The 288,358-nt window shown below is 35.1% G+C and overlaps 4 protein-coding genes across 5 annotated transcripts; 1 reads left to right on the top strand and 3 right to left on the bottom strand.

Moving 5' to 3' along the window:
- Positions 1 to 34,499: 34,499 nt before the first annotated feature.
- On the bottom strand, positions 34,500 to 36,416 carry LOC145689589 (glutamate receptor ionotropic, NMDA 3A-like). The gene has a single exon (XM_081763781.1). It carries the CDS (start codon positions 36,414 to 36,416, stop codon positions 34,500 to 34,502), a length of 1,917 nt encoding a protein of 638 aa, XP_081619907.1.
- Positions 36,417 to 74,011: 37,595 nt separating this feature from the next.
- LOC145666285 (WAP four-disulfide core domain protein 18-like) lies at positions 74,012 to 225,457 on the bottom strand. 2 transcript variants are annotated; one of them, XM_081733363.1, is made up of 4 exons: positions 225,329 to 225,457; positions 152,984 to 153,057; positions 145,493 to 145,633; positions 74,012 to 74,199 (listed from the first exon to the last, which is right to left on the bottom strand). In XM_081733363.1, the coding sequence occupies exons 2-3, from the start codon at positions 153,048 to 153,050 to the stop codon at positions 145,500 to 145,502; spliced, it is 201 nt and encodes a 66-aa protein (XP_081589489.1). In that variant the 5' UTR covers positions 153,051 to 153,057; positions 225,329 to 225,457; the 3' UTR covers positions 74,012 to 74,199; positions 145,493 to 145,499. The 2 variants fall into 2 exon arrangements, with proteins under 2 accessions (XP_081589489.1, XP_081589478.1); XM_081733352.1 differs by lacking the exon at positions 74,012 to 74,199 and adding an exon at positions 142,187 to 142,370.
- Positions 85,131 to 86,696, top strand: LOC145689540 (glutamate receptor ionotropic, kainate 4-like). The gene has a single exon (XM_081763738.1). The coding sequence runs from the start codon at positions 85,131 to 85,133 to the stop codon at positions 86,694 to 86,696; it is 1,566 nt and encodes a 521-aa protein (XP_081619864.1).
- Positions 194,839 to 195,462, bottom strand: LOC145689497 (uncharacterized). Its single transcript, XM_081763689.1, has one exon. The coding sequence runs from the start codon at positions 195,460 to 195,462 to the stop codon at positions 194,839 to 194,841; it is 624 nt and encodes a 207-aa protein (XP_081619815.1).
- Positions 225,458 to 288,358: the final 62,901 nt, after the last annotated feature.

The raw sequence follows: 288,358 nt of genomic DNA, 5'->3' as shown, positions 1-288,358 counted from the left end.
TTAGATCTTTTACAATATTCCATTTGAATACAACGTGTAATGAAAATAAATTCCGGGTTGTATTATAATGAATATCGACAAATTCCTAGTACTGTACAATATTTTAAATAATTATTAAGATAATTCTATTACAACGAAATGTTGTAATTAAATTCTTCGGTAAATATTAATATATTCATTATAACTATTGTAAATATGGTTCATTGAATTATTATTTATGAGATAATGCATCAAATTTACTCATTAGATATTATAAAGGTAATCAAGAAAGTTCTGTTGCTCTTCGTGGAGGTCTGTGTCCATTGGCCCTCAAACCGCGAGTTGAATGCGAATTGAGATAAACGAAGTTCAGTTGTTGATGTGGGTATATCAAACATACTACCTGGTTGTGGCAGTTCAGTTACACCATGAAATTGCGTAAGAGCAGAGTGAACATGGAACCTCCACAGAGCGTCGTAAGGACGTGTATGCTGTACGAGTTGAAACTGGGATCAAACGTTGCTGCAGCGGGCCGGAAGATTTGCCAGACCTTCGGTGAGGGTGTAGTACGCGGACAGTGCAGCGGTAGCTGAACAAGATTAAGGACGATGATGAAACACTAGAAGACGCATCACGTGCCGGAAGACCAACACATGTACAAAATGAAGATCTTCAGGCAGTAATTGAGGTGAACAGTGCCAGACATGCGAGGAACTGGGACTACTATTCAGTGCGAGTGGATAAACCATTCGACAGTACCTTCATCAACTTGGGAAGCACTACAATTTGGGTCGATGAATTCCACATGGTTTGACTCTAGGCCAGAAGGCAACACGAGCAAATACCTGTGTTTCTTTGCTATCTCGTCTAAGGAAGGAACCATTTCTGGACAGGGTGTTGTGATGAGAAGTAGGTCCTGTATGAAACTCCACGGGGCCATTACTGGTAACTATCCCATGAACCTGTTTCAAAAACAGCCGAAACCAGCACTGTACCAGAAGAAGGTTCTCCTGTGTGTCTGGTGGACTGCTCGCTGCATCGTGCATCGAGAACTGCTACTAGCTGGTTAAAGCATCAATGCAACTGTGTACTATCAGCAGTTGAGCCGTATTCAAGAAAACTTCAAAACTCTGGAGCTAGTACTTCTGAATCACAAAGGAGTCCTCCTGTTACAAGACAATGCTAAGCCCCACGTGGCTAATATGACCCGGGTCATCATTCTACGTCTTGGACGGGAAACATCCACTATACTCCCTGGATACTGTACCGTCCGATTATCACCTGTTCTATTCATTGGACAATCATTTTAGAGGATGCCAGTTCAAATCGATAGTAGAGGTGCAAAATGCACTTGATACCTTTTTCGCTTCAATACTCATCAAGTTTTACCGCAGTGGAATCCATGCCCTTCCAGAACGTTGACAGAAGGTCATCGATGCTGATGAGGACTACTTTTGATCTTCCAGATACGTCTTAGGTGGCGTATCGATGTTCGAAGGTGGTGGGTAAAAAAGCGACAGAACTTTCTTGGTTACCTTTGTACGTATAATCAACATGGCATTGTCTTGAACAAAAATATTCTCATAATTTGTTACCGCATATGGTAATTTCCTCACAGAAATAAGTGCTCTAGATTCGGAACTGATAATACGTATATACTGGCTGGTTCTCTCACACTTGTCATATAAGTATTTGCAAATAAGACATTGCCTTGTCTCTCATACTAGAACTTTTTTTGTACTTCAGTAAGTAGGGCATTACAAGAGCCAAGTAATCTAAACGTTTTTATTGTGTTTATAGTTAAGTACAAATACGTAATAACGTAAAATGTTCCAAACGAAGAGAGAATAAACACTTCTGTGCAAAGAATAAGATATAGCCAATAGCTTACTCGCAAATTGTGCTCTTGAGAATAATTATTCTTTTGGTTATTATTGCTAACGTTCGATAATGCACGGTTATTCCTTCTCTCGAATCTTTATGTTCATCATAAGTGTTGTGCCATAAATCAGGCAGGTAAATTATTATATCAGGTTACAACATCCCCTTTGATGTCTCATGGGAACCTTACCACAGGAACACAATGCAGATATGAACTGAGAATGCGCGTCTAACAATAAAAATTCTTCTTAAAAGGTCAAGTAAACAAACTGGAATCCTCAGACAGCAAGGACACAAGGCGTTGTTGAACAGGGTCGTATGAAATTTGAAGCAAGAAGAACATAATTGTAAGTAATTTTTCTTTATTTATTCAAACTTGAACACTCAGCACAGCAAACGAAAAAAAAACTTAAACAGTGTATTTGGGCCGGGAATGGCGAATTAACTCGCCCATTCGACATTATTTCATCAAAATTAGTTCCACTGGCACAGAATTCTTAACCAAGTGCATTGAAACTCGACCAACATCATGTTAAAATGAGCTCCTCATGACGACACAGAAAAAGACAATCGGAAAAGTTTTTGTCTCATTACAGACAAGTTGGGCACATACTATACGAGTACCCATGTTGTTCGGCGACTTTGAGCAATCTTTAAGATAAAAAAACTTTGATTCAAGGGTGTCACTGAGTTGACATCGTCCAGCAAGCATGGTGGTGTGGTAAGAAATTCTTACTGTAAGAAGCATCCGCGAATGTGTGTTGAAACAGATTGTCATTTCAAATGTTTAGTAGATATGTCATGACAATCGTACCCAGTCAGGAAAGTGGTTAGATATTAATCAAGGTCTAACATAAAAACTTCCAAAATCACTACAAAATATAGCTGGTGTAGTGATCTATGGTGGGGTTTATCTATCTTATCTTTCTCTGTCGACCACCATTGAAGGAACTTTACAGTGCTGATCTTCATAAAAAGTCTGCAACTTTATCTGCTGGCATCAAGAAATGAAATGAAAGTGAAATCTTGAAGTTTTACGACCCACAATTATGTTCGCTAGCCTAAAGGAGACGATGATGATAAGAAGTGAATGAAATGGTGGAATAAAGAAAGTGGTAGGAAACGGGAGAACCCCGAGAACATCCACGCACTCGGTGTTTGTCCACCACAAAGTTCACTTGGGGCGAGCTGGGATCAAACCAATGACCCCTGCACCAGAGGTGAACGCTCTAGCACTGAGCCACCATGGCCCCTTATCTATAAATATTCGAAGACATCGTATAATGATTTTTCACGACAGTACATACCTAAATATCACTCAAAGGAACTTGGAGACTATCCATGAGCTGCAATATGGTTGCTCATCCACCATATTCTCCCGAAATCTCTTATACCGACTATCATCTCTTCTGGCATTTTGATCAGTCGATGAAACATTTGATTGTGGAGAGAGAGAGCCGTTTTAATAACCTGTAAGAATTATTCTGATTAGTGCTTCATCGGAGGAAATCACTGGTCATTGTTTAAAAAATTCCGTTATAAGAGCTATTGATTCAACAGCTGTAGCAGTTAAGAAAATGTTGTTTACTACTATAAAAAATGGTTCCTGCAATCTATTCAATTAAAAACAATATGAACACTATAACACACATATTTCAACATTGTCGAAAAGAATAATAATAAGTCGTTCAAAGTTTGACGTTTTTTGAATGCACAGATTTTAAAACTCATATACGTAAGTCTTGACAGTTATTATAAATTCATTTACATGTAGATATGCAATTTACATAATATTTTTGCTAATCACTGTTAACTTTACAAGGAGTAATTAAAGATTCCTGCAAAGGAGGTCTTCTATAGTTGCGTTGGGTGAAAGTTAACACCTCTAAATTCATAACCAAATTTTTTGTCAATAAAGATAAAATATGGTAAACTTAATTCTACTTAGGTATTGGCCGTAATATGGCAAAGCATCCGCTATAACAAAGGGGCTGATATGAATAACTAAATAAAATGCAACTAAATGGTGGTTACTTATATGTCCACTTAAAAGTACGATTCGCAATGTTGTTTTATTATATATATTATGAGTTTCAACAAAGCAAACGGCGACATTCAGTCCTCTTTTCATAGTGAGCGCGAATAACTAAAGGCAAACAAAATATTCAGAGCTTAATTTTGTTATTTCCAAATTTCAAAATATTTAACATCGATGAAGGTTTCAATCTTTTTTCCATATTACGATGCAAGCTCTTGCAGTTGAAGTCACTATAAAATGTTTGGTGAATATAAAATAAACAGAAGAATGAATGATAGAAGATTACGAAAGCGAAGAAATCCATTTCATAAATTCATTCACAAGGCTCATACAGAAAACAAATCTTCAAACACTGATTAAAGAAAAGTGAAAAAACATTATACTCAACAATAAATTTTCAACAATTGTCTATCTTGGCACTACAAAGTGAATTTGATATTGGAACATTCTCATCGCATGAAATATTTGATTTCCCTACTTATTTCTTCAACCACCAAGGTGTCTACAGAAAATGTATATAATCATCATTATTAATTGAAATTCAAATCTGTATTATTGCCGAAACAGGACTTTTACAAATAATGATATCGAAAAAACAAAAATAAAATGTTATTTATGATGGAATATCATTCGTGCATAAAAGTAAGCTTAAGACATTTATTACTTTTGGAAATTGTGCTACATCATTTTTCAAGAAGAATCCAAAATATTTCGTGTCACAAGTTAGTGAAGAGAGTGTCATCTTAGATAGTCTCGTGGTATCATAATACACTGCAAATTGTTCAAATTCTTTGTTTGCCACTTCTTTATCCTGGCGGGAATTCATGTCTTTCGAATCCCACGTTAAGCAGTAGTTACACGTCTCATAAAGAAGAACGGTGTCTCCTTGAAATCGTATTTATCCGTAAGTCCGGTAAAGATGGTCTACTTTCTTCTCCTCCAATAACTCGAAATAATTGCGAATGTAGAGCATGTTCTTTTTTTTTTTTTTTTTTTTTTGTACGTAATCTAACATAGGACTTTCTATACCCACAACTAAAGGTTTTAAGGATCAAAAGAGATAAATTTCTACCCTAAATTTAAGCTTGAAAAAATAGCTAACTGGTCCATCTATCCCATAGTACTATGGTTAGATGGACCGTACACTATGGGAGTGATGGACCATTTGCAGAATGTGAACAATAAATAAATAGGAATAAATTGGAACAGTTTTGCCTTTCAATACTTTATATTAATAAAGTAGATATAATACAGTTACCAACTTTTTACTGAAATCCAATATTGATCTTATATAATTTAATATTGATTAAACTCAGATAGAAATATAGAAAATCTAAATTGAACTTTCTTTTTAATATGGAACCTAGAAAAAAATTTGCAAATGGCAAGAATACATAAGTTTGTCACACATACCAACATTTATGTTTTGTATATTTCAAAAAGTTTGTCACACAAATTACAAACATTCTGACATTTCGAACAGTCATCATGTAACCAAAGCTCTACATAATATACTGTATCCAGTGGTATTCTCTTCTTGTTTCATTTTCGCCGCATTCAACACACTCGTTTACGTGATACTCCTCCATATCACTACTGGCAGCATATATTTATCGATTGATCACTTTCACTAAATGAAGATGAAGATGTGATCGAAATTCTCTTCGTCTTTTTTCTTGTCTCTTTTTTTTTTGGTTGATTTGGTGCACTTACATTTCCTTTTTCTGTTTCTCTGTAAGCTTATGTAATCCAGTCCATCTCTCTCACAACGGCAGTGCTTCATCTTTTACTTTTTTTATTTTTTAAATATAGATTTGTATTATTTTCTACTTTCCACACACCTTTTTCATTATATTCAATGTTTAACGCGTTATATTATTTTCTGTATTTTAGCACCATTTCATTTTCTTGCACTTTTAGTGACCTTTTATACTACATGACATTATATACTCAAAATTGTAACTCACTTCTTTGATCTTCCCTTGGTTCTTTTTCCTCATAGAGTTCCTTTTCTTAATTTAACTTAATTTTGTTAAATCTACAATTTATTTAATTTATTTTGCTCTAATAGATAATTTTGTTTGAAGTTATATGGCTATACATATTTAGGTGTGAAGAAAACGAGAACACTTATGTTGATTGGAACTACCAGCGATTATTTGACTATTTTTAAAGTTAGTGCACTTTGCATCAAGTTTACAACTAGACAATCACAAGTATGATTACATTGCACTGATCTCCGCATATAGACTGTTTATGTAGTATCATGAACAGAATATACTCTATATTTTAAAACACCGAAAAATAAATATACAGTCGAAAGGTTGAATATCTGCTGATTTTATAGCAATGACATTCCTATTTTTATAATGTTCATTTATCACACTAGACTGGCCTCCGAAGATATTCCTACCTCTAATTAACATTCAAATACATATGACTTAGCATACTGTAGAGTACTCTAGTGAGAACAATTGGAAGTTTGCATTATTTTGACTTCCCAGAAAATTCAGCATCCAAGAGATAAATCGGATTATTCTTACCTTTCTAACTTCGCAGTTATATTTTATCCCGGCAAAAGTTAAAGAAGCATAAAGCATAAAGTTTTAACTCTGTTCCGACTGTTTGATTGCTTCTATTATATTACTATAATAAAGATAATTTTTATTTAACGTGTCCATATGGTCACGCAAGGCCTTTACCAGTACATTCGTTCATATAGAAGGCATCGTTGCACGTATGTTCCTAAAGTTTCACACTTTGTCAGAGGTATCACAGTACGCAAATGAACACTTTGGAAAACCAGTAGAACATTTGTTAGGTTTCACTGACAATCTTCCAGTATCAGTAAAGTAATTACCTTTTATAATTTGTTTTGATAATTTGTTTACGAACATAAATTTACTATTCATTTGAAATATATTAGGATGGTGCAGCTGGTACTTTACAAAAAAAAAAAAAAAAAAAAAAATGCATCTCAAAGGGCTGTCCTGTAAGTAAAGCCAATAAATGAAAAAGGAAAAGCCTTCGAGATACGTTACATTATCATTTTATTCTTAATAATTGTTCCCACTAGAGAAAGGTATCCTTTCCTATATAGGTTTCACTATGGACGTACATTCTCCCTTAAAAAGAAACAACATAAGAGGATTAAAACACTCAACAAAATTATTTTCTATACTTACACTTTGTACTCATAAAGGACTAGCGTGACCATATCGTAACAGAATCGGTGCAAATTTGTCTTCAACATTAGAGAGGACGGGTAAGACAGTTCCATAATGCTTTTTTTTTTTTTTTAAAAAAAAAAAGTGATATTCAAAATATTTATGGAGTTAAAAAACAATGCTGTGAATGATCAGGTGAGCAAAGCTGTCTTCAACATTGGGAGGCGAGCATATTTGAGGCTTACTCTGTTGGGTGAGGAGGAGATGAAACTCATATTACGATAGATGAATCTGACTTTTGAGGTGAACTTCTTGAATATTATACAGCAACGGACATAAAGTTCATCTCAATTTCCTTTCTGCCAATCGCAAGCAAATGATCACATTTCTCCCCCCAGAAAACACAATTCAATTCGGATTTTTGGGAGGCGGGCGCGGTGGCTCAGTGTTAGAGCGTTCACCTCCGGCGCTTGGGGTCCCTGGTTCGATCCCAGCTCGCGCCGTGTGGACTTTGTGGTGGACAAACACCGTGCTCGTGGGTTTTCTCGGGGTTCTCCCGTTTCCTCCCACTTTCTTCATTCCACCATTTCACTCATCAATCATCATCACCGTCTCCTTTAGCCTAACCGGCATAACGTGGGACGTAAAACTTAAAGATTTCATTTCATTTCGGATTTTTGGGGGTTAGCCCACCTAGTTCCAAGATTGGGAGGGACATATCCCACTCATCCCCCGGGATTTACGCCAGTGGGTCACTCCCTGTTACGCGATTAACTAAATGATTTACGCAACAAATTTCAGTAGTTCAGTTTCACTTCATTCGTAGGAGTCTCAATAATGACAATTGTCTTTTCTGAAGCCGAAAAAAATCACTCCTTAACAGGTTAATTAAACACCAAATGTCTGAGCCCTTGCTTCACAAACACTAAACATAATACAGACAGCGAGATGATACTTTTATTAATAGAAAATAAAAATATATTTATTAAATAATATAAGAATAGATAAGAACAGCTAAAGAATGAATAAAACATATATAATATATGCCATGTAAAAGCCTCCTAAAGAAATCAATGTTAAACGTTTGTTTATTTTACGATTTCTCAACATTGCTTTACTATATTATTTTCTACTGTTTCTTTGCAGGTTGCATTAAGGCAATGACATTACTAATGAAAGCAACATCGCTGTTGTTTTTACTAGGAGCAAATTATATTTACAATTTGCCCTTAAATGAATCTGTCAACCATTCTCCTGATGGGGCGAAGCCAATATTTACAATATTTTCATCATATGTTTGTTCAACATTAGCGCCAACGACAAAGTATTTACTTCTGTTGTGTGCTATAAACTGTAACAGAGCTATTGTACTTATACGCAATATACACACAGATTGTAGGAAACAAGTTATTTTATTAGAGTACTTAAATTTATCATCTTCACAGAAATGTTTTCAAAGAACAAAATTTTGGGAGAAATCTTCGCAATTTATAGTATTAGTGGAGAATGAAATCTACATTGAGGAAATGCTTGATGCAGTGCAAAATTATGATTTTTGGAATCCAAGAGCAAAATTTCTAGTCCTTCTTGGAACTAAAAATAATAGTAACGATAGAATTAAGAATATACTTAAGACTTTCTGGAAGTATTTTGTATTAAATGTGGTAACGCTAGCCATACATGAAAGTAATCATTGTCTTATTATGAAGATAAGCTCCTTCAATCCTTTCAAAGGCGATACAGTCAGTACCGCAATACTTGCAGATGTGTTACAGGTAGACGACAAACTAAATTTCACATCACTTTATCCAGATAAATTACAAGATCTTTCAAAATATCCTTTAGTGTTATCAGGTGTTTCTTCTGTTCCTTACTTTATTGCAGACAATTCTAAAGTATTTCAAGGATTAGATTGGGAATTTCATAAAACACTGTCCCGATATATGAACCATACTATAGGTCAAGTTGTTGTCCATGATAGTGTTGGGAAAAAGCTAAACAATGGAACTAGAACTGCAATGATAGGAGATATGTATTACCATAAGGCAGATATATCACTTACAAGATTAAGGATGGCTCCAGATCGAATCGAAGTTGCTGATTTTACAAGTCCACCTTTCGTATCAAGCATGAATTTTGTAGTCCCAAAAGCTAAACTCATTCCTCAATGGATGGCTTTTATTTTGCCGTTCCGAACTGAAGTTTGGCTGTACTGCATGTCTATTTCTGTATTAATAGGATTCATTTGGTATTTCTTTCGAAAATTTCCATTGTGTATGTTGAGAACTTACGCCTCTTCAAATACTGTATTGTATGTGTTATCACTGTATCTCGAAATTGCTATTGATTTCCAGCCTACATCACTTAGATTAAGAGTAGTTTTCATCATGTATGTATGGTTTTCTCTAATAATGAATTCCCTTTACCGGGGAAGACTTGTTGAATTACTTACACAACCTCCTTATAATTACCGAATCGGTAATATGAAACAACTCCGAGATTCCAACTTAAATATTGAATGTTATTTTACACATTCTTCAATAATACTAAGCTCTTCAAATGAACGGTTTGGGTACAAAACCTCGCGGCCAGAACCTCGCGGCGACAACCTCGCGGACCAAAACCTCGCCTGGCCAAAACCTCGCCTCCCAAAACCTCGCGGCCCAAAATCTCGCCAGGCCGAAACCTCGCCTGGCCAAAACCTCGCCGCCCAAAACCTCGCGGGACAAAATCTCGCCGGGCCAAAACCCCGCCTGGCCAAAACCTCGCCGCCCAAAACGTCGCGGGCCAAAATCTCGCAGGGCCAAAACCTCGCGGGGCCAAAACCTCGCGCCCCAAAATATCGCCATAGCAAAAATCTCGCCTGACCAAAATGTAAATGTTCCAACAGATGATAAGGATGACGGTATAAAAGACATTGTTTCAGAAGAAGTATCACGGGTATTTGACCAAGTCCCGCGATACCATATGAAAATTCTATTTCTGTATTAGAGGATTTCAATGTGAAGGTAGGGCGACAGGATGTTTTTAAACTGGTTATAGGGAAAGAAAGTCTGCATAAGGAAAGTAATGACAACTAACGAGGTTAGTTTCGTGAACTTTGGAACATCAAAAAACGTAAAATTTTAACAAAAATCTAATAATATTTATGAAAGTATGAAATAATATATGAGTTTTTACGACGTCCCTTGATTATGTCCTATAGGTTAAAGGAGACGTAGATGACCAGGATGAAGGAAATGATCGAATAAAGAAAGTGGGAGGAAACGGGAATAACCCGAGAAAGACCACGCACACGATGTTTTGTATCTTCTTCTTCTTCTTCTTCTTCTTATTATTATTATTATTATTATTATTATTATTATTATTATTATTATTATTAATTATTATTATTATTATTATTATTTGTAATGTGGAATTGTATATTAGGAAACACATTGGGTAAATTTTAAAGATAAGTTTCATTCGCGGCGAGGTTTTGGCCCGGCGAGATTTTGGGCGGCGAGGTTTTGGCCCGGCGAGATTTTGTCCCGCGAGGTTTTGGGCGGCGACGTTTTGGCCACGCGAGGTTTTGGGCGGCGAGGTTTTGGCCACGCGAGGTTTTGGCCCGGCGAGATTTTGTCCCGCGAGGTTTTGGGCGGCGAGGTTTTGGCCACGCGAGGTTTTGGCCCGGCGAGATTTTGTCCCGCGAGGTTTTGGCCGGCGAGATTTTGGGCGGCGATGTTTCGGCCGCGAGATTTTGTCCGTATACCCAAATGAACATTTGCGAGCTATGGCACCTCGTCTACAAGTTCAATATAATTTAGATACATCCGAATCTATGGTTAGAGTTGCTTATCTAGGAACATCAGCTCTACTTAATCATTACGTAAAATTGAAATATCTATTAGATTCACGATATATCAATGAAGAAGGAAAACCATTAGCACATATTTTGGATGAACCTGCGATATCATACATAGGAGGATATGCGGCACCAAAAATGTCTCCATACCTGCCAAGATTTAATACCCTTTCCGAAAGGATCTTTCAGTCAGGGTTACATGGAAAGTGGGAAAGTGATTTGGAATTTCAGATAAAATTGCAACAAATGAAGAGACAGAAGAAAACATTAAAATCAAAAATTGCAATATCCCTGAAACACATTAAACATCTCTTCGTTAGTTGGTGTGTAGGGATGTGTATAGGGTTCCTAACGTTTATTGGTGAAGTAATTTACGTATAGGATTTTTCAAATGCATATAAACATTGAAAGTTACACGTCAAATTCCTTTTATTAGTAGTGTCGCCTATTTGACGATACTAGCAAGGAAGTAGAAAGATCTACCACGTTGATAGAGAAGATATGGCAGTCATAATTTAGTTTACGTACATTACGAAATGTGAAACGTGTTTTGTTGGTATGACGATTCACGAATGAGAAGATAAATACTTTGTTGAAGGCTCTTTCCGGGATCCCGGAATTCTCATTTTTTCTTCTCGCTCCCATAGGTATTGTCTCAATACATTTCAACGGTTGGTAGCTGTGTTCTACCCAATTCCTTGGATGTCCCAATAATTCTATTCCTAAGGTCAGACCATAACAAACTTGTCGATGCCATAACGTCAGGGTAACTGTCACTCTCTTTCTAATAAAAAGCACTTAACACAACTGAAACACTGTTCTCACTTCTACATGCTGCACTTCACACGATAACAAATCATTTAGTTAAAATTTCCTACAGCACTAATAAATAACTCAAGCAGCGACAATCACGTTCGACACAGCTGGTTGACTACTGGCGACTGATAAGACCAATCCTTTCAGCTGGGCAAGTACAAGAGAAGAGGAGTTCGGGGAGAGGTGGGCGGCAGGTGATCTAGTGTGATAAGCAGATGCATACGGCATTGGGAGCAAATTATTTATACTATTACTGCTCTTAGAATTTAGCACTAAAGTGTTTTCTTCGTTATTCAAGAGACTTCAATAATTTTATATTAAAATTTAATTTACGATACGTCAGAAAATCAGTGCATTTTTACAAATAATTAACTAGTTTTTTATGCTTGTGGTGTACAGAAATAACCGTAATAAATTTGTTTTATGTATTTTTTCTCCTTTTCAATGCTATTTCAATAATTTAAAAGACCGAAATATATAGGAAATATTTTAAAAAATATTTTTTGGAAAATCAGTTGAAAAGTGAATCTTTTGTTGATTTTTCTTATATTTGGGCTCTACTCGGCAGCAGAAGGAGTTGTCGGATGGAGTTGAGATTTTTTATACGTTTTATTGATGCCATTTGGCCAAAAATCCGCACTAGCCGTAGCCGGATTTCGAAAAAAAGCTTTTTTCGATACACCCTATCAGCCATAGATTGCAAACCTGTCAGTATACTTAGTATCTGTGGCGTGGCTATACAGAAATTCTAACCTGTATACTTCGTGTTGCTCCAAAGTTTATTTATAGTAAGTCCCTTTCTGTATCACTTGATTTTAAATTTTCTCCACGTCCTAAAAATAATACTATAGAGTGGTTAAATATTCACATACCATATATGATGAACTTGTAACACAAGCAATATACATTTTTAGATTACATTCCTCTTTTGAAACAGTGCATTCAGATCTACGCTTCCGTCAACTTGCCCACTACCCGACAGCTGTATACTAACGTTTCTCGTTACTTGATGTGATTGATTTTCAAATGTACTGTAGTGTTATCTCTTGTTTTTTTGCAAGTATTCTTCACTTCTTTATTGTTGCCTGTGCTTCTAAGTGTCCTACTTACATTTTTCCGCATATATGTTTACCTATATACATGCATTTTATGTATATATGTGTGTATGTGATGTAATTTTTTTGAAAGAATAAAGGCTTGAAAAAGCAGGTTTAGTAATGTTGTTGAAATACTAGAGTAAAAGGGCAACATTTCGAACCTAATTGCGGGAGGTTCTTTTCTCAATATAGGGACACTTTTTTTAAAATATAAAGCTTATTTTGAAATGCTGGAGAAAACAAAATCATATTAACTGTCACATTTCAAAGTTCAGTCACATATATTCGCCATGTTCATCATTTATATACGAAGAAGCTAAAATGGGGAAGGTTAGCACTGTTATAATGAGGACAGATTTTTGAGTTGAATACCAACCCGAAACAACACTTTCAAATTGAAAATTATTCATATTTCTTATACGTATTCCTACACAGGTATATACAGGGTGTTTCAAAACAACACCAACAACGTTTACGAGGTGATTCCTGTCACCAAGATAAGACGAAGAGTATAGACCAACCTGGGTACACAAATGCTTCCTTTCGGAGTTATAGGCTGCCGAAAACTTTAAAAAATGAAATTTAAAGGTCTACAGTTCCAATACTATGGGACCTACCGTATTCGGGTCAAGACTTCACGTAGGAACTAATATGTGCCCTATCCGAAAATCCATGTTTCAGAATGCTAAGGTACTCACGCAACATTTTTTAGACAGTGAGTTTGGATACGGGTATATAATTTGAACTACTCACCAACTACCTCTATAAAAATCGTGCGGAAGGATTCTGAAACATGGACATCTGAATAGCGCACATACTAGTTCCTATGTAAAGTCTTGGCCAACTACGGCAGTTCCCATAGTTTCGGAGCTATGGACCATTAAAGTTCAGTTTTTCAAGTTTTTGGTAGCCTATAACTCCGAAAGGAAGCATTTGTGCACCCAAGTTGGTCTATACTTTTTGTCTTATCTTGGTGTCAGGAATCACCTCCCAAATGTTGTCGGTGCTGTTTTGAAACAACCTGTATATCTTAATACCCTCGCATTTAGAGATATTCTATACAGGTATATATATTGTAATATCCTGCAGACATATTCATCTACAGACAGGATATTTTCGAATGTTCGTTCATAAAATACGTATACATTAAGGTGCATCTTTTCATCAGAGTTCACCCATATTCTTGTGGCGGTGGGGCACAAATGCATCTCCAAATTAAGCAACTATTAGAGGTAACATCATTAAAGAAACCAGATATAGTTCATTTTTATCTCCACGTTTTTATCTCCGAAAGCCAAACACGTCAGAGTTTCGCCTTGTTCTGAATTTACAAGTCTCTAATAAGTTCAAAAAATACCTCAGTATCCCGTTTCAAGCGACAGAAGATATCTTGCATACGCTATGGGACAAACCTTGCATATCAACCATTGACATAAAGCAAAGTTATTTTCAAAGAAAGAGAAACAAGTAGGCTACATTACCTTTGAAGTCAATCATTCCAAATGTCGTATCAATTTCAATTATGTGTGATGGACCGCGCCACTTTATATCAAGGACTAACAATAACATACACATGCTTCTTGAAGGTTTACCATCTCGTATCACTGTGTTTGTTGACTATCTCATTATAGGAAGTAAATTTTGGAAGCAGCAATTATCAGACTTGCGACTACTTTTCCAGCGACTACGTAAACGTGATTATAGAGCTAGACAGAAAAATACCCACTTAATGCATTCGGAATTGGATGCGTTGGGTTTTAAAGTAAAAGGTAAAGAAATAAAAAAAATTACCTAAAATTGCCAACAAGATAAAGAAGTTTAAAAAACAAACTTCTAAGAGGGCCTTAAAAAGTTTTCTCGTGCTCTATTCTTATATAAGAGATCACATTAATAGATTTACTGAGAAAATGAAACCGTTTCAATTCAAATGGACCCAGACTTATATATTGGCTGGAGGGATTTTGTCTTGCTATGATTCTAAAACTAGACAGGAACGTGTCTTCTCTTGTTGTAGCCGCCGTTTTACTAACACTGTACGAAAGGCTTCAATCTGGCAGAAAGTGTTATATGTCTTAATATACTGTATGTTCTTAGAAAATTTTGATATTTTTACTAAATAGAAAATTCAAGAATTTTATTGATATTAAGTAGCAGACTTTACTGAACATTTAGCCCGATAGAGTGGGAAAATTCACACGTTTTATTTTTAGCTGTTTACAATTTTGAAATATCTACACTATATTAAAAGTTTACAGCATCATACAACGCCATGAAGTGCATGAAAGTGACAATTTTTCTGACACTGAGGCCCTTAAAGTTTCGAATCTCACTCATTATAGCAGACCCTTCAGATCGATCAACTCATGGCACAACCTAATCTGGCTAAAGAACAAAGAAAGGGTACTTCATTTTTGGTACCATCGCTGTTTTAGAAAAAAGGAACCAGATAAAATGTTAACAGGTCTTGCAGCAAAATACTTCTGTCTTAGAAATGGACAAACATAGGGCGAACATAATATGTAGGACGAACAATCATCCTCCATTTGCTTTGCATACCAAAATCATCAATAAACAACTGGGTTTGAAGCAATTCACAATAACCCGTTGACCCCCACTTTGGTTTTATTAAAACATACCAATCGGTATTGAGGAAAGTATATGTAGCGCATAAAATAAGAAGGTTCAGTCTCTGCCAGAAATTTAAAAAGCTAAGAACTAATTCATATGGTCAATTACTACATCATCCTACTCCAGTTATTAGTACTTTTTGACAATTCGATTCATTAGGAAAGTTGACTATCGGGCAGAGTGAGTTTAAACATATATTTGTCGTTTTCGAAATGTGAACATACTTCAGCGGTACAAAGGTTTTCGATAGAATTATAGCCGAAGAAATCGAACAATTGCTCATACACTAAATCATCATTCCATATATAGCTTTTTCATATCTATATTTAGATAAACACCCTGTACAATGGGGAACATAAATTCTTGAGGTACAAAATCCGAGATTTAGGCAACCCAACAAATGCCCGCCTCACGATGACGCCTTGTATAGTAGCTAGAACACAGCATGAAGTTGCTCCACCTGTTAAAAGAACAAATCGTAAAGAGTGTTTTTTGCAATGAAATCTTTCAGTTTAACGTCCCACGAATATCCCGGTTAAGCTAAAGGAGATGGTGATGATAAGAAATGAATGAAATGGTGGAATGAATAAAGTGGGAGGAAACGGGAGAAAGCCCATGCGCACGGTGTTTGTCCACCGGCGAAACGCTGACTGACGAAATAACAAAAAGGAGTTTTTAAATACTTGTACTCACAGTAGACCACATTACCAGATAAAAATTACAGACGCGAGAGGCGCTGATGAGAAGATAACAGTCTGGCGACTTAAATAATCGTATTATTAACTCAAATGAGGCATTATATAAACAAGTTAACATACTTCAAATGACTATGCATATATGTGTATCAAATAATATACGAATAGATTATACTGTATATGTAGTTGGTTATTTTATTCAGTAAACACAAAGCTTTGGGCTGAGTTCTGTAACTAGTAACCATAGTCCTATCTGGAAATCAATTAAAGTATGGATGGAACATTCGGGTGAAAAACCCAGCCCCCAATGAAAATTTTTAGGGTCTAACAGGGCTGGGTTAATAGGTTCCGGCGTCACTGATTGATACGTAATACTAATTCGAAAGATCTTGTTTGATTTCATTATTCGTTAAAGGACTTGAAAATGTTAAATATTGCTATCCTTTTTGGGGGGCAATTTAGTGAAACGGTAGTGGGTAGAGAGTTACCTAATCCCAAATTGTACTTTGGGAACGCCAGTAAGAGTCAACGTAATCAGAGATGTCACAGAATTAATACTCTGACATGTGCCAGCGACGGATACGGGGCTACAGCCCTCCTTTTAAAGATCACATTATAAATCACCATAATTATCCTTAGCAGGGACTACCAGAAAAAGGTATTTTTTGGAACAAATATTGTTCAATTCGCTTTTATTATAGTAGAAGCGTAAATGTATTTTAAAATAGGATGATATTTTGGTAACGGCATTATGTAACTAAACATTATACCTGATCTTCCAAAAATCAGGATCTTAAATGTATATACAGGATATCCAGGAATTCAAGTTTATCATTATTAACATTATTTTCATTTAAAAATTGGATTCTTTTATTTAAATATGTGTGTTTAATGCAAATATTTTAGAAACGTAAAAACCTTATACAGGATGACCAAGAAATCACGTGGTTTGCATCACGAACTTTCCAGTATGGATCATCTTTATATTCCAATGATAATCACATTTTTAATATTCGCAATTCTCTTTATTTTATGCATACTATTTCTCCATTTTCGCTCTACATCAAAAACACCTAGATATATCACCGCCAATCGCAATGGACAAATTCAATAAAAATCTTACTTCTAATTGACAATCTGGTTCACAGTCTTCAACACCCTTTACTATTAGTGAGCTATTATATATATATATATATATATATATATATATATATATATATATATATATATATATATATATATATATATATATATATATATATATATACAAAAGAACGCCAAAGCTTAAAACAGCCCTTCCTCGAGGAAAATAAAATGACACTCTTAATTTAACGTGCACCGATTCTGCCTGTGTTAAAAGAATAATAGTTTAAGGCTTTCTTCCACTACGTTACTAGTGCTTCAATAGTGATTATTTTTTAATTGTGTATAATGCTTTTAGTTCTTTCAGTGCTTTTAGTGATATTTTGTGTGGGGTCCCTTAGTGTGCCTCCCTCGCAACAAGAAGTAAAAAAAACCCTTCGGCTTACTTTTTAAAGAAGCCAGGGGTTGTAATATATCCCGCACTATTGTATACAAACAATACTCTACGCTTGTGTTTACAAACACCACCACATGGTTTTACTTCAGGGCACTACGCACCATCTGGAATTTCCATAACTAGCAGACGACGGACCACTGACTCCTTCTAGGAAGCACATTATGACATTAGAGCATCCGTTTCACCGACGCCAGGACGCCTATATAGTGGGACGCAGCCGACAGTTCTTTTCCAGTTCTCTTGTGTAACTCCTACTGTTTGCCTTGGAACGTTAGAAGCAACCTAACCCCAAGCCCCTCGTCTGTCACGGGACTCTTGGCTATTCCTTTCCTCTTGGCGTAGCTCCTAACCCCTCCCCGGGGCTCTGTTGGGAATCCTACTACAGTTGTTTAGCCTGCCACGGGGCTCAGTGATTACTAACTCTCTCACTGCTTGCCACGGAGCGTTGCGAATTCCTTCGCCACACTTCTTAGCCTGCTACGGGACTCTGTAGACAGGACCGGATTTCCCAATAGACCCGATAGGCCCGGGCCTATGGGCGCAACCTCCCAGGGGGCGCACGGCCGAGAGAAAAAAATAAAAAATATCTAGAAATAAAAATAAATAGCCATAACTTAACATATTTTTTGAATTGATTTAAAAAATTAGGCTAATAAAGCATTCTTTATTAGAGTTTTTTTTTACTTATTTGCCCAAATGGCTAAATTGAACCAAATGGCTAAACCAAAGTTATTCGCCAATCTTTTGTTAACGGTATTTTGTTAAGCCCAGAACCAAGTAAATTCCTCAAAAAACTTGCAATGATAAAATTGCATCGTGGAGTGGTGTTTAAGCAATTAACATATAGGCCTGATATAATAAAGGTTTTTAGGAAAATAACTTTAACCAAACTAGGGGGCGGAAAAAATATTGGGCCTAGGGGCGCCAAAATGCTAAATCCGGCCTGTCTGTAGAGATACTGTCCACGACCTCACGGTCAAGGACTAACTAATTTCTAACGCAATAATTTATAAAGAGATTAATATTTTAGGATTTTATGTAAACACTGTTATATGGTTAATTTTTATAATAAAACTGGTAGTGGCAGTCGATTCCAGACAGTCATTTAATTTACCTTGTATTACCTACAACCTATATGGGACAGAGTTTTACAATATATATATTAGCCAAGTGATTAGCAAGTTGACTTCGGAATTCAATTTACCAATTTTGATTCTCGACTTCCTCGTTGAAATTATTAACTTTTGAGAAATTTAGTATTTTATTAAACACATGTAATAAAAATCAACGTATAAATATATTTTTGTTTAATTTAACTTAATTTATTTTTCTCTACATGTCAGGCATTGCTCGATAAAATCAGTTTGGGGTACGAATATTCAATTTCGTTTCATGGTAATTGTCTTCTACGATGTAGAATGAAGTAATAATATTGACTTGAACTGCTTTAGTACCAACTTGACGTTTCTATGATGCAATTATATATAATTTGGTTTAAATATTGATGATAATTATAATATAAAAGCTCATTATCTTCATTGGAATATTGGATCCTCTTCGGAAATGACTATCAAATATGTATATTTAATGAGAAAAATCTCATTGCTCGTAGTAGTTAAAAAAAAACTGGTTGTAATTTTATTTAAAATGAATTATCCTGAAATCTTACTCATTGTTCTTAGAAAGATAGCAGGTTTGTGGTTTCAACATATTTTGAGAGACTGAGGAACCTGTATCTCATCGAATAGAATATCTCAAAGTAAATGGAGTCGCATATGGGACGAAACTTGAAAGCGGTTAGGGTGTGTAAATGAAGAAACGAAAGAAAGCAGTTTTAAACAGTGGAGATAGTGGGAGGCAGAGAATAAATATAGTGAACAAAAACACCCAGTATAGTTGACTACGACGAATGGATGAAATTTCTATGGTAATTTTCGATACAGTGTTCACGTAAGTCATAAAGACATGACTGGTGAAACATCTGGTAGGTCCTATTTCGTAACGGATTTTGAATTATAACCGCCACCAGGTTATAGAAGTATTTTTGTGGACGCTCTGTATAATTCATAAAGACAGTGATCATTTTTCAATTTATACTATATTCTGCGACACAAATAAGTTCTTTCTTTGGTGGGAATTGCTTGCTTCCCACGCAACTGGACAAAGAAGTCTCTCATTGTTTTTTCATATATATATTTAAAACATTGCTTTTTGGTGAGAATATTTCAGTGAGCTACGAACCTTTTCAATGTTTCTCCCTGACTTATTATTATGCACAGTATATATTCTGCAGTTATTTGGAACTGAATTAAGTGCTTTCTTTAATCATTTATGGAGATACTAGCTGGCCAGATTTTCAAGTGACCAGAGTGACATCAGTCACATTGCTTTTGCAGTTCCTTCTCTGTATTTTCTCACGCCCGAGTTATCACAATGTCTCGTGCATCGTGACCAGTGGACTAAAATTAACATATATTATTTTCCGTATTCTGTTCGTATGTACATAAGGAGAGTTAACTGAGTGATTTTTAGAATGAACTGCCAACACTCTTCAATCAACCACTGCAGCTTGTAACCCTACTTATATTACACTAATTTCGGTATCTTAGTATTTTCAATTGAATTATATATAACCTCAGATTCGAAAATTAGCGTATACGTATGGGTGGGAGAGGAGAACACATCGATCGGTTCCCCCGATATTAATTTTAGTGGTTTCGTAATTCCACACTGAAATATAGAAAGGATACGTAATCTATTATCGCTACTAACAAGCAATGCTATGAAACTAAATCTCTGAATAGTAGTAGTAGGATTTGAGTTCATAAAATAATACTCTTACAACCGATCTCCTTTAGAAATTCAAGCAGTATATTTAAACTTTCAAGAACCAAATAGTCAACATATATTTAACAATTCAACAATCAATATTGCATTATGCAAGAACCAGTGACATAAAATCCATAAAATCTATGGATTATATGTTACAAGCTCATATCTGAAACTTTGGGTTCGGGGAGTTTAACTCCGGAATTGTGTGCAGCCACTACGCACGTTGCGTCGGGAATTAAGTATGATTTTGTGTTAAGGGGCACAAGCTATTAGCCGGCGAAGGACGTTTTCTTACGGCTAGCCCCAACTAGTGAAGTCCCAGGTTCATAAACCTTGTGTGCCAAAAAAGTTATAAACGCACCCTCCAACATTGGCATTCTACTTTGAAGACTCTTTTTGAATTTACTGAAGACTTATCTTTACGCTTCAGGATTGTTTGGCGCAGCAACTGGATTTCTACGTGGGATTATCCCGGCAACTTTTTCCCCAGTGCTAATCCCCCAAGTGCGTCAATAGTGTGAGAGAAGCATTTGCAGTGAAATCTGAATTATAATCTTGTATATATAAAGGGCTGCAGTGCATTAAAAAGGCAAAGTGTGATTTTAGTGATGAAAATTATTATACATATTCTGTGTTAAGTGTTGTTTATTTCTCTTGTTATTTTTTATATAATAGTATTCTAATAAAGAAGTGTTATTTAATAGTGTTATTTAATCCATTGCGTTTTCGTTGTTTGTGTGAATGATGTTTGTGTGCGTTATGGTCTGGATGACCGTTTGACCGTCCGTGAGGTTTTCGGGACGAGACATCCGAACCTCTCGGTGCCTAATGCTCATCTCATTATTGAGATCGACGAGCGATTCGGCAACAATTTGTAATCCTTTCTCGGAGAGGTCCTTTATCGTCCTATCCAGGTAAGCTCAGGTCTTAGCAGAATACTTATTGGTAGGACAACGAACCACGAACAGCGACCCGATCCACGGACGGTTACAAATAAATGGCAGCCCGAACAGCGACTTGACACCCGGGTGGTTATAGAATCAGGGAGATCAGTTTATACATATCAGAAAACCATATATAGATAAAATGGGAAGGAAAACAATATTGTAAGCGTATCAGTGACACAGACTCTTTAACTTTATAGTTCATAATAAAGACCTGCATTATGACTAATCATGGACTAATCCAGTCCTTCAGACAACATGAGTCATCACGATTGCTGTTGGCTAATCTCATAATCTGTGTACCCTACTGTAAATAGAACTTAATGTACTATATATATATATATATATATATATATATATATATATATATATATATATATATGTGTGTGTGTGTGTGTGTGTGTGTGTGTGTGTGTGTGTTCCAGCATAACTCTGGAACGCCTGGAGAAATATCAACCAACATATAACTTACAATCTGGAAATATATAGAGTGGGGGTTAGACATCTCTAGGGTGGAAATGGTAGGGGTACAATATAAAAATAATCGAAAAGCAACAGATCCATGATTTTCCGTGTCGCTGAGATGAATAGTCCTAGTACACTGAAACCTAAGTTCAGTTGAATAAAGCGAATAGGGCTCCAGAACCTACTGGAGCCCTGCAATATTATATATCGTAGTAGCAGTAGTAATCTTTGTAGTTGTAGTATTAAATGTAGTTATATTAGTTGTTGTAGTAGTAGTTGTTGCATCAGTAGGATATTGATTATAGTAGTTGTAGCAGTAGTAGACATCTAATATTGTGATAGTTTAAGAGAAAACTCTATTTCAAGTGACGAACCTGTATTCATGCGCGCCGTGAAAACGCCTTTCACATTAATCGTAGTAAGTGTGTTAAATCTGACTTCTTATCAGTGCCAAATCCATTGATGAAAATGCCATAATTTTATAGTAAATTGCATGTTACTGGAAGTGATATAATTAAAACGATGAGATTTTATCGAATCCCTTTAAAAGAAGATAATAAGCCCAAACGGAGCTGATTTTCCAGAATTAGAATTTTTACTCTGCCTCTTTAGGATGTTGTTCAATACAAAATATTCTGACGAAAAGTTGGTGAAACATTTTCTCAGCAGTAGATTGATTGATAATGTTTACAAATGTGAATATTATTCCGACATTTTAAAACAAGTAGCATTATAAAAGAGTTAAAGAATTGTAATTGAACTGCTGTTCTTCGCTTTTCCGATTTCTTTATATATTCCTACTTTCTATATTGCATATTATAATTTCCTCTTACGTTATATCAAATTGACTGTCATTTGATTCTTTTTGTTTTACCTATTATATATGTGTATATTGTATTTTCTTTGTGTTTTATCTTCTTATCAGGGTTTTAAAGTTCATAACTCGCTCTCATGTGACACTGTATGGAAACAAATTCCTTTACTTATAAGATCGGAAATATTTCTCAGAAAGCATAATTTATTATGGATGTCCCTCAAAACACAACCTCAAATATCACTCTTGCTCTCACGATATACTCTCTGCTTTAGTCTAGCCAAAAACCATCATCACCTTGAAGCGGATAAAAGACATTCAAGTATGTCGCGACAACACAGCGAGAAAATATGCTATACTTATCTACGCACGGGGTAAGAAAGAGCATTGAGTAGACATGACACGATCCATACAGCAGGCAAGTTAACCGCTAGGTGTGTGTGAGATCCTCCAAGCTGTTTGCTCAGTCACACAGAGGGGAAAGTAGTTTTAATAGTCGCTTGGAAAACATTTGGGGCCTCGGGGTTTCGTAATGGTTTACGTCAACGCAACAACGTAAAATCTATTGCTTCCGTCAATACAAAATTATTTGTACTTAGTATTTTTATCATATTCAGTAGTTAAATTTTCCAGTATCTGTTTTCAGAGATGTAAAGAAAAAAATATAATACTTAAATCGCAATGTTTTACGTTTACCATATGTTCTTTTGATACTACTTCGGGCTATATTTGAATACTCTCTAAAATAGATCAGATGAAGTATAGTGAAGAGAAACGAAACCAATGATTGATTTCTATATACGTCGTACATCAGCAACGAAGTTATATGAGACGAGACCCGCATTTAAAGTGGGATCTAACAACGGTGATACGTTCGATTCGGGACCTCGTGAACCAACAGTGCCCGCTTTGGAGAATAGATTAAGAAACAAACTAACAAAAGAAGAAAATACAGCTAAATTAGTGACTGTAACTTTGTGTTAATTATGTATTCAACTTTTATATCTCCTTTTTTATTACTATGTCAAATATCAATTCTGAATTCAAGTTTTTCTGCGTGCCAGTTCAAAATGTAACGTCAATTCTGTTACGATATTCAGAAGATGGGAGAAAACAGGGTTTAAAATATGTAAAACTATCTAATCTAGGGAGGATGTTGAATGAGGAACCTTACAGAACATATCTCAAATTTACACTGCGTAAGACTACATTTTAAGACAATTTCAACTTTTTCATTTTTTTAAAATAAATGAATAAGATACGTCCCTTCGAAATTTATTTTCTGAGTTCTGCCATCATAACTTCTGGAAAAGGATTTAATTTACAACTTATAACGGATACATGATTCTTCTGAATTCAGTGTTTATGCATACTTGATAAAATATCAAAACATAATAAGTAAACTATCAAGGAATGCCGTTGCAATGTAAATATTCTATCCTATATAAGCTGCAGTTAACACGCTCACAGTTTCAAAATATGTCATTGCTAATACCTGCAGAATGATTGTCAATTTCCCTTAATTTTTCACTGAATTTCCGTTAGGTAATAGTTTGCACTATTAAAGTTTAATATCGATTAAAATTTTTTGCTTGTAACTTTTTTATTTTTTATTTTTGCACAAAAACTGTAAAGAAGTTTTAGTTACTGAACTGTTTTGCTAAGGAAAGCAAAGAGAAACAATAATACATTAACGAAACAGAGCTACGAAGGAAAAATATAAGAGCTTTGCGGATGGCTGTAAATGCTATGGTTATTTCCAGATAATGATGCCATCTCCCAGGGAGCTGCTATAACGTATTTTAAAGAACACCGAATAAAGTTGAACATCTCCCCTGGTAGACTTACATCGGTAACTTTGTATACGTGAACCCTGTAGTTTGTTTCGAAGACACGAATCCAGCACAGAGCTTCGCCTTTATACTCTCTCTCTCATAATTCTGAGTCGCGCATTGCACTGGAAACTGTTTAATATTCATTTTGCTACTATTCACGACCTCTCTGGCTCCGGAGAGTTACATCGGAGCTATCCTGAAGGCGAGAGTTGGTTCAACTAAATACTAATCTGATATGTTGCATTTTCTTAATGTGTTTCTGTTAAATCAATACGTATATGTACATTAATATATATGTAAAGAAATTAAAACCATTGGTTTGGATTTCTATTTCAGTAACTTATATTCTAACTTTTAAAAATAATACAACCGATTAAAGACGTACATATTTCACACTGATTTTAGACGCGGACCTGAGAGACCCATGTTATGAATTATCTAACTAATTGAATGGGCTATGTAACCCGAATTTCCAATACCGCGTTCACAAAAGATCTCCACTGACTTCTATCCTTAGCCAACTGGATGCAGTTTCTACTTTCTATACCTATTTCTGAGACTTCCACCTATACTTTGTATACCTATATCTGCGCCTAAGTCTTCCTAATGGTCGTTTTCCGATTGATCTTCCAGTTTATTCTTTGATAGCGTTCCTACTTTCTTCCATCCTGACTACATGACCTGTCCACCTAAGCCTCCTAGACTTGATGACCCCAATAATGTTTGATAAACCTTATAAATTATGTAGCTCCTCGTTATAAAGTTTCCACCATTCCTTATTTCCGTTCCTCTTGGGTTCGATTATACGTCTCAGGATCTTGTTCTCAAATACTTTTATTCTACTTTTTTCCCTCCGGGTAAGCGACCATGCTTCGCGACCATACAGAACAACAGGCATGATTGTCATTTTATAAATTTTAAACTTCAAATACCTGGACAGAATTCGCGACAACTAGAGGTTTCGAACTGAATAATAACAAGAATTCCTTGATTTTAGTCGACATTTAATTTCTTTGTAAATATGGATTACGTCTGTTTATATTGAGTCTAGACATTTTAATGTACACACTTTATGAAAGTATTATTTGATAATTTAGCTAATCTATAATTTGCTGTATTACGATCCGGACGAACTTTCATCTATTTAGTTTTCTCTGCATTTCGGTAAAAAATGGTCATGTTATGCATTTGTATAAAAAATGGCCATGCATCACATTTTAAAGCATATTTCATCTCTCCAAGGATCCATTTACCATACCCTATGGTACATTTCTTATTTATGTAATATTTCTCCATTCTTTATTATTTTTAATTAAACAGAGAAAACTCACTTATTACCCTAGTGCACAATATCTCACCGGTCGAATTTTGGAATTTTATTAACATTGTTCTGGAGCTATCTATGTGCTGTTACTTTGGAGAAAAATATTTTCTCTGTCTAATGTTCTAAGTATACAGGATATTAATAACATTACGTTTACGTCTACAGCATACACATATGATCATGAAAAATGTAAATTCAGATAAAATATAGAACTCATCTTACCTGTATAACTTAGTAGTACTGCCAAATATAGCAAGAGTCACTCTTCTTTCTATCAAACACGCTCATGGCTCGTTAGACTTTACCATAAACTGTGAAACTAATGGATGGTATTTCGAATGACCTTAAGTTAAAGAGATTGACTGTAAATGACTTTTAATAGATTTGTTAGAATGTTAGTGATGCGATTTAAGGAACTTTCTGCTAAGCCTTATTTTGCCAAGTAGAAGGACAATTGTTTTCAGTTCAGCATTGTATTTCACGGGTACATTAGAATTTTACTTCGAGTGTTATATTAACCTGCTAATCTCAACAACACTGCAGATAGTCAATCATTAAAGTATGATGTTCGTAATTATTTCCGTTATAATAATGGGAAACTGATTTTTGGTTTTCTATATCTTGTGATTAACTGGAAGAATCATATCAATGGACAAACCGATTCTTAAGTTTCTACATCCTGACCAAAACTGATGGTGCTGCATCAAGTAATTATTGAGATATTGTGTTTCAAATGGACATACAGAATGTACAATGGGGATTTAGCTAAACTAAATTCCTAAAAATGTAATCTTGTTAGTGACTGAGTCACGGAAAAAGCGTTTGAAACAAATTTGTAAATATGATTATCACCTACCTTAGATCGAGTTACTTTGATTAAATTACATAAGGGGAAATGGTGATGGAGTCATTAATTTATATGAAAAAAATTAGTATCTCGGACCTCCTCAAGTTAGAAATATGTTACTTGGTATATAAATTCCTCATTTGCAATGAGGAATTACGTTTTTTTTCGTTTTGAAATTCCTCCTTTCAAGAAGGAGAAGATGGGAGGGCAATTTGTAGTATTGTTTTCTCCACATTGGAATCCACCTCGTATGCTTATGAACCTTCAGGTAATGTTTGAAGCTAATGTGTCCAAACTAAGGATGCAATTGACGATGTATTTCGCATCCCATCAAAATTGTCAGGGGCGATGAATAAGATGCTGATAGCAAAGTCATTGATGTCCACTTGATATTTGCCTTCCTTTAATCTAGATGGACTTCTATAGGTCCAAATTGATTGTTTGGCCTGGGGGCAAACTCTTGTTCCGAAATGCTCAGCTTGACATTCCAGCTCATATTCAACATTGATTGGTCAGGTCGATTGTATTTGTATGAGGGAAGCTATGATGTTTCGTTCATTTACATTTTTAGAGGCACGTGCTTACGGAAATCAATGTGTAGTCAAAGGAATGAAGCATGATGGAATAAAGGAATTTAATCTCTGGTTTTGTTTCTTTCTGTACAGAATGATGAAGTGAAATTATTGATTTAATAAATCCTTCTCTACCTTAGTACAACAGGGATATTGTTTTTTAGAATTTAATTAGTGAAAGGAATGAAATTTAATACAAGCTTTTAAAATGATATAAATTCTATACTTATTTAGACAGCTAATCGTGATAGTGTCTCTGATAGTTCCAACTTCTTTTCAATCACGTTCCCTCTTCTGCCTTCCACTTCACCTAGATTGTACTCCATTACTTTGTAATTATTGTATTTTACTTATGTGATTTAAAATACAACCCTCATAGCTTAAGTTGCATGCAAGATTGTCAGTTTTCGTTCCTAAATACGTACATTCTTTAACTCTGTATAATTTTGTAGAATTTTTGAGCCATTTTGAGTATTTTGAGTTATTTATGCTAGCATCACCAACCTTGACATTATTTTCAGCTTGAATTTTATTTTAATCATATACAAACTATTAGATAAGTATGGCGCCAAATGGCGTAAGTAGTTTGTAAAATATGTAAAAACAATAATGCCACTTACAGTAGCTTGTTATTTCTAACCGTTTTAGTGATATCGTAAACATTGGTCGAGATTGCAATGCTACTTAAAATGACGTGTTTAGGGGAACATTTTGTAACCAATGTTCTTCCTTTTCGTTCTATAACGTTATAGCGACAGTACTTCCTAGTTGTAACTACAAGTTCTCAGAATTATTTCAAATTAGCATTCTTGCAAACATTATCAATTTTTATAGTATTTCCGGAACGGTTTCTGCGGTAAACAACACTATGAGCTGTCCGTCCATTGAAAACGTTCTACTTAATTGGATATATTTATCTAATTACTTTCTCGAAATAAAAATTTATGAAAGAAATTCAAATTGTCAACACTTTCTAACTTCTGTCTAGTTCCTACTTATCATATATCATAATATCGTGATCACAATACTTGAAACTAATGTACTTTATCACGTTTGTCTCACTTGTTTTGGGACTGTTAAAGAGGCCTCCAAAAATTGTATATTATGCGGATAATATCCTCACTGTATCCTCCTTAGTTGTAAGACTGTATAATAAATACCATAAGGCTACCACATATACATAATAAATAGATAAGAATAGATAAAATTATGTGTTTAATAGGTTGTAGTGTTGCAAGCTTCAAGAATAATTTGAAGTTTCATATTATATCAGTTATGTTCCATACATTTCAAAATACATCATGAGCATTGATGATTTCTAACTAATATACGATTTTAAGGATAATATCATTACCTCAACTACGAAAGTATTTACTGACTAAACACTGTCATCAGAACAAAATTATCTTTCAGTAAGTGTTTAGAGAATATTTCGAACGGGATAGCTTTCAAACTAACACAACACATTTCCCATATCAATTTTATGTTTTAGCAATACAAAGCAAAATAATAATCAATGAATCACATCAGAAAGAGAGTGTGACGTGACTAATAGCAGTTACGTTTATCAGCAGACGGCATTAACAAGCCGGTATGGTGTAACCAAGCGGTCTGAAGTATTTGTCTTATGATCGTAGTGTGATACCCAAGGTTGGTTCGATTCCCACTTGTAAGGTATAGAACATACTTCACTTAATTTTTTATCTGTTATGATTATTCAATCTGTTTTTGGTATATACTAATCAATTAATTGTAAGAAGGTCATATTTGTGTGTTAAAAGTGTCCGCGACTCACGGTTTGAGATCTCTGCAGTCTAGAGCTTCTTACGTAATATTGACTATTACTGGCATCTAACAGGCTTTTTTTGGTAGCAATTTCTAACTTTAAAGTTTTTCATTGTATCCGGAAATGTACTGGGGGAAAGTTTCCCTACGATGGCATTGTGTCGTTATATATATAAGTGTGTTCTTTGCCTATAATTGGTCTGTGTGAGCTAGAGGTCTGCACGGGCCGGAATTTTTAGTCCAGCTCGTGAATTTATAATGTGAGACCCGACCCGAGTTTTATATATGTTTTAGCATTTAGGGTCGAGCCTGGCTCGAGCTCGTGAGATAAATTAAATGAGCCTTAAATAAGCGCAAATTACAGAAACTTAATATATAACACAAAATTGTATTTTTATTTAAGGCAATTAGAGGTTTAATTTTGCAGTTGTGCTTAAAAAGTCCTCCAGAAAGAGCGGTCCAATAAACATCATTGTACAATATATTTACAACGTTAGACCCGAAAAGACCCGAGAAATACGGGTATATATTTAAAAATTTACCCAGAAGTGAAATATGTTTTGTAGGCCCGGGTCCGTGCAGACCTCTAGTGTGAGCCGCATTTCGCCTTTACATTAACCAGTGCAGTTTTGGGGCGGAACAGCTAATAATGCAGCATTGAAGTAAGTATAGAATTATCCTTAAATCTTTTTAATAGTCGTGATTCTATTACACATCTTTCTGAATACGTTCTAGAGAAGTAATTGTTAACAGCCATTTATGCCTTGAGTATTTTGCTAATTTTAAATGCAATTTAAATATGCTGCAGTATGACCTAACCAGAACTAAAGAGCCCCGGTTAGTGGATGGGTCAAAAGCGGACGTTGCAAGATAGAAGTTTTGACTGTATTTGATAGTATATAATCTAGTAAATTTGGTCAATTTGTTATTTTTCTAAAAACAAAAATGTCATTCAACTGTTGATACTCTGTATAGGTGTCCGTAATCGTGTTCTATAAATAATTATTCATATTAATTACCAACCAATGTTTATGTTGGTTTGGTTTTCTGTTACTTCCAAATTGTTAACTTTTCTATTGTTTTGTTGAATAGAATATATTTATATTTGGATATTGAAATTCATATCTTACAGTTATTTAATTGTAAATAATAATATTGCGAGTGCCTATTAGGCAGATACTGTTCTCTACTGTCGTAGCGCTTTTCTTCAAAGGCTTAACATTATTAAACATAGAAAACATCCGCTAATCTGCTATCATCGCGAATATATGTCAGGGAAACTTCTTTATAGAGTTTTCCACTCCCAATGTATTTTATGGCCCGGATTCGATCCCAGAACCCCTAAAGTTACACTACATACTGAACAAAATGGGCATTTTAATTGGCCTTTATATGTGTGTGGTAAAGGTAAAAAATCAAGATGAGGAAATTCAGGTGCAAACAAAACTGATGTACACAAGAATTCTGTCTGAGCGGTACTGAGTTAACGTGCGCAGTAGTATAAGGGAGAAGAAACTAAAGAAAGACAATTTGATATAGATATTGCATACTGCAAAGAAAGGTGTAAGTGTGAGGCATTATATGAGTTTTGTTTTAAAGGTATAGACATACGGAATCGAAGCAGTGAAATGAAAAGAGTTTGAAAGGGAAAAAAAAAATGATTTTTCATATGTTGTACTTTTGTAAACCTTCTTGATAGTGGCTTCTGCTCATGTTTAAAAAGCCAAAAATAACACTTTGAAGAGCGCTTACGGCCTTTTTCTTACTCAATTATTGCTCTTTGGATGCGTATATGCATTATGATTTTCAATGGGTAACAAGGAGAGATATGCAACGATCATAAACATTTTTCAAAATAAGGTACATTGGCTTCTAAAAACGTTAACGTATCAGCAAGATACAAACCACGGGTATGTATAAAACTGCTTTATCTTTCAAATTTCTATTACTGCATTGGGCTCTAAAGTTTATATCTTTCAACCAAAACTAATATGTTGCCGCACATTTCACATTTATGCAATATCTACATCAAATTTTGCCTTTAAGTTTCAATTTTAAGGATTATAGCGGTAATTGGACGCACCATCTGCAGTAGCTCTCATATCTCGACTCAACTGTGCTTTAGGCAGGACTATCTTTGATAAACTACGGCTAAGCTTTCATGCCAGAAGAAAAGGTTCATACTAGTTGCTTACAAAAATCTGGGATAAATGAAAACTTTTGAGAGTGTATGCATTTTAATACATATATGGGAAATAACTTGAAATGTGTTATCTTTAAAGGCATTCTAAGTAAATCAACGTAATACAATGTTGCTTTAGTTATGTTCAATCAATTACTTTTCAGATATGTGCTCATATGAATTTCCATTTCACACTGAAGAATTCAATAAATATTTTACAAATAAATGCAACTTAATTAACGTTTCTGGATATTGTTTACCTTATGGTTTTGACTTGGTTTGTACTGCCCTCATTATAAGAAGTTATTTTGTTTTGTAAATTTGTTTTAAACTTACGTCTACATTATACTTTCTTATCCTAAAAAATAACAAGACATTTATTTTAATTTGGCATTTTTTTTATGTTAACATTACTTAACTGTGTTTCACATTGTATATCGTTTTACACTATTTTCTAAAAAAAAAAAAAAAAAAGTTCTCTAACTAATAATAGAAAAAATAATTTAATTTACATTTATTCCAATACAAAATAATACTATCATTCTGATACCAAATTTTTACTTACGCTACTTACTAATGCTAATCTAAGCCAGCTAGCTTTTAATATTCAAATTCATTATAACGAACGCTAATACTAATCAACCAAAGAAACTTGTTACAATCCCCATCCCTTCCCAAACGACATCTCTCTTTAGAATATATTCACTTCACTATAATCAGTATTATATATTAACTTCTTTTATTAATGAATTTATTTAGGTATTCATTGAATTTACTTTATGTAAAATTACGCTAAGACAGACTATAATAAATAACATCCACTCTATTCGCTGATCATAGTGAATACCCTTTAACTCCATTGTTAAGAGATAACTTAAAATTCATTCCAAAATCGCAACTCCATTTTTGAAGTAACATGCTCTGTTTCTATTCAAATCTTTTTAGTCAAAGACATTCTCTTTTCACAAACCATGTTTACCCCTTACCAAGAACTTTACCACGAATCCCATTCCGGCGTAACATACATGTCGTCACAACAGATTATTGTTTGATGTTGTGAGCATAAATTTTTCCCTCGCCTTAAATAAACTCAAGCAGTGTGATGGTACAATTGGCTCTTAATGCGTAACAAAATACGTAAACAGCATTGGCATTTATTATCAAAATTTGAAGCACTTGAGATCCTTCACCCATCACTATTTACTCCTTGTATTTATAGCTATCAGGAACTTGACAAATTTCTTCTTTTTTTAAACCTTTCTCCCCACAGGAAAATACTCTTCTGAGACTATATAGAAAATATTCAGCTATAATAAAACTAAAAATACAAATACAAATTTCAAACTAACAATAACAATAATGAAAACTAAAAAAAAATATAATAGTAACAACAATTTTAACACATAAAGGTAAATAACAATAATCTTCACACGTTATGACTTATTGAAAAACTTACAACGAACTGTTAACGGAAACTCAACATAGTGAAAACTGTTGGCTTGTAATATCGCACAAACATCAAACATTGACCTATATAGTAACATATATGACGATGAACTTACATCACTAATTGACGAGCGTTTGTTCAGAATTTGCTTTCTGGAAAAGAAATTCAGAAGCAAAAAAAAAAAAAAAAAAAAAAACTGTTTCCTGAAACTGAATTAAAAGATCAATTCTAGGCCTCAGCATTGAATAAAAGTGTGTAAATCAGCTTCCGTTAACAATGTTCACATCTTGATGTAAGCATCATTCATATATGTAAAGAACTTAATATAATATTGTTTTTCTTACCAGAAAGCAAAGTTTTGTAAAAACGTTCTTAAATCACATACAACACTAATATGAATAATTGATACGTGATAGTAAGACATTGCACTAACAGATACGTGATAGTAACACATTGCAGTATAACATCTATACATTGAAATAGGTATCACCAATAAAAAATTACCTCTGAAAACCCAAAACTAATCCAACATACTTTATTTTGCTGTGAATAGTTTAAAATATAGTGTGTCAAAAGTTATTGGTACAACTATGTTCCTTAGTTATTTTGATGGTAAGACATGGACACCTATATGACCAAAGTCAATATATTTCAATTTCCGTTTTCAAAGAATATCCCTAAATGGAAATAACGAAGTAAACGTAGCTATTACATTTATACTGTTTGAAGTTTGAACACGCTAAATAGATTGAAGATTTTTTGTATTTGTGTAACCAACTCTTGTCTAGAAAAAATACATACAGTATAGTAGTGGGATTTCTTCCTGCACTGACCTATTTTGTTTCTATTTACCTCTTATAACATATAATTACAAAGGTAAATTTTGTATATAGAGATCGCTTATTAACGATATCGTTTTCTTCCTAAATAATATATTGAATTTTCGAAGAGCAGCATTTTCAATTGGAGAATTTTTCTTTAAATCTTGAACAGTGAAAAGGAAGGAATTCAATGCGCAATTTTGAAGTAGCTTCAAATTATAATTTTACTGAATACAAGGGGGACATATAATTACTGAAATTATTTCTTTGAGCAAGTATTTGAAAGTGGTGATCACTTAATCCAATTTAGGAACTACTTTTATACATATAACTATATTTTAAATGTGAAATTTTTTTTCAGTCATTTCAATTTGGTAATGAGGAATAACTTGATCATATGTCATTATAAAGTTACTTAACCATTCTGTGTTTCTTAAAGCTTTTGAATCATATCAAGTTGTATCTAAATTAGTTAATTATTCTAATTTCTTCAGTTAAATTTACAAGTATATGTATACCTACAAGTATAACTTTTAGAATGGAGCTACAACCTTAACTTTTGTTATCAACATTAAGGTCTTTCAAAATGCATTAGTATGAACGGTCTGCTGGATTGTACAATAGATTATTACCACCTTCACAAAGATTAAAGCTGCCCATTACTGTCACAATAAGGTACAACGAAGATTAACTGGTTCTACACACGAATAATGATCTTGACATTTAAAGAAAAAGTTGGATGCGTTAATGTGAAACAAAATAACATATTTGACAGTAGGATTCAACTTACAAGACATTATTTACGTACTTTACTGCTTCGTGAATCGTCTTACCAATGAAACACATGTTTCACGTTTCGTGGTGTATCTAAACTAAATTAACGTGCTAGATATTCACACTTCCTTGCTAGTATCTTTAAATATATGACACTTGTTTAAAAGTAATTTTACTTGTAATTTTCAATATTTATAATAGTTCGCAAACAAAGTGATGCGTAAATTATTTCACCAATAAACGTTAGGAAACCTATACACATTCCTATACACCAAATAACAAAGAGATGTTTAATGTGTTTCACAGATATTGCAATTTTGGATTCCAATGTCTTTTTCTGTCGCTTCATTTGTTGCAATTTTATCTGAAATTTCAAATCACTTTCCCACTTTCCATGTAACCCTGACTGGAAAGTTCTTTCGGAAAGAGTATTAAATCTTGGCAGGTATGGAGACTTTTTTGGTGATGCATATCCTCCTATGTATGATATCGCAGGTTCTTCCAAAATATGTGCTAATGGTTTTCCTTCTTCATTGATATATCGTGAATCTAATAGATACTTCAACTCTACATAATGTGAAAGCAGAGCTGATGTTCCTAGATAAGCAACTCTAACCATAGACTCAGATGTATCTAAATCATACTGAACTTGTAGACGAGGTGCCATAGCTCGCAAATGTTCATTTGAAGAGCCGAGAATTATTGAAGAATGTGTAAAATAACATTCAATATTTAAGTTGGAATCTCGGAGTTGTTTCATATTACTGATTTGGTAATTATAAGGAGGTTGTGTAAGTAAGCCTACAAGTCTTCCTCGGTAAAGGGAATTCATTATTAGAGAAAACCATACATACAACGTAAAAACTATTCTTAATCTAAATGATGTAGGTTGGAAATCAACAGAAATTTCGAGATAGAGTGATAACACATACAATACAGTATTTGGAGAGGCATAACTTCTCAACATACGGAATGGAAACATTTGGAAGAAGTACCAAATTAGTCCTATTAATACAGAAGTAGATATGCAGTATAACCAAACTTCAGTTCGGAACGGCAAAATGAAAGCCATCCATTGAGGAATAAGTTTAGCTTTTGGGACTACAAAATTCATGCTTGATACAAAAGGTGGACTTGTAAACTCAGCAACTTCGATTCGATCTGGAGCCATCCTTAATCTTGTAAGTGATATATCTGCCTTATGGTAATACATATCTCCTACCATTGCAGTTCTAGTTCCATTGTTTAGCTTTTTCCCAACACTATCATGAACAATAACTTGACCTATAGTATGGTTCATATATCGGGACAGTGTTTTATGAAATTCCCAATCTAATCCTTGAAATACTTTTGAGTTGTCAGAAATAAAATAGGGAACAGCACTAACACCTGATAACACTAAAGGATATTTTGAAAGATCTTGTAATTTATCTGGAAAAAGTGATGTGAAATTTAGTTTGTCGTCTACCTGTAATACATCTGCAAGTATTGCGGTATTGACTGTATCGCATTTGAAAGGATTGAATGAGCTTATCTTCATAATATAAGAGTGATTACTTTCGTGTATGGTCAATACTACAGCATTTAATACAAAATACTTCCAGAAGGTCTTAAGTATATTCTTAATTCTATCGTTACTATTAGTTTTTATTCCAAGGAGGACTAGAAATTTTGCTCTCGGATTCCAAAAATCATATTTTTGTACTGCATCAAGCATTTCCTCAATGTAGATTTCATTCTCCACTAATACTAGAAATTGTGATGATTTCTCCCAAAATTTTGTTCCTTGAAAATATTTCTGTGAAGATGATAAATTTAGGTACTCTAATAAAATAACTTGTTTCCTACAATCTGTGTGTATATTGCGTATAAGTACATTCGCTCTGTTACAGTTTATACCACACAACAGAAGTAAATACTTTGACGTTGGTGCTAATGTTGAACAAACGTATGATGAAAATATTGTAAACATTTGCTTCGCTCCATCAGGAGAATGGTTGACAGATTCAATTAAAGGCAAATTGTAAATATAATTTGCTCCTAGTAAAAACAACAGCGATGTTGCTTTCATTACCGATGTTACTGCCATAATGCAACCTCCAGCAACCTTAAAAGAAACAAGAGAGAAGAAGATAGTAAATCAATGCTGTGAAATAAGTATAACAAAAGTATAACGATGGTGGAAACAATTCACAAGGTATATACATACATATATATATATATGTGTGTGTGTATAATCATTCTTTATCTATTATTGTACTACTTAATAAATATTTTTATTTCTGTTTTAACAAAAATATCACCGCAATGTCTGTGTTCTGTCTATTTGATGTTACAAAGGTTAGAACTTAGGGTGTTTAATAAACTATATCCAATTTCTTCATGACGTTAATGTGTCGTATTAATCTTCTGTTCAATTACTGGTAACGGTTAATTTATACGCAACAGTTATTAGATCACCAAGACAATATGCCAAATTTGGAATGAAAATTTTATTGCCCTGTCATTTAAAATATTAAAAAAAAAAGTATTTCGAGTCGTTTAAAATCTTTCTTCCGATTGAACCCAATAGCTTTAACAAAGCAGATGTCTATTACATCAGAAATTAAAAAAAAGGTTTACATAAAATTTTAAATTGAAAAATCTTTGAGCTTTACGTCCCACGATTATGCCGGTTAGGCTAAAGGAGACGGTGATGATGAGTGATGAATGAAATGGTGGAATAAAGAAAGTGGGAGGAAACGGGAGAACCCCGAGGAAACCCACGCTCACGGTGTTTTTCCACCACAAAATCCACTTGGCGGGGGCTGGGATCGAACCCGGAACTTCAAGCACCAGAAGTGAACGCTCTACCACTGAGCTACCGCGGCCCTAAATTTTAAATTGAGAATGAGAATAAGAGTATTAATTATACTTAGGATTAAACAGAATCTTTAATTGAAGGCTTGCTGTAGAAAACAATGTAAGTGCCCAAAACAAAACTTGCTGCAACAATAGAGACAAAAGATAGTAAATTGTGCCCAAGCGTCACAAAATAGAAATTATTATTGCTTCGAAATATAACCTAGCATATAACGAAGTATGAAAACCTAACTAAGGCATAAACATATTTAAAAAATAAAATAAGTGAAACAATTGCAAGGCCTCACTTACATTGTTTACTACAGCGAGTCTTTAATTGTAGTTATTTATGGACACACTATAGCCGTTTAATCTCTAAACAATTAAATTCTTATACTTGACAATAGATACAGATAAAAAGGAGAGAAGCATACCAGTCAGCATAAATGTGCATAGTTTTTATATGATACGTTTAAGAAGTTAGCTCCCCCAAAAAATGTACCAGGGTTAAAATCTACGCATTTTTAATTCGTATCGTATTTCTGACTTAACCCTCGCACTACCTAGGTATTTTTGTAACGCGGACTATCAAGGGGGCAAGTCATTTTGTACCTACCAGTTCAGATTAAACTTATCTCTCAAAAGAAACAAATTACAAACTTTCACAGAAATCTACAGTAATTGAACAGTACATGGGATAAAACTAACAACAAAATTCAGAAAAGTCGGATACACCTATTTATTATATTGTCATCTTGGAATGACACTTCAAAATTCAGTCACATCTCTTGCCAACGAGAAGGGAGGCACTTTGTGCTCACCAACTTAAAATAGCAATTTTATGAGACACACTAACATTCAATTTGCACCACCGTAACGTGTACGTTTTAACTAAACATGGTGAACAATATCATATTTCTTTTTACAATTTTAAAGAAAAGAGTAGAAGAGTTATTACAAAATTCAAACTGTGGTTGGCACAAAGTACGACCCCACGTTGGTAGTGTGAGAGTTAAATAACGCTACTGAAAATTATGCTAGCCGTTAATTTGTTTTAGTACATTTTCGTGGTCATTAGCTCCCGGCGTAAGCATACAGAAGATTATTGTTTCACTCCAGGTATATGATTGTAGGTGGTACGTTATCCCTTTGGGGATCCCATGGTACAATTTGTAACATACGGGGTGTTTCATGGTACATTGCGTTACAACTCTCCTATTTGAGCTTTTTCGTCCGTTTTTTTTTTTTTTTTTTTTGTTTTTCAAGTCCAGAGGCATTGCAGAAGACATTACGGATGGTTTCACACCTTCCTGTGTCGAGACATAGGAGGTAATGACGTCATAAGTCTAAAATTTATATTTTCGTGTAATACTTTTTTTTGGGGGGGGGTATGTAAAGTATTTTTGGCGGGCTTATTTTTGCACGTAGAAGATTGAAATTTTGCACAAACATGCAGTCCACCGAGTAGTATTTACCAGTTTTTTTTCAGATTTCTGCGTTAAAACAGGGGAGATCCAGAGGATCAAAAAGTTGAAAAAAGGGATATTTTTACCCAAAAATCCCGTTTTTCCTCATTTTCCCGCCTTAGATACATGATGGAGACAAGTGAGTCATACCGCCTGAAAGGCAGTTCTATTCTGAAGAGAATGATGGGCGAAACATGATCTTAGAGTAATTAGGGATGTCTCAGGGAATGTTTAAACATTTTCCTCTGTATACGGGAATATGGGACATTGTCGGTATATATATATATATATTTTGGGTGGGCTTACTTTTGCACCTGGAAAATTGGAATTGTGCATAAACATTCAGCCCACCGAGTAGTATTTACCAGATTTTTTCAGATCTCTGCGTTAAAACAGGGGGGTCCAGGGGGGCTAAAAGTTGAAAAAAGAATATTTAGACCCAAAAAATCCAGTTTTTCCTCATGTTCCCGCTTTAGATACATGATGGAGACACGTGAGTCATACCGCCTGAAAGGCAGTTCTATTTTGAAGGGGATGATGGGCGAAACATGACCCTAGGGTAATTAGTGATGTCTCAGGAATTTTTTTACCTGAGATCATGGTGTTTTATGGTAATTTGGGGCATGGTGGGAATTCCTGATAAAATTTCTCCCGCCCTTGGTATTCAAGATAGAAACTTGAAATTTGGCACACACATTCAGTATTCCAAGTACTATTTATCAGACATTTCTTAGATGGCTACGTTCACACAGGATCGCTCCAGAGGGGGCCAAAATGCGAGAAAAAATTTTCCCTCTGAAATTTTCCCTTTGACATAATTTTTCCCGCTCCTGTTATATGGTATGTGCATGGAAGTGGTATCATTTGAAAGCCAGCTCCATTCTGAAGAGAATGAGGTATGAACCACGATCCTAGGATAAATAGTGACGATGCAGTAGCTGCTTGACTGAAAGTCTAAAAAATAGCCCCAAAACCCCGGATCTCTTAAGGGTTATTCCTAGGTATTTACTGGCCGAATTTGAAACAAAAAAATGGAACGCAAGGAACTCATCGTCTATGGAGTAAAGATCGCTGTATTTGTTGTCCGAGAGAGACCGACTCGCACGTCAAGAAAGGCTGTGTTCTTCTTGTTTAGAGATGAGTGTGTCTTTCAAATCAAACTTCAAGCACAGTTTACCTCTGTACTTGACTTCAAATCTTGTAAAACAATGAAACTTTCCACTGTTCTAGTACACTATGTTACCATGTTTATTCCGTAGCTTTTGTAATACCATCTATAGTGGAACGATGGTTGCATTACACAAAAGACACGAAAACGATCGGAACTTAAAACTAAACAGACTTCACTAACATGTTAGTAACATTGATACTAAAGTAGAGTACATTTTGATGTCGTTTAGAAACTAGCGATAGATTGCCAAATAGTAGACCCCACTTATTACATAGTAAACAGGAAAGAAATGGAATTTGAAGAGAAATAAGCGATGAAGATATTGCCTTTTAAGATATTAAAGATAAAACACACGCAAATGCAGAAAGCTGAGCAAACTCGCTACTCAAACCATCAGCAGCCTAGCGTGATAAATGAACATGATAGAAACTAGAAAAGTATATATTCGCTATTTAAATAGTATATATTCGATGTGGCGAATGTATATTTACTTTTCCGTGTATTTTAATATACATCATATTCTCTTCATGTCACTCCATAGACCATTTTCATGGAAAGAGAAGCGCAGTCATACATGTAGTAGTGTAGTTCTAAGGTCCATAGAGAATGTGCACTAATTGCACTAATTGAATGTGCAGTTGGTAGTGAATGTGTATCACACGTGCATTAATTTGAAAATAACTCACGGTAAAAATTTAGAAATAGGTAATTGCTAGCAATTCTAATTTAATTGTTCTCGTTTTCTTGGAGTGTAAGGCACATACACTACAGTTAACAAAAGCCTACTTCTAACAGTTCGGTAGAGCACTGGAGTATTATAGGTGATGCCAAAAACTCTGCAACAAACCAGGAGCTCTGACGACAAATTAGGATGTTTAACAAATAATAATTTTATAATAGTAAAAATATAACAGGAACGTATGATTTCCAAATAACGACAACAATAGTACTTGGAATATTGCTTTCCACCTACCAAAAAGTATTTTCATTAAATGTGCGACAACAGAGCGGCCGTTGCTTAGAAACAGCGTGAAAGAATATTGTGGTGATTGGGTTACAATCCTCTCTTTCGTTTTGTTTACAACACGCAGAGCTATGTCAGAGGCCAGCTTTAGTTGCATGAACCTAAAAATATGCATAGGTTTACACCCAGAAATAAAATTCGTTATTAGAGGAATGCAAGTGAAATAAATTGAACATGATTATTGTGTTAATTTAAAAGTCATAAATTAAATTAAATATATTTTATGGGGAAAGAGGCCAACGGAAGATCATTGAACCATGTTGCAATTTTGATTAGAATGGCACATATAGTGCTCTCAAACGGGTCGGGTTACGGGTGGGGTCGGATTGTCATGTCGGGTCAATCGGGTCAGCTCGGGTCGGGTCAGTCGGGTCAGCTCGGGTCGGGCTGTCGGGTCGGGGTCAGTCGGGTCAGTTCACTTTTGTCAACTGAGTTTAGGTTGAACTTAAACTCGGCTGGAGTCGAAACCTGCTGTTTTTCACTAGTTGCCTAATTAAAAATAGCAATTTTCAATTGATTTTATATAAACCATACATCTATTTTGAACACTTGCAGCTAGTGTTTTTATGGTAAATGCTTATTTTTGTACTTGTGTGTACTTTAATTTTTAAATGTGGAAGATTGATTTTACCAATCGACTGTAATATAAATATCTACGCCAATATGGAGTCTGGATTTAGAACAAAACTAGAAGTTGTTTAATCAAGGCCAAAAGAAAGACTGGATATGGACGACCAAGCAGGGCCGCGGTGGCTCAGTGGTAGAGAATTCATCTCTGCTGCATGGTGTCCATGGTTCGATCCCACCTTGTGCTAAGTGGGCTTTGTGGTGAGAAACGCCATATAGTGGATTTTCTCAGGGTTCTCCTGTTTCCCCCACTTTCTTCATTCCACCATTGTATTCATTTCTCATGGTCACCATATCCCCTAGCATTGGTGCAGAATCGAGGGATCTTAAACTGAATATTTGATTTTATTTCACCAAGCCAAAGAACATCGATACAAGAACAAGATAAAGATCGGATATGCAATACGAAGTACATAGTAATCTTGATCTTGTTCTTGTTTTGGTGATCACGAAGTAGCGATGAGCATATTTTCTTGTTTTCCGTATAGTATGAAAGACCATAATCAAAATCACACTTTGTCTTCATTTGTACCGATGAGACGAGCATTCTTGGCTCTTGTATAGCATGAAAGACCACCAAGACTACGAAATGCAGGACCAAGACTTGACTGTGCAAGACAAAGAATAAGACGCAGTATGGATGACCAAGACCCAGGATGCGAATTGTTTGAATTTCATTTATTGGGCTGAAAGTGATGAAATAAATTTAGTACTCTATAATTAATTATCATACTGTATTTTTAAATTTTAAATTACAAAATTCATATTATGTATCTTCTTACTTGCAACTATATATACTGTAAAATACGTTTTAATTACCGACAAAGAAGAATCAAAGTGGCGCGGGTCCCGGAATCATAAGAACCTATTTTGAAATGAAAGATGAAGGGTTGAAAAAATCACAGGTATTCTCCCGTTTCCTCACCCTTATCATTGTAGTTAAACGATTTCCTTTTGTCTCCGCCTACAGACTCTTGCTACTGCCTTCCGAGAAGACCCCCTGCCGTCCGAGCAGGCGAGAACACTGACCTTGAAGAAAAATTTCGTTACATAGAACTAAAGCAAGAAAAAAATTCTCCCATTGGTATCAGTTATAAAAAGAAATAACCAAACCTCAAAAGTGCCAAATATTTATTAAGATGCATATACAAATCTCCAACTGGCAGCAAAAAAGAGAACATATGAACAATGGTCTTTCGCAGGTCAAAATATAGTTCCGGAGGTAAAATATCCCCCCATTCGGATCTGCGGGAGGGGGATGGCTTGGGAAGGACTATTGGACGAGAAAGTAATAATGTATGGAAGACAAACAGAGAAAGAAAGACAAGGAAGAGCAAAAGGTTTAGGATAGGGACATGGAACGTACGTACTATGTTACAGGAAAGAAAATTAGAAAATCTTAAAGAGGAAATGAAACAAAATAATTTAGATTTGGTAGGCGTTTGTGAAGTTAGATGGGAAGGTAATGGGGTATTGAATAGCGAAGGATATAGAATGTTTTACTCAGGTAATGAAAAAGGGCGGTCATAATGGCGTAGGAATAATTCTTGGAAAGCGCTTAAAGAAGAAGGTAGTGAAAGTAGAATTTATTGATGATAGAGTTATGATGTTAGGACTTAAAGGGAAAACGAAGGATCTAGTGGTTGATACAGACATATGCACCGACGACTTCGCATGCAAATGAAGAAGTAGAGGAAAATTATGAGAAAATAGAAGAAATTATAGATAGGGAGAAGAAGGGTGCATGTATAATTCTAATGGGAGATTTCAATGCAGTTGTGGGAGAAAAACTGGAAGGTAGTATCGTAGGCAAATATGGTTTAGGCGAAAGAAATGAAAGGGAGTCCTCGCCAACACTATTTAATGTCTATCTAGAAGAGATAGTGAAAAAGAGCCTACATGATGATGATGGCATTTCGGTAGGAGGTAGAATGATTAGATGCATAAGATTTGCAGACGATATGGCGCTTGTTGAAGAATCTGAAAAGAAAATCAATAAAATGTTAGAAAAAATGAGAAAGGGCTTTGAAGAATATGGGATAAAAATAAATGTTAGAAAGACAAAAGCCATGGTGATTGGAACGAAGGGATCTGTGTCAAATATAAAAGTAGGAGGGGAGAAAATAGAACAAGTGAATAGTTTTCGATACCTGGGTAGTATTCTTAGTAATGACATGAAATGCGAAAGTGAAATAAAAGCAAGGATAGGAATGGCGAAAGAAGCCTTTAGGAGGAAGAAAAGTCTGTTTTGTGGGACCTTGAACAAAGAGTTGAGAAAAAGACTCATAAAATGCTTCGTGTGGAGTGTTGTACTGTATGGGACGGAAACGTGGACATTACGTAAAGGTGATGAAAATCGACTTGAAGCCTTCGAAATGTGGGTGTGGAGAAGAATGGAAAGAATTAGTTGGGTCGAGCGGAAAACGAATGAGAGAGTGTTAGAAATGGTGGGTGAGAAAAGAACACTTTTAGATATTATTAGGAAGAGGAAGAGAAACTGGTTGGGACATTGCCTAAGAAAAGATTGTATCATGAGGGACGTCCTAGAGGGTATGGTGGCGGGAAAGAGAGGGAGGGGGCGAAGGAGACTACAATTAATGGATGATATTAAAACAGAAAGATCATACGCGAAGACGAAAAGGTTAGCGGAGGACCGTGGAGCATGGAAGCTTCTCAGCTGCGGCAAGTGACCTGCCAATAAAGGCAGAATACCTATGATGATGATGATGATGAAGCTCGATCTAGCTAGTGGTTAACGTGTAAGACTTAGGTACACGTGGTCCGGGTTTAATTCCCAATGGGAGTGCATTTTGGCGTTCAACCAGTCTCGTGACTATAGTGCTCTCAAACGGATAGGGTCGGGTCAGTCGGGTTAGCTCTGGTCGGGTTATCGGGTCGGGTCACGAGTCGAGTCGGGTCTGTCTTCAACCCGACCCGTTGAGAGCACTAGGCACGTACTATAACTTATTTTAATATGTCTAAAAGTACAAAATAATAAGATGACACTAATATGCTGAAACAAACAAAACGCGCTAAATATTGAAAATAATGAAAAGGAAGTAGAAAAGAGCAAGGACGCTAAAAAATAGAAAATAATAAAAGATACCAAACTAGAAAATAATAAACTTTAAAAGTAAAAAGTTAAAGAGGTGCTAAAATATAAAATAATATAAAGGCTGGAAGAGACAAATAATAACTATAAATGCTTCATAACATATGGTCTAATTAGTAGAAAATAATATAAAGGCTATGAAGAGTAGAATATAATATGAAAGAGAAAACTATAAATAGACCGTAAAAAGTAGAAAAGTAATAAATTCTAAAAGTTAATAGTGTCGCAGTGGTTTGATGGTAAAGAACTCAATATTAGTGCGTGGAGTTCCTGGTTATACCCCAGGTCATGCCAACTTGTGAGGAAACACCATGTGCATAGGTTATCTCGTGGTTCTCCCGTTCCCTCAAATTTCCCTCATTCCACCATTTCGTCAATTATGATCATCACCATATCACTTTGCCTTTGATATTAATCGTGAGATGTTAATTAAAAGAAAAAAAGCGTACTGTCATCAATAAGAGGTTGCCAAGCCTGCGCAAAACCAAACAAATTATTTCCCAAAGGAAAATTACAATTTGAAGGGTCATCTTATTAACTATTAGTATATTTTTTCAAAGTTGGATAATAAATCTTAAACATTTCTTTCAATTCACCGCTTCATTTCTTACCCCAATATTTCGGTATGAGTGTAAATTAAACGTATGGCACAAATATCCTATAAAATTGATCTATATATAAAGTATGACAATATATATTTTTATACTGACAACTATTCTATGCATAGGTGTTCCAAACCGTATAGAATGACTATATCCAGTCGCACGTCTGTCGGTATGTCTGTCTCGGAAATACATCTCTTACTGTAAGCAAAAACAGTAAGATATATCATGAAGCGGCATTTTGCAAACAGATTTTGCGTCGTAAGAATAGATTCCATCCCATCCATTAGCCTCTTATTTGAAGTGAAAGTGTTTGAAATTAGGCACTTTCGATTTTAACTTTTATCGCTGTAGAAGAGCAACGATAATAGCTGGCGGAAAGTTGTCCTTTGTAAACACTTCAACGTCTGAAACAACATATTATCACTATTCACAATAATCTACGGAAACGTAAAGTGTTAGAAATTTAAATTTACTAGTACTTCCAGTTTTATTATCGATTTCCATAAACGGTACGAAATATCTAGAATAGTTTTCTTGCAATCAGTTCTTCGTCCCATGAATAGATTCCATCTTCTCCGTTAATCCTCTATTCAAACCGGAAGTGCTACATATCAATCATTTTCTGCTTCAACGTTTATAGCTATAGAAGTCAAACAGTAGTAGATAGATACAAGCCGTTTTTCGGAATCAATTTAGTATCTGAACAGAACGTACCATCAAAATCCGCAATACTTTCCCAAATCTTGGTTGAATTTAATAATACTTACGGTTCCAATACTTATTTCCACGGAGTGCAAGAAGATTGGGATATACAGGGTGTTTCAAAACAACAAGGACAACGTTTGGGAGGAGATTCCTAACCTACCCAAGACAAGACAAAAAGTATAGACCAACCTGGGTGCGCAAATGCTTCGTTTCTAAGTTATAGGCTGCCGAAAACATGAAACAATGAACTTTTAAGTCCAAAGCTCCAACACTATGGGACCTACCGTAGTCGGGTCAACACTTGACTTAGGAACTAATATGTGCACAATCCAAAAATTCGTTTCATAATCTTAAGGCACTCACGAATGAATTATATGGATGCAGTTTGGCTACGGGCATATAATTTAAAGTACCCTCCAACTACCTTTATAAAAATTGTTGCGGAAGTACCGCAGGATTCTGAAACTTCGTCATTTGGATAGGGCACATACCGAATACCGACTTCGCCACAGAGGCGATGAAGGTAATATGGCTTGTAGAGGGATAAATTGTTGAGGTCTTTTGAATGTGGCTAATCAGAGTGCTTCTTTAACCGCGTATATTCGACGATAACCATTTGGGATCAGATAAAATCTACTCGCCATGTAATTTTATAACAAAATGACGAGTGTCTATTTACTTTATTTCATGGTTCTTCCATATTCACTTTCAAATGATCAGCGACAGTTGCCATCTAATAAAATTGATGTGTTTGTTGCTTCTAGTACATGATCGCTTGGAAAAAGAAGCAACAAATGCATCAAATGTAGGAGATGAATTTAGAGCACCTAAATGTAGCATGCGTAACACATCTTGTTCTGTTAGAGTATCTGAAACAGTATGTACCTAAAGGATTTACCTAGAACATGACAGATATATGTTCCAAGAGACGACATAAAAACAAATGACTGTTAGAGTGCAAAACTGAGCCAGTTATATAAATGATATATTTGTGGTACATAGTTGCAAATATCAAATAGGTGTAACAAGTACCTAAAACTGTAGGTAGCTGAAGTTCATACTTAGCACATGAATATCATAGGTGCCAAGTGTCGGGTACCTAAAAGTAGCTGGGACACCTAAATGGCACATGACTAGCACATCCTGTGCTGTTAGGGTAATCCAAAGGTTGGTGGTTCGCCCCCAACCTGGGTTACATTTTTTACTTGTTTTAAGTGTTTGTAAGACACCTTAATGTAAACACATTACGCATATAGGCGATTTAACATATTTTGGAGGAGTATTTTTGTAGTTCATTGACGTTTACGGCATGGGGAACATGCCTAGAACATACTAGGCACGTTCCCAGGGACATGTCAGGTATTGTCTAGGAGCGAAAATAGACTGTGACTATCACATGCCATCCATATGATTTCTCTCTCAGAGGTACATAAGGCACATACTGGACACATTCCCATGTACCTGAGTGAACATGATAGGCATATGCTTGCAATGTAATTGTGCTATTAGGGCTGTATCAGATAAAACGTCTAGTGGAGTCTATCAATAATATGAGACAAGTTGGAGATAAATGAAAAGAACGAAAAGTGAAACAGGAAAATGTCATGGAGCACGCCGAATGATGTTTTTCATTGTCCCCCCCCCTCTAAGGCTGCCTTTCATGAGGGCCTAGAGCCGAACTTCAAAAGTTTAAATAGAAACATGGGTCGAGTGATATCTCGTTCGATAGATCTTGAAAGTCTAAAGAGAATTGTGGCAAAAGATTTCTCATACCAGTAACCGTTTTCAAAATGGCCGCCAAGACATGTGTCTGTGTCAGAGAAAATAGCCAGTATCACTAGTATGAAAATTAATAATTAATATAAACAACTTTATAATTGACATAATATATTATTAAAACCTTTGGTTTGCATTTCAGTTGCTTCTGTTTTGACATCAAATCACACTTTACAATAAAAATGGCAGTTAACCTTCAAACCGAATTTCACCTCATTTCTATTAATTACAGTACCACTCACTTGTACACAACAATGTTTCACTCAAACCATGCCTATTGCAAGTAAAATGGGGTTCTAATTTGATATTTTACCATTCATTCACCCTTCACCTACTTACGGAGGAAGATCGGAAAGATAACTTTTCAAAAATTAGATTTCCTCCTTTGCATTAAGTCCCTTTAACTTTAATCATGTTTTTCTCTGTTGCATAATTCTCGAGCCGTGAAATCATAAATACCCTCTGTGGTTTCCTATACGTATTTTATTCCGTTCATTTATCTCCAACCGTTTCATATTAGTAGTACTGGATTTTTTATCTGATACGTGCACAATGTCTGGGTGTCCATTTTGAAAACGGTGACTCATATGAAAAATCTTTTGTCACAACGCTGTTCAGTGTTTGAAGATTTATTAAACAAGATATCATTCGACCTGTTTCCATTAAAAATTTCGAAGTTGTGCACTTAGCCCCCATGAAAGGTGGCCCTGGGGTTACCGAGTCAACATTATTCGACGTGCTCCATGTCATTTTTCTGTTTCACTCTTTGTTGTGTTCATTTATCTCCAACCGTTTTCATATTAGTGTTACTGGACGTTTTACTTGATACAGTCACCATGCTTTGGCAGTCATTTTGAAAAATGTGACCGATATTAAAAACCTTTTGTCACAGTGCTCTTTAGGTTTTGAAGATATCAAACATGATATCACTCGACCTGTGCTCCCATTTAGACGTTTGGAGTTGGGCCCCATGATGTGTGGCCCTGAGGGGCACAGCGATAATACCATTCGACGTGCCCCGTGGCACTTCCTATTTGAGCTATTGTTCGGTCCATTTATGTTCAACCATTTTCGAGATATCTCCGTGGAAAGATTAAAATGGGCCACCCTATATATATATATATATATATATATATATATATATATATATATATATATATATATATATATATATATATATATATATATATATATAATGAATATTCACTATATACATAATGAATTGTACTATGTATTATATATATATGGTATAATTGAATTAAGAGTCTTCTCGCTTTCGAGTAATCGGTTACTGGTAAGAAGAGCATAGGTCAGCCCACGGTAAGAGAAATGATTTACACTGTAAGTGCTGTTGGTACTGGTGTCTTATGTATGCATGCATGTGTAGTATGAATATGTATATGCATGTTCCTTTGTATGTAGCTACCGTACCAATATATATATATTTACGTTGAAAAATATGTAATGCAATACTGGTGAAACAAGAAATTATTCATACAGCTTCAGCAGAAGCTATGAAAAAAATACAAGGGATAATTAAAAAAAGGAAAAGAAAATTATTAGGGCAGTATCTAAGACGAACACTTACTGTGGTTTTGATTCTGTGTATATATTAGAATATAAAAATAGTCATGTATAATTGATGTTTTGTTACAGCGTACTACTTAAAGAAGTACAATGACAACTCTCACACAATACTGGCTGATCTTGGAAATCTTACCTCTCCACGAGAAACAAATTCTATTTGTTTGTTTTGTTAAGTTCATGCTTTAAGAGAGATTTCTTTACGACCAAAATCTTATGTAAATATTTATCTCAAAGAATCCACCATTAGATTCAACCAGTAAGAGTTTACTTTCTATATTGTATTTTAATATTATATTATGTTATACTACAATACATCATCTGAACAAATTTTCTCAAGGCAATGCGACTGTTAATGATACCTTAAGAGTAGATTTAGTTATTTGTCACATACAAATAGCAAGTTGTCTCCCACAAAGCATACACTAAGATAGTTAAGGCAAATGGAATAAGGTTTACAGAAGTATTGAATTTCAATTTGAATGCATTTCTTTGTTTGCTAAAACAGACAGCCGCAGAACAAAACTCCTAATATTAAGCATTCTTCTGTGCTATTGTAAATTCGTTGAATTTTGTTTGAAAGTGAAATTGTATATCTTTGTATGCTATATCCAGATGTAACTTTAGCTTCTTTTGTATCTGATCATACATATTGCTTTAAAATGATGTATTATTTTAACTTTTTATGAGAAATTGTTTATTTGGACAAAGCAGACGTCATATACTACATAAGCTGAGAAATTCCGTTTTAATCAATAAAAAATGAAAATTTAATGTGTTGTTTTCATCTTAGCGTGTTTCGGTGTTGATTTGATCAAGTATAACATCTGAAACTAAACTATTCTCTACTTTATTGAGGTAAATTGTATCTGAGTTGAACAAAACATCATCAGTAGTTATCGAAATCACAAATAAGTCAAGAAAAGAAAATAATATTTGTTTTCCTTCGTAAAGATTTAAAAAAAAAACTGTATGCATATATGAAATTATGTATACTTAGTATGCATATTACTAAACTTTGGATTCTTTACTAAAAAAAAACTGTAATATTGTACAATCAATATTATTCTCAGCTATTCAATATTATTTTTTTTCTAGGAAAGTTTATTTGCCACTTCTTGTTTACTCCGATTGTTTAAATTCTTACCTAAACTAAAGATAGGATGTAAACTTACGGATATGTATATGAAATATGCGTGAACTAGTTGTTTTTCATATTGAACCTCAAATTAGAGAATTCTACGTTAACAACCATTCAATTACGGTATTAACATTGTCCTACATTCAGGAGATTCATGTTATAAATTCGAATAATATCACATCATTGTAATGAAATTTAGATGGATAGAAAGAGTAATCTTAGAACATTTTTGCAAAGGCAATATTGATTTATTGATTTTTGAGTTTTACTTCCCGTTCAGCAGCGAGGCTATATGAGACGTGCACCTACTTATTAACATAGAATCCAAACCACATGAGCTCCCGCCAGGAATCGAACCAAAGGCGCGAATGCTAACCGCTTAGCCACAAATGAGCTCTTTTGCAAAGGCAATATAAATCATTAAAAATAGGTACGTATATCTATGTTCAAGTTAAACGACCAGTCACCGAAATCGATTAAATATGGCACTTGTGCTATCAGTCGTTGAGAAGTTTCATAGGCTAACTTCAAAAGCTATTATTAGATCCTAGTAAAATTTAAATCTTAGGATCACTGCAAAGGTATATTCTTTCAAACTAGAAAACTATTTTCGAAATCAATGCTCTTAGTTGAAGTTCTGCGTGATCAGATACACACAGTAATTAAACATTGAAACTTTCAGCGTTTTGAGAAGTTTTATAGTCTAGTTACGCAGACTTTTATAAAATCTGAATGAAACTTATATCGTACACATCTCTGAAAGTGGAATATCTGCTCCCAAAATTGACAGCAGAAGAATATACAATTCAAGACATTAGAACTGTAGGCCCTTAATGATACTGAAGATGTTCCCAGATGATAAGGTACACAAATATCAATTTTACTACCAAGATACACCTAAAAGTCAATAGCAATAACTAAAAACCAAAAACAACAAAATTACAAAACACCAGTATCACATTTCTTCTGAATGTACGTTTACAACTGTTAAACATAATATCAATTACATACTCACATAAATTAATACGCTTGTTTTCAACGAAGGCGACTAGCAATGCAAAGAATCTTAAGAATGGATATAGCAAACTAATTTATTTTTTAAAAAATACCTCTCGTGCAAAATCATATTTTCTGTATCAAATATTTTGAACAACTGTTGTATATACACATAAAGTTTATGAACAATCATAAGATTCCGTTACCTCTTACAACTTATAATTCGTCGATACTAACATATTTCAAAATATATCAAGTAAATTCCATCAATTATTTATTTACACACACATTATTATTATTATTATTATTATTATTATTATTATTATTATTATTATTATTATTATTATTATTATTATTATTATTATTACCAATATTAAAGTACATAGCTAATTCATGTAATTGGATACCAGCAGCTATTCTATTATCAGAATTGCTCAATACTATACGAGGACAGAGAAAGTACCAATTATTTATCTGTAAGATGATGTTATATAACTTCTCACGTTGTCCAATTATCCTCAATCAACATTGACATATAAGAAAGAAATATAATAAACTTACCATAGATAAGAACCATACAAACTTTGAATGACAGTGGAATTTTTGTAACATTTGCTACTACAGCTAAGATACCAATTGGATTCTCATAAGAAGCAAATTTAGAAGCTAATAGCTTTAATGACTTCACTTCTTCAACCTCAAACACTTGTGGAATCAATTTTCAAAACTATTCAATTAGTGAAGAACGTTTCCAATAACTATTAGAAACGTTTAGTTTTTATATTCACTTATCTTCACTTATAACTTCAATTCAATTTTCTTGGAATCAATTTTCAAAAGAAAAGGTAATAACTAATGGCGATATTGGCTCATTTAGGAGCTAATATGAGTATATATAAAGTTTCCAACAAATAATGCGAGTCATGGCATGAATTTAAACTGACTAATATAAACACTCGACAAAAGAAATTACCTACGACTAATATGGAATAGGATAACTTTTGGCATATAGAACTGTTGTAAGCTTCTTGGGATAGATAAATAGTTAGGTCCTGTACAGATTTCAGGGTAATTTTGTAACTTCCTTCTTTCCTCTGAACCTCTTAAGTTGCTTTAGTGATGATGGTGGTGGATACTGTGTTCGGGCATTTCTCTCCAACATTGAACACAATGTTCAATAACATTGATATCAGGAGATTGGGGAGTCTATGGTAGCGTTCAACTTCCTGTTGGTGATCGGAAAAGTAGTCCAGCAAGATGTGAGCTGTGTGATCAGGGGTTTTGTAATGTTGAAAAACAACACCATCTAGGAACAGGCATTGGTATGGACCTACTCGCTCAAAATTATGTAATCGTTGGAAGTAACGCGACTTTGCAGGGTAACAATGGATCTAACAGACCACCACGGTATGGCTAATCATATCATGACGGAATCCCCACCATGTTTCACTCGCTATGGATCTTTAGCTTGGAGTGGCAGTCAGAAATAGCGTAAATAGTGATTAATCTAAGTAAATGGTATTTTGTCAGTGCTGCAAGATTAACGTTTTTAATTTTGACACTATTTTCTTCTCTTTACTACATTTCTCTTCATGATGAGTGATTTGAGAATAGCGGCTCGTCGATAAATACCTCGTTTGCTGAGTTACGATAGGGGTGGTATGGTGGTCATAGACTGAAAGTATTTGAGAACAAGATCCTGAGATGAATATTCGGACCCAAGAGGAACAGGAATGGGGAATGGGGAATGGCGGAAACTTCATAACGAGGAACTACATAATTTATATGGTTCACCCAACATTGTTAGGGTCGTCAAGTCTAGGAGGCATAGATGGGCGGGTCATGTAGCTAGAATGGAAGAAAGTAGAAACGCTTTCAAAGTCTTGACTGGAAGACCAATCGGAAAACGGCCATTAGGAAGACCTAGGCGCAGATGGGAGGACAATATTAAGATGGATCTCGCAGAGATTGGAATACAAAGTAGAAACTGGATGCAGTTAGCTAAGGATAGAAGTCAGTGAAGAGCTTTTGTGAACGCGGCATTGAACCTCCGGGTTCCATAGGCCATACAGTTAGTTAGTTTTAGTTAGTGGTTTGGTGGTCATAGGTTTTGTGAGTACAATATTCATTTCCGCTGTCACTTTCCTTACTATCCACTTCTTTTTTTAAAAAAATTGCCACTTTGCGCAATGTTAGTCGGTCTCTATCACTTAAACACTTTCTAGTGCACTCTTATGTATATCCAACACAGTTTTCCGGTCTTATTTATACCGATATACTTTGTATACTGTGATTCGTGTTACACCAAACACTTTTGCTACCATACCTACCGAGGCAGCCATCATCCAACCTGCAACAATTTGACCTCATTGAACTTCCGTCAGGTCTGACATGATTCCCGGAAAATACATAGAACACTGCCTTGAGTAGAAATGAACCTTATCACGTGTTAAGGAGATTATACAGGTGATATGGAAATGCTTAGTCTAACAAATATTTCAAAGTAACAAGAAACAATACTTAAATTTCATCAAACTATCAACAACTTGGGCACAGATTTAGAAATATAAAGCCCTTACCAAAATAAATGTAAATTAAATAACACTAATTATGACTTGAAAATTACAATAGAACAGCAATAAACATAGTATTACAATCATAAAACCACGCCGAAAACAAAACCATATAAATAAATTAAATGTAGATAGATTGTAGTCAATTAGATATCTCATTACTACGTGACAATCATCATCATTTAGATATATTTAAAAAGCAAGTATATAAACTAGTAATTTTAGTTTCAAAATTTATATCAGGAAGTAATATAGAATCTAACACACATTATATATATGAGAAAGCTAGCAGCAATTAGAAAACGATCAACATACAGTATATCAGTTATTGCTAACATATGCACCAATTATAGAAAATATATCTCAATTCGATAGTATTTTATTATAGTTTACTAAGAACTTCATCAAACCGCCTCAATATTATTTAGTATAGCATTCTCTCCAATAATTAACATCCACAAAGTTTACTCAGTATTCTACTCCCATTTACCTATAACGACTTACGATCTCAATTAGACTGGCCCACCTACAATATATGTATGTACAAAATATTTATATAGCAGTTGTAGTCCAACATCCAACATTCACCTCTTCCTCAGAAAGAAACTAAGGCGGTCTCCTCCTTCTTATTCTTAAGTTACAGTAAGAATCGAGACAACTATTTAGTCTTAAAACCTTAGTAAATGTAGTGTTTTTTTTACGGGGAAAGAAAATAATGTTAATAAAACAACAAGAAAGAACTATTGGTATTTTTCAGAGAGGTGAAGTGAATGTTGAAAGGTGGAAGACAAATTGGCGGGTAATAAATGTTTAATTGGTACATACCAGTGATGGGCAAGTCACCTTCTTCGTATGTGTTGTTTCTGTTCTATATTGTAGTGTGTGTGTTGTTCCCTCCGTACTGTTGTCCTTAATCTGTATCTCTTTAGATAGAAATTTGTTGTCCCTTATATGTATTTATTTTGCTATCGATAGTGTTTGGTTATTTGTTCTTTTACTCTTTTTAGTTGCATTATTTTTCTTTTGAGAGCAAAAACCCGATTATTTTGTAGTGTGTCATATTAAGGAATCTTGTCGTAACTTAGATTTTAGAAAGAGACATAATGAGTGTAGTTGGGGTTCGAGTTCGATTCCTAGAACTCATGGTTTGTAAGTGGTTTTTATGATTCTGATACTTCAAATCTTGAGATTTTAATTATTTCGTTTGATCTCTTTGAATGAGTTTTCCATTTTTATAATTCATTGGTAATATTTGGTCATACTCCTTAAATAATTGGATAACATTCCTTTTATGATTGTATATATAGTCTCAAATTTCAAAATTATGTTTGGAATTACACCTTTCTTTTTCTCTCATCTTAGGCTTACCCCATTTTTTTTTCTCTGGGCTTCAACCTTCGCAATATTACGGTAGATAAAATTCAATATAGACATGTAAGTAGGAAGATTGATACGTATAGTGCCAGTTTAGATAAAAATATTTACATGCATTATGTATTATGTATTCATTTCATCAGGAATTCCATTCTTACTACCTCTTAAAGTGCTCCTTAAGGGAAGAGTTAAATTACTGGATACAGATTCGATTTAAGAGGGTTCCCCTATTATGGTTATACTAAATACAGCACGATGTATTATGCCATAAAAACTACAGTAACATAAAAGCACTAGTCAACGTTTGTTGAGTGTTCATTAGAAAGCGAGAATTCTATCTAACCGAGACAGCTCAGGAACGCAGCAGGGGTTCCGAGCCCATAGTGCAGGGGTATGTCCGTAAAGAGTAAGTACGTTAGAGATTGTGGCTATATGATACACTAGCAGCGTTCACCCCGCTTCGCTGGGGTCACCCCGGAACGCAATAAACTTTGTTACTTAGATAATTTTTACTTTTTCGCTTTCAAGTGATATGATAAAAACCATAGAAGATTGCAGTAAATGTTAACATTATATCGCCTGTCATTTATGTTAACCCGCCGAGTGACACGGTCATGTGGGTTGCATATAAATACGGTTAGATTTAGCTATGATGAGCTAACAAAGGATTTCTACGTTATGGACACTTGAATGGTCAATTATCTCAAGACACTGTTAATTGAAAATTAAAGTGATATGATAAAAACCATCTAGGGTCCAAATCTTAATAACCCCCCAAAAATGAAAGAAATTGGTTCAGCCGTATTAGCGTGATGAGCTAACAAAGGATTTGTACGTTCTCTTTTATATATATAGATGAGGATAGTGGAGAAACACTTCATGTGGAAATATACGTTCATGGTGTGTCGTACAGTTTCGCAACACTTCTGTGATCACTTTGTAAGCTGCCTTCACACAACACCTCAATTCATGATGAGTTCCTTATAGAGTAGGGTGTGGTAGAGAACACACACTTTGCATTACGTGTTTTTCACTTATTATATATTTGAGATGTGAGATCCAAATATATTTCCAGTATTCATGCATTAGTTTTCTAAAATAATATAAGACATTTTTGTGTAAATTTTACAAGTGCATGTTTACCTAAAGTGAGGTAACACCGACTTGTAAATCCATTGCTCTACAAGAAATTTAATTAAATATGTACTGTATTTATTAAATTAAGGTGGGAGAATTAATATGATTTTTATAGACTTTTTTTTATTATGTTCTGCTTTTCATCGCTTTCTGAAGTAGGCAATTGTTTTTTTTATATAACTACTTCTAAATATTTTCTTATTATTCTACCTTTTGGGCTCCCAGTAGCTTACAAACGGAACTAACAAAAGATGGAGCACCTATAAATTATATATCGGATAAAGAAATAATCGAAAATTAGAATTCTGTTTTTTTTAAATCGATATATGTGTTACGAAATCCTATATGGATATTTGCACATTTACAGCATTAACATTATCAATACATAGGTAGTTTAAGCCTTTCATAGCTTAGCTCCAAAGACTTTCATCCGATCTGAATAAAATTTATACGAGTCCACCATGTGAACATTGTCTTTCATACAAAAAAAATCATCAAAATCGATATACGCATGTTCATGTCATGCGTGAACATGCACACAATGAAGTGAAGTCGATTAGTTAGTGTATTAAAACTGTCAAAATTGAGGACTGTTATAGTCAAGCTCAGAAGACTTTAATCAAATTCTGGCCAAATTTACGACGAATTTACCGCCGAAGTTTACTCTTTAAAACAAAATAGAATCATTCAAATCAGTCAATTTATGTCAAGTATTGAGTGAACATACACACTACAACTACGAAATTACGAGTATGATATGGAACCACCAGGAAGCATATGGTTTAATAGGAAAAAAATGATCATCAGAAGCGTAAGAAAGTTATGAGAGAAATCACACAAAATATTTATGTCTAGTGTTCGAATTAATCTTCCGGATGAGAGGGGGATGCTTGTATAATGTCCGTATATATACAAAAAGGAAATATTTATCCCAGTCAAGGATGTTACGTTATTTCTGTGGTACGAACTGGGGATGATCTTTTACGAGAGGGGCATTTCCCCGGCATTCTCCCACCGCTAATTCGAACACTGCTTTTACCGTACAATTAAATTGAGAACTACATCGTTTCTCTTATCTTAGAAGTCGGTCAAAGGCAGATTTATCAATCCATAGAAAGTGAAATAACTTGCACTGTAAACGTCGTTGGTTTTGGTGTTCGTTATGTAATGTAGCTATCGTACTAATATATACGTTCAAAAGTAATACAAAGCTGATGAAACAGAAAACTAGTGACGTGAAGTTGGTGAAAGGAAATAAAAACACTACAATGGGCAAGTAAAGACAGCAAATGAAAATTATTAGGGCATTATTTGAGGCGAATACTTTTGTAGATGTAATCAACTGTATATTAGAAAAAAATATAGGTCTTTACTTTGACCATTTCTTTCATTTCTTCGATTATTCGATTCAGTGATTTGATCTTTCAGTCCCGGTATTGAGAAGTTAGTCCATATATATGGGTTGGTAGCTAGGTTGGTTCCTTTCTGTACCGAAGTTTAATATTTAATTCACATAGTATTGCCGAGCGAGCGTTAGCGATTGAAGGCGAGTTAAAGACCCACTGGAGACCTTGTTTTTTTGTCTTCATTACGAATCGGTTATTGAACGATTCATTGAGTGAAGTGGCCAAAGTAAAGACTTGCCGAAAAAAATAGTAATAACATTTAAATTACAATTATTTCACATTTCGGTACTTACGAAAGTACAGTGACGACTCTTACATAATAGTCGCTTATCTGCAAATGGTTTCTAACTACAAAGAACAAATAGTATTTGTTGATTAGATGTTAAGTTGTTCCTTCGAAGCACAATTCTTCGTGTCCGAAGTTGCCGGTAAAAATACTTAAACCAGAGAATCAATCAGAGAATATATTACCTGGTTTCAATCTCTATACTATGTGTATATTATGTGAGGCTGTAATATATCATGCTATTTTCCTAGAAAAACAATATAACTGTCAATAATGCATTAAGAATAACTTTAGTTCTTAATCATATACAAATAGTAAGTTGTTTGCCGCAAACTATACCATATAGGACACTTACGGTGAATCCAGTAACGTTTACTGAAGTATTGCATTTCAACTTCATTATGTTCCTTTGTTTGCCATAACAAATAGCTGCAGAAAATTAGTAATATCAAAAGTGTTTGTGTTCTCTTGGAAATTCATATATTTCTTTGAATGTGAATTGCTTATCTTTATGTGCGTTACATTCAGATAAAATTATTGCTTTTTACTGATAACAAATTAGTGTAATATTATGTGTTATTCTCACTCTATGAGAAATTGACCATACTTACAAAGGGAACTCTATGAAACGCATACGTTAAGGAATTTAATTTTAAGTAGGAATAATGGTGATTTAATAACTTTCAACTAAAGTATTATTTTGTTGCTTAGAGGAAGTACAACTTTCGAAAATAAACTACGAGTCTTTGCTCGATTTAGGTAAACTCTATTTCAATTGACCAGAATATTATCAATGGACCACAAGATAGGGAAGGGAACAAATTATCATTTCCTTCGTAAAGATCTAAAAAAAATATTAAAATTATGTATGAATGTTATTATTGTTTTATAAAGTCTATATAAATTACTTCACTTTTTAACTTAGAATGTGATATTATGAACTTTAAATTCTTTCCTAATAAAACTGTGATACACAAACTCACCAACAAATTTAACTGAATGCATTACTTTACAAACTAAACAAATTTTTACTCATCGTTAAATAGATATTCCTTTGAAAATATGAGGGATTGAGATTACGTTTATTTAAAAAAAATCACAAAGTGTAAATGACATTGGTTATAATAAACTAGTTTGGCATAAATATATTAATTTTCAATTTTTTTCTCCATCATGTAAAAGTAGAGAACCAAATTGACAACAGCATTGGATGAACACAGTTGATTATTGTTTCGAAAAGATACGATAACAAAAAAAAATTCTCATGTTAAAAGTTGTGATCATGTTTGATGTTATATTCATTCTAGAACTAATTGCAATTATTTATTAATACAAAAATATTAATTGATTTTAAACATCAATTTGAATTGATCAAATTCAATTTCTGGTCCGTTTCTGCATAAAAATGATCGCCCCATTGTAAAAAATGAAATGAAATTATTGAGTTTTACGTCCCACGTATATGTCAGCTAGGCTAAAGGAGACGGTGTGATGAGAGATGAATGTAATGGTGGAACGAAGAAAGTGGGAGGAAGCGGGAGAACTATGAGAAAACTCACGCACAAGGTGTTTGCCCACCACAAAGTTCACTTGGTTGGGGCTGCGATCGAACCCGAGATCCCTAGCACCAGAGGTGAACGCTCTTTCAATTTACCATCAACTTAACTTCCATATGTTTGTACGAATCCAACTTTGGCACTAAAGAATGAGATATTGCAATAGTATAGTTTTCCTACAAGTAAGTACATTGCTTTTCCTTGCATAAGAGGTCTGCAAATAAAGCAGCGAGACATTCTTCAAACTAGCCCTTATCTATAATATATTCACACTTGAACTCTGTTACCTTCAAAATTGTTCTCTTGGGGAGCCATGGAGATATTATTTCCACTCTTCATATAGAATGCTGGAACAGAAAATAAGATGGCTTTCTGCTGATTGTTTATAGTCACTTTCGTGTTTTGTGCAGTTCCATAGTGATGATTTTTGAGGTGTATTTCCATAATTGTATAAAGAAAGAAGTTACACGTTTTTAAGATAGGTAAATGCTGAGACTGAGAAAAGACAGGGATGTTCTACCCTACCAAAAAATCAACAACCGGAAATGCTATGTAACAAGGAGTATTGTCGTGATGTAGTATCCAGTTGCTTGATATATCTAAAAACATGTAAATGACCCATTTTTGAAGCTCTCAAGAAGTTCACACTACAAATGTCGACTGTTGTGAACTTACAGTGTTCCGCTCGACTCTGCGCTTTGTCGTCTGGTTTCCAGACGTGCTCAAAGATTCAAGTCTCGTCATGTGTAATGGCATTTTTTCAAAAATTTTGAATCATTTTAAATCTACTCTAAAATACCACTGCTTATGTTTCTTCTTTTGTTTTAATTCAGATGCGATAGTTTTCGTTACCAGTTTCGCACATTTGCTTATCCCCAGTCGTTCAACTAAATCTGATGGACGATAGTTTGGCTCAAATTCAATCTCTCTTCTGTTCCTCTTACCTTAACCGATGGTCAGTCTGCAGCACGTCTCTGATTCGTTTCTGGATGTTACTGGCCTACCAAACCTGGACTAATCTCCCACTGTTTACCAGTCTTCCGAAAATGTCTTCAAATCTTTAACATCTAGCATTGCAACAAATCACCATTGCCGTGGGATTATTTATTTATTTATTTAGTCTTATTTTACATGGCGAAGTTAAGGCTCCTGCCTTGTCGCCCACTTGACCATGCAATAAAATAGTATCATAATTAGTAATACAATAATAATAATAAAATATGTATAGAATATATAAAACACTCCCAATCATACGTACACACACACACACACACACACACATCCACATGGTGCATTTGTATAAGTCATTTAGAGGTGACACAAATGCACTTCGATTTAAGTGGATTTGTGGTTAATCCATTTTCATTTGATCACAAGTAAATGCGGTGCAAATTGTCACTCATTTGTTGAATTGAATTGTCTAAGTTTTCAGGTTGACCTAAGAATTCATAAGGTACTGCAGGAAACTAAAACTCCAAAACTTCGAAACGTTACTTTTAAGTGTATAAATTTTTGGGGTTGGAAGAAGGGAAGTTTAAAGTTTTTTTCTGGCCACAATGCTTGATGCTGGCCACAATGCTCGATGACGTTTGCGCTGGTAATCACGTGACTTAAGATGGCGTCCATTAAAGAAAAGGCACAATGTGTTTTGTGGTTTGCGGAATTAAAATCTTGCCTTTCAGTACGGAGAAAGTTCCAAACAACGTATGGGAAAACACTCCCAGCAGAAACAAGTATTAAGAGGTGGTACGAGAAGTTCAAAGAAACGAGAAGTGTGTCAGATTTACCATACAGTGGAAGGCCAGGAACGAGTTACAATGTGATTCACACGTTGCAGGACAGCGTATCCAGGAGTCCAATAAAGTCGCTTAAACGTAGGTCATTGGAACTGGGAATACCGAAGTCAACGTTACACAAGATCGTAGGCAAGAATTTGAAGATCCGACCCTATAAGTTAAAATTTGTGCACGAGCTGATAGAAGAAGACTATGACATGAGAATGGAATTCTGCGGGTCAATGCTTACCCGCTTACAAGAAGATGATGACCTTCTGTCTCGATTTCTGTTTTCAGATGAAGCCAAATTTCATGTATCGGGAAAAGTGAACAGGCACAACTGCCGAATTTGGGGGGTGGAAAATTCACGTGAATTCGAGAAGCACAAGCGGGGTAGTCCAAAGTCAATGTGTGGCGTCCTGTTAAAATGACCACATTATTGTCCATTCTTCTTCGAGGAAGTGACGGTAAATGGTAACAATTATCTGAACATGCTACAGATATTCCTTTTACCAGAACTTACTAGGTTAAGCACCCTTAATGAGGTAAAAGTTAAAGTTAATCTTTAGAGACCTCAGATAACAACGCCAATAGCGGGACTATAGCGACCTAGATTCTCTGTTTAAGAATGTTGTCTTAAGGCAACAGCACTTAGCTGTTGAGTTGAGTTGATTTTGGGTTTAACGTCCCGTTCAGCAGCGAGGCTATATGAGACGTGGACCTACTGATTAACGTGGAATCCGAACCACATGAGCTCCCGCCGGGAATCGAACCCGGGCCTCCCACGCCACACTTAGCTGTTGAATACGAAAGTGGAAACAAGAGAAATGTTGAGTAGTGAATATGGTTCGAAAGGCCAATTCCATAAGTAGATTGATAATTCGATATATTGTAATTTAAAGTGAAATTCTTGAGAATGAAGTTATGGTATTTTGAAAATATTATATTTAAGTCAAACTAGTAAATGCTCGTAATAGTAATGGAAAGTTTTTCAGCTATTTTACAACGTTTGAATTTTTGAATGGCTATGTATCTAATCGAGTATGTTGGTACATTATTTGTTGGAGGTATTCCTGAGCTATGAAGTAGCAAGAAATATTTATTTGTTAAAATTGGTTAGTTATTTGTCATCCTAATTAAGTACACTATAATGGTTGATATTTATATATTAGAATTATTCATATTTTTGATTTTTCTATTTGCTATTTAACTATTAGGCAGAAGCCATTGAATATTGACTGAAGTTATATGTTAAATGAAACTTTCCATTTGAGAGTAATTATTTCCTATTTGTAGTTAAATGTATCACTCCACAGTTTGCTTGTTATAAAGTTAATAGTTGAAATCTTGATTATCATTTTCCCTCAAACTCAATTTTTAGATAGACCCTATATTAACACAAGGTTGCGACTTTCATTCTGAATATTTAGCTGAGCGTTCTTGACACTTCAAGATTAGCATATATTTATTTGACTATGTACGTAATTTACTCATGAATTCTGAACATGATAAATATTACATGGTGTAGATATGCCCGAAGGATGCATTCTTCCCACATAACGATGGTTTCACTCTGGCACCTGAGGTATGTAAAACGAGACCGCGTGACAATCCTCAGTCAAAGCTCTGTTACTCGCTGCATGGAAGGAAGGAAGGGAATATCGTATGCAGTTACTATTTTTATCCAAGTTGGAAACAATGCTTTGGATGCTTTATTTTTTGACTAAAAGCAGTGATGGAAATCAAACTTTTAAATATGTGTTTATGCTGTACGTAGTTCTTATAATACTAGCAATGAAAATGTAAGAAACATGCATATACTGCTAATGCATGTTGAATTGTTTCGCCAATATATATATATATATATATATATATATATATATATATATATATATATATATATATATATATATATATATATATAAATGCAAGCTATTTCGGTGGATATTATGTTCCTTAAGTGTCATTATTGTGTGATATTAGAGTCTAATGGAATTCTAGATCAATATAGTGCTATATTTGAATTGACCAACTCTCTCCGCTTATTGCTATCCATTTAAAAGACAGTTAGGAACTCGTTTTTCACATAACCAGATCTCTATGTAATATGTAAGTATACATTACTTTATATGCTTGAAATTTAATTGGGTACTGCACACCTCAATGAGCATCGGTAAATACTAATATTGCTTAAATTGTTTAGACATTAATCTACAATTTGTAAAACAAGTGAGCACTGAAGATCTCCATTATAGAAACGTTATAGAAAAACGCTTAATTAATTTCCACACCCGGATTTAATGTCATTGTAGAAGTTAGAGTATAACTTAATTAACATGAAAGGTTCAGTGCTAAAGTATTCACCTCTGGTGTCTCTGGTTTGATGCCAGCTGGCGCGAAGTGGACTTTCTGGTGGACAAATATAGTGTGTGGGTTTTCTCCGGATTCTTCCATTTCTTACCACTTTCTTCATTTCACCATTTCATTCATGTCTCATCGTCATCCTTACGCTTACACGCTATAGCCGTGGGACGTAAAATCGAAAGATTTCCTTTTTAACCAACGTCATTAGGGGTGACACCGAGATTAACAGAAGAAGTCCTATGAGCATATAGCATATTGGGCATTTGGCAGAGTTGGCGAGGTTCCAAAGAGTGAGACGAGTAAGTTTGAAGTGTTAGATATCGACATGCAGATACACACAAATGTACTTTCGTCAGGCACATCACAGAAGATGTTCAAAGTGCCATGGACAGCAATACATGCATGAAAATGCCGAATCATGTATTGCCAGACCCGTTCGTAGATACCTGGGCCATGGCGACAAGTTGACAGCCGTAATGAACTCACTGTTCCATGTCACTGATATCGTTGACAGAAGTAGCATACAGCACAATTTAATGTGTTCGCACAGATAAAAATCCAGTAGATTCAGGTCCGGAGACTAGGCAAGCCAATGCATCTGGACATCTTTCGTCAGGTTCAACGTCTTGCAAAGTTGTTGTTCAACCACCGGAACATTGATACTGATGTACACGTGGGCTCCATCATGCATGTACCACATGTTGCGGCGTATCGCTAGGGGAACATATTCCAGTAATTCAGCAGTGTATCTTGTAGGAAGGCCAAATACTGTGCGCCATTCATTTTTCGAGGTAGTATGTTTGGGCCGATCAGTTGATCATGGACAATGTCACACCAAACATTGAGTCCAAATTGATGTTGATGATCAGTGACAACCGTATCATGAGGATGTGAACCTGTCCAAGTGTGTGTTATGCATGTTGATGATACTAATCCTTCCAAACGTGGTGTCGTCAAACAGTACTGATGCTTGAAACAGCGTGGTAGTTCTCTTCAATGAATCATTGGCAAAATGCTTCATGTGGTTGAAAATCCTCTCTGTCAGTCCTAGCATCTTTTCCTGGTGGTATGGGTACAAGGCATTTTCGTGTAATGCACGCCACACACTCACGTTACTAACATGCATTTCACAACTAAGTTTCCTGGTACTCGTTCCTGGCTCATTGTCAACAGCTTCTAATACACATTCATCCACAACATGTGTTCATACACGAGGGGTCGACCAGGATCCACATGAGCAGATGGTACGGTCCCTGTTTCAGACATGCAACGATATATTGATACAAACATCCTGTTATGATTTTTTTGCGTTTGTTAGGAAAATGCTCCGTGTCGTGTTGCTTCACGCCCATTTCCATCTGCACGACCGTATGTCGCCTTGTTCGCGGTTTGAATAAAGCACCATCTTTCATTCGAGCACTGCCACTTGTCCTACTCAAAACTTGCAGCACAATGATCACACTTCTGTACTATAGTACCTTAAACACAACCGCCATCTCTGTGACCGAACCGAGCAATTACGAATTGAACAACACCACCACCACTTGACTTTTATAGACTGCCATCTCCAAGCTTTTATTGGTTTTCGATATCTGTCGCTACGAACTTACTGTTTTCTGGCTTTCAGGCTACCTACTGTAACGCTGCCAATATGTCCAATATGCTTTGTATTCATAGGATCTTTTTCTCTTTTCTCGGTGTCATGAATCACCTTCCAACGTTGGTCACATTAATTAAGTTTCACCTCGTATATTTAATAGGGGTAATGTTTCTAAACAAAAAATGTAAGTTCTTATTTATAAAATCATATTTCCTGCTGTTAAACATGTATATTCAATGTTAGCTCCTAACGTGAATATGTGTAAACTCAATTCAATATAGTAAGGCAAATTATTATGTATGATCCGACTTAACTTTGGAAACTTGTTAATTCTAGCAGGGCAGTTCTATAATCTAATCACAAAGGCTTTTCCAATTAATACGAAAGAAATAAATACACTGTATACAAATGAGGAACGACACAACATAAATTTTAGTTAATTTAATATGGATTCTGCCAGCATGAATCAGATCCATGAAGAGTTTGATAACAGTGCAGCGCCACGATGCTTCGTGTTACACTCTATTCTCGTGCTCTGGCTTAGCTTTTTTATACCCTTTGCTTGTCTCATAAGACAGTAATTTAAAAACTTGTATTTACGTATAACGTAATCGCACTTTTCCCGTGATTGAAACTTTCTGTTTTTCTACCTGCTTGGCGGAGGTGGCAGGAAAGTGGTGGAACCTCTAAGCTCTGTATTGATGCTGGCTCCACACGATAGAGGTGGGCAAAATTAGTTTGCTCTGCTTCTCACAGATAAAAGAAAGCACTGACACAAGGACGAAAGCAGTGGCGTAACTAAGGGCTTGGGGGCCACCGCAGACAACGTGGAATGGGGCCCCTTCTCTACGTCCTACATCACGATTTGGGGTCCCGTGATGGCTTCGGGCCCCCCGCAATGCGGGGTCTGCGGGGCCCTTATTTACCCCTGGACGAAAGGGATTCCGCAGTAGACTTTCGAATCAATTTCGAAGCTCATATACTAATTATTATTAAGAAAGAAATAAAATACTTTCTTCATTCACTTTACAATTTCGGAATTTAGCAGCACAAGATCTTTATGCTGACGTAACCTTTTGCTTTACAAGCACTAAGAAACGAATGAGTATTCCTGAAGAACATTTTAAAATAATTTACATCTGAAATATAACTGTAAAAGCAAGCATGCAAAGCTATTGACAATTATATGGTTCTAATTCAAATAAGTAACTTAATTATAAAATATACCAATAAGTAAATTGTTTAGTCATATATGGTACGTTTAAGGCGGAGAACACTCACGATGGTTCCATAAATATGGCTTAGACTTGTCTTAAGGAGTTTTCTCTTTAGGTATATGGTTAGCAAACACGACTACGACTAGGAATAGAAGCGTCCAGCTCTCGGTAGGAGCATATATGATTCATTTTATACTTTAAACAGTCCGTCTGTCTTGTGCTAAAAAGGAATAGTGGAATTAGTTACTCATTTGTTTTAGAAATAATCATAGTCGAATGAATACTTGAACATCACTAGAAACACAAGAAAATATTAATCTGTTCCTAATTTACAAGTTAATAAATATTACAAATACACGAAAAATGAAGATAGTAAAATTGTTCTTCATTACTTCGATTTTTATCTGTTTCAAATTACACTGTTATGGGACAACGTGACTCTAGACCGCTTATACTGCTCCCTGCTACGTGGAGTCTCTGCTTCGATCTCCGGTAAAGTAAGTTTGTGGTGGATAATATCGTGTTCGTGACTTTTCTTGGAGTACTCCCGTTTTCACCCGCATTCTCATTCTACCAAGTGGTGGAATCATTCAATTACTTTAATCAACCGTCTCTCGTAGCCTAAATATCGTAATTGAAGGACGTAAAACTGAAAAATTTTCAAATTAAATTCTTTGGGAAGTATATATGTTGATCGATATGTAAATCAATCGATTGAGGAATTCAAATGAACAAAAAAAGAAAAAAGTAGACTGAGCGATGTTTGCAACATCAAATGTTTTCCACTTCCTGAATATCTAAAATTATTTGTGTTGGATTAAGTTCAATAGTTCTGTATGTATGACATTCATGAAATATATTATTATGCAGGGGCAAATTCGTTGTTATTTTTCCTGTGTTTGTGCGTCCTATCAGAATGTAACAAATACTTTCAAAGTGAAAAACAGGGTTGTTTTGTTCAAAACAAATGATTAAAACTTGTTTCAAATAATTGATTTTGTTGAAAGCAAATTTTGTGTGAGTTTTAAACATTTTGTTTTGAACAGTCTATTTTATAAGACTAGTTTTAAACATATGTTTATTTTTATTTTACGTTATTTTTGTAAAAAAAAAATTAAAAAAAAATCTGCGAGAGGAAGGAAATTGTCAAAAGTGCTCCCCATTCAGAAGACTATTTTCTTCCCGTGCGAATGTTGATTTCTCGTAGTTTCAACAAGTCAATGTGGTGATCTACAACTTATTTTCTCTCTTTTCCCCCCTTTTTTAGCGTTTGTTATTGTTTAAATGTTTATCAGTTAACTTACGAGAAAGCGTCTTAGTCGAAGGTTGGACTACTTGTAGAACTGATTTTTTTTTTTTTTAATAGAATTATCATGGAAACAAGTTTCTGTGTTGTATTCAGAAAACAAACAAAGGGTTCTTTGCTAAATTACGATTCTGAAATTAAAATATCACAGGCATTCCTTGATACAGTACGTGTTGGTTCTTAGTCTTCGTACAACTTGGAATTGTTTAACATGAGTTTTACTGGAAGAAGAAAACGAATACATTTGGAGCAAATTTATTACTCAAACTCCACCAGATAAGAACACGATCATACCAAGTCGTTGCAAAACGTGTCAGAAAAAAAAATATTTTGCTTAGTTAAAACAGTGAAGATCATTCTGAAAAATTCAATGGTGTGAGAAAACTGGAATGCCAAACAAATGGTAGAAGTATTCATCCGAAAATTAATTCTGATGTTTCTAATTTCAGTGATATGGTTAAGATACAACCAGGAACTTCAGGTAAGAATTAATTTTGTATCACTTCATTCATTTTTTTTTCTTTTTCATTATCATGAAAATTTTATTTCGTCCCTCTCCCCCACTCGCTTTCTAAACTTTACACCCTGGCATAGCTTATATGAAGGGACCTGGCGCAAGGTATCGCAGTCACTCACGTACCTATTCATTAAAGTGTGATACTTATTGTCACATCATATCCGAACGTCAGTGAGGCTCTTTGGACGACTTGATATACAATTGTTCGTCTGTCTGCATGTATGCACCACGCTACAGCGAGTAATTTTCAGTTTTTAGCATTAAATTTTGAGAGTAGTGGCACGAGGCGTCCAGAATTTGCTGTATAGATTTTGACTGCGATGCAGGGGTAAAAGTGTAGAGGAACGAGGGAGGACGCCATCCCCCACCTCGAAAAAATATGTACGGCGTCCTCCAGTTCCTAAAACAAAATTACAATGGGCAAAGATAAGCAGGGGGACGGCGTGGAGTCATGCCGCTACCTACCGTTTCCCTACCTTTTCAGATACACTTTTACCCCTGTTGCGATCCGACGTAAAATTTCAAAATTAGTGGTTCAGATCAAACATTAACACTGCAGTGGTCGCGCGTTCTACTATTGTAGAACAGTTGTTTTATTTTTAGAATCCTGAACAATTGGCAACACGCTCGAACTTAAGCGGTTATGTACCTTTCTCCGAAAGCCTTCTGTACATTCGAGTCAATTTTCAGCGCTTGTACTTGCACCTACTCAGATTTGTTCCATGATTTCATAAGTGTTCTACTATTGTAGATCGCGCGACTATTCGCGTACAAGTTTGTTTCGTATTGATGATTTAATTGGTTTTACATTTTCACGTTATTTTTGTGGAATACGTGTTTGTAATATATGAAATGTCAGTGTATGACAGAGAACAAGTGCGTCTTTAGTTAGTAGGGGCAGAAAGTGACTGTGAAAGTGCATTTGAGATTGAAGGCATGTAAGAGCTCGAGGAAGATTTTGATGGAGAAAAAGTTGAGTGAAGTGATACCGAAGATGTACGAGCAATATACAGGATGAAAAAGAATAAGAAAACATACCAGTACAAGCCAGTATTGAAGTCATGGACCTTGCTGCAGCACCTACTCTCGATACTCGTGCGTTTTATATCGGTAGAGAGACCATAGAACCTTCTCCCTGCTATGTAGATCACATAATGCCAAGAAACCCACGAACCCGCAATTTCAATATAATACCAGCTTTTCATAGGCTTGGCCCACAAGGAATCTTTTTATGCCTAATTGATGGTGAATTGAGGAAAAACGAAGCTGGTGTTAATGCTCTTAATACATTTAGAGCAAATAAGAATAATGAAAGTGTCAGACGAAAGAATTTCCCCCATGATCTAGGTTTTGATCTAGATTTATAAAAGCAGCAATAAGCCAACGTTTGGCCGTGGAATCCCCGCCAAACGAGCTTCGACGTAGAGGAAGACTTCTGATTGGCTTCAATGAAGGTGTTCTATTACCACAAGACGGAGATTCTGGGTTTGGAAAATGCGTCCTTTGTTACCATTCTCGCAACAAGTCAACAAGTAAAAATTTTTGGAAAATGCCAGAGATTTGTGTGCCCAGACCAGCAGAAAATCGCGTGTGACGATTGCTTGGAGTCAAAAAGAGTACATCATATCATTCTACCTGTACGATGTATAATAAAAAATATTTATGCTGTTATATGAACACTTATACCGAAACACTTGCTCGATTTTCAGTTCAACATTGTCATATATTAAATACGATGTACCAAATGTTTATTTCTGTCAATGTTCTTGTATTAATCAAGCAAAATAATTTTAAATTATTTTAAAACGTGTATAATACTATAACTAACATACCCAAGATCGAATATCGCTGAAAATCATATCGCTATAGAAAAATACTGATGTTCTACAATAGTAGAACGCGCGACCACTCACGTAAAGGTGGAGGGCGCGACCAACGCAGTGTTAAACAATAAGCCTGTCTCATATAGCCTGGCTAATGATACAAAACTGTAATCAATCTAACTAAGTGAACAAATTTTATGCGATTCGAACAAACTTGGATTACAGGGTAAATTTAGTTTCAACTTAGATTTTATTTTAAATATTTTTAAGATATGGATCGTTCAAAGCACAAGGGATCCAAGTCCATTTTCAGAAAGGTTCACTTTTGCTCTGCAAACGTATTATCTTCGTAGCCAAGAGTCCGAAATAAGTAAAACAAAAACCACTTGAAAGGGTGTGGACTAGAGCTTCATAGGACAACCGTCAGACAAGAGCATTGATGGAACGGGGGAACAGGATTGCTAATTTCCCGCTCCTTGATTATAAATTTAAAATATTAACACTATATTGTGTATGCTGCAGCGTGGGAATGATTAAAAAGTCAAGATCCAAATGCCACAGTCAATGATGCATAATTAGATAAATAAATACAGAGTGTGTCAAAAAAATCACCGACGGAAAACGACATACTTTCGCAACCACCAATCCGAAATGAAAGAAAGAAAAACTATATGACAAGGATTAATCTGGAGATTTATATGACTACCACTAGAGAGGCGTCCGTTTAGAGGTCAAAAAATTGAAATACGCCAAGATAGCCCTCCAAATGTCATCCCCTCTTTCTCCAAAAATATCAGGGTACAAACTTTTTCAGTACAAACGGTACAAACGATTTGCTTTCGAATGGTGTATTTCAATTTTTGTGCTGTGATACGGGGCAAGGGCTATCTTGGCGCCAAGATAGTTACTCCGGTTAACCTCTTACGTAACCCTATAAGGAAAATGGTACAAACGGTACAAACGTAGTACAAACGAATGACCTAGTCATTGTTGCAATTTTCTAAAGTCAGGGGGCTATCTTGGCGTACATAGGGAAAGTATGTTTCGTTACTTTTGGTTATGTGAATTTTCTCTCATAAAACTCTAGTCGCAACCGCATTCATGTTGATAATAATACAACAGTTTTTATACAAGCTATATGTGAAAAACTGAAATATCAAGCTGTGCTTCGCAGCCGTTTTTGTCCAAAACACTTTGAGTATAAAATGAAACAGTATTATAGCGTAACCTATTTATAATAAAGAAAATCACACGCGCTTGAGTTTCAGTTTAAACAAATTAACAGTTTTATTATTATTATTTTAGAAACTCTTTGTGATGGAAGTGATTCCTTGAAACGATTTAGTGAAAATGAGTCTGGTTTTAAATTACGAGTGATTCTGTCATGGTTATGTATTTTTTAAAATTTAAAACATATAGAAACTACTAACTTAAATGGGAGCCACTGTGGCATCAAACGGAATGATCCTTCATTTATTTCTCTCCCAAACCTCCTCCGGGGTTAATATGACCTCTGTAAAATGAATGTCATAGGGAAACATCTGAAGTATAGGTTACTGAAGAGTTGTACAGATTATATTATCCATGTTCTTTACAACTCAAGAAATCTTTATCTCTACATCAAATGTGGATACATCGACCAAGCCGGTATTTACACATGGGTCTCAAGACTCAGGGCGACAATTTTCAAGGGGCGCGCATGAAAAAGTTGAAATTGAAGTATGATAGGCATATAACACGAAACAAGAAAGCTGTTCATGAAAGAGAAACTTATGGGAGATCTATATTGAAAACAATGTTTCGTACCACAGTGTAACCGATTTTCTCGTTGCGATGCTTTCGAAACATGAAGGAGTTTAGGTTATTGCTTATTAGTTGATTTGGGTTTTGTGTCTTTTCAGCAGCAATTCTATGTGAGACATGTACTTTCATCCTAATATGGGAACTAAACCACATTATCTCCCACTGGGAGCTATTACTTATCTGTTGCCAGTGTAAAACTATAATATTTTATCTCCTGCCAAGTTACTTGTTTTCTCTTACACCCAACACATAAAAAATACTGAGGGAATTTCCTTGTGTCCAGAGATGGAGTAACTTGTTTAATGATTAAAAGCGGCAAAAATATTAAATACGATCCAGCTTTCGACTTATCCCAAATAAAGGATACTTTTCTTTTTACCTTTAGAAGTGCAAATGACTAATTTACTTTTTAACAACTAGCAGAAAAGATTAAGTATTCTTTTATGTATACATGATTATATTGCAACATGTAATGAGAATCGAAATACAAGTTCCATTAAATTTAAGAATTTGCCATCCTATGATTGGTTTCTACAATTATCAAACTTTACTTCTTTCGTTAAATTGCTTTCTCTTTATTCCAAATTCCCATCAGCAAACCGTTCGTATTTAATTTAAGCGCATAGTGTAAATACTAAATTGCTTTCAAATACACAGATAAAGTATATTGTTGTAGGAATCTGAATTAGAACATGATAATAAAAAAATACAAGAAATATCGTATGTAAATATGTATTTTTATCCAAGACCCAAATATTGCTTTCAAGATTTTCTACTAGACTAAAAGCAGTAATGGCAAATACATTTGAAAAATGCATTTATTGGTGGTTACTATAATACAATCAACGAACTGTGAAAGAAATAAAATTAACTTGATTGTAACATACAATTACTGCTAATGCATGTTGTATTATTTCACCAAGATACATATATATGAAAGCTAGTTCGATGGATATTATGTTCCTTAAGTGGTAATGTTGTGTGGCATTATGATCTAATGGAAATCTAGATCAATACACTGTTATACAGTATTTGAATTGACCAACTCTTTCCGTTTATTGCTATCCAAATAGTAAGTAGGTCGTATGTCACAAAATGGGATCTCTATGTAATGTGTAAATGTAACTTACTTTATCTGCTTGAAATTTGAATGACTACTTCAAACTTGAATAAGCAATGGGTAAATAAATACTACTCTTCCAAAACTTATTTAGAAAATAGTCTACAATTTGTAAAATAAGTGAGTACTGAAGATCTCAGTTATGGGTAAACGTTCAATTTGTCCGCCTCTTCATATTGATGAGAAATTTGAGAACATAGAGTAAAATCACGACATTTGATGTTACACTCTGCTCATGTGTTCTGATTTTGCTTTTGCTAGTCTTGGCTTTTCCCACAAAACAGTCATTTAAATTTTTGCACTTATGGACGATGTTATCACACTTTTACCGTGCTGCATGCCAGAGGCTGGAGAGAAATAAATAGGGTGGAGCCTCTAAGCTCAGTGCTCACACGGGCTTATCACGATGGAGGTCGGCGAGGTTCTGCTTCTCACAGATAAAAGAAAACTCTGACGCAAAGACGAGTGGAATTTCGCAGTAGATTTTCGAAACATTTTCGATGTTCATAAATTAATTACAATGAAGGAAGAAATAAAATACTTTCTTCACTGGCTTTACAATTTCATAATTTATTAGCACTAGATCAGCATGCTTATGTAACTTTTGAGAAACGAATGAATAATCTTGAACTACATTTTAAAGTGATTGACTTGTGAAATGTTACTATGAAAGTAAGCAAGCAAATCCATAGACAAATGTGTGTGTTCTAGTTCAAATAAATAATTATAAAATCCCAATAAGTATAGAATAGTAAGTTGTTAAGTCATATAGTGCAGATTTAAGGCAGGAAACGCTCAAAGTTTAGTTCAGTAAATCTGGTTCAGGCTACACTTGCGGAAGTTCACACATATACTGGACATCCCTCTTGGATGTATGGTTAGCAAGCGCGATTTCGGCATGGGTTACAAATGATCGGTTCCCGTTAGAAGCGCATGTGATGCAGAAACAGTCAGTCTAAGCCTTAACCTGGAAAAGAATAATCGAATTAGTTACTCGTTAGTTTTAGAAACAATCCAAGTCAAACGCATACTTGAATATCACTGGAAATACATGGAAATATTAACCTGTCCTTGTTTTACAAGTTAATAAGTATTATAAATATCTGAAAAATGAAGCTAATCAACTTTATCTCATTACTTAGTTGTTTTTTTTTATCTGTTACAAATTACAATGTTGTTAAGTATGAATATTGACACTGTTATTAAGTATGAATGTTGATGTATACGTAACCTAATAATATTTATAGAATAGATTGAGAAATTCAAACAAACAAACAAACAAACAAAAAAAGATAGAATGATCGATGTTGGCAGCGTAAAGTGTTTTCACTTTCTAAATATTTAGAATTATTTGTACTGAGTGAAGTATTTAAATTAAGTTCAGCAATTTTGTATGTACGACATGTACTAAACATTTTGTGCAATGACAAATACGTTGTTATTTTCCTGTAATGTTTGTGCCTCACATCACAATCTAACGAATGCTGTCAAACTTACAAACCACCTGACGGCCTACAGACCGTGAGTGTTGGCGTGGTATTGTAATGGGAAAGTGCAGCCAGTTTCGCCACCACTGCCGATGTGATTTTCTTCTTGTGTATCTCTGGATATGCCACTGAATTATAATAAGAAAGTAATAAATCTTTCTAATAGATGGTCCAGAGTTCAGCCCCCAATGAGAGAGCTTTACAACGAAATTTTAATTCATTTTAAAACGAACCTTTATGGATAGTGCGAAATGAATCTAACAGTAATGGCTGTCTCCCTGTTGCTCAACACACCACCAGTACCACAGAAAACATTCGTTACATTCCCATCTGCGCATAATGAATTATTGAACTTAATTTAAATATTTTACTCGGCACAAAAATGTAAGGTATTAAAGAATTGGAAAACATTTTAGTGCAGCAATTTTAGGTCAAAATTAGGGGTTTATATAAAAAATCATTCAAGCAACGAACTTTGCACAGTTGTAATGCTTGACCTCCTTATTAATATACTAAAAGTCCCTTAAGCTTCGGCCGCCATATTGGAAAATGGTCACCGATTTTCCGTTTTTCGTCGATAACTCCACAATGAGAAGATATAGCGTAAACTATAAACAGTGATGATATATAGAGAATAAATCGACACACATTTTGGTGTATAAGACATCTCTATATCTTTATTCGTGCAGGAGATATGAAGATTTAAGTTAAGGGAACTTTATTATTTTGTGCAGATACTACGATTTCTCGAATTGCAGAATTCGAACACTACACATTGCTTACTTGCTCAAATTGTGAATTAAAATAAAGAGGATAAAAATACAGATTTTGGTATATAATATGTTTATGTATCTCTATCAGTGGCTTGTAAATCACACAGTAATAACATTTGTAAATCAAGTGGAGATCTGTAAAGTTAACAATAAATGTTATTACTTAGTAGTAGGCATAAACGTCTATTGAGTATAGTTTATTTTTCTTAACAAATCTCTAACTTTGATTTAATATTGCTGGGGTGATTACATTGTTTTCAAAAGTGCCACTACATTTTTATATGTAAGGATGCTACAATACATTAGAACACAAAACTTTATATTGAAAATTATTATTTAAAAATGTTCTAAAGTTTGTTCTTTTGAATATGTAAGTTAAATATTAAATGCATATAATTCATCCTCATTTTATTGTGAAGTAGGAACATCTAGGTAGTTATCATACGAAACATCCTGGCAATAACGGCACATGGGCGAACAAGGTAGCGAAGCGTTGAGATAAACACAATTATTCTTACAATTACCTTTACACTCACAAGATATTATGTTCAATAACTCAGAGGTAGCAGGTTCCAGAACTGAGCGAACTGGCATCAATGTGTTGTTAGATTGTGTCCATCCCCAATTTGTAGGCTGTAATGAATTTCCCTTCCACTCTTGCACTTGATATATATACGGGGAAAATGTTGCTTTGCGGCTGCACTTGTTGGGAGATAAAATGTGGAACTTAGTGTTTGTTTAATGATGAGAAAATTGCACTCATAATAACGATGCTCATCAATGCTGTAGATTCTCTTGACACCATAGAGTTAAAGCAGAAATCCTTCTCATCAGTCTCGGCCATTGTTTCTTTGGTAGGCAATGGATCATTGAACACTAAAACTGATATCCTCAAATCTTTATCTTTCTGGATAATAAGCATGACTTGAAGTTTACTCTTTCAATACGAAAATGAAAATGAAATGAAATCTTTAAGCTTTTCGCCCAGCGATTATCCCGGTTACGCTAAAGGACACGAACCCCGAGAAAACTCACGTACTCGATGTTTGATCCACCACAAAGCTCACTTGGCGCGAGCGGGAATCCCATGCACCTCATTCATCAGACGTGAACGGTGTACAATTGAGCCACCGTGGACTTCCTTTCAATATATAGCCGAGATTGTATCACGACCTGTTGATGCATGCAAAAACTACATTACATGACATACACCCCCCAAGTAGTAACTGTTACTGATAAATATTAAATATAGTTGTGTGTTTCTCCAGGAGGCAGGCCTTAGAAACAACAAATCACACTTTTCCTTTGTTAATGCTGTTAACAGAATCAAAATATCAGCGTCCTGACCGATACCAACAACTGGCACTTGACATTTTGAATTTTCAGTGCTACACTAACTATTGAAATATCAGCATTAACTTCTGCTTGGCAAACCTTAACATTGGACTTCAAACAACTACCAAGCTACACAAAGCTACCAAGGCATTAATTAACGCAACTTTATTGTTGCTATTACCTAAAAAGTCAGATTGAATTTTCCTGAAAATGAATTGTTGCGTTGTGTGTAGTGTTCTCTGTTCCTCGAATAAATTAGTAGTAGGCTGTTCAGGATATCCATCAAAAACAACGATGCAATTTTCACCGTAATGGGATACTATGTACGACATATAGTAGTCAAGAATATTTTGCTGGTCTTGAAAATACAATTGAATGCAGAATGTGTCCTCCATCTAAAACATGAACAGCATTCGTTGATACTTTGAAGTTGTTTTAAAAGCTCATTCACATTTAAAACCTGAAACTAAAGATTACTTGATGCCTTTTCTCATTGAGATATAATTAAATAATGGTGGTGGTTTCGAAAAAAAAGTCATATCGGAAGTAATCTTTCAATTGACAGGTGTTTTACGACATACTACATTAAATCAATAACTACAGTATTGTCTTGGATTTTTATTCTTGCATTCATTGAAGCCAGAGGGGTAATTTTGTTGTTTCGTTTAAATTTGAGTACTGCAATCATTTCAGTGCACATTAAAGTAAGTATGAAATCTGTAGTGATCGAGTTCTGCCAGAGAAATCGTACTATCTACACTAAATAACAAAGTTGCCATAACTTAAAATTTCATATCTTCTGAAAGTATAAAAGTAGGGAAATGTTTTACACACCAAAATGTGTATATTTTTATTCTCTACATATCATCACTGCTTATAGTTTACTCTATATCTGCTCATTGTGGAGTTATCAGTGAAAAAACAGAAAATCAACGGTCATTTTCCAATATGGCGGACGAAGCTCAAGATCAATCTTAGGGGACTGTTAGTATGTTGACAAGGAGGTCAAGTACTACAATTCTTCAAAGTTCCTTTCTTGTATTATTATTATTATTATTATTATTATTATTATTATTATTATTATTATTATTATTATTATTATTATTATTATTATTATTATTATTTTGCAAAATTCCTGCACTATTTGATTTTGCCAACATTGCTCAGCGTAGCCTACGTTTTTCTTTCGTTTCAATTTTTTAATCGATTTTCTAAAAATTGTTCGTTTACATATTCATTAATATACATACCTATTAACAATGTAATGTAAAACGGATGAAAACTAAGTAATGAAGAAAATCAAACTACCTTGTACTAACGAGTTTGTATAATATGTATTAAATTGTTAGATATTTATACGATAATGCTTCCATGTATTCTTTCAAATTCAATTTATTAACTTCTTTCAGTACGTTTTCATTTTCCTTTTAACATCAAAGTTCCGTAGTCTTAAGCACACATTCACAGTGAACTGATGGGACGTTTAACTCAAAGGAAGTAGAGTTTACCTTATTTGATATGGTAGTATTTTATTTGACATTTGTATTTAATTGAGTTTCAGCACAGTGGCGAATACAATCTAATATGGATCTTTGGCTCCCCTCTGAGTTTCCGTGTCTCCTTAAAATAAAAATGAATAAAAACAGCGCATCCTTCTAAGGGTTTTTTTCTTACACATAATGATACTTAGACATCTTGAATTTTTAAAACAATCTTCCTCAATTTACAAATCTCTCTCTCTCTCTCCTCAATTAACATTCTCCCAGGAATCTAGTTTAAATCAGAATATGAATTAGTTTAGTTTATAAAATACTAGCAGAAAACCCCGTTCGTGACGTTGAGGATTGGGATAACGTTTAATATTTATTACATTTATATCCTCACGTGAGTGGTTGTTCGGCATACTTCGTACACGATCAGAAACTTTAGACAGGATGAGCGTTTGAAGATGACCACTCAGCGTGGACTCGACTTGCGCTTCGCTTGCGTAAACTCGACTACAAAGAGGTACGGTGCTTTAGTGGTAGAGCGCATATTTATGGTTCATGGGGTTCCTGATTCGATCCCCAGCAAAGTTAGTTTGTGGTAGACAACATTGTGTTCGTTGGTTTTCTCGAGGTACTCCCGTTTCTCCCCCATTCTCATTCCACCATTTCTTTCATCATCTTTCACTTACCTTAACCATCCGTCTTCCTTAGCCTGGATGGCATAATTGTAGGACGTTTAGTCATTTTTCCATGATTTAATTACGGCTAAGATCAGTTTATTTTTTATTTATTTGAAGATCGAACTTTAATCTCTTAAGTTACTTTATGTTTTCGTAACGTTTTCTTCGCCACTATTATCTACTTGTTATATAATACTAAAATAATATATAGTTGTAACAAACAACGATAACATATCATCAGCTGCAATATAGGTTAAAGTGTCACCCAGACACAGCATGGAAAGACAAATGATTTCATATTTAAGGAAATATCGACAAATTCCCAGTAGAATACACAATTCTTAATGATTACTGATATTCTTCTATAGCTGGTTGTTATGGCAAAAAAAGAAAAAAGAAATATGATAAAATCGAAATCCAATATATCAGTCATGGTATTCAATTTACTAAAACTGCCCTGGAGTATGTTTTGTGCCAGAGTAAGTTTAGTTTTGCATGTGATAAATTTACTCTTAAAGTATTATCAACACCGACATTGTCTTGTGTTCACACGATGTGTAGTCCCATAATTAAACTGCTATTTAACAATGACAATATGTACTGCCTTATACTTTAAGACAAAGTATTAGTAGGCAAAAACTTGATCACAAAGAAAGTCATTTGAAGAAAGCATTTAATAACCAGTTTATACGTTATATCTATCCTTTGTAGTGAGGTATCATTTGTGAGATTAATAAGTTTTACATTAGGTTCTCGTTATACTTTGATAAATAAACCCTCTCAGCTTAGTAGAAAGTTTAACTATTGTCATTATCCTTTAACTCTTCAAATACCGTATGTTTTTACAAATACCGGTCTCTTCAAAACCGTGAGGTAAGCAGCGTTTACTTAGTTGGATTTCATATAATGTGAAGCAAATATTTTGTTATAAGTATTTATATCGAAAATTGCAAGATGAAAAATTGTCTATTCCAATATAATCCTGATGTGGTTAAAGACCAGTTTTTTGAGTGGTCATCATATTTAATAGTATATTTTTATTCTTTCGTTAGTATTATCAATCAAATCACAACGTAGGGAATGCATTCATTCATCATTTTAGCAGATAATAAAAGAGAACATCGGTCGGATGTTAGCGACTGTTTGTAAGTTCCAAAAACGTTTGTAATAGCTAATATTTACAATTAATTTCAAAGGAAAAAAAGAAACAATACAGTTCTGTGGTCTCAAGCAACCACTATCCAATCTCACAGTACAAAATGTCTGCACTCTGTAAATGTGCAACGTAGTAAGAAATACACATAAATGAAGTAACGGTCCTCCAATTAGCAATCAGCTCCCGAAATAGCTGTTAGTGTCCAATGTTGCTGCAAACTCCGTCCACAGAGAGCAGGGACTCTTAAACTGAATCGTCTGCTCCAGATTGTATTCATTGCTTCCAATGCTCCTTAACCAGATATTAGTAAAACCGAGGGATTATCTCATTGCTGGTGGTGTTGCCAACGAGACTAGAAGAGGAATAAAGTTTTTTCCTCTTGCCTCGTATACATTGTAAGAGTCCCGTGTCGTCTAGTTCTCAAATAATTCTTCCTCGTCTCATCTCAAACTTAGAAATAGACTTCTGGTCTTATAGGTAATACTAGCCACTGTTAGTTCACTTGCGTGCATTCAAAAACTCTCAAGCATCACGCCCTTTTGTTATTCTTCACTTTACCATGCAAATTATCCTCTTTATCTTCATTTGTAAATGTCTTCCCCTCATCAGTATTATCTTTCACCATACATCAGGCCTGCCCATGAATTGGCTCCCGGAGCCGAAGCGTGAGCGACAACGAGCGAAGATAAGAACAGGTGAGCACAGGTGTTGGTAGCTCCGCCCCTTCCACTGCATCCGATAAGTGTTGCCAACCACACATGATGGTAAAAAACCTACGGCCAAGCCTGGTCACAAATTTGCACGATGTTGAAGCATTGAGCAGACGCAAGCGTGAAATGTGCAGGTGTGCTCTCCCCCTCCCCATTTCGAAAGCAGTGACGCGAAAACACTGCAGGAAATAAAATTGGTACGTTTTTTGATCTAGGAAGACGCATGATAGAGGTTACAGTTAGCGTTGAAGTAACTAACAAATGAAAAAGAAAGAAAGAAAGAAAGAAACGAATATTAAACATGTCAGCTTACAGACGTAAAAACGACTGCAAAAATCGGAAACGAATTGTTTCAGGCCTTTTTTTTAGCTTGCTTATACAATTCGTGACATTGCATTACATTATCACTCGGTCTGTAACTTGTCACTCGCTTCACGTTTGCTAAGTTGTGAACGCCTTTCGTTGCTAGATTGATAGCAGAACGACGGGAGGTTGAAAATAATAATAATAATAATAATAATAATAATAATAATAATAATAATAATAATAATAATAATAATAATAATAATAATAATAATAATAATAATAATAATGCGTATTATTATTATTATTATTATTATTATTATTATTATTATTATTATTATTATTATTATTATTATTATTATTATTATTATTAATAATAGTAGTAGTAGTAGTATTCGGACCAAAGACGGATGAAAATGGGGATTTGAGGAAATTCATAACGAGGAATTGCATAGTTTATACCGCTCACTTAACATTGTTAGGGTCATTAAGTGTAGAAGGCTCAGGTGGCCATTCCGTGTAGCCAGAATGGAAGAAATTAGAAATGCTTTCATAATTTTAACTGAAAACCCAATTGGAAGAAGACCACTAGGAAGACCTAGACGTAGATGGGAAGACAATATTAAGATGGATCTTTCAGAAATAAGAGTACAGAGTAGAAACTGGATCCAGTTGGCTAAGGACAGAAGTTAGTGGAAATATGTTGTAACCGCCGCATTGAACCTTCGGGTTTCATAGGCCATAGAGTTAGTTAGATATTATTATCTAAAAGAAATGTTCAAATGTTGTTAAGAGACAATTACACAGAAGAACTGAGTTCCGACCAAACACTAATTTGCCGGAAGGAAATCCCAGTGCAGTTCAGCCCACTTTAAGCGTTATCCGTGCAATCCACGTTTCATGTTCAAGACATTGGGAATAATTGTTCGTATCATTCAGTTGGAACGTTCCCTTCCAAGTTTACGCTTTTACAGTAGGCCTACAACATCGTGACTTTCAAAACCAGTCAGTAACTATCGAAGAAAGACAAGCATGTAGCTTCAGTCGTTGATATGATTTAACATTCTTTTTCACTTTTAACAAGCCACCGGCAAGCAACCAGCCAGGGACAATATATTTTTCCTTATTAAAAAGACACTCCTTGTTAAAAAAAAAAAACTAATGGTACCCACTAATGGTCACTCTTAAAAATGGAAAATCTCTTTGGCTCTCTTAATATTTTGTTTGATTCTTTGCGATCAAAGTAACATTAAAAGTGGAAAAAATGAAATGAAATCTTTGGGTTTTACGTCCCACGGTTATACCGGTTAGGCTAAAGGAGACGGTGATGATGAGTAATGAATGAAATGATAGAATGAAGAAAGTGGGAGGAAATGGGAAAACCCCGAGAAAACCCACGCATACGGTGTTTGTCCACCGCAAAGTTCACTTGGCGGGGGCTGGGATCGAACCCGGGACCCCAAGCACCAGATGTGAACGTTCTACCACTGAGCCACCGCGGCCCCACTTTAAAAGTGGAGTAAGAAATACTATTCTTCCTATTGATAGTGTAATAGTGGCTTCTAATCTCCACAACCAACCCCTTGCTAAGCCTATTCGTACACACATACATGCATAAGCTAATTTTCTGGAGATAATACTTAGATAATTACAAACAAGTGCTACAGTATTTTTTTTTCGTATCAACAGATTATCTCTTTTCCTAAAAAGCGAAACAACATACCCACACTCGGATTAAGAACTTGATAATATATATATATTGAAAACTGGTTTTCCATTGGGCAAACTGGCAAATTTTTATAAATGTAAGCGATGGTTTGGTTCCACCACATCCTTCTTTAACAAAAGGAAAGAAAAAAGAAGAAAAGGAACGTACATAGTTTATCATTTGATTGCTGTTACCAGTTTGTGTTGTCTATAGTTAACGGTTACCACATTGTAAAAAACACTATACACTAAATGGCAATCAGTTACCATACATACTTTTTTTTTTATTTGGTAAGCTAGTGATTACCGCCAAGGTTGACAACACTTCCGCTCCTCTAAGGACAAAACCCGAAGATTCACGAAGCACGAACAATGGTATTTGCTCGTAGAATGCTCGTGAGCGTTCACGAGGAGATTTTCCACTATCTGCTCACCGTGGCCAGGGCTGCCATACATACTATTAAATAAACATTAAGACATTTTATTCTCAAATGCTGTTCACTCCATTGTCTCTTATTAAATATTGTCCTCATTTTTAAATATTTTCCGTAAAACTGGCTTATTAGTTTTCCATAAGAGACACTATTTTCTTCCTCTATTCTGTATATTCATATTTCAAATACCTTCAGTCGTTTCTTATACATTCTTCGAAATATCCAAGTTTCTGCTATGGATCCCTGGTTCATCCCCTGACCAGGAGACTTTATAGTGTACAACACCATGTCCGTGAGTTTTCTCGAGTAGAGCCTATTTTCCATTTCCTTTCACATTCTGATTTCACGAACTCTCTTACGTTTATTCATTTTCATATTGTGTATTCTAAAGACCATACCACTGAGACGTAATATTATTAAAAAATCAATATCATTCATGCCTACAGAACATATGTGTAGGGTTAAACTAAATATCTCATTTCATTATTCTATACTTACGTCGTATATTTACAATGATAATAAACCTATCCTATCTTTCGTTTCGTGAATGTGTTACCGAGTGGCATCTTTCTCAGTTAGGAAAGTGAAACATTTATGGTTAAATTTTAAAAATATTAAAATAAAATACCTATTTACTGAATTACTTGGGATTTTTATTTTTTCTATTCTTAAATGAAGTTCTTACTAAATAGAGGTTTCATGTTAAAGAAATGCACATAATAAAAAAAAACAACTTTCACTAATCATGTAGAAGTTAATATTTACAATATGTATAATATGAAAATTAATATTTAACGTATTATATGTGTTTGAAGCAGCAAATATTAAATATGAATGATACTAATCTTTTTCTTCTTCGCAAATATAAAATATACAAAATTCATAATTGAACAAAACAAAATGCTAACTTAATTATTTGTCACCGTAATCTTTTCGTGCCTAATTCTGTGTTTGCTGCGTAAAAGGTGCTAAGTCCAAAAATCATAAACCGTAGTCATTTGGCAAGAATTGCGATTGGAAATTTTTTGTTTGTATAAAGTCTTTTAAAAAGTTTATTAAGCTCTTTACTTACACTGCTGGCGAAGTGTTGAGTGTTTTAAATCTCTGCATAAATTGTTACCCACAAACTATTATAAAAAGGTTTTTAAGTTCAAACGTTTAGAACATTTTGGACTTGACACATTTTACACAGCAAACACAGAATTATTTGTCACCTTAATCTTTTAAATAGAAATTGAAGAAATATATAATTAGAATGTTCTATAGATACTGCGTGTTATATATTTTTCATCTTTTATAATACAATCTACGTATCCAAGTTTGTTGTAACGTGACAAACTTGGATACCCAAATTGTATTGTAGAAAATGAAAAACATATAAAACGCAGTATTTATTAGACATTCATTATGCGAAATCGATTATATAATTGGAATTGTTTTATGATTTGTAATGTATATGCATATACTCTGTATTGTAAGAAAATTATGTATTCTTATTATTTTATAGGTTAGTAATGTTTCAAGGTGAAATGCACATTTGTCTAGAAGTATTACTTACATCAACCTTCCATCTGAACCTGGTTTTCTGTAAACTGCAAGAGCGGAAAGAGGAATTATGGAAGTCTTCTGTGTTTGACATCATTACACCAATGAGCTGTGCGGAATTTCAAACTGACAAAAACATATACCTAGTTTCATCACATATGAAAAACGAAACATACGCGGTAAACTTATTAAAAGAGTTTGCAAGATGCAATCTACCACATATTATAATAAGCGAAGCGATAGAACATTCACTCAAAAATGATTCTACTCAAGCATTACTAATGGAGAGAAAGCCTTCATATGTTTTCGTAATAACAGATGAAGACGGTAGTGTTGATATTCTTCGTCATAATCTTAACATTCATCTTGTGAGGAGTTATGAAACTAAATTTATAGTGTTTATGCTAAATCATAGTGTTAATTACAATGATATTCTTTATGAGCTTGGCAAAGCAAGAATATTGAATTTCATTTTAATAACAACGCAATATGAGGGAAACCAGGTACCGGTAAAATCATATAATCCACTAACAGATAAAACAAGCGTCCAGTATATACCAGTGGAAGAAATATGGAAAGAAATTTCGAATGGTTCAAATTTGTTTCCTGATAAATTGAAGAACCTTCAGCGCTATCCTCTTGCAGTGTCTACTTATTTAGAGGCACCATATCTATATGAAAGAATAGATGGAGAACGTTTTGACGGAATGGACTGGCAGTTTCACAAGGCACTGTCGCAGTGGATGAACTATACCATGGATAACGTTATTCTACGCGATACTCCAGGAAAAGAGTTCCCTAATGGTACGTGGTCTGATATGATTGGTGATTTAGTTGAACGTCGAGCTGATCTGGCTCTTATGAGAGTCAGATATTCGCCTGCACGAGCACGTGCAGTTGATATCACAAATCCAGCAATAGTTTCAACAATGAACTTTGCAGTTATGGCTTCGAAGCGGAAGCCTCAGTGGATGGCTCTAGTCTCACCATTTGAGTATGTTGTATGGATTTTCGTTCCGCTTACATCACTTCTAACTATCACGTTCTTTTTTGTATATAACAAACTTTCCTTCCGATCAAACAAGCAGAAATGCACGACAGAGAATATATTATATGTTTATGCGATTACTTTAAACGTGGCAGTTCCTCATCAGCCAGTGACGGGAATATTACGAATTATATTTGGAATTTATGTATGGTTTGCCTTAATTATTAATTCGTTATATCAAGGATCTGTTATAAAATTCTTAACTGTTCCTTTGTATCATTCCGAGTTCGACACGTTAGAGCACGTAGCATATTCACATTTAGTGAAAGACTGTTATTACTCTCATTGTTCAATGATTGGGAACTCATCCAGTAATGTCTTAAAACGAATGAAACCCTTTTTAGTTCAAAGGAACTCCACACCCGAAACAATGGAGATTGTTGCCAAAAGCGGTACAAGAGCTGCTTTAGATCATTATTTAATTTTGTATTATTACACTTACTCTAAATATTTCACTAGTGAAGGCCGGTCGTTATTGCACATAGTTGAGGAACCTGTGCTCACTTATATAGGTGGATATGCTGTTCCCAAGGGTTCAATATTTCTTCATAAATTTAATGTGTTCACCTCTAGAATATTTGAAGCTGGATTTGATAAGAAATGGGTGGATGATTATGTGTTCAAGTCAAAGCTTAAGAACATGTTTAATGTAGTTAAATCTCAGCATATAACAGAAGTACTTTCTTTGCAACATGTGTCTCCAGTGTTTTATGTCTGGATGTTAGGATTGATCATAAGCTTACTTGGGTTTGTATTTGAACTTACAGTTTTGAAAATAATATTTCGCTATTACCAATAACGTTATTATAAGATATGTTGACTCAGCGGTACAGCGTTCAACCTCAGTGCAAAAAAGTCCCAGTTCTTTCCTAGGTTAAGGGAGCTTGTGATGAATAACGTTGTTTCCTTCGACTTTTGATCTCTTCTGTTTCCTCCCACACTCTCACTCTACTAGTTATTTCATAATCTTCACTTACATTAATGCTGTTGTTCCCATTAAAATTCGATCAATCAATCAATAAATAAATCAATCAATCAAGTTACATTAATTATTCCTTAGGCCAAATGTCATCTCATAACTTAGAATATTAAATACTGTGTTTCACTTAATTTTCTCTGTAAGATTATTTTCAGTGACGGAAAGTGTTATAAAACCCTTAGGTTGGACCTACGATATCGACTTTGTTATACTTTGATACTAGCAAACGCCCCCACGTGTAACTGTGGTCAATATTTTATATTCTTTCTGCTGAACCTTTCCTATATCATTCACATGAACACTCACAAAATTCGAAACTCTAGTATGAACATCTTATGGAAGCACCCATTGTCGTCGATCTCTGGTATGCCGAGGAGACCCGAGCCTCCCAAAGTTTTCTTGAGCATATCATAGTCTGGATATATTTGCTTGGATATTTAAAAATGAAAGACATACTTGAGTGCCCCCCAAAAAAGTTATACACAAATCGACCCCACTGGCATTACCTCCGTCTGTTTTCCTTCCATTCTAAATCAACCACTTAAAAAGGACGAAACCTACTTTTAATTATTTTAGATTAAAAGTCCGAATATCAAATTTCATATCTTAACTTTAACGATTTAAGACATCCCGAAATAGATAGTAATTGGAACTCCACTTCGCTTTCTTCTCTCATTGAATAAATATCAAACAAACACTGAAACCCATGTTCAGTTACACTCGTAAATTATATAAAATATCCTAATTCTTATTGGTTTTGTGGTACCGTAAACGAAAGCCGAAAATAAGGTCCAGTATATGTTTTACACCCGTGCCTTATAATAATGTTATAATGTTGAACACATCCCCCACGTCTGAGGGAAAATGTCACACTGATGTAACAAGACTGGAAGAGTTATAGCAGCTATCAGCTTATTTCTGTTCCTTATTTTAGTTGTGTTCTGCTAAGGTGTGAAACAACAATTGAACGACAACTGACAGCATTCTGTATGTGTGATTTTTGTGATGTGCTTCTCATGATTCAACAGACACATATGCCGGGATATTGTGTAAACTTTACAAACTACTTCTGCTATGTGTGTGGGGAAGTAGTTCTACCATGTTGAGTGACTATTGTTGGACTGTTGATAGGGATGGTGAAAATGTAACATTTTGAAATCAATCGAAGTTAAACCGATTAAAATAAACTCAAAAGGAATATATAATGTATATACAAAAGATTTCAACTTTTGCCTACACTGAAATGTAAGGGTAGTTACTGATCTGAACTTCTAATTTTGTTGTACATGCTGTTCCATAAAGAATGACCGCAATCTTTTATTGCTGTTTTGACTCAAAAACTTTCCAACTCCCGGTATCTTCGGAAAAAAGTAAACCAGGTTTGAACCTCCAAGCCAACCTTTGCAACCGGGAAAAATGTGCAGATGTGTTTTTCTTCTTTTAAAATAATAAAATTGTTACCAAGTGTAGAAAAAAAGCAACATTGATTAAAATACTTAATGATGCAATATTTCGAAACCTTGTATTAATGTCAGCACATGCTTGTTTGCCATTTAATTTTCCATGCGTAAAAGAACATTTAGATATATAAAGAAACGTATCCATATGTAAAAGAATGATGACAGTTAAGACACAGAACATAATTCTCGCCTGCGTAGAAAAATAAAACTTAAAGGAGAACAAAAGCAGTGTTTGCAATCGATATGAATGTCATTGTCTTGGAAGCCCGTTATACATTGCTACAAGCATTGTTACAAAGAGTGCTTATTTTAGCTCAATGGCAAGATTGTGAGTTCGATTCCCATCTGGTTCAATTCTTTTTTATAAATTCTATTTTCTGCAATGCGTGACAATTATATAAAATAATTACATAAAGATACTCAGTTATATAATAATTGCAAAATATAAGTAATTATTATATTTAAAATGTAACATGTGAGATAGGCAGAGAACATCCAAAATCAGATCGTGGTTCCAGACAAATGACTCAATGACACCGAAACGCACACAGGAAATTCCCGAACACCAAATGTCACGTGAAGAGACTGAAATTGTTGTTAAAAAGGAAAGCCTTAACATAGAATTACAGTTCAACACTCTGATATGCGTTTGTAACATGGAAGTCACAAACTCTTTCTCGCTATCTTTCATATATATATATAAATATATAATAAAGTGCATGTATGTGTGAGTGTGTGTGTTCCAACATAATTCCATTATGCCTAGAGCAAAATGATCGATATTAGTATCGGATACATAGTTTCGGTGTAACTTTAGAAAATAGTGTCACCTTCAATTCCGCTTAACCCCAATTAAGCTATCATTAGCACCCAAGATGGTTACATAGGGACATACATCGAAATCGACCGATATTAGTATCGAATCGTAATTTTTCAACGTCGGTATGTTAGTTCGTAGCAGTTGTAATGGCATTTAAGAACAAATACCCCAGCGGTGGCAGTACCCCCTTAGCCATTCTAGGAGATATGGGAGGGGCTGACATCAAAATGGTAACAAAATTGATATGAATGTCGAATCCATAATTTTGCGGCTTAGATAAAAAGAGACACTCTTGATGCAATGTAACTTAAGCTCCCATTAGTACTCTGATGGAGTGTGTAAAATTGTGAAACGCAAAAGTAATTGAAAATGACCAATGTTAGTGTCGAATCCATACATTTCTCGTCCCCACGTTAATTGGAAGCAGTTCTGATGACTTTTAAGTTTAACTTTCAGTAGGGGTCAGGTCTCCTACCACATCTACTAAGGTGAGTGGGAGTAACATATACAATGATTCAAAACGACTGACATTAGTGTATAGTCCATACTTTCGGGACCACCGAGATAAATAGCAACACTTCTGGTGCCATATTTGTTCAAATTCAACCCATTAGTCCTCCTATGTTAGTTGGAGTAATGACATGAAAAAAAAATCAAAACCGACTGACAGTATCAAATTCATTGTTTTCGGAGTACCTAATTTGACTGTCTACACTCCCAATACCAATTAAGTCTGTGCGTTTATCTCCCATTAGTACCCAAGTGTTTATGGGAAGGGTTTGACATGTAAAATGAATCAAAAACTATGTTATTAGTGTTGAGTGAAAGGGGATGAAAAATAAAATGTCTCAAATGACTGAGATTAGTGTGGAATTTATAATTTGGGTTCGTCAACCTATTAGATTACAATCTCAAAAACATTTAATATCACATTTAGGCATCAACGAGCATGCCAGAATGACTTTGAATTTTCACGGCAGCATCGAAGACGTTGCTGGCATATCTTTAAATATTTTAATCTATGTGTATAAATGTATATTCCAACGTAACTCCGGAATGTATCTAGTAACTTCTATCAAATGTGGAGAACATATTACTTTCAAACTCAGAAAAAACATATTGTGGTTGTTAGATATCCCAAGGGACAGAAGTTGGGAGGGGTGACATGTAAAAATACTATGAAATGACTACCGCAGTGTGTTATTCATTGTTTTCTGGGTACTTGAGACGAATAGTGATACTCTAAATTACATGTACGTCCAAATTCATCCCCATATTTAGAGGATGAGAGGTTGAGAGATCTGAAAAATAAAATATAAAAAATTACGGAAATATTTATCGAATTCATAGCTTTCGTAATCGGGAAAGCGTTTCTAATAACTTTTGAAAGTAGTTTGTACCCACTTCAAGATGGGCTTTGTAATCGTATCAATTTCTCACCGTAACAAGAAATGATCAACTCAACTAGTATATGTATCAAACCAGCATTCGTGTCGGTGATTTTGCTCAAATTTTGCGCATAGATAGTACCCCACCAGAAAGCAATAAATCTGAAACGTTTCACGGCACCACTTCATAGAACTCAAGGTAGAAGAATTTGTCTGAGTGACTAAACTAAGACCTCAATAATTTATCCCTCTACAAGGGAGATTTTCTTCATCGTTTCCGTGGCGAAGTACGCGGCTAGTAAATATAAGGTTGAAGGATGCCCAATTCGGGTTACTTGCTCTTTTTTAATGTTTTGTAAACGAATGATGCATATAGGCGATTTAACAAACTTTGAGGGAGTAATTTTGTAGTTCGTTGGTGTTTCGTCGTGTGTCTGCCACTGATGGTAAAATTTTCAAAAAGAAAGTAGGGTCACCGTAGATCGTCGCTACGAGGCCACCAATTTTTGTAGAGAGGTCAACAGTTGAACATCCGACGCTTACCGCTTGGGATAGTGAACGATGTCTTTGCCTTCTAGACTTCATGACTACCGAGGTTGGCAATCAACTTGCTTTTAGTATTCTGATACAAACCGTTTGTCTTTTATTTTTACACATGGTGTTATAATAATAATAATAATAATAATAATAATAATAATAATAATAACAATAATAATAATAATAATAATAAAGTAAATTGTAGTAGTAATAGTGTCATTGATGATAGAATAATTATATTGTCTATGTGGGGTATTTGAAACTACCCACAGGATTTGGCTCGTTTTGGTTCGATTCGACCCAAATCCAAGTTGAGTTGGAGGATTTTTTTACGCCGAGTTCTAGAATACACCTCAAGGATGTCTGTCGAGTTTCAAAGAAGTCGTTCATGCTCATCCTACTAACGGGAGTTTAATCAGAGTGAAGTGAAATTGAAAGTGAGACTATTTCCCTAAGCGACCCCGAAAACAATGGATTCAACTCATATACCAATCATTTTTTAGCAATCTTTTATATGTATCCCCTTCTCATTTACTATAGCTAACCCGACAATACTTTTTTTCAGTCTGTAAGAAATATGGTTGAAATTACTCTAGACGTACATGGTTATGTTGTAATATATACACACACATATATATACATGAATTCATATATATATATATATATATATATATATAAGAGATTGAGAAAGACACACACAGAGAGAGAAAGAGATTAATTCATTCCATATACAAAAGCACATCAATGTATTGTATGGAACCCTATGTAAAAAAGTTCCGTTTGTGGCTTGCTCTCAATCTCTTCACGTGATCTTTGCGTTCATAAATTTCTTACTTGACAGTTAGAGACTAGCTAGCTTTTCTTGTCTTGAACTACGATCCGATTTTGGATATGCTCTACGTCTCTGAACACATTTCATGAACGTAAATCACATGCTGTAATGCGAATATTGAGAAATAACCTTCGTTTTAAAAAAGCTGCAAATAAATACACTACATAACTTATTTTTTGTTATTATGCGATTTTCTTAATTTGTATTTAATATTCACACATAACATACATACGTTATGTCAATATCTCAAATATATTTTAAACGTAATAATGACTTATGTGCTGGAATGATTTTAATATAGTTTACATAATTTTCATGCATTAAGGAAAATAAAATTATGTAAAAAATGTGACCCAAACGGGTATCGAACTCACGACCTCATTATTTGAACGCCCGGGGTTTACCACTGAGCTAACATGACCACTCTTGAGAAACTGCTTCTAATGAAATATAACGTGAGTTGATACGTAAATGTTATTTTCCTTATATAAATCGCAATGTCGAAAGGAGAGTGTGAATACATAGTTTCGAAATATTGTATCATTAAATATTTCAATCAAAGTTACTTATTTCTATACTTAATACCATTTCAACAAGTCTTATTATATTTAACATAAGAGAAAACATATCTGTACATTTTCTCCCGACTGCTAAGGTTGGCTTGGAGGTCTGAACCAGCAGCTTTAGTTTACTGTTTTCCGAAGATACCCGAAGCTAGACTTGGTAAGTGTTAGCATCAAAACAGCCATCATCATATTGCTCAATCTGTTTGGAATATGGTATACATTTTCATACGTGTAAAGTCAGTATAAAAATTCATTCCTTAAACAGTTTTTCGCATGTAATAACGTTTATTTATGTAAATTGTTTTTAATATTATTATTATATTTCTCGCATCATTTTAAGATTTCTTTCGCTTGTCGTTGACCAACTTGTTCCCCACGCGTGTCGTATAAGTAACCAATCACATGTCAGTTACTAGCTTTTACCTATTGCTTCCTTCCCACAGCTCAGAGCATTGGTTATTATAGATAGACGTACAGCAGTAATTACTTTACGGAAATTAGAAGGCTATTCTGCAACTGCAGTTAGCAGGCGAGTAGGTATCCCGGCCTCTAAGGAAGGCGATGGGTTCGGCAATATGGTGCTACAGGTCAGACTGAAAATTTACGATCTCCTGGTCGTCCTTGTATGTCTACCGAGGCGGAAGATGCGATTTAGTGAGCAAAGCCCGTTTATATCCACTACGGACGTCTAGACAGCTAAGAGAAGCTTCTCGCTTTCCTGGTAGTAAACAGACAGCTGTGGGAAGGCTTCGTCATGCTGGTTACGTGGATGTGTTGCTGCTGTAAATTAAAAACTCTTAGACGAAAACAAAATTTATCGTCTTAAGTTTGCACATGCGAATGTGGGTCGCAACTGGAAAAATGTAGTTTTCCCAGATGAATCCATATTCACAACATCGAATGAGGGACGCCGTTTTGTGTGTCGTCTGAGGGGCAGCCGATATACCCTGGATATGTGGCTGTTGGCAATCGCAGAGTTCATCTATCTATGTCATGTTATGGTTGGATTTCCAGTCGCGGAGCAGGACTGTTTCACACAATTCAAGGACATCCGGACAGTTCTCGGTACTTAGACATTATGACGTCATCCGTACTTCAGCCTGATGGTGTAATTCAGTTCCAAAAAAAGCAGTCGCCAATACATACTTCCCGTGTGGTCCACCAATGGTCCACAGGCATCCTGAGATTGATTTAATTGACTGGCAGCTTCGTTGTGCAGACATCAATGCTTCGGAAAATATGTGGCCAGAGGTGAAGTGTACTCTTAGGGACAGTTGGCCTGAGACAGATCCACCAAGAACTCGGGATAACTTGTGAGACCTAGTTTCGGAGACATGGCTGGAGGTAGATGAAGGAAATAGATCTATCACCCATTTAATAGATTCCATGCCCAGAAGAGTGGAGCGTGTAATAAATTCAGAAGGGTCTTGGACACAATAGTAATGTCCGCACCTTAACTCCCGAAAGCAGCCCTTTTCAGAACTACCTAAACGTTTCTGAAAATATTTCTAGGAGCAAACCACTACTTGTATCCGATTTTTGTGCAATTCTGCAGGCTTTGAACTCAAGACCTCATGACTGGTAATCCCGTATTCTACAAATGAGTTAACATGTACACACAAAACCAATGTTAAGAAACAGGACTATGAATTTCCGGTGTTAGATGACAAAGATCCACATATACTTTCCTATTGTTGCATTACACTTGGGATATTCCGCAACGTATTCACTCTCTCTCTCATACACACACAACGCGACAAAGAGAGGATGCATACACAAAAGCATATCAGAGTATTAAACAGAAACTCTATGTAAAGACTTTCCGTTCTAAAGACAATTTCAGTCCCTTCACGTCACCTTAGAAAGATCGTGAAAAGTTGTCTGGAACTACGATCCAACTTTGGATATTCTCTGTCTACACATTTTCTTTATCCCTAGGAATATGTTTCAAGAACTTATATTATATGCTTTAATGAGAATATTGAGAAGTAACCTCTATATAACAAATAGCAGCAATTAAATATAAGTCGTTGGTATATAACTTATTTATTGCTGTTTTACGATTTGCTTAATTTAACGTTCCCATATATAATACCGACGCACTGTCAACACGTATCTCAGTTCTTGCATTTTAAACATAATCTTTACTTATGTTCTGCAATGATTATATATTATATATATATCTACAATTGATGTATTTTAATAGTTTCGAAATATTATATACACAATAATTTTGTATAATTTTTCGTGCGTTGCGGAAACTAGAATTTCATAAAAGAAACTAACCCAGATGGGAATCGTACTCACGACCTTATGGTTTGAAATACAGTGACTTACCACTGAGCTAACACACTCTTAGCAACCTGCTTTTAGAGATGTATAACGGGCTTCCAAGACAATGACATTCATATCCACTGCAAACGCTGTTTTTATTCTACTTTATTTTACTACGCAGGCGATAATTATGTTCTATGTCTTACCTTTCAGCATTCTTTTACATATGAATAGGTTCCTTTACATATTTAAGTGTTCTTTAACGTATGAAAAGCTAAATGATAAACAAGCATGTGCTGGCCTTAATACAAGGTTTCGAAATATTCTATCATTAAGTATTTTAATCAATGTTGCTTTTTTCTACACTTGGTAACACGTCTTATTATATGTAAAAGAAGAAAAACACATCTGAACAATTTTTTACGATTGCAAAGATTGACTTGGAGGTTCGAAATGGTTTAAAGTTTTTTCCGAAGATACCTGAATTTAGACTTAGAAAGTTTTTTCAATCCTTTCCATATTATGCAGTTTGATGTACTTATCACTCCAGTGGTTCAGCGATCAGCCGCAATGCTGTTGGTCGCGTTAAGGACTATAATCCTTTCCTTTGAATTGCATATATTTGACTATTTTGTTAATTTTTAACACCTAATTTGTAGAATTGCATGGGATAAACTATTTACAAATATCTCAAAATGGAAAACAATATATTTGAATGTGAATATTTAATATTGTTAACAGATAGGTAAATTTCACATTCTTTAATGTTTGAAATAGAAACCGAGTTATTATACAATCACACATTTAATTTTTATGAACGCAATATTTCCTTTTTCTTTGTGTGTACCACGTTCAGTTACATACGCCATTCAATGTCAGCCTTCATTCGATCAAACAAGATGGTTTTCAAAAAGTCAATGCGATTCACCTTGTTGTATATTTAATTGTCTCTTTAAGTATATTATGTGTTGACTCCTTGGCATTGAGTATGTGCAGGAAATAAGCCAGTGACATCTGCGAAAATTTCTAGCCGTCCCATAGTGCGTGCATATTTTGTTCAGAATATCCACCTCCTGCTTTGTATTATTGAAAGTGGTGGTATTTCGTCATCATCTGTGTCAGGGTCTGTGGATGTGCTAATATATATCATTGATATACACATCACTGTCTTATTTTTATTTGGTACATTTCAGACAAGTTTATCAATGTTCTATCTGGTTACATACATGCTTATCCGTTATAATTCATTTCGAGTGTATCCAGTATTAAAATTTAATCACAATTAGAACATAAATGAAAAGAAACGTGAACTTGATTTGGGGTAAAACAGCAACGTAACTAGTTGCGTGGAGGACCATTGCCCTGTAACGTATGTCATTTGCAAAGCAATATTCATGAAAAAATAGTAACAGTTTGCTAGTGCTGCCGACGATATACTGATGGGTTCCAAAAGTAGCGGAGAGGGTAGATTTCTGGTTAAACTCACCAGTGAAGTCAAGTTCCGGTAGCAAAAGCAAATTACCTCCATACAACTACTGGAGCGATAAAGAAACAACTGCACAAGCAATTTTAAACTTATATGAATATTTAAAAATAGTTAGGAAATAGAATCAATTTTTGCAACGAACAAACTGCATAGGAATAGAACTTGCTAGAAAATTAATATTTATTTTACTGTACCTAGGGTGGCCAGAAGGAAATGATTGAAGGCAATGATTGACACATTGACTTAGAAAGTGGGAATTTATGAATTTGTAAACTTTCTCCCGACATATGACAATTCAATTCATTAATTGCATTTAGGCATCTTTGGCCGGTAAAGCTACATTTACAAATAGCTACATTTACATGTTAAAATTCCTACCACATTGATATTCATCTGCTCCTCGACCGGCTTTCAATAGACGCTTCATCTGCAAAATATATCACTGCAAATTTAAGGTCTGGAATTAATCTTGGAGATATTAAGACGATTGCGTTATATTGTCCAAGTAGCATTCATTAACGAAAAGACCAGTTCGCTGTAAGGATTATTACTTTGTATGGAAAAATATATGAACTGACTTTCTTCAAATTCTCAAAACCTTTTTCGCTTGGTGTATTCACACGTTAGAAAAGTTTTAAATACATTACTTCAACAGTTGTAGAGTTCTTGAACATATCTGAGGCTGCTACTTCTTGCAACACTTTGAATGCTTCGTAAAGTCCATCCATGCCAACGTACTGCCTGTATGGTAATGTAAATTTTACAGTGCTTGCTATATCATGCACAACTGTTCATCTATTCTGAAGGAAAGTTATCTAGATTCTGTACTCTTGAACCCTTTCTAAGGAACATTTCCATTTTTGTTAGTAATAACAAATAACTGATCTCTTTTAGAAAATTTCCCATAGTATAATTCACCAAGGAAAGTCACTAAACTTATGCATATTCCCAATAACCAAGGAATGAAAAGATGCTTTATGTGTTTAAGTGATATTGCAATTTCCGATTTCTTACTAGGTGCAGTTTCTTGATATATTTTCTCTAGCTTTGTTTCATATTTCATATCGTCATTCCATTTAATATCTAATCCAGCATGAAAAATTCTGGTCACAAGCGTATTAAATCTCGGAAGGTATGGGGAGTCTTTAGGTACTGCAAACCCTGCCAAGCTCGTTATTGCAGGTTCCTTCAAGACATGAACTAGTGATTTACTGTGTACGCTACTGAAACGTTTTTCAATTGAGTATTCTAATAACATATGATGGGAAAGATAGGCTGCTTTACCTAAATATACATTATCTAGTGACTTCCCCCCGTTATTGGAAATTTTCAAGCGAAGTGTCATTCGTTGTAAATATTTGCTTGAAGAATTTGCCAATATTGATGCATGTGAAATGTAACATTCTATTCCTAAATTAGAATTTGCTAGTTGTTCCAAAGTGTCAATTTGATTTAGACAAGGCGGATTTGTTAGCAACCCAACGATTTTTCCCTGGTACATAGAGTTTATTATTAAAGCAAAGGAAACGTAGGCAATAAACACTAATCTCAAACTAAGTGTCGTTGGTTGGTGAGGAACAGACATTTGAAAAAAGAGAGACAACACATATAAAATACTACTTAGAGAAATCCTTCTGTCCTTGAATGTAGATGAATGCAGACAAAACCAGAATATACCTACGACTGTTGTAGTCAGAAGTAATGTTGTCAACCATACATTAACCTCGAAAGCTAAAATGAAGGCCATCCATTGTGGAACATGTTCACCTTTTGGTACTAAAAAGTTCATAGTCGACACAAATGGTGGGTTAATGAACTCTGCAATACTCATTCTATCTAAAGACATTCTTGTCCTCACAGTAGAAATATCTATTTTATGGTGAAGTATATCTCCCATCATGTCAGTCCAATTTCCATTTTTCAGTTTTCTTCCATTAATTTTATGGATGGCTTTTATGTTTATCGTATAGTTCATGTGATGCGACAAAGTTTTATGAAACTCCCAATCAACTCCTCGAAATATTTTCGTTTTTGATACACTAAAATATGGTAGTACTTGAGGCCCTGAAATTGCTATAGAATACTTTGATAATTTAGTCAATTTGTCTGGGAATAAGTAAGTGTGATTTAACATGTCATTGCTTAGGTCTTCGTTAGGGAATAATATTTTGAAGTATGTCTCATTCCTAAAAGGGTTGTAAGAGGTTATTTGGATAACTGATTTGTAATTATATCTCGTGGTGGTAACTACAACGACATCCAATATATAGTAATTCCAAAACGTGTGAAGCAAGTTATTGATCTGCTTATTACTGTTGTTACCTTCAAGAAATACAATAAACTTTGCTCTCGTATTCCATAAATTATTAGTTTGTGCTGCGAGGTTAAAAATTTTGTCACAACCGTCTTCAGTTTGCAGAATAATAAGAAACTGTGATGGTTTTTCCCTGAGTCTTGTTTCATGAAGGAATTCTTTTGTTGACAGGAACTTTAACGGTTCTAGGATAATAATCTGTTTATAGCATTCTGACTGAATGGTATTTGTAACTGAAGTTACTTGGGTACAGTTTAGGTGACACATAATTACTACATATTTTGACTCTGGTGACATCATTGGACAAACGAACGAAGATAACAGGTCCATGATGCTTGTACTCGTACCATCCGAATAAGTTTTTTGGAAAATTCCAGTTAAGCACGTTCCGTACATATTGTATGTTTTCAATAAAACGAGCGGTATTAGGATTATTTGCATCATTGTATTGAAGGTTTATGTAACCTGAAATAATAGAATAATCGTAGTTAGAATTTAACGTGAAAACTAAAAATAAACAAATATAGAATGTAGGGATCAACTAAGAACCTATTATCACTTGTCTACCAAATTGTCTTTTCAATTCTGATATAAAATTAAAGACGGAAACCGAACGTTTTTACTAAAAGTATACTTAATACTATATTTGACACAAAAATACAGTGGAAAAAGAAGTAACACCATGAGGTCTCAGGATTATGAAAAAAGGAGTGGACCACACATCAGTGAGGTTTAATAAACTACTAAAAAAGGCCAAAAAAACCAGTGTAGAGTGCAATTAGAAGAAAGAAAGAAGAGGAACGAAGGAGTAGAGAGACTATAGAGAGAATAAGAAGTGAAATAGAAGACGGACTGACAGTGTTTGTCAGAGAAGTGGTTATGAAGAATTTGTAGGAGTGGGAGAGAAGTTTTAAAGAAAAAGTTGTAAAATAGGGGAGGAAGTGGTAAAAGTAAGAAAAGAGATCAGTATATGTTCGAGGCTAATCTCAGTACTGGCAGAAATAATTTTTAACAAATGGGACAAGAAGGTGAAAGAAGAAGAGGGAAGAACTTGATCATGTTTTGTAGATATGTGGATGACTGTCTAGACTTGTGGACAGGAACTAAGAAACAATTAGAGAACTTCAAGGATAGTGTGGAAGATAAAGAAAAAGGCATAAGCTTGGACATGGAGTTGGGAGAAAATGGAAGAATAAACGTTTTAGATTTGACCTTAATAAAACAAGGAGAAGGGCTGGTTAAGAGGTGGTACCAGAAAGAGTGCTCAGAGACGGTGTACTGACATGAGAGGAGCGATGTGGATAGGAGTACGAAGAGAAATTTCATAACAAGTATGATAAGGAGAATAGAAATGCTCGAGGACTAAGAGGAAGGAAGGAAGGAGAGCATAGAGAAATTTTACAGACAGTTAAAGGAAAAAAAGAACGGTTACAGCAAGAAAAAGCTAGAGAAGGAAGAAGAACACTGGATAAGGAAGAGAGAGAGGAAGAAGAATGAAGAGGATGAGAGTGGAAATTATCATGGTGTAGAAAGTATGGGAGTAGAAATGGAGAAACTGAAAAATTTATTGGAGAAAGGAGGGGTCACAACTTGTAGAAAGAGTGCAGAAAGTTTATTAAGATCAGTAAAGAAGGAGAATAGAAAAGGTAACAAAAAGATTAATGAAGAGGAAAGAGTCATCTACATGGTGTGGTGTGAGGACTGCGATATGTCATATATAGAAGAGGGAAGAAAGAGAATGAAAGAAAGGATAAAACAACATAAAGATGATGTGAGGAGGAAGAAAGATACCAATCTAACATGTTAAGGAGACTAATCACGGAATTAATTGGGATAAGACGGAAGTATTGGAGATGGAGAAAATAACGATAAAAAGGAAGTGTAAAGAAGCAGATTGGATAAAGAAGGTAGGAAGAAATAAACCGATGAACTGGACAGGAAGCTTACTTATTAATGAATTACGGAGAGGAATTTTGGATGGAATAGATAAGAAGAAGATAAAAAAGGCCCTTATAAGAACCAAAGGTAGTAGAACGTGACAAGTTGGAAAGTGAACACGGAGACTTACAAGATTTGCTGAAGGCCTTTGCAAATAGAATATTTTTTTGTAACAATAACTATATATATGTCTGTTAAAAGAATTTAAACTTTTCCATAACAGTGACTATATATATGCCTGTTAAAAGAATTTAAACTTTTCCATAACAATGACTATATATATGCCTGTTAAAAGAATTTAAACTTTTCCATAACAATGACTATATACAGCATATGTCTGTTAAAAGAATTTAAACTTTTCCATAACAATGACTATATACAGCATATGTCTGTTAAAAAACTTAAACTTTTCCATAACAATGACTATATATATATGTCTGTTAAAAAAATTTAAACTTTTCCATAACAATGACTATATATATGTCTGTTGAAAGAATTTAAACGTTTCCATAACAATGACTATATATATGTCTGTTGAAAGGATTTAAACGTTTCCATAACAATGACTATATATATATGTCTGTTGAAAGAATTTAAACGTTTCCATAAGAATGACTATATATATGTCTGTTGAAAGGATTTAAACGTTTCCATAACAATGACTATATATATGTCTGTTGAAAGAATTTAAACGTTTCCATAAGAATGACTATATATATGTCTGTTGAAAGAATTTAAACGTTTCCATAAGAATGACTATATATATGTCTGTTGAAAGAATTTAAACGTTTCCATAAGAATGACTATATATATGTCTGTTGAAAGAATTTAAACGTTTCCATAACAATGACTATATACAGTATATGTCTGTTAAAGGAATTTAAACTTTTCCATAACAATGACTATATACAGTATATGTCAGTTAAAGGAATTTAAACTTTTCCATAACAATGACTATATATATGTCTGTTAAAAGAAATTAAATTTTTCAATAATAATGACTATATATATGTCTGTTGAAAGAATTTAAATGTTTCCATAACAATGACTATATATATGTCTGTTGAAAGGATTTAAACGTCTCCATAACAATGACTATATATATGTCTGTTGAAAGAATTTAAACGTTTCCATAATAATGACTATATATATGTCTGTTAAAAGAATTTAAACTTTTCCATAACAATGACTATATATATGTTTGTTGAAAGAATTTAAACGTTTCCATAACAATGACTATATATATGTCTGTTAAAAGAATTTAAACTTTGTCGTAACAATGGCTCATAGATATGTCTGTATTTTCATTTATGTTCAACAGTGTCTGAAGAAGGATATGTTAGATATCCGAAACCGTTACATATCATAATTTAAAATATAGTGGGTTTTAAGCTTTGGTCAGTGTTTCTTTTGTTAAAAAAAATACAGTATAATGACAATCTGTTCTGAATATTTTCCCTTGAAGAAATAACCCTAAGTTTTACAATTTATATTGACGGTGGTAAACTTCAATGCGGCATTCAAACCGATTATTTTGTATCAAAATACGAGTACCACCTGGGTATATGACATTATCTTATATATGTATTTCGATTTTCTGTATTTCAAAATAAAAAATTCATTATGAGAAGAGGCGGTGACGTAGATGTTGAGAGACACCATGAAAGGGTAATGTTACAGTTGTCGGGAGGCCGCTATAAAATGGCTGGTAGTACAGATATTGGGAGAGAGTCATAGTAAGTGGTCAGAGAAATGGGATATTATGCTATTTATTCATTTTTCAGTCATTGTGTTGCTTTATTCATTTTTTGTTGTCTATAATAACTTGTGATTTTTTATGTAAAATGTCGTAATTTTTAAACAAAGTTACTTCAAACATAAATTCTGTTTTCGTTTCACGTTTGATTACAGAAGAGAACCGCGATTTCTTGCCAATATTAGCTGTAACTCCAAGGGAGCTAACCTTACACGCGCCTTTGAAACTTATTACCAACGAAAATTCACAAAAAACGCTGAATTGAGTTGAGTGGTGTTGATTTTGAGTTTAACGTCCCGTTCAGCAGCGAGACTATATGAGACGTGTACATACTGATTAACGTGAAATCCGAAGAGCATGAAAAATAAGCTAAATTTTTTCGTACATTAATTCAGAAAAATAATATAAATATTTCAGGATGCACCGGACATTTGTCCAATTACCCGGAAAGCCAATCTACCCCTAAATGAAAAGGATGGAGAAGAATGTTGTTCCGAATCTCCCTCGTGTAGAAAAGCTATCTCAAATTATAGGTGAGAACATTTATCATTTTCTTTTCTATTTTCTTATAAATATTCTACTTGTAGTAGTAATATATACCGTTTGCATGAATAGGTTAAGGAAACGAAATTCCCGAAACACATACAAAAATGTTGCCACTTGTTAATAATAGCACAAAGAAAGCTGAGTAATTGAAATTAATTGCCCTTCTGTGGCTGGTTATATATTATTAAATTGCTGCCTTTCCTGAATTTGGTGCGCTTAGCCTTGAACTGATTGATGGAGAAGAAAACATATTGTTCCGGAATTTATACATTCAGCACTGTATGGTAATTGAAGGGATATCTGAACCAATATGTAGAACATTCGAGTCATTGGGAACTGGTTTGTGACACTGGGAACTAATGACCTGATCATTCATTACCCTGTTTAAGTTGATTAATTTGAGTAGACATTATTTTTCGTAGACTGTAAAATCAGACAACGTTTTTAGATTTGTTTATCTATTCTTCAGGTAAAGTTAAAAACTTGGATTGAAACTATGTGTAAAATGTCTTTACACGTGAAAAAGAAATGGAAATAATTGAGAATTATTCAAAATACTGTGGAAATCCTTGTCACTTATCATTGACAAGAAAAGTGCATAAGATTTGTCTATTGTTATATAATTATTTCTAACTACTTACTAATTAATTTTCAATGGAAAATTAGGAATTTGATATTAAATATAATTTTTAGAAAGAATCAACCGGAAAGCTACATACGGTATTTGAAAATTAAGGTTATCTCAAGAAAAACGAGTGATTTGAAAAGACCTTTATTTTTATTTATTGTTGTTGGAAACATTGTTTTTCTCAGATTTTGTTATCAATAATTATCGAGGTTATGTTTTGATATTGTGCTCTTGTTTTTTCCAGGTCAGTGTTTGTGGAGTATTTTCATGGAAAGATACAATATGGAACAGCGAGTGTTCACTGTTAAAACTCACTAAAAGAATATTGAAAGTTTCCCGGAAACTGTTCGGAAATTCCGTACTTGTCCTGCACCCAACAATGCACCAAATTAACTCACTGTTTATAGGTTGATCAAGAAATTTGAACAAATCGGTTCAACACTAGACATCAAAAGCCCTGGACACCCTTGAAGTGGCGGGAGTGAGGCAAATGCTATAGTTATGCGTGATTCGTTTACTGTAAGTCAGGGAAAATCATGTCGCCGTCATGCTCAAGAAATGCGTATGTATCCAGCAACAGTTTACAGAATCTTAAGAAAAGATTTTCACTTACACCCTACAGAGTTCAGTTAACACAGAAACTTAAACCAGCGGATCATGGAAAACGACGCCAATTTATGCAGTGGATTCTGGAAAATGAACGAGAAAGCTGTGGTTTCAAAAAGCGCATGATTTCCTCAGATGAAGTTCACTTCCATTTAAACGGCTTTGTGAACAAGCATAAATGCCGAATGTGGGGATCAGAGAACTCAAAAGGAATTCACGAGAAGGACATGCGTCCTCAGCGAGTTACGTTTGATGTGGGATTTGGAGTGGGGGTTTAAGCGTTCCATACTTTTTTGAAGATGAACAAGGAAGAGCTGTCATGGTGAATGGAGTTTGTTATAGTGCTATGTTCACTGCTTTTCTTTGGTCTCTTTGGATCAAATGGACATGAACAATTTATGGTTCCAACAAGACAACGAAATTTGCCACACTTCAGGAGACACCGCTCTACTGCGTAAAATGTTCCCGGGCAGACTGAGGAGGCCAAACCTACACTCCTCCATCCTGTGACACCTTTTGACTTTTTCCTATGGGGGTACGCTAAGTCACGAATCTACCAGAATAAACCCCGTAATCTAGGAGCTTAAACAAGAAATTCGACGTGTGATGGCGAAATGTGTCAACGGGTGATGGTTAATTTCATGGTCTGAGCGATCGCGTGTATTGCTAGTAGAAGGGGGAGGGTCATATGCCCGTTATTGTGTTTCGCTTTTAAACCTTAACATCTGCTGAAGAGAATATTGTGTTTTGTTTGCTTCTTTCAAATAAATAAATACGGTTTATTGTAAGTTCAAATCCATCGTTCTTTTTGAGACACCCTTTAGTAGACAAATAATACTGTGAAACCGACTATATACGAGAGCAAATAAACATGAAGAATTAGAACCCAGGGATATTTGGATTACCTTTAGAGAACTCTAAACTGTATTCCTTTATTTGCTAAATTTAAATCTCTTGCTGAGAGCAACAATTCTACCAGCATACACTAAAGATGTAACGTCATTATATATTACTACTTTCTAACCAAACAAAAAATATAAATAAAAAAAATTGACATACATTGTGAAGAATATATTATAAAACTATATGTCTTATTACGATTTAAGAATATGCGGATAATTCGATTTTATGTATCATATTGTGTTGTATTCTTGACTTCTAATATTATGCAGAGAAAAACGCATAGACCACTTTTATTTATCGCAAATTTACCTTAAATTTATTAAGTGCTGAAGATTTCACATAGTTTATAGTCTTAAGAAAGGTTTCTCTCAAGGTTTGTGAGTGGTAGGGATCCGAGTAATGACGTCTTCACTATGGCTGCCGCGCCAACGTGTGATAGTTTACGTAGAGAAATATAATTCTACAATAAAGTGTCGTAGGTAATTGTTCTTTTCTTTCGAAATGCTCGTAATAAAGTAGCCTTTGTTTTGGGTAATACCAATATATTTCGTAGCTCCAATAGTCTTCCTGATATTTAGCCTGAAAGTTACAATTTACGATCTCTTAGTCACACAATGGATGTTCTAAGCCCAAGTTTTGAACTGTTAAGGGAATAAAATTTATGAATACACTTAAAAATTCTAATATTGTGGAGTCTTTAATATTGTCGTGAAGCATAGGATTAAGAGATATTTATGGAAGTTATAAATAATTATCAGTTTCAGGCCCGTGTCTTCAAATGCTGATGAGCGATAATATAGCACGAAGTTGGATGTTTGTGTGTCTTTTAATTTGAACTTTTTCTTGTAATTTCATGCCTTTGTTTCTAATAAAATATTATTTTTATTAAGGTCCTAAAGTATATGCTTAAGAGATAATTGTGGAAATTAAAAATGGTTTTCTGTTTTAGGCCCGTGTCTTTAAATGCTGATGAGCGATGATATAGCACGAAGTTGTGTGTTTGTGTCTTTTAATTTGAACTTTTTCTCGTAATTTCCACGTCTGTGTTTCTAATGAGATTATTTTCTTTCAGATTTGCTTTTTGAAAATAATGGAAGAGAAACAGTAAGAAATGTCAGACGCAAGAAAACAGTGCATAATACATTCAGAAGGTGTATCTGAAAAAAATTGTGAAATAAAATACTGTTCTTGGCAAAAAATAAAAGAAGCAGCAGATACAAGACTAAAGACACAAGTAGATTCAAAGTATTCAGACGTGTGTCGAAATCTACCTGAACATTACGATTCAACAAAAGATTGTTATGTTTCGAAACGAAAAGCATGTGCTTTAATAATTTTACGGCTATTCCGAAACTTCAAAGTGATATGAAATCACTAACATACTCTGAACATACTCTGAGGTCTTCCATTCCTTCAGAACAGAACATCCAAGCAATATCATCCAGTGGAGTATTGGATAGAAAATGTATATTTTGTGGAAAATTTAGGAGAAAAGTTAAAGGGAAGGAAGAATAACTGACTACAATGTGAGACAAGAGACTGAAAACAATATCAAGAATGCCGCCTATATTTTGGAAGATGAGAAGTTATTAATAAGTACACGCTATTTAGACTTTATTGCCAAGGACGTCTGTTACCGTAACTTAAGCCGAAGGGAATACCTTAATTTAGCTCATGCAAAAAGGATTGAATAGAACTAGGTGCAATTTCGAAATAAAAAAGAATGTGACAATTACAAGCAAAAGCACGATAGTGCATTTAAACGAACAGTAGAATATGTAACAGCATACATCATTAAACCACAAAAAGCACAGTATCTCACTGTTGTTCGAGATAGGCACTTAACCTATCTCGCCGAAGAAGGAATACATGACTAATTATTCGATTCAAAAACTGCATGATAAACTATCCTTTTCTCTCTCGGAAAATTGTGTTCGACTAAAGTTAGTAATATAGAAGGGATTGTTGCATACAGTAATGACCTATTATCTACTGTAGCTGCTTCGTTAGCAAGACAGTACTCATTTACCATAGAATCCAAAGTAGAATATGCAGCTTTGTTTTTGAGTAGGTTGATTCTGAACGAGGCTCAAGGAAATAAATTACCACGCCCATTGAGTGTAGAGGGTATCATAAAGGAAAATGCCTGAATTGCTTTAAAAAAAAAATACACGGTTTGGTGGCTCGGTGAAACATTAGAACGAGAGATTAGAAAGAAGAGTGAGCTCTTGTGCACAGAATGCAATTTTCATTACTACAAATTGTAAAGTCAAACCTAAGAAGCATTTAGCTTTAGGGCTTGGAATCAAAAGTTTAACTTGAAGTAGAAAACTCATGGATATTATCAATCACTGGGGACATTGTATTTGTTATCTACAGCTGAAAAGTTAGAGACTGATCTTGCCGTTTCACTTGACAAAAAAGCGGGTGAAGCATCTGAGAATATAAAAAGACTGCAAGGCCTCTTTACTGGATTGGCCTAGGATAACTTCGACTTTAATATTGAAACCATTTCAGGTAAAGGTACTTTACACGATAAGTTTGGAATCTGTTTTCAGAATAAGTTGTCTGAAAATCTAGTAGTGGGACTTGACACTAGCAACACTGAAGACCCAGTAACTTCAAGCATATGTATGACGAGGTCTAGATCCTGTCAATTTGACTTGATACCTCTGGAGCCATATCCAAAAAAAGAAAAAAAAGCCTAAACTGACCAATACTCTTTGCTCCACAACGTTGAAGCTTCCTGTCACAAATGTATGGGGAATGCTCATATTAGAAAATTTCTCTGGATGACTTCCGTAGAGTGGTCCAAAAACACTCCGATGTGGGCTGGGTGGCACTCAAGAACGACTGAAGATTGGTCCATTATGGAGAAAATATGATATCTGGAAAAATGTAAGTTTGCCTCCAACCAGAAATGATGTGATTCTGGAAACACTAAAGATGTCTCAGAAAGTAGCAAATGAGTGTGGAGATCCATGTGTCGTTGTTCATTACGACCTCGCTGTAGCAAAACCAGCTATTTTAATTCAAAACCAGTAAAAGCCACGTTTTGTCAATCTTTTTATGTGTTGTGGATCCTCCCATATTGAACTAGCTTTGTTTGGAGCCTTTGGATATTTGATAGAAAGATCAGGTATCGAACAAGTTCTTGCTGAAAGTGACATTTAAGCTAGTGGCTCATTTACAGGTTTCTTGAAGGAAAAACTGTTACTTGCTGTAGAAAAGCTTTACTTTCAAACATTTCTAAAGCAATACGGAAACGAAGGTCTCACTGTAAAGGTAAGAAAACTAGAGATAGATATGAATAACAATTTGTCGCCAAGTTCGCTTCAGACATTTTTGGAGAGTCCAGAAATTGTGAAATTTTACATTGATTACAATGAGTTCGCTGAAAAAAAAACAGGTGGTCTACATGGGCAAACTGCTCAATTTTACATGCAATATATAGACTTTGTGAAGATTTATGAGTATTTTAGTAGAGGTTACAGAACTATTTGAACATGCACATAGATGCTATACAAAAAATAACTACAATTACCTGCAGTAGACCTAGCTATGCTCGCTGGATGACTGTTAACCTGCTATTTTTGCTAAATATTGATTCAGTGTGCCCTGGTGCAAGACAGGCCCTTTCTCAATGTGGCCTCTCTATAAAACGCTCTGAAACATCTTTTTCTCGAGTTCCGGTTAACCTGGCTCTCGAGTAAACAGTGAACGCTGACGCAGAATCAAGACTTAGTGGTATTACTGCGTTTGCGAACTCTGAATCAACTAGGGCTAGGTGGATGGAAACTAGGTCAATGAGATGCAGAATAGTAACAACTTTGTTGGACATCAGTGGAATATTCCGGAAACCTGACTCTAAACAAGACCTTCAACAGAGTCGGATCGAGAAAGACAACAAAGATGTTGAAAGTGTAACATCTTCACTCATGAGCTTTTCAGTTCCTTTCGAAGAAATGGACAGAGAAACCCTTTTTAGAAACATATCCAGTGGGAAAGTTGTGGGCGGTAAAGTAAGTCAAAATCTTCAAAGTGCGCATTTCAAAGGCATAGAGGCCTTTGAAGAATTTAAGACATTATATGTTAGTGATCTAAGGAATATTGAACTTCCAAGACTAAGAAAACTTGTTACGAACTGTGCTTCTGTATGTGCTTCTAAAACTATCCAAAAAACATATAAGAAACTGCAGATCGTAATATGCACCAGTGATCTTTCTGTAAGACCCCCTCTGAATATTGCCTCTGAACAGAGGTGTTACATGAGGGATGTTTTGACATATCCTCTTACGCCAGTTCCTCTACCTCTTGGACAAATAGATGGCTCCATGAATAAAACATGTAAAACAAAACTGATGCATAAGTTTGAAGAGCTTCAGAAGGAAGTTATAGTATCTGCTCCAGCTAATGTGTATACAATAATCTTTGATGCCATGTTCATCCTGCATACAATTCAATTCCCAGATAACTATGGAGTTCTGGGCTCCTCCGTGGCTAAGCGGTTAGCGTACGCGCCTTTGGCGTCGGAGACCCGGGTTCGACCCGGCGGGAGCTCATGTGGTTCGGATTCCACGTTAATCAGTAGGTCCACGTCTCATATAGCCTCGCTGCTGAAAGGGACGCTAAACTAAAATCAACTCAACTCAACTATGGAGTTCTCGCTTTCAACATTGTGAAATTAGTCTGTAGAGGAAAAGCTAGAGAAACTCACTTAATGTTTGACGTCTATGGTCGTCCAACTATCAAGGATACTGAACATAGCGTACGCAATGTTGAAAAGATAGTGAGTGAAATAAACGTGTCTGGACCTGAACAAAAAAAGCCGTTAATGGCTCTACGAAGCGAGTCATTCAAACAATCTCTAAAAAAGATTTTATGCGAAGAATGGAAATCTTCTAAATACATAATAAAACGTTACATGTATAGGAGTATTCATGTATAGGAGAGAACATGGATGTAATTGAGGTGAAAGAACTTGCATGCCAACACAATAAAGCAGATACGAGGATCATTTGTCATATTTTTACACGGCTTGTTATAGCGAAGAAAGAAATGCTTTGGTGCGGGCAAATGATTCCGATATTTTAATATTAATGATCTATCACCAAAAAAAAAAAAAAAACCCTAAGGAATGCACAATTATGGCGTGAATGTGGTTTATCTTGAAACAACTCCAGAAAATATATGAACGTCACAAGTATAGCCGAAAGAATTAGAAGTGAAATAGCTGACAGTCTGCCAGGCTTTCATGCCTTTACCGGTTCAGATTACACTGCTGCTTTTAGCAGACAAGGAAAAATCAAACCATTTAATATTCTTACAAAAAGAATGGCTCACCAAAGAATTTTGGCTAAATTGGGAGAATCCGTCTTGGTGGATGAACCGTTGGAACTTGGTGTAGAGACATTTGTGTATTGTATGTATGGCAATCTTTCTTATACCTCCGTGTCAGAAGTGAGGTAGAATATTCTTTTAAAAAAGAAAACGTTTCCTGTATTAAGAAGTAAACCATTGTAAAACCTTAGACCTGTTGATCCTACTCTTCTTCCTCCGTCGAAAGCTGCTTTGGAACAAAAAATGAAGCGGAGCAATGGCGTATCCTGGACGTTTAAACGTGCAAACTTCCAGGACCAGATTTCCCAATAGGCCCGGTAGGCCCGGGCCTATGGGCGCAAGCTCTCAGGGGGCGCACGGCCGAGAGAAAAAAAATAAAAAAATATCTAGATATAAAAATAAATAACCATAACTTAACATATGTTTTAAACTGATTAAAAAAATCAGGCTAATAAAGCATTCTGATTTTGAAGTTCATTGGAACAAATAATTGTTGGTAAAGTTAAACTACTTTTTAAAATTATCCATCAACTTCGTTACAACATTGATCTCAAACACGGGAGAACTGGCTGTAATTTTTTAATAAAGGTTTTTAGGAAAGTAACTTTAACCAGACTAGGGGGCGGAAAAAATTATTGGGCCTAGGGGCGCCAAAATGCTAAATCCGGCCCTGCAAACTTCTGTAACCCACACGAACACATTGACCCAACCTGTCATGGATAAAACTTAGAAAACGGAAAATACCAATTTAAATGGTATAAAGGGCAGATGTCATCTGGCATTCTTCCACCGTAAATTAACGATACTTCTGAAAGTAAGGATGAAGTTGCTTCAACAAGCTGTGATAGTGACCGTGACTCCGATTATGAGTAGTAAGATAAGTATAAAATGTTTAAAGAGGAATGTGAGATCGAATTTGACATTATTTCTGATATCTACTGTAATATACAGCATTAGTTTTAAGTTTACGTAACCAATAGAATAATATTACGTTACAATACCTTTAAAAGTGTATTCAGATCCTTAGGTACAAATGTGCTTATACACAACGAACAAACTTCACATAAAAATGTTTCATTTCTTTGTTACTTAATTTTTGTTTATATTACATTCCAAATCCGTATTAGCAAATTAAAGAGGTCAATCTTCACTCATACACCAACAGAACGAACACATTTTATTTATCCCAAGTTTCCCATAAACTTTGTTATGTGCTTTAGATTATCCATAACATACATCTTAACTCATCCCTACAACAGTGGGTTTTATTGATCCAGAAGCACTTGGCTTCGAACAAAAGACTATAACTGCAATTACTATCAGATTGTCAATCTAAAAGCCAGATTTCGTTCTTCACAACATTAGGAAACTTTTTGTGCTTTCATAAATTTTATGTCCCTAATGATTTAAAAGTTGTTGGGTTTAAAACATTCACTATGTTACAAAAAGATCGTAAAATGCAACTTTCAAGCTAAATATAAGGAAGACTATTGGAGCTACGAAATATATTGGTATTACACAAAACAAGGGCTAGTTTATTACGAGCATTTCGAAAGAAAAGAACAATTACCTACGAAGCTTTGTTGTAGAATTATATTTGTTTAAGTAAAGTATTACATCTTGACGCGGCAGCCATAGTGATGACGTCAATACTCGGATCCCCACCAATCACAAACCTTGAGAGAATCATTTTTCAAAACTACAGACTATGTGAAATCTCAAGCACTTAACAAAGTTTATGGTAAACTTGGGATAAATAAAAGTGGTCTAAGCGTTTTTCTTTGCATAATATTAGAGGTCAAGAATATACCATATGGTATATTAAATCGAATTACTGACTCAATTTTTAAGATAAAATAATGATATGGATATCATTGGAATGCTCAAATTCTGCTCTATTCCGTTTATTTCATATCATTTTTTCATATCTATAATGGTTTCATAGTTATTTGCCAATACAATAACGCGAATGAAACTAAAGTTTGAGCAAATCATACGCCATACTTAAAGATGGCGCCAGCGTAAAAAATCGGCAATGACATCAAATTTTAGACACGTTTGTTACCTTCAATTTGATACAAGAAGTTTCTATCTTCATTGAGTGAAAAGTTATCATCAGTTAAAAATTGTGCTATGAATTCCCCGGCAGCCATATTGATGACGTCCTGAACTTTGATTACTCTGACCCCCACCAATCACCAACGTTAAGAAAAGCCTTTCTGAAGACTCTGGTTATGGGTAATCTTAAGCACATATCAAAGCTTATGGTAAACTTGGGGTAAATAAAAGTATGCTATCTCTTGGTCTACTTGCCCTGCTTCCGCCAAACAGGGAAAGAAAAAATCTAATATTTTATTTTTCAGGGCAAAATGGAGAGTAATTTCTGTATATTTTTCTTTCTGATTAGTTTTATAGATTATGCCTCCTGTTCCACTGTACGTCTAAATAGACAAGTCTATTATTATTATTATTATTATTATTATTATTATTATTATTATTATTATTATTATTATTATTATTATTATTATTATTATTATTATTATTATTTAGTCCAAAGTTTCTCAAACTTTTTATTCATGGAACCCTTTCACGTCCAAAATAAAATGGCGGAGCCCACGAGAATAGTACTAAATCATTCGACAATTTACAATTGTAATGCCATTTATTATGCACTAGAGAGGGCGATGACGGCATATTAGGTAGAGTGGGCGATGGCGATATATCAGACATAATAAAATGAAAGCTTTACGCACTGCAACGTAGTAAAATGAATAAAAGTAGTTTCATTCCCTTAATATTACCTTCGTCAGTTGTATTAAAAAAGGATATACAGGTCTGGAGTGAGATGTGGTTACGAAATGACAGGAGTAAAATCAGGAAGAGAGATTTTCAACATTTCAGATCACTACAGCACCTAACTTCATACTGTGGTAGCCTCAAGTATTGAAAAATACTCTTCCAGATTGTATTCCTTTTATTTCTTAATCACATCTCATTCCGGATCGTGCATGCTTTTTTTAAAAAACTAAGACTGATGGTGATGTGAAGTCAATGAAACTACTACTATTCATTTTAATACATTGTGGTATATATTTATCCTTACATTTATTTTGTCTTACAGTCGTTGTTTTTCCACAGATGTTGTTTGTATGCACGCTTGCGAAGCTACCGATGCTCAAATTGTAGAGCCGATCCAGCGCTGCCTAGTAAAGGCGAAACAAAGAGCAATGAAGGAAAAGGAGTACGTATAAAATTCCACTATTAAATTGAACATATGCACCTAACACTTCTTATCCCAGAATAAAATTTTGATGACTGAAAACAGTTATCTTAATGTGTAGGAGCAGGGAAGATAAAATAACTTAAATCTCAAGAAAGCAAAAAAAGTGTGTAATATATATCCTCATGTGTATAAGTGCCGTGAGTTCAATGTATCAACATGGCCGTTGACAACAAGATAGGAGTTACTTGTTATTATTTGTGCCTAAGTTAGAAGGTTGTCCTATCATGGTTTCTTAAGAGTAATTCCTGTTTAACCATGTTGTTTCTTAAACATTTACATAAATTGTTACATTTACACTTACTTTATTTCAAGAGCCCGAAGACGTAGACTTACTAAATCAATAGAACGGTCACCTTAAGGTGTGACAATTTTTTTTTTTTTTTTTTTTTTTTTTTTTTAATCCTTGGTCAAGATATAATCTATGTCTCCGTTAGCTGTATTCAGTCCCGAAATGCTGCATGCTTTATTTGTGGTAGACAGCGTGGGACTGTGTTGCATGTAATGTAGAGAGTTACAGAGACATGTTCACAGATCTTTATTTGCCAGCATTAGACGTAGGCAAGATTTGAGCCCAACAGGATGTCTCTACGTGCCACCCAAGCCGTCTCAGAATCACTCTTTTGCAGAGTAATTTCAATAATCGTATCAGCAGTTTTCGTGATTTCCCCTCTGTGAAACTACGATTTGATACGTTTTTTTGGGTTTGCGGGTTGACATTACAGATCCGTGTTTCCTGAAAATCGAGAAAGTATTCAGATACTTAAGCATAATATTATTGAGCGAGCTGTTTGTGAAATCACGCCACAAACCATCTAACAAACGTATACTGCAAAATAAGGTTGACAGGATCCGCTACTGCCAAGCAATCTTAGGCAGGTATTTGAATGAAATTATCGTCCATACCTAATCGGAACGATACAATTTACAATAAAGCTACAAACGTTCAATCATGCTGAACAGTGTTTCTTTGCGACTTTTAAATAGAAACCAGCCGATGGTTCATCCTTTCTGTTGAAATAATTAAGATTTGAGAAATGATGTTTTTTTTTTAGATCTTAAACAATTAGAATAAAAATATAAATATTGCTTAGTGTAGCTTCTTGCACACGGGTTAGGTTTCAGTATTCCTTTCATACTTCACTGGGAATAAAATCTGAAACTACTTTTACAGAACCTTGTAATTATTTATTCACGTAATAAGATCGTTGTAATATTACAACTTCACAAAAAAAAAAAAAAAAAAAAAAAAGCCGTGATGTGAAATTTTTAAAAAGCACTAGCTATTGCTTATTCTTGCAAGGATTTTGTCTTCTTTCAATAAACTTCCTTTATTATGTACTTATTTTGGAGCTCACTTTAGAGGAATTTGAACTATGAAAAGCTCAATATTACAGGAAATGTTTTCACTAGATACTTAATATCCTGTTGCAAGTTCAATTCAATTCAAATTTTTTCATCCTTTTGATAGCACAGACAATTTAAGAATACTATGAGAGGAGAAGGATATATCTTTTTTCCATTTTGAATAGTAAACGAAATTTATGTTTAGATAGTGTGAACTTACAAGCTAATCATTATTATTTGATGTATTACTTTTTTTCTTTTCTTAAAGAGGCATCAATCACAAGAGACAATGTGAAGAGGAAAGCGCGGAGATGCTACTATAAATCCGTAGGCCAACCTGAAGATTAGTGGGGCAAAAGACGAATTGTCTAAGCAACAGTGTACGGTTATGTTGATTCCAGTGAATTATAGAGAAGAGGTTTTGGAGAATCATCTAAAGTAGCGAGTGATCATCATTGCACCCGAGTAATATATTATTGTGCAAAATGATTACGTTTGTGCTAGAGCAGTGCTGTCCAATTATAATGAGCCTGAGGGCCATAACCGTGTTTACTGATAAGGTGGAGGGCCGCAGCTAATATTATTATTATTATTATTATTATTATTATTATTATTATTATTATTATTATTATTATTATTATTATTATTATTACACTACAGAAGAAAATATATAAAAAAATATATTTGAAATATTACATACCTGTTGTTCAATGTGACTAATGTAAAGGGTAACTAGCAGCGTTTACAAGGGCTCTTGTTGTAAAAGATGTAACCCGCGGAAGATGTAAAAAGATAAGAATCTCCAAGGCAGATTCTTTACAATTTTCACGGTGGAAAATGCACTTTCACACAGATAAGTACTACCAAACATTGACACTATTTTCCGGCACAACTCACAAAAGTTAGGAAAACGTTTGTTAGAAAGTACCTGAAAAATCTACTCCTTTCTTTGTTATTGTCTGAAAGAATGGTTCAGCCTGAAGGTCACGAAGTTCGAGTTGTAAGTTTGGAGGATGTTCTTCGATGTCTATTGTCACTGGATTAATAAATAATGCAATGTCGTTTTTTTATTTTTTATTTTTAGTTTGTCAAAATCAGAATCTCGCATTAAATCCATTCGTTATACTCTCGATGTCTCTACAGAACTCAGAAAAATTAAATGCTTCCTTTTCAAAATCTAATGTCAGACGATTGCAACTTGGAAAGTATGCTAAATTGTGTTTATCACAAGAAGTGGTGTATTTATAGCACGCTATGGCTTCTAGGCAAAGTTCGAGGAAGAGAGGGTCTAACTTTAAAAGCTAGATCAAATATATATTCGTTCATTGAAGTAATCGTAGTAGCTTTCAGCAACGATTACATTACCGACTCCAGTGTTGCCGTGGAGGCCCGAGCCTTTTTGTTGTATAGAAGCGCTAAATGGATGCCTTATTCCGAAAGAGGAGTGGAAACATGAAACGAATGAATGAATATAAATTAAAATATTATCAGTTATAACAATCGTAAGTCATGAAAGCTTTGTGGGCCGCAGAAAATGGTTTGGCGGGCCGCATGCGGCCCGCGGGCCGCCATTTGGACAGCCCTGTGCTAGAGTGTTCATGTTTGAAAGAAAATGTTGAAACAAAATGGTTATCAATAGTTGAGGTGCACATACTTTATTATTTGAAAAAGTGAAAATCTGCATTAATTCCTTTACTAGTTTCTTACAGAAGATTCTTGCTATCATTAGATTATTTGTAAGTTGTAAAATGAGTATGTGACAACTAATATTGTTTGTTAACTTTTAAACTTGTAAAACATCTCAAGGAAATAAGAAAAAAAATCTCTTCGTTAGCTATTTTCAATAACTAATATCTAGTAAGTAAATATTGCAAGTACATAATTACATAGGCCGAGAGAAAATGTTAATAAACGTAAGTACTTACATTCTAATAAGTAGTTTTTCAATTTTATTTTATTTTTGTACGTATCAAAAATTAAGCAAAAAAAGCACATGTTACTCATATTCTATTCAATACAGTATGTAATCTATACAGTTTTCTTAATATTATTTTCCAGGATAGTTGTGATCATTCATGTTTAGCACAATTTATAAATGCATAAATAAAAAAAAATCAAGAATTTCGGTCTAGTAACTTTCTCAAAGCCTAGGTTCCTTTCCTACATGTTATTTTCAGAAATTTAATTTTATGGACATGTCTTTACTTCGAGCAGAACAGTGACAAGATTCAGAAATGAATATGTAACCAAATCTTTGAACACAATAGAAGGGTGCATGTTATTTCTTGAAAAATTCACGTACAACGTATTTTTTTTTTCTACATTAAAAAGGAAAAATGCTACAGAAGCACTAACTAACCTTAGTTTCGCGAGTATTGCTTTACGAAAGAGTTATGTTCTTGCTCTCATAATGAGGACCAGTGTTCTAGAAGTATCTCTTAAGGAGAACTTTAGAAAAGGGTTTACCCTCGCTCTGCTTCTGCTTGAAGTAAAGAATTACCCATTTGTGAGAACAGATTTTTTTTTTTTTTTTTTAAAGTTGCCTATCGATATTGAAATTAAGAAAATGAAGTATTTTAATCGTAGATCAATATGAAGGTAAACTATACATAAAATATGTGAAGTTAACCGTAAAATTATACTAAATTTACATAAATGTCGAAATTTCGGCAGGTCCGGATCCTCCAAAATCCCCTTTCGTAGCCACGGGGGCGCGGTGGCTCAGTGGTAGACCGTTCACCTCCGGTGCTTGAGGTCCCTAGTTCGATCCCAGCTTGCGCCGTGTGGACTTTGTGGTGGACAAGCACTGTGCTCTGGGTTTTCTCGGGTTTCTTCCGTTCCCTCCCACTTTCTTCATTCCACCATTTCATTCATTTCTCATCATCATCGTCTACTTTAGCCTAACCGGCATAAGCGTGTGACGGAAAACTGAAAGATTTTATTTTCTTTCGTACACCGCTTCTTGTGGTATATATTATACTTGACACATACGACACACACACACATTAACCTAAGGCAGTGCTGTTCAACCTTTTTTTCTCATGTACCCCTAGTCACAATTCACCATCGAATTGTGTACCTCTGTTTAAAAGAAATTAAATCGAAATGAGCTTATTAAACCTAATACACATGTTCTGTTGATTAAAAATGGGGACAAATAGAGAACCAACAAATGGACAATCAGTGTACCAATTAAAATACTATTTACCGGGGGATAATGTGCACATCCCCAAAAAATTAACATGGGAAATTTCAAAATATGCTTATTTTAGGATTACGTATCCCCAAAGGTACGCCTACCCCCGGTTGAATAGCACTGCCCTAAGGAACATTACTCACATGCCTAGTACACTCCTGGTACATGCCAGCAAATGTGTCAAGTACATACCCGGTACGTGATATGCACATAGTAGATACATTCCTCAATATGTGTCATACACATACTGTAGGGCAGAAGTAACCTTATTTCCTACATGTGAATTTCACATGATTTCTCTATTCACGTACCTATCATGTACATTCCAATGTACCTCGAGGAACATGCTTTGCACATGAGTAGTATGTACTTGTGTTGGGTGGGAAAATCCAGAAAAAGAAGAAAAGAAAAAGAAAAAATGAAAGAAGAAAATCAATTCGCTATGCAAACACAAGTGGTTGGCAGGCAAATAGTTCTTTACTCCGTCACTAGATGCCACTATTAACTCACCTGCTTTAGCCCTCTACCGACCAGAAAACGAATCTATTAGATTTGCTTCTGAGGAAGTTTCTCGTGTCGAGTGGGATAATTATTCATTCCATTTAAAATACCTAATATTGAATGTGACGATTATAGCATCCTTTAACTATTTTACAACTTCATTATAAGTATTTTTGCTTAACACTGAACAGATTTACATTCAAAAACTTTGTTCCATGTATTTTTCACCATGTCTTGTTCTAAATTGATTTTTTTTCCTGTTTGTTTAGGAAAATATTTGACTTAAAAATAAAAACTTTGGAATTGTTTATTACTTGGAAAGGAGAATTGTGCAGAGGAAAAATATTTCATATGGTGCTAAATAAGACATAGGTTTACCTTCTTGAAGTTTGATCAAGATGAAGTAAGTTACGAGACCCAATAGATGCAGTGGTAGAGCGCTTGCATCTTGCGGTCGGGGTCCCTGGTTCGATTCTATCTAGCAGCAAGTGGGCTTTGTATTTGAAAATATAGTGTGCATATTTTTTCGGTACTTTTCTGTCCTTTTCATTACATAATTTTATTCATTATCACAATCATCGACTGCTGTAGCATCGCTAAATAATCATTCGCACGTTAAAAAAAAAAAAAAAAAAAGAGATGAATGGATTGCGTAAAATGTAAATTGTCCTTGCATTTGATGGCTGTCCTTGTAGAAAAATCAATTCAGAAACTGTATAGGATTTATGCATAAAATATTATTAAGTTATATATGTCATAGTATCCAATAATCATTACAAAGTACTGTCTGACTAATTACGACACTATCTTTCCTTGGTGGTCGTGTCCATGGCAAACTGATTAGGTATAGGAAAGCAATTAACTTTTACCTGGAAGACTATGAGGGCAAAAGTTCCGGTTGGAACGATTTAGGAAAATAAATAAAAAGTGGCTATTGCATGTAGTTTTGTTACACATTGTCCCGAATTCGATTCTCGGTGGGAGATTGTTAAGATTTCTACGCATTATAGTGATTCAGATTTTACCTTAAACTGTAGGTCAACGTCTCATATATCCTGGATGTTGGGAAAAGATGCTAAATTTTAATTAAGAAATAAAGAAAATAACATTGATTCAATATTCTGAAGAAAACGTGGCGAATTCTTGAATGAATTATATTCATATTCGAGTATAATCGCCTATTTTTTTTAAAAAAAAAATCTTTAGTTCTAGCGCACTTCAGAGTAAAATTGGGCTTCTTTAGAATTCGTTTTGTGAGCTTATCTTAAAATGGGAAAATTATTAACTATATTTTTGCTACGGATAAGTTTATTAATTAAAAATTAGTAATACGTTACAGATAATTGCAACAGAGAAAACACTAGAACATACAGTTGAACAATTAAATTCAAGAATTTTTCGTAGAATTGAGAAACATTATAGCCTATTATCGGATCATTATACATTTTCAAGTTATTTTTTTTCTTTTTTTTTTTTTTAGAAATAAATTGTGATTTCAAAAACTTTCACCATCTTGTAGGAAAGGTACATGTATGAATACTATTAACACGTGCTAAATTATGGCACAGATGTTGAATACGTCTTCAATAAGTTTAATACAATATTGTACTTTGTACATTATTTATTTCTCTTATGTATCAATGAAATCAGTGGGTTTCTATTTTCCAATGCCAAACTACGGTACATTTAGAAACTATACGAAATCAATACTCAAACTTGAAGGGTTACATCTGTATCTACTGGCTGGAATAAAGTAATAAGATCAAATTTAGTACCTGTTCTTCGGACTTTGAATCTATATCCAAAAGTCATTTACTCGCTATTCCTTATTGGTATTGTTCTATGGTGACAAAGATTGATGCCAAATATTTTAATTTAAACCCTTTTCAATATAAATAGAGGGTTAAAGGAGAAGATGAAAACCTATATATTATATTATATTATTATAAACCTATATATTATTATTATTATTATTATTATTATTATTATTATTAGCCACGCTGAAGCCAGTGGCGGATCCATGGGGCGATGGTTCGATTTCCCCCTCCAGAAGAGGAAACTTTCTTATTTTATATATATATATATATATATATATATATATATATATATATATATATATATATATATATATATATATATATATATATAACCCGCCCCTGGTTGAAGCGTGAAATGATTTGAAGAGAGCTAGTAGATGAGAATTTCTTCCTGGGAAGCTTAATAGATTGCAAAATACTGCATCTCGATATATCTTACTGTTCTCGCTGTTCTATGAAAATCGGTATTGATACCAAAATTAATAGTAAATTTCATCCATTTCGGGTTTTAGTAGGCTGTTGTGGATTGTTATGGTATAATGTCTCGAGACGCTGAATCGTTTGCAAAAATCCGCTTCTTGATATCTTTTACCATTTATGGAAATCAGTATTTAAACCGGAAGTAATAGTAAAAAATCTTTAAGTTTTATGTCCCACGATTATGCCGGTTAGGCTAAAGGAGACGGTGATAATGAGAGATGGGTGAAATGGTGAAATGAAGAAAGTGGGAGGAAACGGGAGAACCCCGAGAAAACCCACGAGAACGGTGTTTGTCCACCACAAAGTCCACATGGCGCGAGCTGGGATCGAACCAGGGACCCCAAGCACCGGAGGTGAACGCTCTACCACTGAGCCACCGCGCCCCCCGGAAGTAATAGTAAAGTTGTGCCACTTCCGCTCTCGGTAGAGTAGCGTGTACAGCCATGTTATGTTGTCTTGAAACCTGAATCCTTTGCAGGGAACCACTTCATTCTACGGTGAAGGAATACCGATCTGTTGCCGTCCTCGTTCTATGCCGATAAACTTTGAAACCGGAGATGACTAATTTCAACTATTTCCGGTTCAAAAGAAAATTGTCGTAGGAAATGGAACCTATTCTTGGGACTCTGAATAGATAACAAGAACTGATTCTCAATATCTCTTACTGGTTTTCCTCTGACACTTGTCGACAGACAGACGGACAAAGCCGTTCTATAAGACTTCCGATATTTATACGTAGCGTAATTTTGAAAGAAGAAGAAGAAGAAATGAGATCTTTAAGTTTTACATCCGACGGTTATGCTTGCTAGGCTAAAGGAGATGGTGGTGATGAGAAATGAATGAAATGGTAGAATGAGGAAAGCAGGGGGAACGGAAGAACCCTGAGAAAACCCATCCACACGGTGTTTATCCACCACAAAGCTCACTTGACACGAGTTGGAATAGAACCAGGGACCCCATGCACCACACATGAACGCTCTACCACTGAGCCAGCGCGCCCCGTAGCATAATTTTGAAATCTAAAAGTGAAATTACATATTAGTTTCTTGTCGTTCTTCTGTTGCACATTACTTGAGATCAGAGGTCCAAAAAGCAGGAGTTGCTAGGCAGAGTTTTTTAATATATAAAAAGCTTCCTAAAAAGACAGAAATTTTGGCATTTTTAACTTTTTATGGTTGTCCTATTCAACTATCACTCTTGTTTTCGTGTAGTTGACTCTACAATTTAATATTCCCATTTGCTTTACAACATTCACTATTAGTAACTCCCAGGCCGAAGGTGGACATCTTTATTGGTTTTCAAACTAGTATTTCATTAGTGGCGAACGCATGTACATTATTCAACCCAAACATTAAAGGATCATGTTGATACCCAAGCCACCTTATTAACAGCAAATGAAATGTATACATTTTGTCATGTGTGCTGTATAGCTTGCCTGAATTCAAATTTGGTAAGCAAGAAAAAGTAACATAATCCTAGAAACATACAGAAACACCTATATTTCTGTTTTGATATAGAATTTCGTTTGTATCTGATTCACCGTTCGGAAAATACTTTAGTATAAGCTTCAGGTATTCAATTAGAACCTAATACGACAAATTAAAACTAGAAAAGCTTATTTTGGGAATGATGTTGGAATATATATATACAGGATATTTCAAAACAACGCCGACAACGTTTGGGAGGTAATTCCTGACACCAAGATAAGGCGAAAACTATAGACCAACCTGGGTTCAAAATGCTTTCTTTTGGAGTTATAGGCTACCAAAAACATGAAAAACTGAACTTTAAAGGTCCATAGCTCCAATACTATGGGACCTACTGTAGTCTGCTCAAGACTTCACTTAGGAACTAGTATGTGCCCTATTCAAACATCCAAGTTTCAGAATCCTGCGGTACTTCCGCTACAATTTTTATAGAGGTAGTTGGCGAGTACTTCAAATTATACGCCCGTAGCCAAATTCCCTCTATAAAAAAATGTTGAGTGAGTACCTTAGGATTCTGAAACATGGATTTTTGCATAGGGCACATATTAGTTCCTAAGCGAAGTCTTGACCATTTTAAACATTTCACCATTTCATTCATTTCTCATCATCACCGTCTCCTTTACCTTAGTCGGCATACCAGTGGAACGTAAAATTTAAAGATTCCATTTTCATGTCTTCAGAAATTTTAAACATTAATATTATAATAGCCTAATACACCAATTATTTGTGATGTCAGTCATACTCTATAGCAAATTCAGTTTAGCGTAACTAACCGAAAATATCATGAAATGTGTACAATACGAATGTATATATTTGTAACTTCACTAAAGTACAATAACAATGCTAAAAGCAATGTTCATACTAGTGGACTGTAAGGCTTGATTCGTACACCACATGAATGCAACCAAATATAAATTCACTGTATTTAATGATTACAACTTCAATTTGCACACAAAACATATACACGAGAATAAACATGTTCACAAGGTCTTTAGTTGTAAATGATTGTGATTGCGATGGCTTATTGTTTATGTTATGTTATAGGATTTTCGACCATGATATATGGTCCACCAAAACTTCATGTTCTTGCTGCCTCCACACTCACACACACCCTTCACCAAACAATAGAAAAGCGTTAAGCAACTTGAACACTGTTGCCAGCTAAAGGCACACACACTGTTAAATACACAAATAATCCCAAACAAAATGAAAATATCTTTTTTTTAGTTTAACATCCAACGCCTATAGCTTTCAGGCGAATGGGCACGGGTGATTAATGAATGTGAATGATTCTGCAGTAGTATGTTTTGTGTTTTTCAACCGGGAATCGAATCCGGGACGATATCGAGAAGGGTTGAATTTCCACATATGTTCCCTCACCGGGAATCGAATCCAGAACGACATGTACTAAGGCATACACTCAAGTGTTTTACTAAAAAATGTTGACTGAATAATTGAACGTTTCTCAGTATATTGATTTGCCAAGTAACTCAACACGAGAGGGACGAGAACACAAGAATATCGAGAAGGTTGAATTTCCACATGTGTTCCCTCACCGGAAATCGAACTCGGAACCGCATGCGCCAAAGTCATACTACACACTAAAATAACGGGACGGTTTCGATAGTTTCAAGCATATATATACATATAGAAGGTATCTAAAACAACACCGAGAAAGTTTGGGACGTGGCGTGTACAAGGAGTAGGTTTCGTGATTCATCCCCTTTCAGCAACACATTATAGAAAAATAAACGTTTACTATATTTACGTATAAAGCGTGTTCTGAAAGCATGAGATTAAGTGCATCAATGCCCTCCGCCCCCTCGACGAATGTACAAGAAAATTAGAGGATAGATTAATAAAATTAATTTTACTTTGAGTTTACATAAAATTCGGCCCTTGCGTTGTCTTACGTGATATGAAACAAGAGACAGTTCGATATGAAACCCTCACACCTACCTGCATGTAACAAAATCAATCTTTATCTTTTAACAGTTTGACAGGTTTCGTGCTTATGTGTCGAATCAGTCTAGCATTTGCTATTGGAGTTAACATTTACTATTGGAGTTAACATTTGCTATTGGTGTTGACATTTGCTAATGGAGTTAATATTTGCTATTGGAGTTAGCACTTACTATTGGAGTTAGCATTTGTTATTTGAGTTAACATTTGCTATTTGAGTTAACAAAATGGATGATTATTTTCATGATGAGCCAAATGTGACCATAGTCAAATCATTAGTATCAAATCAAGAAGTGATGCTAAGTACAGTCCTCGAGGAGATGATGGTGTTGTTACGTAAAAAGGTCCCACGCAACATGATGTATCTAACTCAAACGGAATGGACCAAATTCATCAATGTATTCCAGTGTGTAAAACATTCAGTGGAAGTGTGCAATGAAACAAGTATATTCCTGAAAAAGCACTATTTTCAAAAATGTGTTATGCATATTGTACTACTATGAGCAAAATAAATGACGCGTCTCTTTATTTTGAAGTTTTTTGAAAATATCTCCGTTTTCTTTATATGTTCGAAATTTCGGAAGGTTTCCCCAGCAGGACAGGTTAATAACAAACCCGTTTTTAATATTTGTGTTAGATATTAGCTTAAAATAAAGAAATTAGAAGCAAAAAACATTAAATCGACAGAAATCTCGAGAATTACCAACTCTGCTAAAGTGGGTAATTTTCAAGAACGCGAGGGAATTCTGCAGTTCAAAACGAAGCAGCGACATCTATGTCATTGAGAGAAGCGTGGATTAGATCTACAAACGAAAATTTTAACGAAATATTTCTAGTATGTCTTATTATATGCATTATCAGCGAACTCCAAATATATGAATCTATGCTAAGTATTAACGTATAGATAGTGCAAATAGTGGAAATTACCTATGGAAAAAGACGAATTGTTAGCCCAATCGTAATGAAAAATCGTCTTTACTGTAGAACAGGTTCAGCTTACGTAAGAAAGCAAATAGCTCAGTTAGATAAAGCAACGAGTTTGTATACCGAAGGTAGACGGTTCGAATCCCGTGGAAGTACTGTTGTCATCTTTATCACTAAGGTTATTTTATTTATTTTTTATTTGGGAAAGAATCAAAATGTAACATATGTGTAAAACTCATGACGATACCAAAAAAAAAAAAGTTTGGATATTTTTATAAGAGATTTCCCTATTAAATGTTTAATTTTCTCTATAAATATTTGTCTTAAATTGAAATTGTTTTGAATTTACTACATAAGCAAAGTTGCCCGAAGGAGGAGAGCTCAAGTAATAGATATTCTACGTAAAAGCAACCTATTGTAGAATGATGATGCTTCTTACCTTCAGCACATAATCTTAACGTTAGAGAGTCAGAGAGAGAAAAATCCTGTTTTTCCTCCCCTATGACCACTCATCTTAAAGCTCTATCTATAATGATTCGTGTCACATAATTTCGGCTCTCCAAAGACATTCATATTTATTATTATTATTATTATTATTATTATTATTATTATTATTATTATTATTATTATTATTCCTGAATATGAGCCAGAGCCCACTCTGAAAAATTGCATCTGGCGTTCTGAGTGAAAGTTCTATGGGACTATAAGAAAAATATATTCCCGTTTCCACGCTGATGGTAGAATTTCTTAAACAGTTATTGAATTACGTTCGAAAGGTAGGCGTAAATAGGCCCCCGCAACAATGTGGCGTGGGGACCGCACAAGCTGCAAGGCCAAAAAATATACAGAAAGTACGCCGGGGCGGAGCAGGCCAAATTTTCACACGGGCAAAGTGACTTTTTGGCGCCCTTCCCCTAGTAGTAGCCTATATTTTACATTTTATCATAGTGTTTTTAATAGTTTAAACCAGGAGCGTCATTTCAGATTTTGCTTTGGGGGGGGGGGGCAAGACCTCTTGATATAAGTAAAATTTCGCGTTTTTCACTGATTTACTACTATTCTAATGATAAAATCTATATACATCTCAAACTCAGGGGGGCAAATGCCCCTCCCTGCCCTCCCTAAATGACGCCCCTGTTTTAAACCCATTTTCAAAAAGAAATCCATTACCTAGGAAAACTTCACAAAGAATATGGCCCGCTATAAACAATACCAACTCCACCCCCTCTGGTCTAGTGGCTAGCACGCCTGCCCTCTGTGGTACCGGGTCCAATTCCCGGTGGATTACTGTTGAACGATAAAAGTGGTTCGGATTCCACTATAATTAGTATCCACATCTCCCTTGCCCATTAAGGCATAAACGTGAAACGCTAAACTCAAGCAAACAAACAAACAATACTTAATTCCCGGCACTCTTTATTCTACATGCCATCTCTCAATTTTTCGATACAGCCCCCTTAGTACTATGAAACTCTCTTCTTCCATAGTGAAATGTAAAAAGATCATATAATTGACACTACTTTACAAGAATATAAACCAAAAACGTCAGTAGAAAGCACATTGTAAAATTTACTTTTTGAGGCTCGTTTTGGTGCCGCTCTTTCTCTGGCACCCCGGGCAGTCGCCCGGCCCTTAGTCCGCCTTTGAAAGTACGGACGCATAACTAAGGACTGCGGAGGAGAGGTTAACCTTCATGTTATGCCACTGGTTTGACGTGTTTGAAATGTTCAGTAAGTGATCGGTTAGTGAAATAATTTCGACGGTTACTGATGTTTAAAGTTTAGGTAAGACAAAGCTACCTAATCAAATACATTTGATATCGTGATGTCACAATTTGATTTTTCCTCACATAAAAAAGATAAAAACAATAGTAATAAAAACCTTTACTCGTACTGGGCTCCTAACTAACTAACAACCTAATTCTTACAGACTAGTTGCTCTGACCAACTGAGTTTCGATTTCTTACGCGAAAGAAGTCTGTTATATTAAGAGGCATGCTTTTCATTATCAAAACTGTTCGAAGTAATACGAACATGGCTTAAGAACAGAGACGGAACTGAATTACCACTCGATTGACCTTGAGGGCAAATCACCAAAGCGTAGCTATAAACGTAAGTTCCAGCATGCATTTCTCTGGAGTTGTGTTCAGTATTCCTATCTGCCAGTCATGCTTGTTCGTAGGAGTAATATGTTACAAACCTAACCTTTCGATAGAGCACAATGACAGAGAATCAGAGGAAAGAAACTCTTGCCATTGTGAACGTGGGATACCACACTGTGCAATAAAACTGACGCGTCTCCTTGAAGTGATATTTCATCGAAAATAACTCGTTTTCCTTTATATAGTCTATCCGAAGTTTTTGAGGGTTTCAAAATGAGGAACTGTTACTGACAAACAAGAACGCATTTAGGGGTGGGTCTAGGGGGTCCGGACCCCCTCTGAAACCCCAACTTTTCTGTAAATTTAGCCTAATTTTGGGGATTATCTTTTAAAATTTTATTATAATTTATCCTAATATTGAAGTCGGACCCCTCCCGAAATAAATTACTGCATACGTGTCTCTGACAATTTTCAATATATTCGTTAAATAATAAAGTAAAATAACTAAATTAGGAGCAAAAAGCTTTAACACGGGCTAACTTTTGTCTACTGCCAATATTGCTAGAAGGGATATTAATAGCAAAAACTGCTAGTCAATGCTAAACCTTGGAACGTCATCCCGAACAACAAGTCTATTATTGAGAACTACATATAAAACATGTTATTAAAACTTATCCAGCTTTTATCTTTCATGAAATTATTATATACACCAAAATTCACTCTCCTAAAATGTGTATCTAAACAATGTACGAAGCAATGAAAATTTTTTATCGAAATATTTGGGCAGGAAACTCTAACAGCCAGCCATTTTATTTAAATCGTAATAAACCCTGTAACCGTACGTTAACGTGAGGACAAAGCTTGGTCCATTGGTAAATTGTTTGAAGAATAAAAACTCAATGTTCGTAGGTTCGAATCTATCCAGTCACCACAACATTTTATTCTTATGTGTAACGATGAAATAAGAAAAAAATGTATAACCGTTAAGACAAAACTTCAACCAAGTCTGAAGAGAACAATACTAAAATAGTAACACAATGACGTCAACCAAAAATTATTTCATGTAGCGTTTGGACGAAATTACAGCTGTTAACAATTGCAGAAATAAAAAGAGGCTGATAGCTGTAATGCAATCTAGACTTCTGAATGCATTTACTTCCTGAAAACTTCCGTCTCGTCATTGGTATGCCGTTAATCATTGTAAAACCTTTCAATTGGAAGTGAAATGACACAAACTAAAACAGTTTTAAATCAATAAATAATGTCTATGTGTAAAAGTAGGTGTCTTTTATCTGTAGTTCTGAGTTCCTTTTACTTTGAAGTGACAAATGAGAGAAGAAAGTATGGTGTTCGAAAAAAAAATCAAATTTGAGATTTCAACGAATTTACACGTATTATAGCCCCTAACACCGAAAAAGTTATTTTTCGATACATGTCTATCTGTTCGTCCGTCCGTTCGCTACACTTTTCTGTGCACTCGTCTAGAGGCCATACCGTTCAATTTATCTGCACCAAATTTTAGTTTAAGATTTTCATAGTATTTCCTATAGTTTTTTTATTTCCCTCCTACTCCCAAAACAAGGGTAGTTTCCTGTACGATGAAAATAGAAAAAAGATATTTTCTCATAACTGGCTCTAACGATCTTGTTTTCTTTCTTTTTTTATAAATCAATATTTAATTAGCAACCCTATTTTGTGGTATAAGGCATTTATCTGAGAAAAATCTACAAGGGGTAGTTTATACTAAGGGGGTGAGTTTTTTCTCAGTGATTTTCTCAAAATGGACTCAAATGTTTTCGTTCATATTTCATAAATAAAGATTTCATTAATAACTTATCAATATGGCATAACTCGTTTGTCCTAAAAAAATGCGAGGGGTAGTTTATTCTTGGTGGAGTGTTGTCTGGGCGATTTTCTCAAAAATGACTCAAAAGAGTTTATTCATATTTCAAAAATAAATATTTCGTTAATAACCGAACAATATGGCAAAACTCGTTTGTCCTGAAAATATATGCGAGGGGTAGTTTACTCTTGGGGGTGTTTTTTCTCCACGGTTTTCTCAAAAATGAGTCAAGCAATTTTGTTCGTACTCAGAAATAAATATTTCATTAAAAACCTAGTAATATGGAATAACTCGCTTACTCTGAAAGAATCCTCAAGAGATAGTTTATTCGGGGAGTTATTTTTCCCTCACGATTTTCTCAAAAATTACTCGGACAATTTTATTGATAATTCATAAATAGGTATTTCATTAATAACCCTATATTTTAGTATGTCATTTCTATGAAAAACAATTACAACGGATAGTTTATTTTTGGGGTCAAGGTTATTTCCCCGACAATTTTCTCGAACGACAGGCGATTTTGTTCAAATTTCGCAAATAAATATTTCATTAATAACCAAAAGTATATCTTAACTCATTGTTCGAAACAATTCACAAGAGGTAGGTTACTCTTGACGTGTTCTTTTTGAACGACTTTCCCAAAGTGATTCATTTGATTTTTTTCATATTTTATAAACAATGATTGCATTAATTGGTCTATTATATGTCCAATGAAAATGTGCTCAAAGTGTGAGTTAGTTTTGTAGTGTGGATTTTCTTCAATCGAAGTTTTTTATTCGATAATCTGACATTCGATGTATTTGAATAATACGATAATTTTATTCGTATTATCCAAATACACACTTCAGTAACAACTGCGGCCTAACACAGTTAAGAAATTGAATTGAAAAAGTTTAGTGCGGTGGCCCTGTAATTGAATATTTTTTGAGAAACTCCCTAGCTTTTTGTGGTAAACTTAGGCTTTTCTTTTTCGAGCGACAAAAGAGAGAAGAAAATATAGTGATTGTGAAAATAATATCAAATTCAGATTTCAACGGATTTACATGTTTCATGGCGTCTACATACCGAAAATGTGACTTTTCGACACCCGTCCTTCTGGTCCGTCCGTTCGGCACACTTTTATATGCACTCGCCTACAGGCCATACCGTTCAACTTATCTACACCAAATTTTAAACTTAGGGTTTACTTAGTATTCTTACAGGAGCTTTTCCATTTTTTCCTACCACCTAAAATAAGTGTGGTTTACAAACAGCCGAAAATCGAAAAACGCTATTTTCTCAAAAATGGTTTTAACAATTTTGTTTATTTTTCATTAATCAATATTTAATTAACAACCCTATATTGCAGTATCAGATATTTCTCTTAGAAAAATTTACAAGGGTAGTTTATTCTTGGAGGTGACTTTTTCTCGACGATTTTCTCAGAAAAGACCCTGGCGAATTTTGTACACACTTCATAAATAAATATTTGACCTTACAACATGGTATAAGTCAATTGACCTGAAAAATATATGAGTAGTAGTTTATTCTTGGACTTGAATTTATTCTCAGTGAGTTTCTCAAACACGACCAGTTGGCAACCCTGTATCTCGACAACGAAGCTGAATTCGAAAACTGCAAGAGAACCATTTGTCTCCTTTTGATGTCACGAATCACCTCCCGAAGTTTGTGGACATCTTTCAGGTTCACCCTTAATGAAGCTTCTTTTCGAAAAGTTAACTATTAACTTTAGGCATTGTTTATCTTTTTTTAAATCACAAATGCCGTTATTAATTTTAAGGCAGAGAACTACTTCTGAGAGAATAGATCTTGAAAGATAATATTAAAACTTAGACTTTTGTTTTCCAGACATTCCAGACAAGACGACACATTTTACAAGCTATCTCGTGTCCAAAACATTTGCCTCGTATTATCTTGGATGTCACAAAGCGCGTCTTGTCTCTTTCTCGAGACATGTCTTATCTCGTGCGCATTCGTTAACACTTGGAAAGGATTATCTTTCTACTCAAAGCATTGTTTTTATAATGGTTGCATATTTATGATAATTGCTGTCCACATAAATTACAGTCCTTTCAGTTGAATTAATTTTTATTATTATTATTATTATTATTGAAATTGCAATATCTAGTTTAACGTTGGTCGATTGTGCACCTACGCTAAGGGAGAATGATGATGAATGAAATGGTGAAATGAAGAAAGTGGGAGGAAAATGGAAAATCTCAAGAAAACACATACCCATGCACACGGTATTTGTCCACCTCAAATTTCACTTGGCGCTGAAGTGGAATCGAGCCACGGACCCCATGCACCAAAGGTGAATGCTCTATTATTATTATTATTATTATTATTATTATTATTATTATTATTATTATTATTATTAATAATAATAATAATAATAATAATAATAATAATAATAATAATAATAATAATAATAATAATAATTGTAGCGAGCTCAACGGGTTTCAACCGTTCGACTTAACCAACGTTTGGGTGCCTATTCGTTCGTCGACTCCATGAGAACTTCTCATAAAAGACATTTCATTTTAATGAAACTAGTAAGTGCCTTCTTTTAGCTCTGCGAAGTAACTATTGCTTGGAATATGAATCTGCAAAACATAAGAGGTAAAATTAACCAAATGGTGCAAGTTTCCACTTATATATACAAAACAATTTTGCAATATCAACTACGTGAATCTTGTCCCATAAAGAAGCCGAAACCCCTACACCGAAGAGCCCTCCGAGATTTGATCATTGTCTACACGGACTGAAATTGTCATTTGAAGCCAAGGCTTTAATATGAAGCCAATAATTTCTTTAAAATAGACGGAAAATTCGGAAGTTATAAGCATTTTCATATTTTTGCCTTTTCTTATAAGGGAGCCGTAGCCCCCTATACTGAAGAGCCCCCCCCCCCGGAGATTTGATCATTGTCCACTCGGACTGAATTTGTCATTTGGAACCAACACTTTAATACGAAGTAAAATATTTCTTTAAAATAGACGAAAAATTCGAAAGTTATAAACATGTTAATAATTTTGCCTTTTCTCATAAGGGGGCCGTATTAGCCTACACTGAAGAGCCCCACGAGATTTGATGATTGACCACTTGGACTGAAATTCTCATTTGAAACCACAACTTTTAATATGAAGCCAAAAATTAAACTTTTACATCAATTTAAACTGACTGGGTTCCGGTTCCCCCCACTATTGTTTAGTTTAGTTAAGTGGTAATTTGTGACAGCTTCACATCATCAAAAGGATGTTTCACTTCAACTCCCCTCCCCCAGGAGTTCGTGCTGGATCCACCACTGGAATCAATAGACACTCTTCCTATTCTTTTTGTCACCCTTGATTGTGTAGGGGCTCCCTCGTACAAATAAAGAAGCGGTAATATTACAATCAAGGGGCGCTATATATTAGGTATTTTTTTTAGTTACCTACCCCTAACCGCACAGGGCCATCTTTCGTAGAATAAAAAATATTACGTGATATTCCAATCATGAAAGGGGAGAGGATGCTGTAAATATATTTCTTATTCATTTTGTCTGTCCTGCTTATCAAAAATTACTTTCTGTTGGAAGGGTACTGAAATGAGAGGGGCAAAATAAAAAGTCGTACCCCCTCCTACATGGTTGCTCAAATAAGTACTAAAGAAAGCATTTTAAACTAAGATATTTAAGATTTAAACTAGGAAACTAAGATATCCTTACATTATGTAAGGATGGCATATTCAGGATTATTATTATTATTATTACTATTATTATTATCATTATTATTATTATTATTATTATTATTATTATTATTATTATTATTATTATTATTATTATTATTATTATTATTTGAATGTTTTTGGAGCACCGAAATTTTGTGAGACGATCAATGATATGTAGAGGTTTAAGATGGGTGGTCATAGAGGAGGAAAAACCAGGATATTTCTCTGTCTGACTCTCTAACGTAAAGATTATGTGCTGAAAGTAAGAAGCATCATCATTCTACAATAGGTTGCTTTTATGTAGAATATCAATTACTTGAGTTCTCCTCCTTCGGTCTACTTACCTTATGTAGTAAATTCAAAACAATTTCAATTCAATACAAATACATTGTAAAACTTTTCCATAATTAAACATCTAGGGAAAATTAAACATTTAATAGGGACATCTGTTATCAAAATATCCAAACACTTAGATAGAAGAGTATCTAGTGAGAAATATTGTGAAACTTTATAAAATTCTCCAAATTAGAATTAACATTTACTGGGAAACATTCGTTATGCGCCAGCGAGCATATGGTGAGCAGTGAGCACAGGGGAAATAATTACGAAACTGTTTGCAAACAAAATTAGGGACGCTAATGCAAGTGCGACAACGGCATTTTTTCTTTTTTTGGTATCGTCATGAGTTTTACACATACGTTACAATTTAATTCTTTCCCACATAAAAAAATAAATAAAATAACCGTAGTGTAGAGATAAAAATGACAACGGCACTTCCATGGGATCGAACCCGCTACCTTCAGCATACAGACTCATTGCTTTAACTAACTGAGCTATTTGTTTTTTTTACGTGAACTGAGCCTGTTCCGGTAAAGACGATATTTCATTACGATCGTCCTACCAATTCGTCCTTTTACATAGATAATTTCCACTATTTGCTCTATCTTTATGTTAATACTTAGCATATATTCATATATTTGGAGTTTGCAGATAATGCATATAATAAGACATACTAGAAATATTCGTTAAAAGTTTAGTTTGTAGATTTAATCCACATTTCTCTCAATGACATAGATGTCGCTGCTTCGTGTTGAAATGCAGAATTCCCTCGTGTTCTTGAAAATTTCTCACTTTAGCAGAGTTGGTAATTCTCGAGATTTCTGTCGATTTAATGTTTTTTGCTTCTAATTTCTTTATTTTAAGCTAATATCTAACACAAATATTAAAAACGGGTTTGTTATTAACCTGTCCTGCTGGGGAAACCTTCCGAAATTTCGAACATATAAAGAAAACGGAGATATTTTCAAAAAACTTCAAAATAAAGAGACGCGTCATTTATTTTGCTCATGGTAGTACAACATGTCTATAAATACTGTGATGGTCGCCAACATCGTTCGTGGGTACCTGTATTTATAAACAGTTTATTTTGTGATCATATGGGTATTGAGTTTCTACCTACTGAAATTGCAATAGACCCTAGAAGACCTCAATTGGAATTAAAATTATATGTTAAAGACAAACTAGCGCAAGAAATTAAAAATACGTTGTATCCACAATATCCAGATCCGTTATCTCGTATGGATGTATGTGATGAACCAGTGCAGTGTAACAAAATGATCAATTTCAATCATTTATGTTTTTCAAGTACAACCCAATGTTCTGACATTTACTATTGCGTCATGATAAACAGTGTTGCCAGATTTTTTCTCCTAAACAGTTTCAATTCTTTATTAATGAGTGCAAAAACTTAAAAAAAAAATTGAAACAAAAATTTTCAAACAAATATTTCAAACGAAAAATTTTCAAACAAAAACTTTTTTAAAACTTACAAAAGAAAAAATTTCAAACAAGATTTTGGAACAAAAAATTTGAAACAAAAATTTTTAAAAAAATGCAATCGAAAAATTTCAAACAAAATTTTGAAACAAAATAATTCAAACAAAAAATTTTCACACAAACAATTGAAAAAAAATACAAACAATTTTTTTAAAAAAATTCAAACTTCAAAACTTTACGTTTCACGGTTAGCCATCAAACTCTATCCGGTTTTTAACTATTCGATTAACAAATAAACGGTTTTGATCATATTTATCAGTAAGTGCAAAATGTTGAACGAAAATGTTCAAACCAAGATTTTTAAACCGTAATCGATAAATGTTAAACAAAACAAACTGAATGCAGCAAAGATTTGAAAATCACCAACCAATCAGATTGCATAAAAATAGTGATCAGCCAATCAGAAAGATTGGAAACTTATCAACCAACCAAATAGCATTAAAGATAGTGATCAACCAATCAAATTGCATCAACAATAACTTTGCCAGTGATTAGCCAATCAGATTACATCACCTTAGACAGTGAGTTTTGACTAAATTTCAAAGTGTTGTAGCATATCAAATATCATATTGCCTTTAGACTATGATTAATAACTACATCTCTAAAATTCAATAAGTTTACCTATCAGATTTCAAAAGTTCAAGGTAAAAAATAATCAACCACCACCAATGGTCTTGGACTATGAACTATGACTAAAGTTCAAAGTATTGTTTCATATTAATCAAGTATTGAACATTCAAACCTCGCGCCTCATACTAAAATTTTGTTTATTACAATTCCCAAATTTAAAGAATGGTACTACCTACTTCTCTCGATATACCTAAGTCTTAGAATGAACCATATAATTATATGTTGTAGTTAGCCCTCAATTAGGTCAATAACCTCCGTCAATTGTTTACCTTAGAAAGAAATTAGCAGAACCAACTGTTGTCTAGAAGTGTATTATTTGATATTTTGAAAAGGAAGTGAATCTCTGTACACCTCACATATTCATACATCAAGGTCAATTACGTGGTACAAGGTATTGCTTACGTTTATATTTTGGTCCATAGGTGGAATAATCAAGACCAATGACGTAATTTTTTTTTAGAATTCTGAAATTTAAGCAAAGTGATTCTCCCAAAGTTTAAGAGGAACGTATCAATGTACCAGTGTCATGGACTCCCATAAGATAATAAAAGCACATCATAGGACAATTACTGACCATGTGACCATACTAATATTTGACAATGATTTACCCGAAGAATGAGATAAACTGAATCACCCAATTTTTATATTCATATTCTACGAACAATTACCAATTATTGATTTGACAATAAGAAATGTACCCCTCCCGAAACTTAGGATTGCAAAAATATACCTATGTGTTACGAAAAGTAATAAAAATGTACTCATTCAATAATCAAGCCATATCAAAGAAGATAAAATAGGTCATTAATCTTCGAAATTTAAATATTTGGCAATAAGAGGGAACAAGATAGACACCAAAATCTACAGTGGGTCGTAGAGAAAATTTACCGAATTTTATTTGGTAATTCTCAAATTAAAGAAATGGTCCTATGAACCACAACAAAATTTAAACAGGGAACATGTACTATAAAGGAAATGACCCCTGTGCACACTCATATAACGTTAAATCCTTATGATAGGGGGTTAATCACTTCCAAAATTTACATTTTTGACAATGTTTTACCCATGAAACGGAGCGAGTTTTATAATGTTATTTATTGGGGTCCTATATTATTGTACCAAATTGGATAATTTCCAAAATTTTAAGGGGTGAGCCAACGTATCCCTCTTAAATTTTCAATGTACACTCATGTCCAAAATGATTATCTTCTTGTAAGAATATAATTTGATATTGATTTTGCAGGGTACTTTCAATGCTGATATTATGTGTATAATCGGGAAATGTATATTTGTGGTAAATTTCATAGGAAAAGAATTATAAATATGAAAATTAGAGTGAATAAAACAAAACGTTGCTAAAGGACAAGAAAGTACTATTTTCGTTTTATTGTTCGTATTTACAGCTCTTTTGACCTGCAATTTTCCACATGGATGTTTCTGCCGATTATGTACACACTAACATTACAAGAAATACCGGGCGAATTCGTTATGAAATTACATTCCTACAACAACATATTTATAGACATGCGACAATAATTTTGGACTTGAATGTACCTATATCTTAAGAAAGAACATAGACCTCTGCTCTGTACACGTCCATATAATCATATAAGGTAATAAACTTTATAAAAAGTAATAAATTAGATCAACAAACGAACACATGGTCGTACTGAGTTTTGGCATTTTTTTTAACTGTAAAAGCGAAAGGGAAAGAAATGGATCACCGAAGTTAATAGCCAGTGATACATATTAGAGTCCTATATTATTATATGAAATTTTTAAATTGGACAATTTGTAAAATTTAAGGGTGGGGCATTGTACCTCTGCCAAATTTTAAGATGGAAGCGTCGATGTATCTATATCTTAAGAAATAGAATAAACCCCTGTACATGCCCACATAATCACATAAGGTAATAAGACCTCATCCAAAAGGAATAAAATGGGTCAATAACCTCCGAAATTTGACTTTTGGCAATTTTTTACCCATGAAAGGAAACGAAATGAACCACTCAATTTTATGATGATACATATTAGGGTCCTATAGTACTATATTAAATGCTTAAATTGGACGATATCCAAAATATAAGGTAATAAAACCTCATCAAAGGGGATCAATAACCTCAGAAATTTGTGTTTTATTAATTTTTTACCCATAAAAGGGAACGAGGTGGACCACCCAAATTTATTGTAATATATATTGATTTCCTGTACTATGATAGCAAATGCTTAAATTGAACAATTTCTAAAACTGAAGGGGTGGGCCAAGATACCTCCAAAATTTTTTAAGCGATGCACCACTATACATATATATATATATATATATATATATATATATATATATATATATATATATATATATATATATATCCACTCCCACAAGTTGTGGGGCTGAATTAGGATTTAAACAGTATCGGAAGTGTCACTATTCTTCTGTGACCCAAAAACCATAGATTTGACACCAATATCGGCCATCTTCGATAATTTTTAAATGTTTTTCTCTTTTACTTCCATAAGTTGCACCGTCAAAGTGATATAATAAACTCCATCCCAGGTCCGAATGTCATCAATGTTGAAAGTTTGATCGAAATAGTTCAGGTAGTTTAAGACTTATTAAGTTTTATTGATTTATATATATATATATATATATATATATATATATATATATATATATATATATATATATATATATATATATATATATATAACCCTTCTCCAAGTTCTACCTCAAGGCCCAAACCTGATTCATGTTGAAAATCTGATTGAGATCCATCAGGTAGTTCAAGAGCAAAAGAGTCACATATATAAGGACTTTCAATTTTATAATACAGACTTCAGAGGGCATTTACAGTCGTTGTGAATACCAGGCTATTTAAAAGAAATGTTGTTTCAAAAAGGAACTAAATCGATTTTAAAGCACAGACTCTGTTACGATAGTAATGTTATAATAATAAGTATAACACCTATCTGAAGAAAAAATAAAGTTCTTACATTCTACCCTGAAAAGAGAACAAAGTAGAAAGGAAAGTGAAGATATTTTACCTCTTGCAATAAGGTACATCCCAAGAATTGTGCGGCTACAAGTAATGAAAATAATCTTTCCTCCAAAGACGAGATTTCAGAAGCAAACACATGGATACTTCGACCAAAATAAATCCTGAGTTTAGTCTTGAAATAGTTTAAAATCAGTTATTGTAACTATAAAAGTAAACGTTCCAAATTAAAAATTTATCTTCGTGTAAGTGGTATATAGAGTTCTTTTAAGCTGCAGTGTAAGCAATATTGCCTTACGGTGAAGTTTTGTAACAATTCAGTATTCTGCACATCTTTGATTTTGGAAGTATATTCGACGTATATAGTGCGGCATTTTGCGTGGTATGGTATTTTGTCATTCAGCGGAAAGAAACTATGATAAAATCAGCATTAACCTTGTATCGTTTCGACATTCACCTTTCATTTAAAGCTTTCAGACCTTTTATTTCTTTGTCTGCTTTTCCATTACATTAAAGTGTTATGCAATTGATTCGTGACGACAAAACAAATTAGTTTCATAGCATTCTGAAACTACAATAGACTTCTAAACTATGGGAACTAAATACTAAAACTAAGACTATCTACAGGTAGTAGATCTATAACATCCAGGTTGTATCACATACAGAACTCTTCGTGGGACGTTGAAACCATATAAAAGCGCCAGTTCTTACTTTAACTGGCCATTTTGGTTATATCAAAATTTATATTCAAAGCTCGAAGTGGTAGTAGACTTGTACAGTAAGCGACAAAACTTCTTTCCGTTAAATGAAATTATTTTCGTGAATAACTTCCAAACGGAAGGACAATTTGAGTACAGTTTTCAGTAAATATAAAATAATGTAATTTTCTGTACTTTCCATCGAGCCTTGAAACTCGGTGAAACAGTGTACGTTCCACCCTTATTCCCAAAATATATTTTATCAAACGGAAATAACTTTTGTCGCTGACTGTACAACTTCCGGTTGCACTAGAAGAATACAGTCGGAGATGGAATATATTCTTCGGACACTAAATCGATTGCAGAAACTGTTTTTTTCTTACTGTTCGTGCTCTATGAAAATCCATAGTGAAACCGGAAGTAGTAGTAAAATTTTACCATTTCCGGTTTCAGCAGAGATATATACGGTATATTAAAATTGTATAGTTTCTTGGGATGGTGGATCAATTTTCATCTCCAAAAATGATTGTCGCTATCTATTACTGTTTTCGTTCTATAGCAATCAACATAAAAGCCGAAAATGGTTATTTATATCACTTTGGTCTTGAATAAATAGTGTCTGATGAGATGCTCTATATATAACCTGTTCTTGAGGTGCTCTATAGAGTCCAAAATCCACCTGTTGTTTTCTCTTATAGTTTTTGCGCAATGGAAATCAATATTGAAATTAAAAATAATACCGTAATAAATATCCAACATGTACGGTTTTAGTGAAAATATTTTTTCTTTCTTTTGGCGCTGAATGGTTTCCAAGAAACTGCTTGTCTCTATATTTTACCGTACTTTTTCTATGGGGATCTATGTTAAAATCGCAAAGTGTTAGTCTCTACTCTTCTGTTTGGAATAAAGTGTTAACGGAGGAAAGGAAACTATTCTTTGGTCACTGAATAGATTCCAGGGCGCAACTCATTACCTCTTCCTACTCCGTTTTGCTATATAATAAGCAATATCGAAGACGAAAATAGTAATACATTTCTACAACTTCCATTTGAATGAACAACTAATACATTTCAATGTTCTAATAGAGAAATGTAAATGAAGATACCTTGAGAAGCTGAGTCGATTCCAAAATATCGCTTGTAGCTATCTGTTACCATTTTTCTGTAACGATCAATATTTGAACTGGTAATAGTTAATTTCTAATACTTCCGGCTCGAATGGAGGGTTAACCCTTAAGTGTACCTATAAAAATTACACTTAAGACAAACTTAGGTTCTGGGGACCCGCCACCATTTGTTATTAATAAATAGTACGTAAATTAGGAGAACACTATAAAAACAGATCTGTTAGTAATATTGGACTTCTATTCTTCATATAAACTCACAAAAATTACAAAATATTTACTCAGGTTTTATGGGTAATAGCAAATTCAAAATGGCTGCCTATGATAATTGCAATTGTTATTACCTATGATGCATTTCAATAAAACTTATAGTATCACTTTGAAATTGCTACATTGTCTTAATAATCAACATTACATTAAATTTGTCTTGTAAAATGTTCTGAAATATCTCTAAGAAAAAAAAATCTCCACGTTTCACACTTTTTTTACTATATACTTATATTTGAGACTCAAAACTTTTCTAAAGCACTAATAAATTAAAAATGTACGCGCTTCATCGTCATAACGGCTCTAAGTATGGGTCTTCCAGTACCATCAGTTGCATATAAGCCAGAAATGTCTTCAATGTGTGACTTAAAAACACCTCACAAATTACAAAGTCCTATCAGCGCTCGGATCTCAATGGTATCTGTTTCTCCGCACTATGAAAACTTTTTTGCAGATGCTGGTAGTGATCGTATTTTGTCATTTGTCCTAAGAACAATTTCGCTAATCATTTTATCCGTAAAGAGAAGTCCCCAATCTGTCACAGGTACTAGTAACAAGGTAGTATTTGTATATACATTCATTTTGGTATATACTTGAGCTTACCTCTGGTTCGTAGAGTCCCTAGTTCGATCTCGGTCAAGTAAATTTGCAGTGAACAACATTTTTCCCGGGGTGATTTCTTTTCCTGGCACTTTCTCATTTCACTAATTGTTCCATCATTATTCACTTGCTTTAGTCATCGTCTTCCTTAGCATAAAGGCAATAATCATGGCAGATTTAAACTGATAGATTTCATTTCATTTTCCTGATCCATATTTTTTGTCTTATTTAGGTGGTGGAAATTATTTTCCAAACTTTTTCGGTGTAGTTTTCATAGATCCTATATATTTAAATATCGTAATTTGTAAAGTGATTGATTTATTCATTATTATGTTATTCTACATTTTTACAGATCCTTCCTAATTTGCCCAATCAGACATTCAGTGAGTAAAATAATCATGGTACATTTTTATACAACGAGATACTTTGTATCGTTTAATAATTACCTGTACCTTGGGCAGAAAGTGCTCATACGCAAGCAATATACTTGATATAATGTTAATTTAAAATAACAAAAGAAGAATGTTTTTAATATATGTAAAGAAATATGCATTATTGTATAGTTCGTTGCTATGTAGTTGTTTATGGATACTTAATCAACATGTATGTTTGCAAGACAGTTTGAGTGAAAATACGTTAAAAGAGTATCAACTAATAAACCATTTAATACCGATCATCGACTTGTAATTTCGATAGAAAAGGTGAGAATAATAGTATATAATTATTGAAGATATTTTTATGTGTAAACAATTACTACCACTCAAGATTTACTTATATCATTAGCCGAACCAGGTTGACGACTACCTTTGGTGAGTCGTTATAGTGTTACGCCTTACGCTCCTACCGCCGAAAGAAACGAACAAATGTCACTCCGCTTGGCTATAGTGACCGCGCAGCTCGTTTTCTCGATCGTAAGGGTTTGTTGATAATAGTGATTGTTTGATCTTTCTATCAGAAATTTCATCAACATTACTATCAAAATTTCGTTTTCGCTACATCAAAAGCCCTTTCGAGATCAACAAACAATATTATGTCAACACTTTGAACATAATATGTAGGGTTTGTTGACACTTGATAAGATTTAACAATAATATGTTATTGATTGTTTAGCAAAAAATATCTCTGAAATTAATATTCGCATATTTTTATTTGTTTACAATGATGGTACGCATTAGAGGCATTCGGTTGAAGAGGTTAAACTAAAATAAGTAAAACAACATTATCTATAAGTTGTATTATTTCCGTATCTTATGTCATTGAATTGGCTTCTCAATTTCCAGTTACCATCATCTTGGATTTCAGTTTACCTGCAAAATATTTTTCATAAATTCAGTTACAATCACAGAAATATTGTGTACTTTCGTATGTATGCACATTCTAAACTTATACATTTATGTTCCAACAACTGAAATAAACCTTATTCACAAAAACAATAGTTCAGTATTTATCTAATATAATATTTGAATAGGATATATAGGCCTATATATATATATATATCGGGTGTTCTAATAATGGCGCTAACGGACAACAGGGCACTATTCTTCAAACCAAAGCAAAGCGAAAATGTTATATAATGTTATACCCTCCGGATCGTCCTTCAGCCGCTATGGGGAATCAAACTTTCATACGAGGCAACGTCGTAGATTAATTTGGAATTATTAGGATTGTTCTACGAATCTATCAACCAGTTACATCGATTGTTACACTAATAAGTGGTGCCAGTGTCAACGTCTATCAACTTTAACAGCCATCTGAAAAGAATCGATGTGACTAGGCTATATGATGTTTTGGTAGATCTTCTCTATAGATCATTATCTGCGACGCTCTCACATAGTGCAATTCACGTCTCTAGAGGAGGTCCCAATAGGTATACGATTATATAGACCTATATATATTTGCTTTATTTTGACATTTAGAATTGTACTTTGTAGTCCGTGGGCGTCATTATTAGAACACCCGGACCCGATATATGTGTGTGTGTGTGTGTGTTATTCTAAAATTCGTGCAAGCACTCAGTGTTAGGTAGAACAAAAACATAATAATGATATTTAACCTGCGGGCCCTTGTTTCTTCGGTAGGGTCCGGTAAAAGTATGGTAATGTGACAACACCGCATGACTCATTGAATTAGAACAATGATATTCTTGTATTGTATAGGTACAGTATAATCCTTACCGACTAGCTAACATTGGTCACAATACTACTAAAATTTATCATATCTTGCTCCTACAAAATATGCGTGATATTCTTCGTCTATTTATAGTTGTTTTCCCTGTTAATCCTGTTTACCTAAAATTAGCTGCTACTGATTGTTATCAATTTGAACATGTTAGTTTCTTTCCATAGACTCCATGTTTCAGAGTAATTTTCTTCACTTAACTTATAGAATTTATACAGGGTATTTCAAAACAACACGGACAACGTTTGGGAGGTGATTTCTGACACCAAGATAAACAAAAAGTATAGACCATCCTGGGTGCACAAATGCTTCCTTTCGGAGTTATAGGCTGCCGAAAACATGAAAAAAATGAACTTTAAAGGCCCATAACTCCAAATGTATGGGACCTACCGTAGTCGGGTCAAGACTTCACTTAGGAACTCTTATGTACTCCAAATATCCATCTTTCAGAATCCTGAGATACTTCTGCAACAATTTTTATAGAGGCAGTTAGAGAGTACTTCAAATTATATGACCGTAGCCATACTCTCTCTATAAAAATTGCTTTGTGAGTACCTTAGGATTCTGAAACATGTATTTTATCACATATATAGTTAACTTCTTTGCAATATTTTAATGTTTCATTATTTATTCAAAACATTTTGAATTACAGGCACTGTTTCCTTGAATGATGAACCGTTGTGTTTTTTAACACTTTCTCAAAAGATTAAAGAAGGAAAACAATCATTCAACCATTGATCTGCAATACATTGTTTTTATTGACAATGAGAAGTACTTGTTGAGATATCGATAAGGCACGAAAGGTTTCTTTTTCATCTTACGGCAGTTGATGTTAGTCAAGTTAAGTAAGTTCCCTCGTATCGGTTTAAAATTTTCCTCATTCTTTACAATAATCCCACGCTCCGAAAATCGATTTTTAGAAAGAGTCTTTAGCCCTACACGAAGGTTCACTGTACGTTCGTAAAAGTAAATCACTTCGTCATTCATCAAAGCATTTGGAGTTGTAATGAATTTTTTTCAATTTGTTGAATTTTGTTCAATACTTTTTAAAAAGAAAAACGTATAATTAACTTATGGCTAGCGTTAAATGAAATAAGAACATGCGTATTTCCGACACAGCAAACTATCAAATAATATTATATTTGTGTCCTACTTTTCACTTGTTAGAATCTGGTCACTTTAGTTTAACTTTTACAATATTGCATAGTCAATGATTGCATATGTGCTAAATTACATCGCAATTGACACTACTTATCCTTCCTGATAGCTTGCTGCTCGCACGTGTTGCTCAATGCTGTATTGCCAGCTTTGCGTCGGGTATTGAAACACGAGAGTATTCACTGTAAGTAAATCTCAGCTTTAAAAAATCAAATAACACAAAAGAGAACTAAAAGGAATGCTCTCTATAACCAGCAGGTTCACTACTCAAGTTGAAATTCGACTAAAACAATGTTCATTTGTTTATATTCAAATTGGCAACGTGCGGAAAGGGTGGAACGTTTACTATTGGAGAGCGAGAGAAATGAGCCACTATAATTGGCTGAACGTGCTGTTGCCATAGAAACAGTTCCTCTTGCCTGATTGTTGTTGTGGCAGGAAGGAAACAACAGAGGAAAGCAACTGTCAGAAAGGACAAGTTTCATCAAATGGACTTCAATGATTATTATGAATGATGTATATAATGATCTTCAACAAGCAAGTATATATGCGACGGTAAGTTTATCTCTTTTGGTCATAAGAGATACTCATTCGTCTTCTTTTACAGCTTCGTAGGATGCATATTATGAATATATAAGCCAATGACTTGTCAGAAAAGGATGGGAGTTACCTGAGGTAACGGAATTGCATAAAAGAAATTGAGAAGTGCATTAAGAATGCCAGGAAAATTATAAATCTTCTATTGACACTGAAAGAAAAACAAAGTACGAGGAAAACAAATGCTTCTGTCGAATTAATGCATAAGTAGATCACTCAAGAAATTAGGGAAAAGTTTCTACAATGTGGTAAAATTTTAAAATATATATGTATTATTAGTGACTAGTGACCTAATTTCAAAAGCTGTAAAGCCCTTCGATCTTCAGCTACTGGTTCGTTTGCTGTAAATGTAATCTGATTACTGAAAATCTATTGCCAGTTGCAATTTTTGTAATAGCCGCGGTCAGAACCAACCGAAAAAATAAATCTTCACTACTTATATTGGATAACAATCCAGTGAGTAAAATGAAAGTTTGTTTCTGTATACTTATCTAACCTTTAGATCATTCAGGGTTCATGCAGTCATGACCACACCCATTACTACAGCACTTCTGAGAACCAGGGCAACTGTTATCTGAGGAACAAAATTCTGCACATGCTCCGCCTCCTCCAGGAGATGGGCAAGAACCAGGCTTTTCTGAAAAACAAAATAGGATGAATCATTGTAAGAACAATAACTCCAGTTCAAACTTTTAACGTAAACTATGTAAGATATTTGATCAATATAATTTTGAAAGTATATTTTACCAGTATTTCATACATTTAGAAGCTGTTATCTTATGGTAATTTTATCACTGGAAGTCTTACCCTTCTTTAAAGATTTATTTCCCTTATATGTTTTCGTTATTTCAAAGCCAAAGATAAGTATTAGGGTAAAAACGTTATTTGATCTAAATGAAGACATCTACATTGATCCTTCTTTTCTAGCCCAAGATCTGATGGCGTGATAAATTTATAGGAAATAATATCCTTGTTGTAGCTTATCTGGTTATGTTAAAAATAACGTCAACCGTTAGTAGATAAAAGAATTTCATTTTGTCTTTAATTGCATCCTCTCACCTCGTCTCTATGGAAGAACATTTACTGAGTTTATATCCAAACAAAAAATCTTACTAGAAATTAATGATTTCAAAGAAAAGCTGGCCAACGTTTCACCATCCTAATCCTATCGTTAATGGATACTGATTTCTTACAATTATTATTGTTTGGTGTTTAACGAATATATTTTCACCCCACAGTTTCCACATAAATTTTAAAGTATAAAGCAAGAAAAATAATTTCTATGGATGAAAAAATTGAATTGGTAATATTGCTACCATGTCGTGGGTTTAACATGTGCCAAAAATCTCATATCCCTTTTAGCATCAAGTTTTTCAGACCTAAATCGAAACGTCCCTTAGACTCTTAATTATTGATACATGCACAAAATGCTCACTTGTTATGTAATATTATAGGGACTTTCATATCGAGGACCATACGATGGATACTAATTTTTTGTCCCAAACCTTTATTCAGAGATAAGTCTCGTTTCTTACTTTTTCAAAAATAAGAACCTCCTTAGCAAAAGATAGTATGATAAACCTGATTATATAAGTAATATTACTGCCCACTCGAATAAATTACCGAAAATTGGCTTGCCCCAACGAATTTGAGTATAAAATGTTTAACTCTTTATCTAGTTAATAACTGGCCACCACGATAGTTGTGTCTAATATTTCATTGGGTGGGACGCTCTTTCTATAATGCGTTTAGTTGATGAAGCGATTTCGCACTATGAAGCTACACAACTACTGTAAAGTGTCAGTCATAAGGCAGTGTTGAGTTGAACAGAGTCGTGTGAAAATACATGGAAAATCCACAACTGCGACTAATTTTCCTTTACAATATCAAACTCGAACTTTCTGCACACATAACCGCGAAAAACATTAACAGTTTATTTGGACCAGGAGTTGTGAATGAACCACACGCCATTCGTTTGTGCGATTTCGTGCCGGTGAAACAACACTGAAAATTGATTCCCCCGCTAACTAACAACATAATGTTCTGATGACCTCCTAAGAAATACTATGCAAGTGAAGGAAAGTTTTATTGCATACTATGACGAATTAGGCACACGCCAAACCACTGTCATTTGGCGATCCCATACAATTTTAAGATCAAAATGATGCACTCATAATTGCCACATAATTTAATAATGCCCAAAAGGATCAGGATATGGAGATGTGCGGTTATATAAAGCACGTGGATCAGGATGTAAAGGTGGATACATGGATACGTGGATACATAATAATCGGGAAGGTTTTCTTTATCACATGTTCACTTCTCATGGGAATTAAATCTGCTACAACAATCAAAAACGACCAAGACAATAGTTGAGTACTGACCAAAACGCAGAATGATTTATTAGTGATGGTCTATTGTGGGAATGATTTATATTGTACTTCTTCGTCTATCGTGATCGCCAATTATGGATCGTTACAGTGATGAATTCCACAAAAGGCGATGTGCACTTGTTTGCAAGCATTTAAGACTAAGAAACTTACGCTACGTAATTGTTGCAGAGTCTTTGTTCTTGAAGAAATACTCCACTGCGAAAGCGCGATGGTCTGGCTACTGACGGACAGTGTTGCCAGACACGGTATGCGAAATTAGACACACCTTCCGTCCAAATTGCACAATTTTACACACAAACTGGAAGAAGCTGCACACAAAATTGCATAATACATAACTACGTATGTATATGTATATTATGTCTGATGATGTACATACCTATACGTACATCTACCAGCCATTGTTCAAAGATTCAGCGTTTGATTTACTATTATACATGGTGGTCCAAAATTAGGTATACAGTCCCGTACTGATCAACTCATTGCTTTTTATATCATTTCTTATTGCTATCCATCAGGTAGACTTAGTTTCTTTATTACTTGTTCTTACTGTACCCTACCTGCTTTTGGTCCACCCAGTATTATATTATTATTATTATTATTATTATTATTATTATTATTATTATTATTATTATTATTATTATTATTATTATAGCAAAACCGTCACATTCTTCCCGCCCATTGTCAGAGAAAGAGTGTTGAATTTTTGATTTAACTTCCCTTTTTCCAATTTTTGTTCTTCGTTCAATCAAAGATTTCCCATCCCGCTCATTCACGTCGTTCATCTGTTTGGAAAATGGCATTTGCCTGATTAGTGGTGAGAAGACAAAAATGACTTCTTATCCCCCGCACTTCATGTTTTGGTCAACATCGAGGGTCAATATTCATCCATATTGCTTGCCTTGAACAAAGCAGCTTTGCTTGGGGATGTGGGCTAACGATCGTGACACCCGCTTCTGAAAAACGAGAAGTGAGGTACCAAGGAAGCAACATAAGTTTTATTGCTCCGCCCTGGAATCAGGTGTTGGCACTCGTAGTTTCGGAAAAACAATTTTCAGAAAAAAAATTGGAAATAATGAATATTTGAATGAAAGGAACTTCGCAAAAGTCATCAATGATAGAAATTTTGAATTGACCAAAGTGCACACAAAATGCACACAGATTGGCATTACACACAAAATGTACACACAGGGTAAAATTGCACACATTTTGTGTAATTACACATACGTTGGCAACGCTGCTGACGGAAGGCTTACGTAATTCTTCCAATACTGCACATGCGCACCGAACAGTCGTACAAACCTACATGCATACACAATGCTCTGAACCTTTACAAAACAAAACAACAATGAGCACGTTATCTATCGTTTTACGTTTTCTATGTTCATTTTACATAGTCTAATAACTATTTATGCCGCACCCTTTATATAAATATAAAGCCTTGTTTCCATTTTGTACTAATACACGATAACACACTGAGCAAGGCTATGTGATGATATGTAAAAAAAAAAAAAAACACTATAACGTAACAGTTTCAACTCAATAACTGTGTCTTCATCAGAATTCCACTCCCTCTCTTACTGGAGAAGGAGTGGAAGTCTGATGAAGACACAGTTATTGTGTTGAAACTGTTACGGGATAGTGTTTTTTTTTTTTACATATCATCACATATCCTTGCTCAGTGTGTTATCGTGTATTAGTACATATATATATTGCATTACAATGGTTGTTTTGCATATTATTCTCCCATTTATTATTGGTTTAAAGAAACGAAAGCTGTAAAAAGGAAAGATTCTCCGTAGCATAATACTTAAAACAATGGAATGTGTATGCGGTAATTAATATTCAGGTGCAGGAAATCAGGGATTGCTTTTCCCTGCAGATTCATTCAAGTACTGTAACTTGCTGCCACTAGGGTTTAAAGACCATACGTTACTTGTCACGCTTCACTCTTAAGCTTCAATCATATACATTTATTCTTGTACCTTATGTATTCAGAAGCAAAATTGTGAATTTCAGAGCAAGAATTATCGTCCTAGCACTACTGACTACATCTGTGTGTATATCTAGACCTCGATATATATATATATATCTGTCATTACCTTCCAAGAATTTTGACTGGTTTTCTGGTTATTTTTGAGTTCAATGTCCTTTTCAAGTAGCGAGAGCATGTAAAACGCGGACTCACAGTATTAGATGAGCTCAAATTGGGAGTCGAACCCGAGTCCCCCTGTCAAAAGCACATACAGTCAATAGGGAATTCAATGTTGACTACAATGATGTGCGATACATCTCATCTATTTGGGTCTCGAAGCGAATCGAGCGGCATTTGGGGTCTCGAAGGGCTCAATTTCATCAAAGAAGTAGGCCAACGTATAACACACCTTACTGGTGACAAGCGGGCTACTACTTTTCTGATACAACGTATCAGCATAGCAGTTCAGCGAGGAAATGTGGCTTCCATTTTAGGTACATTACCTCCTGGAAAATTATTAGAAGAAGTTTTTCTTTTATAACTAACTGTTCAAAATTTGCTGTTTATCAGTCTGTAAAAAAATGTCAAATATGTTCCAATTTATAGTTAAAAAAATATTCTATTTAAATATATTATGTTAAATTTGACATAATATTTAAACTGTAACTCAGCAAGGTGCAAATAGATAAAACTAATTTTAAATTTCTCATCTATTCAATATAATTTTGTTCTACTTTTATTAAATTTCTTTTACATACAAAAAGTTAGTGTACAAATCTTCATAATAAAACTCCAACTTTCTGTCTTTTGCTTTTCATACATTATTTTATGCTTTGAGATAAAGTTATCTAATGCGAAAAATAAATGTATGTCTTGCCTTTGTGAAACACTGTACATTTCTTTCATTTATGTTGGCAAAGTATTTAAATCATATAGTGTTTAGAAAAAAAAACTAAATTTCCACAGCTAATACTAAATGACCACATAGTTGATACTATTTTACTCATTGAGACGTATACGAAGAAACAAATGTGGGACATAATAACAAATTTAAAATTATGAATCTATATTATTAAATTTTGTATTATTTGTATTAACAAACGAATTTATAAATGAAAGTAACTAATATTTTGGTAATATTTTTACAATATTGGATCAAACACAGGAGATACTTGAGGACCATGTAAGACAGTACTCCTAAGAAAAATAAGTTAGGATAAGGTTATTAACACAGTTAATATATATGTTTCGATATACTGATTAAAAGAGCTCCTTCGTGGCTAAGCGGTTAGCGTACGCGCCTTTGGCGTGAGAGACCCAGGTTCGATTCCCGGCGGGAGCCCATGTGATTCGGATTCCACGTTAATCAGTAGGTTCACGTCTCATATAGCCTCGCTGCTGAAAGGGACGCTAAACTAAAATCAACTCAACATATCTGATTAAAAGTTCCATTGGACACATAACACAGAATATGCTATTATATCAGAATTAACAAAGATAAATAGTGGCTATGGATATAAATTCGTCAATTATAAAAAAAAAAAAAAAAAAAAAAAATTAACAAAGTGCACGATTTTTAATCTTTCAAGACATCCATATGCAAAAGTGAGATTCTAATTAATTATATAGTAAGTTCCTTAGGTTGCTTTAAATAAACTATGACCCCAAACGTTCCTGCACTTACTTTTAGAAACGGCACTGAATAGTTTATAACGTGTTTCATAATCCTTTCTGTTAATATACTATTACCGAACACAATTTCGTTTAGTCCTTCTGTTGCTCTAGTGGTTGTTGCGTGCGTCTTTCGTGCACGGGTTATGGGATAAATTCCCAATTGAATAATATTAAATGCAATACCATGCTTCGGATTCCACCTAAAGATAGCCCCGATGCTGAAAACGGTTACAATACTTTAACTAATACGTAGTAACTAGAAATTCAACAAAGAGTCAGAAATTCTTTAATGAAATTTGACTGTAAACTTTAGAATTCGGGTACAATGTCGTGCAGCGTTAGGAAGAGTAGTCTCCAAGCTCTAGATTACCAGTGTGAGAGAACAATCTTGAGAAATTTATATTAACAAGGTGCCATGACCTCGGATTGTGAGCACTGAAAGTCACATTGCGTTTGCATTTTGACTGACAATTTCTGAGGTTTGTATCGATTAGCATTTGTGACAAGGCATATGAAATTAAAAGATATGTAATTATTATTATTATTAATAATAATAATAGTTGTAATTATCATAATAATAGTAATAATAATGTTACACTTTAAGAATTCTTACCTTGTAAATTAGCCCGACTACTGTCTTATCAATAGCTGTTATTTACTGGTTGAGTTCAAAGAATACTGCACATTCATAAAAAAAATTATAAATATTTTTCTAATGAATGCTTTATTTTATGGTCTTAAATGACGTGCCACAAATGAGGACGACCTTTACATTACCTTATACTAACATTCTCCACAACTTATCTTCCCCACAGTAAAACTCCATTGTTTTGACCAATGGTTGCCGATGCTTTTAAGGGGGCAGACTACTGAAAATGATACAAAAGCTAACAATTTTTCTTTCGCCTGCTTTTATGTAAGTGGAAAAAAATATGAAATATAACTTACTGCAATAGTAGATAATGTTACTCTACACAGAAAAACACGAATCAAAAGAATTTTCAGTGTTATCATCCATGGAAATTACAGTGTGGTCAGAATAGGTTGAGGCAGCAACTAGAAAAATGAACTCAACAGTAATTGATGACTCATCATTTGTTCCTTGTGAACTACTTTTTAAATAATATTTGTATTTATTTTGCAATAAACAGTACAAAATAAATAGTTTTTTTTATAAACAATACAAGTAAATACAAATATTTATTAAAGTAGCTAACAAGGAACCAACACAACATGATAAGTCGTCAATTACCGTTTAGTTCATTTTTCTAATCGCTGCCTTAACCTAAATTTTTGGGAAATTCATATTCTGGCCACGCTGTAATTTCTAGGATGGCAACACTGAAAATTATTTTGATTCATATTTTCGAGTGCAGAATAAAATTATCTATTATTGTGGTAAGTTACATTTCATTGTCTCTTCTCACTTACGAAAAACAGGCAAAAGAAAAATGCTTAGTTTTTGTATCATTTTTAGTACTTTTCTCCCTTTAGAGACAAGATAATAGTCACTTGATTTACTAATCAGATACTAAAGATTTAACGTAATTTTGCAGATAATAATCATTACATCGAAGGGCGCCGATCCTGGGGGCCGGGGGGAGGGGGCGCCACCCCCAAAGATCATGTGGGCTCCCTACTGTATTTGTGAATATACAATATTTGGAATCGGCGCCCTTGATTACATCTATCAGATATTAATAATAATTACACTTTCTCTACCCTTTCTCGTGATTATAATCTAACGATCAATAATTGCTTCAAAAATAGAATCAGGACTTGTAATCTAGAATTAGGAATAGAATTAGGACATCTGTAAGAATAACCACCTTCAGCTGACACATTAAACGGTTCATATAGTTACTCTTTCTTTTGGTTACAGCGTATTACATGGCTAAGTACCAGCTAATCATGTTACAAACTATAAAAATATCTATTTAATACATACGTGACATTGTGTTTGCCACACACATAAATGTTATGGCCAAGAAAATTACCCACGTCGTTGCAGCCATCTTCGGTCTAAAAGTAAAAGAAAACGTAAGTAAGTACTTGAAGCAAAACCATAACTAGCAACGACTACTTTTTTGCTATTACCTATATTTTGGGTTGTCATCTTTAATAGTAATTGAAACGCAAGTTTAATAAAAGTATGTGGTAGGATGAATATAACAACAGTGATTTGAAATGACATATTTTTGAAATTTTGAAAACTTCTTGCTATTTTTTTAACATCGTATAATTTTAAATTGTGTTGTCAAATAAAATATAAAACAAATACTTTTTCAGTAACAAATGGAATGAAATGTCTAGTTTTACGTCTTCGATTATGCCCTGGAAACGAAAAAAGCCAGATAATAAATGAATGGGAATAATTGTGAAAATGTGGAAGATACAGTAACATAAGAACCCCGAGAAAGCTCACAACCACGATGTTGTCCACCACAAAGTTGCGTGGTCGATAGTTAAACCGGGGACTTCTGGCATCAAAGATGAGCGAAAGATGAGGAAATTACTCCTGACCCATCATCCCTCCTTTTCCAATAATAATCACATTATTCTGTGGTAAGTAATTTTTAAACGGAGAGGCCACGAGTTTTATCAATGTGTTATGGTTTACCACTCCATTTCAATACTGAGATTAACTAACATGATGCCCAGTTTTCAAAGTGAGGTTTGAACTATCACCCAGTTTTTCTCCGAAAATTTACGCTTCTATCAGGAATCACGCGCAGATCTACGCCCACAGAGAATACCAGTGATGTGTACTTATCAGTAAAGGAGCATAGGGTAGGGTTTATTTGTGTCTCTACAGTATAAGTAATCTAAATTTTGTAACCAGCATCAGAATTCATTCGTTCTTCTCAGAGAAAATAATAGACATTCAATGGTGGTAATAACTGGCCCGCAAGCCTTGCAGTATGAGGAGGCTTCAAGTTGTAAAATTCGATTAGCATAAATCTTGGTTTTCGTTCTGCTTGGGAACGCTAAATCGGCACTATGAACATATGTAATCTATTCGAAGTTGTACCGTATTGACGTTACGAATTATTTTTTTTTTCTTTCCTCATTTCTATTGAGACGGTTATGCAATCAAATATGCGATTTTAAAGCGCCATATCTGGCAATATTGGGAACTATTTGTTCTGGCTCTATCCCTCTGGGCAGTGGCGGCGTAAGGGCGGGGCGAGCGGTGCCCTCGCCCCGGGCCCCACTTTGTGGGGGCCCCCGACGGTAGGTAAAAAATAATTACTAAGGAACCTTGTTAGCATGAGCCGTACAAGGGCTGTCAAGGTTTATAATCCACACCTTCCCTAAATGTAAACGCAATTAATTGTCAATCAATATTTCACCAAATAACGGATGAAACAACAGAAATATCTGTCTAATAAAGCTAATCAGTGCTGGATTTCCGTATAAGCTAAACAAACTACAAGCTTCGGGCCTCACTCTCTTGGGGACCCGAAAGAAATTTAAAGAAAAAAACTGAATGTAGATAAAAAAAATATAAAAGTTTCATTATCCTGGAAGCTCCAAAGAAATTTATAGGAAAAAGCTCTGAAGATAGGTGAAAAATGAAGTAAATGTTTCATACTCGTGTGACCCCCCAAAGAATTTTAAAGGAAAAGGCTGAATACAGGAGAAAAAATAAAACAGACGTTTCACTTTCTTGGGGCCCCCAAGAATTTTTTTTAAAAAAAAGTTGAATGTAGGTGAAAAATAAAAAAAATAAAAGTTTTACTCTCTTGGGGCCCCAAAGAAATTTAAAGGAAAAAATGTATGTGGATTACAGCCCACTGAAATTTACATTTCAGCCCACAAATTTAGAGTGAAGAAAATGTTCAATAAGAAAACAAGTGTTCAAATAACCAAAATACTTCAGCATTATATTTAATTCAACTCCTGATTGTTCTCATATGGAACACTTGTCACAAATCATTCGATTTGTTGACATACAACGTGATTCTGTTCAAGTTCGGGAAGCATTTATTGATTTCATCTCTGTCGAAGGAAAGACTGCTGAGAGTATTTCTGCTGAAATACTGAAGAAACTTCAATGTGATAGGCTTGGTGTTAAGATTCCAGAGGCCAGTCTTGTGATAATCAGGCTACAATGGCCGGGCAATATTCTGGAGTTCAAACTTTGATACGGAATGTAAGTCCATTGGCCATTTTCGTTCCTTGTAACAATAATTCATTGAACCTTGTGGCTTACATGCTGCACACGTTAACGTTCTGGCGGTGACTTTGTTGGGAGCAATGGAACGTTTGTTGGTATTCTTCTCTAGCTCTTCTCACCGATGGAATGTGCTGCAAAATCACGTAAAGATTGGTCTGAAACATGAAAATGACACTAGATGGAGTTCAAAAGCAGAAGCTTTAAAGGCTCATTCAAGTTAATTGGATGAAGTAATTGATCTGTTGGAAGATCTGCGTGACACTTCGATTGAAACGCTTGATACTAGAAGAGATGCTGGTCTTCTTCTTGTAAGCATCCAGTCATTTAACTTCATCGCTTTACTATATATATCTGGTCAGCAAATCTGTCATATATTGATCGGATCCAAAAATGCCTTCAATCTCAGGATATGAATTTCAATCAAACTCTTATTCAGTTACAGAGCCTGGTTAACACCATTAATATCTGGAGACGCGCTGGGCAAGGAAATCATATCCACACCTGAAAGAAGTTGCACGGCATGGAACATAACTGTGGGCACACACAGTAGAAGGAGATGCATGGCTGGAGAAGCAAAGAATGAAATCTGACTGCACAGGTCAAAGTGTGAAAGCGAGGAAAGGCTAAAAGCATGTTGCTCTGATTTGGCTTTGTTCTACCCGAATGACCTGGGTGGCTTATTATTATTTCAGGATTATAAGGATTTAATCCGTTCACTAAGATGTGCTCAGAAAGCTAAAGAACAACTTGATTTTTCACCACAAGGTATCCTGAAATATGTATCTTCAATGGGGCTTGAAATTTACTAAAGTTTGGCAACCACTCTTCAGATTGTGACAACACTGCCCGTACCGGTATCTGTCGCATCATGTGAAAGGTTTTTCACCAAAATGAAATTGATAAAATTATACTTGCGTTCCACAATGAGTCAGGAAAGATTCACAAATCTAGCCATTATGTCGAAAATAAAATAGCATTCATTACATTCTGATAATATAGTTGCGACTTTCGCTACTACCAAAGCAAGGAAGGTATCATTCTGAATGTTGGTGGAACATAGACTAATATGGTAGTGGAACTACTGTCGAAAGTAGTTTCATGTTTCAAGTAAAGGCAATAAAAATACAGAAGTACCAAAAGAAAATGAAATCTTTGTTTTACGTCCCACAGTAATGCCGGTTAGGCTAAAGGGGACGGTGATGATGAGAAATGAATGAAATGGTGGAATGAAGAAAGTGGGAGAACCGCGAGAAAACCCATGAGCACGATGTTTGTCCATCACAAAGTCCGGGACCCCAAGCTCCGGAGGTGAACGCTCTACCACTGAGCCACCACGCCCCCAAAAGAACCAAAAGAGTAATAAAAAACTGTCAAGATTTGTCAATTGACTGGTGATAGGTGGTAATGAATAGTAGGATGGTATAACCTGTAGTAGAATTCTGTGCTCACATATTTAATCTATAATATCCCCAATTATTCAATATATTCAGGATTTTTTTGTTATAATATATTCTAATACTAAGTAAATAGAATATATTACTACTATGAACTAAGTAATAGTTCATACTAGTAAATGGTAATGGAAATAGTCATAAGTGACAGAATATAAATATGACTGAATTATTAAATACAAAATAATATAATCATAAAACAAGTGAGAAATCTGGAAACAATAGTAAAAAGGACAAACAGGAGAGAAATATTCTAGTGCTTAACTATTCATTGATATTTCGGCAAAAGCAGCGGAACTAAATAGATCGTACATTATCACTAGAGAGAAACCGAATGTTAAAGTGAATGGGGATAATTGTAGGAAGAAAAATTTAATCAAATAAAACCCATCTAACGTAAATTCAGACAAATGAGAAACCATGAATAAACTTAACTATATGAGAAATTGCGCAGGAGAAACACCAAAGGCGAGAACCGAACAAAAGTATTCTAGAAACCATAGAGCTTACATTTAAAAATTCGCATTAGTTATATTATTATTTGCAATTTTTGCAATATCAGCTCATTGTTACGTTTTGTACATAAATTTGTCTCTCAACATTAGGAACATTATTTCCACTATTCCATCTAATTACAGTACACCTTGATACTACGATAGTATAGGTGTAGGATAAATTGTGGATTCTTGATTGTTACGTTTTGTTTTTTCTTAAGATTGTTATTTCTGTGTGGGTTGTAGTTTCCGTTACACTTGTATCCCTAATCCTTTTTCTATCGTGTCCTTTGTTTAAAAATGAATAAAAAAGAAAGAAATATGCAATGATAATCGTGGTCTAGTTTTATTTGTAGATACCAGCCTGAAGGCGGTTCTAAGCATTTAAAAAATAGACAGGGATGCTAATGTCAGCCCTATTGTTTAATGTATCCCAGATTATAATGATCTAAACACACACAAACCAACAGGAATGGGGGAGGAGCAAACAGAAAAAATGATTATGTAAATGAATGTCAAAAATAGAAGTGTATAAATCACGATTGTTTGAAATGGGGCCCCAACATACTTCACTGGCCCCGGGCCCCAGTTTGCCTTACGCCGCCACTGCCTCTGGGTGACGTTAAGGTCATTCAGACTGAAAGAAACAAGGTGGAGTGTTTGATTCAAGAAGTTGGGAAAGTGTTTAAATCGTTTGCCAAAGTTAGATGGGCAAATCTAAAAAGGAAGATAGTATTGCATTTGGAATATGTAGAAAAGAAGTTATTCTTGGGTTTGAAGTGAATTGCAGTTCGTTACTCATTAAAAGTATTATATTTCACAGTGATATTACCGCGCGAAGTTATATTGTTCAATATTAACAAGTAGTCTTCTATCAAAGCGTATATGAGTGCACATATTACAATCTCCTTGGTGTAACATGATCAAGGTGAGTTTGTTTTTTGAATTACACGTATGTTTTGAAGAAATCAGTTTTACTGACTGACTAAAAGGGTTAATATTAAAAATAATAATTGAATTATTTTCGGACTATTGTAGCTTTTAAGACGTTAATGTTTGATTATGAACTATGCCAAGTGCTTGTTTAAATGGAACAGTATACCGTTCTTGTTAAATGTGTGTAATAAGAGGCTTTTCGTATCTTCTTTTTGGAATATATTTTGAGGAAGTTTATAAAGTTATTAGTAAAGAGGACTTAAATATCTTATTATTTCAAAAATATAGTTTCGCCTAAATTTATGCTTGGCCTGTGTTTCTTGAACAACTTTCTATACTCTGGAGTAGGAATGGCCACAAAGTTCCGGTTCCGGCGGAACCGTTTCCACGAGGAACCGATTCTCGGAGATCCGGTTTTCAGAACCGGTTCCGGACCTGGATCCGAATACCCGATTTCAGAGCCGGATCTTATGAACCGGTTCCAGACCTAGATCCGAAAACCCGGCACCAGAACCGGCTCTTAGGAACCGGTTCTAGACTTGGATCAGAAAACCCGGTTCCAGAACCGGATCTTAGGAACCGCTTCCAGATCTGGATTTGAAAACCCGGTTCCAGAACCGGTTCTTAGGAACCGGTTCCAGACCTGGATTTGAAAGCCCCCAAAAACTCGTAAACGAGGCACATAGTTCACCTTCAAAACACTACAAAAAGGACCATGCGCTTGTGTCCTCCCAGTCCAGACCCGCTTGTGCCCCCAGAAAAGAAATTTGGTCCACCAGCGAGTGTTTAGCCAAATGAGTTGGCCAGTTACCCAGTTTATTTATCCAAATTAGACAAGCGACCGCCACTTGGGCGCCTGCCGTCGCTTCCACCATTTCATCTAGCACACTGTTCACAGCCTGCCAGCAGCTCGGTTTTAGCGTAGGGATGGTCACAAAGTTTCGGTTCCAGCGGAACCGGTTCCGCTAGTAACCGGTTCTTGGAGATCTGGTTTTTAGAACATGTTCCAGACCTGGATCCGAAGAACCGGTTCCAGACCTGGATCCGAAAAAACGGTTCCGGAACCGGATCTTCTAGAACCGAATCCGTTCAGACCCGAAAACCGGTTCCTGATGGAACCGGTTCTGGCCATCCATACTCTGGAGTCGTCTTGCCATTGGTGATTATTACAAAAGGTACGTACGTATATAGACAAATTTAATTTTTTCGTGAAACGTGTCCTAGACTATATTCAAATAGCTAGAGCCTCCACGAACGAGCTTCGCTTTTATAACGAGAGCACGTTACAAAGTCAAGGTATATTGTTTGCCATTTCTTTCTTTCTTTATCGCGTCTTCCTTTTACTTTTCTTTATTTAATATCTACTTACAATATCTATATGATTCAAGGTATTGTTTGCAATACCCGTGTTACACTGTCAAAACAGAAGTTTGATACAAATTTCTTTAATTTGTTCCAACATTTTAAGCTATATTTGAATGCTTAATATAGCCTACCTATAATTTAAGATGGACCCACCGTAAAACACTCGACGCTCTCGTAGCAGCAATCACACTCGGAGTAAAATGCACCGGAGGTAAGTGTGAGCTGGCCACTAGACCAGTGGAGAAGAATGTCGGTATAATATCAGAGCAAAAAGAAACCAAACGAGGACATTTTTAGGACAAATGTGCGAACAGACGGTTTGAGTCCTGATCTTATCTCTGTATACTTATTTGGAAAACCAATTCTCACTAGTAGATTCTATGTATAGTTACTTCCTAAGTTAGATATTAATGAACCTACTTACAAGTTAATCTAATAAAATTTTCAAGTAGATTCGTCTGCAATACTCACAACACAACTATTATAATTTTAATTTCAGTGACTACTTATATACGTATATGAAGTCAATCGTTAAAAAGAGAAGTAAAACCTTGCAAAATAGGTTGCACTATGACCAGTATAGCCTTCAGAGATAGCAAGAAACATTATTTACTTGTTACTAGGGGAAATACCTGTCAAATTGCAACCACAATCGAATGAGGAAAACTGTGCTAAAACATAGAGCAATGAAATATATTCAAAATTCATATTATGCATACGTTTTTACAATTAACATTTTGTCCATAAGGAAAATATAGTATGTTTTGATTAAGCTCAAACTCATTCCGGGGATTTTTTGTTGTTTTGTTTTTACACATTGTCATAAATATTTAATCGCTATTTGATATTCCTCTTTATCATTATTATGATATTTTCTTCCGTTTTACGCATTGATTATTATTCCACACGTGACGACCTTCAACTAACTACCTCTTCGTGATGACCTCTTTCTTCTACCTACGTCACGCCTTTTGTGTGCTTCTTTATATCCGAACAATAATCAGATATAATTTCATGTACCGGTAATAACGTAGTTGACTTATTTATTTGTTGGTTTCAGTGATGGCATTTATGTATTTTTTTTTTTTTTTTTTTTTAATCAAGTGATCATGGGTATTGAAACAATGATGACAACGGAGTTGAGTTGATTTTAGTTTACCTTCCCGTTCAGCAGCGAGGCTATATGAAATGTGGACCTACTGATTAACGTGGAATCCAAACCAGATGAGCTCCCGCCGGGAATCGAACCCGGGTCTCCCACTCCAAAGGCGCGAGGAGCTCATGGTAGCCACGAAGGAGTTCATGGTGACAACGGAGTGTGAAAGGAGCGAAAAATTTGATTTAAATATACGATAGAACATGTATAATTCACAGCACCTTTTCCGTAGAAGAAAAATGTTAATAGATTATTGATTCAACTGCGTAATGGCGAACGTAACGACAAGTACTCAGTAAATCGAGGAGTGTTGCCAACTTAGGGGAAAAGCTGCTAAATCTAGAGGATTCGACTTCCAGAATAGCGACAAATATATATATATATATATATATATATTCCGATTAGCGACCTTTTTGGTGACTTTTAAATGACGATTCGGCGGCTTATTTACAAATCTGAGGACTTTTTATTACTGTGAACAAGTCAAGTACTACTAGTCGGAAGTAGTTCTTATATGTTTGTTCTCCTTTTACTTATTTAAATGAGACCACGTCAATCAGTTCGGCATCTATACAGCCTATATAGCATATGAAATCTCCAAAATCCTGCTTTATTTTCGGATAGTCTACGTCTTGCCCTCTAACGGAGAATAATTTTAACTTTCAATATCATTAGCTGGCTGAGCCTACTTTGAGAGGCACAAATAATACAGCAATGCCGATTATCTCAAAGCTCGAGTAAAGGGTGAACTATTTTTTTTTTTTTTAACATCTAACAAGGTTCTTTTTTCTTTGTAAAAGTGTTGTTTCTAAACATTTTTGGTTTCATGAAAGTGAAACAGATCGTAAAGTAAAATACATATGTTGTACAAGAAAGAAATTATTATCAAGGTACTGTAATGTGTATATATCAGGCCCGTGTTGGCCCACCGGGACATGTCCCCGTGCGCCCTCCGAAACATCACATTATAAATAAAGGTACGAGTTTTCTTTTATAATAAATTCTTATAGATATAATTGCTAAAGAACCTGTGGTCCAGAGTTGGCGTGGGTCAATGAAAACTTGACCCACGACCCACTGACCCACCATGACCCAAGACCCACTGACCCACCACCCACCGTGACCCACTGTGACCCACGCCCCACTGACCCACCACCCACCGTGACGCACGACCCACCATAACCCACCACCCACCGTGACCCATTGTGACCCATCATGACCCACCAGCCACGGTGACCCAGTCTGACCCACCACCCATCATGAACCACTCTCATCCACTTTGACTTACTCTGACTCACCAAAATCCATTGTCATCAACTCGGAACACGATCCACGGCCTCTTCTAAACTGACTAAAGAGTTTACACTTGTAATAAAACAAGACTGTGAAATTGTCACTAATTGGAGTTTGAATTTCTAGTCAATCGCTCAAGCACCACTCTGTTACAATAACAGTGGATCTGACCTAAGGTATAAAATGGTAAAGTGTTTGTCAGTGAGGAAATTGAAACAGTTCGAGGTGAGGGGAAATTAGTGTGTGCCTAAAATATACTTGTACTAAGAGAGTATTCTTTCAAGTGTTAATTTCTGAACGCATTCCACAAGAAACTTCTATTCGCAGGAAAATACCCCTGTACAATATGGAAAAGGTTATGCTTTTTCAGTTCACAGTATTTTTCTCACAAAAGACTTGAAAAATCAGTTGTTCATACGGTATAAAGGTGCCTCTGTTACCCTCTGTGAGAGCATCTCCATAAAGTATGCTCATAATTGTAATTTGTGTAATCACTAAAACACCACGTTAAATTTAAGTTACAAATATGCATAATTGCAATTATTATGAATATTTATTCAAAGTAGTTTACCTAAAGCAAAGAAGAGACTTACTAAAAATTAGGTACAAAGTTGAATAACACAAGTAAGCCATTAGTAATGCAAGTATACATTTTCCGTAACACGTAATTTTCCACCTTAAAACAAATCTGAAATCGGATTTATTTCCTGTTGGTAACTTTTTTGGCGGTAAATCATCCGCAGTGGAATGATGTCCATCCTTCAGCCAAGAAATAACTAGCTCGTCTACTTTGAGCTTGTCTAGCGGTGGGCCATTAACATTGATGAGCAACAAGCTAGACAATGTTTGAGCACTTAGTGTATTTCTAATATTAGTCATCTGTAAATTCATAAGGGGAAATTCCCGTTCGAACTCTGTCGTGGAAATTGATAATATTTCTACCCGATTTCTGCAACTTCTCATCGACAATGTACTTGTTAGACTTAAGTAAGTCTGATAACGATTTTTCTTGGTTAGGTTTGAAATACTCAGCAAGAAGTATCGTCTCTCTATCACCATACATCTTCTTTTCCGTATCGACCATGTCAGTTGGTAATGTCGACCCATGTAGAACAGAAACTTCATCTACCACGCCTTTGATAGGGAATCTTGTGAATAAATTATCAATTAAAGCTGATAAACTTATGATTTCTTATTTGTTTATAAATTTAATTTTTGTAATTACACATGAAGGTTTGATACCATTACCAAGTTCCCTCCCCCGTCTAAAAAGCGCAAGGGAACGAGGTTCCTATAAAGTGTTCACAGTTGAATGATAATTTCCCCCTTCTTCAACTTCAATTACCACACTGCTGTTTGCCATGTGCCAAATTACGATGAATTTCAATTAAATTATCATAGTATAATTATTTCCTTGTTGAATTATCAATACTTTTTAGTGGAAAAAAAGACGAAATTTCAAAGTTCCAAATCAAAGTAAGTAGACCAACGTAAAGGGAGAAAAGTGTAAAATTTTCCATACAATTATGCGTACAATCCAAACTTCAAATTTCCGTGTAATTAAGCTTACAGTACAAATTTCATGTCTATTTTTCTCACAACTTTATGGGTTGATTGCCCTGTGCTGTAAGCGCTCCAAATAATAAACATAAGCTTCAGCAATTATTATAGCAGAAAGCAATGGATAGAATATATGAAGCCAAGCACTGTATTTTTTGTTTCTAATTTTTTTTCTTAAATAACATCGATCGTTTCCGATCACTTTTACAAACCAACTCACTACCAATTTTCCATATATAGAAATTCCCCCCCCACACACACACACATAAAGGAGAATTTAAAAAAATGCTAGGACACACACTGTTTATTTTCAATAAAGAGTTAATACACTGAATTTCATCTCCGTAAGTTTAACGGCTTGCGAGATACTCATTTTTTTCCGCAAAAATTCGGATCCTCACTAGCTCCTTAGGATAATATGCATTATAATAAAAGCAATATAACATCCCAATTTGGATTAAGGCCTAACTATATACCAAAAATAATTTCATTTGACTTTGCAATTTGACCGTGATGATCAGGCACACATAGTTACATTCAGTTTTTTTATATAATAATTTATATATTACAGTGATTCAAAAATGTATTTTTTCCAGTAGTTAGCTCTAAAAACTAACAGGTCTCGAAAGCCAAGTAGTAGTGTAAGTCCTATTGCTATTATTACTATTAAAAATATCAATATCCAAAAGTGCCTGAAGTTCTTTTTTCACTTGGTTAGATATACTCACCTCAGGTAAGTAGACAGAAACAAGTGGAAAAGAAAGGGAAATTAAGGTCTTGAAAGTAAAACGGAGACAAATTTATCAGTCTTCAGAAGATACTGTCTACAATGCAGTGAGCAGAGACGGTCGGTAGATCATACTGAGTCGGTGGGTCGCAGTGGGTCACGGTGGATGGTGGGTCGCAGTGGGTTATGGTGGGTGGTGGGTCACAGTGGGTCACGGTGGGTGGTGGGTCACAGTGGGTTGTGGGTCGCAGTGGGTCATGGTGGGTGGTGGGTCACAGTGGGTCATGGTGGGTGGTGGGTCACAGTGGGTCACGGTGGGTGGTGGGTCACATGCTGTTGACCCACGACCCACTGACCCACCCAGAAAACTTGACCCACTTGACCCACTGACCCACTCCATCTTTGGTAAGTACACTGCACCCTTACATAAGGCGCCCTTGAGAAACCACATCAAAGAAAAACGGATTTATTTATTCTTCTGTATGGCACAGTTCTGTACAATGAATACATACTTTTGCTGTTAATAAGGACCCATTTGAAAGGTAGAAATACAGTGCGCCCTGCGTACAGAGCGTTCAGCGAAACATCACATTATATATTAGTGGCTTTAGTTGTTGTTCTGTAGTTCTGCATACCATTTCAGTATAGTAAATTCATATAGTGGCTGTTGGTAAAGAGCCTGCGAATGGTATAGTGCGCCGTTATAAAAGACGGCCTACGAAATATCATATTACAAATATTTTTTTAAAAAAATTTTGTATACCAGTTTTGTATTATGGATTCATACAGTTGCTATTGACAGAGAATAGGTAAAGAGTACAATCACTTTTCAAATTATGTATAAAGCCAGTAAAGCAATTAACATGCAGGTGTATTTGATAACATAATGTAGTAGTTTTTCGTGCTGCTACTAATTTATTGGCAAAAAAAAAGTTTCAAAAGTTAAGCGTAATCGATATAGCGCAGTTTAAACAGTTCGGGCGGTATTCAAAGAGAATTCGTTAACCGAGTGCTAGTCACAGACTAGTTAGTAGCATACTAAATCTTTACTAACAAGGAAGGGTCACACAGTGGCTCCGTTGAGATCCAAACGAGACAATTGTGTTTGCATTTGATATGTTATAACTAGACGAATCCTAAAGTTATACGTGCCTCCGGGCAGAATGTCGTGAGTTACAACATATTTTGTAATATAAAAGCTACAAGGCTGGCAGAATAGTTTGAACCGAGTCATCTGTTCGGAAACGGTTGGGTAAATGGAAAACTCGGACAATACGTATCCCACCATTTTCAAGGACACACTTTTTCGGATTAAAAAGTCCGCCCCAGGGTCCTCGCAGGGTCCCAGACGGGGTCCAACTCAAAATTTCTAAAATGGAAAAGGGGTTAAGTAGCACATCGTTTGAAATCTGTGGTAAAATGAAAGAAAATGCAGCAAGTCTCGACTCTCTACGACAACCCTGTGCAAAATGGCGGAGGGTCAAAATGTAAACAAAAACTTACTTGAAAAGTTCATGGTCACCCCTATAAATCGGAAACGGTGACACAAATATGAAAATAGGAAAGGGAGTGTGTCATTTTTTTTTCAAAGTACAACAATTTAAGTTAAAGCATCTTGTTCCAGAGTGCCCACAGGGTCCCAGGTGGGGTCCAACTAAAAAGTTTTAAATGGCAAGAGAGGTTAAGAAGCTCATCGTTTGCAAGATTTTGTTAAATGAAAGTAGATGGAGCAAGTCTTGATTTTCTACAACAACCGTGTCCAAATTGCGGCGGGTCAAAATGTAAACAAAAGCTTAATTGAAAAAACTATGGAAACCTTGAATCCAAGATGGCCGCTTAAAACCTATGTCATTCATAACAGTACAAATCTAAATCTCTTTTTTTCTCTATTATGTATCTAGAAATAATAGAAGACTAAAGAACAATTGAATTTCGATTAACTTCAACTATTATTTCATTCGGTAACAAAACATATATATGTTTTGTTCTTAATGCACGTTCATCATGGTTCTCTCGACATTATTTACTTGAATATAATGAATATGCGATGAGCACACAAGTCTGACTTCCTACTCATACTGCTAAACAAAAGTTGAATACCTTCGGGAATTTTTGTAATTTTGCCATATGTAGTTCATACAGAAAGAACTTGCTGCACCAGTAGGTTGCGGGCTACATTGTAACGTATTCGTGATGCTTACATTCGTATGTCATTCGTTGGTTTGATCGCAATACTTCAAGCAATACCAAATATACAAAAAAAAAAAAAAAAAAATCATTTGCAATATTGGCGAGTAGTACCAAACATTTGTAAGTTATTTTAGTATATCGAGCTGCGCCAAACTTTGTTGGTTTGGTCACATTATCTCAAGAAATAATATATTTATATACAAACTCTTTTCACGCTGGCAGCCATATTGGATTACAGATTATACCTTTTGATATTTTGTGGATATCTACTATTAACCATAAACGTTCGCTTCTCCAACACCAGTGGTGTGAGCTGGATATGCGTTCGATACATAGTGCGGTATTTTGAACTCAAGATGTCGCGTTTTTGAACATTTTGCATATTTTAGTCACTTACTAATCAACATTAATGCCAAATTTGTTTTCCTAGCTTCAGCAGTTTGGTATGCTTATCCTTTCGATATAGGTTTTAAGCGGCCATCTTGGATTCAAGGTGGCCATAGATTTTCAAATAAGCTTTTGTTTACATTTTGACCCACCGCAATTTTGGACAGGGTTGTCGTAGAAAGTCGAGACGTGCTCCATCTTCTTTCACTTAGCAAGAGCTTTCAAACGATGTCCCTACCTCTCTTACCATTTGAAACTTTTTAGTTGGACCCCACCTGAGACCATATGGGGCCCCTGGGACAAGACATTTTCACTTAAATCGTTGTACATTGAAAATAATGCCACACTCCCTTTCCTGTTTTCACATTTGTCTCACCGTTTCCGATTTATAGGGGTGACCATGGACTTTTCAATTAAATTTTTGTTTACAATTTGACCCTCCGCCATTTTGCACAGGTTTGTTGTAGAGAGTCGAGACTTGCTGCATTTTTTTTTTCATTTTGCAACAGCTTTCAAATGATGTGCTACTTAATCCCCTTGCCATTTGAAAATTTTAAGTTGGACCCCGCTGGGACCCTGCGGGGGACGCTGGGACAAATTTTTTTACCCCAAAAAGTTTGTCGTTGAAAATGATGGGATATGTGTTGGCAGAGTTTTAAACTTACCCAACCGTTTCCGAACAAATGACTCGGTTCAAACTATTCTGCCAGGTCATTTTTTGTAGTTTTTACATTACAAAATATGTTGTAACTCACGATATTCCGCCCGGTGGCACGTATAACTTTTGGATTCATCTAGTTATGACATATCAAATGTAAACATAATTGTCTCGTTCGAATCTCAGCGGAGCCACTGCGTGACCCTTCCTTGTAAGGAAGGTACACTTTTTGGTATTCAGAGTCTACTTTGAGTACAACTAAAAACATCATTTGGGTGTGATTAATTTACATAACCCCAATCCATTGGGTGAGAAAAATAAATGTGGCAACTAAGGAAAAGTAGATCAGCGCATGCGTAGTCTGTATAAATGAAAACACATGAAATACGAAATACGAAATGTTGTGTCGCACGCCAAACCGTGGGTAAATGATTATCCTCCGCTCTAGATTAATTAGTCGCATGTGATTAACTTCGTCAAATACTACGTCCTAATCTGAGACTCTGAATACAATTTTGATAACCATCTGTTAGTCAACCCCGTAGTATGGAGTTAATCAGACGTCAAATTGACTCTGCATAAGGCCCTTCAAGTTTATTTTAAGCTCTTTATTTATAAATTTGATTATTCCTGTGTGTTTTAGAGCTGTGTTTGAACAATCATTCCATTGTATTTATAAAATATGTATAGCTTATATCACTATATTGATATTGGTATATACTAAGCTTCATTTTGTTGGTCAAATTTATTAGAAGAAATAAAAATGTTTCTCTAATAAAGACGTTTTCACGGTTTAGCTATTTACGTTGCTAAACAAATTGGGTGAATTTAATACATAAAATGGCGCCTTATATTCACAAGGTTTTACTTAATTAATATAATAAACGTCCTGAGGTGATTCCTGACACCGAGGTAAAATGAAACGTATGAACCAAGCTGGGTGTAAAAATGCCTCCTTTTGGCACCTTGATCACTCAAAAATCTGTCGAAAAATGTAAAAACAGCCATAACTCAAGAACAAAACGTCGGATCAAAGTCAGGTAAAAGAGAATGTCCACTAATTTTAGATTCAGTTAGTGTACAATCGGATATAGTGCAATGGCGGCGCAAGGGTGACTCCCGAAGAAAGTGGAGTATTCCTTTGAGTATTTTATCGAACTTTGCGTGAGGGAAATGAACAAAAAGTCAAATTCAAGATTTCAAAATAAAAAATAATAGTATATCGTTCAAGTTAGAAGAACACTTATAATTCGAAAGAAAGAGAGATACACATGTGTAATTGATCTATTTTGTCTCAGTACAGAATAAACTCTCGGATGAAAAGCTTAAATGAAACGACATCTTTAACGCATGACAGCTATGTCTTCTAGGCTAATGGTGACGGGTGATAAATGAACAGCTTCCTGTCCAAGTTATGAGTGTGTGAAAATGAAAAAAAATAACTTTGATTAAGATTAGGTTTAAAACGACAGTGCGTAGGACATTCAAGTGGCATGTAAATAAACATAACATGTAGTATCCAAAAATGCAAAGATCATAAGCGATGAACGAATGTACAATGGATTCTTCGCATAACAAGGATTCCCAAATATTTCCTGAATATATATTTGTCAAAAGTAAGCTGGATTAAAGGGTTTCCTTCTCATAATACGTAATTCCGTGCTATATATCATTTCTGTGCACAGAAGCAACATAAATATATGAAACACGAGATGTTCTACACGTTACATATCGATGCGAAGAAATGCACTGGGTGAGTATACTTGATTTATCCGTTAGGTGAATATTCTTCCAGGGATACTTTCAAGGGGCTTTTCCCCTCCCTTGGAGTTGGCAAACCGCCCCTTACCCATGAGCTACAAAAAACTACATTGCTATTGTGAATATACCAAAATCGCTCCTAGTGTAGCTCACTTACATTTTGATTTTGTCACTGCTGTAGAAAATTTCTAGAAGAAAGCTCGTTGGAATTATATAAAAAAATTGGGGAAAATCTTTTTTTGACGTTCTAATGTACCTTGTAGTTGAATGAATACCTACATGGAGGAAAGAGAATGTGGTAATTTTCCGTACATGTAGCAGTACATACGTAGCTTATAGTACTTTCCCTAGGGGTATGATGCTTTGGTCGCACACTACGGGATTATCGTCCCTTGTGTGTCAATTGCGAGTGGCTCGCAGAAAATTGTGTTGCAGTTTTAACGTGGAATAGCGTCAGTTAGCGTAGCTGTGCTATAGTAGGCGTCTACACAACTTGAGTGATATACATAGTCCGATGGAATTGCTTTATAACAGAATAGGAAATGGTGCGTTCAACGTTAGAGGGTTGTCTAGGTATTCACGATCGTGTAAAAGTGTTGACGTTTTTAAGTAAAATTGATTGCGTTAACCTGTATGTGCTTGCGCAATGGCAGATTAACCTATCCATGAACTGGCAGATATACACCTCATTTATGGAGATGCAAAGAGAAATAGCCCAGAGGCGATTCGTTTATATTGTGACCGTCGCCCTCAAAGGAGACTAATTTTCCCTGTATTCTTTCCACGCGTCCATATTCGCATTCGAGAGGTAGGTTCTCTTCAATTTCCCCTACGTGAAATCGGAATCGCACCATCTGGGCAGTTGAATTTGAAGACAGCGAGCTTGGAATGATCATAGACCTTCCTGAAACTAGCAGTAGCCAAGTGAAGGGCGTAAAAATCGACATTCAACTCTAGTGAACGATCAACAGCAGAGATTTAATGTGAGCGTGGTCTGCAATATGGTGGATAATTTTGTGGTAGGACCGTATTTATTGCCGACTCGCCTGTGTGAGAGGACATAATTTTTATTTTTAACTAATGTTCTCCCGAAATTGTTAAAACATATGCCCTTGAACATAAGACAGTAGATGTGATCCCAGCATGGCAGAGCACCAACACATTTTAACAAAAATATTCAGACCTACCTAAATGAAACATTCCAGATCTTTGGATTGGGGAGAAGGACATGTGTTATGACGACCTCGTTCACCCTACCTCACGCCTCTTTGATTCCCTTTTTTAAGGGGGTGATTGAAACGACTTTTGTATGCAACACCAGCGATGACTGCCGAATAACTTGTTGCTCGAATTAATGTAGCTGCGGCAGTCATCTGCGAAATTTCAGGTGTGTTTCACGGCATGCGGAAAATTTTGCTTCACCGATAGCTTTGCAATACAGTCAACGATCTACAATATCAGACTGTGAACTGTTATTTACAGCTGTCTCGTGTAACACATACTGCATTGCATAAATACTGTATAAGGTACCTCTGGGTATTTCATAGTTTTCCTACTTTGTACGAAACAGAATAAATCTTTAGTTTGAAACTGTTTCCTTGTATCATGGTGTAACACTCGCAAGAGCTTGTGTTTCGTCGGGTTTCGTTACTTCTATGCTTCGAATTATTATCTTTCACACAATTACGTATTACAAGGAGGAACTCTTTTAATACAGCTTACTTTCGCTCAAATTGTGTTGACATCATTTGTGGCAATCGTTGTTGTCATGTGAAGAATCCCTTGTACTCTCGTTCATCATATATGATCTTTGCCACCTGACTGTCTGATGCACAGTCGTTATAAACCTAATCTGGATCAAGGTTATATTTTCTATTTTCATACACTCTTAATTTGTACAGGAAGTCGTTAATTACCGTTACCATTAGCCTAGAAGGTATAACTGTGATGCGTTAAAGACTTCTTTTCATTTAAATTCTTCTTCCGAGAGTATATTTAGTGCTGAGACAAAATAGATCGAATTCTAAGTGTTCTAATTTGAACGCTGTACTATTACTTTTGATTGTTGAAATCTTGTACTTGATTGCTGTACATTTTCCTCAATCAAAGTTTGCTAAAATATTCGAAAGAATACTCCAGTTTCTTTGGGAGTCACCCTTGCACCGCCATTGCACTACATCCGATTGTATACTACAATTAATGGAATCTACAATTAAATATAATGGACATTCTCTTTTGCCCAATTTCGATCCGACATTTTGTTCTCGAGTATGGCTGTTTTTGCATTTCTCCGAAAATATTTTCGGGTGGTCATAGCTCCGATGCATCTCTACATCCAGGTTTGTCTCTATACTTTCCATTTTATCTCTGGGACAGGAAACACCTCCCGACGTTTACCACTTTAATTATGTTATACAACACACACACACACACACACACACAGAGAGAGAGAGAGAGAGAGAGAGAGAGAGAAAGATCTCTATCTATCTATCTATCTATATATATATGTTCACGTTTGTATGGGCGCCCTTTTTGTAGACTTGTCCACCGCCCCCGTTAGTATCCCAGCACGGCCCTGGTATATATATATATATATATATATATATATATATATATATATATATTCTACAGAGAAAGAGAGAAACAGAGAGAGAGAAAGACTATCATGGATAGTTTTTAGCGACTTTACATCTCAAATTGCAGTCTTTTTACATCCAACTTAACGACTTTTTGTGTCAACTTTTTGGCAACACTGAAATCGAGCTGAAATTTAGTACACGGATGGAGACTAGAAAGCGGCAGGTCTGAAAGGACGCTACTCAATATACGTTACTCAAGTGGTTAAAGAATCAAAAAGGAAAGTAACTCATAAAAAAATATATAGGTGGCGTTACTTATATCTGGTATATTAGAATGTTGCACTTTTCGACTGAATTAAACAATATATACATAAATTAGTTTGATTCATGCCTACGTTGATGTCGTGTATAACGGAGGAAACATGTACACCTTGTCTCAAAAAGGTTGAGCGCATTCTTTATTGGTGTTTTGAGGCAAAAATTTTCTAAGTCCAGCTTCGGGTATCTTCGGGAAAAAGTAAGCCAGGTTCGAACCTCCAAGCCAGCCTTTGCAATCGGGAAAAAGTTTGCAGATGTGTTTTTCTTCTTTTAAATATAATAAGACTTGTTACCAAGTCTTTAAAAAAGCAACATTGATTGAAATACTTAATGATACAATATTTCGAAACCTTTTACTAATGTGAGCACATACTTGTTTGTCATTTAGCTTTCTATACGTAATGGAACATTTAAATACGTTAAAGAATCTTTCCATATGTAAAAGAATGCTCAAAGTTAAGAAATAGAACATAATTATTGCCTGAGTACTAAAATAAAAGTCAAAGTAGAACAGAAACAGCGTTTGTAATGGATATGAATGTCATAATTATCTTGAGATCCGTTATACATCGCTAGAAGCTTAGTTTTAGAAGTCCTTGTGTTAGCTCATTGGTAAACTGTCGGATTTCAAATCATGAGGTTGTGAGTTCGAATCCCATCTGGGTCAATAGTTTTTTTAAAATTATATTTTCCGCAATGCATGAAAAATTATATAAAATAATTACATTAAAATACATAAGTTGTTTATATATAACATAATAATTGCAGAACATAGTAATTATTATGTTTAAAATATAACATCTGAGATAATTTTCACAGTAGGTCGGTATTATATATGAGGATGTAAATACAAGTTAAGAAACTCGTTCAATAGCAATAAATAAATCATGTAGTGTATTTATTTGCAGCTATTTGTCATATAGAGAGTAATTCTCAACATTCATAATATAGAATGTCATTTATGTTCTTGAAAAGTTATTCGATGCATAAACAGAGGGTATAAACAGAGAATCCAAAGTCGGAACGCTCGCAAAAAAATTCATGAACCCCAAAGGTCACGTGAGCAGACTGGAATTGTCCTTATGAAGCATGCCACAGCAGAAAGTCTTTACATAGATTTTCAATTCAATTCCTGATATATGCTTTTGCAATGTGGAAGTGGTGATGCCTTGAGTCGCCCTCTCTCGCTCGCTCGCTCGCTCACTCTCTCTCTATTTATACAGAATATAAAAGTGGATTTATCTGTGTGTTTCAACATAATTCTGATATATCTAGAGCAATTTTAACTATATTTCTTACAGTCTGGAAAAAGAGTACTGTCGGGATACATATCAAAAATGCTAGAAACGGGTCGATATTATTATTGAATCCATAGTTTCGTGTTCGCTTAGGTGAATAGCTCTACTTTCAATTCAAGTCCAATTAAGCTCCCATTAACACCCAGGGTGGTTACGTAGCGACATAAAGATATCGAAATCAACCGATATTAGAATCGAATCGTAAGTTTTCAGCGCCGCTAACAGTGCAGCATTTCCCATTAGTCCACATTAGTCCCATTGCCTAGAGGGCAACATATTTGCAGAGTGCAAATTTTAAAACTTGAATAATATTTTAATTTTTTTCCGTATGAAAAAGTTAAAAATCATGAGCAAATATACTATTTCACGAACAATCCTCTTTTACTATTCTAATATGTTTAATAATAGCGTAAGAAATGTAATAGTAATTCAGAACATGTTTCACAGTTGTTATTTTTTCTTACATAGTTGTAGCTGTAGCATGTAGTGAGTGGAATTTAACTGTAATAAATTCACTAATTAACCATATTCGAATTAAGTTTTATTTTTAAGTTCGGAATGAAGGGGCGGAGAAATATGGAGTTATTGGGGGCACCGAGCTTTTCTACATTTTACTTTCAAGATCTCCATTTTTCTTTTGTCATTTGTTCCTAATAAAAAAAGTTCAGTCACTTTTGGATTGTCATAGGATAGTAGGAGTTGGATTTTGGGATGCAGCCTGTGAGATTCTAGAGGAGCTAACTGCTTGAAAAAATATTTTTGAATCATCTGTAACATATGAAATAAGGATATGTATCATAAAAAATTGAAAGTAACTATGTCTGCGTAATCATCACGGTCAAATTGCAAAGTCAAATGAATTGACGTTTGGTATATAATCAGGCTCCAATCCCAACTGGGAAGTTATCATACGCGTGTCACTTTCATTATAATACATATCCTTAGGGGGAGTAGAAGTCCGAATTTTTGCGAAAAATTTAGTATCTCACAAGCCGTTCAACTGAGAGCTGAAATTCAGCGTATAACTCTTTATTAAAAATAAAGAGAATATGCCTTGCATTTTTTAAAATTGTCTTTTATGAGCGGGGGGACGGGGGTGCATTTTCTATATATTGGAAATTGGTAGTGGGTTGATTTGTAAAAATAATCGAAAACGATTGATATTAGTTGAGAAAAAAATTGAGTAATGCAAACTAAAGTTCTTTTTGAATTTTATACCCACTGCTTTCTATTTATAATTGCTCAAGCTGGTGTTTAATATATGGAGCGTTCCGAGCATAAGGCAATCAAGCCATAAAGTAAGAGAAAAATGGCCATAAAATTTGTATTCTAAACTTAATTACATGGGCATTTTCAATTAGTACGGCATGCTTAATTATATAGAAAATTAGTTTCTCTCTCTCTCTCTCTCTTTTTTTTTTTTTTTATACGTTGGTCTACTTTTCCTTGATTCGAAACTTTTAAATTTCACCCTATTTTCTACTGAAATGCGTCTGTAAGGCAACAAAGAAATAATTACATATGATAAATTTAAATTCATTTTAATTCGGAAGATGAGAAACACTTTGCCATTATATATCGTAAAGGTCAGACCCACCAGTATTGTAACAAAGAGGTGCTTGAGCCAATGACGGTAGAAATTCAAACTCCGATAAGTGATAATTTCACAGTCTTGTTTTAGTGTAATCTCTTTAGTCAATGGAGAGGAGGACGTGGGTCATCGGTCAGAGTTGATGTCGATGGGTTTTGGTGGGTCGGAGTTGGTCGCAATGGTTCAGAGTGGTTCATAGTTGGTGGTGGGTCAGAGTGGATCACGATGGTTGATGGGTCAGAGTGGGCCAATGGGTCATTTGGGTGGTGGGTCATAGTGGGTCATGGTGGGTCGTGGATCAAATTTTCATTGACCCACACCATCTCTGGTTAAAATTGTACTAAAGATAAGAGGCACCGAAGATGCATGTCGGCTATTATGCTCAAATTTTGCGCATGGATAGTACTCCACCAGAAAGCAATAAATCTGAAACGGTTCACGGTATGACCTCCTAGAACTCGAGACGTAGGGGTTTGTTTGATTGGCTAAATTAAGACGTCAATGATTTATCCTTCAACAACCAAACTTTTTATGATCGTTTCCGTGGGGAAGTCAGAACACGTGCCTAGTAATCGTAATATTGATAGTTCGCGTCCACCCCGGGGTATTTTTTTTTTTTTTTTTTGTTTTACCTAAATATAAACAAATCACACATATAGGCATTTTAACATATTTTGGGAGAGTAATTTTGTGGTTCGTTGGCGTTTCATCGCGTCTCCGCCGCTGGTAGTAAAGTTTTCAAAATGGAACTTGGGCCATCACGGATCGTCGCTGCGGGGCCACCAATTTCTGGCGAGAGGTTAATAGTTGACCATCTGTAGTCCACCGACGCTTACAGCTTAGGGTAATGAACGATGTCCTTGCCTTGTAGACTTCATGACTACCGACGTCGGCAGTCAACTAGCTTTTAGTATTCCTTTACTAACCATCTATCGTTCATGTTTGTACACGGTGTTGTCATAATAATAATAATAATAATAATAATAATAATAATAATAATAATAATTATTATTATTATTATTATTATTATTAATATTATTATTATTATTATTATTATTATTATTATTATTATTATTATTATTATTATTTCTAGTAACAGTAGTATAATTGATGATAGAATAATTATTGTCTATGTATTGTCTAGGTAGGACTACACACAGGATTTGGCTCGTTTTGGTTCGACTTGACTCTAATCCGAGTCGAGTTGGAAGATATTTTTCGCGCCGAGTCCAAGAGTAGACCTCAAAGATGTCTGTTTCGAGTCGAGTCGAGTTTCAAAGAAAAGTCGTTCGTGCCCATCCCTACTAATGAGAGCTTAATCGGAGTTAAGCGAAATTGAAAGTCTCACTATTTATCTAAGCGACCCCGAAAACTATGAATCTAATATCGATCATTTTCTAGCAATCTTTTATATGTATCCCCCTCCCATTCACCATAGGTAACCCGACAGCACTCTTTTTGAAACTATAAGGAATGTGGTTAAAATTACTCTAGGCCAGTGGTTCTCAATCTAATTCCTATCACGATCCCCTTTTATCACACGATCTTGCCAGCGACCCTTTTATAATTTGTTTTATAATAAGCTTGTGTGGGATTTTTAACATACCTATTTCTATAATAGTAGAATCCATTTTTTTTTTGTTTATAGTGAACAGTGCCATGGAAAATCATTGCCCGGGGCGAGAGTATAGTACGATGTCACCGTATATATGAGTGACGTCGACAGACTAGCTACGAAGCGCCACCATGGTTGGCACGAAGCTCAATAACATTTTCAAAATAAACCCTACCTTTCCTTAATTTTGAGCACATTTTATTACGTTTTTCCTTTTTTTTTACACATGTGCACATGCACTTTCCTAACTTGAGTAACACACTCCCTCCGAAATGTGTGGTCCCTCTTTTCGGCGCCCGGCACTGACAGTGGATACAGTAACTGTAATATCTATATTCCCAACGACGAAGGTGCTGGTTCAAGATGGATGTTAAACTCCTTCATTGAAGAGGCCATTAACGTATCCGATCTAAGCCCACAACTTCTTGACCAAATAATATAATGATCATGCGACAAGTCTTTGCAACTGGTTTTCTGTAACGAAGACTTGGACAAGTTCTGCCTGATGAGGAGAGAAGAATATCCTGGTCTGGTGAATGCTGCTTTAAAAGTAATAATTCCATTTGCTATATCGTACTTGTGCGAAAGTTTTTTTTTTGTTTGTTTTTTATGGTAAACATTAAAACAAAGATAAGAAATCGCTTATCAGTTGAAAATGGCTTGATAATATTCGTCATGAAGATTGAACCGGGCATTGCTGCACTAGTGAAATTACACCATACTTAGGTATCTCATTAGGTTTTAATTTTAATTGTATTTCAATGTGCAGGTTTTGTTTCATGTGTATTTTTCTAGTATTTCTATATACAGTTCTCATTAGTTTTATATCATACCTCTTTGATTTAAATTCATTTTTAAACAACTCTACTAACTAACTAACTCTATGGCCTATGGAACCCGGAGGTTCAATGCCGCGTTCACAGAAGCTCTACACTGACTTCTATCCTTAGCCAATTGGATCCAGTTTCTACTTTGTATTCGTATCTCAGCGAGGTCCATCTTAATATTGTCCTCCCATCTGCCCCTAGGTCTTCCTAATGGTCGTTTTCCGTTTGGTCTTCCAGTCAAGACTTTCAAAGCGTTTCTACTTTCTTCCATTCTAGCTACCTGACCTGCCCACCTAAGCCTCCTAGACTTGACGACCCTAACAATGTTGGGTAACCGTATAAATTATGTAGTTCCTCGTTATGAAGTTTCCGCCATTCCCCAATCCCGTTCCTCTTGGGTCCGAATATTCGTCTAAGGATCTTGTTCTCAAATACTTTCAGTCTATGTTCTTCCCTCAGAGTAAGCGACCATGTTTCGCAACCATACAGAACAACAGGCATGATTATCGTTTTGTATATTTTAAGCTTCAAATTTCTCGACAGAATTCGCGACGACAAGAGACTTTGAACGGAATAGTAACACGAATTCTACACCCTTTGAAAATGTTCAGTAGACTTATTTTTTATTGTTCTTTACAGTGTGTATAAAAAATAAAAGTATGCCTATCAGAACAAAATTAAAAATAATATTTAAAAATAATTTCTGGTATTAGATTCTAACTATATTTATCTCTTCCGCCTATCTTCGCGATCCCCTAGGGGCCGCGACTCCCAGGTTGAGAAACCCTGCTCTAGGCATACATGAGTTATGATGGAACATACATACATACACTTTTATATGTATAAATGCAGATAAGAGAGAGTTGGGAGAGAGCGATTAAGGAATTACCGCTCTCAATCTCTTCACTTTACTTTTGCGATTCGTGAATTTCTTACGTGACAGTTTGGGGCTAGCTAGTTTTTTGTCTTGAACCACGATCCGATTTTCGATATGCTCTACCTAAATGCTGTAATGCGAATATTGAGAAGTTATCTGCGATGAAAGTAGCTGCAAATAAATATATTACATAACTTATTTATTGCTATTACACGATTTTTTAAATTTGTATTCAATATTCACACATAACACACCGACGTTCTGTGAATACCTCAGATGTTATATTTTAAAGATAAGAATTACTTATGTCGTGAAATGATATGAATATATATATATATTCAACTGATATATACAACTGATGATATGAATATATATATTCAACTCATATATACAACTGATGATATGAAAATATATATACAACTGATGAATTGTAATGTAACTATTTTACATAATTTTCATGCATTGAGGAAAGTAGAATATCATAAAGGAATCTCACCTGAACGGGTATCGAACTCACGATTTAAACGCTCGGTGGTGTACCACTGAGCTAACATGACCGCTTTTCGGAAGCTGCTTCTGAAATATAACTGAGCTCATACGTAAATGCTCTTTTCCGTATGGAAATCACAATGACGAAACGAGAGTGTGAATACATAGTCTCGAAATATTGTATCATTAAGTATTTCAATCAATGTTACTTTTTTCTACACTTAATACCATTTCAACATGTCTTATTATATTTAACAGAAGGAAAAACATATCTGTACATCTTTTCCCGATTACTAAGGTTGGCTTTGGAGGTTCGAACCAGCAGCTTTAGTTTACTGTTTTCCGAAGACACCCGAAGTTGGACTTCGAAAGTGTTCGTCTCAAAACAGCTATAATCATATCGCTCAATGTGTTTGGTATATGGTATATGTTTTTATACGTGTAAAGTCAGTATAACAATTCATTCTTTAAACAGCTTTTCGTATGTATTAATATTCCTTTATAAAAACTGTTTTTATTATTATTATTACGGCGCACCATTTTCAGATTTCTTTCGCGAGTCGTTGACCAAGTCGTTCGCCACCAGCGTTGCCAGACTTACAGCTCGGAATTATTCCAAAACCTGATCGAACTTATGCTAGATTCGGTCAAATTATGCTAGATCCTCATAATTACTAATTCAGGAGTTTAAAAAAAAAAAAACAAAGTTGAGATACGATAACGTAACTTAAAATACACAGAGAGCAAGAATGCATGGATAGAACTCAATACTTCACGCACCAAAATTTTAACTCAACTAAATTACTGCAGTCGTTGCCAAACTCAATGGCGTATATATCGTATAAATGAATGCAAAGTTTTTGTTTACATATTTTGAAAGAAAATTACTTCGCAGCATAAGCGGAGTTGGGAATCGTCTGCTGCGGGAGGAGGCAGATTTTTGGTCGGTCTCGGAGCTGTCATTTCAGGAATAAATATGATCATGAAGTCAGAAGTAAAGATGGTGAAGTTGTCAAATGTTGGGGGGAGAATTGCCCCCATAGCTCCGCCCATGCCTCGGAGTTAAAGGATTAGAAAACCCTGGGTGGAGCCACAAAAAAAAAAAAAAAAAAAGCCCAAAGCCGTTCCGAACTTACTTAGGAAAATAAGACTGCCTTATGGTTTACCGAGTGTATGAATCAATGGAAGAGGATACATTTTTGCCGTTCTTTTTCTTCCGACGACCAACTTCTCCAGGTTTTACGGCTTTTTGATAACTTGCTGAAATTGTGCTAGATTTGGGCAGGATGCTAAAAGCAAGATGCTAGGTGCTAGAGACATGCAAATTATGCTAGATCTAGCATCATTATGCTAGATCTGGCAACGCTGTTCCCCACAATAGGCGTGTCGTGCAAGTAACCAATCACACGTCAGGTACTAGCTTTTACCTATTGCTTTCTTCTCACAGCTCAGAACATTGGTAACTATGGATAGACGTACAGCAGTAATTACTTTATGGGAGTTGGAAGGTTATTCTGCAACTGCAGCTAGCAGGCGAGTAGGTGTCCCGGCCTCTACAGGAAGGCAATGGATTCGGAAATATGGTGCTCAGGTCAGACTGGTAATTTACGATCTCCTGGTCGTCCGCATGTGTCAACCGCAGCCCAAGATGCGAGATAAGTAAACGAAGCCCGGTTAGACCCACTAAGGACGTCTAGACAGATAAGGGAAGCTTCTCTCTTTCCTGGTAGTAAGCATACAGCTCTGTGAAGGCTTCGTCATGCTGGGTTACGTGGCCGTGTTGCTGCCGTGAAGGAAAAACTCTCAGACGACCACAAAATTTACCGTCTCGCGTTTGCACAGGCGAATGTGGGTCTCAATTGGGAAAACGTAGTTTTCTCAGATGAATCCATATTCACAACATCAAAGGAAGGATGCCGTTTTGTGTATCGTCCGAGAGGCACCCGATATGACCATGGATATGTGGCTGCTTGCAATCGCAGTGGCCATGTATCTATTTTATGTTGGGGTTGGATTTCCAGTCGCGGAGCAGGATAGCTTCATAGAATTGAAGGACATCTGGACAATGCTCAGTACTTAGACATTATCAGTAATATCATGGTGCCATCTGTACGAGTATTTCAGCCTGATGGTGTAATTCAGTTCCAGCAATACCAGTCGCCAATACATAATTCCCGTGTGGTTCAGGAATGGTTCGCAGGGCACCCTGAGATTGATTTAATCGACTGGCCGCCTCGTGGAGCAGACCTCAATCTCATGGAAAATATGTGAGCAGAAGTGAAGCGTACTCTAAGGGAAAGTTGGCCTGAGGCAGATCCACCAAGAACTCAGGATGACCTGTGGCATCTTGTTTCCGAAGCATGGCTGGAGGTAGGGGAAGGAGATAGATTTGTCACCCATGTAATAGATTCCATGCCCAGAAGAATGGAGCGTGTAATAAATTCAGAAGGGTCTTGGACACAATATTAATGTCCCCGCCTTAACTCCCGAAAACAGCCCTTTTCAGGGCTACCTAAACGCTTCTGAAAATATTTCTAGAAGTAAACCACTCCTTGTATCCGATTTCTGTGCAATCCTACTAACAAAAGAATGATAATTAGCTGTAGGCTTTGAACTCAAGACCTCTTCAGTGGCAAGTCCGTACTCTACCAGTGAGCTAACATGAACACGCAAACCTAACCTGAAGAAACACGACTTTCAATTTCTGGTATTCGATGACAATGATGCTCATATACTTTGCAAATGTTGTATTCAACTTGGGATATTCCGCAACACACACACACACATAAACAAAGCGAAAGAGAGAGAGAGAGAGAGAGAGATGAATACACAAAAGCATATTCAACGTATTCGAATGAGACTCTAAGTAACGACATTCCGTTCTAAAGAGAATTTGTGTTTCTTCCCGTGACGTTAAGGGGATCGGGAAAAGTTATGTGTCTTGAAGCAGGATACGACTTTGGATACTCTGTTTATACACTTTCTATATCCGTAGGAATATACTGTATTTCACGAATATAAATAACATACTGTAATGAGAATATTGAGAAGTTAAATCTGTATGACAAATAGCTGCAAATAAATACACTACATAACTTATTTATTGCTATTAAACGATTTTCCTAACTTGTATTTAACATTCTCACATATAATAACGACCTACTGTGAAAATTATCTCAGATGTTATATTTTAAACATAATAATTACTATGTTCTGCAATTATTATGTTATATATAAACAACTTATATATTTTAATGTAATTATTTTATATAATTTTTCATGCATTGGGGAAAATATAATTTTAAAAAAAAGTATTGCTCCAGATGGGATTCGAACTCACAACCTTATGATTTGAAATCCGACAGCTTACCAATGAGCTAACACAAGGACTTCTAGAACTAAGCTTCTAGCGATGTATACCGGATCTCAAGATAATTATGACATTCATATCCATTACAAACGCTGTTTCTGTTCTACTTTGACTTTTATTTTAGTACTCAGGCGATAATTATGTTCCATTTCTTAACTTTGAGCATTCTTTTACATATGGAAAGATTCTTTAACGTATTTAAATGCTCCATTACGTATAGAGAGCTAAATGACAAACAAGTATGTGCTCTCATTAATAAAAGGTTTCGAAATATTGTATCATTAAGTATTTCAATCAATGTTGCTTTTTTAAAGACTTGGTAACAAGTCTTATTATATTTAAAAGAAGAAAAACACATCTGCAAACTTTTTCCCGATTGCAAAGGCTGGCTTGGAGGTTCGAACCTGGCTTACTTTTTCCCGAAGATACCCGAAGCTGGACTTAGAAAATTTTTGCCTCAAAACACCAATAAAGAATGCGCTCAACCTTTTTGAGACAAGGTGTACGTTTGAAACAATGGAGAAACACAAAATGAAATCTTAAGTTTTACGTCCCTCGGTTATGCCGGCTTGGCTAAAGGAGACAGTGATGATGGGAAATGAACGAAATGGTGGAATGAAGAAAGTGGGAGAACCCAGAGAAAACCCACGCACATGGTGTTTGTTCACCACGAAGTTCACTTAGCGGGGGCTGGAATCGAACCCGGGACCCCAAGCACCAGAGGCACCGCTCTACCACTGAGACACCGCGCCCTTAAAACAATGGAGTGTGTGATAGTAGTGGAGAATGTAAATAGTCTTATTATTTTGAAGTGCACATGTGGAGAGTATGTCTTAAGTATTATTTACATAAACAATTTATATCTTCATCTTTTACTTCTACCTTCATCATTTATTGGGTCTTATCTCTCTATCTCCATATTGATCGAATAACTAGATCGTGGAGCGAAGATGGTGAAACCTCCTCTTGATGACATACCGATCACTGTTTGTTACGATATGACTAATCACTTATGCTGCAAGGCAAGACGTTGCCGAAATTTGTTACTGATCTTCGAGACGAACATTGACAATTTTAGGGTTTGTAAACAACGTCAGAGGCGGACCAAGGGCCGGGCAACCGCCCGGGGCGCCACAATTGGGAGGGCGCCAAAACGAGCCTCAAAAATTAAATTTTATGACGTATTTTCTACTGACTTCTTGGTTTATATTCTTGTAAAGTAGCGTCAATTACATCATCTTTATCCATTTCACAGTACTAGGAGGACTGTATCGATAAATGGAGATATTGCATGTAGAAGAAAGAGTGGCATGGGAGTTGATATTGTTTATAGCGGATCATGTTCTTTGTGAACAGTGGCGTTTTTAAGATTTTGTTTCGGGAGGGGCTATGCACATGCGAATAAGCTTATACTTTTCCTTTAGTGTGCCGACAAATTTTAATGAAGTTGTGCATATAAAAAAAAATATTTCGGGTTGCCTTGAGCCCGATAGCCACCTCCTAAATAAGCCACTGTTTGTGAACTTTTCCCAGGCAATGGATATCATTGATTTTATATATGTTAGTGTTTTAAAGTAGTAGTGAAGGGAGAACAGTATATACAAAACTTATTTTTTGATATCTTAGAAACAACATCGCTGCTCCAAACTGTCAGCCTTTGTTAAAAATAGTGTCTAGGAGAAGTTGTTGTTTCGCTATGTACAGTTCTTGCGATATAATTAATTTCGACATTGTGAAATCGAATATACCACTCTGCAACAACATAGGATGGGGCTATTAAGCTCTAGTCTTGTAAGAGTGTTCAGCTTTTGTACAAATTCAAAAGATGCGTTTTATGAATACAAATGGACTTCTACTATTAGGACCTACATAAAAAGGGTTATTTATAATGCTGTGCGTAAAACACGTTCAACATATGTGAAATGTATTTACTGGTATTTCACGTTATTAGAATAGATTGTTACATAGTCAGATATGGGTATGATAGAATGACTTCTGATGTTATTGGTATAACAAAACAATTTACAATGTAGCAGTAATCATGCCACCATTAATAGTATTCAATAAATGCTGTTCGATATTTGATTTGTTTATACATAGCGTACATAAATAATAATAATAATACAATTTAACTGATACCATATGTATACTCGTATATTTAAGTACTACGTATACCTACTGAGTATTTTTTTTCTTTTTGAAAAATGGGTTTAAGATATTAAAATGACTGTAACAAAATGAAAAATATAGGCTAGATCTGGGGGGAGGGAGCGCCAAAAAGTCACTTTGCCCGGGTGAAAATTCTGCCTTGGTCCGCCCCTGAACAATGGGCACGATAAGCAAAACACACTCGTATATATATTTATTCAGAATAAAAATCGATTAAACAATTTGACAGTGTTTTTCAAACGTAATCCGCCTTATGCAGAGTCGTTTTGACGTATGTTTAACGTCATACTAAAGACATGACTACTGCAGGAAACATATGTTAGTAGAACACTTTAGTAGGACACTAATCACTCGTCAGAACGACTCTGCATAAGGCCCATTATGTTTATCTAATGACATGACTAATGTGTAAATTTAGTACAAAAGCAAATTAATTTTTGTGTTAAGTGCGTAACCTATTTTAATTCACATTGGAGTTATAATAATTTTAAAATTTCTCGCGTTTTCCCTGATCCATTGATAAATGTAAGTGATACAATTTGCTCTGCTATGTCTGCTATGTACATATTATACGATGGTTTAATAATAATAATAATAATAATAATAATAATAATAATAATAATAATAATAATAATAATAATAATAATGTATCATTTTATTAAATGATAATAAATAAAATACAAATAATATAAACACAAAACTTTTTACTTTCATGACTTATGGCGTCCATAAAATATTTAGGAGTACGGCCAAACTATCGTAACTCCATGGATCCGCCCCCACGAACACCTCTCCGAGTATCATATGTAGCATTGTCTCGAGTCAGAAGGCTTAAAAACATCTTATTCCAAGTAAATGTTAATTTACGAAGGGTTCCTATTTAACCATTACGAAAATGTTCAGGCATTGCGAAAGGCTGTACGATACGTTCACAAATATTGTTGGTGACGAGCGGTATCGCCTCTAGATTGGAGGTATCAGAAAGTAAATCTTCTGTCTGAGCTTATAAAAAATACAACGACGACGACAGTTTCGTATCAACTGTGAGAAGTGAGAGTATTTGTAATTCAGACTCTCTAGGTAAAGGTTCAATGCTATTTAGTCACTTGTGTCGAAATGACGAATACGATAAGCTATATTGATTCAAGACAATGTCAAATTCATTCAATAAGGAGAAAGGATACCGAACAGTGTGACCACCCAGGAACATATTTCGTGCTGATCTCTGCAGAAGAAAAGTACTAGATCTGGGGTGAAAGTACTAAAATTTTACCTGCTCCTGTTTCACCCTATGTATGACATTTTACAATATTAATATCTTATTAGAAGATTTCCGGTAGCTCCCTCTCCACTGTGGGTAGAGGAGTGACCCCCCACATTCTTGAAAGAATCCGCAACTTTAAATATTTTACAGTCAAAATTCGATACAAAGCGTGCAAACTACTTACACCTTCCCAATTTTGACTTCACACCCGAAACTAAAAATCTTAGCGGAATCCTTGCTTAATTGTCATATTAGAACTCACTGTAAGGCCTACCGCTCACTGGCAACATTTTGTCGGGCAACTATCTTGTTGCTCTGGCTAAATGCATTGAGTCTTATGGGAGTCCGCTCACTGAGGCGACGGCGACAGAAAAGTTGCCGAGGTGTCGCCAAGCAGGGCAACAGCTCGGCGACGGAACAGTTGCGCAACATTTAAAAATGCATTGAGTCTTATGGGAGTCGGCTCACTGAGGCGACGGCGACAGAAAAGTTGCCGAGGTAACTCCAAGTAGAAAGGTAAAAAAATAAATATTTTCTACAAGTTTTTTTCACGTAACAATTCGTTCCGTGTATAGCGCGTGAAAAGAAGTGTTTGCAATGGAAACTAATACATTCTTTGATTAGTGACTAGCATGTCTTTAATTAGTAATAAAGACTATGAAAAATTAATTGAGGAAATAGAGAAACGCTCAGCGTTAAAGAAGAAATATATATAAAGAAGAAATAGTGGAAGGAAGTGTGTTTCGCTGATAAGAAACTAGAATGAGTTTTCCAGATAAGAAAAAACAACACTCGATAATGACATATTGCTGTCATACTACACACTACTACTTTCATTAATTTCCCACAACTAGAAAAAAAAATACAGATAAAATTATCATTCTCAGTTTTCTTTCCATTTCAAATATAAAAAAGAAAAAGGTGTACAGTATAAAAAATGGCCAATTTTAAAATATGAAAAATACGCGGGAAGAACGAAGAAAGCCAATTTTTATTTTATTGCTATACGTGGAACATCTGAAAGTACAGTTATGGTACAGTGTTGTCCGATTGCCGTTTTTGTTAGTTTCGTTCTGTTAGTAATTTCCAGTCGTTTTATATTTTCGTTATTCTTGTTATCTTTTAAGTCGAATAATTGTTTCCGTTCGTATTAGTTTACGCAATGCTGTTATTTTTGTCACTCATTGACGCTCAGGTACGTCATTTAGGAGGGCAGGAGGAGGCAATTGCCCCCAAGAGTTTGAGGAATACATATACTTTAATCAATTGTCTACTAATATACTAGTACAAAACGTGAAAGTCTTATGTCGGTGATGCTCTTGCCCCCCTCAAGCGAAGTCTGAAATGACGCCCTTGTTGACGCTACCTTCTACTTCTAAAGTTTGATAGCATTAGCGTAATTAAGATAATTTGCTGAAGAGCCATGACCCCTTACTTCTAAAAATTGCAAGAACATTTTAGAAGATCTTGTTATGATAATGTTATATATGTCGTCTGAGTCCATCCCCGCCCTCATTGTTAATCTCTTCAAATTATTTAGTTCCGCATTGTTAGTGCCACTCATGGCTTGTTTGAGCTTATAGACCTTTAACACGCCCGAAACCCTGTGCATGCTAATTCCGAGTGTGAATTGACTTAAAAAAAAAAAAAAATGCTAAAGGTGCCCACGATAGGGTACATGTCTAATAGACCTTTGGTACTAATTTGAGGATGCTCAATCCACCCAATTTTGAGATTATTTTTCTCGAGACCCCATAGATGGACATGTTAAGAAAATAGTTCTATTGGATTGAGCGTCTTGAAATTAGTAGAAAAGGAGGACTTTGAAATTTGTCCAAGCAGGTCTTATTTCATTTATTTAAATTGATTTATTTAACCATTGGAATGGGCTGTAGTTTTTTTTTTTTTTTTTTTTTTTAATGCCCGAAACCAGCAATTATGTGAACTGTTCCGGTTGCCGATTATGTAAATTGTGATACCAAATGCTCGGCAACTTTTCTGTTCCCGTCGCCAGTGAGCGAGGGTATGGCAACAAAACTGTTTTGTCTCCGTGAAGTTGCTGACTGCACGCGACAGCGACGAGATAGTTGCGGAACTGTTTTGTCGCCAGTGAGCGGTAGGCCTAAAACCACTAAAGTAATACAACTATGACAAATGTAGAAAATGTCGAGAGAAAACAAGAAATGGCATACAATGGGCTTATTCTGAAAATCTAGTTTTAATTCCGGTTTAAACGGATCACCAAATATGTAATATTGTTTACTGTGGTCATTTATTAGTTGTAACCCTTTGTTCTTTGACAATTTTGTACTTCTGGTGTGGTGGTTACCATTAACAGTGAAATTTTCGTACACTGCCAAATTTTCATGAGATTTCTTTTTCTGTCCCAAATGTATTTATGAGAAAAGAAGGGGAGGAGAAAAGTATTAGATGTGTTGGTGAACGCACTAGAACACCAAAATATTATAAAAAGAACTAGATCTAGTACGAAAGTACTAGCGGTGGTCACACTGATACTGAATGAACTCCACTGATACTAAGGAATTGCTATCGAAGAAGAATAGGACAGTGTATGCTTGTGTTTCAGTTTCTTTTGCATTTCCGTAACAAATCTTCACAAAATTATAATCCTGAAAGTGGTGGTTTTGTTATATTCTTTTGTAAGGTAATATACGTATCTGAAAACCTGCCTAATTACAAAAGATGTTGTCATTATTGAAGACAAATCTGAACTTAGTGCTTTATTAGTTTACGGAATAATATATGTAAATTATTTCCAGTATCTGACAATGAGCTAAGTGGTTGATTTGCATTGAATAACGTTCTCTTTAGTATGCATATCTCGTCGATGAAAAATGACTTTTTTAAATGCGTTCTATAATATACATAATATATTTTGATTTCGTTACCTAATTGTTCTTAGATTTTCTTTAACTTTCTCAAGCTTATATTCCACTTTCCTGTCACTATACTCACAAACTCAGTAATGACTGCGCTATGAGCGTCAAGGCAAGGGCCTATGTCAGTCGAAGTACCATCATGACTAACTTGTTAGCATATGTGTCTTAGGGGTGGAAGATCCGGGTTCAATTCCCGCCTGGAGCTCATGTGGTTTGGATCCTACATTAAACTATAGATCCACATCTCATAGTTTAGCTGCTGAAAGGGATGCTAAAGTCAAAACAGAATCAAATTAATGAAATAGCATTTGAATCTGATGACTGAACACGTCCAAGTGATGTTCTTCTCGAACCTATTATGTCTCAAATGTTCATCAAGAAGAATAAGGCTACAATGTACCGTAATTTCTCCTGAATGAACTTTTGTTCCTACACACGGGTTCTTTTTAACAGTATTATGCAAACAACGTCCTTAATATGTTTTAGTTCCTAGTCTGTAATAAGAGTTTGATATATATGCCCTTAAGCCTGTCACGTTTAAGGGATGGCGTCCCTCAACCAGCACACTAGCCGGGAAAGTGAGGAAGAGAGAGGGAAGGAAGAAAGCGGCCTTGGGAATTTATGATAAGTACCATTCCGACATTTGCTCGGTGTGAATGGAGAAAACCCAAGAAAACCTCACTCAGGATGGTTGGCCTGAAAATGGTCTTACACTTTTTCAACAGAGGGCCCTACTGGAAGTCGAACCCTCGACCACTTACGCGACAAGTGAGGGCATTAACGACCACTCTACAAGGGCTACTATACACTAATAATAATTGTACGCATTCCTGGTAATTAGATGATTGCTTATCATAAATATCTTCTTTGATTGAATTGAGCTTTGCAAAGTGATGGCTGATATCGGTCTGTGAGGAGGAAGTAGCAACACAGAAAAAAATATCCGTGTCACCTGTAGCTTAATTGGTGTGTAACTACCTGGCAAACGGAAATTGGCATTCGAATACTCAGAAATCTAGCTGAAATTTTTGTGAGTACGCTATTCTGTTATGTTTTTCAAGCTAGCTAAGCTTAATTTTGTATCCCAAATACGAATACCGTTAGCTAGCTATTATTCAGTAAAGTTTTCGTGTCTGTTATCTAGACTTGCTACCACCTACCTCACCTTATCTACATTCATTAGAGGGACAATATCTTTACTTGAGTTAGAAACATATTATTGTTCTCTTGCACTGTGTTTATATCATTTTTATCAAATCTATATTGGTAGATTGGCATGCATTCTTCTTATTCAACAAGTAGCTATATTGGTACAAAATAGTAAACTCAGTGACAGATATTTGTAATTCTCTCCAATATAGGGTATTAATTTCAATATACCAAAACGATAATTGCGTAAGAATTTGGTATTTAACATAACGAGATCTCACATTACAATCCACTAGGCGTTATTTATAGTTAGAGCTTGTAAAAAATGCAATCAGTTGGTTTCATCAGTTCTGGATCTTGACTTCTGTTATTCTATCTGCTCTATATATTTGCGTAGTCTCAAAAAGTAATATTTTGAAGAGACATTATGTATGGAATAACAATTAATTAAGAAGTGTTATCTCTATAATTTTGAACTTATTCTGGAGACAATTTTTCATATTTTTAAATATTTATACTACTAATATTTTAATTTTGTTTTTATTATTATTTAACCTGTATTCCTTTACATGTATAATATTTTTCTTTCTTTCTTTATATATATATATATATATATATATATATATATATATATATATATATATATGTAATTATATGACTAGGCCTAAACCTATGTTCCTCTGTAAATGGAGTTTGGCTCTACAGAGGACTATTTTAAATAAATAAATAAATAAATAAATAAATAATAAGCGCTTTCATATCCGTTGGCGACCCTTGGGATAATTTTACGTCGGTAAAATTTATTCTCTAGCAGCTAAGAAAACTAATTTTAAAACACGTATCTACTAATTCTTGAGCATATCTTCTAGCAACAAAGTGTTCTTATTTTTTCGATGTGACTTCTCACAAGAACCAATACTGTCAGATCATTCACACAGTCAAAAATGAATTCTTAACTTTACGAAAATTATACTTACTTGGGTTTCGTGATTTGTAACAGAAACAAAAAAAGCGTATTTTCTTGAAAATAATACGTACAAAAATGTTGTAAATAGATAAGTTAACTGTAAACTTTATAGTTCAGTTCTGTGCTATAATTTGACCTATTGGTACTTTATATATAGGAAACCTTTCTCTGTCCTTGCCGTATTTCATTTTCCAAACGTGTACTTTATGATTTCTTTTTTATTTAACCTCGAACGCTGAAGAAGTTGCACGTGCAGGAAGGAAAATGTGCAACGATAGTAAAAAAGCGTTGTCAACGTTTTCTTTCATGATTTGTGACAGTTATCTAGCTGAACTTTCCCACATAAATTATAAAAGCACAAGAAATTTGTCACATACACGTGTTTAACAATAATCTTCATGCGAAGTCCATTGAAACAAATGGTAATCACTCATACAATTATTATTAATTACGTTCCGAGATAACACTAATTGGTTTCCTCTTCACTTTCTATTTTCAAAAATAATCAAAATACGACTGTAAAGAAAAAGACGGTAAATAACATTAACGAATAGCTAATGCAAAACTCAGCTAAGGACTCATTAGTACTGTTCGTGAGAACGACAAGGGAATAGAACACATGTTGTTTAACATAGTTTATATCTTGAAACTAATCTTTTACGATTTATCGGCGAGCTTTGTGTGTTACAGAATAACAGTACATAGAACCAGGTCATGTTAGTGTTAATCGTCATATGAATGCCATAGCAGAGCAATGCAACATTTGATACAGATTAGAGCTACAATCGCTCAAACACATACAATAAACTAGGGATGGCCAATTCTGGAATTTTTACTTTTTAGAAACCGAAAAGAAAATCGCCAAAAAAATCATAAATTCGAAAAAAAATTGCGGATCTTGGAAAAATTCCGATTTCGGGGAAAATCCGGAATTCGGAAAAAATTCGAAGTTCGTGAGAAATCCAGATTTTGGAAAAGTTCCGATTTCGGGAAAACTCCGGAATTTTTCGGAATTCCGGATATTTTTCCGAAATCCAGAATGTGACATTTCCGATTCCGGAAAATAAATTTTCCGGAATGTGTATTTGGGAGAATTTGGCCATCCTTACTATAAACCTACTTCCTTTTCATATTATGGTTCTTATTGATATGCCTACGATGCAGAAGGGTAGAAGTCTTTATTTTCTAGTATTTCACAAATCCAGGTGAACTTTATGTTCTAGTGCAGGGGTTCTCAACCTGTGCTACATGTACCACTGGTGGTACGCGTTACGCTCCTATTGGTACGTACGACTTATGGTAGTGTTAATTAATAATACTCTTTAGCTGTACGCAGGAGGAAAAGGTTGAGAAACCCTGTTCTAGTGTATTGATGACAAAACTACGACCCGCGGGCTGGGATCGAACCAAGGACTCATGCACCAGAGGTGAATACTCTACCACTGAGCCACCACCGCCCCTAACATAAATATAATTTATCAGGCAGTTACGCAATAGTTTATGTTGCGACTTCTATTGTCAGCCAGTCAAGCGATAACGTTGGTTGCGACATGTATTAGCGTGGCTGTTTTATTTTTGAGATTAGCGTGAAGCGCAAGACCCAGGCTTCTGCCGCTTATTAATTTATTAGAATTATTTTTCCATATAGGAAAACTTACGATAGGAAAACATTTAACATCTGATTAAACTGGCGTGCTCAGTACTCATAATAAATATTGCTAGACTATTTTTTTCCGCAATAAACTCTACAGAATACCGTTTATTGTTTAACTATTCTATACGCTTTTCTTAATAGCACGCACACCCGCGAAGATATTACAGTTCATAATACTTGCTGTTTTCGTTCCTGTTGATCAATAATGCAGACAAAAAAGTACCAAATTCTTCCAATTAGTTATTGGAATGATTTTTTAAAATATTATTATTGAATAAATTTTAAATATATTAATAAATTAATTATTTGAAAATTTTTTGAATTAATTATTTGAATACATTTTCAGCGACTTTCTTTGCACATAAAAAACCTACTTCTTGTGCTACAACGGAATTGAAAAATTAAAAAAAAAAATCTAGAACACAATTTGTATCTTTGAATTTTAATGAAAAGCATACCAATCTTCCACATTCTTATAAAATTATTTACTGTTCGTGATAAAATTAGAATTGTTAAGTACGTAGTAGTATTTTCTTCAAATCTATGAAAAATTTCTATAGTTTAAATAATTCCATAAAAGTCTGAATTATTAGGTAGCTTGATTGATAATTAAACATCTGTATAAATTATAAAATACTTCTAAACTTAATCAATAAACTCTTGTCTACTATTTTAGAGAAAGAAACAAAATGAAGTAGTAAATACATTAAAATGTATGAATCCCTAAGAGATAAAATAAAATAAAATCCAAAAGAGTTCGCTTACTTGTTACAGCTTCGAATCAATCACAATTTATACAATGGTTACTGTTTCCCATACTCTGTTGTTGAATTAAGAGTCTTCATCCCGACGAAATTAAAATACCGCTAATTTTACAGTAATTATGTGATATCTTCAAATAGATAAAAAAAAATAATCGAAATGTGGAACAAGAGCGCCCTAGACAATATTATTTTACATAAGAAACCGTTATCACGACTCACTTATCTGCTTTCGATTTCGAGCCATTTTGAAAATCGGCATTTATTTTCGCGTTTCTAAACAGCTGAAAACGGAAAGCCACTAGGTGACTTGTGATAACGGTACCTCACGCAAAATAATATTGTCTAGGGCGCTCTTGTTCCATATTTCAATTATCTTTTATCTATTTGAAGATATCACATAATTACTGTAAAATTAGCGGTATTTTAAATTCGCCGGGATGAAGACTCTTAAAACATGAAAGTGCAATTACCGTTACGTTATTTTTGTTAACATCTTTTTTTTTTTTTTAAATCATAGTTTCTACGCTACCTACATATACTTAATGAACATAGTATACCTCTTGTCCTAATATTAAGAACGTTCCATAAGAAGTTTTGAATCATTGATTCTACCTAAGGAGAATCTTCCCAGGGAATGATAAATGTAACAGTCTCATTTCGCTGCTGCGAAAAAGTACTCTGGCAATCTACTTGAAATTCAATACACAATATAAGGCTAAGAAGTGTGAGGTCTGAAAGGATGTTACTGAGTATAGGTTAAGGAAGTAGTCAATAGATATCAAAACACTACATTTCTCACATATATGTGTATGTTCCGCTATAACTGTCAATCGCCTTGAGAAATTTCTCAAATTTGGTACATATCAATCTAGACCCAAGTATATTGAGGCAATACACATCTAGAACAATGGGAAGGGGCTGACATGTAAAAATAATCAAACACAACTTATATAATTGTAGAATTTACAGTTTTCGGGGTCGCTGAGGTGAATAGTATCTCTCATCGTCGTTTAAGCCAAAGTTTATCCACTACCGGTGTGGAAATGATCAGTTTGTTTGTTTCCCTTGACATTATTTATGTTTTTGTCGTACATATATTAATATACATTGTATTGTTATTAGCTCAATTCGCCACAATGTTTCTAGAATATTGGCAACGGGTTCTTCCCAGTTGCGGACGTCTCAGTTGCGGACGCTGCTCTTATCTGTTAAAATCTTTCCTAGTTGCGGACGCACAGGTGTCGCTTGGAATTTCCATGACTCGATTACGAAGCAACCAGAATTGTTAGTCCCAATTGCGGACGCGTGCGGGAAAAGAGGTAATATATATTGATAACAAGCAGCAACGTTGCCACATTCATTTTTCATTTCATTACATTTACTACCCTGCCCTCAGCAACGAGAAGGACTTTTTGTTGCAAGACTACAATTTGCTGAAAAGACATTCATTCAGGGGTGTAGCTAGTACGTTCTTATAGGGGCATGACTTTTTCAGGGGCCTTAGCCTTTTTACAATGTCGAAATAAAATTCTCCTCACAAATTTTTAGTGAGGAGAATTTTATTTCAAAAAATAAGATGGGAACCGCCCCTCACACACAAGGATTTCGTACCCTCTATGCAACTTTCCTTTACACTTAACCAGGCTTAGAACTGGCAGTGTCAATGTTGAAACTATTGGCACTGGCGTGTTTTTCAAGTTTCAGGAGAATAGCCACTGTCGAATATTATGCCTATATGAGAATGAGCTTGCAGTTCTCCTTTGTCAGGTAGTGAATTATATACAATGTTTACACAAACTCCTTATATACAATATTTATACAACTCTCTGAACATATGCTATGCATCGCAAACACTTCTTGATGTTACCAGTATCCTGAAATTCCGCAAGAATTCTATGCATTCTTTTGTCTAATAGTATTGCCGATTTCTTTCTTCTCTTCCCGCCAATTTTTAAATCCAAACGATCGTACAGAAAGTCGCTGTGCCGAGCTTCATCCTTGAGAACTCGGACTAACTCTGAGACATTTGGGTGTGCTTCATTTGTTATAGAACGCAGTCTGTTATGCCAGCCTTCGAGTGCATTGTTCGTCCTGTGCCTTGTGTTATGGCAGTTCCAAATCTCTGTAGTAAAAGTCGAGTTCTCCAACCACTGGACAACGAAATAATCATACAATTGCTGCAATTTACTGTTGCATGGTGTGTCTTCTTGAATACACAGCCAACCATCAACAACTTTATCTATTGGCAAGTGTGTCAAAGCAGCACACATTCTGATGCACAACCTAACCTCATCATCATTTGTGTACTCTTGTATAAGCCCTACTTCTTGCACTTTTCTCCATAGGCACTGGTTGAAATGAAAATTGCATCCTTTAACCTGCGCTTTTGGAAATACATACCGCAATGCATTTATGGATGACTCTTCGAAGTCAACCATTATCCATTCCGGTTTCCACTCAAGGACTTGTCCCTTAATTCCTGCGAAAAGTCTCTCGTATATTTGCTGTCTTTTGCTTGGCAGAAGAGCAAACACAATCGGAACAATGGGGTTTCTTCACCGCTGCTACCAATGTCGGCATGCACTGTATAAAGCTTGGCAAACTGTTTGCTGCACGTTTTGAATGTTCCATCCATAAAAAAACACTTTACAACTTGCAAGAATATTCCTTCCATTTTTGCTAGCAAATGCCAGTATCCTGTCTTCGCCTGCATCATCTAAAAGAAGAAAATTGAATCCATCTCGAAAATGAAGAATATCAGAAGAAATTTCAATATCCTGAGATGTTTTCCACGATGTGTTTCCTAATTGATTCCTGCAGCAGTAAAGACAAGACTTTAAAGAAGAATACTGCGGCACGTTAGCCACCAAATCACAACCCTGGTCATATAAATCAGCGAACTCTTCTTTATATATTTTCCAAATAGGTTGATCTTCTTCCCGGACTCGCTTCTTTGCGCTTGATATTTTCTTCTTTACTTCAGCTACTGCAACGTCCGGTAGAGACGAATGTTTGAAACCCAGAGCACAACATTGTTTTTCGTTGACATCAGCGGCGTGCCGTCAAGGGGACTAGGGGACTAGGCTAGTCCCCTGGAATTTTAATTAAAGTATTTTGTGATAAATATATACCAAAGAAAACGAAAACATTGTTTGTATTTCTCTATTTTTGTAAAATAACACTATTTCAATTGTTCTGACAACTATAGTCAGCGCCCGTGTGCTGGGTGCGACAGCGAAGTGGAGATCGGAAACGCTCGGGTTTTAATCGGCTTTTCTCGGGGAAGGGAACAGGGTCCAGTCAGCTAGTCCTTATATTATGTTGTCTAAGCTCTAAGCACGGGCGTTCTGTCGTAAGCGAATTTAATGCTCGTTTGCTTTTTACAGTTAATAGTTTTAACGCTATTAAATTTACAGTATTAATCTTGACACTTTAAGAAATATAGTGAAGTGTGAACTTTTTAGATTATCAATATATTTTGCAAATGACTCGAAGAATAAAGTATGGAAGGGGACTCGTCTGAGAAACCGAGTCCCTTGCAGCAAAGCGATGGCGCAAGCAGTGATATTACTTCAATTGGTATAGGGGACAGTAGGGGTGGGAATTGGCCGTTTCAGTCTTATTCTGGACCATTGGATTCCTTAATTTTCAAGAAATGCAACAAATAATAACCAGTGGTAGAACAACTCCAAGCATTTCCATTTAGACAAAAATGAATAGATAATATCAAAACGGATTATTTTCCTTCTTCAAAATAGTTACCTCCATGTAAGACAAGAAACAAACTGTTTTGCTGGCCTTGTATTCTGTTCCACATAGAAAAGGACGTGTGGAAATAATGGCTTTTGTGACATGAACAATTTTCACAAACCCAAGTTGCGCCAAGAAAAATGTTATTCACACATGTCCACAATAACTAAATTGAAAACTTTCGGGAAACCAGAATTGATTTTTAACTGAGCAAGCAATGCAGAAGTTGATTCAAACCGAGAACTAATGAACCGATTGATTTATTCCTCTTGTTTAATGGGTAAACAAGAGCTATCATTTAGAAGTCATAACAAACAGGAAGATTCTGTCAATTAGGGAAATTATATTGAAGTAAATCAGTTACTTACTAAGTACGACACTAAATGGACTTGCAGGGGCGCCTGAAGAAAATTTTCTAGGGAGGGGCCCATCTCCATGGTTGCTATGTTGCGTCTGGTACTTCTGGTATTTAATATACGTGGTTTGCTATATTAGTATACATTTTCGTGAGCCAGATCCGGGCCCTACCCTGCCCTCTCCTTCGGGCGCCCATGTTGACTTGTCATCTTCACAGCATGGGAGTGTTTAAAGGAACGTCAAACAGAATTCAGAATTATATTATTAAATGTGTTGGTGAGTAATTCTGGATAAAATTAAGTCAGAAATAAACAATACACTTCTTACAGCAATAATATTGGACAAAACTACGGACATTGCAAAGATCTCTCAACATTCAATCGGTACGTGAAAGACGGCAATTCATGAAAGATTTATTTGTTTTGTAGATGTTACTAGTGATTGCACTGCGACCGCTCTAAGTGAGCATGCTTTCCAAATTCTCTCTCATCTTAATTGTAAGCAAAAGCTTGTAGCACTAGGCTATGGATGGAGCTGCCACATTTTCTGGACATGTGAACGGTTTACAATCTTTTGTGAAAAGGTGTTTGAGTGCACTCACCATACACTGCTATCATCACAGACTCAATCTCGTTGTTCCACAGTCTGTTAATCACATCAAGGAATGTAAAATATTTTTTAGAATAAGTGGTATTCCAAATTTCCTTTCATATTCATCGAAACGCTGTAACGCGCTTGCTGAATCAGAAGTAACTAAGCGATTTCTAACGGTTGCCGCTATAAGATGGAATTACAATTCCAAAATTGTGAATGCAGTAAATGAAAATAAAATAGCTCTTACGGTGTTCTGAGAACATTGTAGAAGATTCAGATAATTGCGACACCGAAGCTTTCATGATTACAAAAAAGAAAAAAATGTGAGAGTTATCATTGAAGGATTTCGATTTTGCATTTCTCCGCACGGATATACTATTCAACATTCTTTAAAGTAAAACCTTGGATGTGAAATATTGCATCCAAAAAGTACAAAAGATGGTATCTCAACTTAGAAATACAAGAAACGATTTTGAAGACTTATAAAAAAGTAGAATTGGATCTCAACTTAGAAATACAAGAAACGATTTTGAAGACTTATAAAAAAGTAGAATTGGATGATAACGGGAACCTTCTAATAAAAGACGTAAAGTAGATGACTCAACAGATTCAGAAATTAAATATGTGCGTATCTTCAATGACATTATTGATACTGTGATTTCAAGATCTCAGTGAGTTACAGTTTCTTGAGCTGTTAGATTTAAAGAATTTTCTGTGCTTGAAATCTCGATTTCGTGATTGCTTGTTTTTGACCCTTAAATCAATTTACGGGAGTTTTCTTTTTTTTTTAATTTTAACAATTTGCGGAGTGAATTAATATAGGTTTACAGACTCTTAGATTTTTCAAATAAAACTGTGACTGAAATTATCCATTTCTTGAAAGAAAGAGGTTTGGTAGAAGAAGGGTTTACAGAAACATATAAATTGTGTTATTTGGTGTCAACAATACTACTCAGGACCTCCACTCTACAGCACACATTCTCTTCGAACCTAGTCCCCTGTGTGAAAAGTCACGGCACGCCACTGGTTGACATTCGCCCCTTGCAACTTTTGGATTTGTCGTAGATGCTAGCCCAAAATAACGCTTCCATTTTTATTCCTCCTGTCGAAAGAGAAGTTATTTAAATTTATTAGTTTTGCATCATAATTTACTTGATTACTTGTTTCGAAATTACTTAATTCCTTGTTTTAGAAGTCATTAACAAAAGCTTGTAGTTTGCAGAATATTAGTTGATTAAATATTTAACCATAATCGCCTGTTTCGCATACGCTCATCGACGAGGAATATTTAGCGTCCGAGGAAAATTTCTTACAAAGATTCATAAGAAGATCCATTTCTCAACGTAATTGCACGCAAACTTCTAGCCTAAAATCTTATGATGAATAATAAAAGGAGAGTAATAAAATGAAATTTAGTGGAAAGGTTCATTTCCATGAAAAACTGAACAACAACAACACACAACGTAATAACTTCAACTATAGGCTTATTCTACATGTAAAGTAGAAAAAAAAAACATGGAAGAAAAAATAGTGCCTCCGGAAATGTGACGTTAAAAAAAATCCACTAACGCGAATAGGAGAACCTCTGAAATATGTTTCCTTTTGAACAAAACATAACCCAAAGAGATGAATGACGCGGCTATGATTCCACCCAAAACGCTCCCATTTTCATAATTCTTGTTAATTAGATAGAGCTGATCCCGAAGATTCATTAAAACCACTGAAATGTGATTTTCAAATGTAATAATAGTAATAATAAATTAAGTGGTCTTTTTAAAAAATAACTACAAGCTTTTGTTAATGACTTCTAAAACAAGGTATTAAGTAATTTCAAAACAAGTAATTAAGTAAATTATCATGCAAAATTAATAAATTTAAATAGCTTCACTTTTGACATGAGGAATACAAATGGAAGTGTTATTTTGGGTTAGCATCTACGAAACTTTCCTTCACTAACAATTTGCTGGGATAATTGAAATTAAATAATGCACAAATCTGCAAAACAATTACAGGAATTCTTATGTAATTTACATGTATTTCATATGTAATTAATGGATAAACTAGTGGTTAGCAGTATCTCTAATATTACATAGCTTTATAATTATAGATGCTCGTATACTGACAAATTTGAATTCTTTATATCGAGGCAGGGTAGTAAATGTAATGAAATGAAAAATGTGGCAACGTTGCTGCTTGTTGTCAATAGATCTTGCCTCTTCTCCTGCATGCGTCCGCAATTGGAACTAACAAGTCTGGTTGCATCGTAATCGAGGCATGGAAATTCAAAACAACACCTGTGCGTCCGCAACTGTGAATGATTTTAACAGATAAGAGCAGCGTCCGTAACTGAGACGTCCGCAATTGGCACGGATTCATCGGCAACACTCTACATCGATATAATCTCTGATAATCTCCTGCAGTTTTATATCGTAATGATACAACAGGATAATAATTTCACTAATTTATTAAGGCAAATCATTTGTAAAAATTAAGAACAGTAAAGACTCCAAGAAAGTTAATTGTCAAGATAATAAGTTTATATATCTTAAGTTCGTGTTTGTCACCTGCTTTGTAAATGTATGCAATTCTGCAGTTGTTGGAAAATTCTGCAGATTGTAGAGAAATGTAATACCTATTTACAAATATTGGTACTGTATCTTTCTTCCAACCCTTTATTATATTTCTAGGCTCGTTGTTTGGTTGTACAGCACTTAAGAGTTTTTACTTGCTTTAATTATTTACCTTCTGTCATAATACTAATAATTCTATACTAATAATAACAACTTTAGATTTCCGCACATATATCAAGACAATATTCCTTAAAACTCCATTTGTAACTAAACATCGTTGGCTGAACAGAATAGGTAATAATTAATATTACTATAAGTTCAGCCTCCTGAATATTTTAACGTATAAAATGTGTAAAATCACGTCATACATTCATGAAATTTCACAATTAGTATCCGTTACTCAAGTGACGTTCCTTATAATGTAGATACATTACTTGTTTTTAATTTGAACCTGAGGCTCAATCCGAAATTTACATCACACATGTTTGAAATATGATACAATAGTACAGAAACACACACAATTACATAGCAATCAAGACTATAAACTCACTTCAACACTACAAAAAGCGTTTAAATGGGTACAAACTGAAGTAGAGTCTTGGTGCATGCGTATTGTTTTAAAATATGATTGGTTTACTTTACATTCTTTGTAATCTGAGAGGATATATAAGATGAAGTTCAGTTCTAAGATAGTTTTAAAGTTTTACTTGGTCAACTTTAGTGAGTTCAGTTTTCACTTGCCGGAAATCAGATCCGGTGCTCGAGGATTAGGGAGAAAGCATTTTAAAAATATTGTATAATCTTCTGTTTACATTGGTTATGTACACTAGTAAGGACAAACGTAATTATATGTGATTTTAATGTCAAGAGGACTTCAATTTGATATTTTAGGGATCTTATACTATTGTTTCATAGCAGTGTTGTAACGCAATTGCTTAGTGTAACGACAGGGAAAGTAGTTACACATCCCAAAAATAGTATGTAATGAATAAATATTACACAGAACAATGTCTAATATCATTAAGTTTTGTCGTATTCGAATTTGCTGGATTAGAAACTAACTAAAACAAATACTGTAACATTAGCAACATTCATTTCTCTACGACACACGTGATCTTAAGTGCCTAGCCGTAACTAGTTGGTTTATAACTAATCCGATCATAATGCACTTGGTCATAACTGTCATATCTGACATCGGTGTACGGACAAAATCTCGCGGCCGAAACATCGCCGCCCAAAATCTCGCCGGCCAAAACCTCGCGGGACAAAATCTCGCCGGGCCAAAACCTCGCGTGGCCAAAACCTCGCCGCCCAAAACCTCGCGGGACAAAATCTCGCCGAGCCAAAACCTCGCGTGGCCAAAACCTCGCGGGACAAAATCTCGCCGGGCCAAAACCTCGCCGCCCAAAACCTCGCGGGACAAAATCTCGCCGGGCCAAAACCTCGCCGCCCAAAATCTCGCCGTGCCAAAACCTCGCCGCGAATGAAACTTTTCTTTAAAATTTACCCAATGTGTTTCCTAATATGCAATTCCACGTTACAAATAATAATAATAATAATAATAATAATAATAATAATAATAATAATATACAAAACATCGTGTGCGTGGGCTTTCTCGGGTTATTCCCGTTTCCTCCCACTTTCTTTATTCGATCATTTCCTTCATCCTGGTCATCTACATCTCCTTTAACCTATAGGACATAATCAAGGGACGTCGTAAAAACTCATATATTGTTTCATATTTTCATAAATATTATTAGATTTTTGTTAAAATTTTAAGTTTTTGGATGTTCCAAAGTTCACGAAACTAACCTCGTTAGTTGTCATTACTTTCCTTATGCAGACTTTCTTTCCCTATAACCAGTTTAAAAACATCCTGTCGCCCTACCTTCACATTGAAATCCTCTAATACAGAAATAGAATTTTCATATGGTATCGCGGGACTTGGTCAAATACCCGTGATACTTCTTCTGAAACAGCGTCTTTTATACCGTCATTCTTATCATCTGTTGGAACATTTACATTTTGGTCAGGCGAGATTTTGGGTATGGCGATATTTTGGGGCGCGAGGTTTTGGCCCGGCGAGATTTTGGCCCGCGAGGTTTTGGGTGGCGAGGTTTTGGCCAGGCGAGGTTTTCGCCCCGCGAGATTTTGGCCCGCGACGTTTTGGGCGGCGAGGTTTTGGCCAGGCGAGGTTTCGGCCTGGCGAGATTTTGGGCCGCGAGGTTTTGGGAGGCGAGGTTTTGGCCAGGCGAGGTTTTAGTCCGCGAGGTTGTCGCCGCGAGGTTTTGTACCCAAACCATCTGACATCACTCAGTTGGTCTCTGACTAGCTGTAACTGTCGAGAAATTTAGAATATAAAATGTAAATAACGGTCTCTGGAGTCAATGTTCAAAAATACTTTCGCAAACATTTTGAAATTAGATAGTATATAAATTCGAGGCTGAAAATTGTAAAACTAATTAATAGTAACACAGACCACACAAGGAACAAATGTTTTATATGCTTTAATGACAATGCAATTTGTGTTTTCTTACTTCTTTTTCTATGCACATTCTCTAATTTCAATTGAAACATTGCATCATTTTTCCATTTAATGTCTAATCCACCCTGAAATATTCTAATTGTAAGTACATTTAATCTGGGAAGATATGGGGATTTTTTTGGAACTGCATATCCTCCAATATATGTTATCACAGGTTCTTCTACAATGTGAACTAATGGTTGGCCTTCTGCACTAAGAAAGTATGAATATGATGCATGTTCTAAAAGTATATGATGGGAAAGGAAAGCTGCTTCATCAAAGTGTGATATTTTGTCCAATGGTTCATACGGATCGTATGTTTCCAAGCGGGGTACCATGGCCTGTAGGTATTGATTTGAGGAATCTGTTATTAACGAGGAAAACCTTGGATAGCATGCTATGTATAAACCCGACTCAGCTAACTCTTTTAAGCTGGCTATTTGGTTCAGATGAGGTGGTTTTGTCAGTAATCCTACAAGTTTTGCTTCGTACAATGTATACATAGTTTTAGCAAACCATACGTACGCTATGAAAGTTACTCTCAAATAGTGTGATATAGGTTGACGAGGAACAGATATCTGTAGATATAGAGATAGGATGTAGAGTAATGTATTAGAGAAAATATCTCTCCGTTGTAAATATGAAAGAAGTTTTCTCAGGCAGGACCACGTAATGCTTATCATTCCTGATAAAGCTACTGTGTATATCCAAACATCAGTTGTGAACGGTAATATAAAACACATCCACTGTGGTACAAGTTTTGGTTTCCGTACCAGGAAATTAATTGTGGATAGAAATGGTGGTGTCGTAAATTCAGCAATAGTGATTCTATCCGCTGACATTCTGGTCCTAATGAGTGACATGTCTACACGACGGTAACAGATATCGCCCATGATATGAATCCAAGTCCCGTTCTTAAGCTTCCGTCCAATGCTTCTGTGTACGGAAGTTACATTTATGGTATAATTCATATACTTCGCTAACGTTTTCTGAAATTCCCAATCTAAACCCTCGTAAGTCTTCCCATTGTTAGATATTACAAAGTATGGTGGTACATGATAAGTTGAAAATGTCAGCGAATAGTTCATGAGGTCTCGTAACTTATCTGGAAAGAAGATTCCATAATTCACATTACATTTTGGCCAACATTCATTTACACTTATCTGATTAACTATAACCTGATTTGTAAATGGATTATAGAAACTGATTTGTTTAATTGATCTGTAATTACGGTCATGTATTGTGAGGACAATGACATTCAATATAGAGTAGTTCCAAAAGGTATGTAGTATCCTGTTAATTATGTGGTTACTGTAATTTTTACCCTCTAATAACACAATAAATTTTGCTCTCGTATTCCAATAAGCGTGTGTCTGAATCGATGTGAGAATTACTTCAAGATGTACTTCAGAACTCAATATCATAAGATATTGTTTAGATTTATGCAAAGTTTTTGTCGTGAGAAAACTGTTACTTTTCATAAGAAGTGTTGATAGTTGTAGAATAACCATTGGTTCATTGCACTCTTCTTGTATTTGACGAATTAAAGCACTTTCCTGGGTACCGTTCACCTCAGACAATAAAAACAAATACTCCAAATGTGGTTCCAGAGACGTACAAGCGTCTGGCGAGAATATGTTTATAATGGCAGTAGATGTAACTGATGGTGTGCTCAAAATTTCACTTGACCATTGTACGTTAATGATCAGAAGTAGTCCAATAAACTTCAATATACACATATTGCTGAACTAATTGCAAACTGAAAACAAAATAAAATTTGTTTATATTAAAAGTTAGAACGAAATGAAAGATTGACATAACTTGCTAATTTTCACAAGTTAATTTTATTAAATATATGATTCCTTTCTAGTACAGGTTACCTGGGTTTGTACACATCACATACACATTTGCTAGAATATGGAAAACAAAACTGTCCAATTGCTCATTATAAACAAACCAATCATTCATATCAATAATGCTTTTGTTTCATAAAGTTTATAAGATGTATGAGCGCTCTACTACTGTTTAAAAACTCCCTGTCTCCCATTTTCTCTTGCTACCACTATTCAGGACTATTAGACTTACAAAAACATCAAAGACAGTTAAAACTCCACCAATGCTAGTGCAGAGGGACTCGAACCCCAATGGGTTTCGCCTCACGATCATTAGCCCAGTGCCTCAGACCGATCGGCTACATAGATCGGATTCCACTGAATCATCATGGTCCCTCCTTAAAAATCTGTGTCGCGTGTTTCAATCTTTCTATGATTCCTCTCTTCATCTCCATTCCTAAGGCTGAAGACTGTTTTAAATAAATATTAGGAGTAATGATCGATACTTAAAGGTCAGTTAAATATTTAATCATGTTTAATACTTTTACTCTCATTTCTTCATTTAACCAAACAAAGTATTTTCTTATTTTATAAAATGATACTGTTTCCAAGTCTTTCTCGATTCGTATTTACTCTCTTTATTGTTATTTCAAATTCCTAATTTTTTCGTTAATGGTGTTATTAAATGCCTAGAACCAAAACTTAATTGCTCTACTATTCACTTATCATCATTATGGTAAGTATTTTGCAATTATTGGTGAGTCACTTGTCGTAACTAAGAAACTTCCACTCAACATGGTCATCAACTAACTTCATTTCAGATTTCTATGTTTTAATAAACCCACCAGATGTAGTTTCTTTCTACCCCTCCCTTTCTTTTCCGCATCACACCCTCTGGCACGTCCCTTATAATACAGTTTCTTCTCAGCCAATGTAAGTTTTTTAAAGGAAGTAAATATACATCTCTTTTCTGAGTCTGGTACTTCTGCACTCCAACCATAGTGAATATGAGAATTCAATCAATCGAATGTGTAGTGAAGGGTAAGGAGAAAAGGCTAATCTAAATAAGACATTGAAGAGGGGCACAAGCTGTAAATATGAATGGTGCATCTCGTAAATAAAGGACGACACCGAAAGAGAAATCCAGAAACAGCTGGCAAACGGAGAAAAAAAAGTAAAAATTGTTGAAGTGGGAACATAAAATACAAATGAGAACAAATATTCCAACAACAAGTTTCTCTCTCTCTCTCTGCTCTCTGCACATATACGTATACAGAGAGAGAAAGATGCTCCCGGAACTGAGAATGGAATGTGTCCCTCCAAATCAACGACATGACAAATAGACCCTTACATAATAAGAATGCCTAATACAAACAGCTATAAAACATGAAAGTGATTATTGCAAGCATTGTACTAAACTACCCGTTCACCTACGGTTCCAAGATCCGACCCACACACCACTCATATCCCGAATGAGAAAACATTGTGATTGACACAACTCCCCCTATCCCCAAAAATGTCCTTTGAAAACAATCACAAATTTTGGAATAAGGGACCACACTGAGACCACCAAATTAAAGTTATATGAAATGTTTCGAATGTCTGGTAATTCCGTTGTTCTTTCCCAATCAACATGAATAAATTGTCTCTATCGTGATACTGGTTTTTGCTTCCACCTTCTTAAGGATTGCTCATTTAGTATGAGAAGTCACTCTTCGATTCTTCACGATTGCTTTGTAAAAAATCTCTGACTTGAAAAAGATTTGAACCTACGTTGATTATCTGCATTACTCGCAAGTCCAGCACGTTACCCTACACTATCTTGTCACGTAAAATTATAAGCCAAATATTGCTAAGTTTAGCCCTAATGCTTGGAACGAACCGATAATGTTCTTCCTGCAATGATATTCAGGATGCACCAAAGTATGCACCAAAGTGCATACCGAAATTAATTTTTTCGATGACCTGGAGACAAATTAGTGCCCAGTAATAAACTAAATAACACAATGCAGGAAAATTACAGAAACGATAATATATTATACAGTGCGTTCGCCGTGCAAATTCAAAAGCAAGCTAATAATAATAATAATAATAATAATAATAATAAAAGTAACAACAATAACAACAATAAATATTCACCTTCGCTGTATAGTCGTCACTTCAGCAAACTACTTTCGTCGTGGTGCGAATGGACATTGGTTCGAGTCCGTTGGGGACTATTAGATACAATGGTTGTTAACATAGTATGATCACACTTGTTAGTCCCGTTGTTAGGAGTTCAGCTGTTCGTTTTAGTCTTTTGTAGCAATCATTATTGCTAATGCTTACTTGTTAGTACTGGTAATACTTTTTGTCCTTGAGTATCTTTTATTCTTCTCCTCATTTGGAAAAAGAAGAATATCCGAACAAATACCATCATAATTCCTCTTATTTTAAATATAAATGCCATTTGCAATTAGTAAAGAATAAAAATTGAACGTTCCAACATAGCTGCAAAAAGTAAAAAAAAAAAAAAAAAAAAATGGAAGTGGTGTAGTTCGAACCCATTCACGTGGTCATTACAAATACTATAACCACACGCCTTAAGCCTGTCGACAACGAATTCTATGTTAAATAAGATATAATTTATCAATTTATATACTGCTCATATTATAGCAAGTTTATACGGATGTCTTTCTTTCCTTATTTTGGAGAAGTTGAAAATGAGGACCAGGACGCTTATGTTTAGTCAAACGGACCCGGGGTTAGCTCTGGCACAGCACAGGTGCAAGAAGGAAGAATGTGTGTAAAACAGAGAAGTAATCAGTAAGATATAAAGATGAATAGAGAGAGAAGAAAGAGAAATAAAGACATGATAAAAGAAATGTCAAAGACATGAAGAGAGAAAAATTAATGAATACATGCACACAGTATTCACATTATGATAAAGAACGCATACACTGTTTACTCAGATTCTTGTCAGTGTTCACTTTATCAAAATTATTTCCACATTTTCAACTCCTCTGTAATAAGAAAAGAGAAACATCCTTATAAACTTGATATATTCCGAGCAGTATAGAAATTGATAAATTATACCCTATTCAACGTAGAAATCGTAGTCGAGAGGTTTATGGGGACTATTATGTGGTTATAGTATTTTTAATGACTATGGTATGGGATCGAACCACATCATTTCCATTTTTGTTTTTACTTTATACAGCTACGTCGGAACGTTCGACCTTTGTTCTTTTTTAATTGCGAATGGCGTTTACATTCAAAATAAGAGAAACTATGGTGGTATTTGTTCGGATATTCCTATCTTTCGAAAGGAGAAGAAGAATAAAAAGTACACAAAGACAAAAATATTACCAGTACTAACAAGTAAACATTGTCAATAATAATTACTACTAAGGACTAAAACGAAAAGCTGAGCTCCTAACGACGGGACTTACAATTGCGGCCAAACTGTGTTAAGAACCACTGTGTCCAATAATCCCAGAAGGATTAGAACCAATTTCGAGTCTCATCGAGATATAAGTAGACACGACAGTTATATCTTTGTGTTTGTGAAATATTCGACATAGCTGTGCTTTTGCGGCTTTCCCAAGGCCTTTTGCGTGGGAACGGTGTCACCATGTTCATTAGATATTTTTGGCTTAAATTGATGTTTAATATCACACGCTTTAGTTTGTCGGTGTACTGTCTTGTCACTCTGTATATATACACGTGCGTAGTATTATGCAGTAATTACACGGATAAATATTCTTAATGGAAGTAACAAAGTGCTCGCAAACAAAATGGAAATAACTTACTAAAGTATTTAAATTTTTTTGCTGCTAGATACCTACGTTGAAACACACCCACCCATACCCGTATATAGTGCAAGGATCCCCACATCACGACAGACGCATGTGTCAACTCAACACGTGTTATTATTTATAAACAACCTAGCAGACAGCAAGGATCCGAGGAACGCCGAAAGCAGACGGACCTCACGGAAGGACCCGAGGAGGACAAATAAAAGGAGGAACACCAAAGTAACCAGCAAATATCTCTGGCCAAAGAGAAGGTGTTGCCTTCTACGGCCTGCCCATCCATTGGATGGGAATGAAACTCTTGTTAAAAAAAAAGTAACCAGCATTAGTCGTCCAACTGATCAAATCAAATACACCGCCCTGAGGTCGCACTGGACTAGGGATCCTCTCAACAACAAAGCCTTACGAAGCTGCCTTGAGCTGAGGAGGCTATCCTTCCAAACTCACCGAACCGGCAGGTGCCTTGGAGACTGCCTTGAGAGAAGGGGCACAGTGCAAAACACCTATACTCCTCTACTTGGACATTAACGAGAAAACAGTATTGTTCTCTTTGTAATCAAAGACATTTTCTATTTATCAAATTTTATAATAAATTGGTGAAGGGATAAATCTCGGTCCATTATTGACTCTACCAAAATCATTACAATATACAAGGTGCTTAGGAACTCTACTGAAAAACCTCGGGAGGTGATTCTTCACATGCAAATCATATGAACCTGCGATAAAAAGTGTTTAGTTTTGGAGTTATAGGCTGCCGAAAAACGGGGAAAAGGAACTTTAGACCACTGTAGCCCCACGAGCATGAGGCATGGTCCTCTCGAAGAAACCAAACCGCCCTATACAAAAATATTATGTCACAATCGTGAAATCCGTGCGAAAGGGATTTCCCGCAGATGCGTAGGGATTCCCGGAGAATATGTTAAGGAAAGGTACTTCAAAATAGGCATGAATGGATAGGTTTCCCACCTGATAACCATAAATCGTGTGTGCCATGTCGAGGTCTCAAACAGATACGAAATGATGGTCACAGTCATGACCGCTATGTGTGGTTGCATAGCCACCATGTTATCTCCCATGAAGTGGTGGAAATGACGTGGAGGGAAGACACGTCGAGAGGTGATTCCACAACTGAAAACAAGGAAACAAATCCATATGAGCATAGATCGACAAAGACGGGTGGTCCAGCAGGAATCGGGCGAAAGAGCGCCGCACACCATCAGCTAAGTAGAACATCTCCTGAAAGAAGAGAGATACTGACGTCGGTCTAAAACAAAAGAATGAAAATCAGACCCAAAAGAAACGATGGTGCAAACAGAATGACGCAGAGGAAACTGCACAAGGGGAAGCAAAAAGATGGAGAGTCATGAAAGCAGACATGGTAGGGGCAGTGCAAAGTGACAGACGTATGTACGATGTCGTGTGACATAGGGTGTACGTACGAACGGTGGTGTGAGAGCTGGAAAATGGAAATTAAAAAAAAATAATATTCTATATCTTTTCTAAAAGATTTTATAACGAACATTTCTTTACTTAGCATAGCAATTGTGATTTACTTCGTGTTTCACGTTTGACTAATATTTATTTCATGATATATTTCGTCCCTTTCTCACTAATTTTTTACTTAACATATTAACACAAAGTTGCTTGTCACATGCACGCATCCCGGCTGTTTCGAGACACGAACAACTGATACAATCGGCGGGACCATTACAATTTAGCTTTACTCTGATAACTGTTTTTCGAATTCTTTCCCAGTGGAAAAAATAGTTTGGATTGTGAGGTTTCGTGAGCTATATAAAGTATGTTACATATGTTTGTCGTCGTGGGGACACTGGGTTCAATTCCCGGCGGGAGCTAAACAGTGGCAGATGTAGAAAGTAAAAAGTTGGGACAGCCAGAACCCAGACTATTATAGGCATATCATGAGTTTACTATAAAGTTTCAAAAATATATAAATATAAGCCTTAATTGTTTTTGGCACTCAAATGCGTGTCGGCCTAGTACCCATAGCCCCGGGCTACATACGCCACTGGACCTCAAGTGGTTTTGATTCCACGTTAAGCTGTAGATCCGCGTCTCATATAGCCTCGCTACTGAGAGACGTTAAACTCAATTGCAAACAACGTAGAAACTGCAACAATCAATTATAATCATTACTACGATTATCGCAAACTAAAACACAAATTTTGCATTATGGTGATACAAATCGATTCAGAATAAAGTTTTAGGGGGAATATCTCCTTTAATTAATGTGGAAACTAACGTAACAGGAAGACCGGAATGATCCTTTGCACAGCATATAGAAAAATACCAAGTGAACGATTTCATGAAATAGTATTAATAAAGTTTGTAACGTGTTATAATAAATTTGAAACAGGCTCAGACAACAAAAATTTACGCAGTATCATAGACTAACTAATGTTGATGATACCAGAATGAAACAGATTTGAGCAGCTCTAGCGGAATAAATTAAAATATAACTAATTTTTGTAACAAGTATATTTCTAGCATGCACATGAATGTTCTAAATTTTATGGGAATAACATTTTTGTCATTTGGTAATTCATTTTTAATAACGCAAGATTGAGAAGAAGGGAAAAGAAAAAGGGGAGTCGATTTCTCCAACGCTGCGCTAAACATCGCAAATGATTGGCTACTACTCAAGTTGCTACTCGTCTGAAAAGACTTGTAGACAGTAGGGGTCTAATCCGGGGCCAGGGGGCCAAAGCCCTCAGGTTTTTGAGTTTCAAAAATAATTTAAGTTGTTATTTATACATTTTTGAAAGGTTATGATAAACTCATCATGTAGGGTTTACCTATCATAGTCTGTGTACTGGTTGTCCCCCGTTTTTATCTTCTAGATATGCCGCTGCCTGTAGAGTTCTTTTATTAATACAAATTTCATTTACCATTAATTTACGTCTTCACAAGGGAAAGCAGAGATTCAAGTTTAAAGGAGTATAAAGATTTGTACTCATGTCCAAAATGATTGTCGCATATCTATAACTGTCTTCTTGTAAGAATATAATTTGATAATGATTTTGCAGGGTACTTTCAATACTGATACTATGTGTATAATCGGGAAATGTATATTTATGGTAAATTTCATACAAAAAGAATTATAAATACGAAAATTAGAATGACTAAAACAAAATGTAGCTAAATGGACAAGAAAGTTTTATTTTCGTTTCTGTTCTTATTTACTGCTCTATTGACATGAAATTTTCCACATACATGTCTTTGCCAATTATACACATACTAACATAACAAATATTGGGTTAATTCGTTATCAAATTATATTCCTATAACAACATATTTATATGCATACAACAATAATTTTGGACATGAGTGTACATGAATCAAAGTGCCTTGTGATATCTCAATCAAATTCTAACGTATTGTTCGGAGATCAGAGATTTTGTGGATCAATGAAAAGCTGACTTACGACACACTGACCCACCACCCACCGTGACCATGACCAACTGACCCACGATCCATTTTGACCCACTATGACCCACCATCCACCATGATCCACCAACCACCGTAATGCACTCTGACCCACCACTTACCAAAATCAATTGTCATCAACTTTGACTCATGATCCACGTCTTCCTCTCCATTGACTTGACAGAGTTTACACTTGTAATAAAATAAAACTGTAAAATTATCACTAATCGAAGTTTCTACGGTCAATCGTTCAAATACAGCTCTTTTAGAGTACCGATGGACCTGATCTTCACGATATAAAATGGTAAAGTATTTGTCAAACGATAAATTTCAATTTACTTATATCATTATTTCCTTGTTGAATTACAAATACTGTTGAGTGAAAAAATAAGATGAAAGTAGTAAGTCTCAAATCAAGGTAACGTGGGCCAAAGTAAAAGGAAAAGACCAACGTAAAGGGGTCGGTGGGTCAGAGTGGAGCAGTGGATCACGGTGGGTGGTGAGTCGCAGTGGGTCACATCCTGTTGACACATTCAAAAATCGTGAGCCATTTGATCCATGACCACCTGACCCAGTCACAAATCTTGACCCACTTTACTCACTCCCCACTGATCCACTCCATCTTAGTCGGAGATTCAATAACCATATGGTGGATTTTGTTTCATATACAATTGTAGTACAATATTGTAGAGTAATATATGATAGTATCAATTTCATTAAATATATTTTTTATTTAATTAATTAATTAAAAGTGTCTTTTATAAGCCAACGAATACCTTTTAACTCTGTTTGTAGGAAAATATTTGTATGGCTTATCTTCTTGGCTTCACAATGTGTAGAAATTACTTGTACGGCAACATAACTCTTCTTCTATTCCCAAACCTGACATCCTCTGCAGAAACCAAATACAGAATAGAGATATAACTCATTATAACCAGCATTAGAAATACGACTATCAATTGGCGCTTTAATACGGTATACTTCAGAAGTCATGCAATCGTGTATTTCCTATCTCATGCTTAAAAGCGTGTTTACCCAACACAAAGAGAAAATGTCATTGATTGCCTCACTGTTATCATGATATTCTGCGAAGGTCAACAACTACAAATCAATGTACTGTTTACGTAGTACTTCACGAGGAATACCAAATAAACAAAGTTAGGATTTCAGGTTTGAGGATACGTAACATGCGCGGTTCGATAATGCTATGAACACTCACGAAACAAATATTATGCTGTAAAATATGAATCAATATACATATGGAAGTTTAGTTTCGAAGCACAATGATTGAATGGTATCTAAAGTAGTGTAGTCAGTCAGTCTGACGGTAGTGAGACGAAATCCATTGGGGAATCGAATTCCTATGATGACTATTGACATTTAAAAGAAAAACTTTCCTCGAAGGTTCTGCGTTTGTCTGTCTGTTGTATTGGTGATGGTGATGATTTTGAGTTTAACGTCCCTTTCAGCAGCGATTCTTTGAGACCTGGACCTACTGATTAACGTGGAATCAGAACCACATGAGCTCCCGCCAGGAATCTAACCCGGGTCTCCCACGCCAAAGGCGCGTACGCTAACCGCTTAGCCACGGAGGAGCTCTCTCTGTTACATTGGATTTAACAGAAAATTAACAGTAGCTAGCGCGTGCGATTTTTTTTGCACGTGGTCCTAGGTTTAATTCCCGCTGGGAAAGCACTAATTTCACAACCATTCATTTTCATTAATCATCCGCCCCTTTAAAGGACATAACCGTTAAACGTTAAACTAAGAAAAATTCATTTTTACGAAATGGACATGTTCAACAACACTCTAAGATGAATTCGCTGGTCATTACAAATTGCTTCTCAAAGGGCGGTAACATTGTTTTTACTTCATGTTCTTATTGGACGACTGGTACTTGGAATTCCTCCAAAATTACGTACACCTCTTTAATCGGTAGGTACAGACCGTGCAAAAAAAAAATAGTTTTCTACCCTTCACAAGTAGACAATTGTAACCAAGGATGTTATAAAATAGAGGATCTGCCCATATGTATCTTCATCCTATTAATTCAATGCAGCCAAAAAAGAATAGAGCTTCGCACGTCTGATTTTCTACTCTCGTTTTCGCCATCTTCTGATTGTCTACTTTTATTGCCGCCATGAATGTTGGCCCAAAACATTGCAAAGTGGACAGAATGGAGGTGGCGAAACTGTGACGTATGCCTTCAATATTTTGTTGTATGGGCAGATCCTGTAAGACACACGAAATCTTTGCTGAACAGTTTACGCTTTTACCGCCAGAGGTACATCTGATCAAATACTTTCCAACTAAAGATATACCACATTGACTTGATCCCGTCTTCTGTTGCAAGTGCTGCTATCGGCTGACGGAATTCCACTCCCTTTTTCTCGCTTAACAACAGATGAACTCTTATTGGCTCAACGCGTGGGTGTGTGGGAGTGTGAGCTTTATTGTGCATTTTTGCCACGGCTCAAGACATTTTGGCAGCACAATAAATACATTGCAAACTTCAGAACAATTCTCCTTGAATTTTGGAGTCCCAAAGCATCATCATTGAATTTATTATTATTATTATTATTATTATTATTAAGTATTCTGCCTTTTGACAGGTTCTGGGACTAATAAGGTGCTTATTTTGTTTTAGTTTTTGGAATGGAGATGTTTCTTCAACATTTCTCGATCTTCAGCTTCCTGTTTTAAGTCCCAATATTTCATTTTATTTTTCAAATTATCGATCAGTTGTGTTCTTCTTTTCCCACTCTTCGCTTTCCTTCCATCTTTCCTTAAATGGCGATATGAAAAAGAGAGTTTCTTTGCAAGATGTGTCCAATCCAATTGGAATTCCTATGAAGGATCTGGCTAAAAGCGTTGTCTTCTCTCCTATCCATTTTAAAACATATTGGTTTGTTACTCTTTCTGTCCATTTTGTCTTCTCTATCTTCCTTTAACACCACATTTCAAAGTTCTCTAACTATTTCTTCTCTAACTTCCGTAATGAACCATACAGTTTAACAACTTCTAGGTACAGTATAATAACCGTATCATCTGCATACATGATCTTATAATAAATGAAAGTTTCTATACATTAGTTATTAAAATAACTAAATACATTAGTTACTAGTCATTTGGATTAATTTTAAGAGCTGTAGTATTTGAAGGTACTATCTGACATATGCCTGGTGAAACGGATAAAAATATTGATAAAATTAGTTAGAATTTCCAGCTATTGTAGTTATACCTATAATATAATTGTGAATCTAGAATAGCAATCTTTTCCTTCAAAAGCTTAAATAAATGTGGGAATTTTAGAAGATATCATCCAGTTTGAACTTCCAATATACAGGGAGTGAACATAGTACTTCAAAATTACTGATAACCAACGTTGAGCATGACCTGAGATATACTCAACCGTGAGATGAAATTTTGTAGCTCCGGAAGGAAAATTTCACCTTGACCAAACGCTAAAATCATCACTGCTTAAAAGGGAAGATTGTATACTGAAAATGAGTAACCAATAGATAGTTGTTGAACGTGGAAGGAAAAAAGGGAACTCCGAGTAAACACAATGTCGTCCATCTAAACTTCACATGACATTAGATCGAACCAATGTCCCTTTATAGCAGAGTGGATCACTCTACTACTAAACCACCGTATCTTCAATATTGAGAAAATATTTTACATTATATTTCAGTTCACACTTTACATTAAGATAGAAAAGTCGAAGAGATTGATTGGTAACTTTCTAAAAAATTTAAAAGAAAGTGATTATAGGAGAAAATAACGAGTTCAATTTATTTCCTGAGATCTATGTGTTCTCAATACATACGATAATGTAGAGCATCAACAATCGTAATAAATTCTTTACATTAAGCATATCATATTTTTTGCAGAAAGCTAGTAGCCAGAAACTTCAGATCTTCAGTGAAAAATTTAATGGACATTAAAAATTCAGAAACTGAGCCAGATAGTATACATAGAATCAGTGGCATCATTCAAATAATTTAATAACCGGCTCTATGATTAGTGTTGTAAACTGATTTAGTATTAATATCAATGATTTATTACTATAGGATTACATTATAATATAGTTATAACACAAGAGTATACTATTATTATCACTGTCTGTGAACATTATGACAGAACCGTAACTCAGTATTGTAAAATTCCGAAAGCAAATCTCCCGTTCAAAGTTATTAAATTTCCCGAATAGATTCAAAATTTTCCACCAACTAAAATAGACTTTTCTTGACTTTGAAAGGTAGTAATGACGCCTGTTTGACATGAGTGACAAGACACAAAGACATCGAGGACGGAATGCATATCAGTTTACGTCAGCGTAATCAGTTTGCGTTTTTAAAAGGAAACTATACATATAAGTTACAGAAATGAAGATGGTACGGTCTGCACACTGGCATTGATGAAATGCTGTAGAAATTAGTATCATGTCTCAACTGTAGCATGTTTTAATTAAAAGTCGATAAAGTATAAAAATAAACTAGATATTAAAAAATATTGAATTAAATTTGATTCCGTAAGTACTGTTTTTCAAAGTGGATAAGCTACATTAACAACCGGATCTGGTAGCATGAGAGATTTTAACAGCCGGTTCGGGCAAACGTGTGAGCACCGGGTGAATGACACCACTGACTGTGTTACATCTTACTACAAGAGCTATTGTTTTAAAGACTTTTCATATTTTGACGCCGTAAGTTGTGCACCGAAAATTTAGTTCGATAAGAAAATAACTGGTTTTAAACATTTTCTTATCGAACTAACCTAGAAATATAAATCACTGAACTTTTTCTTATCGAACTAAACTAGAAATATAAACCCCTTAAACTAGAAATATAACTGGTTTTAAACATTTTCTTATCGAACTAAACTAGAAATATAAATCACTGACATTTTCTTATCGAACTAAACTAGAAATATAAATCACTGAACTAGAAATAAAAAAATCACTGACATTTTCTTATCGAACTAAACTAGAAATATAAATCACTTAAACTAGAAAAATAACTGGTTTTAAACATTTTCTTATCGAACAAAACTAGAAATATAAATAACTTAAACTAGAAAAATAACTGGTTTTAAATATTTTCTTATCGAACTAATCTAGAAGTATATATCAGTGAACAATAAATCACGTTTATTTAAATCACGTTTATTGAAATATAAGTCACGTTTATTTAAAAATTATAAATGTGTAACAGTTTCGTCAACTAACTGAACATATTGCTTCACCAGACACTGTCTTCTGAATCATTTTTAAATAAATGTTGCTTTGTGTAGTGACTTGTATTTCTAGTTTAAGTTATATAAGAAAATGTTTAAAACAGTTGCTAGTTTATTTAATAGCACTTTGAAGATTCGTTTTGGCTCTGTTTTTATACTCTGTAAGTTCTTTGTTGTCTAAAAGTTATTTCAGTATACAATCTTAGTGATGATTTTAACGTTTGGTGAAGATGAAATTTTCCTCACGGTTGAGTATATCTCAGGTCATGCTCAACGTTGGTTATCAGTAATTTTGAAATACTATTTTCACTCCCTGTATACCGGAAGTCCAAAGTGGATGATATATTCTAAAATTCCTACATTTCTTTCAACTTTTGGTAAAATAAAGAGTGCCATTCCTGATTCACAATTATTGTATTATAGATATAACTACAATAGGTGGAAATCCTAACCAAAAATTTAATAAAATGGAAATAAACATGAAATTAAAAGAAATCTTTAATTTAAAGTCCCATGTTAACACCACTTAGAACTAAAGGGGACAATAGATTAATGGAAATTAATAACTATGACTGCGTTGGTGAGGGAGAGTTTCGGAAAAACGGGATAACCCTGATAAAAACACATATAGACACAACATTGTCCACCACAAAGTCATAAGATGTGTAAAAAAAAAAAAAAAAGTGGTGTCAGTTAGCATAGAGCCTTATTCACTTTAACGGAGCGTTATTAACTTGTTCCGCATCATCGGATTTCGAGATTGTTATTATTATTTTTTTTTTATCGTTTCGTTCGCATTTTCTGAGTCTGTTTCCACGTCTTGCACAACCGGAAGTATGTCTTCAAAATGGCCGGAAACATTGCTGTTCCACAATCGTGAAATTTCAAGATGATTCAAAATTTGAGTTAGACTACTCGCTGAGCAAAACATACATTTATTATAAAAATTATTAACGTGTTAATTGTTTTTAAAAATATTGACAAATTTTTCGTCTTCTCCGCGTCATACTGTGCCTGCCTATGTCATGGGTCTCTCCGGGTCACTCAGTGTTATAGGTCTATCCGAGTCTCTCTGGGTCTGGTGGATCATTGATGTGACTACCTCTGGGTCTTATGGACCACAGGTCACAAACGTCGTGATCGTTTAATCACTGTACCGCAGAAGATGTCTTCGCCATTCATGTCAGTGACTTGGTGAACCACACAAAAGACAGTTGCTGAATAAATTTGATCTTCTATCCAGCTTCTAATAAACTTTCAGTATTTATTCTTAACATTACATACATTACTGTTTTGTTAAAGACAGCGTCGGAATTAAGGATTTTTTCACCCTTGTATCATAAATGCACTTAAGAAGAAAACTGCCATATATGCACTATATTTTGTATCCCATATAAACATATCCCCCAACGATACTTTTATTTGCTTACTGAATATCCAAGCTCATCCGCCCCAGCAATTTGAATACTGAGTATACTATTTCGATATTCGCGTATATTTACGTTTATAACTAATATATATTTATTGTATATTGCATGCAATTACGCACAATTTGTGAGCAACATTTATTTGTGTAACCTCTCATCTCATCTATAAGAAAATAATCATGTCCTATGGGTATCCATTACCCATAAGTTTCATTTTATTTTCATTTTATATATTTTATTTTCATATTTTAAATAGTCTATGGTTATTGATGCTCCCTGGCAAAAAGGAAAGATCATATTAACCATTAACCACCTAGTTTTCCAGATTAGTAAGTAGTATAGGCAGGGGGCATACCTGGCTAGAGCCCCTGTCCTCCTAGTGGAATTATATTGAAAATGGTTTCTCCTTGCATGAAGTATGTTCCATTTGTGATCCTGATCTTAAGACTTCCTTTAAATAATTTATCACACTCCACAAAATACTTCAATTTTTCCAAAACTGGAACTTACCATTGGCTTTCCCCACGCCAATGGTTGAGTTGATCTTGAGTTTAGCCTGTTCAGCAGCGAGGCTATGTGAGACCTGGACCTACTGATTAACGTGGAATCCGAACCACATGAGCTCCCGCCGGGAATCGAACTCGGGTCTCCCAAGACAAAGATACGTACGCTAACCGCTTAGCCACGAAGGAGCTCTCCCACGCCAATGGTGTATATATTTATATCTATCTATCTATCTATCTATCTATCTATCTATCTATATATATATATATATATATATATATATATATATATATATATATATATATATATATATATATATATATATATATATAATATGTGTGTGTGTGTGAAGTAAGCATCCTTTAATGATTTTCTAATTGTATTTGGGAACAGAGTATAAAATAGGGTTTCGAATTTCATGCAATGAATGGCTATGCAGTTTATCTTTGATTCGTACTTTATGAGAACCTAAAGTCAATTAAAAAAAAAACTTCAATTACTTCGAAGTAAATATTAAGCGTTCTGATATGATTGAAATACATGTAATTGTCTAATTAAATATAAGCTCTAAATAACAATTGCATTATACATTACCTAAATAGGAGGAGAACTGTGTAACTTAGCTGAAGTATTTTATAAGACTGTAAAATATAATAACAAACGACTTAGGACATATTTATTATTAGTCCAGATTAGCAATAGAAAATATGATGTTCCTAGATGGGTACATGGGCATAAGCATTGCGTATAGTCAATGGTTTCCACAGCGTTTCAAACAAGATATGTGCTGATCGACTGCCGAAGATCCAAATTAATTTCCTGAACTTAAATGCTGATGTAGAACAGGGATATTTTGATGGGTGTGTCAAGAAACGCCGGGTAGGAGTGGAAGGACAGTACTAGTATATATATTAAGAAGAAATAGTTAAGAAGGGTAAAGGTAAAAAGATTAAGTTATTCTTTGCGCCGATAATAGGGCTCTAGAAATCGACCATTAACATGATTATAGAAAACTGGAGGTAAAGATGTAAAAAAAAAAAAAAAAAAAAAAAAAAAGCATGGGAAGAAAATAAATGTTGGATTGACAAAAACAATTGTGGTTAGGATGAAGCAAATACTCAAGTTTGATTGTAAAGTAGAACGAGTTGTTATTTTAAGTACTTAGATATTAGAAGAAAAATGAAATATGAGTTCTATACAGAGGAAGAAAGATTAATGCAGACACGTACGCAAAAAATATTTCAGGAGGTTCAAAGCTGTTCGAGGGTTCCAAACTCAAAATGAGGTTAAATTTATTAAAATTTTTAAAATCATACCGGGAATTCCGTGCGCCAGAATTCACTTCCTCCGTACGACTCTGGGCTTATCGATGATTTTGCAAGGCGTATTTATCCTATTATCATCTTACGAGGGAACCTATCCAAGTGTAACTCTGACTTCGAGTCGAGACTGCGGCCGTTGGATACCTTGTTCCAAAAGAACATAACACGAAAAGGGATACATCCTCGATCTCAACCGTTGCGGAGATATAAGCATGAAAAGTTAGAAATTGAGATCGTTACTATACATTACAAAGTCAGATTCCGGGTCAGATTTTTCGGAATCGGTTGATTAAGGAAACTCAACGAACACATATGAAATTAGTGTGGGGAGCCCAGCTCCGTTTGAATGAAAAATTTGTGTCCCCGGGTCATTCGCAGGGTCCCAGGCGGGGTCCAACACAAAATTTGCAAATGAAACCGGGGGACGAGTAACATATTGTATGAAAGCTATTGTTAAATAAAAGAAGATAGAACTAATCTCAACTCTCTACGATAACCCTATGCAAACGGGCAACTGGTCAAAATACATACAAGATCCTACATCAGAAAACAATACATCCTACATCAGAAAACCTATGGCCACGCTTCAAAATCTGTTAAGTTACGACAATAACAAAACAGAAAAACACATTTATAAGTGCAAGATATTGAAGTAAAGCAAATTGCTGCAGAGTCTCTCACAGAGTCACACAACGGACCTTATCCAACTATAAGTGTGACGTTGAATGACCAATGGACAATAGAATGACCACGTCCATTGGATTGCGTGTCCTAAAAGAGAAAGGATACATTGTCAATCGCAACCGTCGTGGAGGGTGAGAAGTTCAAAAGGCAACGGTATATGCTTCGCGAGTCGGGACCCCAAATTCGCAGAGTGCACCAGGAAATTTCTGTCGGGAGATTTACTGAATGAGAAACATGATGGTAAAGACGAAAAGGATTGATCTTGAAACTTTGAGACACATTGAAGAATAAGGTGGTGGCGGAAACGTAAATAGTGATGCAAAAACAAAGTATATCGGAGGGTGCTTGTCTAGGGTTATAGGAAATGGTTAAGAATAATATTTCGTGAAAATATACAACTGGAAACCAGTTCGATAACTGTAAAAAAGAACAGAAGCATAGTGGAGTAGAAGATGAGTAAAAAATGGTTAACCCTTCGAAAACGGAAAAGTTTATAGAAGAACGTTGCCATCGGCGTGATTTACTTGTCAAAGAGCTTGCCTACGGTACGCGTGTGTGCGCGTTCAAAACAACTGATATCCCCTGAGAAAGGTGGTTGCAATTGGCAATGTATCCTTTCTCTTCTAGGACACGGAATCCAATGGCCATGGTCATTCTATGGTCCGTTGGTCATTCGAAGTCATACTTATACTTGGATAAGTTCCGTTGTGCGACTCTGTTAGAGACTCTGCAGCAATTTGCTTTACTTCAATACCTTGCACTTATAAACGTGTTTTTCTGTTTTGTTATTGTCGCATCTTAACGGATTTAGAAGCGTGGCCATAGATTTTCTGATGTAGGTTGTATTGACATTTTGACCAGTTGCCCGTTTGCACAGGGTTATCGTAGAAAGTTGAGATTTGTTCTGTATTCTTTTATTTAACAATAGCTTTCATACAATATGCTACTTGATCCCCGGTTCCATTTGCAAATTTTGAGTTGGACCTCGCCTGGAACCCTGCGAGTGCCCAGGGGACACACATTTTTCATTCAAAAGGTACTGGGCTCCCCACACTAATTTGATATGTATTCGGTGAGTTTCCTTACCCGACCGTTTCCGAAAAATCTGACTTTGTACTGTATAGTAAGGAGGTCAATCTCTAGGTTTTCACGCTTATATCTCCGCAATGGTTGAGATCGAGGATGTATCCGTTTTCGTGTTATGTTCTTTTGCGACAAGGTATCCAACGACCATAGTCTCGACTCGAAGTCAGAGTTACACTTGGATAGATTCCCTCGTTAGAATTCGTCTTTGAAATGAAATGAAATAATCAGAAGTGAAATGATAAAAATTTCGCTCGAGTCAAGAGCTACGTTTTAAAATTTAATTCAAGTGATGTAAGCGTTATTATTTTTTTAATAATATAAAGCACGTCGCTCTGTTAGGATAGAAATTTAAAGCAAAGTATAATGTAAACACTCATATTAACGTTATGTTCAAATATTTATTATAAACGACTCACCGAATTCCCCAATCTCCCTTGTAAGGACCAGTAAAACAAACTATTTATAAACACAACATTTTGGTTCGATCTAGAATAAGAATTTTGTTAGTTTTTTAAATTCTCACAAGGGACATGACACAAGTGTCCGGCTCCGATTTCAATGATTTTTTCTGATAAAGGGCATATATGCATTATTTGTGATGACAAACATTTTTACCATGGTGCATGTTTTCTAATTTTTTAAAATATAATTTTAAGAGTTGTAATGTGGTTATTAGTGATTACTGCAGAAGTCCCTTACTAACCTCTGTAAACGGACTGTTAATGAAAGAACAACCATGCAGATGCATATAAGGCCTAGAGGGAAGTTGTATGGTAGGTATGAAATTGACTACAGTCAAATTGAAATGCGCCATTTTGAATCAAGGTCAAGTTTTCTTAAATGGGAATAGAGTAATATGATATATAATTTCGGGCTAGAATTTAATCAGAAAAACAATGGCGAAGTTAAATTTAAGATACTCACATTTGGCGAAAAGTTAGGCCTAGAGGGAAGTGGTACGGTAAGGGTAACCTTGACGGCAGCCACCTTGAAATCCGCCATTTTGAATTAAAGTGAAGTTTTGAAAAATGAAAACCATAGCATGTGACACCTCAGTTTAATAGCAAATTTTTCCTAAAAGGAAATGGTGTGCTTATTTTTGTTCCATAGTTAACAAGTATGAACTTAGGGCTGCTTCTAATATGCACCAAACGTCCATTATTCGATCTTTCAAATTGGCAACACTTTTAATTTTTACAGCATGTTTTAACTGTCACTTTGCAATTGTTGCCATGGCTCATGTTTTCTAAATTTATTACATTTTTAAGAGTTGCGATTTTTCAGTTCATGAATAGTGTTGGGATAAGCATCCAGCAATCTTTCTGAATTTTGAAGACTCGCAGTGTAATTATTTATTTCGGACACCTGCCCTTCAAAAGCCCGTTTACTGACATGAATCATTGCACGACGAAACAACTCCAACTTTGCATTCAGCTAATACGGAAGACGTAGCTTGTAATGAATAATTGATGAGACGAGAAATGAAATGAAAATCCATTTCAAAAGGAAACGAAATATGATTGTTGTGTAAATCAAATGTCTTTTGTTTTGTTTTATATTTATTTCTTTATTGTTTATTTATTTATTTATTTATTTATTTATATGGCAATTTTTTAGCTAGTGAGACAAAAATATCATTCGTTTTCAAGCGATTGTTGCCAAAGATTCATACGGTATTTGTAAGATGTATTATCAGTTTCGATATGGAAATCGATCAAGTTACACCTCTTTATAAACAAGTTATCTATTGTCGTATTATGGTCATAGTACAAGAAGCGTGTTGGGAACAGTCATATTATGCCTCTTTGACATATTCTATAATTGCTGCTGTTCCTTTAAAGTTGTATTTATTAAAAGTATTTTATTGTTTGTCGTTTGCGTAACATGTAGGCTACATTTCCTGATATTTATTTTCATATAACAACAATTTGTTATAATTTCATTTGTATTTCTTTACGTCACATAGATTCATAGGCTACTCATATATTCTGGTTTGAAATAAATATTTACACTACAAGTCTTCAAAATTCAGAAAGATTGCTGGATGCTTATCCCAACACTATTCATGAACTGAAAAATCGCAACTCTTAAAAAATGTAATAAATTTAGAAAACATGAACCATGGCAACAACTGCAAAGTAACAGTTAAATCATGTGGTGAAAATTAAAAGTGTTGCCAATTTTTAAGATCGAATAATGGACGTTTGGCGCACATTAGAAGCAGTCCTAAATTTATACTGGTTAACTATAGAACAAACATAAGCGTACCATTGGCTCTTTGTGAAATTTTGCTATTAAAATGAGGTGTCACATGCTATGGTTTTCATTTTTCAAAACTTCACTTTAATTCAAAATGGCGGATTTCAAGGTGGCTGCTGTCATGGTTATCCTTACCGTACCACTTCCCTCTAGGCCTAATATGTATTACCGAAGCTTTTACCTACTTATTGTCATTAATACGAGGGTTAGAAGCGGAGGTACGGGACTTATGGACATAGTGAATATAAAAAAAATAATCCTATACCTGTAACTTTTCGCCAAACGTGCGAATCTTAAATCTAACTTCGCCATTGTTTTTCTGATTAAATTCTAGCCCGAAATTATATATCATATTACTCTATTCCCATTTAAGAAAACTTGACCTTGATTCAAAATGGCGGATTTCAAGATGGCTCTCGTCAAGGTCATACGTACCATACGACTTCCCTCTAGGCCTTATATGTATCTACATGGTTGTTCTTGCATTACTCCGTTTACAAAGGGTAGTAAGGGACTTCTGCAGTAATCTCTAATAACCATATCACAACTCTTAAAAATTATTTAAAAAAATAGAAAACATGCACATGGCAAACAATTTTTGTCATCACAAATAATGCACACATGCCCTTTATCAAAAAAAAAAAAAATCATTGAAATCGGAACCGGACACTTGGTTGATGTTCCTTGTCAGTTACATGATTTACGATTTCATTTACTGTGACATTATTTTTCTATACTTGATTTTTCAATTCAACCATTAATTGTATGTGCAGCTTGTTGTACACGAGAATGACGAGAAAGCATTTAATATTAAGACCATTAAGTTAACCTAAAAAAGAAGAAAATAAATGCATATGTAACATCAATGAAATAAAATATACATCAATAATAGAGATTGTTTTTAAAAAAACTTTACCTTGATACATTTCCTGTTCAAAAGCTCAAATTTACGAAGGCAAAGCAATCAATAAATATTAACGAAGTCAACACAAATTTGAAAGGAACAGGGTTCGAATCAGTGAAAGAGTACAGATCGATTCGTTATTCAACCTGAAATGAAGATAGAATCTGAATTAAGGACAGTGTTTACTATCAGTAAGCAGAGATTGAAAAATAATATGCAACATTTCTACATCCAGAACCCTTCTTATATTTTACGTACACCAGATAGTGTTGGTGAATATGAAATAAACTGAAGTTCAATGAAGCCAAAATTTCTAGGAATAACGCAAATTAAATTTCAGATTAAATCAATTTTTGTAGCACGTTTATTGTAGCTATACAGACTAGTCTTATGTGAAGATATAAAAATGCATTTGTCGCAGATCTCGTCAAAATTATACAAACGCTAGATACGATAGCAATATGAGAATTACAAAACTTGCAGTACTTACTTAGTAAAGTGATCAGTACGTAATGAAAATAGAGGGTATATGTATAATAGTAATGAATTAGTAACAGTATAGTAGTAAGAAGACTCTAGTTCATAAATACGCAAATGGATTATTCTTTTCTTCTTTTATTGTAAAAATTGCTCTTTACTCCCTTTACAGAATATATTTCTTAAAAAATTCTGGAACACGTCTCAAATAATTAAAGTAATTAAGTTGCATCTCTCTTACACGGAAAGCTCCTAAAATACAATAATCTAGTTTTGACGTACAATATTGATGTTCCTCGCGTTACGATATACATTTTAAAAAATTGGTATGTTGCAAAATTAATTTCAGGTGATTCAGCAATTTTCACGTAATGATTAGAAATATGAAGTTAATTTGGACGTGGAGAAAATCACAGAATATACCTCTCAACCCACCTTAAAGTGTAATCTATAAAAAATGATAATATACTTGTCCACGTTGAATGATACTATGTGTTTTATCTCCCAATCTTGGTGGTACGTTATTTACTCTACTTTTGCCATAAATTGTATAGCTCCTTAGCATATGTATTTTAACGCAAATTACATGATAGAAACCTAGTTTGAGATACGTATTAACCACAGTTGTAAATGAGCTAACTAATTTGAGCTAATTTGTCTGAGTGCTCTCATTTATCGTAAGTTGTATTTTGAGCTAGCTCGGTTTGATAAATATAACCGCATGAGTTAAGTTTAGGACAAAATATAGGTGAGATTGGGCGTAAAACGAAACTCGAATTCATCCATTTTTATTTTCAAAAAAATATTGTAATAAGCCACTTTTTAGGTTTGCTATTGTCCAATCTCTGAGAAGATACTTGATATACTATAAATGTCATTAAGGTGACGAATAGTTGGGGAGTCTAACACTTGAAGTAACTTAAATCTGCTTGAAGTAATTATGTTCATAGTTTGCATTTAGTTTGGGTAATGTTCGTTTAGTTGGCAGAATTTATCACTGGTAGCCTAACATAGTTACGTATATAATTTTTGTCTCGAAATTTAGTTATCTGGAGATATGTCATTATGTCGATCTATTTTTGAGATGCTCATCAACCTTTAAACATAGTGAAAGATATTCCGGCACTTTGACCAAGAGTACTACTTGTTTTGGAATCTTTTCTGTGGTTAAAATAAAATACGTTAATGACTTACTTCAATAAAGGGAATCACGGAGAAGTTCGATAAAATGAAAGCTAAAGTAAAGGCAAAAATTGAATCAGCAAAGTGAGTTCTGCAACTACAAGTTGTTGAGCAGCTCATAATGGGAGGTTTGTAACATCACGTCTTATACAAGAATTGACGGTATAATTGTGACTTTTGAATAAACTTCAAATACTGGACATTAATATGTTACGTATAGTATTTAGTGCATATTTTGAAAATAGCATTGTCGACTAAATATCACATTGTGATCAAATTTGTACCAAGAAACCTTTTATACCTTATTGTAAGTGATAGATCGTGCCTTTTAGCACCTTTTTGAATTTTCTGCTGTTTATTTTTTAAAAACAATATCTGGAATCTCAGAAATGAACTGCGATGAAACATGAAACTAAAATACTGCAGAACCTTTCATATACCTCTCTATAGACAGTAAATTCGATCGTAAGTTTGGGCATCGTTTTTTAGTGTTGCACGATTTAAAATTTGCTGCAAACTTTACTTTGGATTTCAGGAACACAGTGTAATCAATTTAAGCACGAACACCACCATGCTTTCCTATCAGCATACGTTCGAATATATTTAAAATAAAATTAAATAACAATATAGGTAATATAATATACTCATAATAATGTATCGCATATTTCCTCGGAAAAAAAGTTCTCATCTGTTCGGTGTACAGACCGCCAAAAGCAAATTTTAAAAATTTCGAAGATGAAATATTGCAACACTTTCCCTTTTATGAAAATTGTTTAGTTCTCGGTAGTTTTTAATTTTAACATGCTGAAGTTGAACAGTGAGAGTGAAACATTTCGTGATGTTTTATCTGGCCTTAACCTGACAATGTGTGCTTTAAATTTCACTTTCCATACTAATACATCACATTCACTACTCGATCTCATCTCAACGAATAATCCGCAAAAAATTGTTCACTATGGGCAATTACCAATTCCAGGTATATCTTACCACGATCTAGTGTTTGCCTGCTACTCTATACATACTCCGAAGAGACAGTCAAAATTTATTTCGTACAGAAATTTAAATAAAATAAATGAAGCTGCCCTTTTCTTTGATGCGACAAATATCCCTTGGCAGGTAATCTACAACTCTTCGTCTATAGACGAACAACTTAATATCTTTAATACCGCGATATTAACACTAATTGATAAACGTGCTCCACTCATTAAACGCAAAATATCGCGACCTTCTTCCCCGTGGGTAACTAAAGAAATTCTAAATTTAATGGCACAACGCGATTTCTCTTATAGACAATACACGAAATCTCATAAAAATAACCCAGTACAGGCTGACGAGTGTTTTAAAAAATATATAATCTTACGAAATAGAAGTACACATTAATTAGGAAAGCCAAAAAAGAATTTGCCTCGAACCTAGCGAACAGCACTTCTAACTCGAAAATTTTGTGGAAAAAGTTAAATATATTAGGGATCAAGAGCAGTAGGAAACAAAATAAATATGGCTAACAATAAATTTACTGCAGATGATCTTAATAACAATTTTTGTGACATTAAGTTTTTAAGTAATACAGAATCTAAAATTACATATGATGAGAGTCCAGAATGTACAGAAAACGTTTTTTTCCTTTGGACGTGTCAGTTCTCTAATAGTCATGAAGTCCATCAATAGAATAAAATCAAATGCTTCTAAAGCTGACCAAATTAGTATTATTTTTTTTTAAATTGCCTTTTATACTAAATTCCAGCACTAATATTTTCAACCGTTCTCTTATGAGCGGCACTTTTCCATCTGCTTGGAAAACAGCTGAAGTCCTGGCGTTTCCCAAAACAAGTAATGTCACAAGTGTTAATGATTTTCGACCAATTAGTATCTTACCTGCTCTTTCAAAGGCATTAGAATACATTGTTAGTGATCAAATACGAAGCCATCTAAGGAAATACATTTTTTTTTATCCATTTCAGTCAGGTTTCAGAAAGTACTGCTATAGCTGTTACATATGTCACTGACGACATTAGACTAGCAATGGATAGAAAACAAGTAACTGTTCTTGCTCTACTAGATTTCTCTAAAGCTTTTCAATCAATTATACATAAAATTCTCTTCCATAAATTGGCGACGAAATTTAACTTCTCCAATGGTGCTGTGAAATGGGACAAAAATTATCTACAGGGACGGAAGCATTTTGTAACCGTAGCCGATACTTCTTCTGCACTACGGAATCTCACTCACGGCGTCCCTCAAGGAAGTTTCCTTGGCCCTCTCCTTTTCTGTTTGTACACTAACGACCTTCCTTCTGTCTTACAGTACTGTATCACCGATACGCAGATGATTTTCAAATATCCACCTATATCTCAGGTCAACCCGAAAAGTTGGATAATTCAATTCAACAAATGAATGACGAATTGCACCGCATTTACTTATGGTCAATTGAAAATAGGGTAACCATAAATCCACTTAAATCGAAGTGGATTTGTCTCTCCTTTAAGCGACTTATACAAATTGCACCGTTCGAGTAAGCCAACAGTAGAGATAAATGGAAAAATTATTCCATTTTCTGAAACTGTAACAAATCTTGGTGTAATAATAGACCAATTCCTTGAGTGGAAACCTCACATTAACGCTGTATGTAAGAAAGCGTTCTGGTCTTTGCATTCACTCACTAGACTAAAGAAAATTCTACCCACTTAAACAAAGCTACTATTTGTAAAATCTCTAATATTCCCTCACCTTGAATATTGTGATGTAGCTCTATCAGACTTAAATGAAGAATTAGCGTACCGTTTGCAACGTATCCAAAATGCCTGTATACGGTTTGCCTATAATCTCAAACGATCAAATCATTTAAATCCATATTACAGAAAGTTGGGGTTTTGAAACTTTCCGATTGACGTGAATTGCATCGTCTCACACTTCTCTTTACGACTTTGCGCTTTCAACAACCTTCCTACTTATTTCAACGATTGCAACCACTAAATGCTCACCACGACCACAATACAAGATCAGGTGTAAATAAACTACTTTCTCTGCCCCCACATTCGTCAAAATTCTACTCGAATGCGTTCTTTGCATCCACTATCCTTGCGTGGAATGACCTTCCATCCAACACAAGACAATCTCACTCAACCAACCTATTGAAGAAGTCAGTTGAGCAGATCCTCCATAAGTCTACTACGCAGATGCTCACTAATATCTGAAAAAAAATGCTGGTTTTTATACTTCCTACCTTTTTATTCTTTTGTTCGCTAAATGTATGTGATTATATTATGTAGTTATTTGAAGTAATCTAACGTGTGCATGTGATGTGATGCGCGCGCGCGTGTTTGTGTGTGTGTGTGTGTGTACGTATGATTGGAAGTGTTTTATATATTTTATTATTATTATTGTATTACTAATTATGATACTATTGTATTGCATGGTCAAGTGGAAGACAAGGCAGGAGCCTTAACTTCGCCATGTAAAATAAGACTAAATAAATAAAACAAACAAATAAATAAATAAATAAATAAAATAACTGATGAAAAAAATTGCCACCGTGGACCATAGCCCATGTTGGCCGACTCCTAATTACAGCGGTGATACTCCTACTTGCATCTAAACTACACCTCACTTGGTTTACATGCAAATATTTGTTTCCTCTGTACACGAGAAATTTCAAGCTCAGTGATGAAGTTATGGTAAACAAGTTATCTTTCTTTCCTCTCTGTATTAAATCCACTCTATTTAGTAGACCGTTTTCTTTGACTGAACTTTTTCTATGTTCAACAAAACGTTTCTGACTGATTTCACACATAATACAAGCTCCAGCCATAAGGGCCGTACGTACGGCGTGTCTGACGGCTGTTCTCTTCTAACTTAAACTTTATGCTTAAAAAACAATTAAAAAAATCGTGCGTAGACATTTTGAAAACCGGCGGTTTTTGCAGTGTTGCCATTTCTTATCTCGCATTTTTCCTGCTTGTCGTATATTACAGAATGAAATTTCCTTGCTATATTCATGAATATTCTCTTCTAATCTGGAATTCGCGCTTCAAATCCAATAAAATAATCATTGGTAAACATTTTGAAAAAACAATTAGTTTGTTTGCAGTATTACTATCTCTCATAGCACGGTTTTTACTCAACAAATGCTGTCAGGAAAATGTTCCTTGTTTTGTATTTTACTGTACTCGTCTGATCTAAAATTTATGATTCAAAACTAATGAAAAAACCGTGAGTAAACATTTGGAGAAACGATGGTTTGTTTGTAGGGTTGTCTCTCACCTCACATTTTTACTTCTTGTTGAATGCTGTAGAAAGAAATTTATTTGCTTTACACATTGATACTCAGTCCTCTGATCTGGAATTCGTGCTTCAAAACTAATGATATAACCATGGATAAATATTTTGAGAAAACGATTATTTTGTGTGCGAAGTTGCCATCTCTCATTTCACGCTTTTTACTCATCATATACTGCCGAAAGAATTTGACTTATTTTGTACCTGACTGTTCTCTTCTGAATTGAAGTTAATGTTTCAAAACTAATGAAAAATTCTGAGTAAACATTTGGGAAAACGACGGTTTGTTTGCAGGGTTGCCACTTCTCATCTCGCATTTCTTCTTCTTGTTGGATGTTGCAGAATGAAAGTTCCTTATTTTGTGCATAGACACGATCTTCTGAACCGTAATTCGTCCTTCGAAACTAATGAGATTACCATGTATTAAATTTTTGAGATGACGATGGTTTGTTTCCATTGTTGCCATCTTTCATGTTACTTTTATTACTCATCAGATGCTCTCGCGAGAGCTTTCTTTCTTCCTTTTTCTTTTTCTTTTTTTCTTTTCTTTTTTCTTTTTTCTAGCTGACTGTTCATATGTTCAATACGGCTCATATGTATAAGGGCTGTAAGCATAGTTGGACAAGCAAGGCAGAAGGATTATGGAGCTAAATGGAAAAGTGTTTATCATGAAGTTCTTGTTGTTACCAACGCGTTCAAGGAAATGTGCGGAGTATTGATTGAAGATTATGAGATTCAATTATATCACGATTTACGTGGTTCCCAAGCAAGGAAGTTTGGGAAAATTTTGAAAGCATATGCCACTTCATATCCATACAATGGCAGTTCAGAAACAATACTTCACAATACCTTGACTAATAAACGCTTGCGAGAGGGATGCACACAGAAGCTAGTCAATTACTGATGCAAACGCAGAGTACTTAAAATTCAGGGAAGAAAGATTCATCACTAGAATTAAGCCACTCTCAGTTGTGATACAAAAGCAGAAACTTCCGATACTTTCAACAACTCGGGTAGTACCTACAACAGTAGATCAGGAACCAAAGAACATTGTTAGGGAGGTACAACCTAACCTAACCTAACTAGCCTAGAAAGATCTATTTTCATTACTGAAGAGAGAGGTCTGTCAATAGGAAATATTCTTCTATATAACTTGCCACCCTACACTATCCTCATCAACAGTAACGGTACGACTATTAAGCGGTATTAAGGTGTGATGTCTGCTCTGGTGATCGAATTGCGAAAGATGCTTCCGGAGATTAAGAAACGTCAAGCACTTTCTACATCTATTTCCACTGCTGTTGTAACAGATGTTATATGTGAGATACGACGAATGCAAACATGATCTCTTCAGACATTTTTAGAAATGTTTGCAGCTCTTATAAATCGTGTGGGAAATGTCTGTCCATATGAATGAAGATTATATATTTGATAGCTACCTGCCTCATTCCATAGAAATGTAGAAAGGGAAAGAAGAGCATCTGTAGATCCGCTACCACTTACTGTGCTGACCCCAGACCCTAAACTGCCATTGCAGATGTCAAGTTTTGGGCATCATCTCATCAGATAATAAAGTAATGCTACAAAAAGCACCAATGGAGTACCTTAACATTCACAAAGCACTACTACACTGGAGACTTCAATCGAAGACTTGACAAACCCCATCGAAGAGGCAGATTTACTAATTACTTGACAAACCCCACATATACTACACATTTTGAGAACTGCTATACAGCGCATTATAGTAATGTCAAACGGTACGCCACCTTGTTCTACTGCTTCATTTCCATCGAATGTTCCGAGAATATGGCATGTGCGACTCGTAGTTCCGTAAGTCAGAAACGGATATTATTCCCATCCATACCCTGGCGACTTCATGTTGCGAATTAAGTGATGTCACCCTTGCGATACACATACTAACAGGTTGTGTGTGACTAGTAAGGTAGGAACAAAAGCAGCAGCTTTGAGGGTTCATCCTGAGAGATTCTGAGATATGTTGGTTCCCGTATACCACCAACAGACGAGGATTATAAACTCGCGGCGGAGTACTTAGTCCAAGTAATAAAACCAGGCACAGTGGCATAGTGTGTAAATCCTGTGATGAATTGTTAATCTGTTGACACTACCACCTACTTCATCTACATTGCATGGCTACATAAAGCGTTCGTTTTACCAAGTGTATACGTGTGTATCTGGTATATGGTCATTTGTACGATTGAACCCGGGAGATTTCGGATGGAATTCTGTAAATGGAACTCTTATCCGAATCAAACCTAAATATCATACCTGACGATTTAACAATAACGTGTGGTTGTAAACAGTGCAATACAAGAAAGTGTCGGTGTCAGAAATCGTCAACATCCTTTGCATCCTACTGCAAGTGTGGCTGTCCCTGCGAAAATAAGTAGCCTTCTATATTTGCATCTGTCGGCTCGAATGGAATATTAATAGTAACTTTTCCACCACTGCGTAGGTTTTGTAATATGCAGTAATACGTGTAGGTTTTCTAAGCTGATGTAAGTGTTACACACAAGTATCACAAACTATAATATTACTCTTTCCTCGTGATTTTGTTACTATTCCCTATCTGGAACAAACTATTATGTGTTACATTTATATTATTTCTTTGGGTAGGTTTTGTAAGTGTCACTACAATTCTCACACACTTTTACCACTATTATTTTGTTTTCTGAATTTTCTCAAGTCCTACATATAAAAGTAAAATAATACAATTTACGTCTCTACAATTTCATTTGTGTTATAAATTTAATATAGCGTAGAGATTACTATAATGTTGGTCAGTATTATTATTAGCTTCATTTCTTAATTAATTTAAATTACATGTAAATGTCAGAATTGTTACACCTATTTTCCAGTTTTCAATAACATAAAAAATGTAACAAAGTGTCACATTTTCCTACTGTAGAATTCAAATTGTATTATTGACACACGCAATAAACGAAAGATTTAAATGAGCATAAATGATTACTTTCATTTTTATAAAAAAATTTATCCTACTACACCAGTGGCGTATTTACGATTTTGTTTCGGCAGGGACTTTGCTAACTTTCGGGGGGGGGGGGCTTGGCCTGGAAATGTGAAAATTCTGCAAGATATTTCATTTACTTTACTATACTAAGTAAGATTTCGGGGGGGGGGCTTAAGCCCGGAAGCCACCCCCCTAAATACGCCACTGTACTACACCATATACTTTTCAACCGGGACAATCTGCTAAGGACATGTTAGAAAGGCGTTTCCCAACAGAATAATAGTATCACAAGAAATTACTCTATTTAACGGCAGCAATGCACAAAATGAAACATTTTCGTGCAGCACCCGATAAGGAAAAAAAATGCAAGATGAGAGATAGTACAACGATATTGTATATCTATTTTGTGAATTTCTTCTATTTTTATATCTGGGTTTTGAGCAACGGTGCATAAAAGTACACAATCTATTGTGTAGAAGAAGAAGAAGAAAAAAGAATATAATGTTGTTGATTCTAAATAGAAAGAAATAAGATTTAAACTTAGTAGCTGAAGATATATGTTGATTTTATGTGTATAATCGATTATCTTAGTTACCGCACAACAATCGATGATCTTAGTTACCGCACAACAGATAGTTTTTTTTTTTTAAATTTAAAAGTTGCTATGACAACTAACAAGGAAAAAAAGTATTAGTAATGAAGTTAAGTGAAAAGGAATAAAAGGTAATAATCACACAAGGTGACGTGTCTTATTTAATGCAATTTGATCGTGTTGATATAGCTAAAAATTACGCGAACTGTGGGCTGAAATGTAATGGGGCGTTTACACTTGGTCGATTTAGTCGCACGACTAAATCGACTCGCTGCATTTTGGGGCGTTTACACTTAGTCGATTTAGTCGCACGACTAAATCGAATCGCTGCATTTGCCACTAAATCGAAGCAACTAGGCCGAATCAGATTGATGGATGTGTTCAATTATTTCAACCACAGAAAATAGAACGTCTTTTAATTCACTTGCCAGTCGATTAGTCGCCTTCGATCAACAAGCGATTAAGTTGAAGTCCCGTTTACACGGTCGATTAAGTTGAAAGTGACGTCAATTCAACTGAATCGAACGCAAATCGACTAAGTGTAAACGCCCCATTTGCCACTAAATCGAAGCAACTAGGCCGAATCAGATCGATGGATATGTTCAATTATTTCAACCACAGAAAATAGAACGTCTTTCAATTCAGTTGCCAGTCGATTAGTCACCTTCGATCAACAAGCGATTAAGTTGAAGTCCCGTTTACACGGTCGATTAAGTTGAAAGTGACGTCAATTCAACTGAATCGAACGCAAATCGACTAAGTGTAAACGCCCCATAACATAAATATAACGCTACAATAGCAACCCTGCAAACAAACCATCTGTTCCGCAAATGTTTACTCACGTTTATTTACATTAGTTTTGAAGCATAAAATTTAACTCACACGGGAGGGTCCCACAAGTTGTCACTAAAATCTGATTGTCATGTAGCACATCTGATAGAGCATCATGAGAAATGAAAAGAAGCAAAATTTAAGGTGCTATGGACCAGAAGGATAGGAGTTACTGGACTTCAAAATTTGAATCAAAATTTGAATATCCAAAGAATTGTATCATGGAATTATACAAGTTTAAAGTAAATATCTCGAAAACCGTTAAAGCAATCAAGACAAAAGCTGCACAATATAATAAGAACAAAAGGAACTATCGAAAACCATAAACAGTGTTGCCATAGGTGAAACAGTCTTGCCAACTCAACATAAAAATATTTTGTTTGAAATAGCAGCATATATAAGTGTGTACAGATTTAAAATGTATTATTATCACTAAACATAACAGTGACGTGTAGTGGTACAGTGTTGCACACTATTGGAGCTAAGTGTGCTGAAAATGTACAATGGAGAAGTCTGATATATGGCAACAGATGGTAATAAAGGAATCTGGGTCTCATACTATGAATTTAGTTCAAATGCATAACACAGATAGTATAACAAAGCAAAATGTCAGCAGTGGCACAAAATATTGATGTATTTGAAAAACGAAATTGAGTTATGCCATTTTTACGTTCTGTGTCAGCTTCCAAGTTACATAGGAGTGCAAAGTGAGATTCAAACCACTATGGAAGAGAAAGATAACAATGAAATGTAAGGTGAAAAGTAAAATAAAAACATGTCCAAGGCGGGATTGGAACCGCGATGCCTAATATGTCGGTTGTCTAGCCTTCAAATATTGATAAGATAACCTGGAGAACAAGTTTACAGAATTAGAAAACACGTGTTTCTTTCCTCGCGTGTATCATTTTGATTTCGCGAGTTGTCTGCTTTTTCATCGGGGCTACCGAATTTTATTGCAAAAGCTTTACTTTTTTTCTAATGCATTCATTTATTACCCTTTGTTCCCACATATCAGACTTCTCCATTTTACATTTTCAGCACATGTAGCTCCAATAGTGTGCAATACTGTACCACTATACTTCACTGTTGTGATTAGTGATAATAGTGCATTTTAAATCTGTGCACACTTGTGTATGGTGCTATTTCAAACAAAATATTTTATACTGTGTTGGCAAAACTACTTTACGTATGGCAACACTTTGTGGTTTTCGATAGTGCATTTTGTTCTCATTATATTGTGCACCTTTTGTTTTGATTGCTTTAATGGTTTTCAGGATATTTAATTTAAACGTTCATAATTCCATGATATAATTCTTTGGATATTCAAATTTTGAAGTCCCGTAGCTCCTATTCTTCTGGTCCATAGGGGGGCGCGGTGGCTCAGTGGTAGAGCGTTCACCTCTGGTGCATGGGGTCCCAGCCCCCGCCAAGTGAACTTTGTGGTGGACAAACACCGTGCTCGTGGGTTTTCTCGGGGTTCTCCCGTTTCCTCCCACTTTCTTCATTCCACCATTTCACTCATCTCTCATCATCACCGTCTCCTTTAGCCTCACCGGCATTACTGTGGGACGTAAAACTTAAAGATTTCATTTCATTTCATTTTCTTCTGGTCCATAGCACCTTAAATTTTGCTTATTTTCATTTCTCATGATTCTCTATCAGATGTGCTATATGGCAATCAGATTTTAGTGACAACTTGTGGGACCCTCCCGTGTCAGAAAAGTACAGTAAGGAACGAAACAAGGAACATTTTTCTGCCAGCATGAGTAAAAACAGTGATATAATAAATAGATGGCAACACTACAAACAAACCAACTGCTTTCTCAAAATGTTTACCCATGGTTATTTTATTGGTTTCAAAGCGCGAATTCCAGATTAGAAGACAGTATTCATGAACATAGCAAGGAAATTTCATTCTGTAATATTCGACAAGGAGGGAAAATGCAAGATAAGAGCTGGCAGCACTGCAAGCAAACCTCCGGTCTTCAAAATGTCTACCCACGATTGTTTGATTAGTTTTTAAGCATAAAGTTCAAATCAGAAGAGAACTGCCGTTAGACACGCCGTTCCTACGGGTTGTATAGCTGGAGCCTGGACTACACATCCTAATTACCATCACATAAAATACAATACACAGAGGTTAATAAATACATCTATGTTGATGTGTATAACTTCTCACAGTGTAGGAAAAAAAACTTTGGTCGATCTCCATTAGACCTGGGGTGATTATATAGAGTCCATTAAGATCAAATCTTTTCTAAGCTAAAAAACAAAACGTGCTTTCTCAATGGCTGGTTTCCAGCAAGAGTAACAATTGTATAAATGTAATGGTATTCGTTCTCCGTGTTATAAGATATATTGTGACTTTTTGTCACGTAATGTAAAAAAAAAAAAAAAAAAAAAAAAAAAAAAAAAAAGAAAAATACGCGTACAGAATATTAATATAGATACTATCACCCAAACATTTCCGAAAAACAATAAAGTACGTAGGCACATATGGTACGGTGGGGGAAGATGGCGTGCTAGCAGGGGCGGATCCAGGATATGATCAAGGGAGGGGCTAAACCATATTTTGCCGTTTTATCCAGTGTAAAGCAGGATTGAAGCCCATTTTATCCAGTGTATACCTCAGCGTCAAGGGAGGGGGCTACAGCCCCTATAGCCCCTTCCTTGGATCCGCCACTGCGTGCTAGTATAGTGACTAGATTTTGAAAATTAAAAAGAAACTCCCCGAGTATAATGCAATAAACTACCTGAGTATATCCAGTTTTACAAAGTTGAGGAACAATTACCTAGTTTACCAAATAAGCAGAGTTTTATTTATTCCAATTATAATTTCTACATTACATTTTAACATTTAACAGGAACTAGGGGTTAGGGTCGTCAATTGTCTCTGGAATGTAATGTATTTCGATGATTTTGAATTTCTTCTCGAAAATGTTTTTTTTTCTTTCAAAAAACTTTTGAGTAATCACATGAAATTACTAATATACTGCATAAGCCAAAAACGAAACGCTTTTTTAAGTTTTCCTGTTTGCATTTTTCTCGGGACACCGTACGAGTTTCTGGAAAAGAAAGGACAATCCAATTATTGGTAGAAACAGGACGTCTGGTCAGTGTATGTCACAGCGAAGTTCATAACCTAAGTAAGAAGGTGAATGAAATGTGTTTCTGTTTTGTTTATTTGTTGAAGTTTAGCGTTTGTTTCCAGTACAAAACTAGCTATAATATGTGAACCTACATTTAAAAGTAGTATCTGAACTACTGTAATACAATGAATGGTTCCCAACCGAGTTTCAAACCAAAGGTATTCTGTACCAAAATCGCGCACACTAGCCATCATACCAACATAAGAAGTGTAAAGAAAATTATTTTTAGTAGTCTCAAAGTTAATGTGAGTTATAATGGAAAGATATTAGAAACTGCATAAAAAAAAAAAAAACTCAAAAAGCAGGCCAGGCGATGTCCCATTGCCCACTATTTGCTACGACTCTATTGCACATAGCACATTTTAAGCGTATCTCAATACAAGGATCAATCATATTGAATTTATCTTAATTAAAGTAGTCAGACGTAAAAGTGTAATGGGTCTCGTCGCGGGTCTAGTGGCACTTTAGGTGCACGGGATTCCGAGTCCAATTACAGGTGGGATAACTTCAAATTTGCACGCTTTGGACTAGTTTGGGCTCTACGTTAAATTGTCAGTTCTCATCTTATACACCTTCGGTGCTAACAAGGGACGATAAATTCCAACTAACCAACCAAAAAATTCCTGCAAGAATGTACTGTAATAGTTCTTTCAGAAGTCACAAGACTTGGCACTAAATATTACAACAACTTGAAACACAGCAAGGATTACTCTACAATATTTTCTGGAATATTTTGATCAAAAACGAAGTAGTAACTTACTAATGTATCTCTTCTTAGTTGCGAAAAATATGAATTTGGAGCAAAATAAACTACACTTAATTATTTACTTAGATATTTTTTATTTATTTTTTTTATCTTTTTGGGTAGCAAAATAATCCGGAATTAAACACCTCCTCTCCAAATGCATATCTTTAAACAAGAATATATTACGGAGAAAAAAGGAACAAGAAATCGATTGTTGTATAGATAAATAAATGTAAAAAATTGAGGAAAGAATCTAGTATGAGTTGTGAAATAAAAATAAGTTAAGGCATAGAAGAAAGAACACACTAGAAACGTATCCAGTGATGTGCCGTAAACTATAATTTTACGTCTACGCGATTGTCTACTGTAATCTATACGTAATCTACATTACACCTTTTTTTCGTGTAGACTATGTAGACAACCACGATCAAATGTAAGGAAGAATTTCGTTGCTCGTTTGTTCATACTCCCTCATTCAGTTGTTTTGGTTCGGTGCAGTGTTGCCAATTTGGGGGGAAAGTCACTAAATCTAGGGGATTCGTCTTCCAGGATAGCGGAAAAAAAAAGTTTTTTCCGATTAGCGACTTTTTTTATGACTTTGGGATGACCATCTGGCGACTTACTTACAAATCTAGCGACTTTTGTGCTGCGAACAATTTGTCCTAAAATAAATAGGGGCTACTATTAGCTCGAATCAGTTCAGATATAGTATGTTTATTTTCCTTTTGCTTATTTGAAAATGAAATGAAATGAAATCTTAAGTTTTACGTCCCATGCTTACCGGTTAGGCTAAAGGAGACGCTGATGATGAGAAATGAGTGAAATGGTGGAATGAAGAAAGTGAGAGGAAATGGGAGAACCCCGAGAAAACCCACGAGCACGGTGTTTGTCCACCACAAAGTCCACATGCCGCGAGCAGGGATCGAACCAGGGACCCCAAGCACTGGAGGTGAACGCTCTACCACTGAGCCACCGCGCCCCCTTTTGCTTATTTGAATCAGTGCAGATGTTGAAGAGCTGGGAAAGTACATAATATTTATCTCTATATTCCCGCTTTTATTACTGTTATCTCTTACCTTCTAACGGGGACCAACTCCAGCTTTTAATGTCCTTTAGTTTACAGAGCACAAATAATATATTACCGATAGCAAACTGATTATCTGTAGAAGCGTGAGTAGAAGTGAAGTAAGATTTTTTCTAGACCTTTAATTTTTTCCTTTTTCTAAACTCATTTTTGATTTCGTTGAAGCAAAATTGATCATAAAGTTAAAAATATATAAACGTGAAATTACTGTTAGTTATATATGAGTCTTTCATATACGTTCTTGTAGCGTATATAGTAGTATGACTTTAATTGATCAAGTATTTTACACACATACACACACACACGTATATATATATATATATATGAAACTGGCAAAAACAAACGAAATTTTTTTTAGCGACTTTTCACCCAAAATTGGAGTCATTTCATCTCCTGTTTAGCGACTTTTTGTATCAACTTGTTGGCAACACTGCTTTGGTGCAGCGAAAGATTAGGGAACGACTAACATATAAAAAGTAGAGGAAATTATCTAATCTGAAAGTGATACGGATGACAACGCTGAAGTTGCGCTGTCGATGCTGCTGTAGTGTTTAAGAAAGATAGAAGAATGAATCCTATATCCTTTGTGCATACCACTTCCTTAGTTTTTCCACTTCGAGCACTGCTTTTATAATGAAACGTACAAAACTAATTCTCACCTGTGGGCTTTCATTCTTCAAGCCGCTGTATTTGCCAATTTTTTCTTGCATATTTTACAAAATGCATAATATTTGTTATTTTCCTTCATCAAGACGAAACTAAGTATTCGAAAGTTACTATTCGCTGGTCTAGGTATTTTATTTTGTACGCAATTTCGCAAGGTAACGACAAAAGAAAGCTCCTTTATTGTCCACGACGCCATATTAAATTACGTGTTGTTGACATATTCTACATAGTCTACGTTGTTTACATTGTCTACGCATTGTTGACACGTAAACGTAAACTATCGTTTTTTACGCGTAGACGCACATCTCTGAACGTATCATGTTGCGGAGAGGGAAGCTGTAAACTTTGGAAATAGGACAAGAATCGGAATATCCCCCTCTAACTAGTCTAGTCACTAGCGCCGGCGTTTCAAGTGCACGTGGTCCGGGTTCGATTCCCGGTGGGATATCTAACACTTGGCTGTGTTTTGGATTCGATTCAAAACTGTAAGCCCACGCCTTACATATCCCCAGTGTTTCGGTCTTAGAAAGCGTCTTTAAATTTTACGAAACAAGAAAGAAACAAAATAATTTTATATGATGGATTCAGTGTACAAGGAAGTTAAATTGACTTCTGTTATTTTGAACATAATGTTTAAGATCTCTGTCTGAGGCTCATTCGAGAGATTTAAATATTCATGTCCATGTGTTATAAATGACTTATAATGTAAAAGACATTGTTATCTCTGCCAGCTAAGAACACCATACCAGAAAGAATACCTTCCATTAGGTTTTGAAACCATTTTGGTGATCCATCACGATCCAACCATAATCTTAACCATTTATGATTGCAATTGGGTTTAATCTCAATTGACAATCTAGTTCAAGAAACTTTGTCATGCGTCTCGCACATTTAAAGAACTGCATACTTCCAGATGACCGGTGTCAACTAATGAATTTAACTTTTTCACCTTACCGATTGCACGGTGCCACCGAACGAGATTAATAGTATGATGTATGCCTAACTCGTCCGAAATATCATGGAGCCGCTGAACGACAGTGGTATGGTGTATGCCTAACTCGTCTACAATGACATGAACCCACTGAACGACAGTGATATGGTGTATATCTTACTCGTCTGCAATGACATGGAGCCGCTGAAAGACAGAGGTATACCGTGTGCCGATCTCGTGTGCAATGGGATGGAGCCACCGAACGAGACAAGTATGGTATATCCCTAACTCATCTGCAATGCCACGAATAGTTTTCTGAGCATCTTCTTGCAGAGTAATACCAAAGAGTTCGCCTGAATATGATGTTACTAAATGTCAAGTTGGATAGATGTTGTGCAATTGTTGCGTCTCCAGAATAATATTTGATAACCCAACGGGGAATAGTGCGTTCATTCGCAAGTTCACACTCTTAATGTTTCTCTTTCTTTTAATGAACATTTCACCGGAAAATAGCTGATCGGAAAGAAATTGCCGACCTGGACGATAGCACATGTTGACGGAATGCCTAAATATGGCCCTCTCTGATACTAACTACTTCAATTATTTTTTCCTCTTTACACGAGAAACTTAGCATTCAATGATTAAATTCTGCGAAGCAAGTTATTAGTCTTTCCTCACAGTATTAAACCTATTCTATCAAGTAAAACTTTTATATATATATATATATATATATATATATATATATATATATATATATATATATATATAAACGAATGTATTGAGCAAAGAGTTTTCGACTAACAGCACACCGTAATTACCGTCAGGTATAATACGTCACACAACGGTTAATAAATACACCTTAGTTCGTGTATATAACCACTCACATCGTACAAACAAATACGATCGATGTCCATTAAAGTTGTGATGGGTATTTGTAGACCATTATGAACAAACCTTTTGTAAGTTAAGAAACGCAAGACATGTTTTCATAATGTATAGCGGGGGCTCAGTGGTAGAGCATTCACCTCCGGTGCTTGGCGTCCCTGGTTCGATCCCAGCTCGCGCCGTGTGGACTTCGTGGTGGACAAACACCGTGTTCGTGGGTTTTCTCGGGGTTCTCCCGTTTCCTCCCACTTTCTTCATTTCACCATTTCATTCATTTCTCATAATCACAGTCTCCTTTAGCCTAACCAGCATAAACGTGGGACGTAAAACTCAAAGATTTCATTTCATTTTTTTAATGCATAGTTTTCTGCAATTGCGACAATTGTATGCATTTAATTGAATTCCTTTATGCTTCCCTGTGTTGTAAGATGTATTTTGATAGCCCTCACGTAATATAAATATCATGTACAAAGTATTAATATAAGTGCCATCAACTAAATCTTTCTGATAAATCATAGATGTACGCAAATACTTCATGGTATGATATGGAAGATTGCTTGTTAGAGTATGATGTGTGGAAATTTAATAATTTAAGAAAACAATGGAACATTCGACACGAGAGGAGAAATTACCAATGGAGTCGAAACGTATGCCAAAACAATGAAGATTTGCCGGAAACTCCGAATATCAGTGTAAAATTCGTAGTTTCTAGCGATCCCTAAGCTGATTAGTGACAACCGTGATGACATTTGAGCCCAAAATTATGCAAGACGAGTCTTGACAGGTTGTCTGGGAAGTGAGAAAGTCAACGCCAAAAGCCCTTCGGTATTTATTTATCTCAGTTATGTTGATAGGAACAACGCTGAATGCGTTGCTTCCGTTTTATTTACTTATTTCGTTCATATTACCAAGGGTAACAAACAAAGTGTTACTCTTCGTTTTCTGTGTATTACACTGATATTGACAGATGCAACTCAAAAGAGGTTGTTATTCATTATACATTTCACTAATCCCTTTACCTTCAAATATGATACATTGTATAATCTTTATGTTTCTCGAGCGGGGAACAGATAATTCAGCCAGTATAGTTCTAATTCGACAACAGTTACTGACATGAGTGGTTTCGAATTCCAAGAAAGTGATTGAGCCTGAGTGAAGTCGGCCCAGCAACTTTTGTTATGTACTAACTTTTCAACAAGACCAGCTCTAATTCTCGGAATCGGGCCCTATATAATACGAATCCGACACTGGTTTGTAGCTCGAAAATTTCTGTATTTTGAGCAAGTGAATAAACCATCCTCACGGACATTGTTATTATTATATTACTTTATTATTATACATTTGGAAGCTACTCACTCATTCTACTCACTTATTCGAACAATACTAGTAACAGCGACTAAGGTTAGTTCATACGACATAATTTACACTTAAAAAAGTTGATTCTCAACATTACTACAACACATCTTTTCATAAGTACTCAATTAGAGGTGTAAAGACTGCTTTGGGGAACTCAGGTAGCACTTGTTATACGTCAAGGGTTAACATATACCTGAATATTCAATGCTTACCAGAGCCGTATTTAGCAGTATTGCCACTCCGGTTCGTTAAAAAATTCTCGTCCTCTCCATATCTCTAAATATTGGTGAAGTAAATTTTAGACATTCAAGTGAATAATAAAGATCTACATGTATAGGTAAAAGGCTCCGAGGTTCCTCGTTTCAACTTCAATCACAATGTATTACTAAGATCTCAAGTATTGTTTCCAGAAAGTTTCAGACCAGAAAAAGTGGAAAAAAGTTATCCAAAATGACGCTGGAATGTACCGTTTATAGACTGGGTAGATACAAAACTCACAGATATTTGATTCAGAATTGATTACTATGTTCCTGAGGTCCCAAATAGTGTTCTAAGAAAATTTTAGACCGCGGAAACTGAACTAAGAAACAGAAAAAATAATGTTCAGACAACTTGGTTATAATCTATTTTAGTACATCTATTTCATATGGGTCGAAGTATAATGTAGACAATGCGTTTCTTTTGATGGAATTTGATTTACAAGATATATATTTTTTGACATATTGAGCAGTATTTCAAAACAAATGTTTGACAGTGCAAATTCCAGGATTGCTTAGAAATACTGCAGCTTTAGTTTTATAGAATATCAAGAATTGTGACTGTACCTGAAGGAAATTTTGTAAATTTTGGATTTGTTTACCTAAATGCAAATGAATAGAGTTTGCTTGTAAGAATGGGAAAACTACTTATTGGTACAAATTTCATTGCAGTTTTGAATATTACAAGATGGTAGGTAGGTGTCGGATTAGTTCTACTTTTAGAACAATCTACCATCTGGAAAACAAAATTATTATATTGTACGCGTATTGCTGGTGTAATCTTAAAAATATATCCAAAAAGATTTTCTATTGCTTTAACCCTATGATCTACAGTATGTATTTTAGATATTGCACATTTAATTAGGTTTGCAGTGAAGTCAATATCCATTTTAAGGGTATGATGCTTTTACTACATTCGAATTCGATCAAATCTGAACCGAAAGACCTATTTACCCCTGCCAATAGATGGAAAATTCATTTGTAGTTTTGGCAGGTTTTTGAGTTTTTCGTGGGTTACATTTCTTGAAAACGATATACAGAACCTCAAAAACATAATGTGACAAAATTTGAATAGAAAAATGGCAGAATATTTTACTCACCCTATCAATAGATGGTGAATCCAAGTTTGAGCAAGTTCTGAATTTTGCACGGTCTGAAATTTTTTTAAAAAAATATTTGAAATATCACGAACATCTTTCGATCAAATTTGAGCTAAAACACTGCGAGCTTTGTCAACATACCTACGAAATCAGTATTCAAATGGAAGTGAAAAAATATATGCATAATAATTAAAACATTATGTAAGTAATAAATGTAAATAACATATTATAATGCACTAATAATAATATGTCATATATTTCCTTGGAAAATAACTGGTTCGAGAGAATTTGCCATCCTTGGATAAATCAGATGTTCGACTGTGCCTAAATACTGCCCTGATACTAATTACTTTCATTTAAGCTATACCTCACCAGGTTTTACATTCAACTATTTTGTCATCTCAATGACAAAGTTCTGCTAAACAAGTTATAATTCTTTCCTCACAGCAAACCTATTCTATGAAGTAAAACTTTTTTTAACTACGAATGTATTAAACAAGGAATTTTTGACTGCAACCACACCCTAATTACCATCACGTAAAATGTGTCTCACAGCAGTTAATAAATATATATGTCTTTGTTCATGTATATAATAATTCATAGTGTACAAACAAATATGGCCAATGTCCATTACAGTTGCGGTGGTTTGCTGAAAACCATTACGAACAAACCTTTGGTAAGTTAAGAAACGCAATACATGCTTTCTTAATGCATGGGTCTCTTCAAAGGTGACGACTGTATGCACTTAATGGACTTCTTTTATGCTTCTCTCTGTTATAAGATACATTTTGGTATTTGTCATGTAATATAAATATCGCGTATAGAAAGTTAATATAAATACTTTGAACTAAATATTTCGGTAAATAATAGATATACGCCAACGCTTTATGGATATGTGGAAGATTGCGTGGTAGAGTAGCATGAACAGGATTACGAAATAAGAAAATGAAAACGATTTCAAGAAAATTGTTATTAAAAGTATTAAATTTAATTTAAGTTACAAAAGGAAAGTATTGCAAATTACATTTAAAGATTATTAATTTAAAAAGTTAGGTCAGACGATGGCCAATTTGCGACTATTAGCTACGACCCTGTTATACGTAAAGCGTTTAATATATATCTAAATAACAGGGTCAGTCATAATGAGTTACTCTTAATCACGTTATCAGATGATAAAATGCCCTGGCGCTGCCCGCAGGCCTAGTGGCTAGCGCGTGCACCTTTCAAATTTCCAGCTGGAGAACTTTGAAATTTAAACGTATGGCGTTAGTTTGGAAGCCACCTTAAACTGTAGAGTTTAAGGGATGCAAATAACCACTTGCCCGGAGCGAGTGGTTCATCGGTGCGGGCGAGTCACTATTATTTATTTCAAACTCTAAAGACTTCGAAGACTAGTAGCTTTTTGCTTGGGCGAGTAAAATTTTGTTGCTTATTTGCATCCCTGATGTATATATATCACGGAGGAAAAATGGAAACATTGAAAATAAGCCAAGAGACGATTTTATTTTATTTTAAGTTTAGCGTTCCTTTTTGTAACGAGGTTCGAACCACATGAGCTCGTATCCGGAATCGAACCAGATTCTCCCACGCCAAAGGCACGCTCGTTATCCACATAGCCCTAGGTAGCTCTGAAAATAAACCAAGAATTGAAATACCCCTCATAATTGGTCTAGTTGCTAGCACGCGCGCTTTTGATGCACGCAGTCCCAAAATCGATTCCCAGTGGGAGGCCATTTTAACACATTACTGTGTTTCGAGTTTTATCCTAAACTGTAGTACCGCGTCTCACACATTCTCGCTGCATTAGTATTGGAAAAAGACGCTAAATTTCATCAAATAAGCAAAAAACAAAATAATTTAGATATGGTGTTTTCAGTGGACAAATGAAACAATATATTCACCTTTTCGTCATTTTGAATATTTTTATTTTAAAGATATCCGTCTTAATCTCCTTTAAGGGCGTAAAGGATATATATTCATTGCTGTAAATGACTTGAATTGTAAAATGGGCAAAAGAAAAATCCTAACATCTAAATTGCACGAAATAAATATTTGTTAGGTAAAAGAGTATAATGTGGGAAATGGCAAATAGAGTACTAGATCCTAAAGATCTCAATTTATGGTGAAAATATCGAAGGACATCGAAAAGTCTTCTAGAAATCTAGAACCAATAAAATTTTACTTAATTTGCTTAGTGTTTATCAAGATGAAACATTATGTTAAGATGCCATAATAGCATTAAGGCTTTCAGTTCAAGTAACTTCACTTTTAAAAAGAAATAGTGAATAACTTAAAGACGATGAAGTTTATCAAAATTATAGAAAATGAGTGAAGTAGCTTCTAGAAAATGATATTAAATAAACTAATAATCGAATCAAAACCTTCTGTTATAGATAAGAAATTTGAGTGTTGAGGTTATGACGTCATTAATATTGGGCACTCAAACGTACCTGTTATAGAAAATGACAGGGGAAACCAATTTTAGTTTTATAGTAAGATTTTACAGAAAGTGTGTACCTACCGTTTTACGTTTCTATTTTTATTGCCGTCACGCGATTCGTTAAAATACAAAGAGGTTTTGGCAAGTTGTGATGAGTCTTAATATCAAGTAATATATTTTAATTCATATTATTGCTTTAGTTAACAACAATAAGACATACTAAGTGTTTAACAATTCTAGTGTGATTTTCTTCTTTAGAGAAAAAGAAATGAAGATAAAATTTAAATCGATTTCCTGAAAATGAGTGTAATTTTGATTTCTTTATACCTGTCAGACTTTAATGTATAGTTTGTCCGTTATCATTATTCTCATAAAATTAGTGAAAATAATAGTGTAATTAAGTAAGGTGACCAATGGAAGATAAGATTAAAATTAGAATTTCATTATATATGACATTAAATTTCATTCATAACAACCTATGTGAAATACATTACTAGAGGTAATACCGCAATGGAAATTATTATAATATAAAATTATATATATATATATATAATAGTAGAATATAGAATATAGTAGACAGATGCTAGTAATAATAACACGTAATATTGCAGAAATATATAAAGGTAACCAACCAAGTTTTGTTGCCTTTTCAGCCACCACGTTCGAACATTGATATCTCACCTAAGATGTACCTGGAAGGTCCAAAATAATCCCCATCAGCATCGACGACCTTCTGGCAACGTTCTGGAAGGTTATGGATTAAAAAGCGGTAGAACTTGGTGGGCTGTGGAGCAAAGAATGTATCAAGTGCATGGTGCACCTCTACTAGGGCTTTGAACTGGCGTCCTCTAAGATGATTGTCCAAGGAATGGAACAGAATCGGACGGTTTAAAGTCCGGGGAGTATAGCGGATGCAAAAGTGTTTCCCATCCAAGGCGTAAAATGGTGTCCCGGGTCATCCTATTCATGTGGGGCTTAGCGTTGTGGTGTAACAGGAGGACCACTTTGCGATTCAGAAGTGCTGGCTCCAGAGTTTTGAGTATTACTTGAAAACGACTTAACTGCTGACAGTACACAGTTGCATTGATCCTCTGACCAGCTGGTAGCAGTCCCCGATGCACGATGCCGCGAGCGGTCCACCAAACACACAGGAGGACTTTCTTCTGCTGCAGTGTTGGTTTGGACTGTTTTGGAACCGGTTGATGGGATGCTAACCAATGATAATGGCGCTATGGAACTTTGTACATGACCCACTTCTCATCACATGTTAGCACCTTGTCCAGAAATGGCTCCTTTCTCAGACGAGACAGCAAAGAAACACAGGTGTCTGCTCGTGTTGCCTTCTGGCCTGGAGTCAAATCATGTGGGACCCATCGACCCAACTTGAATACCTTCCCAAGTTGATGGAGGTACTGCCGAATGGGTTCTCCACTCACTAAAGTGTAGTTTCAGTTCCTCACAGTATGACCACTCTTTGCCTCAATTGTTGCCTGAAGATCTTCATTTTGTACATGTGTTAGTCTCTCGGCACGTGGTGCGTCTTCGAGTGTCTTGTCACCATCTTTAAACATGTTAAACCATCACTGCACTGTTCACGTAATCACAACATCCTCACCAGAGGCCTGACATATCTTCCGCCCCACTGCAGTGGTGTTTAACCCAAGTTTCAATTCGTACAGCATACACACCCTTATTACGCTCTGTGAAGATACCATGTCCGCTCTGTCCCTACGCAAGTTAACGGTGTAACTGATCTGCCACAACCAGATAGTATGTTGGATATACCCACACTAACAACTGACCTTCACCTTATCTGCATTCGCATTAAACTCACGGTGTGAGGGCCAATGGAACAGAGACCTCCACAAGAAGCGACAGAACTTTTTTGGTTACCTTTATAACAGTATAATATAAATGCAATATATTTAGAGAAAGTAATAAAAATAAAAGAGATATTATAATATCAAATCCCAAGTAGATGGAACGCAAGCAAAATAAAAGATACATAAAGTGTTGAATGTAGAAGCAGTATATGAAAATATAATGAAGGAAAATGTACGAAGTAATAAGCAAGTAATAGTAGATATTTGATATAAACACTAGTTCCCATGCAGCAGTAGAAGGTAATAGTTTAGTAATAAAGAGAAAGGAAGTATATGGAGATAGCCATAGGAAGCAATAAAAGTAATAGAGTATTTGAAACCAAATGTTATAAATGTTACACACACACACACACACACACACACATATATATATATATATATATATATATATATATATATATATATATATATATATATATATATATATATATATATATATATATATATATATATATAGAGAGAGAGAGAGAGAGAGAGAGAGAGAGAGAGAGGAAGTTCGGGTATTATGGAATACCATTTATGTTTCGCTTGCAACTCAGTTAATAATTGCACATAGAAACGAAAAGGAAAACAAGTATAAGCCTTACATATTTGGCTTTATTTATGCATATCTTGATAAAGAAGTTTCGTTACAGGGGTGGGCAAAATGTATAATTTGTAAAGAAACCACTTTGGAGGGTAATATGAAATAGTCGGATAATATAGAATACAAATGCTTTTTAGAAAAGAAATGAGTTTTATGAAAATTATGATTACTTGCAAAAGTCATAAATATAATACTCTCCTTCAGGGTCAGCACAGTCATTGTGTGCTCACATTAAACATGATGAACCCTGGACCCAAATCTCACCCCCTTGTATCATCAGAAAATTTACTGTAACAAAAAATATATTTAGCATTGTTGTCATAAATGTATGTTTAATTGCCCAATCTCCGATATATATTTTTATAATCGGAGTACCATACGGAATACGGAATACCATGCTTTTCTTGCGGGTATTCCATATTTTCCCCCACGCCATCTTGGAAACGAAAAAGCTGTTAAACGCATTCGAAGGCGTATGGGATAATGGCGCTTATCATACTATTACTCTGTATATCCAACGTCGTAGTAAACAAAGAATTGTTGTTCTATTACATTTCAATAGGAAAATATAGGTTATAAAACACTTACCTGTAAAAGTTTTCACGAATAAGAAAACAGATCTTCACGCCTACCACCACAATGAATGTCACAATCACAAGGAGACTGACTGTAGAGCATCATGGGAAGGTGAGGTAGTAGTTTCTTTGCTCTCCACTTGGAAGCAACGCATCACATGTGAGATAATGAGGTATTCCATATTATCCGACTATTCCATAATACCCTAACTTTCTCTCTCTCTCTCTCTCTCTCTCTCTCTCTATATATATATATATATATATATATATATATATATATATATATATATATATATATATATATATATATATATATATATATATATACAGAGTGAATCAAAAGTCTGGACACGGTGGAATAAGTCGAGAACTTAACTTCGGAGCGAAAAACCAAAAAAAAAAAAAAAAAGTGTTTAGTAATATTAAAAAACTATCTGATGAAACCAAATTCGACCCTCTAGACCCACCCCCTGGGGGCTGGGGTGGGGTCAACTTTGAAATTTCAAATGGAAATCCCAATTTTTTATTGCAGATTTGGATTCTACGGCCCGAACTATGTAAGGTTTCATCAACACTTTTCCGTTGATGCATAATATGGCGCTATAATCGGTGAAAGTAAATTAACTGTTTGGGGTGAAAAAGAAAGACATTTTACTGTTAGACCGAGAATCGTTACCAACAGATCCGTCACCGTTAAAGACCTGCCACTTATAAACGAATCGTTCAGGTGAACGTCGCTTTAACATGTGAATGAACGAGCGAGCAATGCCATCCCAATGTTGCAATCCCATGTCATGTGTCACTAAACGTGTTATAATTCACACATCCATACATAGCATGTGAGAAGAGAAAACAATAATGAAACGAATAACACACACACACACACACACACAGGTATCACTTCTTGTACAAATGCTCCACTATAATGGCCAAATTACAGGTTACGCCTATAACCTTCGTCATGTCTATCCCGAACGAAAGTTCGATCAACGTTCTTAAGAGGCCTCCATGCCACGAAATTAAGGTGGTACCATACGTGCGTATTGAAATGTGCACTCTGTTCACACAATGCTCTTTAGTGGTAACTCCTTTAGTTTTGAATTATATTGGAACAACAGAATCAAATCTTTTTCTAGGGTCCGATGTGATCAATTTGTTGATGACACATTATAGACATTTAAAAATTTAAAGGATGAAAGGATTAAAAATAAAAAGAAAAATACTACCACAGACTACTACCCTTTACAGACTACTACTACTACCACTACTACTGCTATTAGTACTACTACTATTACTAATACTACAACTAATGCTACAATTCCTATTACTACTACTTATACTACTACTACTACTACTACTAGCAGATAATAATATAATATACAGGGTGTGTCAAAATTCCTTGGACACCTGCATAAGTTTGAAAATCGACGGGAAAAGTACAAAGTGATGGGAACAGAGGTTTGATGAGGGTCCGCAACTTTTGGAGTGTATGTCATTCATGGCCGCCATCTTGAAATCCGCCATTTTGGATTCAAGTCATTTTTTTAAAATGGGAAGGGGGTGTATGACATATCAAATAACACTAGCTTGAGCTCAGAAATTTAGTGGTGTAATTTGTTTTTTCTATCTTGTACAGTTAGAAGTTATTAATGTTCAAAGGTGGGAAATTGCTTTGATACGGAATGCTACAACACATGTTCTACGTGTTGCCCATCCCGTGGAATGCACATATGTAGTCGCCGCAATCACTCTGACTGCACACGGAGGAGAATGTCTCCTGAAATTTGGTCACAGGCTTGTTGGATGCGTTCCTCCAGGTGTCTCAAATCACGGATTGTCTCAGCATACCCGAACCCGGGACCCCTAGCACCAGAGGTGAACGCTTTACCACTGAGCCACCGGGCCCATTTTGTGTAAGATGAGATCTACTACTGCCATAAGGTTGGATGATTCCCATAATTTATCTTTATCAGAGAATGGTACAATTGACCCTAATGAATGTGATATTTTAGCGATTAGAAAACAGTTATATCAATACATTTTCATCTCAGGCACAGAAGTCAACAAATATCATAGTGCAATAAGCAGATACTTCAATAGCTATACTTTTCTTTAATTTTTCTTTTACTTTTAATTGTTTTATTTTTTGTCCTCTACTCGCCGCTTTTGAATTTTCTGGTTTGCAACACTGATACTGCCCGAAGCCCCAATGAAGAAGGTGTGCCTTTCTCTGCGTCTTCTGTCTGTGTGTAGTGTGCTTCTATCCAGTGACGAGAAGGAACAGAGAAGTGAACCAGTGACACTGAACGAGAACAGAGGTCGGAAATACTACCAAGCTCATGAACGAAATTGGAGTATTTAGGGGCCATTTATTTTCCCCGATTACTGCGCCTTATTATGCATCGACGGAAAAGTGTTGATGAAACGTTACATAGTTTGATCCGTAGAATCCAAATCTGCAATCAAAAATTGGGGTTTCCATTTGAAATTTCAAAGTTGACCCCACCCCAGCCCCCAGGGGGTGGGTCTAGAGGGTTGAGTTTGATTTCATCAGATAGTTTTTTTTAATATTACTAAACACGTGTTTTTTGGTTTTTCGCTCCGAAGTTAAGTTCTCGACTTATTCCACCGTGTCCAGACTTTTGATTCACTCTGGATATATATATATATATATATATATATATATATATATATATATATATATATATATATATATATATATAGTAGGGAAAAGAAAATCTGCAGAAACTGGGAACCGAAAAACATTATGAAGTGTTAGCAACGTGTGATAGGGTTATAAATAGAGTTATAAGAATGAACACTACAAGCCAAGAAATTGATGAGAGAAAATGAATTATTTCAGTTTTACGTCTCATGATTGTGCCTGTATTCCAAAGGAGACGGGAAGGATGAGAAGTGAATGAAAATGGTGGTATGAAGAAAATGCGAGGAAACGGGAGAACCCCGAGAAAACTCACGCACATAATGTTTGTCCAGCATAAAGTCCACTTGATACGAACATAATTCGAACCAAGAAACCCACGCACCAGAGATGAACACTCTACTCCTGAGCTACCGCGCCTCCTTTGACGAGAGCAGTTGAGATATAACCGAATGTGATGTACTACTAGAAAGTATTAAAAATAATATTGAATTAGAAATATTGTAATGGAAATAAACTGTAGATGAAGGAGTGGAGATAGGTAGTAATAGAAAACAGCATGGAATACGATAAAGTAAACAACTTATAGATTGTAGTAGAAATTAACTGAGAGAAATGGGAGAAACAAACTGAGAAACCGTAACAAAATAGGCAGATATATATTCAAAATTATAGAGAAGTAATAGTAGTAAGCAATAAAAATTTAACAAATCAAATGTAGTAGACAAAAATAATAGAAAATTAGAGTTAATCTAATCTATGTTTCACTTGGTTTTATGTTCAACAACTACATTCTTCAGTTTTACACGGGTAAGTTAGTATTCTTCTCTGATATTAATGAACTTACCCAATGAAGTGAAACTTTTAAAAAATATATTTAGCAAAGAATTTTTGATCTTCATTACCTTTACCTAAAATGCATGCCACAGCGGCTAATAAATCCATCTATATTCATGTATATAACCGCTCACAATGTACAAATAGAATACAGAATGTCCATTAGAGTCATAGCAATTATTTCAAGACCATTACGAACAAACCTTTTATAAGTCAAGAGCCACACGAAATGGCTTCTTAATGCATGGGTTTCTGCAAGAGTGACAGTTGTATGAACCTAATGGAATTCTTTTATGTTTCTGTATTATAACGTGTAATTTATCTTTTGTCACGTAATATAAATATCGTGTATAGTGTATATTACTATATGAATGCGGGATCACTTAGGAACAAAGCATGTGAGTTTAATAGCAATATTCAGTTGAAGAATTATGATATCGTAGCAATAACAGAGACTTGATTATCTTCTGATTATTTTGATTCAGAATATTTTGGTAATAAATACCTAGTGTACCGTAAAGATAGGGACTATAATACAAGTGGTAAAACAAGGGGGAGGGGTGTTGCTGGCAGTTGAGAACCTGGAAGTAAATCAAGTAGCTGTTGCTGACCAGAGCCCAGAGGGCATTCTTGTGAGAACAATGGTTAATTACAAACCGCTTTATATTTGTGTCGTGTATTTTGAACCAAACTCAGATCTTTCCTTATAATAATACTTTTATTTTTATTTTATGGAAAGTAACTGTACAGTAGGTAGTACTATTCTCCTTGTAGGTGATATGAATTTGCCTGAAATAACTGGTACAAATTTTAATTTTCTACAATCAACCATTGTATCATAACATGGAATCACTCAATAATGTTACAAATAGCTTAGGGAGAACATTAGATCTAGTAATAAGTAATTTTTCAAATCTAACAGTAGTAAGAGAACCACATCTATTAATTAAAGAGAATAATTACCACCCCTCTCTTTGTATAAGCTTTTCGCATATTAAACCATCTAGACTAAAACCAAAAGAAATATATTTGGTTTCAATTTTAAGAAAGGAAATTATATAAATCTTTACAATAAATTAGCGAGAATAAACTGGCAATATCTTAGCAAATATACGAATCCAAATAAAACAGTAGAAAATTTCTATAGAGTAATTTATGACATATTTGAGAAGTGCATTCCCATTAAAATGCCTATGCGAAAAGGCTTCGCTTGCTGGTTTACTTGAAGTATAATACAAAAGATGAAACTTATACGGCAACATCGCATAAAATGGTTCAAGGGGAGGGGAACGACTAATCACCAATATCATTGTAACGAGTGCTGCAGGCTACGTAGAGACGTGAAACGTGAAATAGCTATAGCACATAGTGACTTTATCTTCAACGCTGAAAATAATATAACCCAAGACCCTCAACATTTATGGCCCTACATTAAAAATAAATCCCGACATATTTCTACTGAGTCCATGACCTATGACGGACAGAGTCTGACTAGGTATGGTGAAATTGCGAAATCTTTTGCTCAACACTTCCAGTTCATTTACAATCAATCCTCCTCCTTAACTAAAAATTGTATTAACTCACATAACAAAAAATATTTACAAGAGGATTGCCATAACTTACTCCATATCACGGAGATGAGTATAAAGGACATTGAAAATGCAATAAAGAAACTAAAAACGAAAAAGGCAACTGGGCCTGATAATATACCACTTTATATTGTGAACAGTTGTAGTAACATTTTGAAATATCCGCTATATACCTTATTTAACTTCTCAATAAGGATAAATGTTTTTTCCGGACATATGGAAAGAACCAATAATATGCCCAGTCCCGAAAACCGGAAATAGAAATAATATAGAAAGCTATCGTCCAGTTGCTATATTGCCAACAATTGCAAAGTTATTTGAAGTGTCATTTATGATCAGGTCTTGCATCATGTTAAACCTGCAATTTCAATGTATCAACATGGCTTCCTACAGAAAAGATTCACGGTGACTAACTTAACTATAATTTCAGATTACATAACTTTCTCCTTGGATAATAATGGACAAGTAAACGTCATATATACGGATTTTAATAAAGCAGTTGATACTGTGGATCATGATGCATTAATTCAAAAACTTGTCACGTTCAATTTTAGTCAATGATAAATCTTTTTAAATCTTACTTACGTGAACGTAGGTAATCTGTTTCGTATAAAGAATATAAAACCACACTTTCGTGTAAATTCTGAAGTCCGTCAGGGATCTAATCTTGGGCTTCTTTTCTTTTTATTATTTACTAATGACCTGCCCCGTTATATTCAAAAATTTCATAAAATACTCTTTGCAGATGATTTGAAAATATTCCTAGATCTGAAATGTATAGATGACTGTCTACTCTTGCAACAAGGTCTGACTAATATACTAAAATGGTGTACTAGCAACAGACTTACAGTAAATATTAATAAGTGTAAAATCATGACATACAGTAGACGTGAGAAAACGTATGACTTTACTTACACGATCAATGGAATATCACCATAAGTATTCTGCTATTACTGACAGGTCACTTGCAGCAGCTGAAAAGCTTCCATGCTGCACGGTCCTCCCCTAACTTCTTCGTCTTCACGTATAATATTTCTGTTTTATATCATCCATTAATTCTAGTCTCCTTCGGCCCCTCCCTTTCTTTCCCACCACCATACCCTCTAGGACGTCCCTCATGATACAACTTCTTTTTAGGCAAAGCCCCAACCAGTTTCTCTTCCTCTTCCTAATAATATCTAAAAGTGTTCTTTTCTCCCTCACCATTTCTAACATCCACTCATTCGTTTTTTGCTCGACCCAACTAATTCTTTCCATTCTTCCAGTCGTTTTTCATCACTTTTACGTAATGTTTACGTATGCCCCATACTCCACACGAAGCATTTTATGAGTCTTTTAATCAACTCTTTATTCAAGGTCCCGCAAAAGAGACTTTTCTTCCTGTTAAAGGCTTCTTTGGCCATTCCTAACCTTGCTTTTATTTCACGTTCACACTTCATGTCATTACTAAGAATACTACCCAGATATCGAAAACTATTCACTTGTTCTATTTTCTCCCCTCCTACTTTTATATTTGACACAGACCTCTTCGTTTCAATCACCATGGCTTTTGTCTTTCTAACATTTATTTCCATCCCATATTCTTCAAAGCCCATCCTCAGTTTTTAACATTTTATTGATTTCCTTTTCAGATTCTGCAACAAGTGCCATATCGTCTGCAAATTTTATGCATCTAATCATTCCATTTCCTACCGAAATGCCGTCATCATCATGTAAACTCTATTTCACTATCTATTCTAGATAGTGAAATGGAAGGATAGACATTAAATGTTGTTGCCGAGAGGCAACATCCTTGTCGAACTCCCGTTCCAATTGCACTCTCTTCCGTCAGTTCTTCCCCTATCCTAACACTTACTTGTTGGCTCATGTATAAGTTTCTTGTAAACCTTCGATCTTTCCATTCCAACCCTATCTTCTTCAGAACTCCCACCAACAATTCCCAATTCACTCGATCAAAAGCCTTTTCTAGATCAATAAATACAACATACACCTCTTTCCCTTTTTCAATAAATCTTTCACCGATCGCCCTTAATAACCCAATAGTATATCTTGTGCCCTTACCTCTTCTGAACTTGAACTGCTGCTCCTCGACTTCTTCATTTGTTCTTCCACATAACCTTCTGTCCAGTATTCGCAGGACAATTTTATCTGCATGAGATATGAGACTAATAGTTCAATAATATTCACATCTCTTTCGGTTCGATTTCTTAGCCATCGGTATCATGATCGTCTTCAGGAAGTCTTTCGGCCATTCTTCTGTTTCATATATTTCATTGCATGGTTGGAGTAATTATTTCTTTCCCTTGTCTCTCACATTTTTTAAGAATTCGATTGGTATACTATCTATCCCGGTGCCTCTTCATTCCTAATCTCGAATATAACCTTTTCAAATTCATTCCGAAGAATCCTAAATCCTTTATCATCCTCGCCTACTTCATTTTCTACTTTAACATTTAGGCTACACGGTCTATCCCTACTCTCATGTAAGTCTTCAACGTATTATGTCTATCTTCCTGACCTCATTTTTCTCGCTGACTACCTTATCATTCTTATTTTCTACCACCATCGTAATACCCCCTTGTTTCCTTCGAAATTCCATAGATTTCCCCTCCTTATACATTTCCTCATATTTCCCTACTCTTTCTAATTCTTGAGCTCCTTCGTGGGTAAGCGGTTATAGTACACGCCTTTGGCGTGGGAGACCCGGGTTCAATTCCCAACGGGAGCTCATGTGGTTCAGAGTCCACGTTAATCAGTAGGTCCACGTCTCATATAGCCTCGCTGCTGAACGGGACGTTAAACTCAAAATCAACTCAATTCTTTCTAATTCTTCTATGTCCTCGCATTTTCTTTTGTAAAACTCTTCCCTCGTTCTGTCTGTTTCTCTCCGCAACTCATTATTTAACTTTCTATACATATTTCTGCCCTCTTCTATATCAACTTGTTTCCACGTCTCCCTTTCCCTCATTTTCTGCAACATCTGATCTGTAAGCTATGGTTTCTTAGCCGTTTTGTGTTCGCGGTAACCTACTGCTTCTTCTGCAGCCTGCTGTAAACAAAGTTTAATGTTTCCCACCGTGCGTTACTATTTGCGCCTATTCCTTCCTCGTTTGAATATTTTTGTTCGAAGTTTTCAACGAAAACATTTCTTATTTCCTCGTTTTTCAACTTTTCAGTATTCAACACTTTGTTAACTACTTTTGTTCTGTTTACATTTTTTAGTTTAATATCTACTTCGAGCAGCACAAGATTATGATCAGAGAAAATATCAGCCCCGGGAAGGGTCTTCGCTTCGCGTTCTTTAAGCTGTTTCGGAATCAATGGAACAAATTTAAAAAAATAGGTACAATTAAAGGTTTAGGTGTGACAAAAAATTAACCTTTTTGCATTATGTGGCAAATATTACTAAGGCTACATATAGAAATCTTGGGTTTCTTATCAGAACAACCAAAAAATTTACGAATGTTAACTCTTTGAAAATGCTGTACTTTTCTTACGTAAGATCCAAACTTCAATATGCCTCACTTATTTAGAACACTTCAGTGAAAACACGCAGTCAAAAATTTGAGGAGATGCAAATCAAATTCATAAGTTTTCTCACATACAAAAGGACAGGATTTTATCCAAAATATAAACCATATGATAATTTACTTGACAATAGTGCAGTTCCGACACTTGGACAAAGACGGGCGTTGAACGACCGTCACTACTAGTATACTACTTCTAAAAATTACTAGTATACTTCTTAATTACAAAATAAAAACGTAATGCCTTTCTTTCTAAACGGGATATTTTGGGTCCCGTTTTCATTTCTGTCGAGCTTTTCAAAGAAAAGGACAATCCTGAGTCAATGCTAGACCGCCAGAGTGAAGTTTATAACCTAAGTAAGAAGTTCAAAGAAATTTGTTTCTGTTTTGTTTGTTAGCAGAAGTTTAGCGTTCCTTTTTAGTGAAAAGGCGGCTATAAGACATGGATCTACAGTTTACTGCGAAATCTGAACTACTGTAATGCTTTAAATGTTGTTCCACTTAGTACATAAGCCGGGATCTCTATACCAAAAATATTCACGATAGCTATTAGATCACCAGGGTCGGCTTTGAAGAAAATGATTTTTAGAAGTCTAATATTTAATCTGAGTTAGAAAAGGAAGGTCTTGTAATTTATATCTCGAGAAGATAAACTTAAATGGCTAAGCCAGATGATGCCCTATTAGCCAATATTGGCTACTGCCTTATTATATATAAAGCTTTTTTGAATTAGACTTAATAAAATAGTCAAACGGAAGAAAAAAGTCCTGGTTCCGATGGGCTAGTGGCTAGCACACGCCTGTTCGTGCATGAGGTTTCGGGTTCGAATCCCGGTGAAAGAACTTTGAAATTTGAACACATTTTGCAATTTTAACGTGGAACATTTAACACATTTCTATGTCTCATATTCTCAATCCTGGCCACTAAACTCTAACTAACAAACAAAAACATTTCCTACAAGCAAGTGTAAGTTCTCCCAGGAGTCACAAGCCTAGGCACTGATTAATACGATAACTTCAAGCGCAGCAACAGTTACTCTACTATCTTGTAACATCGTGATCAAAACTCAATGGGAATTCCTTAGGTGCAACAAATAGAATTTGGGCAATCTGAAGTTTATTTATTTATGTATACATATTATTAGTTTTGACTTTTTACCTGGCAAAAATATTCCGGAATTAAATATTCCCTCTGTGAATGCATATCTTTAAAAAAGATAATAGAGAGACGAAATAACAAGAAATCAATTATTGGAAAGACAAATAAATGTAAAAGTTTGGAAGAAATAATCACGGACAAATGTTGGGAAATATATGTAAATAAGCAAGAGCATACTAAAAACATACCATGTTAAAGAAAGGAAATCTGGAAACTTTGGAAATAAAAACAAAAATTGAAATATCGTTGTTAAATGGTCTAGCTGTTAGCGTGCGTGGAGAGCATTTGACACATTATCATAATTATTCGTTCATTTTTATCCCACGTTAAACTATAGGGCATCATTGCACATATCGTAAATGCTTCAGTGTTTGAAACAGATGCTAAACTTCAGCGAAGAAAATAATTTAGATATTTTTCGTTTAGTGCAAAGGGAGTGAATTACACTTTCGGTCATTTTGAACATATTTGATTTACAAGATCTCTGACTGACTCTCTTTTGATTGCTTAAAAGATGCGTGTCTGTTTGTAGTAAAGGACTTATAATGTAGAAATCAGTGTTAATTTTCTCCATGTTCTTAAGAGCACCGTACAAACATTATGTACCTTTTCCTTACGACTTTGGTAGTTGATCTTAATTACCTGGTGCTCTGAAAGCCGCCATATAATGTTAATTAAGTTAAATTAGACTAGAAAGTAGAGAATGGAATCCAGATAATAATAAAGGTGTATATATATATTTTTAAGTAAGGTATATACATATTTATCTAGAGTAACGGATGAAATGAAGTCAGTGCAAATATGAGTTAAATCTTTCATGAGAATGTTAGAGATAAAGACATGAAAATTTGATATAGTTTAAGATATGTTTCGACCACTGCATAGGAATTAAAAGCAGTACGCAGCTTTTGCATATATATGAACTGATAATAGGTTTACGACAGTAGTATGATGTATGTCCATATGAGAAACACCAAATAGAATAATAGATCCAGAAGGTCTCAGCCTATAATTAAGATATCGAAGCACACAAAACACACAAAAAGTATTCAATGTAGAAATCTAAAACCAATAAATTTGTTTAGCAAGTTGAGACATTTTGCTAAGATGCACATAATAGCATTAAAGTGCTTCGTTAATAACAAATCATTTTTTTTAAATTTTAGTGAATAACTTAAAGGCAATGAAGTTTATCAAAAATTATAAAGTAAGTGAAGTAATACCTAGAAAACGATATTAAACGAACTCATAACCTAATCCCAATCTTTTCTTATAGGTCAGAAATTTGGATGCTTAATTTATAACGCCATAGATATTTGTTGCTCAATACAGAAGAGGTCCTGAAAACACTTTACAGCTCATATAGTAACATTTTACAGAAACTATGTAGCTCATTTTATAATTTTTAATGTTAATTTCATTTACGTTATTTACTAAAATTCAAAGAAGTCGCGTCGAGTTTAGGGACGAGTTTCAATAGCAAGTAATACATTTTGATTCATAGTATTGTGAGCCCTAACCATAGATTAGTCTAAATAGCATTAATGCTTGGCTAAACGCTGTATAAATACTATCGTTTTACACATAATTAAATTTATAATAAAATTGTGCTTAATGAATTTGGAGGATGTTCAATATAACTAAATTTCATTAATTACTAACCAAAGTGTGAAATATTGTGAAAGTTTCTAAATATGTAAAAGAGCTTCGGAGTGTTCATTCCCCTGTTTCTACAAATCACACATTTAGCAATAAATCTAAAATAAAACCAAATACTGAAAAGTGTGAATTTATAAATTCAGCTACAAAAATCGAGGGATGAAACGAACATTAAATTATGTAAATAAATAGATAACTACATACTTCATTAAAAATCATTCATTTTAGACTTGTCATTCTCTAAAAATCTAACCTAAGGTGTTAATTTTATAATTGATTAGTTGCTACAGTACCAGCTCAAATGCCAAAGAAGTTTCTTTTTCACCTACGAAATATACTCATACACTTCCTATCCTGTATATCTTTAGAAAACATACTTGTATGGCTTCACTTCTTTAATTAACAGCTATAAGGCATACTAAGTGCTTTCAACAGTTCTAGTATAATTTTCTCTTTAGAAAACATACTTGTATGGCTTCACTTCTTTAATTAACAGCTATAAGGCATAGTAAGTGCTTTCAACAGTTCTAGTATAATTTTCTTCTCTTCTCTCCCTCCTCAAAAGAAGACATCAAGATAGAATCTGTGTCTATTTCTTGAAAATGAGTATAATTTACGCTCCATTTACAGCTTCCAGACTTTAATGTATATCTTCTCTTTGCCATTAGATCAGAAAAAATAATAGTGTAATTAAGTAAAGACACCAGTAGAATATATGACGTAAACAAAAAAAACAATGTTTCATACAATACTAAGATTGTAATTTATTTGGGTGTGATAATAATAAATACAATATATTTCATTGATTGTAAGTTATGTGATTATATTGCTGCAGGTGATAACGCAAAATAAAGTATACTAATTGAAACTAATATATATATGTTTTAGTAAAATATGATAGATAAATAATAGTAAAATGTAATATTATAGAAATGTAATAATAGAATATAAATTTGATATAACAAGAAAAAGTAATAAAGATAAATGAGAGATTATAATATTGAATAACAAGTGGAAGGAAAGCTATCAAAGTGTAAGATAAAAGATGTGGTGAACATAAGGAAGATAAATACCAATATAAAGTAAAGAAATGTACAAAATATTAGAGAAATGATAATAGATATTTGAAAGACAATAGACTAAAGTATAGAAAAGTAATAGTAGAAAGTGTGGATTTGATAATAATAAGAACAATAGAGAAACACTACTACAGATGTACTAGTAGAAACTAGTAGCCACATAATAGTAGAATATAATAGAGACACAGTGGTATTGAGTGGTAAAAGAAGGGGGATAACCATACAGGATATGGGAATAACCATAGATATGGGGATAACCATAGACAGCGATGGAAGTAATAGAGTAATAGAAACAAAACGTGATATAAATACAATAGTAGGGATCTAATAAAAAGGTGACAATGAAAAATATTAAGTAGATAGTAGTAACGTATGAAAGGGTAATTAAAATGATTACTAAAAGGCAAGGAATTAGAGCAGTAAAGGTATAACAGAAAGTGATATAGTACCAGAAAGTAATAAAAATAATTTTGAGATGAAAATATTACAATGGATATAATCTATAACTGTAGGAAGTGGGAGATGGTTAATAATAGAGAATAGGAAGTAATTGGATAAAGAAACTGATTGATTGTAGTAAAAGGTAACTGAGAAAAAGGAGAAGAAACAAACTGAGAAACATTAGTAAAACAGGCAGACATGTGATGTGAAATGATAGAGAAGTAATAGTAGAAAGAATAATAATAGTAACAGAAACTTAATGAATAGAATTAGAGAGAAAATAATAGATAGCTAGAGTAAGTGATAAGAGATCTGCTAACCCAATTTATAGTACGATGTAATATGAATCCAATATCATAACCTCTGTACCTGGTGTAAAATGAAGATTTCCAATGAATAATAATCAGATACTTTTGATAGACCATTAAAGAGGATATGTGCTTGAATGTTCACAACTTATACTGTTCATTTATGGTTTAATGAAGTAAGAATAATATACCCATATAGATTTCTGAAATAAATTGTATATAACACATAATAAATTATTTATATTGTATTCCTGTGTACTCTTTGTTGTCTTAGAAGCTTATTATTTTCTTACACGCACATAACATTATAGTGTCACATTGGTTTCAATTACGTATTTTGTTTACTAGAAAAGTTCATTATTACAAATGTAACACGTTAAGATAACGAACAATGCATGAAACCCAAACACAACTGAGTTTGTATGTTACGAAACAAGTTCCTTGTGGTATTATGCTTATAATTAGGTAGGTATAATTCTAACAGATGTCGAAATAACTTATTGATTTTGATCAAAGATAATAAATAAAAGAAGTCTTGAAACTAGGAAATAAATTCAATACAACATTTCAAGTCACGCGTGGGGTAATCAATATGATAGGAAACAATGATTTTCAAGGTCCGGCCATCCGTTTCTCTGTCTATATTCCTGCTGACCTAAACGTCACACTGTTAACCGAATAAAAACAAAATTTTACATTGAGTTCTTATGCGGTTTACGAGCTATATCAATAGTATTTATATTTATGAGGTTATATTATTGATTGTAATTTAAAATACTACATATATATTTTATAGATTTATTTATACTTGTTGGAATGAAAATATATGACGCTTTCTCGAAAACGCTCTAAGGATTTGGTTAATATCATATAAACGTTATTTTATCTGCCAGTAATATTCCCCACAAGCAGAGACGAGACGAGAAATAAGGTTTCCTCGTCTCATTTCATTATTTTGTTTGTAGAAGTCTCGTTTCTGTAGATCTCTGGTCTCGATTTTCGAAGAATTATTTTTTGTCCCATTTCGTAAATTTATCTGCAAACGTATCCTGAGTTCTCTCTTTAATTGTATCTGTGAGTTCTCAGAATCCTTTTATGTCACAATCAGACTACGAATAATGTGATAAACACTAAAACCTTATTTATTATCCTAAAATGATTTGCACATCTTTAAGTATTGAAAAAATTATCTTCATCGTGTTCGTACAATCACTTTATCAATGTATAGCTCTTATGTATTAAACATGTAACACTAAAATATTATTTGTGTTCTAAGACTTGGGTGAATTAACAGGTGGAATGCCATGAGCATCATATGTGGTGCTCACCTTATTTCTCTGCGGGGCCGTTAGCACCATATATGATGCTCATGTTTGATATCACAAATTACTAAACTATCCAGGTTCTTGAGCATCATATATGGTGGTCATTGACACAAATTACTGTGAGAGTACATGAGCATCACATATGGTGCTCGGCTCCTATTGGTACATTTTCGGGAGAAAAAATATCGCGACAAAAAAGTGAAATAACTATCCATAATCGAGTCAATGGTAAGAAGAAATTTACGGCCTCCTGGTACGAGTACCCTCAAATCACCTTGGCAGTCAACCTTTCGCTCACGAGAATCGATAACTTATGGTGACGTCAAATTTGGAAGTGTACTTTTCGTGTCGTGGACAACACTACTAATAATTTATAGTACAAATAATGGCTATGTATATAGTAGATTCAGTAAAATTATTTTTGTTGTCGTTTCATACGGGTTACCGATTGTATCTTTTGTTGGAGTTGTTTCTACTTTTCATAGTATTTAAGACCTTGGGAACATGTTTGGGGCTCCTTCCATATTTTGATATGACATATGAGTTTAAGTTGACTTTAACGCTCCGTTCAGCAGCAAGGCTATATGAGACGTCTACCAACTGATTAACGTGGAATCTGAAGCACATGAGCTCCCGCCGGGAATCGAACCCGGGTCTCTCACGCTAAAGAAGCGTACATCAACCACCTAACTCGGAAGGAGCTATTGGTATGGCACATGTTTGGCCTGGAAGTGCATATAGATCTTATGTTATTATCTTCTATGCTTATTATATTGAAATTGTGGTGTCCAGTTAAATTCCAGGTGTTTCATCTTCCACTAATCTCAAATTTTGGCACGTGTGGAAATGGTCCGCCTCGAATTTAAGCATTCGTCTCGACTCGTATATGTTCAAATTCTAATTGTTTCACTTTTCGTGGGACTCTTTTCAATTTTCGAATCACATACGGCCCATCCATAATCTTGGCATGTTTAGTCTCGCGTACTTTATACTGTGTATTCAAGTTTAACCTTCCTCTCTTAAATTTTGTATCCATCTTTCTCAAATTCATGTACACATTCTACTTTCTCAAATTTTGGCATATTTTTTTAACAGTTTATGTGGTTTCACTTAAATATTGGTTACATTGCCCTCAAATTTTGTGAGGATTACATATGGCTCAGGAACAAGCTTTGCACATTTGCATTTAATCGTTTGTTTTCCAAATATTACTTTCTTCTCTTCAATTTTGATTTCCTCTTTCGCGATAACTACTCACAGTCACCGCAAGTTTTGGCAAGTTCCTTTTTTTATGTAGAATGGTTAATAATCAAATTTTTGTTGTCTGATACCCATGTTTATCGATCATACTACTCTAAAATATTTGACACGAATAAATAATCCCTACGCCAATGTTTGGTATGTTTTACCTAGATTGGCGTATAGGTACAAATCATAAATTACCTTCCTGAACTTTTGTTTGAACCACTATCTAACTCTAGCAGAGTAGAATATGGTCCATCCATATTTTGTCAATCTTATCTATAAAGGTTTCATTGTTCTTTCTTCTCTACTTTGTTTCGTGTACATCACTCAGATAATGGGTCTTTTACCATGGATCGACAAGCTTCTACAGTATGTTTCTGTGTTCAAACTAAAATCTTTTCGTAAGTGTTATATTTTACCACTTGCAAATGCTAATACTTTCCGCTTAACCCTTAACACATCCTAGTGAGAATTGTCTTATAATTTTCTGTGTTGAATAATACTTTATTTACGAGTAGCATGTGTTTCACTGTTACCACTCTGTATGACATGTAAAAATTATTTTAAACGGCCGCTATTAGTGCCCAATCTATAGTTTCCATTTCACTGAGAGGAATGGTGACATTCCTGATGTTCAAATCGCTGCTGATATTAATCATAAATCTCTCTCCATATGCTGTTTTTTGTCATTATTTTGAATATTATTTTCACTTTGTTGTAGAAGAATATATTGATTTTGTAGCAAATATACAGTGTATTTCAAGAGTCCCCTGACATACGGTAACTCTGTTATTATCAAAGTTACAACAAAATGTAAGAGGGAAAACCGTCTCAAATTATGTTGTTTTCAATCCAAAGTGAAGGAATTTTTAAAATCGGACGAGTCGTTCGGACTGTACATTCTTTATGCGACCAATGTTAAATTAAAATGCAACGTTGCTATTTACCTGGACCCACAACATAAGTGAATGAAGTTACTGTCTTTTACGCTAACGTGTCGATGGCTAGCCCACATTTCAAAAATGCCCCGATTCAATTTATCTTGTGGATCAAGGTAAATGGCAACGTTGCATTTTCATTTAACATTGGTCATATAAAGTGTGTACAGCCCAAACGGCTCGTCCGAAAAAAAATCCTTCACTTTAGATTGAAAACATCATATTTTGAGACGGTTTTTCCTCTTACATTTTGTTGTAACTTTGATAATGCCACTAACTCATTACCCCACTGAATAAAACATTATTTTGTTTAAATCCTAGCATAAAGAGCTAAAATTAAAAATATAGTGAATGTACATATATTCATAGAAATAGCAGTAATTGAATTCACGAATATCTTATTTCAAATCTTATCTTTTTATGTTTTGTAGTAAAATATAAAAGCCTCTCTTAAGAATTTCAGGAATCAGATGATTTAGCTTCAAATGCATTATATCGTCCTACACAAATTCACTATTTACAGGACACCTTCATTGAAAAGGAGTTGACGTCCATCATTTGTGTTCATTTGTTCTATGTTCTAGTCTCTATTGTACAAGCCGGAGCAGTGGCTCAGATTCCGTCCAATCAGTAGGTATCGCCTTGTATAATTTCGAGCTCTAGAAAATGAATTTAATTCCAAACAGGGAATCAAACAACTAATGGGAATTTGCAGTTTTCATTTGCAACAAGGTGAAAATCACATGAAAATATACAAAGGCAAAATGAAGCGGTATATCTTCATATTTGTCTAATATTTACAGTATGTGTATGGTGAGACAATGGCTATGTTTAGGCAAGTAACAAGATTATTTCATTTAGGTACTCTAAAATTTCGTTAAAGTAGATTTTCAAAATATATTATACTTTAGAGTAAAGGTGGGAGGAAGGTTGGCTTCAGAGCTCATATGTGTATATGCAATTATATATGAGAGATCCTTCGTGGCTAAACGGTTAGCGTACACTCCTTTGGCTTGGGAGGCCCGAGTTCGATCCCCGGCGGAAGCTCATGTGGTTCGGATTGCATGTTAATCAGTAGGTAACGTTTCATATAACTTTGCTGCTGAAGGGGACGTTATGCTCAAAATCAATTCAACTCAGCAATTATATGTGAACATCAAGGAATTTCTTTAATTTTTTATTTATGGCGCACTGAAGCTCAACTTCGTTCAATTGAGCCCACCAATATGTTAGACCAATTGTGAAGGTGATGTCAGTTCAAGTAATTGGCACTTTGATTTGCATTAAGAAGTAGGTTCTACTATCATCTTCACCGCACGTTCAGTGACTAGTGCACTTGGATTTGGTACACGGTATCCCGGATACAATTCCAGATGGGAGGACATTGAAATTTCAACACAAGGCGCTTCAAATTTCACCTTCACCTGTATTTTCACGTCTTATATAATCTCAGTGCTGTAAGTTACGTTTATCTCCAACTCTATCAACCAATAGTTTGTACAGTCAAGTACAGAAGTTTTTTTTCCGTTCGGTAAACTTTATTTTGGGAATATCGGTATAGGTGGAACATACAATGATGATATATCTGGAACGTACAACGGTGTACTCAAATTGTTCTTCCATTATAAAGTTATTTACGAAAGTAATTTCACCAAACAGAAAGAACTTTTGTCTTTGAGTGTACTATTAATATTATTTGAATCAGGGACAAGCAAGCCATTATACAGCTATGCAAATGTAGTATACTTTTTTCTATTCTCGTGCTATAATAACGTCAGTTGTTCCCAGAGAAATTTTTGAAAGAAATCCACATATTTTCGCTTAATAACAAAGGTTGAAGTATTCTGCATCCATTGAATACAAAATAATGTATTTCCATAATTTCTTTCTCGTTTACTATAGTTTTATCAGCTTTTCGTTAAGGAACAAAAGTATTAATAATGTATATGTCAGTCAAAAGTACATCTGCCTAGAACAATATTTAAGATTGATTGCTTTTGCAATATTTAGTATGTTTTATTACTACAGAAAATCACAAACGTGTATCAAACACAACATTTTCTTTTTTGTTGAAAACTAGAAGATAAGTATGTTGTTTCTATTCATAAAACATAAAAGAATTTGACAACTATACAGAAAACTTTTTCGAAACCTGGAACCTGAAGTCATGATGATTAATATGTTCAGAAAAATAACCATTTACTATTTTCCTACGTACAAGTAATAAATCATATCGTACTTGTTCCGTACATTGTACAGGGTGTCCGAGAAGTCCTTCCCTGATTACAGAAATTGATAACTCAGGCTAGAAATAAGATAGAAATATGAAACTGGTGTTGAATTGTTTACAAACTATAAAAGTTTTTGTCTGTGTTAGGTTTGTTCTGTTTTACCAAGTCTCAATTTTGTTTGTTTTAGGTTTGTAGTACGTAATTAAGAAGCCGAAGAAGCCATGCCAACCAACCAGGAGAAGGCACAGTGTGTCCTGTGGTACCATGAGACACGATCACCAACCACGGTGCAGAGACAGTTCCAGACAACATTTCGGAGGACTCCACCTGATGTCAAGAGCATTAAAGCCTGGTATGAGAAGTTCAAGAACACAGGGTCGGTTGCTGACCTTCCGAGGTCTGGTCGACCAAGAACCTCAGCAGACACGGTGGAGGCTGTGCGGCAGTCTTTTCTGAGAAGTCCTAAGAAATCGGTGCGCAGGGCCTCACGTGAATTACAGATGCCAAAAAGCTCTATCCATGACATTTTACACAAACGTTTATTGTTTCGTGCTTACAAAGTGCAACTCGTTCAGGCCTTGTTGCCCGACGACGGTACACGTCGATATGACTTTGCGGTCGAAATGCTATCACGTATTGAGGACGATAATGGTTATCTCAGACGAATTGCCTTTTCCGACGAAGCGACATTCTTTGTCAGTGGAGTAGTGAATCGCCATAATGTACGTATTTGGGGTTCAGAACCCCCCAGGGAGGTCAGGGAGTTCACCAGAGGCAGTCCAAAGGTGAATGTTTGGTACGCGTTATCGCACGATCGAATTATCGGGCCATTCTTCTTCGCTGAGGATACCATCACATCTGCAGTGTACCTGGATATGTTGCAGCTGTATGCTGTTCCTCAGCTGCTTCAGTATCGCCCCGATGTCGTTTTTCAGCAAGACGGTGCACCATCTCATTAGGGTTTGGACGTCCGTGCCTATCTCGATAGGACATTTCCTGGGCGATGGATTGGTCGTGATGGACCAACAGCTTGGCCGCCACGCTCTCCTGACATAACCCCATTAGACTTCTTTTTATGGGGTTATGTCAAGGATGAGGTCTACCGAACACGTGTACCAGATCTAGAAACCCTGCAGCAACGAATAAACACAGTCGTTGCATCGATCCCTCCAGTGATGTTGGCTAATGTGTGGATGGAAATTGAATATCGCCTAGATGTGCTACGTGCTACCAAGGGTGCTCATGTGGAAGTGTACTGATGTGACCAAAACTTTTATAGTTTGTAAACAATTCAACACCAGTTTCATATTTCTATCTTATTTCTAGCCTGAGTTATCAATTTCTGTAATCAGGGAAGGACTTCTCGGACACCCTGTAAATAGGATTCTAGGTCTACCACACGACCTTGGAAATTAAGAGGTCGTGCACTTTACAGTATCACTGTCTGTTCACTGAACACTGACGTCTATTACTTCTTAAGTATTCTAATACAGACTTTGCCCTAACAACCAGAGCCCTCCGAATCTTGCGTATCAGTTTGTATTTTATTTATTATATTACTTGAAAGGTTTTACCCTTTAGTAACATCTGACCAATATTCCTTACGAAATCGACACGAAAATCCATGTTCTCTTTTGTGGCTTTCCGTGCTAATGCTCCTAGATTCGACTCCCTCTAGGGACGTCACTGCCTGGTTCGTTGATTTAAGTTTAGTGTCCTTTTCAGCATTCAATTCTTAAAACCATTACGCTGGATTTCATTTACCAATAATAATAATAATTACATTATTACAAGTACACATTGTAACACCTAGTTCTGGTCTAAAACCTACTTTTAGCTGAGTGATTGTGTTCACCACATTGACACAAAAGCGATGATTACTGAGCTTCTAGGCCTAGTACAAAGGTTTTAGTTGAATAATGTATGAGGTTCATCAAATTGGCTCCAATGCATCTTTTACTAGATTTCTAAGCCTACCGGATGAGTTCTGTAATGTGTGTTGAACACATTGACTCCAACTCAATTATGACTGGAGTTTCTGGGAAAACCAGACGGTTTTTAGTTGATTGATGTGGTGTGAGCATATTCTACTGGATTTCTAATCCTACTAAGTCATATGTGGTTAGCACATGGACACCAATTCAATTGTTACTGAAGTTTCTAGGGAGAATTAATGGCTTTTGTTGAGTGATGTATGATCATTACCAACCCTCAACATGGTTATTACTGGATCTTTAGGCCTTCAAGAATGATTTTAGTTAAGTGATTTGCGATCAGAAAATTGATTCCAACTCGTTTGTTACTGGGCTTCCTATGCCTATCAGATTGCTTTTAGCTGAGCCGTGTGTGGTCAGCACATAGACCCCATTGCAAATGTAAATAGGATTCTAGGTCTACCACACGACCTTGGAAATTAAGAGGTCGTGCACTTTACAGTATCACTGTCTGTTCACTGAACACTGACGTCTATTACTTCTTAAGTATTCTAATACAGACTTTGCCCTAACAACCAGAGCCCTCCGAATCTTGCGTATCAGTTTGTATTTTATTTATTATATTACTTGAAAGGTTTTACCCTTTAGTAACATCTGACCAATATTCCTTACGAAATCGACACGAAAATCCATGTTCTCTTTTGTGGCTTTCCGTGCTAATGCTCCTAGATTCGACTCCCTCTAGGGACGTCACTCCCTGGTTCGTTGATTTAAGTTTAGTGTCCTTTTCAGCATTCAATTCTTAAAACCATTACGCTGGATTTCATTTACCAATAATAATAATAATTACATTATTACAAGTACACATTGTAACACCTAGTTCTGGTCTAAAACCTACTTTTAGCTGAGTGATTGTGTTCACCACATTGACACAAAAGCGATGATTACTGAGCTTCTAGGCCTAGTACAAAGGTTTTAGTTGAGTAATGTATGAGGATCATCAAATTGGCTCCAATGCATCTTTTACTAGATTTCTAAGCCTACCGGATGAGTTCTGTAATGTGTGTTGAACACATTGACTCCAACTCAATTATGACTAGAGTTTCTGGGAAAACCAGACGGTTTTTAGTTGATTGATGTGGTGTGAGCATATTCTACTGGATTTCTAATCCTACTAAGTCATATGTGGTTAGCACGTGGACAGCAATTCAATTATTACTGAGGTTTCTAGGGAGAATTAATGGCTTTTGTTGAGTGATGTATGATCATTACCAACCATCAACACGGTTATTACTGGATCATTAGGCCTTCAAGAACGATTTTAATTAAGTGATTTGTGATGAGAAAATTGATTCCAACTCATTTGTTACTGGGCTTCCTATGCCTATCAGATTGCTTTTAGCTGAGTCGTGTGTGGTCAGCACATAGACCCTATTGCAAATGTAAATAGGATTCTAGGTCTACCACACGACCTTGGAAATTAAGAGGTCGTGCACTTTACAGTATCACTGTCTGTTCACTGAACACTGACGTGCTATTACTTCTTAAGTAATACAAACTTTGCCCTAACCACGAAAGCCCTGACAGTTGTCAGCCCAGACTTCTGACATGATTCCGATGAGAATGTTGCATTTAAATTTATGTATATTTCAGCTCTGGACAGGCCCGATACCAGCCACAGAGGTTTGAAGGGGCCATGAATATGTTAGGGGGGAGGAAGCTCATTAAAAATTCTCATACTAATATCTCAATTGTGTTTTTTTGTATTAATAATAGCATTTTGTATTGATGTCTGGAGGGGCCACGAAAAGTTTAGAGGGCCCCCTAGCCACCCTCTGGTTGCGCGCCTGGCTGTGGAAAGGCTGGGGCAGTTTTATCCAATCCCCACTTATTACATTTATTACTTACAATCTGGAAATCTGGGGAGAAAATTACGGAACGTAATAGATTTTCAAGCTTACTCTTATTTGGTTTCAATTTAAGCAAATCCCCTTTACTTTAATACTAACTTATATTGGCGCAGTTTCTTATTAATATATATTAACATTGGCGCAGTCACATATGATGATATACTACTGTTTGTAACGTTTCACTCTTATTTTTAACTTACCGTTAAAATTATTTTACCTTTCTGTTACAATTACTGCCCACAGTTCGAGGAAGTCAACACGACCCAGCACCTTAATTTTTACTCATAATTGCAAGAGAAATTAGGCACATCAAATGCATATCACAATTAACTTTTATTCTTAAAACTCCATGAATAATCTTTCTTCTGTTGTCATACTAACGCGCAACAAATAACTATATCTTGTTACAGCAACTCTCATTACATGATTATTTTATTTATCTCCACATATATTCTATCTTTTTCTTCTTCTTCTTCACAACAGATTGTGCACTTTTAAGCACCATTGCTCAAAATAGGTACAATTAGAAATGGAAATAATTCACAGATGTCAGATATACAATATCGTTGTATATTGGCACAATAGCATCAAAGAATCTACAGGAAAAAATAGAACGATGTCGTCCATACCCAACGTTCCCCCTCTTGGCATTGAAAGTGATAGATTGCAATCATATTTTGAGCGATTTGAACATATGTGTCTGCGAGCTCAAATTCCTGAAGAGTGGTAACTGCCCATGTTATTTACTACGTATAAAGAATTGTGTAATATTTGTTTGGCTGAGTCAGCAGGTAGTAAGTCTTATGAACAACTTGAAACAGTGATTTACCTGCGAAGATAAATATAATTCCTTAACAATATCAATTTAATTCTATCAAACAAAAATAACATCAATCGATATCAATATTCCTGTTGGAGTTGAAAAAACAGGTTTCGTATTGTGAGTTTAAATTCTGACTGTATGACAAACTGCAGGACTAGTTTGGTTTCAGTATCTGCGATGAAGGAGTACGACGTAAACTATTAAAGACACAAAATCTTACTTTTCATAACGCAATTAAGACTGAGCAAGCCATGGGATCCACAGAGAAGCACTTACAGATATTTAAATCGTCTACTACATGTGACTTCAATAGTGTGCATCTCAGCTCCCCAACAAAAAGGTGAATCAAAGACAATTTTCATCACCATTTCTACCTAATTGCTACTACTAATGATAGTTCGATGTAAATTTTGTGGAAGACAACATCGGAAAGGAAATTGTTCTGCATTGGGAAAACAATGTATGAAATGTAATCGAAGAAATCATTTCCGCCGAACTTGTAATACCACACTTTTCCATCTTCCAAGTACAAACAGCAGGTACCGGTATCAGTTGTGGGAGAAAGTTCAATGCAATTCTGATATCGATAAACAATATCTGGACGAGTTGAATTCCATGGTATATTTACTAAGAATTGATGCGTTGCCTTCTGATAAGGCGAACTGTGAAAGTGCGTACTATGAGAAAGTAGGAAATATATCTAGTATTCTTTTTGGAGACTTTGATGAACCCAATTTTGAAAGACAAAGGATACAAACTCACACAGGAAAGAAGTTCCGATCACACCATTGGCCTAAGAAGTGAATTCCAAAAAGTCAAGATTGTCGCCAACAAACCTTACTTTTCTGATGAGATGCAAAAAGAAAGAGAATTACGCACAGGTTCATTAAAAAGAAAGGCAGAGGGCAGGAAGTGGAAGATTGAATCTGTTTGAATGGAAAAGCATGCATTAGGATAATATGGATCAGAAGTTATCAATTGAATAAAATCATTATGAAGAATCAGATCAAAATATTTAAGAGATCAATTTATTACTATTAGTAGTTCGAGACTACTATTGTGCCGCTAAAATGCCTTGAGCCGTGGCAAAAATGCGAACTAAACCTCACATTCTTGACACACCCACGCGTTGAGCCAATAAGAGTTTAGCTGTTGCTAAGCGAGAGAGTCCTAGCGAAAGGGAGTGGTATTCCTTCAGCCGATAGCAGTGCCTGGAACGGAAGACTAGGTGTCAAGTCAATATGGTATATGTATAACGGTTCAACGACTCTGAAGATTAAGACTAAAAGGCATTACTAAACCAATACTCACAACAGGAAGAAGAAGCAGAATAAAGCTTCAAGAAGATGTATTCTTACAAGCAACTACAATATACCAAGGAAATCAAGAAGAAACCTGAGGTCATCACAGACACCTGCGCCTATACCAAAATCAAATACCTACGAGGTCCTTTAAAAAAAGCCGCAAATGACACAGGAAAAGCTTCCACAACAAACACTGAACTTGGGAAGGATGAGGAAATAAATGGTATGAAGACTAGCTTAGACGTGATCAAAATCTTTGATATACATATATGATTGACCTCCTGCCCAGGGATATAGATTGCAACAATTAATAACTAAAGATTACAGCAAAGAAATCACTTTTATATTCATGAACGGCACACAAAAGTCAAGTGCGAGCTTCAGAAAGATTACGAAGTCGTGTAAATCATTTGTTCCTACAACAAACTACAATATGGCAGCAAATCAAGAAGAAAACTGAGACCTTCAAAGCAGTTGTTCGCCACCTTGCGAACCCAGAATGCGAACCCAGAATCGTGAAATTGGAAAAAGGGAAGTCCCCATCTCACTATTCTTAATTACATTCAAGAATACCTTAAAATCCATCAGAATCTTCAAAGAAAACTTATTGCTTCAGTTCGAACACAACCACTACAAAATAAACATTACTTGCAATGCTTCAAATGCCAAAGATTTAGGCATTTGCAAGCAACTTGAGACGCTCTGCCACGGTGCGTTAAGTGTGCCGGCTCTCATTGGATGTACCAATGAGGAAAGAAGACTAGACACACGCCAGCGAAATTTATCAACTGTAAAGGCGCTCATGCTGCTAACTATTAAAGATGTCCGCGAATACGATAAGTCTTACAAACAGAAAGGAAAATAACACCAACAAGCACAACTTCAACTTCAGCACCTCTTCAACACAATCGCTGTCACATCCGCTTCAAGACCTGAGTGTACAAAATTACGCACTATCGAAGCATCAACACCAAAGACGTCTCCCGATGAAAACTCATCTTCTAAAGACATAATCAAGATATTAAAAAACTTCTTCAACTTCTGAAGGATTTAAACCTGATCAACATAGTACACACGCTACGCACCTACATCCCAAAGCTGAAAGCCGCCCGAAATCTGCTCAGCAAATTCATCATTCTTACGGCTTTCTTCTCTGAACTATTATTGTATATTCAAGGAGCCTTTTTCGCACTTCAGCACTCTAGCACTCAAGCAATTCAGCACTTCATTGCTTGAAGTAGGAAGCATTTTTCTTGTTTTATTTATACTGTTCTCTACTTTTGTGTGTTGTAATTTTGTGTTGTAAACAACCAAAATCGAACAATGAATTAATCTGTGCTATGCTACAATTGCATTAGATGAAGATTTGGCTTTTGTGACATGACTTACGAGACAACCTGTTAAAAAGGACTTGAAAGAAAATAATTATTACCTATAAGAACACAAAAAGAAAATTTTACGTTTAAATTGAAAGATGTCAATGATTTTGGTTATTTTAAAAATCTGTTTGCTAATTCTATTGAATATTTTTTTTTTTTTTTTTTAAAAAAAAGAAAAGGAGCAGAAAAGGATTGAAATGTATGGTTGTTAAGTCAAGATCGTTACGTTGTTACTCTGTGAGGACACGTCACGCCCGGAGTTTACGATGTGTTCGCAGCTGTCTGCTGTTAGCAGTTGCTGCGGTGAAATCACCACGAGGTATACTCATGTCCAAAATTATTGTCGCATGTATATAAATATGTTGTTGTACGAATACAATTTGATAACAAATTCATCCGGTATTTCTTATAATGTTATTATGTGTATAACCGACAAAAACATCTATGTGGCAAATTTCATATCAAACTAGCAGTAAATAAGTACAATTAAACGAAAATAAAACTTTCTTGTCCATTTAGCAACATTTTGTTTTACTCATTCTAATTTTCGTATTTATAATTCTTTTCCTATGAAATTTACCACAAATATACATTTCCCAATTATACACATAGTATCAGTATTAAAATATCTTACAAAATCATTATCATTTTATTTTCTTACAAGAAGACAATTATGGATTTGCGACAATCATTTTGGACATGAGTGTACAATAGCGATCTTCTTGTAAAGGTGTCTTGAATTTAGGTTATGTGTTTGTACGAGACATCTGTTGCTTGGCTATTAACCGGTTGTGAATACTTGTATGGCAGTAAGCATTTCCTTATGCGGAAATAGGATTGCATTTTTTGTAATATCAGGCTACGTCTAAACGATTGTAGAATTGCGTCCCTATCTTGAATTTGCGTATTACCTGATTTTTGATAGTTTTTCTTCTTTTTTGATTATAATTAAATTTCCGATCTTTTCTCGAGTATTTTTCTTGAAATAAATAGTATTAACTTCGCAATTGACTTTTGTAAGAGAGTAGATAACAGTTCCGTTATTGTTTTGCATTATTAGTTGGATTGGAAAACGTGGACCGCCTCCTATTCCTAGAAATTAGTTTGTATTTTTGGAATGGATTGAAATTGAGTAAAATGAAATTTGGTACATTTAAATAACTTAAATTGAATTATATTTAATTAAATTGTAGGCTGATTCATTTAATGTTTTAATAAGTAACGGAATTTATTAAATTTTAAAAGCACAGACTCTCCTTAATCTAATATTAATCTAGGCACGATCATTTGTTGGTTTTGCATAATTTTATCTTAATTGTTGAATTTGGATTTTTTAAGCTATAGTTGTTGGAAGTGTGGTAGTAAAATTCAGAATTGAACTTTTGAGTTTGATTTCCTTTGATATTTGCAATAGTATGATAGCAGACAATTTAATTGATCTGGTATAAGAACTGCTAAAATTATTGCCTCAATTTGACTTTGAATTGTTTTTTTTTTTTTAAATTTATGGTTGTAGTATTACTTATTTGGCGATTAGGTACCTCCAATGCACCCAGCCATACTTGAAGCTTAGCTACTTTTGAATTGGTAACTTTTATTTTTATTTTTCGAAATAAGTTTTAAGCTCCACCGGCCAGGCGAGCGTTACAAAAGGCTCTCATGCTGTTAACTATTCCAGATGTCCGCGAATACGATAAATCTTGCAAACAAAAAGGAAAATAACACCAGCAAGCACAACTTCAAGTTTAGCACCTCTTCAATACAATCGCTGCCACATCCACCTGAGCCTACAATATCCCGCAATATCAAAGCTTCAACACCAAAGACGTACCCCGATGAAAACTCATATTCTAAAGACATAATCAAAATATTAAAGAACTTCTTCAACTTCTGAAGGATTTAAACCTGATCAATATAGTACACACGCTACGAACCTACATGCCAAAAATGAAAGAAGCCCCAAATCTGCTTAGCAAAATCACCATTCTCACGGTTTTCTTCTATGAACTACTATCGTAGAATCGAGAAGCCTTTTCAGCACTCCAGCACTCAAACAATTCGGCACTTCATTGCTTGTAGTACGAAGCATTTTTCTTGCTTTATTTGTACTGTTCTGTATTTTTGTATTTTTTTAATGTTGTGTTGTAAACAACCAAAATCGATCAATGAATGAATAATGTAACCCATCTCCCAACGTAAACTACAAATAAATAACTACTCATGGCCCAAGCGCTGTCTTCTATGGCCACCCCACCTTCAGATGGCAATGAAATTGTATTAAAAAACTATTAAACGCCCCAAAGAAGGAGCCGCCCATCTTAGGATGAGAATGATGTTATACACAGCAAACTATTACAGAACTTCAACTTCTGGAGGATTTAATTCTGACCAACATAGTACGCACGCTATACACCTACATGTAAAAACTGAAAGTCTCCTCAGATCTGCCCAGGAAATTCACCATTATCACGTATTTCTTCTCTGACCTATTACCGTTGAGTTGAGAAGCCTTTTAACCCTAGGACTCCCAGTGGGGTCCAATGGACCCCAAAACTATGTTTTACAGTTCGCCAGTATTATTTTCCGGGATTCTAAGGGTTAAGCACTTCCGTACATAATTGCTTGTTATAAGAAGCATTTTTCTTGTTTTATTTGTATTTTGTAATTTTGTATTTGAAAGAGACAAAATCAATTAATAAATAAATTCTGTTACACATCTCTCAACAAAAACTACAAATAAATAAATACTCATGACCCAATAGAATGCATTACCGTCTACGTCCCACCCATCTTCAAATAGGGATCAAATTACTCTTTAAAAAAAGACATGAAATCGAGAAACTTATTAACACTTCATTACTTGTTGTAAGATGTAATTGAATTTTCTTAATTTTGTTTTCTCTTCTATTACACAGGCCTACAGAAAAAAATTTTTTTCTTGGTGCCTAAAATTTTAGAGCTGATTTTAACTATGTGTGGGGCGCTGAATCCAATAATGTAAGCAGTTTTTTTCTATCAGCTCTACTTTGGTAGATACAGGCTACTGTACCAGTAGTGTTATTTACGTTACAATGTATGTGGAAGAAATATTACAATCCAAAATAAATATGTAAATTATAAATGATGTAACCACTATTTCTGCATGCTTCTTGCAATAGTATACAAAATAAGCAAAAGAAATACAAATATTCTCGTAATAACAAGTTTGAATATGATCTTATAAACTCTGCAACTCAAATAAATCCTACTGTGCTCTATAGAGATTTCTATTTGGAAGAACGGCGCTCTTTTCTCATTAGTGCTGCTATCTGTCGGTACTAAACGGAAACTAGTCATATAGTAGTTCCAGGAACGTCCACTAGATTGCATTGGTATTCTACTTGGCTAGTGGATCGTAGTTGTTGTCTTGCAGGTGGAGTGACATGTTGGAACATGTGAGTTTTGTTCTGAAATCATAACTTGTATCGCGTATACTAAGGCTTTATATTTAACATCCGTGTTAGTGGCCTGAACATAAAATGAGTTCAAGTCGAAGAAGTTGTGTTAACCATCCTGATGTGTTTTGCTACATATGTGGTGAGTACACATTTAAAGACAATAGAAAACATATCAGTGACTTTGTAAAAAAAAAAGCATATCATGCATATTTTGGTGTACGCCTAGGGGACCAAGATAAAACGTGGGCTCCACATATTGTGTGTAAAATGTGTACTGAACACTTGCGACAGTGGACAACTGGAAAAAGAAAAAGTCTTAAGTTTGGTGTTCCAATGGTTTGGAGGGAACCCACAAACCATGTTGATGACTGTTATTTCTGCCTGGTAAATGTTACGGGTATGAATAGAAATAACCGGAACAAGTGGACATATCCTGATCTGCCTTCAGCAAGACGTCCAGTTGTTCATTCCGATGAAATACCAATCCCAACGTTTTACCACTTGCCAGAGCTTTGTGAGACTGAAAACGAACGTAGTGAACATTCTTGTGACATGGATGATGGAAGTGACAGTGATTATGAGGGAATGTCAACAATTCCTCAACAGTTTAATCAAGATGAGCTAAATGATCTAGTTAGGGACCTTAATCTTTCAAAAGAATCGTCTGAATTACTTGCTTCCAGATTGAAGGAGAAAAACGTACTAGAACAAGGAACTAAAATCACATTCTACCGAACAAGGGAAAAGGAGTTTTTACCATTTTTCACTGAAGACACAAATCTCGTATTCTGTCACGATGTTAGAGGTCTCCTAGAACACATGGGTCTTCCAGAATACAATCCAGATGATTGGCGCCTGTTTATTGATAGCTCCAAGCGAAGTTTAAAATGCGTCCTTCTACACAATGGCAATAAATATGGCTCAATTCCAATCGCTCATTCAACACGACTGAAAGAAGAATATGAAGCAATTGCTTTGGTTATGGAAAAAATTAAATATCAGGACCATCAGTGGGTGATTTGTGTGGATTTAAAGATGGTGAACTTTCTTCTTGGACAGCAAAGTGGCTACACAAAATATCCTTGTTTTCTATGTCTGTGGGATAGCAGAGACAAAGCAAACCATTGGTCAAAAAAAGAGTGGCCGCAGAGAGACGACATGGTTGTTGGTAAGAAAAATATTATTAACATGCCTATTGTTGAGTGTGACAAAATCATTTTGCCACCTCTACATCTCAAGCTCGGTTTGATGAAGCAGTTTGTAAAGGCGCTAAATAAGGACGGGCCGTGCTTTGCTTACATGGGAAACAAGCTACCTCAGATCAGCACAGAAAAATTAAAAGCTGGAATATTTGATGGTCCCCAAATAAGACAACTCATGAAAGATCCGGCTTTCGTGGAGTCCATGAATGAGACTGAACGTAGAGCTTGGACCTCATTTGTAGAAGTTATCAAGAATTTCCTTGGCAATAATAAAGCTGATAACTATGTTGAGCTAGTGAACCAGATGCTTAATGCATTCCAAAAACTTGGATGTAATATGAGTATCAAAATTCATTACCTGCACAGCCATTTGGACCGTTTCCCAGACAACGTAGGCAGTCTGAGTGAAGAACAAGGTGAAAGATTTCACCAAGATATTAAAACAATGGAGGACCGCTACCAAGGAAGATGGGATGCCCATATGATGGCAGATTACTGCTGGAACCTAAAAAGAGACTGTGCAAAGAAACATTCAAGGATGTCACGAAAACGAAGCTTCCGAAGTGTTGAATAGATCGTTTTGAACAAATTATTTGATTTTTTATTCATAAAAACTATTATAAAATGTAGTTACAGAGTTATTATGTACTTGATGTTTGTGTTTATATGGTTTTCATTATTTTCAAAGTGTTCCAAATAACAGATTTAAATGTCATAGTTTTCTTTTCACTTACAGTAAAACAGCACCTATGCAATTTTCAACGTTGTAGCAGGTCAGTCTTGCAATTCCTATATCTCAAAAACTAAAGCTGTTAGGGGAAAACTAACGTCATATTTGGATTCAGCGTCCCAATTCTACTTCAAATCAGCTAAGAAACACCCGGCACCAAAACCACTGTAAGCCAGTGTTATTATTCGTTTTATTTTGTTTTGTTTTGCTTTTAACCCAGCTAAATACATCAATTAATAAATAAATTCTGTTACCCATCTCCTAATGAAACATCAAATAAATGAATAATCTTTGTTCAAGAAAAGGCGTTATCATCTATGGCCCGCCTATTTTCTAACGGGAATGAAATTGCAGTTAAAATACACTGTTTTGGGAAAATGCTATAAGCAATTCAAGACGAAAGTTAAAACAATATGGTTCGATTATTTTTGCTATCACAGCATCATGTAATATCTGTTATTTTGTTGCTGCTCTATTGTTCGGTGATTACTTGTGTTTAATTAGTTGTTTAGAGCAATATCAAATCAATTTAATTATAAACAGGTAGAATGTTGGGAATTGGGACGGGTAGAAAGTGCTACGGAATATTTGTACTAGGCTCGAAGTGCCACAGAAAATTGCACATACTCTATTTTGAATATTTATTTGTCATGAACGGATCTGCCCAAACAATATATACGCTGACAACCAACACGGCATACTGAAAGAAACAGCAGGTGAAAGGAGTTAAGATGGCGGTCATTCTTTTAAGTATATGGTAGCTTTGCTTTCCTTTTTTTTTTTTTTTTTATTCAATTTTAACTTTTAAACAATTTTTACTTTAGAGCATTTACGTTTGGTACAATCTTAAATGTTTAATAGATATTTGCTATATGTTTACCGCCTTTTCTCTCTCTAATAACATATTAAATAGTTTAAAACAAGTCCACTTTTAACCCAGTATGGATGGGCCATTTTGTGATACAAATATTATTATATGACAATTTATAGCGACATAATCTACCTTGGCTTGATTAAGCTGGAACTTTATTCCTCTCAAGAGGACGAAACGAAACCAAAATATAAGTTATGACTGTCATATATGTTCTCTCTTATCGGTAAAATCTCTAATCACATTAAGTTGTGTTTATGTGACTTTGTTGGATCTCCTTTGGTAATTGAAAAGCTCAATATGCAAGGTAGTAATGTCGCACAATAAAGGAATCAATATGTATCAGTGTATTTATGTGTAGAAGTTGTACGGATGCACCAAGCCAAAACTCTGTAAGTACGGAACGAAATTAATAGATTTGCAAGCTTACTCTTACTTTTTTTTTTCTCAGTTCAAGCAATTCTCCCTTTCCTTTAAGAGTAACTAATATTAGCGTAGTTTCATTTTATAATACAGTCACATTAGCACAGTGAAATATTATGATGTACTAATATTTCGGAGTCACATTTTATGATATACTAACACGTAACCACTTAACAAGAGAGTAAGTGAACAGTAACCTTGGTCGAGCATGGACTTTTGGGTTTTGGGTAGAGCAACGATGAATTTCAAAAAAGTACTTATTTTAAAGGCTTAACGGCAATTGAAAATGTATTATTAAGCAAAATTTGGTGCGTACCCCAATGAGGTGCGGAGGTTCCATGCGGCCCCTAATTTTTAAATATTTTGAAACGTATGTTTCTGAAATGTTATAAACAACGTTACAAATACCAGTTAATCAATAACCGCAACTCGCTATACCTCATGGCTACCAAAATATGGGAAAATAAAGAATGACACCATAGATCTGTGGGATTTGCGTACTAGAGGGTACAACTTCCCAGAACTTGTTACTGAGGCCTAAGAACAATCTCAGAAGAAGTTTAAATTCAAAACAAACACATACATCTCTTGGGTTTCGGGGGTACCATGGAGATTGGAAAACATGTACTTCAAAACATTAGCGAAATATGCACAGAGAAAAATCCGTTCTCCGGACAGCGGTATATTGTACAAATATACGGTATCCTCTTGCTTACTATAGAAATCAGTACAGAGCATACGTTATCGGTATGCTACATAGGCACTGCCCTTAGATGTTACATCATGCCGTTGCAGGATGTCTGACATCTAACAGTTTTCCGTATATCACATGCATATACTTATGTTACCCTCGTCAGCTATATGTTATATACGTCCATTTGTATGTGAGATCCTGACCGCCTACATTGTTTCATACGGAAAGTACGTATAGATGGAACACTTATACAGAAAGTATTATAAAACATACGTTTTCAGTTATACATCTGCTGTACGTTAAGTCCAAAAACTACAGGAATAACGCATGTAACCTATCTTTTTAAGTACGCCACCTACATTTTTTTCTCAGTGTGTCTTAACAATGTTTTGAAGAACATCACAACAGTGTATTTACCGAAAACCCCAAGTCGGTACACTTAACGGAGTATTCGTGCTAGACATTACAATTTTGAAAAACTAATTCTTGAGGCCTAACAATTCCAAGAACACTCATAATCCATAACAACCATAGCTAGGCTAGCGCTCGAGTTCACTTCTCCCAGTTGTGCTCGCGCTCGGTCTCACTTCCCTCAGTTGATCTTGTGCTGACCTTTTTTATTAGTGCTCGGACTCGCTCTCAATTATTGATCCGAGCCCGATTCAGCGTTAGTGGCGAACTCGAGAGCGTCGCGCTCGAGAGTTTGGATATCTATGTGCTAAGCCACATTTGTAAAAGATAATTTTTTAAAAAAATTACACTCCTTCACCCTCACCACCCCTCAAATTCACCCTCAAACGACTTCCTCATACTCACCCTCAATCGACTCCCTCACACTCACCTCAGCCACCCTCACACTCAATTGACTTTCTCACACTCTTTTACCAAAATAAGGGCGAAGGTGGCCCCCTTGAGGGTAAAAATGAGTCATGGTGCACATCTTTGGGCCAAACCAAATTAATTCTCTCTTATTATAGGTACTACTTTCTTTTTGATTACTATTTGCCTTAAGCGGGACTCTGTACTAGGAATCCTCCTGTAGCACATGTCTACTTAACGATAATACAAAGGCTAAATAATTGCAATAGAATTATATATCTCTAAAGTCGCAATCACACTTAATTGTTTGCGGGGGCCGCGGTGGCTCAGTGGTAGAGCGTTCACCTCTGGTGCTTGGGGGTCCCGGGTTTGATCCCAGCCCCCGCCAAGTGAACTTTGTGGTGGACAAACACCGTGTGCGTGGGTTTTCTCGGGGTTCTCCCGTTTCCTCCCACTTTCTTCATTCCACCATTTCATTCATTACTCATCATCACCGTCTCCTTTAGCCTAACCGGCATAACCGTGGGACGTAAAACTCAAAGATTTCATTTCATTTTTTTAATTGTTTGCATACTTCCACAAAACATACAGACACCAAATTTCGCATTCATGTAAATGAAATGAAAATCTTTGAGTTTTACGTCCCACAGTAAGGGTCAGTTAGGCTAAAGGAAACGGTAATGATGCGTACTGAATGAAAATGGTGGAATGAAGAAAGTGGGAGGAAACGGAAGAACCCCGAGAAAACCCTCGCACAATACAAAGTTCACTTTTCGGTGGATGGCATCGAACCCGGGACCCCAAGCACTAGTTGTGTTCGCATTCATGTTCATCTCATGATGTGAGTAACGGGAAAATTCCGATATCGTGAAAAATGCGACTTTTTCCATGTAAATGAAGAGTCGAAATTTTTCGTCGTTTAAAATGCTGGTTTTTGTAGTAGTTGCACACAGAAACGTCATAGAAACGTCATATTATGTCAGGCAGTGAAGCTAGGAACATAGTTTGTGTTAGAAAAAAAGAGCATTAAAATTCGTTTTCGTTTGGCGGCGCAAATCGAAAAAACGTGAAATTTGTAATGGGTATTGCTAGAACGACGAAATTTCGAGCTGATGTTCATTCTGATGCGTAGTTTCGGAATGCGTGCTTAAATTTGAAAGAAATACTCATCTTCGGGCTAAGAAAGTGCTAGGAATGTTTTAAGGGGGCGTTTAATTCTAGACAACTCGTAGATATGGTAGAAACACGAAATTGCGTTCAAATGTGTAAATTGCAGCGTAAGTAAGGGAAAAAAATCGGATATGTTGGAAAAAATCGTCATCTTTGATTCAAGATAGCGATTCAAAAGTTTGTAACCATAAAAATTGTAACTTGACCTCACTTTTGCTATATTATTAACGATGAAGTGTAGTTTAAGTGATGAGACAAAACATTGGAGAAGTCGGCATCTTGAATCCAAAGTTGCCATGTTGTTGAATTGGCTTAATCCGCCTTGTTAAGCATAATAGAAGAAACACGACTTAACGTACTAGCTTGGCTCAGAGGTAACGTGTCCGCTTCCCAAGTAGCAGGTCTGGGTTCAATTCCTGGCCAAGCTTTTTTGTTGTCTTATTTTTTTCCTATCTCCGTTGCTTCGTATTAACAAACTAGTTTGTGTTCGTATTGCGCGAACAAAATATTTTCGTTATTACATACATAGACGATTATACGGTGAATGTTGAGATGGTCTCGAAACGAAGCAGTATCTTCGGGTGAAGCTTCAAAGCGATACTGAAGTATTTTGGGAACAAACATATGTAGCTTTGGAGAGGGGGCTTCACCAGTGTTTCTTTCAGAAACAATGTTCCGGGGGATCACAGTTAGTATTCCCAGGGGTATTGCTGATAATATTCTATATTTATAATTATATTATAGATGTATTATTTAGTCTCCTTCGGAGGCACTCTGAGAGACCCCCCAAAACAAGTCTGGAAGAAACATTGGGCATCATTTCCACGATATAGTGCCCAGACGAGAGAAAAATACATTTTGTCTCGCGACAATAGCGTGTGCTTCTAACCGGAAATGATTGCAAAGAATCTCTCTTTTTATGTTCCTCGTTTAGATACATGCGTATACCAAGTTTGAAGTCTATACCACATCTGAAAAAGTGTAAGATTATAAATTTTAATGAGATACAGACACACCACCGATATATATATATATATATATATATATATATATATATATATATATATATATATATATATATATATATATATATATATATATACCACCTTTAGATAATTGTCTCGTTGGCAGCGTATATAGTTATAATATATGAGATACGTGAAAAAGTGCCCCTTTCGATTCAATAGTTTGTGTGGCGGGACCGGTTAGAATGAAATGCCGTGTATAATAGACTCAAGCTTATTAGCAATCAGTTCAGTTCTCGGTGGGGGGACGGTCGAAAAAGTCTAAAACGCTTTTTCAGTCCAGCCACCCTGAATGAGGTTTTCCCGGGTTTGATTTTGA

Source organism: Thermobia domestica, chromosome 1 (genome assembly GCF_964235325.1).
Source record: "Thermobia domestica chromosome 1, izTheDome1.hap1.1, whole genome shotgun sequence".
In the NCBI taxonomy this organism is placed as follows: domain Eukaryota; kingdom Metazoa; phylum Arthropoda; class Insecta; order Zygentoma; family Lepismatidae; genus Thermobia; species Thermobia domestica.
The sequence above is the reverse complement of the archived record's forward strand: the minus strand, read 5'-3'. Positions and strand labels throughout refer to the sequence as shown.

Excerpts from the sequence above, each read along its gene's own strand:
- LOC145689589 (XM_081763781.1), bottom strand. The coding sequence starts at position 36,416 with ATGGCAGTAACATCGGTAATGAAAGCAACATCGCTGTTGTTTTTACTA.
- LOC145689497 (XM_081763689.1), bottom strand. The coding sequence starts at position 195,462 with ATGGTTGACTTCGAAGAGTCATCCATAAATGCATTGCGGTATGTATTT.
- LOC145666285 (XM_081733363.1), bottom strand. The coding sequence starts at position 153,050 with ATGGCTGCAACGACGTGGGTAATTTTCTTGGCCATAACATTTATGTGT. Across the intron at positions 145,634-152,983 it reads TGTGGCAAACACAATGTCAC|AAAAGCCTGGTTCTTGCCCA; the intron begins GTATGTATTAAA and ends TTTGTTTTTCAG.
- LOC145689540 (XM_081763738.1), top strand. The coding sequence starts at position 85,131 with ATGGAGAGAAAGCCTTCATATGTTTTCGTAATAACAGATGAAGACGGT.